The sequence below is a fragment of the Hemitrygon akajei genome, chromosome 12 (assembly GCF_048418815.1).
Source record: "Hemitrygon akajei chromosome 12, sHemAka1.3, whole genome shotgun sequence".
In the NCBI taxonomy this organism is placed as follows: domain Eukaryota; kingdom Metazoa; phylum Chordata; class Chondrichthyes; order Myliobatiformes; family Dasyatidae; genus Hemitrygon; species Hemitrygon akajei.
The window spans coordinates 112,876,655-113,165,012 of record NC_133135.1 but is presented as its reverse complement, the minus strand read 5'-3'; the positions used below and the strand labels follow the sequence as shown (position 1 = coordinate 113,165,012).

The 288,358-nt window shown below is 43.5% G+C and overlaps 2 protein-coding genes across 2 annotated transcripts; both read right to left on the bottom strand.

Moving 5' to 3' along the window:
- Positions 1–65,706: 65,706 nt before the first annotated feature.
- Positions 65,707–285,342, bottom strand: LOC140737395 (flavin-containing monooxygenase 5-like). The gene is made up of 9 exons (XM_073063875.1): positions 285,295–285,342; positions 99,740–99,877; positions 92,198–92,386; positions 84,878–85,043; positions 82,325–82,467; positions 75,457–75,644; positions 73,489–73,841; positions 71,259–71,331; positions 65,707–67,524 (listed from the first exon to the last, which is right to left on the bottom strand). Exons 2-9 carry the CDS (start codon positions 99,869–99,871, stop codon positions 67,176–67,178), a joined length of 1,593 nt encoding a protein of 530 aa, XP_072919976.1. The 5' UTR covers positions 99,872–99,877; positions 285,295–285,342; the 3' UTR covers positions 65,707–67,175.
- Positions 169,140–285,371, bottom strand: LOC140737393 (flavin-containing monooxygenase 5-like). The gene is made up of 9 exons (XM_073063874.1): positions 285,295–285,371; positions 206,755–206,892; positions 202,469–202,657; positions 188,257–188,422; positions 185,734–185,876; positions 178,852–179,039; positions 176,884–177,236; positions 174,653–174,725; positions 169,140–170,939 (listed from the first exon to the last, which is right to left on the bottom strand). The coding sequence occupies exons 2-9, from the start codon at positions 206,884–206,886 to the stop codon at positions 170,591–170,593; spliced, it is 1,593 nt and encodes a 530-aa protein (XP_072919975.1). The 5' UTR covers positions 206,887–206,892; positions 285,295–285,371; the 3' UTR covers positions 169,140–170,590.
- Positions 285,372–288,358: the final 2,987 nt, after the last annotated feature.

The following is a 288,358-nucleotide window of genomic DNA, read 5'->3' as shown; positions in this document are numbered from 1 at the left end:
GACCATCCCTCTGTACATGAGTCCTCCTTATCACTTGTTCCGCCCCACCTTCCTCTACTACACACTTAATATTCCGGAACCGTGTAGTCCACACCTGTCCTTTATTCTTCCTCTCACTATCCTCTCTCACATTCTGGATCCCCGCCCCCTGCAAATTTAGTTTAACCCCCCCCAAGAAGCACTAGCAAACTTCCCTGCAAGAATGTTAGTACCACTCCAGTTCAGGTGTAAACCGTCCCTTCGGAATGGATCCCACCTTCCCTGGAACAAAGCCCAATTATCTAAAAACCTGAAGCCCTCCCTCCTGCACCATCCTCTCAGCCACGTATCATACACAATCAATACCCGTTCCGGCCCTCTCCCCATATCCCTCGACCCCGCTATCTATAAGAGCTCTAACTAACTCTCTCTTGAAGGCATCCAGAGACTTGGCCTCCACTGCCTTCTGGGGCAGAGCATTCCACATATCCACCACTCTCCGGAGTCAACGGGGCCTGAGTCCTAGCGTGGGGAACAACCTGATGTTTGGATGATCTAAGTGCCAGACCAGATGGTTTAAAAAGGCAGAGTGTTGGGACTGGAGGCTAGGGTCAGGCTGGTTCTGCTTGCTGCTGCATGAAATTTACTCCACTCTCTACTGAGGCTGAGGCTGTGGGCCTGCTCTGGGTTTCATGTCCGCTGGCTTCGTGTCTACGGATTCATTTTCGTTCTCAAAGGCGTTGCTTGCTTTTATTGGTTGCACAATTTGTGTCTTTCTGCATTTTGGGTGCTTGTTGGTCTTTTTAAACTTGGGTTCTTTCAGATTTCTTGTTTTGTGGCTGCTTGTAAGGAGACAAATCTCAAGGTTGTATAACTTACACATACTTCAATAATGAATATATTTTGAACTTTGAAAGGGAGATCTAAATTAGATCACAGTTCAGCGAAGGAGACTACAGAGGCATGAGAGAGTAGCCAGCCAGTTTTTTGGAGGGGGATGCTAGCAGGGATGACCGTGGAACTGCAATGGCTCTGGTTTCTGTGAGTAATTTGGAATCAGGATTGGTTCATTGCAAAGAAGAAGTATTCTAATGGAAGGATGAGGCAACCATTGCTGACAAAGGAAGTCAAAGTGGGGCGTGAGACAATTGGGATGCTTTTAAAAACCAATAGAAAGCAACAAAATAGCCATAAGGGGAGAAAAGACCATAAGACATTGTGGTAAACTATGTGAATACCTGTCTGGACACGCCCCTCTGCTGACTGCTCCTGTGGCTCCTCCCACAGACCCCTGGATAAAGGCGATTGGAGGCACTGCTCCTCCCTCAGTCTTCGAAATGTCGTGGTCACGTTTGCAGCTAATAAAAGCCTATCTTTTGCCTCCCGTCTCCGAGATTTATTGATGGTGCATCAATTTTATTAGCTGCAATTTTAAACCATGGAGAGCATTTTACGACCGGACTGGTTTGACATTGATCCACAATCTCCCGAAGCAGCTATTGCCTTTAAAGTCTGGCTTGCATGCTTCCAATCATACTGCGAATAGATTCCCGTGACTGAGCCTGCCATCATGCACAAAGTTCTGCTTTCCAGGGTCAGTCCGCGGATATACTCCCTTATCAGAGACCTGCCGACCTTCCAAGGGGCACTGGACGCCCTCAAAAGACAGTACCTGCGGCCGGTGAACACAGTCTACGCAAGACATCGCTTAGCGACACGGTGGCAGTGGGTCAGAGAGTCGAGCGCTGAGTTTGTCTGGGCCCTACAGACACTTGTGCGGGCCTGTGACTGCAGGGGACTGACAGCGGAACAGCATGTGGAGCTCCTGGTACGAGACGCCTTCGTTACGGGGATCAGGTCAGTGTACGTACGCCAGCGGATGCTGGAAAGCGCCAATCTTACTTTACAGTCGGCGATCGTGCTGGCCGACACACTGGAGGCTGCTCTGCACAACGCTGACACTGTCCAGCCGCGCAATCTCCCGCCGGCCCCGTGGACGTTGCAGATCCCGCCACCTACCGGCGAATCGACCACAGCTGCTGCCACTCGCGAGTCCGTGAACTCCCCGCAATCCTCCATGAACTCCCCGCAACCCTCCGGCGAATCGACCACAGCTGCTGCCACTCGCGAGTCCGTGAACTCCCCGCAACCCTCCATGAACTCCCCCCAACCCTCCGGCGAATCGACCACAGCTGCTGCCACTCGTGAGTCCGTGAACTCCCCGCAACCCTCCGGTGAATCGACCACAGCTGCTGCCACTCGCGAGTCCGTGAACTCCCCGCAACCCTCCATGAACTCCCCGCAACCCTCCGGCGAATTGACCACAGCTGCTGCCAGTCGCAGGTCCGCGCAGTGTTACTTCTGCGGACTCAAAAAGCACCCCCGAAATCGCTGCCCGGCCTGAAAAGCTACCTGCTCCAGCTGCGGAAAGAAGGGCCACTTCGCCAAGGCCTGTAAGTCCAAACCACGAGCAGGGTCGAGCAGCGCCGCGTGTGAGGCATGGGGGTCACCATCATGGTCGCCGCCATCTTGCCTGCCCGCCTTGTGCGAGGCATGGGGGCGGCCATCTTTGTCGGCGTCACCTCGCCCCGCCTCCGACCAACGGGTGCTTACCGGGCACCAAGACGGCGATTCAACTCTGGCCTCCGTAACCCTCGACCAAAGTGCCCCACACTGGCTTACAAGGTCAATGACGGACATCCTGGTGGAGGGGCACAGGACTAGCTGCCTGTTTGACACGGGCAGCACTGAGAGTTTTATTGACCCGGACACGGTGCAACGCTGCGGACTCGTGACACAGCCGGTAAGCCAGAGGGTCACCATGGCTTCTGGATCGCATTCCACAGACATCCGGGTGGGTTGTGTAGCAACATTGATGGTGCAGGGCACAGAATATCGGGACTTTGCGTTACTGGTCATGCCTCAACTGTGTGTGCCTGTGCTATTGGGGCTCGACTTCCAGAGCCACCTTGAAAGTGTGACAATGCAGCATGACGGGCCCCTCCCACCACTCACTGTCAGGAATCCTCAGTTTTGTGGAGCTTTGTCATATACCCCACTACTGACCACACACACACACCGAACCACACATCTAGGAGATCTAGGAGATCTAGGCCTCATATGGAGCCAGTGATCATTAATGGAGAATGTGTGGAGCAGGTTAAGACCTACAAGTATCTGGGAGTACAGTTAGACGAGAAGCTAGACTGGACTGCCAACACAGATGCCTTGTGCAGGAAGGCACAGAGTCGACTGTACTTCCTAAGAAGGTTGGCGTCATTCAATGTCTGTAGTGAGATGCTGAAGATGTTCTATAGGTCAGTTGTGGAGAGCGCCCTCTTCTTTGTGGTGGCGTGTTGGGGAGGAAGCATTAAGAAGAGGGACGCCTCACGTCTTAATAAGCTGGTAAGGAAGGCGGGCTCTGTCGTGGGCAAAGTACTGGAGAGTTTAACATCGGTAGCTGAGCGAAGGGCGCTGAGTAGGCTATGGTCAATTATGGATAACTCTGAACATCCTCTACATAGCACCATCCAGAGACAGAGAAGCAGTTTCAGCGACAGGTTACTATCGATGCAATGCTCCTCAGACAGGATGAAGAGGTCAATACTCCCCAATGCCATTAGGCTTTACAATTCTACCGCCAGGACTTAAGAACTTTTTAAAAGCTATTATTAATGCTTTTTGAGATAGTGATTTAGATGCATATCATATTTTTTACTGAGTTAAGTATTGTATGTAATTAGTTTTGCTACAACAAGTGTATGGGACATTGGAAAAAAAGTTGAATTTCCCCATGGGGATGAATAAAGTATCTATCTATCTATCCCACCCAGCACCATGCTGACAGCTGCGCTACTGACACCACTTGCAGCCTCTCCACCCTCAAGATCCCTCCCCCACCGCTGTTAGCCAACCTGACCCCCGACTGTAAACCTGTGGCAACTAAAAGCAGGAGGTACAGCGCGGGGGACAGGGCCTTCATTCAGTCGGAGGTGCAGCGGCTGCTCAGGGAGAGGATCATTGAACTAAGCACAAGTCCTTGGAGGGCCCAGGTGGTCGTTGTTCGGACCGGGCAGAAAAATAGGATGGTCGTGGACTATAGCCAGACCATCAATAGGTTCACGCAGCTTGACGCATACCCCCTACCCCGCATCGCGGATATGGTCAATCAGATAGCTCACTACAAGGTGTACTCCACCATAGACCTGAAATCCGCTTACCATCGGCTCCCCATCCGCCCGGAGGACCGCCCCTACACCGCCTTCGAGGCGGGCGGCAGGCTCTATCACTTCCTGTGCATCCCCTTCGGTGTCACGAATGGTGTCTCTGTTTTCCAGAGGGAAATGGACCGGATGGTGGACCAGTGCTAACTGAAGGCCACATTCCCATATTTGGATAACATCACCATCTGCGTCACAATTGGCAGGATCACGACACCAACCTCCAATGAATTTTCCAAGCGACCAAAGCTCTTAACCTCACCTATAATAGAGACAAGTGTGTGTTTGGAACCACCTGACTTGCTATCCTTGGATATGTCGTGGAGAACGGGGTCATTGGCCCTGACCCCGACCGTATGTGCCCCCTATTGGAATTCCCTCTCCCCACCACCCGCAGAGCCCTCAAACAGTGCCTGGGCTTCTTTTCCTATTACGCCCAATGGGTCCCTCACTACGCAGACAAGGCCCACCCCCCGGTCAAGTTCACCGCATTTCCACTCTCAGCCGAGGCCCGCGCGGCCTTCAGCCGCATTAAAGGGACATTGCCAAAGCAACGATGCATGCGGTGGACGAGACCATTCCCTTCCAAGTAGAGAGAGATGCCTCTGATTTCGCATTGGCTGCTACCCTCAATCAGGCAGGAAGGCCAGTAGCATTCTTCTCTCATACCCCTCAGGGCCCTGAAATTCGGCACTCCGCGGTGGAGAAAGAAGCCCAGGCCATAGTGGGAGCTATTAGGCACTGGAGGCTCTATCTCACCGGCAAAAGGTTCACCTTGCTGACCGACCAGCGCTCAGTTGCGTTCATGTTCAGCAACCAACAGCGGGGCAAAATCAAAAATGATAAAATTTTGAGGTGGAGAATAGAACTCCCCACCTACAACTATGACATCCTGTACCGGCCTGGAAGGCTCAATGAGCCCCCTGATGCCCTATCACGGGGAGCATGTGCCAGCGCACAGCTCGACCGGCTATACGCCCTCTAAGCAGATCTTTGCCACCTGGGGGTCACCCGACTCTACCATTTCGTGAAAGCCCAGAACCTGCCGTACTCCCTTGAGGAAATCAGGACGATGACCAGGGACTGTCAAGTCTGCGCTGAGTGCAAACCGCACTTCTACCGTCCTGAAAAGGCGCAACTTATCAAGGCCACCCGCCCCTTTGAGCATCTGAGTGTCGACTTTAAGGGCCTCCTTCCCTCCACCGACCGCAATGTCTACTTTCTCAACGTCATCGACGAGTACTCGTGGTTCCCCTTTGCCATCCCCTGCCCCGATACCACTGCCACGTACATCATAAAAGCCCTGCGCCAGCTCTTCACTCTGTTCGGATATCCCTGCTATATCCACAGTGATAGAGGGTCCTCCTTTATGAGTGACGAGCTGTGCCAGTACCTGCTGGCTAGGGGCATTGCTACTAGTAGGACCACGAGATATAATTCCCGGGGGGAATGGACAGGTGGAGAGGGAGAATGCCACAGTGTGGAAGGCCACACTCTTAGCCCTTAGGTCAAAGGGACTGCCGGTCTCTCGCTGGCAGGAGGTCCTCCCCGAGGCACTCCACTCCATCCGCTCCCTGTTATGCATGTCCACCAATGCCACCCCTCATGAGCGACTCTTTTCTTTTCCCAGTAAGTCTGCCACTGGGACCACCCTACCAGCCTGGCTGATGTCCCCAGGGCCAGTGCTGCTCCGGAAACATGTGAGGAGCAATAAATACTCCCCGATGGTCGAGAGGGTTCACCTACTACATGCGAACCCCCAGTACGCCTACGTGGTCTTACCTGATGGGTGGGAGGACACGGTCTCCGTCCGCGACCTGGCGCCTGCAGGAGCACCAGACCCCTACCCCGAACACTCCACGGTGACTATGAACCCCGTACCCACCGATGTATATATATATATACCCACGAGACCCCGTGCACACTCCCCTCTCAGCCAAGGCCCACGCGCACACCAAGCCCTACGCAGACTCCTCACGACACTCCCATACCGGGCGCCAGGCACACGCATGAGGGATTACTGACGCCTAACGGGCTGGCGCCTCAAGTCAGGCCGGAGTCAGCACAACCACTGTCTCCGGTGCAATCGCCACCGGTGCTACGTAGATCACAGCAACAGACTCGGCCACCTGATAGACTTAACCTGTAAATATACTTGTGAGAAACTTCGCCCGTGGGGACTCTCTTTTAAAACAAAGGGGGGGAGGTGAATGTGGTAAACTATGTGTATACCTGTCTGGACAGGCCCCTCTGCTGACTGCTCCTGTGGCTCCTCCCACAGACCCCTGTATAAAGGCAATTGGAAGCACTGCTCCTCCCTCAGTCTCCAAGATGTCCTGGTCATGTTTGCAGCTAATAAAAGCCTATCTTATGCCTCCAGTCTCCGAGAGTTATTGATGGTGCATCAGACATAGGAGCAGAATTAGGCCATTCAGCCCATCGAGTCTGCTCTGCCATTTCATCATGGCTGATCAATTTCCCTCAACTCCTTTGTTCTGCCTTCTCCCCGTAATCTTTCATGGCCTCACCAATCAAGAACCTATAAGCCTTCACCTTGAGTACATGCAATGATTTAGCCTGCACAGCTGCTTGTGGCACTGAATTCCACAGATTCACCTCTCTCTGGCTAAAGAAATCCCTCATCTCCATTCTAAATGGAAGTCCCTCTATTCTCAGGCTGTGCCATTTGGTTCTAGAGACCCCACAAAAAGAAACATCCTCTCCACTTCCACTCTATTAAGGCCTTTCAACATTTAAAAAGCAAACATGAGGAAATCTGCAGATGCTGGAAATTCAAGCAACACACACAAAATGCTGGTGGAACGCAGCAGGCCAGGCAGCATCTATAGGGAGAAGCAGTGTCGACGTTTCGGGCCGAGACCCTTCGTCAGGACTAACTGAAATCAAAGATAGTAAGAGGTTTGAAAGTAGGAGGGGGAGGGGGAAATCCGAAATGATAGGAGAAGACCGGAGGGGGTGGGATGAAGCTAAGAGCTGGAACGGTGATTGGCAAAAGTGATACAGAGCTGGAGAAGGGAAAGGATCATGGGACGGGAGGCCTTGGGAGAAAGAAAGGGGGAGGGGAGCACCAGAGGGAGATGGAGAACAGGCAGAGTGATGGGCATGCAAGTGAGAATAGGTTAAAGATAAGTGGGGAGATTGGAATCAGAACCTAGAGACAGCACTGGCTCAAAGGACTGAATGGCCTACTTTGTGAAATAAATAGACATGAAGTCAAGTCCTTCCAGATTTGTAAATCAAATTTTATTGGATAAAATCTAAATCCCAATTGTTCCCTATGTTTTATTTCTACTTTTACTCTTCAGAATAAATTTTGCCAATAATAACTTACATTAAACCTTAAAATCAAAGACAATCAAGAACCTCCCCAGCACCTTTACTTAATAACATTTTCCAATACTAGGACATTATTTGAATTTTGTATTTCAATTTAACTGATTGACATGGTCATCAAATAAATAAAAATGTCACAATTATTTTATATAGTTCAAAAGCAAACCTGTCCAACTATTCATAAAGTTGTTTTATACTCTATTTATAAGGCCTTTTAACATAAAATGTATAATTCAGAAACAGTTCAAAAATGCCAACATTTCTGCTGTACACTAGCCCCCTTCGACATTGTTTCAACCAGTCTCAATGTATTCCTTCCCACCTCTTCTATTCATATAGCTCCTCTTTTTTCACCCGTGCAGCCTCGAAGTGGAGATCAACAGTAATTGATTAGTAGAGTAGGAAATGCACCTTAACCATTTCTTTTACACAAACACCTTAACCATTCCATATTTGTGAAATGTTAGTCATAATAGCATACACACCTCAGAAGGTTGTGCATCTGTCCTGTTTCAGAGACAAAAACCTCAGCACCACTTAAATCTATCAGAATTAAAGAACAGGTGCAATGTCAAAGGCTAGCTTCTTCAACTGAGATTAAACATGAGTGGCAACATGAAATATGAAGGTAAGCTAGCCAATCATATAAAAGAGGATTCCAAAAGGATTTTCATATATGTAAAGAGTAAGAGAGGCACGACTGGACATTGAACTGTTGACAAATGAAATTGGAAAGGTAGTAATAGGGTACAAGGAAAGGATGGATGAACTGTATAGGCATTTAGCATTAGTCTTCACTGTGGCAGACACCACCAGCACGTTAGAACTTCGAGAGTATTCGGGAGCAGAAGTGAGTGTAGTTGCTCTTACTAAGGAGAACGTGCTTGGAATGCTGAAAGGTCTGAAGATAGATAACTCACTTGGACCAGATGGACTAAACCCCAGGGATCTGAAAGAGGTAGCTGAAGTGATTGTGCAGGCATTATTAGTGAGCTTTCACGAATCACTAGATTCTGGAATGGTTCCATAGGACTGAAAATTTGCAAATGTCTTTCCACTCTTTAAGAAAGGATGGAAGCAAAAGACAGGAATTTATAGGCCAGATGTTAGAGTCCAATACTAATGATGAGGTTTCGGGGTACTTCAAGGCTTCTGATAAAATAGGCCCAAGTCAACGTGGTTTCCTTAAGGGGAATGCCTGACAAATTTGTTGCAGTTCTTTGAGGAAATAACAGACGGGATAGAAAAAGGAGAATTAGTGGAAGTTATTTGCTTAGATTTTCAGAAGGCCTTTAACAAAGTGCCACACACGAAGCTGCTATATGAGAGCCCGGGAAAGATACTAGCATTGCCTGACTGGTAGGAGGCAAAGAGTGAGAATAAATTGGGCCTTTTCTGATTGGTTGTTGGTGTCTAGAGCTGTTCCACAATGGTTGGTGTTGGGTCCGTTACATTTCACTTTATATGTTAATGATCTGGATGACAGAATCGATGCTTTCTGGTCAAGTTTGTAAATGATACAAATATAGGCAGAGGGGCAAGCAATGTTGAGGTAGCAGGTACTTTGAAAAAGACTTGAACATATTAGGAGAATGGACAAAGAGGTGGCAGATGGAATACAGTGTCAGGAAGTGTATGGTCATCCACATCGGTAGAAGGAGTAAAGGTGTGGACGATGTTCCAAACGGGGAACAAATTCGGAAATCAGAAGTGCAAAGGACTTGGGAGTCCTTGTGCATATTCTTGCAAGTTAACTTGCAGGTTGAGTTGGTGGTAAGGAAGGCAAATGCAATGCTAGCATTTATTTCAAGAGAACTTGAATATAAAAGCAAGGATGCACTACTGAGCCTTTATGATGTCAAGCCTGCACAGGCAGGCACCTCCCAGTCTCCACCCAACTAACGAGTCACCGGCCATTCGTTTCCATCTCATCACCTGCAGCCTATTTAAACCCAACTCTCATCCACAGTCCTTGTTCACCCATTGAACCAGCCAGCCTCAATTAATTGCACCTGACCTTCAGGTACCTTGTTGTCCAGTCATGTTCAGTATCTGCTCTCTCTCGTTTTGTGGCCCCACATTATTGATACTTTGGAGTTTATTATTAAAGTTATCACTTACTGCTAAATCATCTCTGCTGCTCTGCTTTTGGGTCAAGCCTTCTCTACATTCCCTGAGAGGCTGAATGAGCCAATGATTGGCCCAGCAGAATTTGCTTGCCCGTAGGAAGTTGTTCATCAATGTGAGAACATGATCTAGAAGGTGCAGGAAACCATTGACCAATGAGGAATTCACTGCTGAGATGCACCATGTTTTCAACCAGTTGGGAAGTGGATCAGATACTTTGCCTGCATTGAGGGTCATACTCTGCATTGGATTACACTGTGGAATTCAGGATCTTCATGGCAGAGTGTATTGGAGTATAAAAGTTGAAATTGTTTGCTGTGTAACCAAAACTATGTAGTCAGCTTTGAAACTTGCTATTTGCTATGCATGTACCCAATTTAGTAGGAGAATGAAATCTTAAGAATGTAGAAGACAATGGTGTGTTAATGAGAGGTAGCTAAGAGATGTAGATTAGAACATGATTAAGTCAATGGGTAGAAACAATAGTGGCGGATGTACTTGTGATAGGCAACTATAGACCGATTGGATATGCTAATGCAACTAAACCAGGAGATTGCTATAAAAAATGCTGTGTCCAAGGATCGGTGGGCAATCAGCGACTAGCTCAATGACTGTCTCAGCTTCGATTTGCAAATTAAAGTTTAACCCTTCTTGAAGAATCTTCTGCATTTCCTGGTCGTTTGTGGAGCAAGAGAAACCACGACAAAATTGGCGATCGCGGCAGGACCGGAAAGAGACCGGTGAAAAGGAAACTGCAGATTGGGGACGCTTCCCAGTCCTCTAGGGACCCCCACAAGGCTAACAGAATTAAGGGTGCACCCAAACAAAAGGTAAACGCTTTTTGCGACAATTTGGACTAAGAATTCTGTTGGCTTTGGGGAGGTCTTGGAGTCTCAGAAGTGTGGAACTACTGCCGAAGTGTCTCTCCGGTCCAAAGAATCTGGCAGAATTGGGGGTTAACAGGAGGCTCGGAGGATTGATCAAGAACACTGCAGTGAGGGTAAGTACAAATAAGCTAATAAGAAGTTAAGAAAAATTCCACGTGGTGTTGATAAGTCCCTGTGGATACCGCTTCGTATGAAACGAAGGTCTGAATGGGCAGGGAAAGGGAAAATAGAGAAAATCCTCGTGGATACCGCCTTAAGAGATAAGGGTCTGAATAGACGAGGTGCAAAGAGAAAGATTCTGTGGATACCGCTCTGAATAGAGGTCTGTACGGGCAGAACAGAATAGGAAACAAGGACAGTCCAATATATAGTTTAAAGCACTGGTAGATAGACGATAGACTAGGCATAGAATTAGAGTGAATAATATTATCCAGTAAACGAACTGTGAATCTCTGAAATACCTTAAAAAGAGAGAACAACATGACAGGTAAAGGAATGGCAGTAGAGATTCTGAGCAAAAAAATCCCGGTAAATAAATATGAGATCACAAAAACTTCAGAAAAATGGGAAAAGAGAACCAAAAACCTGGTCACAAAATGGCCAAGAGAAGGAACGTTTGATGTAAGCTTGTGCAAAGAAATGGAGGCACTAATTAAAAATTACAAAGCAAAAGATAAATCTAAGAAAAGAGGGCAAAAAAGAGAACGAGAAATGGAAGTGCTAAAACTCTTCAGAACGGAGGGAGAAAGGCTGAGGAGGACAGGTAGAATATTGATTACAAGCGAGGATGACACTAAGGTGCTGGAGAAACAGCCTGTTAGAGAGAGAGGAGGGTACGGTGAGAAGCTGGCATCGTCTCCATACCCGGATGCGAAAGAAACAGAAAACCTCCTCCCTATAATGTGGAAGGAACACCTAAGCAGTGCCCCCTGCTGACGGGAACAGTGAACATGCAGGGAGAAGTACAAGTTTGGGATAATGAGGAGGGAAAAAAAACAATACGAGAAGGAAAAAGCGGCGATATGGAAGGAGATACAGGCAGAAAGGATAAAGATGGAACAGGTAAAGAGAGATATGGAAGAAGGGATTGAACGGATGAAATACTTGAGAGAGGATAAGGATTATGAGGAGTATCGGTTATACTATAGAAATAAACAGACTAGAAAAGAAAGTGGCTCATCAGGGCAGGAAGAGATGAGGCATTCAAGAAGAAGTGGAAAAAAGATAGGAGACGAGAGTCTTGGAGAAACACAAGAGAGAAGGGAATCAAGCACGAGTAAGGATCATGAGGAGTCCCTGCCACAGGTGTACAGACACGGACAGGAAGAAAGAGAAGGTGACTCATTGGAGGAGCAAGAGTTAAGTGGAGAGAGAGAGGATGTGAGAATTTGTGGGGAAGAGGTAGGAGGCAGAAGCCTAGAAGAGCAGAAGGAGGCGGTAGGGAAGCGACTTGCGGAAGTAGAGAGAGAGCTAGATAAGTTACTGAGAGGGGATTGCCAGAGGAGATGTGAAAAATACTCCAGGGGCCAACCAAGTATTGAATCAGGACAGAAAGGAAGGACTCCACAGGGAGACTGAGGGAAGAAGAGGACCCCGGAGACATTTGTGTGGGAGGCAGTAAAGACATACCCTGAGACAGATGGGGAGTCAGGCGAGGAGGAGAGCCAGGGTAGGTGGGAAGAAGGAGGAAGAATGATGCCGTTGTTAGTTAAAGGATCAGGACAAGTGCAGTATATCCCTTGGGGATCCCAGGACCTAGAAGGGCTGAAAAACACTCTGCCCAATCTACATGAAGGAGCAGGGAAATGGATTAGAGCCTTTGAAGAAGAAATGGCAGGACGATTATTGGCTATGGGAGATTTGAAGGCACTATTGATAAGGTTGATGGGAACCTCCAAATTTAACGAACTAATGGAAATGGCTGGCATAGTAAACTCGAACGACCCAAGAACTGATGGAGACGGGTTTGACAGAGTGAGGCAGAGGGTATGGTAGGCCCTCAGAAAGCTTTATCCACCCAAAGTGGACCCCAAAGCCTTAAAAGGGGATCCCCTGGGAGACACTGAAAACCCAGCAGCCTACGTAGAAAACCAGTTGAAAAGGTGGAGACTGGAGACTGAGCAAGAGGTGGAGAATAGCTTATTTATGACCTCACTGTTCCGACATAGCATTTTGGATGCAATGCCTCCACAAGTAAAATCCAAACTGGAGGAAGTGGTTGGGCTGACGTCAATGACCCCACAAGAATTTAGAGACCACATAGTCCATGCGGTTGAGAAATACCGGAAAGACAAACGAAGGTTGGCTGAGCAGCAGGAAGTGGTGCAAAGAAAGTTAATACAAATGCAGCTCGAAGAACTCAAAAAGAAGGAAAAAGAGAAAAGCAAAAAGATGCTGCCAGCAACCACTGGTTCGAGTACAGCCATCGAACTGGCTGAAGCACTGCTATATGGAGGAACCGATCATACTGTAAGACAAGGGCTGGAAAACCCCAAGCCAATAATCAACGTCTTTGGAGGAGCATTCCCACAAATGCCCTATCAGGAACAGACTAAATTCAAACAGCCCAGACAGGACTGGAAGTCCCAAGGAGGGGTACAGAGGAGCTATGGGCAGAGGGGACCAGTGAGGAAACAGGGCGAAAGAGAGTTAGAGGGATTGTGCTGAGGATGTAATCAGCCAGGTCACATGAGAAGAGACTGTCTGTTTACACCATGGCCTGTCACACACCAGCAGGAACCGATAAGAAGGGAACTAAAGTTTAGCCAAGGACCAGCCCCCACAGGCCCAAGCGGACCTGTGAACCCCTATGCGAGGTATTAGGGGTGCCCCGAGAACCTGAGTGGGAAGGGACGTTACCCAATGATAACAAGGGAGGCAGATGAGGAACCCATTGTTCAGGTTATGTTAGAAGGGCACCTGACACCAATGATGATAGATACTGGAGCCACGTACACTTGTATGCCACAGTATGCCCTTCACCTTCCCATGTCAGGAAAGTTTATTAAGACGGTAGGGTTCTCGGGGAAAACACAGTTGACACAGTGCACTGCTCCAGTGCAGTTGAGAATGGGAAATAAAGGAATTGTTTTGCCGGTGCTAGTATTTAAAGGAACTCCGATTAATTTGTTAGGCAGAGATGCCTTATTGAAACTGGAATTAAAATTAGAATGCACCAGAAATGTGCTGAGTGTGGAAAGAGCAGGGGCTCAATTGATAGTGCGAGAAGACAAGAAGGCTAATGTCTTTTGGATAGGAGACATTGCAGATCAGATTCAGGAAACCTGGGAAAAATGGAAAAAGGGCATGCAGGCTATATTACCCAGGGCTGTAATGCCCAAATCTGAGCTACATTGTACAGTGATTTTTGACGAGACTCAGAACAGGGAGTTAGAGGAGAGATGGCACCTGGAGGCATGTACCCAACAGCACCTGGAAGGGGAGGCTGTGACAATTGGAAAGCAAGGGGCAGCTTTACAAGTTAAGTGGAACACCTTTTTAGAAAAACGGTACAGGATACCGGAGGCTGCGCCCCACGTAACACTGTTGGTAAACAAGGGATATCAGTCTAAAGACTTAGGACCTTTAGTTAAGAGTGCTGAAACTGTAACGGTGTGGAGGAAAATCACGCCAGAGGTGTGGATATCAGAAGACAACAATTGCATTAAAATAATAGTAAGTGTAGATATGGTAGGGACAGTGAGAGAGGTCGAAATAACCCCCCCAACCACACCTGCCTTTGCTGGGAAAGGAAAGAGGCCAGCAGAAAGATAAAAGGTTAGATGAGTTGCCGTCTATTCTGTGGTCACAGCATGACACGGACGTAGGGAAATTAAAAACAGCTAGTCCGGTGGAAATAAGGCTGAAAAGGGGAGCAATTCCACCCAGGAGACCACAATACCCTCTAAGACCAGAAGCAGAAGAGGGAATAGCATCCACAGTGCAGGGGTTGCTTGAAATAGGAGTGCTTAAAAGAACAAACAGTCCATGCAATACCCCGTTGCTGCCGGTCTTAAAAGCAGATAAAGCTAAGTGGAGATTGGTGCATGATTTGCGAGCGGTAAATGATGTGGTAGAGGACTGGCCAGCGGTAGTCCCCAACCCACACACGCTTTTGACTAATGTTCCACCAGAAGCAAGTTACTTTTTAGTGATTGATTTGTGTTCGGCTTTCTTCAGCATTCCTTTAGCCGACCAGTGTCAGTATCTGTTTGCATTTACTTACAGAGGTGCTCAGTATACCTATACCAGAATGACGCAAGGATTTAAACATTCACCACACGTTTTTAATCAGGTGTTGAAGGCAGACCTAGAGGGCATGCCATTGGAAAGTACGTTGTTACGGTATGTGGATGACCTGTTGATTTGCTCCCACAGCGAGGAACAGTGTGAGCAGGACACTATAACTCTGTTAGAGAAACTGGCGCGCGGAGGACATAAAGTATCCAAAAAGAAACTGCAATTTTGCACGCAGCAAGTGGAATACTTTGGCAGGGTAATATCCAAGGGACTGAAGGCGATAGCACCAGATCAGATTGAGGCAATAACTAAGGCCCCCAAACCCCAGACTGTAGGGCAGATGATGACGTTTTTGGGAATGGCAGGGTACAGCTCAGATTGGATAGGAGAATATGCTGAGATTGTGGCACCTTTGAGAAAGATAATGAAAGGAGCAGGACATACCAATTTGAAGAACGGCTTACAGTGGAATGGAGAGGCAGAGATAGCTTTCAATACTATTAAGCAGGAATTGCAGTCAGCACCAGCATTAGCTTTGCCTGACTACGAGAAGGTTTTTCATTTGTATGTATCCAACCGACAGGAGGGTTATGTCACAGCGGTTCTAACACAAGAGACAGGCACAGGAAAAGCAAAGCAGCCGATAATATACTACAGTAGGAGACCAGGTGAGGTGGCTCAGGGGTATCCACCCTGTTATCAGGGATTGGCGGGGCTGTACTATGCATATGAAAAGGCATCATCTGTAACCCTGGGCTATCCTGTGACTCTGTACACACACCACAAAGTAGCAGAATTGCTGGAAAGAGGGAAATTTGTGCTGACGCCAGCCAGGATAGCAGCGTATCAGGTGCTATTGACATTTCCAGACATAACTATACAGAGATGCACTACCAGTAATATAGCCGATTTTGTCCCTTTTTGTTATGAAGGAGAACCCCATGATTGTGTAGGGAAGACGATGGTATTTGCCAAATTGAGAGCAGATTTACGGTCAGAACCACTAGAGGATGCAGATAAAAAGGTTCTGTTCGTAGATGGCTCTTGTTATAGGATTATGATGGAAATCATGCAGGGTTCTCAGTAGTGCAGCAGGATCAGTCGAGCTATAAGATTATTAGGATGGAGTCCTGTCCCCTACCGTGTTCCGCCCAACTAGCGGAAATCAAAGCCCTGACAGCTGCGTGTGAAATGATGGAAAGTGAGAAAGTAGATATCTATACTGATTCGGTATATGCTCATGGAGTATGCCATTTGTTCGGGGCAGTGTGGAAACAGAGAGGTTTTAAAAAAGGCAGTGGAGATCCCATACAACATTGTCAGCAAATTCTAGACTTAATAAAAGCCATAATGAAACCTAAAGCATTGGCTATAGTAAAATGCCAGGCACACAAAAAGGGAAATGATGTAATAACAAAGGGAAATCAAGCTGCGGACGAGGCAGCCAGAAAAGAGTCTGGATGTACATCAGCTGTCATTGCCCCCCAGGTAAGCCTAACTCCAGAACCTGAGGTAGAGGACCTAATTGAAATACAAGGTAAGGCAACTTTGGCAGAACAGACAATGTGATGAAGGGGGGCCAAGCAGAACCCGGGAGGCTTGTGGAGCATGGAAGACGGTTTGTTGGTAGCGCCCACCCCTCTACTGACGATTCTGATTTCAGAATCGCATGGGATTGACCATTGTGCAAGGGGGGAAGTGATAAAGAAAATAAAGAAGGATGGTTTTTGGTCACCTTATTTACAGGCTTCAGTGGACTTTGTCTTGTCACAGTGCGAGGTATGCGCACAGAATAATGTTCGGAAGGGAATTACAACCCCAATAGGTCACATTCCTGTACCTGAAGGACCATTTAAACATCTAGTGATCGATTACGTAGACATGATAAAGACAGTGAGAGGGAAAAGATACATGCTGGTAGTAATTGATCGATTTAGCAGATGGGTGGAGGCGGTACCTTCAAGAGATCAAGGGGCAAAGACAGTGGTAAAATTTCTGACAAATGAAGTGATCCCAAGGTTTGGAATACCTACAGAAGTTAGCTCAGACAATGGTTCAGCTTTTATCCAGAAAGTGGTCAAATTGGTACTACAAGCGCTGAGGATAAAGCAAAGATTTGGATGTGTATACCACCCTCAGTCGCAGGGCATGGTAGAGAGAATTAATGGAACCCTGAAAGCCAAACTGAACAAAATTTGTGCAGACACTAAACTTAATTGGGTCGATGCTTTACCGTTAGCATTGATGAGTTACCGCATGCAAACTAATCGAATGACATGCCTGACACCGCATGAGATGCTCACTGGGAGGCCCATGCCAGTGCCCCAGTGGAGAGGGCCGTATAAAGGACCTAGTTTGGAACAATTGGAAATAGAATTGAAACAATACATGCAGCAGCTAACTATGATACATAGGTCTATTTATGCACAGGAAAAACAGAAAGAGCCGGAGACCGTACAGGGGGAAGGACCGATCAATCCAGGAGACCAGGTTTACGTGCGAGTTTTTCGGAGAAAGTGGAACGAGCCGAGAAGGGAAGGACTCTTTACGGTGACCAAAGCATCACCCACCGCAGTTCAGGTAGAAGGACGCTCCACCTGGTACCATCTGAACCACTGCACGAGGGCAGTCCCGCAAGGGCAATCAGGTGAAGTGTTCGAGGTAAGTGATGCGGAAGAGCAGTTAGCGGGAGACAGACGGGGGAACAAGAAGCTGACATTGCACAGCAGGAGTTTGATCAATTAGTAAGGGAAATTTTTGATTTTGAGGACGGGCCTGAAGACCCTCAGGATGTGGTGGTGGATAGTAGGGCTTCTTCAGATAATGGGGATGAGCTGGGAATGACCAGTCGTGCCCCTGGGGACAAAGCACCCACAAACTCCAATGCAGACTTGGAAGCCATTAGTGTGGCAGATATGGAATGGGACTGTTAAGTCCCCACAGAACCTACAGAAAAGAAGTAAGAGGAGCACAACACTTACCTCCTCACCATGGTTACAGACACGTACTAATCAGTGGTATCAATGGGCAACTTACACGGCAGGAATGATGAAGAGACAGAATTGTTACCTGTGCTCAAGGGAAAGCCCCACTCAGCATGTAGTTCCCATGCCTTATAACTCCTCCACTTGCACGCGGTGGCGAAGAGAGTATAGGGAGCAATGTGAATGACAGTGTTCAGGTTCGATTAAGGCTTGCTTCCTGAAGCTTTGTGTTATAACAGATCTCTGCTATCAAAGCTGTATGAGAAACGCACCAATGTGCCCATATTGGTGTATGTTATATCAGGCTTCCTCGCAGTTTGATCAACGCAAGCTTGCCTCTGACTGCAACTACAGCAGACCATGGGCTGTAAACAAAAGGAGCAAGACACCTACACTGGAACAGTTTATAATGCAGTATAAGTTGAGCTATGGATGTTTTACGAGGAAAGGTGCTCATCCAGTGGGTCATTTCAGAGGTAGCTGCACTCAGATGTGGGATGTACCCCAGGCGAAAGACACATAGTAGGTTCCCCTCCACCCAAAGGTGCATTGGACGCACAGACCATCCCCTTAGCAGACACCTGGTGGCTGTGTGGTAAGGAAGGCGGTCTAAGATCCACGCTTCCCATCAATTGGGCAGGTACGTGTACACGTGTTATGCTACTTCAAGAAGTTATAGTATCCCCTGAAGTACACTTCAACACTGATATCTCTGAACAGCAGACACTATTGCGGAAAAGGAGAAAATATGAACCCGACTCAACGATCTGGATAGATAGTATAGGACAGCTGAGAGGTATACCTAACAAATTTAAGGCGAGAAATGAGATTGCTGCAGGCTTCGAAACATTTCTACCCTTGATAGGAACTATTAAGAATGTTGAATGGATAAATTATATATATTACAATCAGCAAAGATTCATCAACTACACCAATGATGTACTGGAGGCCTTGGGAGAACAGTTAGATGCAACTAGCAAAATGGCGTGGCAGAATAGACAAGCATTGGACTGGCTGTTGGCAGAAAAAGGAGGAGTTTGTGTGATGTTTGGAGAGAAGTGCTGTACTTTTATACCAAATAACACTAGTCCAGAAGGATCGTTTACTAAGGCAATGTATAAGTTGAAAAGTCTAAGAAAGGAAGTTAAACAGAATGCAGGGTCCGGACATCAGTTATTTGACTGGTTAGAAAGTAGACTCGGAGGATGGGGAGCATGGCTGACTAAAATAGCAATAACTGTCAGTATTGTATTGTTGAGCTGTGCGCTTGTGCCGTGCTGTTTTCTTCCTTGTCTCAAGTCTCTTGTAGTGCGTGCTGCAACCAAACAATTTCCGATGCTCGTGGCAATTACTGAAGCAAGCTTAGCGGAGAAAGAAACACCGAAAATGTATCGTTACAGCCTACAACACCTGCAGGATGAACAAGAGCAAAACGACAGTGTGGGAGTAGATTGTAAGGGCTTCTGAGTTTTTTTCCCTGTCTTAGGTACAAAGGGACAGGTTTTTGGCTCAGCGGCCCAGGGTAACAGGGAGTGAATACTTTGAGGTCTTGGCGCAGAAAATTATAGTTTAACCCAAGATTTGGGAATAAGTGCTTGAGTTTATTGGGGTTTTTGTGCGCGGACTCTTAGTCTTCTTTCTCTGTGTGAGACCCTACAAAGGGGGGATATGTTGGAGTATAAAAGTTGCATTGTTTGCTGTGTAACCAAGATTATGTAGTCAGCTTTGAGTTTGCTATTTGCTATGCATGTATAATGAGAATGAAATCTTAAGAATGTAGAAGATAATGGGGTGTTAATGAGAGGTAGCTAAGAGATGTAGATTAGAACATGATTAAGTCAATGGGTAGAAACAATAGTGGCGGATGTACTGTTGATACGCAACTGTAGACCGATTGGATATGCTAACGCAACTAAACCAGGAGATTGCTATAAAATATGCTATGTACAAAGATCGGTCGGTGGGCAATCAGCGACTAGCTCAATGACTGTCTCAGCTTTGATTTGCAAATTAAAGTTTAATACTTCTTGAAGAATCTTCTGCGTCTCCTGGTCGTTTGTGGGGCACGAGAAACCACGACAGCATTAGTCTTCATTGAAGTGTTGCGCCTACTGTGGCTCCTACTACATAAAATTTATGGCTGCCTTGATGTCTCTGATACCTATGATGCATCTCCATGCCACCGAGAGAATGGTGGATGTGGGCAAATGCCCATTAAAAATCAGTTCTTGAATGGAGCAAAACTATTGATGATACAAAGAACACTAAAATGTGAGCAGTGCCCAGAGTAAGTGGATAGACTGCAGAGTGCTGTGGAGAATGTTAACAAATGGTACTGTGGTGAACTACATATACCTGTCAGGACACGCCCCCCCCCCCCCCCCCGCTGACTGTTCCTGTGGCTCCTCCCACAGACCCCTGTATAAAGGCAATTGGAGGCACTGCTCCTCCCTCAGACTCCAGGATGCTGTGTGGTGGGCTCTTGCTGCTGATGGTGCTTTCTTCGAGCTAATAAAAGCCTATCTCGACTCACGTCTCCGAGAGTTATTGATGGTGCATCAGGTACACTCTGAGTACTGGTGGCTTTATGAAGAGTCATTTCAAGAGGAAAATCATGAGCAGAAGTTAATTGCCCTGTATGTGAGTAGGAGGTCTTGTTCTACAGATCAATGAGGTTGAAAATCAGGCTGAAGATAAAAACTGGGCCTTGCATTTTTCATTAATGTCATTTGGGACACTTTAATCAAATTTTATTTCCTAGTTCTAACAAAGATCCTACAGCATATTTCGTAATGGAATTTCCCACTGACTCTAGGTATGCAGAAATATGAAATATTTTATTCCTCCCTGGGCTAAACTTTCTTTCAACTGTATATCACTGTTCTATTGAGCATTATGAGAAACATTTTACATCTCAATGCTTCGTTTGCTCGAATTTTAGTCTTATTCACTCTTAGTGTCTTGTAACCAATCTTCAAATTCTCAGACTCTTCACCATCTCTTTGATTTCCCTCACTTTTTTTAAAAGAAGCATATAGTATGCTTCATCAGGGACCTTACTTCCATCATAGGCTCAAAACTGGGTATGTTCACTGATATTTGCTCAATGTTGAGTTCTATTTGCAAATCTTCAGCAAACGAAACAGTCCTTGCCCACATGCAGCACAATCTCAATATTGCAGGTATGTGCATATAAGTGACAGATAAAACTTATATCAAGGAAATTCTAGTCAATGAGAGAGTCTAATCATTGGCCCATTCAATGGCATTATATCACTATTTCTCCTTTTTCATTATCCTGAGAGCCATGATTAACCAGGACTTCAACTGGACCAGCTACCAAATATTGTGGATACAAGAGCAAGTCAGAGACTATGCTATTTGCTATGCATGTATAATGAGAATGAAATCTCATTCTAAGAGATGTAGATTAGAACATGATTAAGTCAATGGGTAGAAACAATAGTGGCGGATGTACTGTTGATACGCAACTGTAGACCGATTGGATATGCTAATGCAACTAAACCAGGAGATTGCTATAAAAAATGCAATCTTTATTGGACTATGGCGAGTGACCCACTTCCTGATACCTCAAATTTATTCCACAAGCTTTTTCTGCAAGGTACATGTTAGGACTGTGATGGAAGATTTCCACAAGCCACGTTGATGCAGATCCAACTATTTTCATGCACTTCAACACAATCCATGATGAAGCAGCCTGTTTGATTGTCACACTATCGGAGACCGCCTCTGTCTGTAGATGGAGTAGCAGTAATTTTGTGCTGCTCTTAGTTTTCTCTCTCCCCCCCAGTTTAAAATTTGTATTTAAAATTTTTATTTGCTGATTCTTGAAGGGGAGAATCTTCGTTTATGTCTACGAGGAGTGGGAAGAATCTGCCTGAACCTAGTGACAAAGGTAATGGAAAAGGAAAGATGCCGAAGGAAAGATCTGATGAAATGCCATCATGGGCTGAAGATATCGTTCGGATACTGAATTTAATTCAAGATCAGAATAGATCAATTAAAGACCAACTGGAAAAGAATAATAATGAAATGAAGTCATTTCTGGGAAAACTTAAAGATGTAGAAACTCAAGTTATTGCACATGAAGAGGAACTGAAGTTAACTAAGCAAAGATTGTCTGAAACTACAACCTGTTTAGAAAGATATCAAAATAAAATTATAGACCTGGAAACTAGGTCTTGCTGAAAGAACATACAAATTGTTGGATTGCAAGAAGGAGCTGAAGATGGAGATTTAACGATTTACTTTGGTAAGCTTTTCCATACTCTATTTCCTACTATTTTATCACAGCTGCCTGCTATAGAAAGAGCACATGGAGCATTTACTTTGAAATTTAAGGATTCAAGTAGACCAAGATCCATTCTGGTTCATTTTCATCACTTTAAAATTAAAGATCAATTAATGCGACAGGCAAGAAAACAGAGAGTTTTTAGATTCAAGGAGTCTGAGCTCCGTTTTTATGAAGATTATCCGAAAGAAGTAATGGAACAAAGATCAAGATTTGCTTTGGTAATGAAACAAGCATATGATAAGAAACTGTTTCCCTCTTTGCATTACCCGACAAGAATTAAAGTTTTTCCTCCTAATTCCCCTCCTCACACATTCTTTGATCCAAAAGTTGCACTGGACTTTGTTCAGACTATACCTGCTGCCGCTAGTGATGCCGCTACTGAATGAACTATCTGAAGAGTTGTTTGATTATTTGTATATTATTCACATTTCGAAAAGAAGATATATGAAGGTTATTTGGATATTTCATTGAGAAATTAATAAAAGAAGACAAGAAGACTTGTTCATTATTGCATATTAATGGATTTTTTTGGAAAGAAGATTTATGGTTCAAGTTTGACTGTTTAAATGGCTATTCAGATATTTGACTGAGAAAAGAGGATAAAGGGATTTGTTCCTTTTATCTAATATTTGGTTTTTTTGTTGTTTCTTGTTTTTCTTTTTTTCTTTCTTTTCTTGCTTTTCTTCTTTTTTTTTTGTTTTAGGCAGTGACTACTGGGGTACCACAAGGCTCAGTGCTGAGACCCCAGTTGTTTACAATATATATTAATGATTTAGACGAGGGAATTAAATGCAGCATTTCCAAGTTTGCGGATGACACAAAGCTGGGCGGTAGTGTTGGCTGTGAGGAGGATGCTAAGAGGATGCAGGGTGACTTGGATAGGTTAGGTGAGTGGGCAAATTCATGGTAGATGCAATTTAATGTGGATAAATGTGAGGTTATCCACTTTGGTGGCATGAAAAGGAAAACAGATTATTATCTGAATGGTGGCTGATTAGAAAAAGGGGAGGTGCAACGAGACCTGGGTGTCATTGTACACCAGTCATTGAAAGTGGGCATGCAGGTTCAACAGACGGTGAAAAAGGCAAATGGTATGTTGGCATTCATAGCAAAAGGATTTGAGTACAGGAGCAGGGAGGTTCTACTGCAGTTGTACAAGGCCTTGGTGAGACCACACCTGGAGTATTGTGTGCAGTTTTGGTCCTGTAATCTGTGGAAAGACATTCTTGCCATAGAGGGAGGACAAAGAAGATTCACCAGATTGATTCCTGGGATGGCAGGGCTTTCATATGAAGAAAGATTGGATCGACTAGGCTTATACTCGCTGGAATTTAGAAGATTGAGGGGGGATCTTATTGAAAAGTATAAAATACTAAAGGGATTAGACAGGCTAGATGCAGGAAGATTGTTTCCAATGTTGGGGAAGTCCAGAACGAGGGGTCACAGTTTAAGGATAAAAGGGAAGCCTTTTAGGACCGAGATGAGGAGAAACTTCTTCACACAGAGAGTGGTGAGTCTGTGGAATTCTCTGCCACAGGAAACAGTTGAGGCCAGTTCATTGGCTATATTTAAGAGGGAGTTAGATATGGCCCTTATGGCTAAAGGGATCAGTGGGGTGTGGAGAGAAAGCAGGTACAGGGTTCTGAGTTGGATGACCAGCCATGATCATACTGAATGGCGGTGCAGGCTCGAAGGGCCGAACGGCCTACTCCTGCACCTATTTTCTATGTTTCTTAATTAACTAATTGGTAGTTTTCTCCTATTAATAGGGTTTCTTTTTATATATATTTGAATTACTTATGATATTATTAATTAATACTTTTGCAAATTTAGTTCGGTTAAATATACTATTACCCTTTTTTCCTCTGTTTTATTATAGCGTCTTATAACCAAATTTAAAGTTTTTTTAGAGATTTAAGGTTAAACTTAAGATGGCGTTGGTTTTTCTCTCTAAGCGATTACCGTAGATTCCGGACTACAGAGCGCACCTGATTAAAAGCCGCTGGCTCTAATTTTAGAAATAAAATCAATTTTTTAATTGTAAAGGCCGCACCAGATTTTAGGCCGCACCGGATTTTAGGCCGCACCGGATTTTCGGCCGCAGGTGTCCCACGTTGTAATATGAGATATTTACACAGAAAGATATTACACGTGAGGATTTTTTTAACTTTTAATTAAATCCATATGGTAACAAAAACAAATACATATTGCAAATGCTTTTTTTCGAACCGGGCCCGTAACGCGGCTACTTTTAAATATACGTTGCGTATACTTCTTTACTGAACAACATTCCAATATCTCCTAACGACTGGTAAAAAATATATATACTGCAGCCTACCAGGAAAAGTTATTGATCAGCTTTAACTTAAAAGCAGCGTTCGCTCAGATCCAAAGCTGCTCGCGTAATGCGCTCCCTCCCTCCGTCCCGTTTCATCGCAAACCGGCATTTTCCCACAAGACACCGCGAAACCGGGTGTGACGTCATAGCATCCCGCGATGTAGTACAGAAAACAAATATAGTTAAAACTCTTCTAACTTTAACTAGAAAATGAATTACTAAGCGAAAATATTATAAACTAAGTAACTGCCATAAGGCAGCACAATGCTTCGAGTGTTTTCCATGTTGATGAGGGTGAGTACAAATGACTGATTTACAATAATTTAATTGTGAAAGTGCGCTTGATTTATCGTACAATTTCATTGGACCTCTGTGAACTACTCATCAATTTTATTGGTCTACTGTTATGAGGCAAAATGTTTACGAGGCGGCATGAAAAAAACCCATGTATTAGCCGCTCTGGATTATAGGCCGCAAAGTTCAAAGCTGTTCAAAATGTGGGAAAAAAGTAGCGGCTTAAAATCCGGAATCTACGGTATATTATTTTGGGTCTTTTTTGTTTAATAGATGATGGAATGTAAATACTTTTCTTTGCTGAGACTTTACCATTTTTCTTGCAAGGTCATTTTATTTATTTTTTGTGCTGGCTGGGGGGTGGGAGAGAGGAGACCAATAGAGCGGTCCTTGGCTTTGTATTCTATCTTAGTTTGCTTGCCTTTTTTTCGGGCTTTTGGGAGGGTGGGTGGGTTTAGAGTTAGGAGTTTTTTCCCATTGGGTGGTTCCAGAGCATGCATGTTTTCTACGTGGTTGTATTCTTCATCACCGCCATTTTTGATCATCCCATATTGGTATGTGTTCTGCACATGTATAAAGTAAATTAGAATAAAATTATAGTATGGCAGTTAAACGGATTAATGTGATAAGTTGGAATGTACATGGTCGGCATCATCCTATCAAACAAAAAAAGACTTTTAAAATTATTAATTGATTCCAACCTGATATAATTTTTGCTCAGGAGACACATATCAAAATAGGTTTTTTGGATGGTGGAATGACTTGCAGTTCCACTCTACTTCTCAGAGTAAAACTAAAGGTGTGTCTATCTTTATTAAATCCAATATATTTATTCAAGAGGATATTGAATTAGATTCTAATGGTAGATTTCTAATTGTTAAAGGAGTGATTTGTAATAGAAAAGTTGTTTTGGTCAATTTGTATGGTCCTAATTTAGATGATCCTTTTTTTAAAAAGGTATTTGCTTTATTGCCTGATTTAAATGAATATATGTTGATAATGGGCGGGGATTTTAACTGTTGTTTAAATCCTATGATTGACAAGAGCTCAGCTAATCAGCGACTTCCAAATCATTCCGCGTCACTCATTAATTCCTTCTTGATTGATTTTGGGCTGATTGAATTATGGAGGCATTTGCACCCCGATAATAGAGAATATTCCTTTTTTTTTGCATGTCTATAAAAATATTCGAGGATTGATTATATTATAATTGATCCCCGCTTTTTGCCTAGTGTTAAAAACTGTGAATATGATGCTATTGCTATATCTGATCATGCGCCTCTGAGTCTGTCCTTTGAATTTGATGATGTCATTCTTACCTGTCCACTATGGCGCATGTCTCAGACTTTATTGCAAAACTCTGATTTTATCAGTTTTATTGAAAATCAGATAAAAGATTTTTTTCTTTTTAATGATATAGGGGGTACGTCCAAATTAATTACATGGAATACATTTAAAGCATTTTTACGTGGTCAGATTATTTCTTATTCAACTAAACTTAAAAAACAGACTAAAGTAGAATTAGATAAAATTTCAAAACAAATTAAAGATTTAGATAATATCTCTGCGACTTCCCCTAATATTGATTTATTTAAACAAAGGGTGGAACTTCAATCACAATATAACCTATTATTAACTCATCCAATTGAAGGCTATTTGCTTAAGTTAAAGAGCCAATTTTATATGTTTGGAGATAAAAATAACAACCTGCTTGCATCTCAATTAAAAATGGCTGGAGCCAAAAGGGAAATTTTGAAAATCCGTAGAAAGGATGGTACCCTGGCTTGGGAATATGAAGAAATTAATAAGATTTTTCATGATTTTTATACTGAACTTTATAAATCTCAATGTCCAGTAGATTCATCTGGAATGAATGCTTTTTTTAATGAAAGATTGCTTTTCTTAAAATTTCTGCTGAGGATCAAAAAACTCTTGATGCCCAAATTACTGAATCCTAAATTCATAAAGCCATTTTTTCAATGCAGTCTGGTAAAGCCTCTGGACTTAATGGTTATCCTGTAGAATTTTATAAAACATTTGGAAAACTACTTTCTCCATATATGTTGGAGATGTTCAAAGATTCTTTTGTGAAAGGTGATTTACCCTCTACTTTTTATGAGGATTCTATTTCTTTAATTCTTAAAAAGGATAAAGATCCTACTGATTGTGCCTCATACAGACCTATTTCATTATTGAATACTGATGCTAAGATTCTGTCAAAGATAATGGCCAATTGGTTGGAGAGTATTTTGGGTAAAATTATTTTTAAAGATCAAACAGGCTTTATAAAGGGTCGCTATTCTTTTTCAAATGTTCAGAGACTATTTAACATTATATATTCATCCTCTTTGAAAACTCCACAATGCGTTGTATCTTTGGAATCTGAAAAAGCGTTTGACCGAGTCAAATGGAAATATTTATTTAATGTTTTAGAAAAATTTGGTTTTGGTGCTAATTTTAATAATTGGATTAAAATGATATATGAAGCTCCTTTTGCTACTGTTGTCACCAACAACTGTAGGTCTCCTTTTTTTCAGCTATCACAGGGGACAAGACAAAGTTGTCCATTAAGTCCTTTGTTATTTAATTTAATATTAGAACCCCTTGCTATTGCTCTTCGTGAAGCAAAAAATATTCATGGGATTTTTGTGAATGAGACCATGCACAAGATCTCTTTTTATGCTGACGATTTATTGGTTTATATATCTAAGCCTGATAAATCTATTCCTGCTTTGCTAAAATTATTTAACGAATTTGGAGATTTTTCGGGATATAAAATAAATTTTAGTAAAAGTGAATTGCTTCCTTTAAATGAATCTGTCTCTATATTTGATAATATTCCCTTTAAAGTTACAGATTCTTTTAGATATTTAGGTGTTATAATTGCTAAAAAATATAAGGATCTTTATAAAGCCAATTTTGTTCCCTTAGTGGACTTTATGAAGTATTTATTTAGTAGATGGAGTCCACTTACATTTTCACTTGTTGGTCGTACTCATATAGTTAAAATGATGATTTTACCAAAATTTTTATACTTATTTCAGAATATCCCTGTTTTTTTGACTAAGAAGTTTTTTGGTAGGATTGATTCTATTATTCTATCTTTTACTTGGAATAATAAAAGACTAAGAATTAGTAAATGTCATTTACAAAAGTTGAAAAAGGATGGAGGTCTTGCTTTGCCTAATCTAAGAACGTATTACTGGGCTGTTAATTTGCGATACATGTCCTTTTGGTTATATTGGGTTGATAGGAATGATCGGCCAATTTGGGTAGACCTGGAACTGAGAGTTGTGAAACAGTTTTATTTAACCTCATTATTGGGAGTTGCTTTACCTGTACAATTAGTTAAAGTTGTTAATTTAAACCTATATCCTGTGATTAAGCACTCTTTACAAATTTGGCTCCAGTTCCGCAATTTTTTTAATCTTAAAAAATTTAAACTTTGTAGTTTAATTTATTGTAATTACTTTTTTAAATCTTCTTTGAGTGATCCAATTTTTTAACTTTGGAAAAATAAAGGTTTTAATTCTTTTTTGGATTTATTTAAAGAAGGCAGAGTGATGTCTTTTGAACAATTAGTAGATAGATAGATAGATAGATACTTTATTCATCCCCATGGGGAAATTCAACTTTTTTCCAATGTCCCATACACTTGTTGTAGCAAAACTAATTACATACAATACTTAACTCAGTAAAAAAAATGTGATATGCATCTAAATCACCATCTCAAAAAGCATTAATAATAGCTTTAAAAAGTTCTTAAGTCCTGGCGGTAGAATTGTAAAGCCTAATGGCATTGGGGAGTATTGACCTCTTCATCCTGTCTGAGGAGCATTGCATCGATAGTAACCTGTCGCTGAAACTGCTTCTCTGTCTCAGGATGGTGCTATGTAGAGGATGTTCAGAGTTATCCATAATTGACCGTAGCCTACTCAGCGCCCTTCGCTCAGCTACCGATGTTAAACTCTCCAGTACTTTGCCCACGACAGAGCCCGCCTTCCTTACCAGCTTATTAAGAAGTGAGGCGTCCCTCTTCTTAATGCTTCCTCCCCAACACGCCACCACAAAGAAGAGGGCGCTCTCCACAACTGACCTATAGAACATCTTCAGCATCTCACTACAGACATTGAATGACGCCAACCTTCTTAGGAAGTACATTCGACTCTGTGCCTTCCTGCACAAGGCATCTGTGTTGGCAGTCCAGTCTAGCTTCACACTTTTTACAATACCTTCAAGTTAGGCACCTTTTACAAAAATATTTAAGTAATTTTCCTTACATATTGGAGGCTGACCTGTTAGATACTATTATGAGTATGAACCCTTCGATGAAGGGTTCTATTGGAAGAATTTATAATTTATTATTACAGTCCTTTATTTAAGATTAAACAGGATTGGGAAAAGGAACTCAATTTGACTTTTATATGGGAGGATTGGGTGTGGATTCTGAAGCTGGTTAACTCTTCTTCGATCTGTGCTACTCATTCACTGATTCAATTTAAAATTGTACATCATTACCATTTGATGAAGGAGAGGCTCTCTAAAACATTTCCCAATGTTGATAGTTATTGTGATAGATGTAAAACTGAGATAGCTACATTGACACGTATGTTCTGGTCATGCTCTATACTGGAACAGTTCCGGAGGTCAGTCTTTTTGACAGTTTCTAAAGCACTCAGAATTAACCTACAACCTAATAAATTGACTGTGCTTTTTGGAATAATTCCTCAAAATATCCATGGTATTTCTGTGTCTGACCAACATGTTATTGCATTTGTTAAATTGATAGCTAGGAGGGCCATTTTGTTGAAGTGGAAGGATGTATGAGCTCCTACTTTGTCACAATGATTCTCTCATGAAGCTATGTCTTAATTTGGAGAAAATTAGAAGTCGAACCTTTGAACCTTTATTTGATTTTGAGAAAAGATGGGGCTCATTTGCTCGCTATTATCATTTGAGCTCATTGATAGATCTTCTCCATGATCTAATTGTAAATTTTTTTGATATATTTTTCTTTCTTGCTGGCAGTTTGATGTTTATTTTTAGAAACTTTTTGTATGACGCATGGCTCCGGGGTTGTACCCCTAATGGTTTTTTTCCCCCACTTTTTTGCTTAGTAGGGTTTTGTTATTCACAAAATTTTCAATTTTCCTTGAGGCATTGTAAGTGTTGTTACTTTGATGTACTTGTGTTATTTTTGAATAATATAATAAAAAGATTTGAAAAGAAAAAGATTGTCACACTATCAACAATCCTAAACAGTAACTTTCTCCTCGGGTGTGCCCAGTGGCCATAGTGTACAACTGCACTGCAATTGCTATTGGTCCCACAGTAACTCCTAAACCCATGATGTCTCTCACCAAGAAGGATAAGGCCAACAGGACATTACCACCTTCAATTTCCCCTCCATACCCACCATCATGATTTTGAAATATGTCACCTCTCCGTCATTGTTGGATCCAAATCCTAGAACTCACTACCAAGTAGACTGAAATGTTTCAAGAAGGAAACTCATTACCAGGCTCTTAAGGGCAATTAGTAATAGGCACCCAGTTTCAGATAAATAAATAATATTGCTAATGACCGCTCCCTCCATTTTAATCAGATAAACCAAGGATTCTCCAAGCAGAAAATTTTAAAAAAAGTTTTGGAAACATGACTGACTTGAAAATGCAAATAAGAAGAATTCATAGTTATTAAACTTCACCCTTCCTCACACAAAAAAACTGATATACATAATTAAAGACAACTAAGACGTTCCTACATACCATCTTTTGGAAGTTGGCTAATGTTAATTCAAAAGACGGGTTGATACCTCTTTCTCAATAATGGCTCAACACAGAACTGTTCTTTAAGATGTTACATGGAGCCACATTCTCCAGGTTCACTGCCCTGGTTTGTGCTAAAGCATCTACATTTGGCTTCATAAATGGAAAATGTTAAGAGAATGTATAACTACAAGAGCAAGGCAGAGTAAGAAAATAACTAATAATACCATTAATACTTAATGGTCTTATTATAATACTAATACCATTAATATTATATTCTGTCTTCAAATTTGTAATACCGAAATGACCCACTTCACACTTATATGGGTTGACCTCCATCTGCCACTTCTCAGCCCAGTTTTGCATCCTACTGATGTCCTGCTGTAACCTCTGACAACCCACTAGATTACCCACAACAACCTCAACTTCTGTGACATCAGCAAATTATCAACCCACCCTTCTACTTCCTCATCTTCCTTAATATAGTTATTTAATTACCCTGTAGTTCAAATAGTTAAAATAACTAAATTACAATAAGATTGTTACATATTTGTGTGCAAACAAACATATTTAGATTACTTCATTCAATTATATTTTGTAAAAAGTAGAAAATCTATTGTAATTGATTATGTACTATTTATGGAGTTGACAATTTTGATGTCATGTCAACACAGAACATAGAAATCTACAGCACATTACAGGCTTTTTGGCCCACAATGTTGTGTCGACTATGTAACCTACTCTAGAAACTGCCTAGCATTTCCCTACCGCATAGTCCTCTATCTTTCTAAGCTCCATGTACCTATCTAAGAGAGTCTCTTAAGAGACCCTATTGTATCCACCTCGAACACCTCTTCTGGTAGTGCATTCCACGCACCCACCACTCCTTGTGTGAAAAACTTATCTCTGACATCCCTCTTGTACCTACTTCCAAACACCTTAAAACTATGCCCCCCTGTGTTAGCCATTCCAGCCCTGGGAAAAAGCCTCTGCCTATCCATCCACACAGTCAATGCCTCTCATCATCTTATACACCTCTATCAGGTCACTTCTCATCCTCTGTTGCTCCAAGGAGAAAAGGCCAAGTTCACTCAACCTATTCTTGTAAGGCATGCTCCCCAATCCAGCAACATCCTTGTAAATCTCCTCTGCACTCTCTCTCTATTACCCATATCCTTCCTGTAGTAAGGTGACCAAAACTGAACACAGTACTCCAAGTGGGGTTAACTAATGCCTTATATAGCTGTAACATTTCCTCATGACTCTTGAACTCAATCCCATGGTTGACAAAGGCCATCACACCATACACCTTCTTAACAACACTGTCAACCTGTGCAGCAGCTTTGAGTGTCCTATGGACCCCAAGATTTCACTAATCCTCCACACTGCCAAGAGTCTTACCATTAATGTTATATTCTGTCTTCAAATTTGACCTACCAAAATGAACCACTTCAAACTTACCTGAGTTGAACTCCATCTGCCACTTCTCAGCCCAGTTCCGCATCCTATTGATGTCCCACTGTAACCTCTGACAGCCCTCCACACTATCCACAACACCTCCAGCTTTTGTGTCATCAGCAAAATTACTAACCCACCCTTCTTCTTCCTCATCTTCCTTAATATTGACTAAGAAAATGCAGAATATATTAATGATGAATTGTCTTCATGAAAAGCCATTTGATTTGTGCATTGTCCTCTACAAGGATACCACAAGCAACAATTAAGGGCCATTATGTCTGGAATCTTGTCAAGCAGTAAGTAGTTTCAGTTTGTGGCCAAACTTAGTACTTTAAACCTGGAATCTTCTTGGCATCCACGAGATGGCACCAGCGACCAATGGCGACATCCTGCGGATGAGATGCAAATTAATGAGATGCAAACTTATTCTTCATCAATATGCATCTTCTCCTGAACTGCAATCTATTGCAGGCTGCAATTTTCATTTTGATTGTGTATTTTTGGGCTGATTGATCAATCTGGCGCCTTTGCTATCTCCTTGGGTACTCTACGAGATTGAGAGTGGGGTGTACGGCTATCATTTTCTAGTGGCGGAACATGAACCCACGGGCGGCTTCATTACTCCTCTCTGATGAAAGCATTGAGCAAGATTGAAATGAATGAGGGCGAGAGCGGAAGACAAATGGGTGTTCAGCACCTTCTGCCTATGTTTGACCTCTTGCTACTGCTGGAGGAAGGTGCAGGTTCAATCACCTCACCTCATGGTTGTGGTCCCCTTTTTCGGAGGACTCTGTGGTTTGTTGTTTAACATCCTCAGTACTGAATGCACTCCGCGGCTGTGGATTTGTCTCTGGAGGGCTCTGTGGTTTATGTTCCATGTGTTTCTTGTTACTCTTGTTTGCTATTTGCGTGAATTGATTGAGGCATTTTGGCTTTGCGCTGAGTCCTGCAGTCATTGACACAGCGCTAAACTGAACTGATTCGGTGCTGTCACATCTGGACCATTTTGGGAACTCTTGTGGTTTGATGTTTAATATTCTGTGTGGGATTTGCTCACTTTTTGCTGTTTGCGTGATTTGTTCTTTTTTCACATGCTGGGTGTTTGATCTCTTTGTTCCATGGTGTTTCTTTGTTTCATGGCAGTCTGCAGGAGGGTGAATCTCAGGATGTACTAATCTGTATACATACTTTGATAATAAATGTACTTTGAAACCTTGAAGCATAGGAGCAACTTGTTCCTCCAGCATTGTTGGAGATAAATAGAAAAGTAAGGCCAGCTATGCCATTGTCAAATCTTCTTTATTTAAAATAAACACAACGTGCATAAAACTAAATGTGCTTGAAAGGATTATAGTACCATACTTGTCAGACTACACCACAAGGATTATGTTACTTCCTGCAACATTCTTATTTTAATAATACAGGCAAACAGAAAGACCAGATTCTGAATTTTCAACCTCATACTTGAAAGACCAAATTGAAGTTGTCTTCAGCTTACTGATTTCAATCAATGAAAATGGTAAATCATGCCGTCCTGGAACTTTCTTGCTGTGTATCCTCATGAGCAAAAAAAACAGCAATTTCCTGCTCTTTAATTAAGAATCACCCAATAAATTAGAACAAAGGATGTGAAGCAATCATTAGGAACTGCTTCCTTCTCTGCTGCTTTTGAACATAGCTTCCTGCAAAGGTTGGAAATCCTCCAGGAATGCCTTGGAATCTTAGGAAATTAGGGATTCAACTCATTGGCAAGCAACCTCGGGAGAAAATAGTTGTTATTAAACTTGATTTGTATTTTTTCCATCTTTTGACCCAGCAGTTATTAAATATTAGAAATATAACAAAATGCTGTTAGACTGGATGTACTAGCTAGAAATGGGAACTCACATGAAGAAATTGGTAGGGCCACATCAAACCAGTTTTGTTAAGTAGAAATCCTGATTTCATGTGATAAATAAATAATTTCATTAAAATGCGAAGTTAATCAACTGGAGTTCTGTTTCACACAAGTTACAACTTGAATGTCACTTCCTCTATGTACAGTTTTTAACAGCCTCAGGTTATTGATCCCTATACAATCATGTTATGACGAGTTTGTCAGTTACTAGTTTTGTATGATGCTTAAGCCCAAGGCAAAGCTATGACTAAGCAGTTATGTATACTGATGAGATCTTTCCTACATTAGTAATATTTTGCAAAGAGGAATGGATTGAGAGTCACAGTTGCTTTCTGTCAAAACAAGTTTCTGTTGATAACTGATGTTTATATTCCATGTGAATTTCCACCCACGCCAATTGCTCCTTCCACCTTCTTGCTCCCTGAGCTCACACAACCATTAAAATCACTCTCCGGACTGCTAAAAGACAGCAGGTAAGCAAATTATCAAAATGCGTTATTAAACAAAATAACTTGTCTGGAGAGAGCATTTCATTTCTCTCTGTCAGCTTCCATACGGGCAAATTAAATCAAGCATGCTAATGTTGGATAGTTTAAGTGCACTTGCTCATGTGATCTAATTCTTATGGGGGGGAGGGGAAGTAAGCCTCATACCTTACAACTTGCATTTGAAAACAGTTTCTCTATAACTATCAAAGTCGGTGCTGGCAATATATGGGAGCATTTGTGGGCTGATTAAAAACTAATAGATACTCTACTAGATATACTGAACTATAATCACTGCAAACTGCATCCTGTAACTTCCCATTAAGGAATATACTTTTGAACTGTATAAAGGAATTAGCGATTATATGATCTCCTAAAGGATTTGGTAAACTTGAATCTTGAGAAATCAGGTACGGCCAGGGTGGCCATTCCTGGGGTGGATGCTGTGTCGAGGGTAGAGAATGAAAAATTAACCCATGCTTAGCTCTATTACTCTGTGTTGATTAAAGCGCTGAGCCAGATTAAAATGTTGAGGCCTGAGAGTGGAAAACAAACCGATATTTGATGCATCTCCCTCTCTTCTCACTATACCATCAGGATTTACACTGTCCATGTTTGGTGAGGTAGAGAGAGCAGTGGTAATTGGGGTGAAGGTAGAAACTGGTAGAGAGTGGCATCACGTCCAGCAGCCCAGCTCACACACAATCTTCACTTTCTCTTCAGCATCACTTCATCAAATTCCCAAAACTTTACTCAACACCACTATGAGAGTACTTTCACAGACTGTCACAGTTCAAGTCAGAGGCTGATACTAAATCTGGGCCTAGCCAGGGATTCTCTCATCTTAACATTGACTTTTAAAGCTGATCTGGTGTAGTGAAAAGATATACCAGTAATAGTTTAGAGAAGGAGTATTGTGAGCAGTTTTGGGCCCCTTATTTAAGAAAGGATGTGACATTGGAGAGAATCCAGAGGATGTTCACGAATGATTTTGGGAATAAAAAGCTTATCTGAAGAGCAACTGATGGCTCTGGGTCTATACTCACTTAGAAGGGGGGGGGGGGAATCTCATTGAAACCTATTGAATGTTGAAAGGCCTGGATAGAGTGGATGTTTCCTTTAGTGGGGGAGTGTAGGACTAGAGGGAACAGCCTCAGAATAGAGGGAGCTCCATTTAGAATGGAGATGAAGAGGAATTTCTTTAGCCAGAGAGTGGTAAATCTGTGGAATTCATCACCACAGGCGGCTATGGAGGCCAGATCATTGGGTATACTTAGGGTGGAGGCTAAGAGCTTCTTGATTAGTCTGTGCTGAAAGGTTACAGGGAGTAGGCAGAAGAATGTGGTTGAGAGGAAAATGGATCGGCCATGATCAAATGGCAGACTCGATGGGCCAAATGGCTTAATTCTCCTCCTATGTCTTATGGTCTTATGATCGATGAATGAAAAAAGAACTGACTTTTAAAAGACGATTTAATTACAATTAAAACCAAGAAATTTATCCTGAACACATAGTTCTGATAGAGAGATGTAAATTATTAACAGACTTTATTAATGACTGGACTACATTCAATATGTTATAGAGATTTCCAAAATGAATAATAGATTAGATCTGGTAGTTGTTCAGATATTACGATTGAACAATGAATGCTGGCCTTGGCAGCATTACTCTCATCCTGACAATGGTTTTAAATTGCAGCACCATTACAGACAACACACACAAAGTACTGAAGGAACTTAGCAAGCCAGACAGCATTTATGGAAAGTAATACAGATGACGTTTTGGTGGGACTGGGAGAAAAAAAAAAGAAGCGGGGTAGAGATAAAAGGTGGGGGACAGACAAGGTGATAGGTGAAACAGGACAGGGAGGGGTGAAATAAAGAGCTGGGAAGTCGATTGTGAAAAAGATCCAGGGCTGGAGAAGGGAGAGTCTGATAGGAGAGGACAGAAGGTCATGGAAGAAAGAAAAGGGCGGAGGTGCACCAGAGGGAGACAATGGACAGGCAAAGAGATGAGGTGAGAGAGGGAAAAGGGAATGGGGAATGAGAAGAGGGGGGCATTACCAGAAGTTTGAGAAATAGATGTTCATGCCATCAGGTTGGAGGCTACCCAGATGGAATATAAGGTGTTGTTCCTCCAACTTGAGTGTGGCCTCATTGCGACAGTGGAGGAGGCCATGGATTGACATAGCAGAATGGGAATGGGAAGTGGAATTACAATGGGTGGCCACTGGGAGATCCCACCTTTTCTGGCAAACGGAGTGTAGGTGCTAGGCGAAGCAACCTCCCAATCTACATCAGGTCTCACCAATATACAGGAGGCCACACTGGGAGTACCAAACACAGTATATGACTCCAACAGACTCACAGGTGAAGTGTTGCCTCACCTGGCAGGACCGTTGGGGCCCTGAATGGTAGTGAGGGAGGAGGTGTAAGGGCAGGTGTAGCACTTACTCCTCGAACAGGACCCCACTAAGGAGCACCAGGCTTATTAACTTTGGGCATCTCCTATCCACTGCCACCAACCTCATAGTTCCCACACCCTACACCTCCTGTTTTTACCTCCTACCCAAGATACACAAACTTGCTTGTCCAGGTAGATGCATTGTTCAGCATTTTGCTGCTCCACTGAACTCAAATATCATACCTCAACTCTGTTTTATCCCCCCTAGTTCAGTCCCTCCCTACCTACATCCATAACACTTCACACACTCTGGATCTTTTCAATGATTTCCAATACCCTGACCTCCATCATCTTATTTTCACTATGGATGTCCAGTCCCTATAATCTCCATGCCCCATCAGGAAGGCCTCAAAGCTTTCCATTTCTGTCTGGACACCAGACCCAACCAGTCCCCTCCGCCCACCACTCTCCTCCGCCTAGCAGAACTTATTCTCACTCTTAATAATTTCTCCTTTGGCTCCTCCCACTTCCTTCAAACAAAAGGTGTAGCCAAGGGCACTCGCATGGGTCCCAGCTATTCCTGCCTGTTTGTCAGCTACGTGGAACAGTCTACGTTCTAAGCCTACACTGGTGATTGTCCTGCACTCTTCTTATGCTACATTAATGGTTGCATTGGTGCTACTTCCTGTACCTGTGCTGAACTCGTCAACTTCAACCACTTTGCATCCAACTTCCACCATGCCCTCAGATTTACCAGGTCCATTTCCGACACCTCCCTCCCCTTTCTCAATCTCTTTGTCTCAATCTCTGGAGACAGCTTATCTATTGGTATAAAATTAAAAACCCATAGACTCTCACAGTTATCTGGACTATACCTCCTGCCACACTGTTACTTGAAAAAATACCAATCCCTTCTCTCAATTCCTCGTCTCTGCCGCATCTGCTCCCAGAATGAGGCTTCATTCCAGAATGAAGATGTCCTCCTTCTTCAAAGAAAGGGGCTTCCCTTCCTCCACCAGCAACGCTGCCCTCAACCGCATCTCTTCCATTTCACACATGTCTGCTCTCACCCCCATCCTCCCACCACCCTACCAGGGATAGTGTTCCTCATCCTCACCTATCATCCCACCACCAAGCACATCAGGATTTCCCCCCAACTTTCTGCTTTCCGCAGGGGTCGGTCCCTACTCAACTCCCTTGTCCTTTTGCCCCTCCCCACTGATCTTTCTCCTGGCACTTATCCTTGCAAGCGGAACAAGTGCCATAGCTACCCCTACACTTCCTCCCTCACTACCATTCAGGACCCCAAACAGTCCTTCCAGGTGAGGCAGCTCTTCACCTGTGAGTCTGTTGGGGTCAAATATTGGTGAGACCTGACGTAGATTGGGAGACTGCTTCGCTGATCTCCTCCATCCGCCAGAGAAAGCGGGATCTCCCAGTGGCCGCCCATTTTAATTCCACTTCCCATTCCCATTCCGATATGTCCATCCATGGCCTCCTCTACTGTCGTGATGAGGCCACACTCAGGTTGGAGGAGCAACACCTTATACTCCATCTGGATAGCCTCCAACCTGATGGCATGAACATCAATTTCTCAAACTTTCGGTAATGCCCCCCCCCTTCACCATTCCCTATCACCCTTTTCCCTCTCTCACCTTATCTCCTGACCTGCCCATCGCCTCCCTCTGGTGCTCCTCCCCCTTTTCTTTCTTCCATGGCCCTCTGTCCTTTTTTATTAGACTTCCCCCCCCCCCCACACTTCTCCAGCCCTGTATCTCTTTGACCAATCAATCTCCCAGTTCCTTACTTCACCTGTCCCCCTCCCGGTTTCACCTATCATCTCGTGTTTCTCTTTCCCCTCCTCTCCCCACCTTTTAGCTCTACCCCTCATCTTTTTTTCTCCAGCCCTGCTAATGGGTCTCGGCCCAAAACATTGACTGCACTCTTTTTCCATCGATGCTGCCTGGCCTGCTGATTTCCTCCAGCACTTTGTGTGCGTGTCTTGGATTATCTTGGACACACAAAATGCTGGAGGAACTCTGTGGAAAAGAGTAAACAGTCGACGTTTCAGGCCGAGACTCTTCATCAAGACTGGAAAAAAAGATGAGAAGTTAGAGCAAGGAGGGGAGGGGTAGAAAGAGGCACAAGGCAGTTGGTGATAGGTGAAACTGGGAGAGGGGAGGGGTGAAGTAAAGAGCTGGGAAACCGATAGGTGAAAGGGAGAAAGGGCTGGAGAAGGGGGAATCTGATGGGAGAGGGCAGAAGGCCATGGAAGAAAGGGAAGGGGGAGGTGATGGGCAGGTAAGGAGATGAGGTGCAAGAGGGAAACAGAAATGGGAATGGTGAAGGGGGGGCAATTATCGGAATTTCAAGAAATTCATGTTCATGCCATTAGGTTGGAGGCTGACCAGATGGAATATAAGTTGTTGCTCATGCAACTTGAGTGTGGCCTCATCATGGCAGTAGAGGAGGCCACGGACTGGCATGTCGGAATGGGAACTAGAATCGAAGTGGGTAGCTACCGGGAGATTCCACTTTTCCTGTCGGACGGAGTGTAGCTGCTCAGCAAAGCGGTCTCCCAATCTACGTTGAGTCTCACCAATATACAGAAGGCCACAATGGGAGTACCAGATAAAATGATTGGGATGGTCCAAAGACTGGGGGCCCAGCAGATAGACTTGGAAACCCATACAAATTAATTTGTTCATTGTTACACTAAATTAGGAGACAGTCTCTTAGAAATTTTCAAATAATATTCAAGCATCATACAGGTCACTAAAACTCTTTATTCTTTCTCCACATCCTCCCATCACTCTCAAATCCTGATCTATATACACCAGAGCATTCCTATGTCAAAGAAGGAATGGATCAAGAACAAAATGAAAGACCACAGAAGTTAGTCCTAGTTTACCCAATGTTCAGGCATGCAGATTTTCCAGCTGGATTTAGTGAATCTGGTGCTGAACTGTTGACAAAGCTCCATAATAGGCTGTAGTGAGTCCAGGGGCTTCTTATTTGGTTCACAAATTCAGGATTTTCATCACTAGGACCCCATAAATATTGAGCATGCATGGGATTTCTTATTTTGTTGGCGATAATTCCCAACACTGGGTTTTTCCCAAAGTTTTTAGTGGATTTCATTTTTAACATAAGATCCTAGGAAATAAAAACAATAGGAGGCTGGCCTCCTACTTTGTTCAATAAGATCATTGTTGATACACTGCCCTAAGTGCATCTTCCCACCCTAATTTCCATTATGATGACCAAATATACATGGTGCATTTTAACCACCAATATAAGTGTATTTGTAGTCCTCTTTGCAGAGTTATCCAAAGGTTCATTATGTTATGGTTACAATGTTTTACCTAAGTTCTATGTGACCAATATTTTATCTTGAAATAATACTCTGTAATTTAGACTCTCCTAAGAGAGGTGTGGGCATCACATTATCTGTATAGTAATCCTTACAAAGTCTTACTGATTTCAATGTAGAACCTCTAACTCTTCTGTCTTTCTGTGGGAATATGTGCACTGGCTCTTCTCATAGGCAAACCCATTGTTACTTGTTGAATCCATGCTGGGTCACTTCTAACATCAAGTATATCTTTCCCAAGGAGCAGAGAGAGCAGAACCACATAGATTTCTCATGGAAAATCACATAAGATAATTTGGTTTCAGCAAAGTCCTGTCTAATTGCAGCAAAACTTACCCTTCTCATTCTTTCTAGCTGCACCTATACCTTACAGTCTCAAAACCCTGCCAATACTAACATTTACACAATTCTACTACATAAATTCTTGTTTTCCCATTCTTCTTCACATAGGTATCTTCCCTTACTACACAAAAATACAATTGCAGATGCTGTGGATCAAAGAATACGTACACAATGCTGGAAGAACTCAGCAAGTCAGGCAGCATCTGTGAGAAAAGAGTAGCCAATGTTTTGGGCCGAGACCCTTCATCAGGAATGGGGGGGGGGGAAGAGAGGGCCAAAACCCAGTAATAGAGATAGGGGAGGGGGTAGGGCCTAGAGGCACCAGGTGGAAAACCAATCAGAGAAAAGATAAAGGGGGGAGGGGATAAGCATGAAAGAAGTGTAGAGATAAAGAAGCAGAAAGTTGAAAGGGGAGAGAGGCAGAGAGGGACCTGGGATAGGGGGAGGGGGAAGGGATTACTGGAAATTGGAGAATTCAATGTTCATACCACCAGGCTGGAGGCTACCCAGACGGTAGATGAGGTGTTGTTTCTCCAACCTGAGTTTGGCCTCATCATGGCAGTAGAGGAGGCCATGTATGGACATATCTAGATGGGAATGAGAGGCAGAGTTGAAGTGGGTGGCAACCGGGTGGTCCTGTCTATTGTCACTGACATCTTCTGCAAACCCACTGACTCCCATAGCTACCTTGACTATACATCTTCCCACCCTGCCCAATGCAAAAATGCCATTCCCTATTCCCAGTTCCCCCGTCTCTGCCACATCTGCTCCCAGGATAAGTATTTCTGTTCCAGGACTTCTCAAATGTCCTCTTTCTTTCAGGATCGTGATTTCCCTTATGGTGTCATCAAAGATGCCCTCACCCACATCTCCTCCACTTCCCACACTTCAGCCCTTAACCCATCCACCTGTCACCACAACAGGGACAGGGTTCCCCTTGTCCTCACCTACCACCCCACCAGCCTCCGGATCCAACACATTATCCTCCGCAACTTCCGCCACCTTCAACAGGACCCCACCACCAAGCACATCTTTCCCTCCCTACCCCCCTCAGCTTTTCGCAGGGATCGTTCCCTCCGCGACTACCTGGTCCACACGTCCCTCCCCACAGAACTCCCACCTGGCACTTATCCCTGAAAGCGCAAATGTTACACCTGTCCCCACACCTCCCCCCTTACCACCATTCCGGGCCCCAGACAGTCCTTCCAGGTGAGGCAACACTTCACCTGCGAGTCTGCTGGAGTCGTCTATTGCATCCAGTGCTCCCGGTTTGGCGAGACCCAACGCAGATTGGGGGACCGCTTCGTTGAGCACCTCCGCTCCGTCCGTCACAATAGACAGGACCTCCCGTTTGCCACCCACTTCAACTCTGCCTCTCATTCCCATCTAGATATGTCCATACATGGCCTCCTCTACTGCCACAATGAGGCCAAACTCAGGTTGGAGGAGCAACACCTCATCTACCGTCTGGGTAGCCTCCAGCCTGGTGGTATGAACATTGAATTCTCCAATTTCTGGTAATTCCCTCCCCCTCCCCCTCCCCCTATCCCAGGTCCCTCTCTGCCTCTCTCATCTTTCAACTTCCTGCTTCTTTATCGCTACAGTTCTTTCATGCTTATCTCCTCCCCCCTTTTATCTTTCCTCTGATTGGTTTTCCACCTGGCGCCTCTAGGCCCTACCCCCTCCCCTATCTCTATTACTGGGCTTCAGTCCTCTCTTCCCCCCATTCCTGATGAAGGGTCTCGGCCCGAAACACTGGCTACTCTTTTCTCACAGATGCTGCCTGACCTGCTGAGTTCTTCCAGCATTGTGTACATATTCTTCCCTTACTACATCTGCCTATCACAAGCCATTTCACTGTATCTCAATAAATAAAACTAAAACATTTGATTCCTGTTTCTATCCTATATCATCATTCTCATCTCCAAAGGGATCCTATCACCAAACATACCTTTACGTCCCTCCCCTCTGCTTTCTGCAGGGATCGCTCCCTCCACGATTCCCTTGTCTATTTGTGTCCCCCCCCGCCCCCACTAATCTGCCTCCCAGCACTTATCCCTGCGAGCAGCCAAAAGTGCCACCCCTGGCAACTCATCTCCTCTGTCAACTCCATTCAGGGCCCCAATCAGTCCTCCCAGGTGAAGCAGCTCATCACCTGTGAATCTGCTGGGCTCGTCTATTCTATCTAATGCTCTCGATGCGGCTTCCCCTACATTGGCGAGATCTGTCGTAAATTGGAGGGGCCCTTTGTTCAGCACCTCCGTTTCATTGCTGGTCATTGAATACCCCACTGGGAAAAAAAATTCTTTTCCTGCTACTCTGTTTTATGTCCTTTAACCAATCCTCTATCAATGCCAATATATTACACCTGATCCTGTGAGCCCTTAGTTTGTGGAAACTTTTGTATGATGTCTTTTGAAAATCAAGTACAGATCTAAATTCTACAACTTTTTACATTATACATTTGAAGGCAATTTGAATTTGACTTTTATGGGATGATTAACAAGTCTGTCCCAAAACGCCTTTGTTGTTTTTTCTCTAACACCTACAGTGCTGCAGCGGTTAGCACAACATCGTTACAGCTTGCGGCTCCAGAATTCAGAGTTCAATTTTGACGTCACCTGTAAGACGTCTGTATTTCCTCCCCATGGAATGTGTAGGTTTTCTTTGGGTGCTCTGGTTTCCTCCCATGTAAAGACGTACTGATCAGTACATTAATTGATCATTGTAAATTGGCCCATATTGTTCTGGAAAGAAAAGCTTCATTTTGAGGGCAGATGCTGCAGAGATGAAGGAACTGAGAAAAGGGATTGGCATTTTTGCAAGTGATGGGTTGTGAAGTGGTATAGTCCAGATAGCAGTGAGAGTCAGTGGGTTAATTAAAAATATCGGTAGATAGACTGTCTCCAGAGATGGAGACAGGGAGGTCGCGAAAGGGAAGAGCAGTGTCAGAGCTTGTTAGGAATGTGATAACAAGAGTTGATAAGTTAGCCCCAGGGACTTGCTCCCATTGAATTCATGGCTGTTTTGAACCCTAGCTGATCTAGCCCTCATTTGCTGCATGTTCCTTGACAGCCCTACCCAAAAAAGGTCTTACATGACCAGTGGAAAAGCAAACCACTGCAGATGCTGGAAATCAGAGATATAAGTGGGAAATGCTGGCAATTACTGGTGGGCCAGACATAATTGTGAAGGGAGAGTGACAACTTAAATGTTTCAACTGGAGCTAGTGTCAGCTACGTCCGAGTGCTGGTCTGACACTTGCATGCTCTCTAGGTCTGACCAGTAATATATGACAATTTCTACATCCCTGGAGACTTCATGGAGCCACCTGCGTGTAGCCAAGAGCAAGATTTACATCAAAGAGATCACGATCCGATTCTACAAATGATTTTAGGCAAGTGCTCATAGGCACCCAACATCAAGGGCTGTCCGTGTGCCAGTTGAGAACGACAATGTTCAGGTCTCAGAGTGGGTGCTCTCGGAAAGATCCAAAGCATGGTTGATAGGAGGTTCAAGTCCTGTTGGGTTGAGCACTTCAGGTCAGCACTGAGGGAGTGCTGTGTGCTGCCATATTATGAGAGTGTTGCAGCCAGCGGAGTCACCTCCTAGACAAGATATATTGGAGTATAAAAGTATAAATTTACCAAAACTATGAACTTGCTATTTGCTATGCATGTATCCTAAGAATGTAGAAGACAATGGTGTGTTAATGAGCGGTAGCTACAGAAAGAGCTTGCTATTTGCTATGCATGTATCCTAAGACTGTAGAAGACAATGGTGTGTTAATGAGAGGTAGCTACAGAAAGAGCTTGCTATTTGCTATGCATGTATCCTAAAAATGTAGAAGACAATAATGAGAAGCAGCTAAGTGATGTAGGTTAGAACATGATTAAGTCAATTGATAGAAACAATAGGGACATGATATACGTGAGGTACGTGTAATACGCAACTATAGATCGATTACATATGCTAATGCAACTGAACCAGGAGATTGCTATAAAAAATGCTGTGTCCGGGGATCGGTGGGCAATCAGCGACTAGCTCAATGACTGTCTCAGTTTTGATTTGCAAATTAAAGTTTAACCCTTCTTGAAGAATCTTCTGCGTCTCTTGGTCATTTGTGAGGCACGAAAAACCACGACAAAATTGGCGACCGCGGCAGGACCGGATAGAGACCCACAGAAAGGAAACGGCAGATTGGGGACGCTTCCCAGTCCTCTAGGGACCCCCACAAGGCTAACAGAATTAAGGGTGCACCCAAACAAAAGGTAAGCGCTTTTTGCGACAATTTGGACTAAGAATTCTGTTGGCTTTGGGGAGGTCTTGGAGTCTCAGAAGTGTGGAACCACTGCCGAAGGGTCTCTCCGGTCCAAAGAATCTGGCAGAATTGGGGGTTAACAGAGGAGGCTCAGAGGATTGATCAACAACACTGCAGTGAGGGTAAGTACAAATAAGTTAATAAGACGTTAAGAAAAAGTCCATGTGGTGTTGGTAAATCCCTGTGGGTACCGCTTCGTATGAAACGAAGGGCTGAACGGGCAGGGAAAGGAAAATAGACTAGGCGTAGAATTAGAGTAAGTTTAGTTAAGAAAAAGTCCACGTGGTGTTAGACTAGGACTAGGTGTTAGACTAGAGTAAATAATATTATCCAGTAAACAAACTGTGAATCTCTGAAATACCTTAAAAAGAGAGAATAACATGACAGGTAAAGGAACAGCAGTAGAGATTCTGAGCAAAAAATTCCCGTTAATTCAAAATAAGATCACAAAAACTTCAGAAAAATGGGAAAAAAGAACCAAAAACCTGGTCACAAAGTGGCCAAGAGAAGGAACGTTTGATGTAAGTTTGTGCGAAGAAATAGAGGGACTAATTAAAAATTACAAACCAAAAGATAAATCTAAGAAAAGAGGGCAAAAAAGAGAACGAGAAATGGAAGTGCTAAAGCTCTTCAGAATGGAGGGGGAAAGGCTGAGGAGGACAGGTAGAATATTGATTACAAGCGAGGAAGACACTAAGGTGCTGGAGAAACAGCCTGTTAGAGAGAGAGAAGGGTACGGTGAGAAGCTGGCTTCGGCTCCGTACCCGGATGCGAAAGAAACAGAAAAGCCCCCTCCCTATAATGAGGAAGGAACCCCTAAGCAGTGCCCCCTGCTGATGGGAACAGTAAACATGCAGGGAGAAGTCCAAGTTTGGGATAATGAGGAGGAGAAAAAACAATACCAGAAGGAAAAAGCGGCGATATGGAAGGAGATACAGGCAGAAAGGATAAAGATAGAACAGGTACAGAGAGATATGGGAGAAGAGATTGAACGGATGAAATACTCGAGAGAGGTAAAGGAGTATGAGGAGTATCGGTTATACTATAGAAATAAACAGACTAGAAAAGAAAGTAGCTCATCAGGACAGGAAGAAAGAGAAGGTGACTCATTGGAGGAGCAAGAGTTAAGTGGAAAGAGAGAGGATACGAGAATTTGTGGGGAAGAGGTAGGAGACATAACCCTAGAAGGACAGAAGGAGGCAGTAGGGGAATGACTTGCGGAAGTAGAGAGAGAGCTAGATAAGTTAATGAGAGGATTGCCAGGAGAGATGCGAAAAATACTCCAGGGGCCAACCAAGTATAGAATTAAGACAAAAAGAAAGGACTCCACAGGGAGACCAAGGGAAGAAGAGGACCCCGGAGACATTTCTGTGGGAGGCAGTAAAGACATACCCTGAGACAGATGGGGAGTCAGGTGAGGAGGAGAGCCAGGGCAGGTGGGAAGAAGGAGGAAGAATGATGCCGTTGTTAGTTAAAGGATCAGGACAAGTGCAGTATATCCCTTGGGGATCCCAGGACCTAGAAGGGCTGAAAAACACTCTGCCAAATTTACATGAAGGAGCAGGGAAATGGATTAGAGCCTTTGAAGAAGAAACAATGGGACGATTATTGGCTATGGGAGATTTGAAGGCACTGTTGATAAGGTTGATGGGAACCTCCAAATTTAACAAACTAATGGAAATGGCTGGCATAGTAAACTCGAACGACCCAAGAACTGATGGAGATGGGTTTGACAGAGTGAGGCAGAGGGTATGGCAGGCCCTCAGAAAGCTTTATCCACCCAAAGTGGACCCCAAAGCCTTAAAAGGGGATCCCCTGGGAGACACTGAAAACCCAGCAGCCTACGTAGAAAACCAGTTGAAAAGGTGGAGACTGGAGACTGAGCAAGAGGTGGAGAATAGCTTATTTATGACCTCACTGTTCCGACATAGCATTTTGGATGCAATGCCTCCACAAGTAAAATCCAAACTGGAGGAAGTGGTTGGGCTGACGTCAAAGACCCCACAAGAATTTAGAGACCACATAGTCCATGCGGTTGAAAAATACCGGAAAGGCAAACAAAGGTTGGCTGAGCAGCAGGAAGAGGTGCAAAGAAAGTTAATACAAATGCAGCTCGAAGAACTCAAAAAGAAGGAAAAAGAGAAAAACAAAAAGATGCTGCCAACAACCACCGGTTCGAGTACAGCCATCGAACTGGACAAAGCACTGCTATATGGAGGGAGCGATCATACTGTAAGACAAGGGTTGGAAAACCCCATGCCAATAATTGTCTTTGAGGGAGCATTCCCACAAATGCCCTATCAGGAACAGACTAAATTCAAACAGCCCAGACAGGACTGGAAGTCCCAAGGAGGGGGACAGAGGAGCTATGGACAAAGGGGACCAGTGAGAAAACAGTGGGAAAGAGGTAGAGAGATTGTACTGGGAATGTAATCAGCCAGGTCACATGAGAAGAGATTGTCCGTTTATACTATGGCCTGTCACACACCAGCAGGAACCGATAAGAAGGGAACTAAAGTTTAGCCAAGGACCAGCCCCCACAGGCCCAAGCGGACCTGTGAACCCCTATGCGAGGTATTAGGGGTGCCCCGAGAACTCGAGTGGGAAGGGACATTACCCAATGATAACAAGGGAGGCATATGAGGAACCCATTGTTCAGGTTATGTTAGAAGGGCAACTGATACCAATGTTGATAGATACTGGAGCCACGTACACTTGTGTACAGCCACAGTATGCCCTTCACCTTCCCATTTCAGGAAAGTTTATTAAGACGGTAGGGTTCTCGGGGAAAACACAGTTGGCACAGTGCATGGCTCCAGTGCGGTTGAGAATGGGAAACAAAGAAATTGTTTTGCCGGTGCTAGTATTTAAAGGAACTCCGATTAATTTGTTAGGCAGAGATGCCTTGTTGAAACTGGAATTAAAATTAGAATGCACCAGAAATGTGCTGAGTGTGGAAAGAGCAGGGACTCAATTGATAGTGCGAGAAGACAAGAAGGCTAATGTCTTTTGGATAGGAGACATCGCAGATCAGATTCAGGAAACCTGGGAAAAATGGAAAAAGGGCATGCAGGCTATTTTACCCAGGGCTGTAATGCCCAAATCTGAGCTACATTATACAGTGATTTTTGACGATACTCAGAACAGGGAGTTAGAGGAGAAATGGCACCTGGAGGCATGTACCCAACAGCACCTGGAAGGGGAGGCTGTGATAATTGGAAAGCAAGGGGCAGCTTTACAAGTTAAGTGGAACACCTTTTTAGAAAAATGGTACAGGATACCGGAGGTTGCGCCCCACGTAAAGTTATTGGTAAATAAGGGATATCAGTCTAAAGACTTAGGACCTTTAGTTAAGAGTGCTGAAACCGTAACAGTGTGGAGGAAAATCACGCCAGAGGTGTGGATATCAGAAGACAACAATTGTATTAAAATAATGGTAAGTGTAGATATGGTAGGGACAGTGAGAGAGGTTGAAATAACTCCCCAACCACATGTGCCCTTGCTGGGAAAGGAAAGAGGCCAGCGGAAAGATAAAAGGTTAGATGAGTTGCCGTCTATTCTGTGGTCACAGCATGACACAGACGTAGGGAAAATAAAAACAGCTAGTCCGGTGGAAATAAGGCTGAAAAGGGGAGCAATTCCACCCAGGAGACCACAATACCCACTAAGACAAGAAACAGAAGAGGGAATAGCGTCGACAGTTCAGGGGTTGCTTGAAATAGGAGTGCTTGAAAGAACAAACAGTCCATGCAATACCCCGTTGTTGCCGGTCTTAAAAGCAGATAAAGCTAAGTGGAGATTGGTGCATGATTTGCGAGCGGTAAATGATGTGGTAGAGGACTGGCCAGCGGTAGTCCCCAACCCACACACGCTTTTGACTAATGTTCCACCAGAAGCAAGTTACTTTTTAGTGATTGATTTGTGTTCGGCTTTCTTCAGCATTCCTCTAGCCGACCAGTGTCAGTATCTGTTTGCATTTACTTACAGAGGTGCTCAGTATACCTATACCAGAATGGCGCAAGGATTTAAACATTCACCACACATTTTTAATCAGGTGTTGAAGGCAGACCTAGAGGGCATGCCATTGGAAAGTACATTGTTACAGTATGTGGATGACCTGTTGATTTGCTCCCACAGCGAGGAACAGTGTGAGCAGGACACTATAACTCTGTTAGAGAAGCTAGCGCGCGGAGGACATAAAGTATCCAAAAAGAAACTGCAATTTTGCACGCAGCAAGTGGAATACTTAGGCAGGGTAATATCCAAGGGACTGAAGGCGATAGCACCAGATCAGATTGAGGCAATAACTAAGGCTCCCAAACCCCAGACTGTAGGGCAGATGATGACGTTTTTGGGAATGGCAGGGTACAGCTCAGATTGGATAGGAGAATATGCTGAGATTGTGGCACCTTTGAGAAAGATAATGAAAGAAGCAGGACATACAAATTTGAAGAACGGCTTACAGTGGAATGGAGAGGCGGAGATAGCTTTCAATACTATTAAGCAGGAATTGCAGTCAGCACCAGCATTAGCTTTGCCTGACTACGAGTAGGTTTTTTATTTGTATGTATCCAACCAACAGGAGGGTTATGTCACAGCAGTTCTAATACAAGATACAGGCACAGGAAAAGCAAAGCAGCCGATAGCATACTACAGTACGAGACTAGATGAGGTGGCTCAGGGATACCCACCCTGTTATCAGGGATTGGCGGCGCTGTACTATGCATATGAAAAGGCATCATCGGTAACCCTGGGCTATCCTGTGATTCTGTACACACACCACAAAGTAGCAGAATTACTAGAAAGAGGGAAATTTGTGCTGACGCCAGCCAGGATAGCAGCGTATCAGATGCTATTGACATTTCCTGACATAACTATACAGTGATGCACTACCAGTAATATAGCCGATTTTGTCCCTTTAGACTATGAAGGAGAACCCCATGATTGTGTAGGGAAGATGATGGCATTTGCCAAATTGAGAGCAGATTTACGGTCAGAACCACTAGAGGATATAGATAAAAAGGTTCTGTTCGTAGATGGATCTTGTTATAGGGATTATGATGGAAATCACGCAGGATTCTCAGTGGTGCAGCAGGATCAGTCGAGCTATAAGATTATTAGGATGGAGTCCTGCCCCCAACCGTGTTCCACCCAACTAGCAGAAATCAAAGCCCTGACAGCTGCGTGTGAAATGATGGAAGGTGAGAAAGTAGATATCTATACTGATTCAGCATATGCTCATGGAGTATGCCATTTGTTCGGGGCACTGTGGAAGCAGAGAGGTTTTAAAAAAGGTAATGGAGATCCCATACAACATTGTCAGCAAATTCTAGACTTAATAAAAGCCATAATGAAACCTAAAGCATTGGCTATAGTAAAATGCCAGGCACACAAAAAGGGAAATGATGTAATAACAAAGGGAAATCAAGCTGCGAACGAGGCAGCCAGAAAAGCGTCTGGGTGTACGTCAGCTGTCATTGCCCCCCAGGTAAGCCTAACTCCAGAACCTGAGGTAGAGGACCAAATTGAAATACAAGGTAAGGCAACTTTGGCAGAACAGACAATGTGGAGACGAAGGGGGGCCAAGCAGAACCCGGAAGGCTTGTGGAGCACGGAAGACAGTTTGTTGGTAGCGCCCACCCCTCTACTGACTATTGTGATTTCAGAAGCGCATGGGATGGACCATTGTGCAAGGGGGGAAGTGATAAGGAAAATAAAGAAGGATGGCTTTTGGTCACCTTATTTACAGGCTTCAGTGGACTTTGTCTTGTCACAGTGCGAGGTATGCGCACAGAATAATGTTCGGAAGGGAATTACAACCCCAATAGGTCACATTCCTGTACCTGAAGGACCATTTAAACATTTAGTGATCGATTATGTAGACATGATAAAGACAGTGAGAAGGAAAAGATACATGCTGGTAGTAATTGATTGATTTAGCAGATGGGTGGAGGCAGTACCTTCAAGAGATCAAGGGGCAAAGACAATGGTAAAATTCCTGACAAATGAAGTGATCCCAAGGTTTGGAATACCTACAGAAGTTAGCTCAGACAATGGTTCAGCTTTTATCCAGAAAGTGGTCAAACTGGTACTACAGGCGCTGAGGATAAAGCAAAGATTTGGATGTGTATACCACCCTCAGTCGCAGGGCATGGTAGGGAGAATTAATGGAACCCTGAAAGCCAAACTGAACAAAATTTGTGCAGACACTAAACTTAATTGGGTCGATGCTTTACCATTAGCATTGATGAGTTACCACATGCAAACTAATCGAGTGACATGCCTGACACAGCATGAGATGCAGGCTGGAAAGCTATCATACCTGTGATAGGGGTAAGCGAAAATGTTGAATGGATAAACTATATATACTATAATCAACAGAGATTCATCAACTACACCGATGATGCACTGGAGGCCTTAGGGCAACAGGTAGATGCAACTAGCAGGATGGCGTGGCAAAACAGATAGGTACTGGATTGGCTTTTGGCAGAAAAAGGGTGTGTGTGTGTAATGTTTGGAGAACAATGCTGCACTTTCATACCGAACAATACTAGCCTAGAAGGGTCTTTCACCAGAGCAATGAATAAGTTAAAGAATCTGCGGACGGAGGTCAAACAGAACGCAGGGTTTGGACATCAGTTCTTTGATTGGTTAGAAAGTAGACTCGGAGGATGGGGAGCATGGCTAACTAAAATGGCAATAACTGTCAGTATTATATTATTGAGCTGTGCGTTTGTGCTGTGCTGTTTTCTTCCTTGTCTCAAATCTCTTGTAGCGCGTCCTGCAACCAAACAATTTCCAATGCTCGTGGCAATTACTGAAGCAAGCTTAGTGGAGAAAGAAACACCGAAAATGTATCGTTACAGCCTACAACACCTGCAGGACGAGCAGGAGCAAAACGACGGTGTGGGAGTAGATTGTAAGGGCTGCTGAGTCTTTTTCCCTGTCTCAGATACATAGGGACAGGTTTTTGGCTCAGCGGCCCAGGGTAACAGGGAGAGAATACTTTGAGGTCTTGGCACAGAAAATTTTAGTTTAACCCGAGATTTGGGAATAAGTGCTTGAGTTTATTGGGGCTTTTGTGTGCAAACTCTTGGTCTTTCTCTGTGTGAGACCCTCTGGGTCTCAAAGGGAGGATATATTGGAGTATAAAAGTATAAATTTACCAAAACTATGAACTTGCTATTTGCTATGCATGTATCTTAATAATGTAGAAGACAATGGTGTGTTAATGAGAGGTAGCTACAGAAAGAGCTTGCTATTTGCTATGCATGTATCCTAAAAATGTAGAAGACAATGGTGTGTTAATGAGAAGTAGCTAAGTGATGTAGATTAGAACATGATTAAGTCAATTGATAGAAACAATAGGGACATGATATACGTGAGGTACGTGTAATACGCAACTATAGATCGATTACATATGCTAATGCAACTGGACCAGGAGATTGTTATATAAAAAAATGCTGTGTCCGGGGATCGGTGGGCAATCAGCGACTAGCTCAATGACTGTCTCAGCTTTGATTTGCAAATTAAAGTTTAACCCTCCTTGAAGAATCTTCTGCGTCTCTTGGTCATTTGTGAGGCATGAAAAACCACGACAGATACAAAGCTGAAGCCTTTCGAGATAGTCCTTTGTGTACTAATGATCCCATGGCACGATTCAAAGGTGAGTAGGAGAGTTTTCTGTTCAGTACTCCAGCCAGTATCTAGTTCCAATATCTAACCCCCAGCACATAAACTGGTCATTTTTTTTCACTATCACTTGAGGGAAGTAGCTCTACTTAAATTGGTAGCCACATAGTTTACAATAGTACTACAAAATTAACTGCATATTAACAATATTTCTGCCACTGCCTGTAAAGAGTTTGTACTGTATGTTCTCCGCATGACTTCATAGGTTTCCTCTGGGTACTCTGGTTTCCTCCCACAGTCTAAAGACGTACCTGTTGGTAGGTTAATTGGTTATTGTAAATTATCCTGTGATTAGGCTAGTGTTAAATCAGGGGTTGCTGGGCAGCATAGCTCGAAGTTACAGAAGGGCCTATTATGCTCTAGATCTCATTAAGTAAATTGAAAAAAAACATAGAACACTTTGTAAAGTCCTGGGGGCCAAGAATGGAATCATACAAATGCAAAAAACCCCCAAAAGGTAGGAAATAACCAACAGTTCAAGCAGCGTCTGTCGAGAAAGAAAAACTCAGTTAACATGAGAGCTTTCCGATATGAAGTAACATTGCTCATCAAAATCTTATTCTTATTTTTATGACATTTTGTTGCAGAAGAAAGTTATCTTTAGGTTTGTTTCAGTTCTTCTGCCCATTATCTTAAACTGGCAGCAACTTATTAAAGTTGTTCCTTGATGAAATGTTCTTTCAGAGCAACAGGTAAAGTAATAAGAAGATCAGATCAAATTGCTAGAATTTCCAAAATAATTCATAGAAATCAAAATGCTTTAAGCAAAAATATTACTAGTATTATTTATTATTAAAGTTATTTATAATCTGCATTGCTTTCATTATTTGGGCAACACAGTAGTACAGATAGTGGCATTGTTGCCTCACAGTTCATGGGCCCAGGCACAATCTTGACCTCCAGTGCTGTTTGTCTCCCTATGACTATGTGGGTTTTCTCTAAGTTCTCCAGTTTCCTCCCACTTCCCAAGTTGGGAGGTTATTTGGCCAATTACATTGCTCCAAATGAGTGGTAGAATCTGTGTGAGGGGATGGGAAGGTGCGATTAATGTCGGATTACAGTAAATAGGTGATTAAAACATAGAACAGCACAGCAATAGGTCCTCTGGCCCAGAACATTGTGCCGAACCAGCTAAAATCAAATCAGAAACACCCAAAATCAAATTCCTCCCATCTACACAGTGTACATACCCCTCCACCTTCCTCATACTCATGTGCCTATCTCAACATCTCCTAAAAGTCTCTAATGTATTTGCTTCTACCACCACAGTGCATTCCAGGCATCCACCACTCTCTGAGTAAAAAAAACTTACCCCTCACATCCCCTGTGAACCTACCCCCTCTCACCTTCAAAGCATGCCCTCTGGAACTAGACAATTCCACTCTGGGAAACAGATACTCCCTGTCCACTCTATCTGATGATAACATTGTTGGGTTACAAGAAAAGGTCGACTGAATGAATTGAAAAAAAATCAAGATAATTGCAATTAATGTTTAATTTGTTACTATGTTCATATTACCATTCTTTGCCGAAAATGACAATAGAAATGTTTAAGCGTACTTAGTTTTGTATACTTAATGCTGCTGTTTCCAAATCTGAATTAAAATTCTACGGTGACTTCAAAATTTCAATTCAGCTCAGTAAATTCTGGCATTAAAATGATGAACTCAGTAAACAGCTGGATTATTGTAAAAGCACAACTGTGTCAATAATGTCCATAAGTAAAGAATCTGTTTCATTGTGATGTTATTAAGTGGTAGTGATTTGATTGTTCTTTGAAATGGCATAGGAAAGTGTTCAATTGTTTCAGCCAAGTAAGGCAGCATTTTCTGAGGGGATAGACAATAAGTTCCAGCCTGGACAATGGTGCTCATGTCACGTGACCAAGCAAATTTAATGAAGTTATTTTGTGTCAGTCTCTTGAATTTGGCCTACCATTCAAAAAAAATCATGACTGATCTTTTTCCTCAGCACCACTTTTCTGCATCAACTTTGTATTCTGTGATTCTTGAATGTTGTAAAGTATTTTCCTCCACCATCTCCTCAAGCAGTGCACTCTAGGTCAGGAAATTCTTCCTCAGATCCACTCTAAACCTCACCTTAAACCTACACTCTCTACCTTTAGACACCTCAGCATGTGGAAAAGTTTCTTATGATCTACCCTATCTTTGTATATCTCCATTTAGATCTGGGGTTCCCAGAGCTCTTTATGCCATGGACCAATACATTAAGCAAGGGGTCTGGAGACCCAGGCTGGGAACCCCTGATTTAGATACCCCCTTCCCTCCAATGTTACTCTGTGCTAAAGAAAATATTCCAGCCTTTCCAGTTTCTCCTAGTGGATGCCCTCTGCAGCCTTTTCAGTACAATTACATCTTTCTGTAGTGTGGCAACTGGAATCGTATATAATATTCCAGTGGTGGCCCTATCAATATGTTTTGAAATTGTATCATGACCATCTGCACTTCTATTCTATACCTTGGCTAATGGAGGCAACCATCCTATATCAATTCTTCACCTACTATCTACCTTCAGGGATCTTTGGACTTGTACACCAGGGTCTCTTCATTCCTCTATACTCGCTATGGTCATTCATGGTTTCTGTCCTATCCCTGTGTGATCCCCTCTCCCAAATGATCTCCCCCTTGAATATTACTCAACAACTGTACCTCTACAGCTTGGGCAGAGTGTTCCAGAAATTCAGCGCACTCAGGGTTAAGAAATTTCTTCTTATCTCTGTCCTAGCTAGTAACCCCTTATTTTTGAGGCCAGGACAAAATCAACTCCACATTTATCCTGTAAAAAAATTATGCTGCAGTGAGATTACCTCTCATTCTATTGTACTCAAGAAAGCAAAATTAAATATAAAATATAGATTTATATATTGTGAAAAGAAAAATAAAAAATAATGCACTGTGCTCTGAAAGGGATGCATAACTCTTAAATGCATTGGTAAAGATTTATAAGAATGTGACTTTCTAAGCTGTATAAACAGGAGCACTGGTTATGAAAGAAGAGCAGTAATTACATGCGACTGATGAGGCTGAAGATGGAAGACCGTGGCCAATGTTGTGAACTTCGAAAACAATATTGAAGTACCATGTTAAATGGCCTAACGTTCTTCATTTGTGAGACAAATAAAGATGGTGGAGCTCATTATATTGGAAATTAAAGATCTTCAAACTTACATGTATGTTGTATATAGAAAAGGCTGGAAACAATATTCAATTTCTTTGTCTTTGTGATTTTGATAAACCATGTCGCCTGTACAACATAATACCTTATTTGACTTTCATTCCACTTGTTCTGGATTTCATCAAATGATCCCGCACTGCTGTTCTCTAAATTGGACCATGTGTGACCCATTGATTCATACTGTTGCAGTATGAAAATTATCATTTAGCAAGACCATACCCAACATACAATTTAGAAGCAGTGTACATCTGAACGGTAGACACTGTCTGTTTATAAAACTTCAGCAGAATAGCTCTATCAGGGAAAGAGAACTATTTATTTCAATAGATTGTATGCACACTCTTGTAATCACTCACTATTGCAGAGATATATAGCAATGCCGAAGCTGTGTACAAAAGGGTTATCAACTCATATGCTTTTTGTGAATTTATTCATTCATGGCTGGGGACCACTTAGCACCTATTGTCTATCCCTAATTCCCCCATCATGCTATTTCAGAGAGTAGTTAACAGCCAAATGTCTTGCAGACACAAACAGGCCAGAGTAAAATTAGCAATTTTCCTTTGCCAAAGGGCATTAATATCCAGTCATTTCATAATCGGTACCATTGATAAATGTTTTTTTAATTTCAGATTTATTCAATTACCTTGACTATTGCAAACTACAACTTCCTTTAGTGGGATTCAACCTTTTGATCTTCAGGGCTATTGTCCAGATTTCTAAATGTTGTCAAGTAACTATCAACTATGGTAACATACCAGGAGTGCTATTTCTGAGTTAATTGAAAGCTTAGTTTGCAGTTTAATCAAGGGAATAAGATTATTGTATAAAATTGAATGCTCAAATAAAGAAGGCCAATACTTGTTCACATTTTTATAATAGAGTTATTAACTTTTTAAAACTTTGGAATGTTTTTGAATGAAACATTCTCCTTTGATGGCATTGGTACATTTGTACAGGGCCCTGGTGAGACCATACCTGGAGTATTGTGTACAGTTTTGGTCTCCAGGGTTAAGGAAGGACATCCTGGCTGTAGAGGAAGTGCAGCGTAGATTCACGAGGTTAATTCCTGGGATGTCCGGACTGTCTTACGCAGAGAGGTTAGAGAGACTGGGCTTGTACACACTGGAATTAAGGAGATTGAGAGGGGATCTGATTGCAACATATAAGATTATTAAGGGATTGGACAAGATAGAGGCAGGAAATACGTTCCAGATGCTGGGAGAGTCCAGTATCAGAGGGCATGGTTTGAGAATAAGGGGTAGGTCATTTAGGACAGAGTTAAGGAAAAACTTCTTCTCCCAGAGAGTTGTGGGGGTGTGGAATGCACTGCCTCGGAAGGTAGTGGAGGCCAATTCTCTGGATGCTTTCAAGAAGGAGCTAGATAGGTATCTTATGGATAGGGGAATCAAGGGATATGGGGACAAGGCAGGAACCAGGTATTGATAGTAGATGATCAGCCATGATCTCAGAATGGTGGTGCAGGCTTGAAGGGCCGAATGGTCTACTTCTGCACCTATTGTCTATTGTCTATTGTCAAAAGGGAAAAGGGATGGGTTGCATCTTAATAAGCGGGGGACCAGCATTCTGGCAGACAGGTTTGCCACTGCAACACGGATGTGTTTAAACTAAGTAGTGGGGGGTGGGGGGGGAGGGGATGAACTGGAAATATAAGAATGGAGTTAAAGGGAAAGTGAAAATAAGAAAAGTTAAAAAGGACAACAGAATCAATGGAGTAGAAAGCTCAAGAAGAGATCATACAGTATGGCCAAATGAAATAGGAATTGATATGAAAGGAGAGGGGAGTACCGAATGAAAAGTATTATATATGAATGTACGAAGTATAAGGAATAAAGTAGATGAGCTTGAGGCTTAGTTGGAAATTGGCAAGTACGATGTTGTGGGAATAACTGAGACATGGCTTCAAGCGGACAGGGCCTGGGAAATGAATATTCAAGGATATACATCTTATTGAAAGGACAGACTGACTGGCAGAGGGGGTGGGGTGGCTCTGTTGGTGATGAATGATATTCAGTCCCTTGTGAGGGGGTCATAGAATCTGGGGATGTAGAGTCAGTATGGATAGAACTGAGAAATTCTAAGGGTAGAAAGACCCTAATGGGAGTTATCTACAGGCCCCCAAACAGCAGTCTGGATGTAGGGTGTAAGTTGAATGAAGAGTTAAAATTGGCATGTCGCAAAGGTAATGATACTGTTGTCATGGAGGATTTCAACATGCAGGTAGACTGGGAGAATCAGAATGGTGCTGGACCCCAAGAAAGGGAGTTTGTGGAGTGCAAACAGCTTGTACTGGAGCCTACCAGGGAGAAGACAATTCTAGATTTAGTGTTGTGCAATGAACCGGATTTGATCAGGGACCTCGAGGTAAAGGAACCATTAGGAGGTAGTGACCATAATATGATATGTTTTAACCTACAATTTGAGAAGGAGAAGGGAAAATCAGATGTGTCAGTATTACAGTTGAACAAAGGGAACTGTGGAACTACGAGGGAGGAGCTGGCCGAAGTTCAATGGAACAATACCCTAGCAGGGAAGACAGTGGAACAAAAATGGCAGGTATTTCTGGGAATAATGCAGAAGGTGCAGGATCGGTTCATTCCAAAGAGGAAGAAAAATCCTAAGGGGAGTAAGGGGTGGCCATGGCTGACGAGGGAAGTAAAGGGCAGTATAAAAATAAAAGAGAAGTATAACATAGCAACGATGAGCGGGAAACCGGAGGACTGGGAAGCTTTTAAAGAGCAACAGAAGATAACAAAAAAGGCAATACGCCAAGAAAAAATGAGGTACGAAGGTAAACTAGCCAAGAATATAAAGGAGGATAGGAAAAGCTTCTTTAGGTATGTGAATAGCAAAAAAATAGTTAAGACCAAAATTGGGCCATTGAAGACAGAAACGGGTGAATTTATTATGGGGTACAAGGAAATGGCAGATGAGTTGAACAGGTACTTTGGATCTGTCTTCACTAGGGAAGACACAAACAATCTCCCAGATGTAATAGTGGCCAAAGGAACTAGGGTAAAGGATGAACTAAAGGAAATTTATATTAGGCAAGAAATGGTGTTGAACAGACTGTTGAATCTGAAGGCTGATAAGTCCCCGGGACCTGATGGTCTGCATCCCAGGGTACTTAAAGAGGTGGTTCTAGAAATTGTGGATGCATTGGTAATCATTTTCCAATGTTCTATAGATTCAGGAACAGTTCCTGCTGATTGGAGGGTGGCTAATGTTGTCCCACTTTTCAAGAAAGGAGGGAGAGAGAAAACAGGGAATTATAGACCGGTTAGCCTGACGTCAGTGGTGGGAAAGATGCTGGAGTCAATTATAAAAGAGGAAATTACGACACATTTGGATAGCAGTAGAAGGATCAGTCCGAGTCAGCATGGATTTATGAAGGGAAAATCATGCTTGACTAATCTTCTGGAGTTTTTTGAGGATGTAACTATGAAAATGGACAAGGGAGAGCCAGTGGATGTAGTGTACCTGGACTTCCAGAAAGCTTTTGATAAAGTCCCACATAGGAGATTAGTGGGCAAAATTAGGGCACATGGTATTGGGGGCAGAGTACTGACATAGATTGAAAATTGGCTGGCTGACAGGAAACAAAGAGTAGTGATTAACGGGTCCCTTTCGGAATGGCAGGCTGTGACCAGTGGGGTACCACAACATTAGCAAATTTGCTGATGACACAAAGCTGGGTGGCAGTGTGAAATGTCAGGAGGATGTTATGAGAATGCAGGGTGACTTGGAGAGGTTGGGTGAGTGGGCAAATGTATGGCAGATGCAGTTTAATGTGGATAACTGTGAGGTTATCCACATTGGTGGTAAGAACAGGAAGGCAGATTACTATCTAAATGGAGTCAATTTAGGAAAAGGGGAAGTATAACGAGATCTAGGTGTTCTTGTACATCAGTTAATGAAAGCAAGCATGCAGGTACAGCAGGCAGTGAAGAAAGCTAATGGCATGCTAGCTTTTATAACAAGAGGAATTGAGTATAGGAGTAAAGAGGTCCTTCTGCAGCTGTACAGGGCCCTGGTGAGACCCTACCTGGAGTATTGTGTGCAGTTTTGGTCTCCAAATTTGAGGAAGGACATTCTTGCTATTGAGGGAGTGCAGCGTAGGTTCACAAGGTTAATTCCCAGAATGGCGGGACTGTCATATGTTGAAAGATTGGAGCGACTGGGCTTGTATAAACTGGAATTTAGAAGGATGAGAGGGGATCTGATTGAAACATATAAGATTATTAAGGGATTGGACACACTGGAGGCAGGAAGCACATTCCCGCTGAAGGGTGAGTCCAGAACTAGAGGCCACAGTTTAAGAATAAGGGGTAGACCATTTAGAACAGAGATGCGGAAAAACTTTTTCACCCAGAGAGTGGTGGATATGTGGAATGCTCTGCCCCAGAAGGCAGTGGAGGCCAAGTCTCTGGATGCATTCAAGAGAGAGTTAGATAGAGCTCTTATAGATAGCGGGGTCAAGGGATATGGGGAGAGGGCAGGAACGGGGTACTGATTGTGTATGATCAGCCATGATCACAATGAATGGCAGTGCTGGCTAGAAGGGCTGAATGGCCTACTCCTGCACCTACTGTCTATTGTCTATTGTCTATAAAAGGAATAATGTAGGTGAAAACAGTGTGTGATAAACTTGGGCAGCTCTTTCAGCATGGAAAATATGTAAATGTCTGGGCTGCACATGAGGGGTTTTGTTTTAGATAATGTCATTATCTAAGTTAAAACTTCCCTAAACAATGAGATGAACCTTAACCTTCATTTTCCTCATCACAGGCATTCTCCACACTTGTGGAATTGTGACTCCTGCACTGGAAAAATAGGGGGTAGTTTTGTAAATCTTCTGCCTTCATTTAGATAGCACCTTTAATGTTGCAAAACATCTCTAGGTACCACACAAGGTCTGAGATCAGACTATTTTGGTCTACTTTAGCAAAAAGGAACCACATTTAAATCCTTATAATCCTGACCACATAAGTGTAAAAAATAAATTCCTGCCACCACAAACAATTTGAGCAGGAAGCTATTGCCAGGAAGAATCAAATATTAAATAAGAACCAGGTCAGAAAAGTAGGTGCAAAAGATTTAATCTCACTATTTCAATTGTCTTAAAAAAAACTTATCTCAGTACTTAGAACATTAGCAATGTTTGCCATTCTTGAATCATAATACTGTGGCAACCCACTTCCCAGCGCACTCGAACCGGCTCACAAAGTGGCGCGCGACGGCATAGAGGCCGGTCCCAAAAAGGGCGCCAAGTCTGCTTCACCAGCCAGGGGAAAAGCCCGCGCGCGGGACGGAACTGTGTATACGTGCCCCCTACAGCATTCCCGCCCGGGGAGGGCGGGATCAGGAAGGCTTTAAAGCGAGGCCGCGAAGTTTGAATAAATCTCTTTTGCAACTGCAGCTCACCGACTGCGTGTCGTTATTTCAGCGCTGTGTGTAACACACTGCTACAATTGGTGACCCCGACAGCCCAAACGATATTTGGGCCGAAGATGAACGACGCCGCATCTGTTCATGCAGTTTCGTTAAAACTGCCAAGCTTCTGGACGTTGCGACCTCACCTGTGGTTCCAGCAAGCAGAAGCCCAATTCCACATTCGGCAGATAACCTCTGATGACACAGGTTACTACTACGTGGTGAGCTCCCTCGACCAGGAGACAGCCGCCCAGGTTGAGGAGTTCATACAGTTGCCCCCAGTGGACGGCAAATATAAAGAATTCAAAGCCTTGCTCATAAGGACCTTCGGACTCTCACGGCGCGAGCGAGCTGCCCGCTTACTGCACCTGGATGGTTTGGGGGACAGGCCACCATCAGCTTTGATGAACGAATGCTGTCCCTGGCCAGAGGTCACAAGCCCTGCCTCATGTTTGAGCAGGCATTCCTGGAGCAGCTGCCCGAGGACATACGCCTGCTGCTGTCCGACGCGGATTTCAGCGACCCCCGGAAGGTGGCGGCCCAGGTGGACGTGCTGTGGAAAGCCAAGAAGGAGAGTGGGGCGTCCATCGCACAGATCACCAGGCCACGCTCCCAGCAGCAGACCAGACCAGGCCCAGCTGCAGAGCCCACTAACCCCAGAGGGAGGGGTGAGGAGCCCGACGAACAATGGTGCTTCTACCACCAGCGGTGGGGCGCAGAAGCCCAACCTGCAAGTTCTCGGGAAACGCCAGGGCCAGCTGCCGCTGATGGCTATGGCGGCTGGCCATCGGGATAGCCTCCTGTATGGCTGGGACAAGCAGTCAGGACGCCGCTTTTCGGTCGACACCAGAGCTGAGATCAGCGTCTTACCTCCGACGAGTTACGACACCCGCAACAGGGCACTGGGTCCCACCCTGAGGGCCGTGAACGGCAGCACAATAAGGACTTATGGCACCCGTCCGGTGCAGCTACGGTTCGGCTCCAGCCGGTTCACGTGGGACTTCACACTGGCCGCCGTAGCCCAGCCGCTCCTGGGTGCGGATTTTTTGCGGGCTCACAGCCTACTGGTTGACCTGCCCAGGAAGAGACTGGTCCACGCCGAGACTTTTCAAACGTTCTCCCTGGGTGAAGCCCAGTTGCCGGACCCCCACCTATACTCCATCATGCTGTCCGACAATGACTTCACCAGAGTCCTGACGGATTTCCCATCGGTTCTGGCACCACAGTTCACGGCAGCCATGCCCGGACACGGCGTACAGCACCACATTCCGACCCAGGGACCACCCCTCCACGCCCGTGCTCGAAGGCTTCCCCCAGACAAGCTCCGACTGGCGAAGGAGGAGTTCAAGAGGATGGAGGAATTGGGGATCATACGGCGGTCCAACAGCCCATGGGCCTCCCCCCTGCACATGGTGCCCAAAGCAACCGGGGGCTGGAGACCATGCGGCGACTACCTCAAGCTGAATGAGGCTACAACACCGGACCGCTACCCTGTGCTGCACATTCAGGACTTTGCAGCAAACCTGCACGGCGCACGGATCTTCTCCAAGGTAGACCTCGTCCAGGGATACCATCAAATCCCGATGCATCCGGACGACGTCCCCAAAACGGCACTCATCACCCCGTTCGGCCTTTTTGAGTTCCTCCGCATGCCGTTCAGCCTAAAGAATGCCGCACAGACGTTTCAGTGGTTAATGGATGCGGTGAGACGCGACCTGGACTTCGCTTTCATCTATTTGGACGACATCCTCATAGCCAGCAGCAGTCGTCAGGAGCATCTGTCCCACCTCCGTCAACTCTACGCCCGACTGAGTGAATACGGCCTGACAATCAACCCAGCCAAATGCCAGTTCGGGCTCGACACCATCGACTTCCTAGGCCACAGGATTACTAAAGACAGGGCAACCCCTCTGCCCGCTAAGGTAGACGCGGTCCGCCATTTCCCCCGACCCAACACAATCAAAGGCCTTCAGGAATTCGTGGGTATGGTAAATTTCTACCACCGCTTCCTCCCTTCAGCTGCCCGAATCATGTGCCCCCTGTTCGCCCTGATGTTGGGTAAGGGCAAGGACATTACCTGGGACGAGGAGTCCGCCGCCGCTTTCGTTAAAACCAAAGAAGCCTTGGCAAACGCCGCGATGCTAGTGCACCCCAGAATGGACGTCCCTACTGCCCTCACAGTGGACGCATCTAACACGGCAGTCCGTGGAGTGCTGGAACAACTCATCGAGGGTCGCTGGCAACCACTGGCGTTTTTCAGCAAACACCTACGACCACCGAGCTCAAATGCAGTGCTTTCGACCAGGAACTGTTGGCGCTATACCTGGCAATCCGGCATTTCAGGTACTTCTTGGAAGGTAGGCCCTTCACCGTGTTCACGGACCACAAACCGCTTACCTTTGCATTCACGAAGGTGTCCGATCCCTGGTCGTCCCGCCAGCAGCGACATCTGTCCAACATCTCCGAATACACGACGGATGTCTGACATGTCGCGGGAACGGACAATGTCGTGGCGGACGCCCTCTCCCGCCCTAACATCCAAGCCCTGTCCCAGGGGGTAGACTATGAAGCACTGGCGGAGGCGCAGCAGGCAGACGAGGAGATCCCTAGTTACAGGACTGCAGTCTCCGGTTTGCAGCTCCAGGACCTTCCCATAGGCCCAAGTGAGAGGACCCTACTCTGTGACATCACCACAGGCCAACCCCGCCCCGTCGTCCCGGCAACCTGGCGGCGGCGCGTTTTTGACTCCATTCACAACTTAGCGCACCCCTCCATCAGGACAACTGTCCAGATGGTAGCCAACAGGTTCGTTTGGCACGGACTCCGCAAGCAGGTCAGTGAATGGGCCAGAACATGCATGCACTGCAAAACAGCCAAGGTGCAGCGGTACACCAAAGCTCTGCCGTAGCAGTTCCACCCCACCCGCCGGCATTTTGACCATATTCATGTGGATATCGTGGGCCCCCTGCCAGTGTCGTGCAGAGCGCGGCACCTCCTCACTATCGTGGACCGGTTCACAAGATGGCCAGAGGCGGTCCCGCTCACCGACACCACCTCCGAATCTTGTGCCTGGGCACTGATTGCCACCTGGGTATCTCGCTTTGGTGTACCGGCCCACATTACCTCCAACAGAGTCGCCCAGTTCACCTCCAGCCTGTGGTCAGCTATGGCCAGCCTTTTGGGTACACAGCTGCACCACACAACTGCCTACCACCCACAGTTGAACGGACTGGTGGAGCGTTTCCACCGTTACCTGAAGTCGGCTCTCATGGCCCGCCTCAAAGGGCTTAACTGGGTGGACGAGCTTCCCTGGGTCCTGCTCGGAATCTGCACGGCGCCCAAAGAGGATCTGCACACCTCGTCGGCCGAGTTGGTGTACGGCGCACCCCTGGTCGTCCCAGGAGAGTTCATACCAGCCCCAAGGGGGCAAGAGGAAGAACCCGCAGCAGTCCTGGGCAGACTACGCGAGAGGCTCGGTAACCTGGCCCCCATACCCACTTCGCGGCATGGGCAGAACCCGACCTGTGTACCCAAAGACCTACAAAACCGTACGTTCGTTTTTGTACGACAGGGCGGACATCAGACACCGCTACAGCGGCCCTACGAGGGGCCGTTTACAGTGATCAGAAACAATGGGTCCATATTCATGCTAGGCATTGGGGGGAGAGAGGAGGTTTTCACAGTGGACCGACTCAAACCGGCCCATGTGGACGTGGCGCAGCCGGTTGAGATTCCGGCACCGCGGCGCAGAGGCAGACCTCCCAAACAGAGTCCGACCCAGACTGTGGACATTGGGGGGTGTATCGCCGGTTCTGGGGGGGGGGGGGTTATGTGGCGACCCACTTCCCAGCGCACTCGAACCGGCTCACAAAATGGCGCGCGCCGGCATAGAGGCCGGTCCCAAAAAGGGCGCCAAGACTGCTTCACCAGCCAGGGGAAAAGCCCGCGCGCGGGACGGGACTGTGAATCCCGGGGAGGGTGGGATCAGGAAGGCTTTAAAGCGAGGCCGCGAAGTTTGAATAAATCTCTTTTGCAACTGCAGCTCACCGACTCCGTGTTGTTATTGCAGTGCTGCGTGTAGCCACACTGCCACAATACATCCATTTCACAATCCTTGTTGTTTGCCTAATCAGCTGCATCTGTGTACTTCTCTGGGTCAACATTTACAGATTGAATCACCCCCTAAATGTATGTAAACATGAGAACCGAAGCCAAATATGTTTATTCTGCAAGCATACAAACAGAATAGGTAGCCTGCATAAACTTCAGCTATCAATTTACCCCAATTATAAAAAATATTCTTAAGAATTTTCTGATAATTGAAAGTCTGAATATTATTAGGTAAATATCTCAGAATGTTCTCCACAACACACAAATAAATAGTAATATACTTGTACCCCCCTGGGTCGCCTCAGGCTCGCTCAGCTCATTCTCGTCTAGGGGGAGCAGCCTTCGGCCCCGCCAAACTCGGTAATCAGCTGGTGTGGATGCTGTGTGATGTCCCCGCCTCGCCCAAAACAACAGACAGTACACCATATGTGATTAAATGAGTACAATTTATAAAGGTTACTATAACTGTGATTAATAACGATACAGTATATATGAAGGAAAAAAAAATAAAGAAAAGGCGCCAAACTTATCAAAGTCCAAACCACTTTGTGCACAACCGTTGCAGCTCAATTACTGAAGTCTTCTGGCCACCATTCGATCCCCTCCGAACTCCTCGACTCGCAGCTCAGGACCACCCGAAGTGATCAACCAAGCACATCTATCTTCGTCTCCTCTCCTCGGGGTACCTCCTGACCTTAGACCCCCACTTGGGGTCCGTTCCTTGCCCAGTTTACAGCATCGCGTCCTCTCTCTCTCACCCCCTTGCGCCGATCTCCCCAAAAGCCCACCAACAATAGCTTACAGACTCAGAAGAAACAACAACATTAATCTCAATTGGTTTACAAAGGAATACAATTCTCATTATCAGTAAATTTTAACCCAAACAAGCTTCCAGCACTCTCTCGCAACAAAGAAGCATTCCTACTTTTAATAAAATCACAGGTAGATCCCTCCAAATACAACAGAAATTTCTAGGATAAAACTGAATTATTTGCCATTAGTTGAGTGAAGAATATTGGTCAGGGTGTGAGAAGAACTGATCGATCATGCCTCAGCCTTAAATTTGATAATTAAGCGTAGCCAACAATACCAAGCTGAGGATTTTGATACAAGATTACTAACTTCCACTTCTGGGGTAACGCACAACTTTTGTGAAGAAGTATTTTCCCATAGTCAGATGAGATCACACTTTTTCACCTCTTTCATTTCCAAATTGCAAACTCAAAATGGAGTGCAGATCCCTCAGTCATCCAAGTTAGCATTGTCTGAGCATTTTAAAATAACATTTGATTCATAGTGTTGGCGCGTGGCATCGGATAAGGCATCGGACCAATAACCTGAACGTCACTGGTTCGAGCCTCAGCTGAGGCAACTTGTTGTGAGCACTTAACAACATACTTAACAAAGCACTTCACAACACATTGCTCTGCGACATCACCGGTGCCAAGCTGCATGGGTCCTAATGCCCTTCCCTTGGACAACATCGGTGGCGTGGAGAGGGGAGGGCTTGCAGCTTAGGCAACTGCCGGTCTCCCATACAACCCTGCCCAGGCCTCCGCCCTGGAAACCTTACAAGGCGCAAGTTCATGGTCTTACGAGACTAACGGATGCCTATATGATTCACATTTACTTAAATGCCCAGCTATATACATACAGTTCCTGAATGATAAAAGGACATTTTTTAAATTAGTGATTATGAAAAAAAGGCACATTTTGCTCATAGAATGAGCAAAGACTGTTTCTTGGCAAGATGTTCCATTCAATATAAACAATAGAACCAAACCTCAGGTTTGTTTCATTCAAGGCACTTGAGTTCTTTCAAAGTGTAATCAATAACATAATTAGTTACAATTAATTTGAAACGATTGGATGCGAAACAATCTCCATTGATATTTGGCTTGGCAACAGAAGCCGAGCTGAACTCCTCGTTGGACTTCTGACTAATAGAGAATTAGATAAACAGCACAGAGCGCCACCAGTACAGGCAAGAATTTCAGCAGGATTGGCCAAGAGGCATTTTGCTGACTACTACGAACCACGCGCGTTTTAGTGGGCTTGATGGTGCGGTGCCACTGTGTCAAGATGGTTTCCCGGGCTTTTGGCCATTTTCCAGGTCCCGTCAATCGAAACTGGAAAGATGTGCAGGGGCCAAGGAAAACTTGAAATGCCAGCTGTGGATCAGTGAGGAGGAGGTGCCTGATGTTGGGTTTTACACCGATCAGCTCAGCTATCTCATCCATGTAGGGTATGAAATCAACTTGAATGGTGTGCCTTTGGGAGCTGACGTATCTTTTGCATGGAAAGAGAAACAGAAGGGAATTAAAGTCAAAAACAATACAATGCAAATGGCTATAGTTAGAAAACAGAAAACTGCTGAAAATCATCAATGGATTAACAGCAACTGCGGAGAGAAACTGCATTACTGTTAGCAACCTTTCAGCCGAACCTCTCTGCTTCGTATGAAACTTCGTATGAAAATGTAACCCCACTTTTTAAAAAAGGAGGGAGAGAGAAACCGGGGAATTATAGACCGGTTAGTCTGACATCGGTGGTGGGGAAAATGCTAGAGTCGGTTATCAAAGATGTGATAACAGCACATTTGGAAAGAGGTGATATCATCGGACAAAGTCAGCATGGATTTGTGAAAGGAAAATCATGTCTGACGAATCTTATAGAATTTTTTGAAGATGTAACTGGTAGAGTGGATAGGGGAGAGCCAGTGGATGTGGTATATTTAGATTTTCAAAAGGCTTTTGACAAGGTCCCACACAGGAGATTATTGTGCAAACTTAAAGCACACGGTATTGGGGGTATGGTATTGATGTGGATAGAGAATTGGTTGGCAGACAGGAAGCAAAGAGTCGGAGTAAACGGGACCTTTTCAGAATGGCAGGCAGTGACTAGTGGGGTACCGCAAGGCTCAGTGCTGGGACCCCAGTTGTTTACAATATATATTAATGATTTAGACAAGGGAATTAAATGCAGCATCTCCAAGTTTGCGGATGACACGAAGCTGGGCGGGGGTGTTAGCTGTGAGGAGGATGCTAAGAGGATGCAGGGTGACTTGGATAGGTTAGGTGAGTGGGCAAATTCATGGCAGATGCAATTTAATGTGGATAAATGTGAGGTTATCCACTTTGGTTGCAAGAACAGGAAAACAGATTATTATCTGAATGGTGGCCGATTAGGAAAAGGGGAGATGCAACGAGACCTGGGTGTCATTGTACACCAGTCATTGAAAGTGGACATGCAGGTACAGCAGGTGGTGAAAAAGGCAAATGGTATGTTGGCATTCATAGCAAAACGATTTGAGTACAGGAGCAGGGAGGTTCTACTGCAGTTGTACAAGGCCTTGGTGAGACCGCACCTAGAATATTGTGTGCAGTTTTGGTCCCCTAATCTGAGGAAAGACATTCTTGCCATAGAGGGAGTACAGAGAAGGTTCACCAGATTGATTCCTGGGATGGCAGGACTTTCATATGAAGAAAGACTGGATCGAATAGGCTTATACTCACTGGAATTTAGAAGATTGAGGGGGGATCTTATTGAAATGTATAAAATTCTAAAGGGATTGGACAGGCTAGATGCAGGAAGATTGTTTCCAATGTTGGGGAAGTCCAGAACGAGGGGTCACAGTTTAAGGATAAAGGGGAAGCCTTTTAGGACCGAGATGAGGAAAAACTTCTTCACACAGAGAGTGGTGAATCTGTGGAATTCTCTGCCACAGGAAACAGTTGAGGCCGGTTCATTGGCTATATTTAAGAGGAAGTTAGATATGGCCCTTGTGGCTAAAGGGATCAGGGGGTATGGTGAGAAAGCAGGTACAGGGTTCTGAGTTGGATGATCAGCCATGATCATACTGAATGGCGGTGCAGGCTCGAAGGGCCGAATGGCTTACTCCTGCACCTATTTTCTATGTTTCTATGTTTCTAGCTCTTCAGTTTGGTGAAGAGCTAGAAGTTTCACCTACCAGAAGAGGTAGAAGTTTCCTTCTATAACGGGTTCAACTGCAATACTTAAGAGGCATTTGGATATGTACATGGAGGGTTATGGGGTGAATGTGAGAACTGGGACTTGCAGGGAGGACACTGTGATCACTATGGACTACTGGGCTAAAGTGTATATTTGTGAGCTGTATTACTCGAGGAATCTCTAGGTTCTGTTTAACCTTCTCTGTATTTTAAGTACTTTCTGCTTTACAAATCTGGTTTTGCCTTGAATTTACCAAAACCAACTCCCTGATAGGCAAAATTCTCACAATGGGGTGCTGTAACAGAGATAGCATCAGTTTCCACTGCAAAAGGCACCCTTGCTGCATGAGCTTTGACAGAGATTGAGAAGCAAGTGATGTTGCCATCATGTCTGAGACTATCCCCTGTTCTTATTCAATGTTCTCAGTGCAACTTCAGAATCAAATAAGAGAACCATATTTGTCTACTGGCTTAGGATTACACTCAATAATGCAGTTACCCAGCTGGAAGCTCGCATAGTAATCAATACAGTTGTTGACAGTGAGAACGAATTGACTCACTCACAACAAGTAGTCAGCCCCAGCATTATATGAACTTCATTGCGAGAACATTTTGGGGATATATAAACAGTGAAATAATGGTCAAAGTCTTATAGGTCACAGAAAGAGGGATAAAACAGTCTAGTAACAATTTACATTGAGGTCTCACCTGTAATAAAATAAAACACACTAAAAGAATTGGAAAGACAAGCTAGCTCGTTTTTACTCTCATATAAATCCTGCCTGTGATAGATGCCATTCGGAAGTAGCCTCTTTGACTCATATGTTCTGGTTTTGCCCTCTTTTGAAGAAATATTGGAAAGACATTTTTGAGATTATTTCAACAGCTTTGAATATTGATTTACATCCCCATCCTATTACTGCAATTTTTGGCTTACCAATGGTGGAACATAGTTGTCTATCCACTTCAGTTCGTCAGATGATTGCATTTGTCACATTAATGGCCAGAAGATCCATTTTATTGAATTGGAAAGAGATTAATCCTCTTACTACATTTCAATGGTTCTCCCAAACTATATCTTGTTCAAATTCAGAAAAAATCAGAAATGTCACTTTTGACGCTTCGGTTAAATTCGAAGAAACTTGGAGACCATTTATTCAACACTTTCATATGATGTAACTTGACCTTTTCCGAATCCTTTTTATTATCCTTAAATATTTGGATAGAGGAGCGGAGTTATTGACTGTATCCGATGCAATATAATAGCCCAGCTTTGTTTAGCTTAGTTTTGTTTAAATTAGTTTAAATTTTTTTTGATTTCTAATTTGGGGGTTTTTCTCGATATGTTTTTTTCTATCATGTTTAATACATCTAGAGTTTGGGAGGCTTAGTACACCTGGGTTATTTATAGCTTATACTCATATATATTGTTTACCAACTATGTATTCCCAATCTCTCTGTATTAATATTGTAACTATGCCTATGTATTTGAAAATTAATGAAAAGATTTAAAAAGAAAGAAAGAAAGAATTGGAAAATGGCTTTGCAGACAGGGAGCTAATAGGCCAGGCCCTGAGGTACAACTTAATCCTGATTTTAGAGGCTTATATTTACATTTGATTTTATATTAACAATTTATCTTGAAGTAGTGAAATTTTTGCTACATTATTTTAACCTTTCTTTGAAAAATGAAGAATATTGTGACAGGGTAGATTGAAGAGAGTTGGCAAAAGGTCATTTAGGGTCTCAGAGCAAGGAAACAGTGACCAACATGGTTAACTGAGCATTTACCCCATCTCTTTCTAAGCACTGCCTTTCACATACCTGTCCAAGGGGTTTTTGAATGCTGTCAATTTACCTACTTCAATTACTTTTTCTGGCAGTTCATTCCACTATACTGGCTACTCTCTGGGTGAAAATTATATGCCACAGTATTCCAGCTGAATAAAATAACCAATCTCTGTGCTGTCAATTTTGTACAATACTATGTAATACCATATATGGTGACATATATGTAACATTGATAATAAATTTATTTTGAACTTTTAATACCTTTTGGCCATTTGTTCTTTTTTCTCCAATATTTCTGCCATCATGCTGTTAGCACAGGGTAGTGTAGCTGAGCCTACAACACAAAATACAACATTAGAGAATGGGGTTTACCTCAGTGAATAACTTAAACGTAGTACAGCGCTAAATGTGGAAGGAATCTGTTGCCCTAAGTTCACTGATAATACAGAGCAGTCCTATGTACCACAAGTGACTGGCTGCTGACAGGATGGCTTTAGCAGCCAGCAAGGTCCTACAACACCCAGTTCACCCCCATTCCTGTGCAGCCACTAAGCTTGCAGGATGTCCAAACCACCACTGAATTACCTTGTCCTACTTCAATGCACTGTGTAATGATTTGGTTTGTGTCAATGATATGCCAAACAAGCTTTTCATTGTACCTCAGTACATATGACAATAATAAACCAATTCCAATTTCAACGTCACTGCTTGTGGTTGTGTTTCACCGTCCATAAAGTACAGAAAAATTAACATATTACAAAGTATTCAATAATTTTTACTAAATAACTCACAATTCTCTAAATAATTAAACACATAAATTACGTGAAATAAATCAGAAAAGAAAATTGATAGGCAATGTCCTGGCTGCCCAGATCAGAATCCTTCGTTCAATCCCTTTGTCTACTAAATTTTGCCTTGCCTTCTCAAATGTGTAACAGTTCATAATTGGACTCAAACAAGGGGAGAAATAATTTCCCCAACACAGAGAGCTGTACGTTCAGAGAGAAAAAAAATTAAAGATGATGGTTTCCTTATTATCATAGCAACCACAACCACATCTATTAATCTGAGAGGTCATCTGAGGAACTGCTCATTAATCAAATCAGGGCTACGATCATTGACAAAGTCATGAACTGTGTCATTTTATGGCAGCTGTACAGCACAAGGCATAAAGAATTACTGTAAATTACAATAAAATAAATAAGCCAGCTGTGCAAAAGAGGATTAGTGAGGTGGTGTTCAGGGTCTGATTAGAAATCTGATATCGGAGAGAAAGAAACAGTTTCTAAAATGTTGAGCGTGGGTCTTCAAGCTCCTGTATCTCTTCCCTGATGATAGAAATGAGAAGAGGGCCTGTCCCAGATGTTCAGGATCCATAATGTTGGAGGTTGCTTTCTAGAGGCACCACCTTTTGAAGATGTCCTTGATGGTAGGGTGATTTGGAGCTGCTGGAGTCTACAACCTCTTTTGATTCTGTGTATCGAAGCCTCCATACAAGGGTGTGATGCAATCATTCACAATATGCTCCACTGTACATTTGTAGAAATTTGTTAGGAGTCTTTGGTGGTATAACAAATCTCCTCATACTCGTAATGAAGTATAAACGCTGACGTGCCATCTTTGTGACTGCATCAGTATGGTGGGCCCAGGACAGATCCTCTGTAATGTCGATGCTCACCTTTTCCACCACTGATCCCACAGTAAGAATCGTGTGCTCCCGTGACTTCTTCCTCCTGAAGAGACAACCAATTCCTTGGTAATGCTGATGTTGAGGGCAAGATTGTTGTTGCGACTCTAACCAGACCATCTGTCTTGCTCCTGCGTGCCTCCTCATCACTATCTGAGATTCTGGAACAAGTGGTGCTCTTGATGAATTTATAGGTGCATTTAAGTCGCACCTAGCCATACAGCCCCGAGGGTAGAGCAAGTAGAACTGTCAGAAAGGAGGAGATATTATTACTGATCTGCACTGCCTGTGGTCACCTGGTGAAGAAGTTGCAGTACATAAGCCCAAGGTTTTGAAGCCAGTTGAATTGTATTGATGGAATGATGGTATCAAATGCCAAGCTGTAGTTAATAAACATCAGCCTTAATGCAGGTATTGTTGTTGTCCAGGTGGTCCGAGGCTGAGTGGACAAACAGTGAGATTGCATTTACAGCAGACCTTTCGTAGTGATAGGCAAATTGCATTGCGTTCAGATCCTTGCTCGGTCAGCAGTTAATTTTAGCCATGACCAACCTCTTAAAGCCTATTATCATGGTGGATGTGAGCGCTACTGGTTCATAGTCATTGAGGCAGCTTACCCTGCTCTTCTTGGGCACTGTATGACTGATGCCCTTTTGAAGTAGATGGAAACTTTTGAGTGCAGCAATAAAATATCCCCATAACTATATCATCTCAACAACCAATGGAAAATATGTATATTGCATATTATCAATGAAAAATGCATACAATGCTTGTTACTGATATTTTCAAAAAATGCCTGCATACCTTTAAGCACCCTTGTGGCCCAACGAGCCTGCATTTCAGATACTGGTATAATGGATCCAAATGTCTGGATAAGACCAATGATGGCTAGAGTCGGCTGCTCCAGCTGAGGTGGAAAGACATTCTTATAAAGAAGGGCATGGTTTCTGTTAACTTTGATGACAGACTCATTCAGAAATGGGAAAGCAAAACTGTATCCTGTTGCAAAAATAACAGCATCAATATCTTCCACTGTACCATCTTCAAAGATGGCTGCTGATTCAGTGAACTGCTTCACATTAGGTTTCACAAGAACACGTCCGGATAAAATGCGATTTGGCAAATCATCATTAACTGCTGGATGTTGGCTGTATAAACTGAAAAAAAAAGAGAGAACATCCCATCTGCACTGATTTTAGGGCATTAATGTTAATCTTTCAGAATTGACACAGATGGTTGATACAATAAAATCAGCATGAGATAATCAAAAGCAAAAGGACTTTATTATTGGACTATATTGGGAAGGCGAGTCCTTTCATGGGATTCTCCCAATTGGTGAAAACTAGTAGCGGATAGAGCATAGGGATAATGCAACAGTGACAGAAGTGTGGAAGTTGATATACGATAGACTGGAGATGCTGTTAGACTATACACTCTAATAGATGATCAGAAGTGGAGAATAACCATTTTGGGCAATGAATGCAAAATTCAAGTGCTGCATTGATCTGGTAAAAGAGAAAACCCTTACAAAATAAAAGCATATAAATAAGTAACTACGTCCACAACTACCTGTATGGAAAGTAAGTTGAGCCTGATCAGAATCAAGGGAAAGGTGATGCTAAGATGTGCAGTAGTGAAGTAGATAGGAAAAAAAGGAAAAGTAGCTTGGGTGCCATGGCATAGAAATTGAACACATGTGTGAGTACTGGCTTGGTCTTTGCTCCATGTTCCAATGACCCTTGCTTCTGGACGACATTCGGGATCTGGGTTAGTCTGCTCCGGTATAGAACAAATATACACCAGAAAATTGGGAAATTAGGTAGGGAAGAATAAGTAAGATGAAAGCAATTGTCACAATGAGCCGGTCACTGAAAAATAGCAAACTTCTGCCCACTCACAGTTAAAAATAAAAGCTTATCATTACAACCTACAGCAATTTTATGAACCAAACTCAAATGGTGCAGATGCCAAAAACTCTGAAATAAAATAGAAAATGCCTAGCAGCTTCGGCAGCAAATGTGGAGAAAGAAACAAGAGTTAAACTCAAACACAAGAAAATCTGCAGACGCTGGAAATCAAAGTGACACACACAAAGTGCCAACGGTACTCAGCAGGCCAGGCAGCATCTATGGAAAAGAGCAAACTATTAACATTTTGGGCCAAAACGTCAGGTCTCATCTTTCAGGTCAATGATTGGTTATCAGTTCATGGGAATTCCTTCTGCTGGAGACAACCAGTTCAAGGGAGCACAACTTAAAAGCAATATTAGACCATTAAAGAGAAAACCCAGAGGTTTGTTCAAGGGTTGAACCATCTGCTATAAAATGGAGCAGAAGACAGATTAATTTGAGATTGACTGACATTTGGCCAGAAAAAGATATAAAAGTACACAGAGCTGATTTGAAGTATCTACTCCTCAGCTTTTTTTCTTCAGTCCTGCCAAAGGGTTTTAGTCTGAAACGTCGACTGTACATTTCCTCCAGCGTTTTGTGTGTGTTACTTGAAATATTATCTCTTGTTTCTCGCTCTTCACAGATGCTGGCTGATACTGTGATTATGTCCAACATTTTCTGTTTTATTTGCAATTCTATAGCCTTTGAAGCATTCCCAAATGTTTCACATGAGAATGAACAAATAAAGTGTGACATTAAAGCACATTTAAATAGGACGAGGACAAAGTGAGGTTTCTAAGAGCAGTTTAAAGCAAAATGAAGATGAATCTGCATCACAAAGTTTAGCCCCATGAGCAGAAAGCTGCCCGGTATTACAGACCTGTGGGTAGATTGCAAACCATAGTTTGCATGATCGAATCGATTGTTTAGCTTTCTCTGCATTAGTGAGGCAGTTAAAGGTGAAAAAAGCAGGCTATAAATGCGACGGTTATACATCATGTCCATAGGGTATCCTCTTTCAGCCACACGATTAATTACCCAGGTACCCCTTCTTGTACTCAGAAACACCTGCAAGACATTTGAGAAAGTAAAAGATAGCAAATTGTAAAATTTTGCAACTTGGACAAACGTCAAGATATACTATCAAAAATGCATTTATTTTTCCCTCCAGAGAAAGCTATGTGCTTTTGATTCTGGAGGATGATGGGGAAGAAGATGGCAAAGGTAATGTCGCAGTAGTTATGGGGGATTTCAACATGCAGGTGAACTGGGAGAATCAGGTTGGTGCTGGACCCCAGGATAGGGAGTTTGTAGAGTGCCTATGGGATGCATTCTTGGAACAGCTTGTACGAGAGCCGACCAGGGACAAGGCTATTCTGGATTTAGTGTTATGTAATGAACAGGATTTGATAAGCGATCTTGAAGTAAAGGAGCCATTAGGAGGTAGTGATCATAATATGATGTTTTTATCTGCAATTTGAGAAGGATAAGGGCAGCTCGGAGGTGTCAGTGTTGCAGTTGAACAAAGGAGACTATGGAGCCATGAGGGAGGAGCTGGCCAAAGTTAACTGGACGGATATCCTAGCAGAAAAGACAGTGGAACAGCAATGGCAGGTATTCTTGGGAATAATGCACAAGGTGCAAAATCAGTTCATCCCCCGGAGAAGGAAGGATTCAAAGGGGGGAAAGGGGCCACAGTGGTTGACAAAGGAAGTCAGAGATTGCATAGCATTAAAAAAAAAAGTAAGTATGACAGAGCTAAGGTGAGTGGGAGGACAGATGATTGGGAAATTTTTAAGGAACAACAGAACTTAACTAAAAAGGCAATACGGGGAGAAAAAATGAGATACGAACGCAAGCTAGCCAGGAATATAAAGGAGAATAGCAAAAGCTTTTTTAGGTATGTGAAGAGAAAGAAGATAGTTAAGAACAATGTTGGGTCCTTGAAGAATGAATTGGGTGAAATTGTTATGGGAAACAGAGAAATGTCAGAAGAATTTAATAAGTACTTTAAATCTGTCTTCACTAAGGAAGACACAAGCAATCTCCCAGATGTATGGATGGGCCAAGGACATAGGGTAACAGAGGAAATGAAACAGATTGAGATTAGGAAGGAAACGGTGATGAGTAGACTGATGGGACTGAAGGCTGACAAATCCCCAGGTCCAGATGGTCTGCATCCTAGGGTACTAATGGAGGTGGCCCTGGAAATTGCGGATGCATTGGTAATCATTTTCCAATGTTCCTTCGATTCAGGATCAGTTCCTGAGGATTGGAGAATGGCTAATGTTATCCAACTTTTTAAGAAAGGAGGGAGGGAGAAAACAGAGAACTATCAACCTGTCAGCCTAACATCAGTAGTGGGGAAGATGCTAGAGTCCATTATTAAAGATGAAATAGTGGCATATCTAGATAGCAGTGATAGGATTGGGCCAAGCCAGCATGGATTTACCAAGGGTAAATCATGCTTGACTAATCTATTGGAGTTTTTCGAGGATGTAACCAGGAAGTTAGACGGGGGAGATCCAGTGGATGTAGTGTACCTCGATTTTCAGAAGGCATTTGATAAGGTCCCACATAGGAGATTGGTGGGTAAAATCAAAGCTCATGGTATTGGGGGGAAGACATTGACATGGATAGAAAACTGGTTGGCAGATAGAAAGCAAAGGGTAGCGGTGAACGGGTGTTTCTCGGAATGGCAGGTGGTGACTAGTTGGATGCCACAGGGTTCGGTATTGGGACCACAGCTGTTTACAATTTACGTCAACGATTTAGATGAAGGCATTGAGAATAACATCAGCAAGTTTGCTGATGATACTAAGCTGGGTGGCAGTGTGACATGTGATGAGGATGTTAGGAGAATTCAGGGTGACTTGGATAGGCTGGGTGAGTGGGCAGATACTTGGCAGATGACATTTAATGTGAATAAGTGTGAGGTTATCCACTTTGGGAGTAAGAACAGGAAGGCAGATTATTATCTGAACAGTGTAGAGTTAGGTAAGGGAGAAATACAAAGAGATCTAGGAGTCCTTGTTCATCAGTCACTGAAGGTGAATGAGCAAGTGCAGCAGGCAGTGAAGAAGGCTAATGGAATGTTGGCCTTTATTACAAAGGGAATTGAGTACAAGAGCAAGGAAATCCTCTTGCATTTGTACAGGGCCCTGATGAGACCACACCTGGAGTATTGTGTACAGTTTTGGTCTCCAAGGTTAAGGATGGACATCCTGGCTGTAGAGGAAGTGCAGCGTAGATTCACAAGGTTAATTCCTGGGATGTCCGGACTGTCTTACGCAGAGAGGTTAGAGAGACTGGGCTTGTACACGCTGGAATTATGGAGATTGAGAGGGGATCTGATTGCAACATATAAGATTATTAAGGGATTGGACAAGATAGAGGCAGGAAATATGTTCCAGATGCTGGGAGAGTCCAGTACCAGAGGGCATGGTTTGAGAATAAGGGGTAGGTCATTTAGGACAGAGTTAAGGAAAAACTTCTTCTCCCAGAGAGTTGTGGGGGTCTGGAATGCTCTGCCTCAGAAGGAAGTGGAGGCCAATTCTCTGGATGCTTTCAAGAAGGAGCTAGATAGGTATCTTATGGATAGGGGAATCAAGGGATATGGGGACATGGCAGGAACCGGGTATTGATAGTAGATGATCAGCCATGATCTCAAAATGGCGGTGCAGGCTCGAAGGGCTGAATGGTCTACTTCTGCACCTATTGTCTATTGTCTCTATTGTCTATTGATTGCATTAGGGGTTTCCACTTCTAGTCAATAGTCAAAGACAAGAAAATCTGCAGATGCTGCAAATCCAAGCAACACACACAAAATGCTGAAGGAACTCAGCAGGTCAGGCAGCATCTATGGAAAAGAGTAAACAGGTTGGAGGCTACCCAGCTAGAATATAAAGTGTTGCTCCTCCCTGATGGAATATAGGTGTTGAACATTGATTTCTCTAACTTCCATTAATGCACCCCTCCCCTTCTTGCCCCATCCCTTATTTATTTGTTTGTTTGTTTATTTATTATTTTTCCCTTTTTTTCTCTCTCTGCCCCTCTCACTATCACTCCTTGCCTGCTCTCCATCTCCCTCTGGTGCTCCCCTCCCCCTTTCTTTCTCCCTAGGCCTCCCATCCCATGATCCTCTCCCTTCTCCAGTTGTGTATCCCTTTTTCCAATTAACTTCTCAGCTCTTAGCTTTATCGCTCCCCCTCCTGTCTTCTCCTATCATTTCAGATCTCCCCCTCCCACTTTCAAATCTCTTACTATTTCTCCTTTCAGTTAGTCCTGATGAAGGGTCTTGGCCCGAAACGTCGACTGAACTTCTTCCTATAGATGCTGCCTGGCCTGCTGCGTTCCACCAGCATTTTGTGTGTGTTGCTGGAATATAGGTGTTGTTTATATTCTCTCTGGGTAGCCTCCAACCAGGTGGCATGAACATTGGTTTCTCAAACTTCTGGTATTTGCGTCCCTCTCTTTACCATTCCTATTCCCGTTTCCTTCTCTCACCTCATCTCCTTACCTGCTCATCACCTCCCTCTTCCTTTTCTTCAATGGTCTTGTATCTTCTCCTATCAGACTCCCCCTTCTCCAGTCCTTTATCTCTTTCACCTATCAGCTTCCCAGCTCTTTACTTCACCCCTCCCCTCTCCCAGTTTCACCTGTCACCTACACCCCTGTACTTCTTTCTCCCCTCCCCCTACCCCTTCGTTCTAACTTCTCATCTTTCTTTCCAGTCCTGACGAAGGGTCTCGGCCCAAAATGTTGGTTGTTTACTCTTTTTCACAGATGCTGCCTGGACTGCTAATTAATAGTCAGTTCCTTTAGCCTAAGAAAATGTGTAAACATCACATAGAGAAAATAATTAGTCCTTGAAATGCAGAAGGAAGAATTTCTAGGTAAGGTATTTAAATTGGCTTTATTAAAGGTGTTATAAGTGTAAAGGGGGTTTCTTCTTTTTCTTTGTTACTGCGTATGTTAATCAAAATGGCATCTTTGTTTTGTTAAAAGTAGGAATGCTTTGTTGCGAGAGAGTGCTGGAAGATTGTTTGGGTTAAAATTTACTGATAACGAGAATTGTATTCCTTTGTAAACCAATTGGGATTAATGTTGTTCTTTCTTCTGAGTCTGTAAGCTATTGTTGGCGGGCTTTTGGGGAGATTGGCGCGAGGGGGTGAGAGAGAGAGGACGCAATGCTGTAAACTGGGCGAGGAACGGACCCCAAGCGGGGGTCTGAGGCCAGGAGGTACCCCGAGGAGAGGCGACAAAGATAGATGTGCTTGGTTGACTACTTCAGGTGGTCCTGAGCTGCGAGTCGAGGAGTTCGGAGGGGATCGAATGGTGGCCAGAAGACTTCAGTAATTGAGCTCCAACGGTTGTGCACGAAGTGGTTTGGACTTTGATAAGTTTGGCGCCTTTTCTTTATTGTTTTTCCTTCATATATACTGTATCGTTATTAATCACTTAGTTATAGTAACCTTTATAAATTGTACTCATTTAATCACATATGGGGTACTGTCTATTTTTGGGCGAGGCGGGGACATCACACAGCATCCACACCAGCTGATTACCCAGTTTGGCGGGGCCGAAGGCTGCTCCCCCTAGACGAGAACGAGCTGAGCGAGCCTGAGGCGACCCGGGGGGGGGGGGGGTGCATAAACATAAATTGAGCAAAGAATTCAGAAGAAATTCTTTTATCCAGCTGGTGGCTAGAATGTGTAATTTGCTACTGTTGGAATAGTTGAGACAAACAGCATGAAGCACATTGGGAGAAAGAAAGGAATAGAAGGACATGTTGATAGGGTTAAATGAGGAGTTTGAAGGAGGATTGTGCTGTGGGTAATATAGGAGTATAGCAACAAAAGGACTAACTCCCCCTTTATTTCTGGCATTACAAGGTCGACAACATCCCCTGTTCTCCCTGTGCTCCAAATCTAACAACATTTCTGATTAATGCAGATCTAGCCACCTTAGATTTTAAGTTTTAAATTGCTTTATTATTGTCACATGTACTAAGACAGTGATAAGATTTGTTTTGCAAGCCATCAATGCAAATTATGCCAACATATCAGTACACTGTGTTTAAACAAGGCAAAACCAATAACAGGTTGCAGAGTAATCTGGTTGCAAAGAAAATGCTGTGTAGTAAATGATAAGGTGCAAGGCCATAATGAGTTCAAGAGTCCATCTTATCATGCACGGTTCTATTCTGGTCACACAAATAACCAACGAGAGGAGCATTAGCTGTCATTATGGAGTCACAGAGTTATAGACTATGAAAACAGGCTCTTCAGCACAGCTCTGCCAAGCTGAGTTCATCCCACTTCCCCACATTTGGCCCACATCCCTCAAGTATTTCTTATCCATATACCCATGTAAGCATCTGTTCAATGTTGTAATTGTACCCACCTCTACTACTTTGTCTGGCAGCTCTTTCCATTTACTCACCATTCTCTGTGTGAAAGTGCTACCTCTCATACCTCCTTTTAAAACTCCCCCCTCACCGTAAACCTATACCTTCTAGTTTTAGACTCCCCTACCTTGGAAAAAGACTGAGCATTCGCCTATCTATACCCCTGATAATACTGTGTACAGTGGATTCCAGTTAATTTGGAAACATCAGGACCAGTACATTGTAGCCCAATTAAACGGCTGCTCCAATTAGCTGAAGCTACATGGAAATAGTTAAAAAGGTATAAATAAAGGCAAATTGAGCAATAAATTATGTATTTAAGTGAGTACAGAATGAATCAGAACACTAAGAATACTACCACCATACTATAAAACTGTATTAGTTCCTAATACTAATTGACAGAGGAACTCATCTGTCTTGCTTTCTTTTTATCCATGGAAAAAAATCAGCAGATGTAATGGACTGCCTTAATACGATGTTGTTGATGATAGCATCCACCAAGTCTTCATTTTAATTGTCACATTCAAGGTAATTCTTCATAGTGCCTTACTTGTTGAAGTAGAGAGATTGTTTCATGTTCTATCCTGGCCATTTGTGGCACTGCCAAACCTGAATGCTTGAAACCGCAGTGAGCAAAGCAGTTCTGAATGGTTTTATTGCTTACTTCGTACCAACTATCAGTGACAAAAACCAGTACATCTTGAAAACAAACAGACACAACTGACGCTATTTCAAAACTGTTCGCTCTAAGCATGGTGTAGTGTCTAACAGCAATGCAAGTGCATGTGACTGACACTAGTTAGAAACTGTTCGGTAACAGCATCCTGCCACAATTAAATGGCTTAGTGTCCCAAATAAATGAGGGGATTATTTTTCTAGTAGTGTTTGTTCTTTAAGAGTTGTCCCAAATAAGAGACTGCCCCAATTAGCTGGTGGCCCAATTAACCAGAATCCATTGTACCTCTCGAAAAGCTCACCCCTCAGTACCCGATACGTAAGAGAGATAATTCTTTATAATTCAATATAAAAGGATGAGTTAATTTAAGTTTATAATGACTTTTAAAGAAATTAGTAGCAAAGAGGGGAACTTTTTCTGCTGGTGGGGAATGTTTAGTTAGGTCATTATGAAGAGAAGCTAAAATACTTCACCCAGAGAATGATAAAAAAAAACTTCTCTTGAAAAGGGCACTAAACGCTTGTTCAATTAATAAATCTTAAATTTGAGACTAGACTGGATTTTAATGTACAGTGACATAAAGGGATACATATGGATGGAACAATGATATATCTCACAGAACACAGACCAGGTTTAGATATTTTTGTCTGTGCTGCTCCTCACCTGTTTCGCACGTTGACTGATTTCCACTGCAAGGTCGCCCCCAGTGCTCCCAGTTCCAATTATTACCACTCTTTTCCCTTCAAATTTTAAGGGTTCTTTATAATCTTTACTATGCATGTATTGACCCTTGAACTTTTCTATGCCTGGGGAAAATCAGGAGAGACAATGTTAGAGCATTTGCTTGGTGAGTATACTCGGTAATTATAGTAAATATACATTACACAGTAAGCTAAGTAAATTTCATATTTACGCTTGTGCAGTAAATTGTCATCAAAATTTCAGTACAGGAGGTGGTTATTTACTCATTGACTCTGGCTGTTTTCTCAAGTCTATTTTCCTACAGCTTTACATTTTCTCAAATCCCTGGTCAAGTTCCACCAATTGGGCTCAACAAGCACAAACTCCATAAATATATTTTGTAAAGAACATGCTAAATATGTCCACGCTGTCCAATCCCACTTGAAAAGTACTGTTCTTTTTCTCACACTTTTCTGTCTGAATTGGGTGGGATTACAACTAGAGGTCATGGGTCAAGGGTGAAAGGTGAAAATTTTAAGGGAAACAAAAAGAGACACTTCTTCATTCAGAGGGTTATGAAAGTGTGGAATGAGCTGCCAGCGCAAGTGATGCATGCAAGCTCAATTTCAACATTTAAGAGAAGTTTGGACAGGTACCTGGATGGTAGGGGTACGGAGGGCTATGGGCCCGGTGCCAGTTGACAGGAGTAGGCTGCTTAAATGGTTTGGCACGGCCTAGATGGGCTGTAGGGCCTGTTTCTGTGCTGTACTTTTCTATGACTCCGTAACTCTAAACATGTCATACATGTTAAATATTTTCTTTCTCCCCTATCAAATTGTTTAAGATTTCCCAACACTTAAAATATTCTCTAATTTTCGAAACCTTTCCTGTTAACACTTAGACTGATAGTCATTTTTTCCCCTCATTTCTACTGATCTCCTCGATTTGCTTTTCTTTCTGCTTGCTGTACTTCCACTGTATTGTGAACTCTCATTTTATGATAAATCTTTCAATTGGATTTTATTTTTAGTCTCATGTCTTTATCCCTCACACCTGCAATGCCATTTATATTTGGCAAGCCAGATTAAAGCTGCATCCTAATGTTCCTTTAATGTTTCTTTACTAATGTCGCCACCTAGAAAAAAAGTGTCACTGTATCTCCAGTCACTGAATCCTTCTCCATTTTACTAATTTTTAAAAAAAACTTAGAAGTGTACCAAAAATAGCACACATTGAAAATTTGTTGCTTAATCCATACTTTGAGATAATTAAGTTGTAAATTCCTGCTAAAGTCAGGATTTGAATAATGAAAATCATTGTTTTAAATTGAATTCAGAAAATATTTGAGAGCTCCTGGGGCTTCCAGATCTCCATGCCAAATCAAGATAAATAGAGAAAATGTGCAGCAAAGATATAGGACCTCTGTTGAGGTTGCAGTTGGTGGATGGAGTGGTGAGATGGTTAGGAAAGAGGAAAGAACAGCACCCAGGTCTATTTTCACAAATACACACACACACACACACACACACACACACACACACACACACACACACACACACACACACACACACACACACACACACACACACACACACACACACACACACACACACACAGTTTGCTCTTAATGAAAACATTTAGTGATTTATATATTTGCTCTCTCAGAACCCTTTGACCCACAACTTCATTTATATTCTTTTCTTCCCATGTAAAACATGGCCTCTTAATTTTTTCTTACCAAAAATAATATCTTGCAGTTGTCTATTTTAAAACTATTTTCTAATTACACATCCGTTGTACATGCAACAAATTACCCAAAGAAGAAATATTTAACCAGTCATCATCCAAGCTGACCATTCCTCCTCGTATGATCTCATCTAAAAATTTTGAAATTGTTATGGAGTCCGGTTTCACAATTTATATTAAAAATAGGTTTCAGCTGGTGGTGTCAGCTCTCATCTTCGAAGGAACTCGCTTCCCAGTTCCTGCCACTTTGGAAATTACACATTCCTCCTGCTCTGTGTTCTACCAAGGACCTAACAAGCTACTTCACAACTTGTCTCCCAACTCTGAATGTACTGACTTTATCAAAAGTTTTGGTTAGTATCACATTGCTCTTTGGGTGACATTGCTGACCATAGACTAGTAGCAGGGTGACATAAAAAAAACATTAATTATAATATTTGCAATGCAGAAGCTGCTTTATGAAACACTGTGCAAACGGAAATACTTTCACTAATTTCTTACACTGTATGTTCAGCATAATTCCCTCAACCTGTGCTTTAACTGATGAATTGTGGTGAACTACATATACCTGTCTGGACACGCCCCCCCCCCGCTGACTGCTCCTGTGGCTCCTCCCACGGAACCCGGTATAAAGGCGATTGGAGCCTGAGCCCTGCCTCTCAGTCTCCAGGATGCAGTGTGGTGGTCAATTGCTGCTTATTCTTTCTTCCAGTCAATAAAAGCCGATATCTCGCCTCACGTCTCAGAGAGTTATTGATGGTGCATCATGAATATACTCATTTTGCTCACCAGGAAATGTATCCAGAGGTAAATGATGGTCAGCATGATGACCGATACAGACCAAAATAGCATCAAAGGTAGTCGTTTCCAAATTTCCTTCAGTATCACTCGTCACTACATCCCACTGTCCAGTGGTAGAGAAATCTGTCCGCTGTGTAATACTGCAGACATTGGTCTAGAGGAAATGCAAAGGGAAGTGGTTAGACAGTGATTGTGAAGGGAGTTTTCAAAGACAGCATTAAGATGCAAGTAAGTAAGAATTGCCACGTCATTAAGTTAAATAATAAATATTCCTCTTCCAGTTTTCTGCATTTTCAATGACCCAAAGAAAGCATTGCTACTTTAATAATTCTCTTGTTTAGGCTGACCAGCTCTTTGTATTTGACTCTCACACTACATCTTTTTTGCTGGATACCTGTTTGAGTTAGAAAGTTAATCAGACAACGAAAGTAATTACATTTAAAATAGGTCTATTCACTTCCCCAATTTGACCTCACTGGAAGGAGACTATTAATATTATACATGAGTCTCATGCATCGGAAATACAAAAACAATGATTTGGGCTTCACCTAGTCCAAACTAGCTTCCTAGACAAGTTTGCATTTGTAAAGATGTAGCCATCGCAGGTTTCCTTTTGACGACAATCTCCAAAAGGCACCAATGTCTGACTAGTTTCAAAGGCTAGTAAGAGTAGAATGTGCCTAATAATCATTTTTCACAATTGTCTCCACTGCTCAGTAACACCCTTGTTTTCCAGCTGAGCCCAATAATGTGTTTGGGTACTCGCTGAATTACATTGCAGAATCTTGTGCAACTGTGGAGCGTAAAAGGGGAAAAACTCTTGGTGAGTAAGGGAATTAGGTTAATGGGAAAGGAAAGCTATGTTTGTACTTAGAAACAAAGCATTGTGTTTAGTCAAGAATGCACAGCAGTGCCTCCACTTCTTTTGGAGACTGAGGCAAGTGAGGCTTCCCACCCTCATTCTAACCACATTGTAATGGAGCATCATTGAGAACATCCTGGCTGGCTGTATTACTGAATGGGTTGGGAATTGCGAGGCTTCTGACTGCAAGTCACTGTAATGGATCGTGAGGACTTGAGAGAGTCAGAGAGTCATCAGGCTCTCTCTTCCACCCCCTCCCCCACCCCCAGGACGTGTAACAGAAGTGCTGTGTTCGCAGTGCCCTCAACATTGTCTACCATCCGTCTCTCAATCTCTTTGACCTCATACCCTCAGGCAGAAGGTACTGCAGTATAAGAACAAGGGCTGTTAGGCTTCTTACCCCAGACTGTGAAATTTCTGAACACCCTATTTATGACAGCACCCATAGCATTATACTATTATATATTTATCTATATGTCATACATGCACTTTCTTCAACTTAAACTTCTACAGAATATTTTTTAAACACTTAATACTATTGTGTAAATATCATTTTATGTGTGGTTGTGATATATGCACTGTCTTTTGCACCTTACTACCTGGGAATATTGTTTCGCTTACCTGTATACATGGGCATGGTTGAATGACAATGAACTTGAACTTCAACATTCAGATAGCTGATTAACTGACTCCCTGCTGAGCACCCTGGATTTCTCCCTAGCATCAAGAGTGCTACTGGAATCAGCACTAAAAGTGGTATCTCCCAATAACAGTAATAATGATAATAATCCAAAATAGTGGTCCGTTCTATTATTTCTATTTTTGCAGCATTCAATGCTTTATAGCATGCTGAAGAATTTAAGATTGCTATCCTCATCTTAGATCCTTCCAGGTCCTTTCCTTGCTTGGCTCCGTTATTTTTTTGAAGCTTAGTTCCTTCAACAAGATTCTTACTAGTTTTTTTCCCAGCATACAGAAGGAAAAGGGAGTGAGAAAGGCTATAATAAGCACAAAGTAGACGGCGGAGGTCAGTTAGAATAAAGAGTGTTGGGCAAGTAGAACAAAGTGCAGAATATAGACCCAGAAGTTATTTTAAGTTCATGAAGATCTGAAAAGGGGAGTTTACCTCATTCAGCCTGGTAGTGGCAGTGATGTGGAGGCATTGGTGATTATTTCTATATTAGATGTGTTGAGAAATGTCTAATATAAGCAATGTTATAAAGTAAACTTACTCTAATTTTGAGGAAATTATATTGCAAGCTCCCAACAGCATGAAGTTCAATAGTCAGATTCATCATGATAATGGCTGGAATGGTAAAAATGTATGGACCCAATTAATATTGAATAGCTTATAGGAAATGTTCAGAGGTGAGAGAACATACCAAATTCCATAAAATTATGTCATTATTTTCTGGATTTCAATTCTCCAGCATGTCTTGGAAGGCAACAAAGGGAGCCTGAATTGGTGAGGTGATACAACAAGCATGTCGTTTCCATCTGGTTATAGATAGCATCAAACAGAGTCACCAGGTCATAGGAGCACAACACAGAAACAGGAGCACACAAGGGGATCATGCTACTTGCATCTAGCTGAGAAGCACTACCTGTGGAGGATTCAGTTGTTGCTTTAAACTACAAGTGAAGATCTGACTGGAATTTACTCTGCTGGATCACCACTGCCTGTTGCTTCAGTGACAAAGGCTGATTCCAGACACCACTGGGGCAGCTGTACCAAAATACATTAATCACTCGACGTAGTGGTGGCTACATCAGAAATATCGCCAAGTGTGATTATACAATATGTAATTCACTGGTGTATACTGAGCTATTGGGAGAGTATTTTGAACCAAATGAAACAGTGAGTGCCAATTTTGCTGAGCTCATCAGGTCTAAAGGTATCCAGTTTGCTTTGGAGTTTGACTGTTCCAGCTGACCATCAGAAGTGAGCTTTCCTGAGATTGTCAAAGTGATGCAGGAACATTTAGAAACAATACAACACAAAACACTGGGGGAACTCAGCAGGCCAGGCAGCATCATGGAAAAGAGTAAACAGTCGATGTTTTGGGCTAAGACCCTTCATCAGGACTGGATGAAGAGTCTCGGCCTGAAACATCAACTGTTTACTCTTTTCCATAGGTGCTGTCTGGCCTGCTGAGTTCCCCTGGAATTTTGTATCTGTTGCCTAGATTTCCAGCGTCTGTTGATTTTCTTTGTTTTGACATTTAGAACCAAAGCCGTTGTTGATTGTAGAAGATTTTAGGTTTCATAAGTGGAATCAAAAAGAAAGGGAGTCCACTTCAGCATATGTGGCTGAATTGCAAAGATCGTCTGAGCATTGTCAGTTCAGTAATGGGCTTAATGATAGTTTGTGGAATCTTAAAAGAAAGCATTCAAAAACAGCTTCTAACTGAAACACAGCTTACGTCGAAATGAGCAGTGGAAATCGCTGTTTCAATGGACACTGCAGACAGAGACACAGTCAGGAACAAAAGTGAGCATAGGACAAGCGACTATAAACAGAAACCAGCCTGGCCAATCAAATTGTGCCACCGTTGTGGCAGGGGCACCCATGAACCAAAGAAATGCAGATTTAAAGACAGAACATAGAAAATATAACAAAGTAGGACAAATACAAAGAGTTTATTGGGCAGACAACAGAAGGAATGTCCAGGGAAGAGAAAAAGCTAAAAAGTCAAGTTGCAGTTTCAAAAAGAGCACTAATCTGTATGCTGTTGACAAAAAAAAATCTGATAATGATGAAAGTGACACAGGATTGTGCAGTCTTGAGATTTACAATGTGAAAATTAATAATAGAAAGCATGGAAACAGGCCATTTTGGCCCTTCTAGTCCGTGCCAAATGCTTACTCTCACCTAGTCCCACCGACCTGCACTCAGCCCATAACCTTCCATTCCTTTCCTGTCCATATGCCTACCCAATTTTACTTTAAATGACAATACCGAACCTGCCTCTACCACTTCTACTGGAAGCTCGTTCCACACAGCTACCACTCTCTGAGTAAAGAAGTTCCCCCTCGTGTTACCCTTAAACTTTTGCCCCCTAACTCTCAACTCATGTCCTCTTGTTTGAATCTCCCCTACTCTCAATGGAAAAAGCCTATCCACGTCAACTCTATCTATCCCCCTCATAATTTTAAATACCTCTATCAAGTCCCCCCTTAACCTTCTATGCTCCAAAGAATAAAGACCTAACTTGGTCAACCTTTCCCTGTAACTTAGGTGCTGAAACTGAGGTAACATTCTAGTAAATTTTCTCTGTACTCTCTCTGCCAACTGAAAGCAAATTAAGGAAGGTACTGGATGATGCCACAGCTCTCTCCATGCTGTATGCTATGAGCCATTGTCCAAAGGAGGACAAACAGGCATTGGTGCCAACCTCTGTGTGCCTCCAGTTGGAAAGCATATTGGATCAAAGAAGGACAATGCTGCTCAGAGGAACTGTGGAAGTGATGAAGGCACAGGTCCAACAACACAGTTTTTCTATGCAACATAACTGAGAAAGCTTCTGATATGTTAATCAGGCAGATACTTGTGAAATGTGGCTTGGTGTTACGTATTGGAGTATAAAGTTGCATTGTTTGCTGTGTAACCAAAACTATGTAGTCAGCTTTGTATTTGCTATTTGCTATGTATGTATCCAATTTAGTAGGAGAATGAAATCTCTGTTTTGTCTCTGTACTATTGAACACATCAGTGACTTAAGAATGTAGCCAAATAAGAAGATAATGGTGTGTTAATGAGAGGCTAGCTAAGAGATAACTGTGGCCAGGGATGAGGTAACACGTGGCCCAAAAAGTAGATTAGAACATGATTAAGTTAATGGGTAGAAAGAATAGTGGAAAGTCGGGAGCTGATGTACTGGTGATACGCAACTGTTGACCGATTGGATATGCTAATGCAACTAGACCAGGAGATTGCTATAAAAAATGCTATGTACAAAGATCGGTCGGTGGGCAATCAGCGACTAGCTCAATGACTGTCTCAGCTTTGATTTGCAAATTAAAGTTTAACACTTCTTGAAGAATCTTCTGTGTCTCCTGGTCGTTTGTGGGGCACAAGAAACCACGACATACGCTGGGAGTTCAAAGAGCTTCAGAAAAGTTGCAAGCACTCAGCTTTTGTGAGTATAAAGATCCAGAATCTACTCTGTGTGCATTAAAGTTATTGCATGAACTTCAAATGGGAGACAAAAAGCTGCTTGTAAAAGTAGATGCATAGACCAAAAGTCCAGCTGGATGAATGGAAGGCCGAAAAGAAAGGAGTCAATAGAAATATGATAACAGAGGTTTTGTCAGAGGATGTTGTGGATGAGGAAATGGACAGGAGAGATCAGGTCATAAAGGGAGCAATAGAACAGTTAATAAGAAAATACCCCAGTGAAACTAAATGGACCTTCCTAAGATCAAGGTGCACAATCTAGAATGAGAAAAACAAGGTGACGAGAAAGGGAAAGGCGTGAGAGGGAGTGGCGTGAAAGAGAATAGGAACATGAGAAAGAAAAAGAAAGGGATTAAAATAATTCCAGAGAGGGAAAAGGAGAAGAAAGTTGTGCAGAGTTGTCAGAAATATTTCCTAAAATATCAGAATCTTGCAACCACCAGAATCTGAGGCTACGTCCACACTACACCGGATAAATCCATAACTGAAGCTTTTTCTCTTCATTTTGATCCGCCGTCCACACTAAAACAGTGTTTTCATCCCCCGAAAACGGAGATTTTCTGAAACGCTCTCCAGAGTGTGTAATTTTGAAAACGCCGGATTGGCAGGAGCAGTGTGGACGGGGTAACCGGAGAAATCTAAAAATGCTGTCATGATGTGCCGGAGCAGATGCTAGTGGCAGTGCGCCATTTCATTGTTTTCTTGAATGCAACCTAACAATTTCAGAACAGACGGCAACGAGACTGAAGCTAGAAGAGTTAGAAATGTACTCACCAAATACTTTGACCCATAACTTACTGAATAAATAAGTATACTCAGTTTGCCCTGTTTTCTGTCCTTGCTTGTATGAAGATGGTTTACCTATTTATGCAAGTACTTCTCTGACAATAGATGTGTAACAGCCTAATGTAACATTGTATGGAAATACAAGATAACACTGATGCAGACATGTTTTATACATTTAACAAGGGGCTTTATTAATGCGACAGAGTTAGTGAGTTTTTCAATGTTCGTCGTCAGCCGGGTCATACTGTCCGTGAACTCCCTGTCGGTTGCCTCCATACGCTCCAGTATTTGTTTTCTTTAACTTTTAAGTCCTCCTGCGCGAGAGCCAACAGCTGTCCGTCGTGTAAGTTTTTCTAGTCTGTAACTGAACAAATGCACACCAAGACTTTCACAGCGAGATTCGACACCAAACATGTTGCTTCTTTTTGGTAGATGTGTCCTGTGCATGCGCAATAGGAGGAGATTCGCTGAAATATCCGTTTTAATGTGGACAGAGATATTTTCAAAAACACTTAGTGTGGACGCCTATTGTTCTTACGCGAAACCAGCGTTTTCAAAATTATCCGGTTTAGTGTGGACGTAGCCTGAGATTGCTTTCACAGCCACAAGTCTCATCTACCAAGCAGAGTGATCCCTGTTTCAGGAAAGACATTATTCTGCAAGAGTAAGAAATCCTCCACAGTGATAAAATATTTAGGCCTGAATGGGACAATTTAAAATTTACTATGCTGTGGATGTCTCTGTATAGTAGTTGTATTACATAGTACACAGTGTATACATAAGAACATAAGAGATAGGAGCAGGAGTAGGCCAATCGGCCCCTCAAGCCTGCTCCGCCATTCAACAAGATCATGGCTGATCCAATCTTAACTCTAGTTTTCACCGAATCCCACAAGGCAACAGTGCCAACTAACAGGGCACCATGCCGCCCATTTTATTTTATTATTCATCCCGCCCAAACCCATGTGATCACCCGGGGAAAAAAAACCGAGTTGCCAATTGAGGAGAAAAAATCTGGAAAATTCCTCTCCGACCCATCCAGGCTATCGAAAACTGGTCCAGGAGATCACATGGCTGATCTAAACCTAGCCTCATGTCCACTTACCTGCTCGCTCACCGTATCCCCTAATGCCATTTTTATCCAGCAAAATGTATATGTATATAATTAAGATGCGTTCTTTATTGAGTTGGAGTTTATACCTAAACAGGAAGGAGCGTTGTATAGTATTGTTGTATTTCAATACACACACACACACACACACACACACACACACACACACACACACACACACACACACACACACACACACACACACACACACATGTTAATTGCATATGTCAACATGCTACCACGTGACACCTTGCTAAAAGTAAAGATGAAGCTAGACCTGCTTTCCCGGTCTCCCAGGTTTCCTTTGAATTAATTTAAGATTTTGATAATAGACAACAGATAACTTTCCTCAAAAATAGATGTAAATCTTACCGCAAATTGTATATACTTCCTCAGATTGAAATGTGTAGCATAAAGGACCAAATACTCCTTAACTTTGGAGTGATGCATATAGTTTGAACAATCGTCAGGAAATGGAAAGTCACTGTAGCACATCATCTCTTTAGAGGTATTGCTGATCAGCGACTTATAGATGCTAGCTCTCCCATCCGTCACTTTTTCCTGAATAAAGTTAAAAAGAATACATTTATTAGCAAGTTAATACAAAATTACTAGTGTGATTCACCCCACCCTCAAATCAGTTCTCCAGAAAATCGGTTGCTTTGTTTTGAGAATGAAAGTTTTATGCACATTTTCCTTGTACCTCTGTCTCAAAGGTACGGCAACCAAGACTGCAATTTCCCCAAGTCACAATAATCAGACTGTTCATGGTGTGACCTATAATCACAGTGTGGCTTGGATTTTGCTTGGCTTTAGTTCACTTGCAGACTGTTGGCAAATCCAAACACAAAAGGTGTCAAAATTGCTGACAGATTCCTGTGGACAAAACCAATCGTCACACTCAGTTGTTGGTCTTAAGTACAGAATCCTGCTGTGTACCACAAACAGACTGCAATTGCCCAGTATTTAAAATCTGCTCATTGATCGTACAACATGCACAGGATCCATAAGCCCAGTGCATTAATGGAAATTTCACAGCAGAAATCATGAAAGCTAAATAAATAAAAGGAATCCAGCTATTTTCTCAATTCGTTTTTGTTCTTTAAGAGTTGTCTCAAATAACTGGCTGCCTCAATTAACCAATAGCCCAATTAACCGGAATTCACTGTATTTTCAAAGGCATCTATCCAATGTCAATTATTCTTTCTCTTGGAGGAAAGAAAATCATTTGTTATTTTTCTCCTTATCGTTTGGTAGCCACAGCTTAAGTTTTGCTAGTTGTTCGTGTTACATAAATACAACAATTCGGAATTCTAATTTCAAGGAATGTGGAGGGAAGAAGATCTTAATAACGTTCATGTTTCCCACTTTAACTTCTGACTCTGGATCCACAACAAGAAGAGAATGCGACTTGACGTAAACATTTCAGTTTTGCTTCTGGATACATTGAGCATCTTCCTGTACTTACTGTAGCCAATAAGTGGCCGCGAGGTACATGCTCATGGTCTTCTAGTGCTGTAGACCATCCACATCAAGGTTCGACATGTTGTGAGTTCAGAGATGCTCTTCGGAACACCACTGTTGAAAACCATGGTTATTTGAGTTGCAGTCACCTTTGTGTCAGCTTGAACCAGTCTGGCCATTTTCCTCTGACTTCTTTGCAGATCAGCTATTTGCATTAATGAGCAGGTATACAGGTGTACCTAATACAGTGGCCACTGAGTGTATATTTCCAATACTTTTAAATGCAGAACAGGTGTGCATAATTTGTGAAATATTTAGCAAACTGTGCTTCAGTGTGCAGGACACCACCAAAGTACAGTTAACAGAGATCATCCTCCACTGCCTACATACTATGTCCTCTTTGTGCTCCCATTGCAAAACCAAGATTCTCAGTCCCATTCTGAATGGAATGCTATTGGATCCCTCAATGTAAATATTCATCCTAAATTGTCAAACCCGAACAATGAGAATTCCATAGTTTTGGATCATTGTCACAATTGTACCTCTGACACGTGACAGTGTTACACAGTCCTGGTGTTGTATTCCCTCTTCACAATGAAGCTTCATTGTGAGAGCTGGATAGAGAAGTGGGGAGTCAAGTTCGAGAATTACTCAGATATAAAGTTAAAAAATCAAACCCATGGCCAATCCAAACCAATTTGAAAACTGTAGGAATTTGCAGAAAAGCAGTAAATGTGTTGTTGTGCTAAACGAACTTTGTTCTGGGGCACAGAACAGAAGCTAACCATCTTCATTCAAGATGGCACCAGCGAACGATGATCCCTTGGGCAACATCTTTCAGATAGGTAATCCCTTCAATTATCTCACTTTCTCTGCGATTGTTCTTTTGGTCTTGATTGTGTTACAGAAGCTATTGGAGCCTGCGACATGCAGTTTGGAATTCGATCGAATGTTCTAACGCTCTTGCTGTCCAGAGAGGACCGAGGGCACAAGCTGCATCGTGGAAAAGATGAGAAATGGGGCGCGGGGGGGGGGGGGGAAGAGGCCATGATTAACTCCATTTCAAAGTGCTGAGGAAGATTGAAGCACCGAAGCGAAGGAGGTCGGCTGTCACTCTTCACAGAGGCCATGGGGTCGACAGCGGCTGGCAGCCTGATCGGCAGCTTTCAAACCCGGTGCGGCAGTCGCTCCTCACAGAAGGACTGAGTTCGTGCAGCTGCTCTCCTCAATGCTGACAGGAAGGTGTTTCCAAAAATCTGAGATCTCTGTGATTATTAGACTGTACTTTATATTGCTGTCCTTCAGTTTTTGGTGTGTTCTTTCTTGTTGCTGGCTGGCAGATGGGGGATATGTTACTTTCTGTGCAAGGGAGGGGTTGGGCTTTTGATGCTAGTGTCACTATTCTCTCCTGTGAGGGAGGAGGTTGGGTTTTTTAAAAAAAAATTTTAATTAGTTTTTTAAAACATTTTACAAAATTAAAAACCCCAAATCCCAATGAGGAGCATTAATACAGTGCAAGATTAAGCATACAATAACAATATACTACAAAGGAAGAGAATTTAACAAAAAAGCACCTAAATTAAAGACAAGTGAGCTTAGTGTCCTCCCCAAGCCCCACACCACAAGAAAAAAACAACAACAACTCCAGACCAACCACCACACAGTATAAAGAGTATAAGTCCGGACAATCAAACTCCCAGACTGTGAATACACTTAGCAACAGAGGATAATAATGCCTACTACCAGAAAAAAAAAAGGGAGCTGAAAGCAAAAAACCCTAGTCAAGAGGAAGGTTATGAAAGTACTCGATAAAAGGCCCCCAGATCTTATGGAACTTTAGATCCGAATTAAGAACTGAATAATGAATTTTTTCGAGGTCCAAGCAGGCCATAATGTCGTTAAGCCATTGCGCATGAGTGGGCGGGGCAACATCTCTCCATCTAAGGAGGATCAAGCGTCTTGTCAGGAGAGAGGCAAAGGATAATATTCGGCATTTGGTCGGACCCAGACATAAATCTGTCTCGCCCCAAAAACCGAACAGAGCAATTAAGGGGTTAGGTTCTAGGTGCTGATTCAGAATACCCGATAATGTAGTGAAGACATCTTTCCAGAATTTCTCCAAGCTAGGACAGAACCAGTACATATGGATGAGAGAGGCCACGCCCCTCTTGCATTTATCACAGAGCGGACTAATGCCAGGGTAGAATCGAGATAGTTTAGATTTAGACATATGGGCTCTATGAACAATCTTAAACTGTAAAAGGCAATGGCGAGCACAAAGAGAGGTTGAGTTAACTGATTTGAGAACTGAGTCCCAGCTCTCCTCGGATAAGGAGATATTTGAATCCTGCTCCCAGGCCATTTTAATTTTATCCACAGGGGCCCGTCGTAAGGCTGCTAGTTTATCTCGGATAATTGATATTAAACCTTTACCTAGTGGATTAATGGAAAGAAATAGGTCCATAGCATTTTTCGCAGGCATTTCAGGAAAGTTAGGAATTAAAGGAGCAGTAAAGTGTCGGATTTGGAGAGATCTGAAAAAGTGAGCGTTAGGCAGGTTGAACTTAACAGAGAGCTGCTGAAAAGAAACGAAGCGATTATCAATGAAGAGATCTTCAAAATGTCTAATGCCCTTCCTGTACCAAACATGGAATGCTGAATCGTACGTAGTAGGTAAAAAAAGGTGATTATGTGCGACAGGGCTAGAAACGGAAAACCCCTGGAAACCATAGCATTTCCTGAACTGAGCCCATATACGCAAAGTGTGTCTAACCAGAGGATTAGCTATTGATCTGGGCAGACTGCTAGGGAGTGCAGAGCCAAGAAGTGCAGATATAGATAATTCTTTAGTGGAGCTCAACTCCATTGCCACCCAGTTAGGGCACTCGGGTTGACCGTGGAAGAAAGACCAGAAGGCAGCACAACGTATATTAGCTGCCCAGTAATATAAGCGAAAGTTAGGTAAAGCCATGCTACCCTCTGTTTTAGATTTTTGGAGGTGGATTTTATTAATTCTAGAGCGCTTATTCTGCCACAGATATGACAAAATAATAGAGTCTAAGGAATCAAAAAAAGATTTAGGAATAAAAATTGGGATAGATTGAAATAAGTATAAAAATTTGGGGAGAACATCCATTTTAACAACATTAATACGACCTACCAAGGACATAGATAGAGGTGACCATTGTACCAGACTCTGTTTTATAGCATATGAAACACAAAGTTTTCACAAAAGAGATCTTTAAACTTCCTTGTGACTGTAATTCCAAGATAAGTAAATTGATTATGGACTACTTTAAAAGAGGGATCACAAAATATTAGTTCTTGTGCTTCTTTATTAATTGGGAAAAGTTCACACTTATGTAGGTTGAGTTTATAGCCAGAGATCTGGCTAAACTGGTCAAGAAGTGAAAACATTAGAGGTAAGGATGTAGATGGATTTGAGAGAAAGAGTAATAAGTCATCAGCATAGAGAGAAACTTTATGCTCAACACCCCCTCTCCAAATCCCGGTCAATTCAGGACAATTTCGAAATGCTATCGCCAGAGGTTCTATAGCCAAATCAAAGAGAAAGGGACTTAAGGGGCATCCCTGACGGGTGCCATGTTTGAGATTAAATACTTGGGATTTCTGAAAATTAGTTAGAACAGAAGCAGTAGGACACAGGTACAGCAATTGGATCCAAGAGATGAAACTTTGGCCGAGGTCAAATTTTTCTAAGACTGCAAAAAGATAGTTCCACTCTATACGATCAAATGCTTTCTCCGCATCAAGGGAGATAACACATTCAGGAGTCCCAGTTGGAACTGAGTATAAAATATTAAATAGACGCCGAATGTTAAAAAAAGGGAGACGGTTTTTAATAAAGCCTGTTTGGTCATCAGAGATAATGGAGGGAATAACGGTTTCTAATCTATGAGCCAAAACTTTAGCTAAGATCTTTACATCAACATTGAGCAAAGGAATTGGCCTATACGAGGAACACTCTGTTGGGTCTTTGCCCTTTTTTAATAGAAGAATAATAGATGCCTCATTGAAAGAGGGTGGCAATTTGCCGTAATTAAACGAGTCAGATAATACTGAAAGTAACTGAGGAGAAAGAAGTGAAGAGAATGATTTATAAAATTCCACAGGGAACCCATCAGGTCCAGGAGATTTCCCTGAGGACAGTGCAGAAATTGCAAAAGATATTTCTTCTGGTGATATAGGTGCATTGAGTTTGGCTTTGAAATCAGATGAAAGTGAGGGGATATTCAGATTCTGTAAAAAATGATCCACAGAGATATTGTCATTCAGAGATTCAGAGGAATAAAGCCGAGAATAAAAAATTTTAAATGCGTCATTAATTTCTAAATGATCCGATGTAAAGTCTCTGTTCTCCTTCCGGATCTTTGTAATATGTTGTTTGGCTTTGGAACGCCTCAGCTGATTGGCTAGGAATTTACCAGACTTATCCCCATGAATGTAAAAGCGACTCTTGCTTTCGAGAAGTTGGCGTTCGACAGGTTGAGTGGACAGAAGGTTAAATTTAGTTTGGAGTTCAACGCGCTTCTTGTATAATTCAGGGTTCTTAGTTTGGGCATATATTTGATCCAAATCTTTAATCTGGTTAATGAGGTCTGCTCGATCTGCATGGGATCTTCTATTGAGATTTGCTGTGTAAGAGATTATTTGACCCCTCAGATATGCTTTGGTTGGGGGTTTGATGTTACTGTCACTTTCGTTTTGTGAGGGAGGGGTTTGATGTTACAGCTGCCGTTTTCCATGTGGGTGATCTGTTAGTTTATGTGCAAGGAAGGGGGTGGGGGGTTTTGGGGTCTGCGAGTTTTGTTTTTTTCGTTTTCATGTTGGAGGAGGGAGATTGAGGTTTTTTGTCCTTCAACAACCCCCATGGTTTTTCTGTACTTTGTGGCGATCTGGAGAAGATAAATATCAGAGTTATGTTGTACATGCATACTTTGACAATAAAATGAGCCTTCAAATGAATGATTCGAAGTTGAGAAAGTACCGAGTTAGTTTGGTAAAACATGACTTAAACTGAACTCACAATTTCAACCTCAGCGCAAGTCATCAAGGTCCCTTGGGACTGGATAGCTGAGCACCAAGTTAATATACATAAAAATAATATTTTTGTGGAGTTACACCCATTTTAAATTGATCTCAGTGAAAGCAGGAGATTTTTTTTAAGTGCAAATGTTGGATAGTGGAATAAAAACAGGTGTGCAAAAACTCAGGCCAGGCAGCATCTGTGGAAAGAGCAATACAGTTAACATTTCAGGTCTGGGATCCTTCAACAGAACAAACTTTGTGGAAACTCACTTTCTTCCACAGGATTACTCAATAACAAGTAGGTTTCATTGGTGTCTAGGGCAGTGGTCCCCAACCACCGGGCCGCAAAGCATGTACTACCGGGCCGCGAGGAAACGATGTGATTAGGCGATATGAAACGATATGAGTCAGCTGCACCTTTTCTCATTGCCTGTCACGCCCACTGTTGAACTTGAACGCATGCGAGGTCATTACCCATGCGAAGTCATCAGTCGCCTAAACGCAGTGACACCCTCGCGCCAGGGATCACTGGTTAGCCTCAGGTAACCAGCTGGCGAGAAGTGCCGTTGATACTGGCCTGGAGCCTGGACTGATGGGCGCTGCCTCTAAACCTGTTTGGTACACCAAACGCTCGTGGGGAACCCGGTGCTAAAATATTCGCTGACGACCTAATTCGGGCTCGGGGTTTCATAAGAGGCAGAGCAGCTACCTCGCTGTGATCTACTGAAAATCATCCCTCGAGCCAAACTTTCATTAGCCAATAGATTCTACCTACCTACAAGGGGGCTGGGCCGCGCCCTGTCACACCCCTCGCTCGGTCGGTTGCTCTCTCTGGACTGCGTCTGCCACGGCCCCAGTACGGGGACCTCCGGCCCTTACCTTGTCCTCTCACTGGTGTGTTGCAATGATTTTATATGTTCATACGAGGAAAATATGTGCTGTGTGTTTAATATCCAAACGTTACTTAAAATGTTACGATGCTATTGACTTAAAAGTGAGTTATAATTAGCTTATCACTATGTTCATGCGATGAAAACATGCACTGTGTGTTTAGTATTAAATTCGTTAGATAAACCCTTTTAGAAACGAAATTGAGTGTATTAGCCACTTATAACTGACATAGTAGTTGACTTATCACCTATATTCTGGTCGTTATTAACACCCCCCATCAGCCGGTCCGCAAGAATATTGTCAATATTAACTGGTCCGCGGTGCAATAAAGGTTGGTGACCCCAGGTCTAGGGGTTCATGCTGTTACCATGTCTGATTAGGTCTCCCAGGCCTGAAACATTATCTGTTTTTCTTTTCACATATGCTGTCTGATCTGTTGAGTATTTTCTCTTTTTATTGGCAAGGGACAGCATGGAAACACCAAAAAACTAATAAAACACCCAAACATACCTGAAAGTTCCAGAGCCCTCCAATGTCGTTGCTTTTTTCAAAGCATACAGGCTCCAAGCCTTCATCCAAACAGCATTTTATACACGCTAGCCCACTGGCTCCAGCCCCAATGATAGCGACTCGCTTGGCCATCTTCACCTAACAAAGGAAACAGCCAGTAGCTTGACTTCATTTTACAAAGTAAGAATAGATCTGGAAACCATATTTATCATGTTCCCCAAATATTTACAGCTATACTTTAGAGCACAGCCACACTATATTTGGGGCAGCATGGCAGTGTAGTGGTTAGCACAATGCTTCACAGTGCCAGCTACCTGGGTTCAATTCCCACCGCTGCCCGTAAGGAGTTTGTATGTCCTCCTCGTGACCGTGTGGCTTTCCTCCAGCTGCTCCGGTTTCCAAAGACGTACTGGCTGGCAGGTAAATTGTCCTGTGATTCGGTTAGGATTAAATGGGGGATTGCTGGGTGATGCTGGTTGAAGCCTAATCTGTGCTGCATCTCAATAAATAAATATTACACAGCACAGCATGAACTCTTTTTAGGGTCGTTACACCAAGCTAATGGAAATGTTGGGCTCTTTTAGGTTTAAATTTTTGTTGAGTATTGTCTATGGTTGTTAAGTAATAATAATGGATAAAATGTGGGGGGTTCCTGTTACAACATGGTACACATTCTGCGTAACAACACTAACCACCCCCCACCTCACCATATGGAGCAAAATCTCGGTTAAGTCCGCACAATGGCATTAGCTGTTCCCAATCAGAATGTCTGTCAGAAATGTGTCTAATTATCACCTTTTTTTAAAATCATCGGACAAGAAAGCATATCCTTCAGAAACACAAAGCCATCCAGGATAACAACACACACAAAATGCTGGTGGAACACAGCAGGCCAGGCAGCATCTATAGGGAGAAGCGCTGTCGACGTTTCGGGCCGAGACCCTTCATCATGACAGGATGACAGCTCTGGAAGTTGTGACCCAACCTTTGCTCTGACTGCGAGATCCAGCAGATCATGTTTACTAAGCCTCTAACCCTGGTCTTTCCCCATACCAGAAAAAAAAAGCATTTAAATTTGTTTTTCTGTTCTTATTCTAAATGCCTGTTTAACATGCTGTTTTAAACAATGCACTGCAATAGCCCTTCATATGACAATAAAATCCAGTCATCTTTATTTTTCTTTGTTCTATTCATTGACAATACATGCGCAATCTTAACTGTGAGATTCTATTTCCATAATGTTAAATCAGACTTTAGATCCAAGTTCCCTTGAAGATTGAGATTAACATAGGATTAGTGACAGTGGATGACTGATGATCAGTAAAGAATCGATGGGCCAAAGGGCTCGTCTCTATGCCAACCTGGAGCAATCCCATTCCTCCAGTTATTTACTGGAACACTAACTGTCCACCCCCCCCCCACCCCATAGATGCTGTTTGACGAGCTGAGTTCTTCCAGTGTTTCATATATTGGTGCTCGAGTATCATTGGGGTCATAAACTGGAAACACAATAATATTCTAAGCAACAGCTGTTCATTCAGTGAAACAAAACATATTCCAAAGTGAAGGCATCAAAGCTATAATGTTAAACTTCTTCAGTAAAAGCAAACCTCTGCATGGGTGGCATCATTTTCCTCTGATGAAGATGGACATTTAGAATTCAGCTGAGCATAGCAATCTGGTTTACTGGCAGAAAGTCTCCATTGTGGTCTGGGCAAATAAATTTAGGATTCAACCTCCACTTAATCAAGAAAATTGACTTTACTTGCTTTACTAGACACTTTAGAATAGTTTTAGTGTTAGGCAACACTAGGTATGAAATTTAATAGGTGTGTGAGAGTAGGCTCCCAGTTCTGTCAATCACTGTGTTTTTAAATTTAAAATAAGAATCTAAGCCGTTATTTAAAAAAATCTCCCAATTGCTCTTCTTACTGGGTGAAATTTCAGCAATATTTTAGTTCTTTCGTATAATCAAACTTATTTATTTATAATTATAGGGAAAAATGGCTCTCTGGTGGGAATTGAAGTTGATGTAACAAAGTTTAGCTTTGTGTATTCATTCTTAATAATGGCAAGTAAATAAAACATGGTTAACGCAACTGATGCAGACTTTTCTTTTGGAATTTGCATAAATAGTACGGTAGAATCTTCAGATTAGTTTATACTTCAGATTGCAATGAAAATTCTTGCTTGTGTGAAGCTTCTTAATTCCTTGCAGTTTTCCCTGGAAGTGAAAATTATGCCGAATCTATTGCAATTATTTCATCTTATTTATCTCTGAGAGATTGTAACTGACAAAAAAAATCTTCTGTGTCCACTGTTAATAATTGCTGGAATCCCACAATATTAAATAGTTCAACACGTTCAGTGTAAAACATTGAAGTACACTTAGCTTGATGGTCTATCAATATGTAATTTTCTCCCATTTATTTTATATATAGTTGGAGGGAGCACAAATTCTTAAACGTGTTACCATCAGAGGCACTTCCTGACAGATAGGCAGAGTGAGCTTATAATTACCCTGCTCTGCTGCCAAGTATTAACTTACATTGAGTCACTGTGCCACCAGCCGTGATGTCCACAGAGTAGGAAGGTCATGATGTTAATCATCACAGCCTGTAACTAATGCACTCTCTCAATCACATGTGGCTGAAGATACATTTGGCACAGGAGGAATGCCATCTAACTGACCCATCTCCATGCTGGCTGGTAAACTGTTGGAGGGAATCAATGAATCTGACAGATATTTGGATGAATGTCAAGTGCAGTGAGGATTTTAGAACTGGCAAATATTTTGGTGACAAGAAGGACGGGGTGTCCAGTGTTTGAAGGGTGCAATAAAGACAGGACTGGCAGCACATATTGGAGTCGGTTTGTGAAGAGCTGAGGAAGTGAAACAAGAGGGAACTGGCCCAGAGGAGTTCAGCTGAGATCAGCCGTGATCATATTGATTGATGGGGCTGACAGGCTTGAGGGGCCAGGTAGCTTAACCTATCTCCTAGTGTTTTTGTGCAGTCCAGCAGTGGGTAGGAAAGGGTGAAGCAGTCAGGCTTGAAATCAGAGTAAAGTCGAGATTGCAGGTTAGTGTGAACCATGGTGAAGGAGCCAGGTTGAAGATGCTATTACCTTACAGACCTCCCAGCTGTTGTATTCCAATGATCAAGCTATCCTGGAGTGTTCAACAACAGACAACCCCAAGCCAACCCGATCCAAGCTCCAAACTATGTTCCGGAGGGAAAGGTGTAAGGAGAGTGAAGTTATCCCATGTGCTTCATAGCTGGAAATTTCATTGGATGCACAAGTGTGCCTCACATTGGGAAATGTCTGTTCATATTTTTTTCAAGTGACACACTATAATCCTGGAAATGGACATCACTGTGTGTTGGTCAGAAGCAAAAAACAGCAATGACACTGATATACAACTGGATGTACCTGAATCATAATCAGAATCAGGTTTAATATTGTTGGCATATGTTGTGAAATTTGTTGTTTTCCAGCAGCAGTACAGAGCAATACATAATAAAAACCCTATACATTACAATAATATATATATATATATATAAATTAAATAAGTTAGGCAGAAAAGAGAGCAAAAATAGTGAGAAAGTGTTCAAAGGTTGGTTCAGAAATCTGATGGTGGAGGGGAAGAAACTGTTCCTAAAGCATTGAGTATGTGTCTTCAGGCTCTTGTACCTTCTCCCTGATGGTAGCAATGAGAAGAGGGCATGTCCTGGGTGATGTGAATCCATAACGATGGATGCTGCCTTTTTGAGGCATCGCCTTTTGAAGATTTTATTTATTTAGCGATACAGTGTGGAGTTGGCCCTTCTGGTCCTTTGAGCAACGCTGCCCCGATTTAACCCTAACCCAATCACAGGACAATTTGCAAATGACCAATTAACTGACCCGGTATGTCTTTGGATGGTGGGAGGCCACTGGAGCACTGGGGGGAAACACATGCATTGCATGCAGAGGACATACAGTCTCCTTACAGAGGATGCTGGGATTGAACTCCAAGCTCCCACACCCCAAGCTGTAAATGCATCATGCTAACCACTATGCCCACATGGTGGCCTCTATGTCCTCACTGTTGTGGAGGCTAGGGCCCGTGATGGAGCTGCCTGTGTTTGCAACCTTCTGCAGTTTTTTTTGATTATGTGCAGTGGTCCCTGGATACCAGATGGTGATACAACCATTTATCTCCATTGTACACATGTAGAAACTTTTCTGGAGTCTTTGGTGACACAGCAAATCTCCTCAAACTCCTAATTTTCATGCCTTCTTTGTATTTGCATCAATAGATTAGGCTCAAGATAGACCTTCAGAAATGTTGGCACCCAGGAACTTGAAACTGCTCACCCTTTCCATTGCTGATCCCTCAATGAGGACCGGTGTGTGTTCCCTTGACGGCTCCTTCCTATAGTCCACAAACATTTCCTTGGTCTTACCGATGTTGAGTGTGAGGCTGTTGTTGCAACATCATTCAACCAGCTGATCTATGTCGAGCTGTGGGTTAAGCTGCCATCTTTTGAGGTGTGCTGGTGTTGATGGCCAGCAAAGAGGGGACGCTTCTTCTGATCTGCACTAACTGTGGTCTCCTGGTGAAGAAGTCAAGGATCCAGTTCCAGAGGGAGGTACAGAGGTCCAGGTTTTGAAGCGTGTTGACTAGTACTGAGGGCATAATGGTGTTGAATGCTGAGCTGTAATCAATAAATAGCAGCCTGACATATGTATTGCTACGGTCCAGATGATGCAAGGCTGAGTGAAGCGCCAGTGAGAATACATCCACTGTAGATCTACCGCAGTGATGGGCAAATTGCAGTGGGTCCAGGTCCTTGCTTAGGCAGGAGTTGATTCTAGCCATGACCAACATTTCAAAGCACCTGATCACCATAGATGTGAGTGCTGCTGGGCAATTGTCATTGGGGCAGCTCACCCTGCTCTCCTTGGGCACTGGTATGATTGTTGCCCTTTTGAAACAGGTGGTGGGAACCTCCAACTGCAGCAGTGAGAGGCAGAAGATGCCCTTCAACTTTTCTGCCAGTAGGCTGGCACAGATTTTGAGTGCCTACAAGTTTTCACCTGCTTGAAAGATGTCCTGACGTTAGCCTCTGAGACAGAGGTCTCAGCGTGGCCAGATGCTGCAGGGATTTGCACAGTTTAGTTTTATTCTCTCCTTCAAAGCATGCACAAAAGGCATTGAGCTCATCTGGAAGTGAAGCATCACAGAATTTCATGCTGTTGGGTTTTGCCTTGTCGTAAGTAATGGTCTGCAAATGCTGCCAGAGCTGGCATGCATCCAATTCAGTCTCTAACTTCAATGGGAATTGTTTTACCTCTCTTAAAATAGCCTTCATATGGTGTACCTGGACCTCTTGTAGAGTTCTAGATCACTGGTCTTGATCACCACAGGTCTAGACCTCAGCAACTGCAAATCTGCTGGTTTTTTTTACTGAATTGAATTTAATTGACTTTATTACTTACGCCTTTCATATACATGTAGTAAAAATCTTTACATTGCGTCTCTGTCTAAATGAGCAATGTGCGATTTATAGTAATTTATGATAAATATTATGTACAACAGGATAGTCAATATAACAGAAATACAGTTGCTGTGGTACCATTTTCTGGATGGTAGTAGCTGGTTGGGTGACTCAGGTCCCCAATGATCCTTAAGGCTCTTTCTACACGCCTGTCTTTGTGCGTGTCCTGAATCCATGGCTTTTGGTTTGGGTATGTCCGGTATGTTCTCGGAGGCACGCACACATCCCCACAGGTTCTGATGAAGTTGCTGATAACTGTGGCGTAATCACTCAGAATCCAAGATGAATCACTGAATATTGTCTGGTCCTCTGAGTCGAAGCAGCCCTGCAATCGCTACTTTGCTTCCCTTCATCACTAGTGCTGTGGTCTTTAGCATCAGCCTGGAAGCCAAGAGTAGAAGTACAGCCAGATAATCGGACTTGCCAATGTACAGGCATGTGATAGCACGGTAACTGCTCCTGATTGTGATAAAACAGTATTCAAGTGTGTTGGCTCCTCTGGTTCTACAGGTGATAAGTTGGTGGTAGTTATTCAGAGACTTCTTCAAGTCGACCTGGTTGAAGTCCTCTGCAGCGACAGGGAAGGCATCAGGGTACACTGTTTCATGGCTGCTGATCACGGTGCTCAGCTCATCCACTGCAGGCCTGATGTTGGCCAGGGTGGAATATACACTGCTACCAGGATGACAGCAGAAAACTCACTCGGCAAATAAAATGAATGACACTTGGCAGCTAGAGGTTCCAGGTCTGGTAAGCAGGACTGAGATAGCACTGGGTCTGTACACAACAATGAGTTAAACATGAAGCACACTCCACCCTCTCTACCTTTAAGAGTCTCTCCAATCTGTGAGTGCAGTGAATGGTGAAGCCCTCGGGCTGCAGCACTGCGTCTGAAACAGTAGGAGTAAGCCATGTTTCCATGAGGCAAAGTACACAGCGGTCCCTGATGCCACTCAGTTCCTGCAATCGTGCTCTGAAGTCTTCAGTTTTAATTTCCAGAGCACGTACATTCATCAGCAAAATGCAAGGGGATGTGGGTCTTAATCCTCTGTGTGTCAATCTTACTTGCAGCCCAGTACGTTTCCTGCATTTCCTTTCTCTTAAAGGGAAACAGCACTCGTGACCTGAGTCAACAGTCCAGGATCCATCAATTTTGAGGATTAACAGATTTTTTAAACAGTTGCTAACTGATGTACCCAAGGCTGTGAGTGTGAATTTTGTAACACCAACGGTTCTAAACAAAAGCCCTTATCTGCACTCATTGTCATATAGATATCACATTGTATATCATCTTTCATTTGTTTTACTGATGATAGGATACCAAGGATAATTAAAGTCACTAACGGTTATTTTTAAGTTGAAGATATGATCAATACATGTATTCACCATCCAACAAAGTGATTAAATCAGTAAAAGAGAGATACTTATGTGGAAGTTGAATCCAAAAGAATAATGGGTAACAAATTCAAATAAGAGAAAATTTGCAGATGCTGGAAATCCATGCAACATACACAAAATGCTGGAGGAACTCAGCAGGCCAGGCAGCAGCGACAGTCTGGAGAAAAAAAGATGAGGGGTAGAGTTAAAAGGTGGGGGAGAGGAGGGAGAAACACGAGGTGATAGGTGACACTGGGAAGGGGTGGGGTGAAGTAAAGAGCTGGGAAGTTGATTGATGAAAGAGATACAGGGCGGGAGAAGTGGGAGTCTGATAGGACAGGACTGAAGGCCATGGAAAGAAAGGGGGGAGGAGAGATGGACAGGCAGGGAGATAAGGTGAGAGAGGGAAAAGGGGATGAGGAATAGTGGGGGGGGGGAGATGGTGCCATTACTGGAAATTGAAGAAATTGATGTTCATGCCATCAGGTTCGATTGCTTATAAAATACATAATCCTGAAGCTTCAAACGTTGAAACTACAGGTATTCACAAATGAAATCTTAACATAATACACTTGCTGCAGGGAAGATTTAGCTCCATTCTTCACAAGTAGTAGAATGACCTAAAAGATGCGGATTTTTTCCTGTGGTGTTAGATAATTATCCACAAGAAATCAGAGTGTGTGAATGCGGTCCAGTCTATCACACATACCAGCCGCCCCTCCACTGACTCAGACTACACCACCCACTCCCTCAGGAAAGCGGCTGACATGACTGAGGATCCCGGCCATTCTCTCTTGTCCCCTCTCCCGTCAGGCAGAAGGTACACAACCTTGAGATCGCCTGCCATCAAACTCAAGGGCAGCTTCTATTTCATTCTTATTAGATTCTTAAAAAATACTAAAAGAACTCGATCGCCTAATCTGCCTCGTGGCGGCCCTTCCTTTGTACTTTATTTGTCGACCTGCAGTCTCTCTGTAACTATCACGATATTGTTCTCCTATTACTAACTGGATGTCGTGGTCTGTCGGCGTCGCTCACAGCGGTTTATCGCTGTCTTGGTACACGTGACAGTAATAAAACTATCCAATGGTTTTTTGATTTACTACTTTCAGGAGTTTTGTGGCAGATATCACTTTCTCCTTCTTGTTTTCACTGTCCAGTTTCACTTCCTCATTCTCTTGCAAAGCTTTAATCTCAGGCCAGTTTCTGCAGTTGGATCGCTTGCTGCGAAGAGTGCAAGTCCAATCCCAACACTGACCGAATGACCAGAGTTTGTCCGGTCCCAGTAGGTGGACACGGTCTGGACTGGTTCAGCCCCATTCGGTAGCCAGTCTGATCTGTGTCTGATCCTAGAATCAAATAACGTCCTAACAGTCCCTTCTGCCGAAGTTGCTCGGGCCAACCGTGATGCCTTCTTGACATCCTGAGCTAGTTTCCTTGATCTGTATTTAGCCCACATCTCTCCGAGTCTTTCCTGTCCACATGGCTGATCCTATCTGATGGCCAAGATTTGGATGGGTCAGCCCCGGGCGGGTGTGGGGGTCTTGGTCCAATGTGGTCTCCTCTGGACATCGGGAGTCTGACCAGCCTCGGACCTTGACTTGAATCACTTGTCAATCGGAGACGGTAGCAGGTTGCCGAGTCTCCGCTCCCGGTGGGACAACAGCTCACGACCTGAACTCTCCGAACGGCTGATCTGAACTAGTCCCACTTAACCTGCATCTGACCCCACATCCCGCTGATCCTTTCCTACCCATGACCTATCCAAATGTCTTTTAAATGTCTGATTCCCTCTAATAGCCAGATTTTGGCCATTAGGACATTGACTGCTCATTTCAACGGATGCTGCCCGACCTGCTGAGTTCATCCAGCTTGTTTGTACGTGTTGATTTGACCACAGCACCTGCAGTGTACTTTGTGTTTAGGTCATTAGGTCAACCTCGGCAGGTGTGGAGATCATCGTCTGGGGAATCGGGAATCCGACCAGGTTAAGACTGGACTGCCTCGGACCCCAACTTAATCATCGGTTAGTCAGAGGTACGGAGTCACCAGCTCTTGAGCAGGACAACAGCCCACGGCCTGGACTTCTCCGGCAGAATGAATGAAATTCAAATAGACCAGAGCAGCAGGAAACACTTCTTACACTTCTTCCAAGACCGGGGGGGGGGGGGGTGCGAGGCACACCTTCAGTTATGGGTAATAAGAAACAAAAACTCTGTAATTCTGTAATATGCTGTATTAGTTAAATTTCACCTTGGTGAAAATTCCCAGAAGGATGGGGGTGTTATGAGTGATGAATAGATCTGTTGGACAATGGGGTGCAGAGTTACCCATTCTCCCCCCCCCCCAGAACTACGAACCATTACTGTTGCTATGCTGCTCATGAGAGAGAGAGAGATGGAAAACATGCAAGAACATCTGCTACAGATAAGAGAGGGGAGAGAGACTGTTGATTTACTGTATTATGACTTCTGCAAGGGTTATTTATATTCTAATATTTTTGCTCATTAACATTCCTCAGTGGACTGCAGGAGTGGGCTGGTTTGATGGACCCAGTCATTCAAAATTGATTGATAGCTGACACCCCGTTAGTGGAGATAAAAAGACAGGTCTGGAGAGACACCCTTCAGACACACCAGTGGACCCTGACTGAGGGTTGTGAACCCACAAGGGAGGTGGGGGCATCGGAGACCGAACCAGGAGATCAGTCAGTTAAACTCACAGTGTTACAGCAGGGCCGGTGGGGGCTTGTGTGTGTGTCCACTCATGCCAGAGTGACGAGTCCACCACAGAAGAACGGTCTAGCTGAATGACAGAGGGGTCATAATTGAATGGCCACAACGACATGACAGATCAAGAAAGGAGTAAAAGGTTTGCCTGCCGCAACAGTTGCTGTTACATCTCGCTCACTCTCTCTCTCTCTCCAACGATTACAACACAACAACCATAACTACCTCAGCACGAATGAACTGAACTGAACTTTATACTTTTCTATGACAATTCATTTACCCCTAGACATCGATAGAGCTTGTTTATTATTGCTTATTATTATTCCTACACTTTTAGGTTTATTATTGCTAACTTGTGTTATATATATATTTTCATTATCGGTATTGTTTTGCCTATTTTACTAATAAACACCTTTGAATACAGTACCACCAGACTCCAATGGATTCTTCTTTCTCTGCTGGTCAGACACCCAGTTACGGGGTAGATAACAAATTGGGGGCTCGTCTGGGATTTGTGTAAGAAATTGTGGTGGGGGGCGCAGTGAATCGGGATAAAAGTCCCTTATCTGATCTGGTTGTGTGGATAACCAGATGGCACACCAGCAGAGATGGAAATAGACAAATTTTTAAAAGATCCGACTTCGGGGGCATTGGAGGATGCCAGGAAGGTGGAATTGGTGAGTGTTGCGAAACGATTAAATCTTTCGGCGGTGAAATCGTTGATGAGAAAGTTGGATATACAGAGAGCAATAGCTATGCATTATGTTACCAAGGGTGTGTTCACGCCGGATGTATTGGACCTGTTCCCTGAGAGGAAACCAGCCGAGGGAGAGGTTCAGCTACAGATAGAAAAATTAAGATTGGCTGAGGAGAAAGAGAAAAGGGAGCATGAGCTCCGGATAAAGGAGATGGAGGCTGAAAGGAAGAGAGAGGAGGCTGAAAGGGAGAAGGAAGAGGCTGCAAGGCAGAAGGAAGAAGCTGATAAGCAGAGGGAGGAAAGGGAGAAAGAGAGGCAGCATGAGCTGGAAATAGAGAAATTAAGGGTACAGCAGGGAAGAGACCGGGCAGCAGACCCAAATGAGGGGTTCAAGATTGGTTGGGAGATCCAGTTGGTACCTCCATTCGAGGAGATGGATGTCGATAAGTTCTTCCTTCATTTTGAGAAAGTGGCTGTGAATCAGAACTGGCCTAAGGGGAAATGGGCTGTTCTGTTGCAGAGCGTACTTAGGGGGAAGGCTCAGCAAGCGTATTTGGCATTGTCCATGGATGAGTCTAGGGATTATAAGGAAGTAAAAAGGGCTGTATTGAGGAGTTACGAGTTCATGCCAGAGGCATACCGGCTGAAGTTCCAGAACTGGAGAAAGCTATGGAACCACACATATTTAGAGTTTGCCCGTGAGATGCAAATGTATTGTGAGCATTGGTGAGCCTCAAAAGGGGTTGTTGGAGATTATGATAAACTGTTACAGTTAATACTGATAGAGCAGTTCAAAGGTTGTATCCCTGAGAGTATGAAGACGTACTTGGATAAGAAGGAGACGGAGACTCTGTCTGCGACTGCCAAGTTAGCAGACGAGTACGCCTTAACCCACAAGTCAAAGTTTTCCTCAAATAAGAGCTACCAGAAAGGCAGTAGGGACGATAGAGAAAGTCCACCATCTAAGGCAGAGAATAAGCTGGGAGCTAGTGGAGAAGGTAAGGAGGAGGAAAAACAGGCTGGCAGGAAGGTTCCTAGCTTTACGTGTTATAATTGTGGGAAAGCTGGTCATATAGCTGGCCATATATGCTTTGCTCCAAAGAAGGAGACTGGAAAAGGGAAAACAGAAATCCCTACTGGTTGCATTGAGTCGGTCAGCAGATCGATGAGGAAGGCAAAGGTAGATAGAGCACAAGAGGGGCGTGAGAAGTTTATCTTGGAAGGGACAGTGTCTGTGAAGGAGGGTGAAACCCCAGTTCCAGTGCGGATCTGGAGGGATACTGGGGCTGATCAGTCATTCATTCTAAAGAAGGTGCTGGATTTTGGTCCGGAGACTGAGACTGGGGAGGTTGTGTTAAGAGGTATCGGGAAAGGGACCGAGGCCGTACCTTTGCACAGGATGTTTCTGAAATGTGATCTGGTATCTGGACCAGTCGAAATAGGGGTGCGGTCGAAACTACCGATGGACGGCGTGGACGTCCTACTTGGTAACGATCTGGCAGGTGGTGATGTGTATTCAGCAGTGAAGCTGACAAGTAAGCCTGTAAGTGCTGAGGACCCGCCTATAGATTCCAAGATTTATCCCGCATGCGCAATCACTCGCAGCATGTTTAGAAAGGCGGCTGAGAAAGGAGACAGTTTAAATGAGTCCAGTGTTGATTTAGCAGAGACATTTTTGCTGACATTGTATAAAAAGGGGTTACCGGATGAGAAGGAAAAGGATAATGGATCTAAGGAGAGTAAAAGAGAGGAGGTAGATCTATCATTAGCAAGGAGGGACTTTATAAAAGAACAGAGTCGGGATGAGGAGTTTGTGGTGTTGAAAGAATCAGCTCTTTCTGAAGTAGAGATTGATAAAGAACCAGAGGGATACTATCTGAAGGAGGGAGTGTTACTGAAGAAGTGGAGGCCGACCATGGTGCCAGTCAATGAGGACTGGGCAGTGGTACACCAGATGGTGGTTCCGAAGGTCTATCGGGACGAAATTTTGGACTTGGCTCACAAGGGTCCTCTAGGTGGACATTTGGGAGTAAGGAAGACAGTAGATAGGGTTATGAAAGATTTTTACTGGCCAAGTATGAGGAAGGATATTGTTGACTATTGTAAAAGGTGCCATGCTTGTCAGGTGGTAGGAAAGCCAAATCAGGTTATCCCGAAGGCACCTCTCAGATTGATACCCGCGTTTGGGGAGCCTTTTTCCCGCATCATCGTGGATTTTGTGGGTCCTTTGCTCAGAACTGCGAGTGGGCGGCAGTACGTCATGACCCTGATGTGTGCTGCTACTCGATTCCCGGAGGCTGTGCCCCTGGGGAACATTAGGGCTCCTGCGGTGGTAAAGGCACTCATTAAATTTTTCACTTTGGTAGGGTTACCTAGAGAAATACAGTCAGATCAGGGGAGTACCTTTACTCATTTCAGCAAATGTTGACACAGATGGGAGTTAAACAAATTCTAGCCTCTGTATACCACCCGGAATCTCAAAGAGCATTGGAAAGATTCCACGCAACTTTAAAGACCATGATTAAAACTTACTGTCAGGAAAACACTCGAGACTGGGATGATGCATTACCACTTCCGTTATTTGCAATGAGGGACACGGTTCAGGAATCTCTGGGGTTCAGTCCATTTGAACTCATTTTTGGTCACAGGCCCAGAGGACCTTTAACCTTACTCAAAGAAAAATGGTCTAGTCCGAATGTGCAAGTCAATGTGATTGACTATGTTTTGAGGTTCCGTGAAAGTCTCCATAAGGTTTGCGAGTTGGCAAAGCAAAATCTTAAAGACTCCCAGACTAAAATGAAACAATGGTATGATAAACGAGCCCGAGAACAAGAATTTCAAGTGGGCAAGAAGGTTTTGGTCCTGTTCTCTGTAGTTACCAACCCCCTACAGGCAAGATTTCAGGGGCCGTACAAAGTGATTAAGAAAATAGATTCACTGAATTATGTGATTGAAACACCTGATAGACGAAAGCCGAGCCAGTTGGTTCATGTTAACATGCTCAAAGGTTATCATGACGCGACCCCCACGGTGGTCGGTGTTGTCGCGAAGACCGATGAGGCAGAAAGGATTGATAAGGAGGGGCCTGAGCGTTTTGAAAAGATAAGCATAGTACCCACCCGACTAGAGAACTCTGTTATTTTAGCCAATTTTGCCGATAAAGTCAGTCATTTAGACCCTGAACAAAGAGAGCAGCTGACACAGCTAATTAACCGGCATGCAGGTTTATGCCCAGATGTTCCCAGGAGATGCAAAGTAACAGAGCATGATGTTATTGTTACCTCGGTCCAGCCGATTAAACAATCCCCTTAGCGGATGAATTTGGAAAAGAGCAAGCTAGTGGAAAAAGAAATTGAGCATATGCTAGCTGCTGGTATTATTCGTGAATCTTCCTCTGCATGGTCATCTCCATGTGTGGTTGTAATGAAGCCGGACGGTAGTATAAGATTCTGTACAGATTACAGAAAGGTGAATGCCATCACACAAACAGATGCTTATCCTATCCCTAGGGTGGAGGATTGTATTGATAAAATGGGTATAGCGAGATACATCACTAAGATTGACCTGCTAAAGGGATACTGGTGTGTTCCTTTAACTGACAGGGCTCGAGAAATTTCAGCCTTTGTCACCCCATCCAGGTTCTACGAATACAATGTCTTGCCGTTTGGAATGAAAAATGCTCCAGGGACATTTCAGAGGATGATTGACGCCATGATTAAAGGGTTAACAAACACAAAGGCTTATATTGACGATGTAGTAGTTTGGAGTGACACTTGGGATGAGCACATTGAGGCTGTAGAAAAACTGTTTAAAAGAATGTCTGCAACCCATCTCACAGTGAACCTCGCAAAGAGTGAATTTGGTCATGCCACGATCACATACCTGGGGTATGTGGTAGGACAGGGGCAGTTGGCTTCTGTGCAGGTTAAAGTACAGGCTATTTCCGAGGTTCCTGCCCCAACAAATAAGAGGGCACTGAGAAGGTTTTTGGGCAAGGTGGGGTACTATCGAAAATTTTGTAAGAACTTTGCAGATATTGCCCTCCCACTTACAAAACTCCTACGGAAGGAGGAAAAATTTGAGTGAGCAGTCCTTGTCAGAAAGCTTTTGAGAGGTTGAAAACCATACTGTGCCATCACCCTGTGCTAAAAGCACCTGACCTTTTGAAACCCTTCTCCCTGGCAACTGATGCAAGTGATGAGGCTGCAGGGGCAGTCCTATTGCAGAAAGTATTGGAGTATAAAGTTGCATTGTTTGCTGTGTAACCAAAACTATGTAGTCAGCTTTGTGTTTGCTATTTGCTATGTATGTATCCAATTTAGTAGGAGAATGAAATCTCTGTTTTGTCTCTGTACTATTGAACACATCAGTAACTTAAGAATGTAGCCAAATAAGAAGATAATGGTGTGTTAATGAGAGGCTAGCTAAGAGATAACTGTGGCCAGGGATGAGGTAACACGTGGCCCAAAAAGTAGATTAGAACATGATTAAGTTAATGGGTAGAAACAATAGTGGGAAGTCGGGAGCTGATGTACTGGTGATACGCAACTGTTGACCGATTGGATATGCTAATGCAACTAAACCAGGAGATTGCTATAAAAAATGCTATGTACAAGGATCGAGGGGGGGGGGGGGGCAATCAGCGACTAGCTCACTGACTGTCTCAGCTTTGATTTGCAAATTAAAGTTTAACACTTCTTGAAGAATCTTCTGCGTCTCCTGGTTGTTTGTGGGGCACAAGAAACCACGACAGAAATTGGCGTAGTCGGCAGGATCGGAAAGAGACCCGCGGAAAAGAAACGGCAGATTGGGGACGCTTCCCAGTCCTCTAGGGAACCCCACAAGGCTAACAGAATTAAGGGTGCACCCAAACAAAAGGTAAGCACTTTTTGCCACAATTTGGACTAAGAATTCTGTTGGTTTTGGGGAGGTGTTGGAGTCTCAGAAGTGCGGAACCACTGCCGAAGGGTCTCTCCAGTCCAAAGAATCTGGCAGAATTGGGGGTTAACAGGAGGCTCAGAGGATTGATCAAGAACACTGCAGTGAGGGTAAGTACAAATAAGCTAATAAGAAGTTAAGTGAAGAAAAATTCCACGTGGTGTTGGTAAGTCCCTGTGGATACCGCTTTGTATGAAACGAAGGTCTGAACGGGCAGGGAAAGGAAAAGTAGAGAAAATCCCTGTGGATACTGCTTCGTATGAAACGAAGGTCTGAACGGGCAGGGAAAGGAAAAATAGAGAAAATTCTCGTGGATACCGCCTTAAGAGATAAGGGTCTGAATAGACAAGGTGCAAAGAGAAAGTTCTGTGGATCCCACTCTAAGTAGAGGTCTGTACAGGCAGAACAGAATAGGAAACAAGGACAGTCCAATATATAGTTTAAAGCACTGGTAGATAGACGATAGACTAGGCATAGAATTAGAGTAAATAATATTATCCAGTAAATGAAGTGTGAATCTCTGAAATACCTTAAAAAGAGAGAACAACATGACAGGTAAAGGAACGGCAGTAGAGATTCTGAGCAAAAAAATCCCGGTAAATAAATATGAGATCACAAAAACTTCAGAAAATGGGAAAAAAGAACCAAAAACCTGGTCACAAAATGGCCAAGAGAAGGAACGTTTGATGTAAGCTTGTGCGAAGAAATGGAGGCACTAATTAAAAATTACAAACCAAAAGATAAATCTAAGAACAGAGGGCAAAAAAGAGAATGAGAAATGGAAGTGCTAAAACTCTTCAGAACGGAGGGAGAAAGGCTGAGGAGGACAGGTAGAATATTGATTACAAGCGAGGAAGACACTAAGGTGCTGGAGAAACAGCCTGTTAGAGAGAGAGGAAGGTATAGTGAGAAGCTGGCTTCAGCTCCGTACCTGGATATGAAAGAAACAGAAAAACCCCCTCCCTATAATGTGGAAGGAACCCCAAAGCAGTGCCCCCTGCTGACGGGAACAGTGAACATGCAGGGAGAAGTACAAGTTTGGGATAATGAGGAGGAAAAAAAAAACAATACGAGAAGGAAAAAGCGGTGATATGGAAGGAGATACAGGCAGAAAGGATAAAGATGGAACAGGTAAAGAGAGAAATGGAAGAAGGGATTGAACGGATGAAATACTTGAGAGAGGAAAAGGAGTATGAGGAGTATCGGTTATACCATAGAAATCAACAGACTAGAAAAGAAAGTGGCTCATCAGGGCAGGAAGAGATGAGGCATTCAAGAGGAAGTGGAAAAAAGATAGCAGACGAGAGTCTTGGAGAAACACAAGAGAGAAGGGAATCAAGCACGAGTAAGGATCATGAGGAGTCCCTGCCACAGGTGTACAGACACGGACAGGAAGAAAGAGATGGTGACTCATTGGAGGAGCAAGAGTTAAGTGGAGAGAGAGAGGATGCGAGAATTTGTGGGGAAGAGGTAGGAGGCAGAAGCCTAGAAGAGCAGAAGGAGGCGGTAGGGAAGTGACTTGCGGAAGTAGAGAGAGAGCTAGATAAGTTACTGAGAGGGGATTGCCAGAGGAGATGTGAAAAATACTCCAGGGGCCAACCAAGTATTGAATCAGGACAGAAAGGAAGGACTCCACAGGGAGACTGAGGGAAGAAGAGGACCCCAGAGACATTTGTGTGGGAGGCAGTAAAGACATACCCTGAGACAGATGGGGAGTCAGGCGAGGAGGAGAGCCAGGGCAGGTGGGAAGAAGGAGGAAGAATGATGCCGTTGTTAGTTAAAGGATCAGGACAAGTGCAGTATATCCCTTGGGGATCCCAGGACCTAGAAGGGCTGAAAAACACTCTGCCCAATCTACATGAAGGAGCAGGGAAATGGATTAGAGCCTTTGAAGAAGAAATGGCGGGACGATTATTGGCTATGGGAGATTTGAAGGCACTATTGATAAGGTTGATGGGAACCTCCAAATTTAATGAACTAATGGAAATGGCTGGCATAGTAAACTCGAACGACCCAAGAACTGATGGAGACGGGTTTGACAGAGTGAGGCAGAGGGTATGGCAGGCCCTCAGGAAGCTTTATCCACCCAAAGTGGACCCCAAAGCCTTAAAAGGGGATCCCCTGGGAGACACTGAAAACCCAGCAGCCTACGTAGAAAACCAGTTGAAAAGGTGGAGACTGGAGAATGAGCAAGAGGTGGAGAATAGCTTATTTATGACCTCACTGTTCCGACATAGCATTTTGGATGCAATGCCTCCACAAGTAAAATCCAAACTGGAAGAAGTGGTTGGGCTGACGTCAAAGACCCCACAAGAATTTAGAGACCACGTAGTTGAGAAATACCGGAAAGACAAATGAAGGTTGGCTGAGCAGCAGGAAGAGGTGCAAAGGAAGTTAATACAAATGCAGCTTGAAGAACTCAGAAAGAAGGAAAAAGAGAAAAGCAAAAAGATGCTGCCAGCAACCACCGGTCCGAGTACAGCCATCGAACTGGCTGAAGCACTGCTATATGGAGGAACCGATCATACTGTAAGACAAGGGCCGGAAAACCCCATGCCAATAATCAACGTCTTTGGAGGAGCATTCCCACAAATGCCCTATCAGGAACAGACTAAATTCAAACAGCCCAGACAGGACTGGAAGTCCCAAGGAGGGGGACAGAGGAGTTATGGGCAAAGGGGACCAGTGAGGAAACAGGGGGAAAAAGAGGTAGAGGGATTGTGCTGGGAATGTAATCAGCCAGGTCACATGAGAAGAGACTGTCAGTTTATACCATGGCCTGTCACATACCAGCAGGAACCGATAAGAAGGGAACTAAAGTTTAGCCAAGGACCAGCCCCCACAGGCCCAAGCGGACCTGTGAACCCCTATGCGAGGTATTAGGGGTGCCCCGAGAACTCGAGTGGGAAGGGACATTACCCAATGATAATAAGGGAGGCAGACGAGGAACCCATTGTTCAGGTTATGTTAGAAGGGCAACTGATACCAATGTTGATAGATACTGGAGCCACGTAAACTTGTGTACAGCCACAGTATGCTCTCCACCTTCCCATTTCAGGAAAGTTTATTAAGACGGTAGGGTTCTCAGGGAAAACACAGTTGACACAGTGCACTGTTCCAGTGTAGTTGAGAATGGGAAATAAAGGAATTGTTTTGCCGGTGCTAGTATTTAAAGGAACTCCGATTAATTTGTTAGGCAGCCTTGCCTTATTGAAACTGGAATTAAAATTAGAATGCACCAGAAATGGGCTGAGTGTGGAAAGAGCAGGGGCTCAATTGATAGTGCGAGAAGACAAGAAGGATAATGTCTTTTGGATAGGAGACATAGCAGATCAGATTCAGGAAACCTGGGAAAAATGGAAAAACGGCGTGCAGTCTATATTACCCAGGGCTGTAATGCCCAAATCTGAGCTACATTGTACAGTGATTTTTGACGAGACTCAGAACAGGGAGTTAGAGGAGAGATGGCACCTGGAGGCATGTACCCAACAGCACTTGGAAGGGGCAGCTTTACAAGTTAAGTGGAACACCTTTTTAGAAAAATGGTACAGGATACCGGAGGCTGCGCCCCACGTAACGTTGTTGATAAACAAGGGATATCAGTCTAAAGACTTAGGACCCTTAGTTAAGAATGCTGAAACCGTAACAGTGTGGAGGAAAATCACGCCAGAGGTGTGGATATCAGAAAACAACAATTGCATTAAAATAATGGTAAGTGTAGATTCGTTTACTAAGGCAATGTATAAGTTGAAAAGTCTAAGAAAGGAAGTTAAACAGAATGCAGGGTCCGGACATCAGTTATTTGACTGGTTAGAAAGTAGACTCGGAGGATGGGGAGCATGGCTGACTAAAATGGCAATAACTGTCAGTATTATATTGTTGAGCTGTGCGTTTGTGCTGTGCTGTTCCTTGTCTCAAGTCTCTTGTAGTGCGTGTTGCAACCAAACAATTTCCGATGCTCGTGGCAATTACTGAAGCAAGCTTAGTGGAGAAAGAAACACCGAAAATGTATCGTTACAGCCTACAACACCTGCAGGATGAACAAGAGCAAAACGACAGTGTGGGAGTAGATTGTAAGGGCTTATGAGTTTTTTACCCTGTCTCAGGTACAAAGGGACAGGTTTTTGGCTCACAGTGTTACAGCAGGGCCGGTGGGGACTTGTATGTGTGTCCACTCATGCCAGAGTGACGAGTCCACCACAGAAGAACGGTCTAGCTGAATGACAGAGGGGTCATAATTGAATGGCCACAACGACACGACAGATCAAGAAAGGAGTAAAAGGTTTGCCTGCCGCAACAGTTGCTGTTACATCTCGCTCGCTCGCTCTCTCTCTCTCTCTCTCTCTCCAACGATTACAACACAACAACCATAACTACCTCAGCACGAATGAACTGAACTGAACTTTATACTTTTCTAAGACAATTCATTTACCCCTAGACATTGATACAGCTTGTTTATTATTGCTTATTATTATTCCTACACTTTTAGGTTTATTATTGCTAACTTGTGTTATATATATATTTTCATTATTGGTATTGTTTTGCCTATTTTACTAATAAACACCTTTGAATACAGTACCACCAGACTCCAATGGATTCTTCTTTCTCTGCTGGTCAGACACCCAGTTACGGGGTATGTAGCATCCAGGACTTTTGAAATTTCTGAGTTAGAGAAAGTAGAGCAGGGGTGTCTAAAACAAATGGCGGTCGCATTCCAAAACAGGTTGAAAACAACGTTCGGGTCAACTTCACCATTCCGTCTGACCAACTCACCCGTGGAATAACCTCGGCTGCCGGCGGAACTCATTCCAAGGACGACCCGACGTCGCTCTCTCTGCGCAATGTGTGAAGCTGCAGCGAATCCGATCTGATCCTTGCTTCGCCACTGTCTGTCTGTTCGGTTGTACGTTCACCCTCTAATGCGGGCTAGCTCCCAAGTGCGTACGGGTTGGTACATTCACTGGTGTGTATGTGAGGCAAAATCAGTGGGTGGAATTGATGAAATCGTTGTAAAGATAAAATTGTATTAGAGGCAACAACTCAGTCGTCCGTTTCAACTACTGATTTGCCTTATTATTGAATTAAACGTCTATTTTTAAATTATAAGGGAAAAAACTGCCTTTTCCAAATGCTACCCAACCTCCTTTCCGATCTACTGGTCACCAATTTGTGTTGAGCTACTAACACAGTATTTTTTGTTGTTTGACATTGGAGACACTTTCTTTTCTAACTGACTTACATTTAAAATTCTGTTCTCTGGTTAACAAATTCTGAAATGTACAAGATCATACTGTTACGAAGCCCGTAACTGGGTCACTTACCAGCAAAGATAGAGAGGTCCGCTGAAGTCTGATGGTGCTATTTTTAAACGTTTTTATTTGTAAAGGGGCACAAAAGTAAGGTTAATACAAACATTCAGATAATATACATCGTCAATACTCAATCTAAAGCGCGGGTATAGTAATAATCATCAATAAGAAGTAGCTCTATCGTTTTGTCTGGGGGTAAAAATATTGTCCGATGGAAATATAAAAGACTTTCATGTTCATGCAGGCTTTTAGCCTTTTGGGGACCGCTGGGTTTCACTTGTTGGAGAGAGAGAGATTTTTGGTGAGAAAAGATACTTGCCAGTCTTTTGGACGCAAACCGTTGAATCGGGAACGTGGGTTCCCCGTTGTCAGTTCGAAGTCCTTTTCGGTGTTATCAGCCACCCGTTCCCCAGGCAAGGAGAAACGAACCACACGTGGCTTCCGAATAGCTTCCCGTTATCACGGGAGCGATGAGCGATGGTGTCTCCTTCTGGTGCGTCGCTAGGGGACTGCCTCCTGCAGCCCCTTTTTTATCTTGACTTGCAGAGTTGTAGATGTCAATCAAGGTGGGGTGATACAATCCCCACCCCACATTGCCCGAGAGTGTACACGTAGCCCTGCTAGCTGGCACGTAGCATAGGGTTGCAATCCACAATGGTGTCTCCAAGAAACAAAGGTCAAATCCGTTGCGTTGTCTTTCTGAGGATTCTCTCTCATTTCCTGGGTCCAAGACCCGAATTAATAGCGATCTTGCGATTCTCAGGAAGGAGGGGGCTGGGGTCATAACACCTCCCCTCTTAAAAAAACGTTTTTACCAGCGGTTAAAACGGAGTGGTACAGAGTCTTACAGGATTTTAGAATCTAACACAATACAAAAGCTTTTCTTTTAACTACAGAGCCATACAGTTATACATTTAATTCAGCATCTAAATAAACAATCCGCTAGCACATTATCACTCCCCTTAATGTGCTGTATCTTAATATCGAATTCTTGCAGCATCAGACTCCAGCTCAATAACCTCCTGTTTTTATTTTTCATATTGGCCAGGAATACCAACGGGTTGTGATCGGTATAGACCACTAGGGGATTTTGTGCTGGACAAATGTACACTTCGAAATGTTGTATCGCCAACACAAGTGCCAACAATTCCTTTTCCACGGTAGAGTAATTCCTCTGGTATACATTGAACTTCCGGCAGAAATATGCTACCGGGTGCTCCACTCCATTCCCTGCTTGCTGTAAGCGGACTGCTCCTGCAGCCTCATCACTGGCGTCCGTGGCCAAGGAGAAGGGTGCTAACAAATCGGGTGCTTTTAACACAGGGTGATGGCACAATATGGCTTTTAACTTTTCAAAGGCATTCTGACAAGAATGACCCCACTCAAATTTTTCCTCCTTCCGTCGGAGTTTTGTAAGGGGCAGCGCAATGTCCGCGAAATTTTTACAGAATTTCCGATAGTATCCCACCATGCCCAAAAACCTCCTCAGGGCCCTTTTCTTGTCGGGTACAGGGACCTCAGAAATAGCCCGGACCTTCGCCTGCACAGGAGCCAACTGCCCTTCTCCCACCACATACCCCAAATAGGTGATCGTGGCATGACCAAATTCACTCTTTGCGAGGTTTACTGTAAGGTGGGCTGCCGACATTTGGGTAAACAGATTTTCTACAGCCTCCAGGTGCTCCCCCCAGGTGTCATTCCAAACTACCACGTCGTCAAGATAAGCCTTGGTGTGGCTTAACCCCTTTATCACAGCGTCTATCATCCGCTGAAATGTCCCTGGTGCATTTTTCATCCCAAACGGCATAACGTTGCACTCGTACAACCCAGACGGGGTGAGAAAGGCTGAAATCTCTCGAGCCCTGTCCGTTAAAGGAACACACCAGTACCCCTTTAACAAGTCAATTTTTGTGATGTACCTCGCCTTCCCCACTTGATCAATGCAATCATCCACCCGGGGGATAGGGTAAGCATCTGTCTGGGTGACCGCGTTGACCTTCCGGTAATCGGTACAGAATCTTATGGTACTGTCCGGTTTTGGGACAACCACGCAAGGGGAAGCCCACGCGGAAGAGGATTCGCGGATTATCCCAGCAGCTAGCATATGTTCAATCTCCTTTTCTACTAGCTGGCTCTTTTCAGAATTCATCCGATAAGGGGCCTGTTTTATAGGTTGGGTTGAGGTAACTATCACATCATGTTTCGTCCCACTACACCTTCGGGGAACATCTGGCCATAAGTCTGCATGCCGGTTAATGAGCTGTATTACCTGCTCCCGCTGTTCAGGCTTTAAGTGGCTAACTTTATCCGCAAGGCTTGCCAATACGACAGAGTTCTCCAATCTGATGGGGACTATACCTATCTTTTCAAACCGCTCTGGTCCCTCCTTACCATCCCCCTCTACCTCATCGGTTTTCATGGCCGCACCGACCACCGCGGGGGTGGTTTCAAGGTACCTTTTCATCATGTTCACGTGAACTAACTGGGTCGGCTTTCGCCGGTCGGGGGTTTCAATCACGTAATTCAGCGAGTCAATTTTCTGACGCACTGTATATGATCCTTGAAACCTCGCCTGAAGGGGGTGGATAACTACCGCGAATAGGACCAAAACCTGGTCGCCTACGTGAAACTCTCGTTCTCTCGCTCTCGGGTTATACCACTGACTCATTTTGTCCTGGGAGTCTTTAAGGTTTTCTTTTGCCAAGGCGCATACTTTATGCAGCCTTTCCCGGAATTTCAGAACATAGTCGATCACACTGACTTGAACGGTCGGGCTAGACCACTTTACTTTCAGTAGGGTTAGAGGTCCCCTGGGCCTGTGACCGAAAACGAGCTCAAACGGACTGAACCCCAGTGAGCACTGGACTGTATCCCTTACGGCAAATAACAGAAGGGGTAAAGCCTCATCCCAGTCTCGAACGTTCTCCTGACAATAAGTTTTAAGCATGGTCTTTAGTGTAGCGTGGAACCTTTCCAACGCTCCTTGGGATTCCGGGTGGTACGCAGAGGCTAGAATTTGTTTGACCCCTAGCTGGGTCATCATCTGCCGAAATGCGCTAGACGTGAATGTACTCCCCTGATCCGATTGTATCTCCTTAGGCAGCCCCACTGTGGTAAAGAATTTAATGAGGGCCTTCACCACCACAGAGGTCCTAATATTACCCAGAGGCACAGCCTCTGGAAATCGTGTGGCGGCACACATCAGGCTGATGATATACTGCCGCCCACTCGCAGTTTTAGGTAAGGGTCCCACAAAATCCACAATGATTCGGGAGAACGGCTCCTCGCATGCGGGGATGGGTCGGAGGGGTGCCTTAGGGATAACTTGGTTCGGCTTACCCACCACTTGGCATGTATGACACCTTTTACAATACTCAGTAATATCTTTTCTCAGGTTTGGCCAATAGAACTCTCTCTGAACCCGATCCACTGTCTTGATTATTCCCAAATGCCCACCTAAAGGTCCCTTATGAGCTAAGTTCAAAATTTCGTCCCGATACACTTTTGGAACTACTATCTGATGTACCACCGCCCAGTCCTCATCGACCGGCACTGCGGGGGGCCTCCATTTCCTCATCAACACACCCTCCTTCAGGTAGGAACCCTCGGGCTCTGCCTCAACCTCGGTCTCAGAAAGAACCGACTCTCTCAAGGCTATCAGCTCCTCGTCACCTTCCTGTTCCCGTACAAACTCTCTTCTTGCTAAGGGCAGGTCTACATCCCCCCCCCCCCCCCCCTTTACTCTCTCCTCCCTCCCTACTCTCCGGTTTTCCTTCCTCTGACCCTCGCTGGTACAGAGTCGGTAGAAACGTCTCGGCCAAATCAAAACTGCTCAGATTTAAACTGCTCTCGGTCTCAGCTGCCTTTTTCGACATGCTGCGAGTGACCGCGTATGCGGGATAGATCTTAGGATCTGAGGGAGGGGCCTCAACCCTGGCAGGCTGAGTGGTCAGCTTCACGGCTGCACCCATCTTCCCACCCGTTAGGTCGTTACCCAGAAGGACGTCCACGCCTTCCCCCGGCAACTCCGGCAGGACCCCCAGTTCCACTGGTCCCGACACCAACTGGCAATCTAGAAGGAGCCGATGCAAAGGCACCACTTCGGTCCATTTTCCTATGCCTCTCAGGGCTACCTCTCCCGTCTGAGGTCCGAACTCTAACACTTTACTGCTAATCAATGATAGCTCAGCCCCACTGTCTCTCCAGATCCGTACTGGAATTTGTGGGCCTCCCTGCTCCACAGACACGGTTCCTTCGGAACTAAACGTCTCACGCCCCTCCTGTACTCCATCTACCGGGGGCCCTGTCGTCGATTTTCTGATCGACGCAATACAGCCTATAGTGATAGCTGCTTTCCCTTTTTCTGGCTCTTTCCTCGGAGCGGGGCATTTAGATGCAATATGTCCCACCTTTCCACAATTAAAACAGGTCAAACCAGGAAATCTCCAGGTTTCTGGCCTGTTATCCTCACTTTTTCTGCTAGCTCCCGGCTGAGTTTCTCCCTTAGCCGGCGGGCTTTCCCTACCGTTCCCACGGTCTCTCGGGTAACTGTTTGTCGAGGAAAACTTTGTCTTGTGGGTTAGGGCATATTCATCTGCGAACCTAGCAAATTCTGAGATGGACTTATTCGGCCTCTCATTCAAATACATCCGCATCTCTTCCGGAACACAACCTTTAAATTCCTCAATCAAAAATAACTCCCTGAGACGCTCATAATCCTCGTCCACCTGTTCCGCGGTGCACCAACAGTCCAAGAGCACACCTTTCTCATGGGCTAGTTCGGTATACGTTTGATTCCACCCTTTCCTTAAATTTCTGAACTTTTGTCTATACGCCTCAGGTACCAATTCGTAAATCCGGAGAATGGCCTCCTTTACTTCGGCATAATTCTCCGCTTTTCCCTCCTCCATGGACAACGCCGCATATGCTCGTTGTGCCTTCCCTTTTAACACACTTTGTAACAACGCCACCCACTGCTCTTTGGGCCACTTCTGATTCACTGCCACCTTTTCAAAAAGCAAGAAATAACTATCAACATCCGTCTCCTCGAACGGAGGTACTAACCTCAACGCCCGACTAACATCAAACCCCTCCGCTCGGTCTAGCCCTTGATCTCTTCGCTCTTGCCTTAACTTCTCCATCTCCAAGTCATGTTTCCTCTGTTTCTCTGCCTCCTCATACTCTCTCTCCTTCTCGGCTCTTTCCTTTTCTTTCTCGGCTCTCTCCCTCTCTTTTTCAGCTGCTTCCAGCTGCTTTAACTGAATGTCATGCTCTCTTTGCTTCACAGCTTGGTCCTGCTCCCTTTTCACCTCTAACCCCTTTAGCTGGAGCTCATAATCCCCGTTTCACCTCTAACCCCTTTAGCTGGAGCTCATCATCCCGTTTCACCTCTAACTCCTTTAGTTGGAACGCCTGCTCCATTTCTTTCTCTTTTTCAGCTGCTTCCAGCTGCTTTACTTTGATTTCATGTTCCAACCTTAATTTCCCCAACTCTAACTGATCCGTCCCACTCGCTGGTACCCTTTCAGGGATATTTTCCAAATCCTCAGCTGTAAACACCTTCTTCTCAATGTAATACTGAGTTATGGTCCTTCGCACTTCCCACTTTTTCATTGACGACCTCACCTCTGTGAGGCTTAACCCCTTCGCCAGATTTACCAAGTCTAATTTAGTGGCCGCCTCTAGCGCCCCCAGAGTCGGGTTTCTCATAAATTCCTCCACGTCCATCTTTGCTGGTTTCCCGTCTGGCAACCCGCGTACCAGAACCAAGTTTTGACTTACAATCCCGATTCACTGGCCTCCCAATTTGGTGTCAAATCCTGAGACGAGAACCCCAATGTTGTTACGAACCCCGTAACTGGGTCACTTACCAGCAAAGATAGAGAGGTCCGCTGAAGTCTGATGGTACTATTTTTAAACGTTTTTATTTGTAAAGGGGCACAAAAGTAAGGTTAATACAAACTTTCAGATAATATACATCGTCAATACTCAATCTAAAGCGCGGGTATAGTAATAATCATCAATAAGAAGTAGCTCTATCATTTTGTCTAGGGGTAAAAATATTGTCCGATGGAAATATAAAAGTCTTTCAAGTTCATGCAGGCTTTTAGCCTTTTGGGGACCGCTGGGTTTCACTTGTTGGAGAGAGAGAGATTTTTGGTGAGAAAAGAAACTTGCCAGTCTTTTGGACGCAAACCGTTGAATCGGGAACGTGGGTTCCCCATTGTCAGTTCGAAGTCCTTTTCGGTGTTATCAGCCACCCGTTCCCCAGGCAAGGGGAAACGAACCACACGTGGCTTCCGAATAGCTTCCCGTTATCACGGGAGCGATGAGCGATGGTGTCTCCTTCTGGTGCGTCGCTTGGGGACTGCCTCCTGCAGCCCCTTTTTATCTTGACTTGCAGAGTTGTAGATGTCAATCAAGGTGGGGTGATACAATCCCCACCCCACATTGTCCGAGGGTGTACACGTAGCCCTGCTAGCTGGCACGTAGCATAGGGTTGCAATCCACAAAGGTGTCTCCAAGAAACAAAGCTCAAATCCGTTGCGTTGTCTTTCTGAGGATTCTCTTTTATTTCTTGGGTCCACGACCCAAATTAATAGCGATCTTGCGATTCTCAGGAAGGAGGGGGCTGGGGTCATAACAATACTACAGTGAAAATTAAAAGTTCAAATAATGAAATGTACTGTAAGTTGAACTTTGTATGTTTAACTCTCAATGCATAATCTTGTGTATTTCAGAATATAAATTGTTTTAGAGTAGGCCTAACTGGTCTATACTAACCAAAGGTGAGCACAATGTGTAATCTTATTGATCTGTATTTGCCCATTTCCCTCTAAAACTTGATTGTCAGTGTAAATTTTATTTCTGTATCTGCCTTAATGACTTCCTCTGTCAGCTCATTCTATACACTAACCACTCTCTAAGTGAAAATTACTTTACTCTTCAGGTCCCTTTTAAAATTTTCCTCTCTCACTTAAACCAATGCCCTCTAGGGTTTGATTTCCCAACCTTGGGAATGAGAATCTCTGCATAAATTACTATTTCCTTACCTAGTAATTTCTCATCCTTTACCTCCCGTTGTTCTATTTTCTGGAGCACGCCTGACCACATGCTTCCCCTGTCCGTTTCTCTGCTGCCTGTTCTGATCTATGTAAACTCAGCACTGTACTACATTTGCTGTGTTTTTCCCGGCTGATAACACACAAATTGTCCCCAGCGTAGACATCAGTAATAGAATCAGCAGAGGCTGAGGGGAGATCTGATAGATGTTTATAAGGTTATGAGAGGCATAGATTTAGCAGACAAACAATGTCTTTTTCCAAGGGTTGAAATATCTAATACAAAGGGGGCAATTTTAAAGGAGGTGTTGGGGATAAATTTTTTTACACTGGGGTGGGTGCCTGGAGTGTGCTTCCTGGGGGGGGGGGTGTGGTAGAGGTAGAAACAGAGTCTTTTAAGAGACACTTAGATAGGCACAAGGATGTGAGGAAAATGGAAGGATACGGACATTGTGTAGGCAAAGGGGATTTGTTAGGTTGCCTATTTGATTACTAATTTACTTGGATTACAACACTGTGGGCTGCAGGGCCTGTTCCTGAGCTGTACTCTTCACTATTCTATGTAGAATCTGAGGGGAGTTGGTGGGAATGTGAAGAGAATAATCTCAGATTGTAGGTTGAGCTTTGGAGAGCTGAGCAGTCTGTATCCATGCTGTGTGACCCAATAGCAGCATGGTGTCTCATTGTGCACATAAGCTTGTGTTAACTGCTAATTCTTATATTAAATTCCAAAGTCCAAATTCCTCCAACAGCTATCACCAGGCAACATTTATCAAGTCAAGTCACTTTTTATTGTCATTTCAACCATAACTGCTGGTACAGTACACAGTAAAAACGAGATATGGTTTTTCAGGACCATGGTGCTACATGAAACAGTAGAAAAACTACACTGAACTACCTAAAACAACACAAAAAAAATTATACTAGACTACAGACCTACCCAGGACTGCATAAAGTGCACAAAACAGTGTAGGCATTACAATAAATAATAAACAAGACATTAGGCACAGTAGAGGGCAGAAAGCTGGTGTCAGTCCAGGCTCTGGGTGTTGAGGAGTCTGATGGTTTGGGGGAGGAAACTGTTACATAGTCTGGTCGTGAGAGCCCGAATGCTTTGGTGCCTTTTCCCAGACGGCAGGAGGGAGAAGAGTTTGTATGAGGGGTGCGTGGGGTCCTTCATAATGCTGTTTGCTTTGCGGATGTGGCATGTGGTGTAAATGTCTGTAATGGTGGGAAGGGAGACCACGATGATCTTCTCAGCTGACCTCACTATCCGCTGCAGGGTCTTGCGAACCGAGATGGTGCAATTCCCGAACCAGGCAATGACGCAGCTGCTCAGGATGCTCTCAATATAACCGCTGTAGAATGTGATGAGGATGGGGGGTGGGAGATGGACTTTCCTCAGCCTTCGCAGAAAGTAGAGATGCTGTTGGGCGTTCTTTGCTCTGGAGCTGGTGTTGAGGGACCAGGTGAGATATATAAAATGATTTGAAAGTTTAGGACTTGTATTTTCTCTTTGGTAAGCAATGACATAACAAAATACTTTAGACAGTGGCTCCATGTGCTGGGTAAAGTCAGAAGTCAGGAGGCATTGTTAATTATCTGCTTAATTACAATACATTACTACAGTTGCCCTTTGTTTGGTCTACTGAAGTGATTTACTCACCTGTTGCTGAAATCTACAGTACCTTCAAAGTTTTCAAATTAGAGTGTTGTGGGCTGAAGCGACTCCTAGCATTAATTTTAAGAGCCTTCACAATCATCCAATATTTCTGAGTTATAGTAAATCATACACTACTCAACTGAAAAGAGGTTGTATCAACAGGAACTGTAATGTTCCTATTGCTTCAACAGAGCAGAATAAATTTGCTGATGCATGCATTAGAGTTACGATTAACATTATTTTAAAAGTTTTTGAGTTTTCTTGAACATTTACTGCTTCTATAACTGGCTCATTATCTGAAACTGTTGAATTAATCTCCCCGCACCCCCCACACCCCACCTAGCTATGGATTTACAGGGCCAAACTTTGTATCAACCCTCAGATCCTCAATCAAATGAAAATGGAGAAAGATGATCACTGGTTGTTTTCCCATCTTGTAACTGCACAAGTGATACAGTAAACATTGGGGGAAAAAATGTGTGGGAGGCAACAGCACCTATAATTTATATTAGCAGAGCCAGTAGACTTCTGGTTTACTTTGCCATGTTTGTATGGTTCTTATGCACAGACCTTGAGTTTTAATTTTATTTATTTATTTATCTAGAAATACAGTGCAGAACAGGCATCTCCAGCTGCATCTCCCAACAACCCTCAGTTTACCCCAAGCCTAATCACAGAGCAATTCACAATGACCAATTAACCTGGTCTTTGGACTGTGGGAAGAAACTGCAGCACCCGGAGAAAATCCATGCATTTCATTGGGAGGACATATAAGCACCTTACAGAGGACAGGAACCGATCTGACCTTTGGCCTCAGCTCCCATTTTACTCTTTGAATCTCAGTATCCTTGATTTTCCTGTTAATCAATAAAATTAAGTGCAGCTTTGAAAACACAGTTTGAGCCAACCTCTACAGTTCTCTGAGTGGAAAATTCTGAAGATTCATTATTTGAGGAGAATAAATTTCCCTTCATCTTAGTCTTGAGTGGTGAACAATCTTTTTCCTGAGACTCTACCCTATTGTTCTAGACTTTGGACTAGGAGAAACATTCTTACAGCACCTATCCTGTCAAGAACTTTCAAAATTTTCCATGTTTCAACAAGACTCTCAATCTCTAAAACTTCAGAAAGTTTTGGTCCATATCACTCACTGTTTCTTCATATCGTAACCTCACGGCAGGAGTCTTCATTAACCTTCACTACAGAGCCTGGCTATACAAATGAAGGAATTAAACTATATGTTTCTGACTCAAATTGGGTTGTGGGTATAACCTTACGAACCAGTTGGGTTCAGTTGGATCTGGCTAAGTTGTGATTTGAGAAATGAAAAAGAGAGAAAATGAGATGGGTACATGGAGAGAGGCAAACAATGTACATGAAAGAGGTGGAGAGATGGGCTGGGGGACAGGCAAGCAGAGAGAAGGCATTGGGTCAGACTGATCTTACACCTATACAAAACTTTATTTAACTTCACTGCCTCTAAGTTAGTACATGTAGTACTCCAGTTGTGGCCACATTTAAGTTCATAATGGTTAGGCAAAACAGCCTACTCTTATTTTCTATTTACCCCATGTGGTAAACTGTGTATATCTGTCTGGACATGCCCCTCTGCTGACTGCTTCTGTGACTCCTCCCACAGACCCCTGTATAAAGGCGATTGGGGCACTGCTCCTCCCTTAGTCTTCGACATGTCATGCTCCCTTTTCACTGTTAATAAAAGCCTATCGTTCACTTCCAGTCTCCTAGAGTTATTGATGGTGCATCACCCCACAATAAGGACCAACATTTAATCTGCCAATTGACTACAGTACTTGCAAAGACTAATCTAACCTTTGGCCTCAGCTCCCATTTTACTGTTTGAATCTCATTATCCTTCATTTCCCATTGATCAATAAAATTAATTGCAGCCTTGAAGACACTAAATGATGCAACCACTAGAGTTCCTCCATGCTAACTTTCTGCAATCCTAGCTGCACTGCACATTCTTTGTAACTGCAACACCATTATATATTATGCATTCACTTTTTTAAAAAATCACCTTGATGTAATTGTGTATGGCATAGTCCACCTGGGTGGTATGCACAACAAAAGCAACTCATTGTATCTTCTCACATGCGACAGATCGTTTGTTATGTGCCATGTCTATGATGTGCGAGATCATGATCTTTCCATGACCGTAGTTGTTCTTGGAAAACTTTTCTACAGAAGTGGTGTGTTATTGTATTCTGGGCAGTGTTTATACAAGACAGGTGACCCCTACCATTATTAACATTCTTCAGCGATTGCCTGGCATCAGCACTTGTGATATGCACCAGCTTCTCATATAACCATCCATCACCTGCTCCCATGGCTTCACATGGCCCTGTTCGGGGGGCTAAGCAGGTGCTACACCTTGCCCAAGGGTGACCTGCAGAGTAGTGGAAGGAAGGAGTGCCTTACACCTCCTTTGGTAGAGACGTATCTCCACCCAACACCCAACTTGTGGCAGTAATAAACCAATATTAATGATCTTGTAAAAGGATTTCTCTGAACAATAATCTTTATCAAAATTAGAAATGGGATTTCTAGAAATCTAGAATAATGACAAAAAAGTGTCAGAAAGTCTCAGCAGCTCAGGCAACATCTGTGGAATGAGAAACAGTTAACTTTTCAGCTCTGGGATTCTTTGTCAGAACTGGGTATTTCACGAGTACACTTCTGACAAACAGCATAAAAGGACAGAGATAAATTTTCCATCAGTCATGTTTGATTCCTATTTGGTATGTACTAAGATGTGATTGTAAAACAAAATCAGAATCAGGCTTATTATCACTGTCTTACATAATGTAAAATCTATTCCATCAGTATGTGGACTTTGCAATGAGGGGGGAGAACATGTTGATCCTGGTTTACAGAGGCAGAGTCCCACCCCTACCTCGGATACTCAGACCACATCTCTGTTATGCTAATCCCAGCATACAGATCGCTCGTCAGGCTCTCCAGACCAGTTCAGAAGCAGGTGAAAACCTGGCCAGCAGGAGCCATCTCTGCTCTTCAAGACTGCTTTGAGCACACTGACTGGCACATGTTCAGGGAGGCTGCAACCGATGGCGACTCTACCAACTTAGAGGAGTACACGGCATCAGTGACCAGCTACATCAGCAAGTGCGTGGATGATGTTACTCTGTCCAAGACCATCACTATATGCGCTAACCAGAAGCCATGGATGACCGCAGAGGTGTGTGCGCTGCTGAGGTCCCGCGACTCCGCCTTCAGAGCAGGCGACAAGGCAGCCCTAACAACAGCTTTTTTAATAGTTATCAGACCACTGGAAAATGATGCTGTAAAAGTAGTAGTAGAGGACAAGGAAAGGTCTGATGCACTGCAAAATACTTATTGCATCAGTCTTCACTGTCGAAGACACTAGCAATATGTCGGAAGTTCGAGAGTGTTGGCAGTTGCTATTACTGGGGAAAAGGTGCTTGGGAAGCTGAAAGGTGTGAAGGTAGTTGAGTTACCTGGACCAGATGGACTACAGTCAGGGTTCTGAAAGAGGTAGCTGAAGAGATCATGGAAGCATTAGTAATGATCTTTCAAGAATCAATAGATTCTGGTGGCATGGTTCAAGAGGACATGAAAATTGCAAATCTCACTCCGAGAAGGGAGAAAGGAAATTATAGGCCAATTAGCCTGACCTCAGTGTTTGGGAAGATGTTGGATTCAATTGTTAAAGATGAGATCTCAGGATACTTGAAATAGGCTAAAGTCAGCATTATGTCCTTAAGGGAAAATTTTGCCTCACAAATCTGTTGGAATTTGAGGAAATAACAAGCAGGATAGACAAAGGAGAATTGGTGTACTTCGATTTTCAGATGGCCTTTGACACATGAAGCTACTTAACAAGACATGAGCCCGTGGTATGAGAGGAAGGATACTAGCTTGGATAGAGCAGTGGCTGATTGGCAGGAGGCATAGCGTTGGAATAAAGGGAACTTTTTCTATTTAGCTTGTGGTGTACTGCAGGGGTAGGGGTTTGGACCGCTCCTTTTTACATTATATGTTAATAACTTGGATTATGGAACTGATGACTTTGTGGCCATTTGTGGATGATATGAAGATTGGTGGAGAGGCAGGTAGTGATTAAGAAGCAGGGAGACTTAGATCAGGAGAATGGGCAAAGAAGTAGCAGATGGAATACAGTGTCAGGAGTGGATGATTATGCACTTTGGTAGAATGAATAAAAGTGTAGACTGTTTTCCAAACATGGAGAAAATTCAAAAACCTGAGGTGCAAAATGACTTGGGAGTCTTCGTGCAGGATTTCCTAGAGGTTAACTTGCAGACTGAGTTAGTGGTGAGGAAGGCAAATACAATGTTAGCGTTCATTTCAAGAGGACTAGAATTAAAAAAAAGCAAGGATGTAATGCTAAGACTTTATAAGGCACCGGTGAGGCCTCACTTGGAGTGACACGAGTAGTTTTGGGCCCCTTATCTAAGAAAAGGTGTGCTAACATTGGCGAGGGTTCAGAGGAGGATCACTAGATCGATTCCATGAATGAAAGGGTTATTGTATGAGAGTATTTGATGGTTCTTGTCATGTACTCATTGGAGTTTAGAAGGGTGGTTGTGGGGGGGTTGAGGGGAGTAATCTCATTGAAACATATCAAATGTTGAAAGGTCTAGATAGAGTGGATATGAAGAGGACATTTTCTATTGGCTGTATAGGATCAGAGAGAAGGTACAACCTCAGAATAGAGGGGGCACAGCCTCAGAATAGAGGGAGATTCCATTTAGAATGGAGATGAGGAGGAATTTCTTTAGCCAGAGAGTGGTGAATCTGTGGAATTCGTTGCCACAGGTGGCTGTGGAGGCCAAATCATTGGGTGTATTTAAGGCAGAGATAGACAGGTTCTTCATTAGCCAGTGTGTGAGAGGTGATGGGGAGAAGGCAGGAAAATGGAGTTGAGAGAGAAAATGGATCAGCCATGATGAAAATGGCAGAGCAGAGCAGACTTTGCTCGGCTGAATGTCCTAATTCTGCACATACGTCTTTTGTTCTTATTATTGAATACTAAGAAAATTCCTACATACCATAGTTTGGAAGGTGGCCCATGTTAAGCCAAAGGACCTGGATATTCCTTTCTCAATAATGACTCAACACAGAAGTGTACTTCAAGATGTTACATCAAGCCACATTCTCTTGGTTCATTGCCCTGGTTTCTACATTTGGCTTCATAAACTGGAAGTTGTTGTTACAAGAGCAGTGGCAGATGGAATACAGTGTAGGAAAGTGTATGGTCATCAATGCAAGAAGATCACTGCTGTGAGCTTAACACCCCAAGATACACAGCAGACCAAAAGTACAGGCAAGCGGGAAGAGTGGCTGTGGTGGCTTTATTGCTAACAATGAAATCAAATCCTTAGAAAGAGGTGACATCGGATCAGAAGATGTAGTATCCCTGTGGGTAGAGTTAAAGAAACTGCAAGGGTAAGAAGACCCTGTTGGGAGTTATATTCCCAACAGTAGCCAGGTTGTGGGGTACAAATTAATAAGGAAGACAGAAAAGACATTTAAAAAAGGACAATGTTATGATAGTCATAGTGGATTTCAATATGCAAGTAGATTGGGAAAAACAGGCTGGAACTGGATCGCAAGAAGGAATTTGTACAATGCCTATGAGATGGCTTTTTAGAGCAGCTTGTGGTTGAGCCCACTAAGGGAATGACAATTCTTGACTGGATGCTGTGTAGTGAACCAGATTTGAATAGAGAATCCTTCAGAGGTAGTGATCATATTATGATAGAATTCACCCTGCAGAATTTATCTTAAACTTCCGGTTTAAGATGGCCCGGCTGAAGATGGGCGACAGCTTACTGGCAGTTCATAAAGCAAGAAATGCAATTAAATGCTTTATTAATAACACTTTTCTGTGGAAAAGTGTAATATGCAATCACCACACCGCAAACAACGAAAAGCTGAACAAAGGTGAAGCTGACTCCAGGGTCGAGGTGTAATGCAAAGTCAAAGCGAGGTCGAGGAGAAGTGATTGGAGTGAGGTGGAGACATGTTCAAGCCAGAGTTGGAGCAAGTGGAGCGGAGAAAAATTGGAGCAGAGGAGTTTCGGAGCACTTCCACCTAAATTGAGAGCGAGGTCTGATTGATTTAAGCGCCGGGCCGATTTGGAAAGGTCGGAGACGGGCCAGAATGTGGAGACAATAGACAATAGATGGTAGGTGCAGGAGTAGGCCATTCGGCCCTTCTAGCCAGCACCGCCATTCACTGACAATAGACAATAGACAATAGGTGCAGAAGTAGACCATTCGGCCCTTCGAGCCTGCACCGCCATTTTGAGATCATGGCTGATCAATTACTATCAATACCCGGTTCCTGCCTTGTCCCCATATCCCTTGATTCCCCTATCCATAAGATACCTATCTAGCTCCTTCTTGAAAGCATCCAGAGAATTGGCCTCCACTACCTTCCGAGGCAGTGCATTCCAGACCCCCACAACTCTCTGGGAGAAGAAGTTTTTCCTTAACTCTGTCCTAAATGACCTACCCCTTATTCTCAAACCGTGCCCTCTGGTACTGGACTCTCCCAGCATCTGGAACATATTTCCTGCCTCTATCTTGTCCAATCCCTTAATAATCTTATATGTTTCAATCAGATCCCCTCTCAATCTCCTTAATTCCAACGTGTACAAGCCCAGTCTGTCTAACCTCTCTGCGTAAGACAGTCCAGACATCCCAGGAATTAACCTCGTGAATCTACGCTGCACTTCCTCTACAGCCAGGATGTCCTTCCTTAACCCTGGAGACCAAAACTGTACACAATACTCCAGGTGTGGTCTCACCAGGGCTCTGTACAAATGCAAGAGGATTTCCTTGCTCTTGTACTCAATTCCCTTTGTATTAAAGGCCAACATTCTATTAGCCTTCTTCACTGCCTGCTGCACTTGCTCATTCACCTTCAGTGACTGATGAACAAGGACTCCGAGATCTCTTTGTATTTCTCCCTTACCCAACTCTATACCGTTCAGATAATAATCTGCCTTCCTGTTCTTACTCCCAAAGTGGATAACCTCACACTTATTCACATTAAACGCCATCTGCCAAGTATCTGCCCACTCACCCAGCCTATCCAAGTCACCCTGAATTCTCCTAACATCCTCATCACATGTCACACTGCCACCCAGCTTAGTATCATCAGCAAATTTGCTGATGTTATTTTCTATGCCTTCATCCAAATCGTTAATGTAAATGGTAAACAGCTGTGGTCCCAATACCGAGCCCTGTGGCACCCCACTAGTCACCACCTGCCTTTCCGAGAAACACCCATTCACCGCTACCCTTTGCTTTCTATCTGCCAACCAGTTTTCTAACCATGTCAATGCCTTCCCCCCGATGCCCTGAGCTTTGATTTTACCCACCAATCTTCTATGTGGGACCTTATCAAATGCCTTCTGGAAATCGAGGTACACTATATCCACTGGATCTCCCCCGTCTAACTTCCTGGTTACATCCTCGAAAAACTCCAACAGATTAGTCAAGCATGATTTACCCTTGGTAAATCCATGCTGGCTCAGCCCAATCCTATCACTGCTATCTAGATATGCCACTATTTCATCCTTAATAATGGACTCTAGCATCTTTCCCATCACCGATGTCAGGCTGACAGGTCGATAGTTCTCTGTTTTCTCCCTCCCTCCTTTCTTAAAAAGTGGGATAACTTTAGCCATTCTCCAATCCTCAGGAACTGATCCTGAATCTAAGGAACATTGGAAAATGATTACCAATGCATCCGCAATTTCCAGGGCCACCTCCTTTAGTACCCTAGGGTGCAGACCATCTGGACCTGGGGATTTGTCAGCCTTCAGTCCCATCAGTCTTCTCATCACCGTTTCCTTCCGAATGTCAATCTGTTTCATTTCCTCTGTTACCCTATGTCCTTGGCCCATCCATACATCTGGGAGATTGCTTGTGTCTTCCATAGTGAAAACAGATCTAAAGTACTCATCAAATTCTTCTGCCATTTCTCTGTTTCCCATAACAATTTCACCTAATTCATTCTTCAAGGGCCCAACATTGTACTTAACTATCTTCTTTCTCTTCACATACCTAAAAAAGCTTTTGCTATCTTCCTTTATATTCCTGGCTAGCTTGCGTTCGTACCTCATTTTTTCTCCCCGTATTGTCTTTTTAGTTAAGTTCTGTTGCTCCTTAAAAACTTCTCAATTATCTGTCCTCCTACTCACCTTAGCTCTGTCATATTTCCTTTTTTTAATGCTATGCAGTCTCTGACTTCCTTTGTCAACCACTGTGGCCTCTTTCCCCCCTTTGAATCCTTCCTTCTCTGGGGGATGAACTGATTTTGCACCTTGTGCATTATTCCCAAGAATACCTGCCATTGCTGTTCCACTGTCTTTTCTGCTAGGCTATCCTTCCAGTCAACTTTGGCCAGCTCCTCCATTACGGCTCCATAGTTTCCCCTGTTCATCTGCAACACTGACACCTCTGAGCTGCCCTTATCCTTCTCAAATTGCAGATAAAAACTTATCATGTTGTGATCACTACCTCCTAATGGCTCCTTTACTGTGAGATCGCTTATCAAATCCTGTTCGTTACATAACACTAAATCCAGAATAGTCTTGTCCCTGGTCGGCTCTCGTACAAGCTGTTCCAAGAATGCATCCTGTAGGCACTCTACAAACTCCCTATCCTGTGGTCCAGCACCAACCTGATTCTCCCAGTTCACCTGCATGTTGAAATCCCCCATAACTACTGCAACATTACCTTTGCCACATGCCAATGTTAACTTCCTATTCAACTTGCACCCAATATCCATGCTACTGTTTGGAGGCCTGTAGACAACACCCATTTGGGTCCTTTTGCCCTTACTGTTCCTCAGTTCTATCCACACAGACTCTACTTCTCCTGACCCTATGTCCCCCCTTGCAAAGGACTGAATCTCATTCCTCACCAACAGGGCCACCCCACCCCCTCTGCCCACATTTCTGTCCCTATGATAGCATGTATACCCTTGTACATTCATTTCCCAGGTCTGATCTCCCTGCAGCCATGTCTCCGTTATCCCAACAACATCATAGTTACCTATTCACACCTGGGCTTCAAGCTCATCCACCTTATTTCTGACACTTCGTGCATTCAGATATAGAATTTTTAGCCCATTTCTCCTCTCTCTGTTTGAATCTCTGCCTATCGTGCTTAACCCAGCTCCCCGAACTCCCATCAGGCTATACGCCCCTAGAATTTTGTTGTCCTTCCTAAATTTACTCATTCTTTCAACACAGTTAACTCCATGTTCCATCAGACCATCCCTCTGTACACTAGTCCTCCTTATCACTTGTTCCGCCCCACCTTCCTCTACTACACACTTAATATTCCGGAACCGTGTAGTCCCCACCTGTCCTTTATTCTTCCTCTCACTATCCTCTCTCACATTCTGGATCCCCGCCCCCTGCAAATTTAGTTTAAACCCCCCCAAGAAGCACTAGCAAACTTCCCTGCAAGAATGTTAGTACCACTCCAGTTCAGGTGTAAACCGTCCCTTCGGAACGGATCCCACCTTCCCTGGAACAAAGCCCAATTATCTACAAACCTAAAGCCCTCCCTCCTGCACCATCCTCTCAGCCATGTATCATACACAATCAATACCCCGTTCCGGCCCTCTCCCCATATCCCTCGACCCCGCTATCTATAAGAGTTCTATCTAAATCTCTCTTGAAGGCATCCAGAGGCTTGGCCTCCACTGCCTTCTGGGGCAGAGCATTCCACATATCCACCACTCTCCGGAGTCAACAGGGCCTGGGTCCTAGCGTGGGGAACAACCTGATGTTTGGATGATCTAAGTGCCAGACCAGATGGTTTAAAAAGGCAGAGTGTTGGGACTGGAGGCTCGGGTCAGGCTGGTTCTGCTTGCTGCTGTATGAAATTTACTCCACTCTCTACTGAGGCTGAGGCTGTGGGCCTGCTCTGGGTTTCATGTCCGCTGGCTTCGTGTCTACGGATTCATTTTCGTTCTCAATGGTGTTGCTTGCTTTTATTGGTTGCACAATTTGTGTCTTTCTGCATTTTGGGTGCTTGTTGGTGTTTTTAAACTTGGGTTCTTTCAGATTTCTTGTTTTGTGGCTGCTTGTAAGGAGACAAATCTCAAGGTTGTATGACTTACACATACCTCAATAATGAATGTATTTTGAACTTTGAACAGGAGATCTAAATTAGATCACAGTTCAGCGAAGGAGACTACAGAGGCATGAGAGAGTAGCCAGCCAGTTTTTTGGAGGAGGATGCTAGCAGGGATGACCGTGGAACTGCAATGGCTCTGGTTTCTGTGAGTAATTTGGAATCAGGATTGGTTCATTGCAAAGAAGAAGTATTCTAATGGAAGGATGAGACAACCATTGCTGACAAAGGAAGTCAAAGTGGGGTGCTAGACAATTGGGATGCTTTTAAAAACCAATAGAAAGCAACAAAATAGCCATAAGGAGAGAAAAGACCATAAGACATTGTGGTAAACTATGTGAATACCTGTCTGGACACGCCCCTCTGCTGACTGCTCCTGTGGCTCCTCCCACAGACCCCTGGATAAAGGCGATTGGAGGCACTGCTCCTCCCTCAGTCTCCGAGATGTCGTGGTCACGTTTGCAGCTAATAAAAGCCTATCTTTTGCCTCCCGTCTCCGAGAGTTATTGATGGTGCATCAATTTTATTAGCTGCAATTTTAAACCATGGAGAGCATTTTACGACCAGACTGGTTTGACATTGATCGTCAAGCTCCCGAAACAGCTATTGCCTTTGAACTCTGGCTTGCATGCTTCCAATCATACTGGGAAGAGATTCCCGTGACTGAGCCTGCTATCATGCACAAAGTTCTGCTTTCCAGGGTCAGTCCGCGGATATACTCCCTTATCAGAGACCTGCCGACCTTCCAAGGGGCACTGGACGCCCTCAAAAGACAGTACCTGTGGCCGGTGAACACAGTCTACGCAAGACATCGCTTAGCGACACGGTGGCAGTGGGCCGGAGAGTCGAGCGCTGAGTTTGTCCGAGCCCTACAGACACTCGTGCGGGCCTGCAACTGCAGGGGACTGACGGCGGAACAGCATGTGGAGCTCCTGGTACGAGATGCCTTCGTTACGGGGATCAGGTCAGTGTACGTACGCCAGCAGCTGCTGGAAAACGCCGATCTTACCTTACGCTCGGTGATCGAGCTGGCCGACACGCTGGAGGCTGCTCTGCACAACGCTGACGCTGTCCAGCCGCGCAATCTCCTGCCGGTCCCGTGGACGTTGTAGATCCCGTCACCCACCGGCGAATCGACCACAGCTGCTGCCACTCGTGAGTCCGTGAACTCCCCGCAACCCTCCATGAACTCCCCGCAACCCTCCGGCGAATCAACCACAGCTGCTGCCAGTCGCAAGTCCGTGCAGTGTTACTTCTACGGACTCAAAAAGCACCCCTGAAAACGCTGCCCGGCCCGAGACGCTACCTGCTCCAGCTGCGGAAAGAAGGGCCACTTCGCCAAGGCCTGTAAGTCTAAACCACAAGCGGGGTCGAGCAGCGCCGCGTGCGAGGCATGGGGGTCACCATCTTGGTCGCCGCCATCTTGCCTGCCCGCCTTGTGCAAGGCATGGGGGCGGCCATCTTTGTCGGCGTCACCTCGCCCCGCCTCCGACCCACGGGTGCTTACCGGGTACCAAGACGGCGATTCAACTCTTGCCTCCGTAACCCTCGACCAAAGCGCCCCACACCGGTTTGCAAGGTCAATGACGGACATCCTGGTGGAGGGGCACAGGACTAGCTGCCTGTTTGACACAGGCAGCACTGAGAGTTTTATTCACCCGGACACGGTGCAACGCTGCGGACTCGTGACACAGCCGGTAAGCCAGAGGGTCACCATGGCTTCTAGATCACATTCCACAGACATCCGGGTGTGTTGTGTAGCAACATTGATGGTGCAGGGCACAGAATATCGGGACTTTGCGTTACTGGTCATGCCTCAACTGTGCACACCTGTGCTATTGGGGCTCAACTTCCAGAGCCACCTCGAAAGTGTGACTATGGCATATGATGGGCCCCTCCCACCAATTACTGTCAGGAATCCTCAGTTTTGTGGGACCTCATCATATACCCCGCTACTGACCACACACACACACCGAACCACAAATCCCACCCAGCACCATGCCGACAGCTGCGCTACTGACACCACTTGCAGCCTCTCCACCCTCAAGATCCCTCCCGCACCGCTGTTTGCCAACCTGACCCCCGACTGTAAACCTGTGGCAACTAAAAGCAGGAGGTACAGCGCGGGGGACAGGGCCTTCATTCAGTAGGAGGTGCAGCGGCTGCTCAAGGAAGGGATCATTGAGCCAAGCACAAGTCCTTGGAGGACCCAGGTGGTCGTCGTTCGGACCAGGCAGAAAAATAGGATGGTCGTGGACTATAGCCAGACTATCAATAGATTCACGCAGCTTGACGCATACCCCCTACCCCGCATCGCGGATATGGACAACCAGATAGCTCAGTACAAGGTGTACTCGACCATAGACCTGAAATCCGCTTACCATCAGCTCCCCATCCGCCCGGAGGACCGCCCCTACACCGCCTTCGAGGCGGGCGGCAGGCTCTATCACTTCCTGTGCGTCCCCTTCGGTGTCACGAATGGTGTCTCTGTCTTCCAGAGGGAAATGGACTGGATGGTGGACCAGTGCTAACTGAAGGCCACGTTCCCATATTTGGATAACATCACCATCTGCGTCACAATTTGCAGGATCACGACACCAACCTCCAATGATTTTTCCAAGCGACCAAAGCTCTTAACCTCACCTATAATAGAGACAAGTGTGTGTTCGGAACCACACGACTTGCTATCCTTGGATATGTCATGGAGAACGGGGTCATTGGCCCTGACCCCGACCGTATGTGCCCCCTATTGGAACTCCCTCTCCCCACCACCCTCAGAGCCCTCAAACAGTGCCTGGGCTTCTTTTCCTATTACGCCCAATGGGTCCCCCACTACGCAGACAAGGCCCAACCCGGTCAAGTTCACCGCATTTCCACTCTCAGCCGAGGCCCGCGCGGCCTTCAGCCGCATTAAAGGGACATTGCCAAAGCAACGATGCATGCAGTGGACGAAACCATTCCCTTCCAAGTAGAGAGTGACGCCTCCGACTTCACGCTGGCTGCTACCCTCAATCAGGCAGGAAGGCCAGTAGCATTCTTCTCTCGTACCCTTCAGAGCCCTGAAATTCGGCACTCCGCGGTGGAGAAAGAAGCCCAGGCCATAGTGGAAGCTATTAGGCACTGGAGGCACTATCTCGCCGGAAGAAGGTTCACCTTGCTGACCGACCAGCGTTCAGTTGCGTTCATGTTCAGCAACCAACAGCGGGGCAAAATCAAAAATGATAAAATTTTGAGGTGGAGAATAGAACTCTCCACCTAAAACTATGACATCCTGTACCGGCCTGGAAGGCTCAATGAGCCCCCTGATGCCCTATCACGGGGAGCATGTGCCAGCGCGCAGCTCGACCGGCTATACGCCCTCCATGCAGATCTTTGCCACCTGGGGGTCACCCGACTCTACCATTTTGTGAAAGCCCGGAACCTGCCGTACTCCTTTGAGGACATCAGGACGATGACCAGGGACTGCCAAGTCTGCGCTGAGTGCAAACCGCACTTCTACCGTCCTGAAAAGGCACACCTTATCAAGGCCACCCGCCCCTTTGAGCGACTGAGTGTCAACTTTAAGGGCCCCCTTCCCTCCACTGACCGCAATGTCTACTTTCTCAACGTCATCGACGAGTACTCACGGTTCCCCTTTGCCATCCCCTGCCCCGATACCACTGCGCGTCCGTCATAAAAGCCCTGCGCCAGCTCTTCACCCTGTTTGGATATCCCTGCTATATCCACAGTGATAGAGGGTCCTCGTTTATGAGTGATGAGCTGTGCCAGTACCTGCTGGCTAGGGGCATTGCTACTAGTAGGACCACGAGCTATAATCCCGGGGGGAATGGACAGGTGGAGAGGGAGAATGCCACAGTGTGGAAGGCCACACTCTTAGCCCTTAAGTCAAAGGGACTGCCGGTCTCTCGCTAGCAGGAGGTCCTCCCCGAGGCACTCCACTCCATCTGCTCCCTGATATGCACGTCCACCAATGCCACCCCTCATGAGTGCCTCTTTTCTTTTCCCAGTAAGTCTGCCACTGGGACCACCCTACCGGCTTGGCTGACGTCCCCAGGGCCAGTGCTGCTCCGGAAACATGTGAGGAGCAATAAATACTCCCTGATGGTCGAGAGGGTTCACCTACTACATGCGAACCCCCAGTATGCCTATGTGGTCTTACCTGATGGGCGGGAGGACACGGTCTCCGTCCGCGACCTGGCGCCTGCAGGAGCACCAGACCCCTACCCCGAACACTCCACGGTGACTATGAACCCTGTACCCACCGATGTATATACATATATATATATATATATACCCACGAGACCCCGTGCACACTCCCCTCTCAGCCGAGGCCCACGCGCACACCAAGCCCTACGCAGACTCCTCACGACACTCCCATACCGGGCGCCAGGCACACGCATGAGGGATTACTGACGCCTAACGGGCTGGCGCCTCAAGTCAGGCCGGAGTCAGCACAACCACTGTCACTGGTGCAATCGCCACCGGTGCTACGTAGATCACAGCAACAGACTCGGCCACCTGATAGACTTAACCTGTAAATATACTTGTGAGAAACTTCGCCCATGGGGACTCTCTTTTAAAACAAAGTGGGGGGGGGGGGGGAGTGAATGTGGTAAACTATGTGTATACCTGTCTGGACAGGCCCCTCTGCTGACTGCTCCTGTGGCTCCTCCCACAGACCCCTGGATAAAGGCGATTGGAGGCACTGCTCCTCCCTCAGTCTCCAAGATGTCGTGGTCACGTTTGCAGCTAATAAAAGCCTATCTTTTGCCTCCAGTCTCTGAGAATTATTGATGGTGCATCAGACATAGGAGCAGAATTAGGCCATTCAGCCCATCGAGTCTGCTCTGCCATTTCATCACGGCTGATCAATTTCCCTCAACTCCTTTGTTCTGCCTTCTCCCCGTAATCTTTCATGCCCTCACCAATCAAGAACCTATAAGCCTTCACCTTGAGTACATGCAATGATTTAGCCTGCACAGCTGCTTGTGGCACTGAATTCCACAGATTCATCACTCTCTGGCTAAAGAAATCCCTCATCTCCATTCTAAATTGAAGTCCCTCTATTCTGAGGCTGTGCCATTTGGTTCTAGAGACCCCACAAAAAGAAACATCCTCTCCACTTCCACTCTATTAATGCCTTTCAACATTTAAAAAGCAAACACGAGGAAATCTGCAGATGCTGGAAATTCAAGCAACACACACAAAATGCTGGTGGAACGCAGCAGGCCAGGCAGCATCTATAGGGAGAAGCAGTGTCGACGTTTCGGGCCGAGACCCTTCGTCAGGACTAACTGAAATCAAAGATAGTAAGAGGTTTGAAAGTAGGAGGGGGAGGGGGAAATCCGAAATGATAGGAGAAGACCGGAGGGGGTGGGATGAAGCTAAGAGCTGGAACGGTGATTGGCAAAAGTGATACAGAGCTGGAGAAGGGAAAGGATCATGGGACGGGAGGCCTAGGGAGAAAGAAAAAGGGAGGGGAGCACCAGAGGGAGATGGAGAACAGGCAGAGTGATGGGCATGCAAGTGAGAATAGGTTAAAGATAAGTGGGGAGATTGGAATCAGAACCTAGAGACAGCACTGGCTCAAAGGACTGAATGGCCTACTTTGTGAAATAAATAGACATGAAGTCAAGTCCTTCCAGATTTGTAAATCAAATTTTATTGGATAAAGTCTAAATCCCAATTGTTCCCTATGTTTTATTTCTACTTTTACTCTTCAGAATAAATTTTGCCAATAATAACTTACATTAAACCTTAAAATCAAAGTCAATCAAGAACCTCCCCAGCACCTTTACTTAATAACATTTTCCAATACTAGGACATTATTTGAATTTTGTATTTCAATTTAACTGATTGACATGGTCATCAAATAAATAAAAATGTCACAATTATTTTATATAGTTCAAAAGCAAACCTGTCCAACTATTCATAAAGTTGTTTTATACTCTATTTATAAGGCCTTTTAACATAAAATGTATAATTCAGAAACAGTTCAAAAATGCCAACATTTCTGCTGTACACTAGCCCCCTTCGACATTGTTTCAACCAGTCTCAATGTATTCCTTCCCACCTCTTCTATTCATATAGCTCCTCTTTTTTCACCCGTGCAGCCTCGAAGTGGAGATCAACAGTAATTGATTAGTAGAGTAGGAAATGCACCTTAACCATTTCTTTTACACAAACACCTTAACCATTCCATATTTGTGAAATGTTAGTCATAATAGCATACACACCTCAGAAGGTTGTGCATCTGCCCTGTTTCAGAGACGAAAACCTCAGCACCACTTAAATCTATCAGAATTAAAGAACAGGTGCAATGTCAAAGGCTAGCTTCTTCAACTGAGATTAAACATGAGTGGCAACATGAAATATGAAGGTAAGCTAGCCAATCATATAAAAGAGGATTCCAAAAGGATTTTCATATATGTAAAGAGTAAGAGAGGCACGACTGGACATTGAACTGTTGACAAATGAAATTGGAAAGGTAGTAATAGGGTACAAGGAAAGGATGGATGAACTGTATAAGCATTTAGCATTAGTCTTCACTGTGGCAGACACCACCAGCACGTTAGAACTTCGAGAGTATTCGGGAGCAGAAGTGAGTGTAGTTGCTCTTACTAAGGAGAACGTGCTTGGAATGCTGAAAGGTCTGAAGATAGATAACTCACTTGGACCAGATGGACTAAACCCCAGGGATCTGAAAGAGGTAGCTGAAGTGATTGTGCAGGCATTATTAGTGAGCTTTCACGAATCACTAGATTCTGGAATGGTTCCATAGGACTGAAAATTTGCAAATGTCTTTCCACTCTTTAAGAAAGGATGGAAGCAAAAGACAGGAATTTATAGGCCAGATGTTAGAGTCCAATACTAATGATGAGGTTTCAGGGTACTTCAAGGCTTCTGATAAAATAGGCCCAAGTCAACGTGGTTTCCTTAAGGGGAATGCCTGACAAATTTGTTGCAGTTCTTTGAGGAAATAACAGACGGGATAGAAAAAGGAGAATTAGTGGAAGTTATTTGCTTAGATTTTCAGAAGGCCTTTAACAAAGTGCCACACACGAAGCTGCTATATGAGAGCCCGGGAAAGATACTAGCATTGCCTGACTGGTAGGAGGCAAAGAGTGAGAATAAATTGGGCCTTTTCTGATTGGTTGTTGGTGTCTAGAGCTGTTCCACAATGGTTGGTGTTGGGTCCGTTACATTTCACTTTATATGTTAATGATCTGGATGACAGAATCGATGCTTTCTGGTCAAGTTTGTAAATGATACAAATATAGGCAGAGGGGCAAGCAATGTTGAGGTAGCAGGTACTTTGAAAAAGACTTGAACATATTAGGAGAATGGACAAAGAGGTGGCAGATGGAATACAGTGTCAGGAAGTGTATAGTCATCCACATCGGTAGGAGGAATAAAGGTGTGGACGATGTTCCAAACGGGGAACAAATTCGGAAATCAGAAGTGCAAAGGACTTGGGAGTCCTTGTGCATATTCTTGCAAGTTGATTTGCAGGTTGAGTTGGTGGTAAGGAAGGCAAATGCAATGCTAGCATTTATTTCAAGAGAACTTGAATATAAAAGCAAGGATGCACTACTGAGCCTTTATGATGTCAGGCCTGCACAGGCAGGCACCTCCCAGTCTCCACCCAACTAACGAGTCACTGGCCATTCGTTTCCATCTCATCACCTGCAGCCTATTTAAACCCAACTCTCATCCACAGTCCTTGTTCACCCATTGAACCAGCCAGCCTCAATTAATTGAACCTGACCTTCATGTACCTTGTTGTCCAGTCATGTTCAGTATCTGCTCTCTCTCGTTTTGTGGCCCCACATTATTGATACTTTGGAGTTTATTATTAAAGTTATCACTTACTGCTAAATCATCTCTGCTGCTCTGCTTTTGGGTCAAGCCTTCTCTACATTCCCTGAGAGGCTGAATGAGCCAATAATTGGCCCAGCAGAGTTTGCTTGCCCGTAGGAAGTTGTTCATCAATGTGAGAACATGATCTAGAAGGTGCAGGAAACCATTGACCAATGAGGAATTCACTGCTGAGATGCACCATGTTTTCAACCAGTTGGGAAGTGTATCAGATACTTTGCCTGCATTGAGGCTCATACTCTGCATTGGATTACACTGTGGAATTCAGGATCTTCATGGCAGAGTGTATTGGAGTATAAAAGTTGAAATTGTTTGCTGTGTAATCAAAACTATGTAGTCAGCTTTGAAACTTGCTATTTGCTATGCATGTACCCAATTTAGTAGGAGAATGAAATCTTAAGAATGTAGAAGACAATGGTGTGTTAATGAGAGGTAGCTAAGAGATGTAGATTAGAACATGATTAAGTCAATGGGTAGAAACAATAGTGGCGGATGTACTTGTGATAGGCAACTATAGACCGATTGGATATGCTAATGCAACTAAACCAGGAGATTGCTATAAAAAATGCTATGTACAAGGATCGGTGGGCAATCAGCGACTAGCTCAATGACTGTCTCAGCTTCGATTTGCAAATTAAAGTTTAACCCTTCTTGAAGAATCTTCTGCATTTCCTGGTCGTTTGTGGAGCAAGAGAAACCACAACAAAATTGGCGACCGCGGCAGGACCGGAAAGAGACCGGTGAAAAGGAAACTGCAGATTGGGGACGCTTCCCAGTCCTCTAGGGACCCCCACAAGGCTAACAGAATTAAGGGTGCACCCAAACAAAAGGTAAACGCTTTTTGCGACAATTTGGACTAAGAATTCTGTTGGCTTTGGGGAGGTCTTGGAGTCTCAGAAGTGTGGAACTACTGCCAAAGTGTCTCTCCGGTCCAAAGAATCTGGCAGAATTGGGGGTTAACAGGAGGCTCGGAGGATTGATCAAGAACACTGCAGTGAGGGTAAGTACAAATAAGCTAATAAGAAGTTAAGAAAAATTCCACGTGGTGTTGATAAGTCCCTGTGGATACCGCTTCGTATGAAACGAAGGTCTGAATGGGCAGGGAAAGGGAAAATAGAGAAAATCCTCGTGGATACCGCCTTAAGAGATAAGGGTCTGAATAGACGAGGTGCAAAGAGAAAGATTCTGTGGATACCGCTCTGAATAGAGGTCTGTACGGGCAGAACAGAATAGGAAACAAGGACAGTCCAATATATAGTTTAAAGCACTGGTAGATAGACGGTAGACTAGGCATAGAATTAGAGTGAATAATATTATCCAGTAAACGAACTGTGAATCTCTGAAATACCTTAAAAAGAGAGAACAACATGACAGGTAAAGGAATGGCAGTAGAGATTCTGAGCAAAAAAATCCCGGTAAATAAATATGAGATCACAAAAACTTCAGAAAAATGGGAAAAGAGAACCAAAAACCTGGTCACAAAATGGCCAAGAGAAGGAACGTTTGATGTAAGCTTGTGCAAAGAAATGGAGGCACTAATTAAAAATTACAAAGCAAAAGATAACTCTAAGAAAAGAGGGCAAAAAAGAGAACGAGAAATGGAAGTGCTAAAACTCTTCAGAACGGAGGGAGAAAGGCTGAGGAGGACAGGTAGAATATTGATTACAAGCGAGGATGACACTAAGGTGCTGGAGAAACAGCCTGTTAGAGAGAGAGGAGGGTACGGTGAGAAGCTGGCATCGTCTCCATACCCGGATGCGAAAGAAACAGAAAACCCCCTCCCTATAATGTGGAAGGAACACCTAAGCAGTGCCCCCTGCTGACGGGAACAGTGAACATGCAGGGAGAAGTACAAGTTTGGGATAATGAGGAGGAAAAAAAAACAATACGAGAAGGAAAAAGCGGCGATATGGAAGGAGATACAGGCAGAAAGGATAAAGATGGAACAGGTAAAGAGAGATATGGAAGAAGGGATTGAACGGATGAAATACTTGAGAGAGGATAAGGATTATGAGGAGTATCGGTTATACTATAGAAATAAACAGACTAGAAAAGAAAGTGGCTCATCAGGGCAGGAAGAGATGAGGCATTCAAGAAGAAGTGGAAAAAAGATAGGAGACGAGAGTCTTGGAGAAACACAAGAGAGAAGGGAATCAAGCACGAGTAAGGATCATGAGGAGTCCCTGCCACAGGTGTACAGACACGGACAGGAAGAAAGAGAAGGTGACTCATTGGAGGAGCAAGAGTTAAGTGGAGAGAGAGAGGATGTGAGAATTTGTGGGGAAGAGTTAGGAGGCAGAAGCCTAGAAGAGCAGAAGGAGGCGGTAGGGAAGCGACTTGCGGAAGTAGAGAGAGAGCTAGATAAGTTACATCTCCAGAGGAGATGTGAAAAATACTCCAGGGGCCAACCAAGTATTGAATCAGGACAGAAAGGAAGGACTCCACAGGGAGACTGAGGGAAGAAGAGGACCCCGGAGACATTTGTGTGGGAGGCAGTAAAGACATACCCTGAGACAGATGGGGAGTCAGGCGAGGAGGAGAGCCAGGGTAGGTGGGAAGAAGGAGGAAGAATGATGCCGTTGTTAGTTAAAGGATCAGGACAAGTGCAGTATATCCCTTGGGGATCCCAGGACCTAGAAGGGCTGAAAAACACTCTGCCCAATCTACATGAAGGAGCAGGGAAATGGATTAGAGCCTTTGAAGAAGAAATGGCAGGACGATTATTGGCTATGGGAGATTTGAAGGCACTATTGATAAGGTTGATGGGAACCTCCAAATTTAACGAACTAATGGAAATGGCTGGCATAGTAAACTCGAACGACCCAAGAACTGATGGAGACGGGTTTGACAGAGTGAGGCAGAGGGTATGGTAGGCCCTCAGAAAGCTTTATCCACCCAAAGTGGACCCCAAAGCCTTAAAAGGGGATCCCCTGGGAGACACTGAAAACCCAGCAGCCTACGTAGAAAACCAGTTGAAAAGGTGGAGACTGGAGACTGAGCAAGAGGTGGAGAATAGCTTATTTATGACCTCACTGTTCCGACATAGCATTTTGGATGCAATGCCTCCACAAGTAAAATCCAAACTGGAGGAAGTGGTTGGGCTGACGTCAATGACCCCACAAGAATTTAGAGACCACATAGTCCATGCGGTTGAGAAATACCGGAAAGACAAACAAAGGTTGGCTGAGCAGCAGGAAGTGGTGCAAAGAAAGTTAATACAAATGCAGCTCGAAGAACTCAAAAAGAAGGAAAAAGAGAAAAGCAAAAAGATGCTGCCAGCAACCACTGGTTCGAGTACAGCCATCGAACTGGCTGAAGCACTGCTATATGGAGGAACCGATCATACTGTAAGACAAGGGCTGGAAAACCCCAAGCCAATAATCAACGTCTTTGGAGGAGCATTCCCACAAATGCCCTATCAGGAACAGACTAAATTCAAACAGCCCAGACAGGACTGGAAGTCCCAAGGAGGGGTACAGAGGAGCTATGGGCAGAGGGGACCAGTGAGGAAACACGGCGAAAGAGAGTTAGAGGGATTGTGCTGAGGATGTAATCAGCCAGGTCACATGAGAAGAGACTGTCTGTTTACACCATGGCCTGTCACACACCAGCAGGAACCGATAAGAAGGGAACTAAAGTTTAGCCAAGGACCAGCCCCCACAGGCCCAAGCGGACCTGTGAACCCCTATGCGAGGTATTAGGGGTGCCCCGAGAACCTGAGTGGGAAGGGACGTTACCCAATGATAACAAGGGAGGCAGATGAGGAACCCATTGTTCAGGTTATGTTAGAAGGGCACCTGACACCAATGATGATAGATACTGGAGCCACGTACACTTGTATGCCACAGTATGCCCTTCACCTTCCCATGTCAGGAAAGTTTATTAAGACGGTAGGGTTCTCGGGGAAAACACAGTTGACACAGTGCACTGCTCCAGTGCAGTTGAGAATGGGAAATAAAGGAATTGTTTTGCCGGTGCTAGTATTTAAAGGAACTCCGATTAATTTGTTATGCAGAGATGCCTTATTGAAACTGGAATTAAAATTAGAATGCACCAGAAATGTGCTGAGTGTGGAAAGAGCAGGGGCTCAATTGATAGTGCGAGAAGACAAGAAGGCTAATGTCTTTTGGATAGGAGACATAGCAGATCAGATTCAGGAAACCTGGGAAAAATGGAAAAAGGGCGTGCAGGCTATATTACCCAGGGCTGTAATGCCCAAATCTGAGCTACATTGTACAGTGATTTTTGACGAGACTCAGAACAGGGAGTTAGAGGAGAGATGGCACCTGGAGGCATGTACCCAACAGCACCTGGAAGGGGAGGCTGTGACAATTGGAAAGCAAGGGGCAGCTTTACAAGTTAAGTGGAACACCTTTTTAGAAAAACGGTACAGGATACCGGAGGCTGCGCCCCACGTAACACTGTTGGTAAACAAGGGATATCAGTCTAAAGACTTAGGACCTTTAGTTAAGAGTGCTGAAACTGTAACGGTGTGGAGGAAAATCACGCCAGAGGTGTGGATATCAGAAGACAACAATTGCATTAAAATAATAGTAAGTGTAGATATGGTAGGGACAGTGAGAGAGGTTGAAATAACTCCCCAACCACACCTGCCTTTGCTGGGAAAGGAAAGAGGCCAGCAGAAAGATGAAAGGTTAGATGAGTTGCCGTCTATTCTGTGGTCACAGCATGACACGGACGTAGGGAAATTAAAAACAGCTAGTCCGGTGGAAATAAGGCTGAAAAGGGGAGCAATTCCACCCAGGAGACCACAATACCCTCTAAGACCAGAAGCAGAAGAGGGAATAGCATCCACAGTGCAGGGGTTGCTTGAAATAGGAGTGCTTAAAAGAACAAACAGTCCATGCAATACCCTGTTGCTGCCGGTCTTAAAAGCAGATAAAGCTAAGTGGAGATTGGTGCATGATTTGCGAGCGGTAAATGATGTGGTAGAGGACTGGCCAGCGGTAGTCCCCAACCCACACACGCTTTTGACTAATGTTCCACCAGAAGCAAGTTACTTTTTAGTGATTGATTTGTGTTCGGCTTTCTTCAGCATTCCTCTAGCCGACCAGTGTCAGTATCTGTTTGCATTTACTTACAGAGGTGCTCAGTATACCTATACCAGAATGGCGCAAGGATTTAAACATTCACCACACGTTTTTAATCAGGTGTTGAAGGCAGACCTAGAGGGCATGCCATTGGAAAGTACATTGTTACGGTATGTGGATGACCTGTTGATTTGCTCCCACAGCGAGGAACAGTGTGAGCAGGACACTATAACTCTGTTAGAGAAACTGGCGCGTGGAGGACATAAAGTATCCAAAAAGAAACTGCAATTTTGCACGCAGCAAGTGGAATACTTTGGCAGGGTAATATCCAAGGGACTGAAGGCGATAGCACCAGATCAGATTGAGGCAATAACTAAGGCCCCCAAACCCCAGACTGTAGGGCAGATGATGACGTTTTTGGGAATGGCAGGGTACAGCTCAGATTGGATAGGAGAATATGCTGAGATTGTGGCACCTTTGAGAAAGATAATGAAAGGAGCAGGACATACCAATTTGAAGAACGGCTTACAGTGGAATGGAGAGGCGGAGAAAGCTTTCAATACTATTAAGCAGGAATTGCAGTCAGCACCAGCATTAGCTTTGCCTGACTACGAGAAGGTTTTTCATTTGTATGTATCCAACCGACAGGAGGGTTATGTCACAGCAGTTCTAATACAAGATACAGGCACAGGAAAAGCAAAGCAGCCGATAGCATACTACAGTAGGAGACCAGGTGAGGTGGCTCAGGGGTATCCACCCTGTTATCAGGGATTGGCGGGGCTGTACTATGCATATGAAAAGGCATCATCTGTAACCCTGGGCTATCCTGTGATTCTGTACACACACCACAAAGTAGCAGAATTGCTGGAAAGAGGGAAATTTGTGCTGACGCCAGCCAGGATAGCAGCGTATCAGGTGCTATTGACATTTCCAGACATAACTATACAGAGATGCACTACCAGTAATATAGCTGATTTTGTCCCTTTTTGTTATGAAGGAGAACCCCATGATTGTGTAGGGAAGACGATGGTATTTGCCAAATTGAGAGCAGATTTACGGTCAGAACCACTAGAGGATATAGATAAAAAGGTTCTGTTCGTAGATGGATCTTGTTATAGGGATTATGATGGAAATCATGCAGGGTTCTCAGTAGTGCAGCAGGATCAGTCGAGCTATAAGATTATTAGGATGGAGTCCTGCCCCCAACCGTGTTCCACCCAACTAGCAGAAATCAAAGCCCTGACAGCTGCGTGTGAAATGATGGAAGGTGAGAAAGTAGATATCTATACTGATTCAGCATATGCTCATGGAGTATGCCATTTGTTCGGGGCAGTGTGGAAGCAGAGAGGTTTTACAAAAGGTAATGGAGATCCCATACAACATTGTCAGCAAATTCTAGACTTAATAAAAGCCATAATGAAACCTAAAGCATTGGCTATAGTAAAATGCCAGGCACACAAAAAGGGAAATGATGTAATAACAAAGGGAAATCAAGCTGCGGACGAGGCAGCCAGAAAAGCGTCTGGGTGTACGTCAGCTGTCATTGCCCCCCAGGTAAGCCTAACTCCAGAACCTGACGTAGAGGACCAAATTGAAATACAAGGTAAGGCAACTTTGGCAGAACAGACAATGTGGAGACGAAGGGGGGCCAAGCAGAACCCGGAAGGCTTGTGGAGCATGGAAGACAGTTTGTTGGTAGCGCCCACCCCTCTACTGACGATTGTGATTTCAGAAGCGCATGGGATGGACCACTGTGCAAGGGGGGAAGTGATAAGGAAAATAAAGAAGGATGGCTTTTGGTCACCTTATTTACAGGCTTCAGTGGACTTTGTCTTGTCACAGTGCGAGGTATGCGCACAGAATAATGTTCGGAAGGGAATTACAACCCCAATAGGTCACATTCCTGTACCTGAAGGACCATTTAAACATTTAGTGATCGATTATGTAGACATGATAAAGACAGTGAGAAGGAAAAGATACATGCTGGTAGTAATTGATCGATTTAGCAGATGGGTGGAGGCAGTACCTTCAAGAGATCAAGGGGCAAAGACAATGGTAAAATTCCTGACAAATGAAGTGATCCCAAGGTTTGGAATACCTACAGAAGTTAGCTCAGACAATGGTTCAGCTTTTATCCAGTAAGTGGTCAAACTGGTACTACAGGCGCTGAGGATAAAGCAAAGATTTGGATGTGTATACCACCCTCAGTCGCAGGGCATGGTAGGGAGAATTAATGGAACCCTGAAAGCCAAACTGAACAAAATTTGTGCAGACACTAAACTTAATTGGGTCGATGCTTTACCGTTAGCATTGATGAGTTACCGCATGCAAACTAATCGAGTGACGTGCCTGACACAGCATGAGATGCAGGCTGGAAAGCTATCATACCTGTGATAGGGGTAAGCGAAAATGTTGAATGGATAAACTATATATACTATAATCAACAGAGATTCATCAACTACACCGATGATGCACTGGAGGCCTTAGGGCAACAGGTAGATGCAACTAGCAGGATGGCATGGCAAAACAGATAGGTACTGGATTGGCTTTTGGCAGAAAAAGGGTGTGTGTGTGTGTAATGTTTGGAGAACAATGCTGCACTTTCATACCGAACAATACTAGCCTAGAAGGGTCTTTCACCAGAGCAATGAATAAGTTAAAGAATCTGCGGATGGAGGTCAAACAGAACGCAGGGTCCGGACATCAGTTATTTGACTGGTTAGAAAGTAGACTTGGAGGATGGGGAGCATGGCTAACTAAAATAGCAATAACTGTCAGTATTATATTATTGAGCTGTGCGTTTGTGCTGTGCTGTTTTCTTCCTTGTCTCAAATCTCTTGTAGCGCGTCCTGCAACCAAACAATTTCCAATGCTCGTGGCAATTACTGAAGCAAGCTTAGTGGAGAAAGAAACACCGAAAATGTATCGTTACAGCCTACAACACCTGCAGGACGAGCAGGAGCAAAACGACGGTGTGGGAGTAGATTGTAAGGGCTGCTGAGTCTTTTTCCCTGTCTCAGATACATAGGGACAGGTTTTTGGCTCAGCGGCCCAGGGTAACAGGGAGAGAATACTTTGAGGTCTTGGCACAGAAAATTTTAGTTTAACCCGAGATTTGGGAATAAGTGCTTGAGTTTATTGGGGCTTTTGTGTGCAAACTCTTGGTCTTTCTCTGTGTGAGACCCTCTGGGTCTCAAAGGGAGGATATATTGGAGTATAAAAGTATAATTTACCAAAACTATGAACTTGCTATTTGCTATGCATGTATCTTAAGAATGTAGAAGACAATGGTGTGTTAATGAGAGGTAGCTACAGAAAGAGCTTGCTATTTGCTATGCATGTATCCTAAAAATGTAGAAGACAATGGTGTGTTAATGAGAAGTAGCTAAGTGATGTAGATTAGAACATGATTAAGTCAATTGATAGAAACAATAGGGACATGATATACGTGAGGTACGTGTAATACGCAACTATAGATCGATTACATATGCTAATGCAACTGGACCAGGAGATTGCTATAAAAAATGCTGTGTCCGGGGATCGGTGGGCAATCAGCGACTAGCTCAATGACTGTCTCAGTTTTGATTTGCAAATTAAAGTTTAACCCTTCTTGAAGAATCTTCTGCGTCTCTTGGTCATTTGTGAGGCACGAAAAACCACGACAGATACAAAGCTGAAGCCTTTCGAGATAGTCCTTTGTGTACTAATGATCCCATGGCACGATTCAAAGGTGAGTAGGAGAGTTTTCTGTTCAGTACTCCAGCCAGTATCTAGTTCCAATATCTAACCCCCAGCACATAAACTGGTCATTTTTTTTCACTATCACTTGAGGGAAGTAGCTCTACTTAAATTGGTAGCCACATAGTTTACAATAGTACTACAAAATTAACTGCATATTAACAATATTTCTGCCACTGCCTGTAAAGAGTTTGTACTGTATGTTCTCCGCATGACTTCATAGGTTTCCTCTGAGTACTCTGGTTTCCTCCCACAGTCTAAAGACGTACCTGTTGGTAGGTTAATTGGTTATTGTAAATTATCCTGTGATTAGGCTAGTGTTAAATCAGGGGTTGCTGGGCAGCATAGCTCGAAGTTACAGAAGGGCCTATTATGCTCTAGATCTCATTAAGTAAATTGAAAAAAAACATAGAACACTTTGTAAAGTCCTGGGGGCCAAGAATGGAATCATACAAATGCAAAAAACCCCCAAAAGGTAGGAAATAACCAACAGTTCAAGCAGCGTCTGTCGAGAAAGAAAAACTCAGTTAACATGAGAGCTTTCCGATATGAAGTAACATTGCTCATCAAAATCTTATTCTTATTTTTATGACATTTTGTTGCAGAAGAAAGTTATCTTTAGGTTTGTTTCAGTTCTTCTGCCCATTATCTTAAACTGGCAGCAACTTATTAAAGTTGTTCCTTGATGAAATGTAAAGTAATAAGAAGATCAGATCAAATTGCTAGAATTTCCAAAATAATTCATAGAAATCAAAATGCTTTAAGCAAAAATATTACTAGTATTATTTATTATTAAAGTTATTTATAATCTGCATTGCTTTCATTATTTGGGCAACACAGTAGTACAGATAGTGGCATTGTTGCCTCACAGTTCATGGGCCCAGGCACAATCTTGACCTCCAGTGCTGTTTGTCTCCCTATGACTATGTGGGTTTTCTCTAAGTTCTCCAGTTTCCTCCCACTTCCCAAGTTGGGAGGTTATTTGGCCAATTACATTGCTCCAAATGAGTGGTAGAATCTGTGTGAGGGGATGGGAAGGTGCGATTAATGTCGGATTACAGTAAATAGGTGATTAAAACATAGAACAGCACAGCAATAGGTCCTCTGGCCCAGAACATTGTGCCGAACCAGCTAAAATCAAATCAGAAACACCCAAAATCAAATTCCTCCCATCTACACAGTGTACATACCCCTCCACCTTCCTCATACTCATGTGCCTATCTAAACATCTCCTAAAAGTCTCTAATGTATTTGCTTCTACCACCACAGTGCATTCCAGGCATCCACCACTCTCTGAGTAAAAAAAACTTACCCCTCACATCCCCTGTGAACCTACCCCCTCTCACCTTCAAAGCATGCCCTCTGGAACTAGACAATTCCACTCTGGGAAACAGATACTCCCTGTCCACTCTATCTGATGATAACATTGTTGGGTTACAAGAAAAGGTCGACTGAATGAATTGAAAAAAAATCAAGATAATTGCAATTAATGTTTAATTTGCTACTATGTTCATATTACCATTCTTTGCCGAAAATGACAATAGAAATGTTTAAGCGTACTTAGTTCTGTATACTTAATGCTGCTGTTTCCAAATCTGAATTAAAATTCTACGGTGACTTCAAAATTTCAATTCAGCTCAGTAAATTCTGGCATTAAAATGATGAACTCAGTAAACAGCTGGATTATTGTAAAAGCACAACTGTGTCAATAATGTCCATAAGTAAAGAATCTGTTTCATTGTGATGTTATTAAGTGGTAGTGATTTGATTGTTCTTTGAAATGGCATAGGAAAGTGTTCAATTGTTTCAGCCAAGTAAGGCAGCATTTTCTGAGGGGATAGACAATAAGTTCCAGCCTGGACAATGGTGCTCATGTCACGTGACCAAGCAAATTTAATGAAGTTATTTTGTGTCAGTCTCTTGAATTTGGCCTACCATTCAAAAAAAATCATGACTGATCTTTTTCCTCAGCACCACTTTTCTGCATCAACTTTGTATTCTGTGATTCTTGAATGTTGTAAAGTATTTTCCTCCACCATCTCCTCAAGCAGTGCACTCTAGGTCAGGAAATTCTTCCTCAGATCCACTCTAAACCTCACCTTAAACCTACACTCTCTACCTTTAGACACCTCAGCATGCGGAAAAGTTTCTTATGATCTACCCTATCTTTGTATATCTCCATTTAGATCTGGGGTTCCCAGAGCTCTTTATGCCATGGACCAATACATTAAGCAAGGGGTCTAGAGACCCAGGTTGGGAACCCCTGATTTAGATACCCCCTTCCCTCCAATGTTACTCTGTGCTAAAGAAAATATTCCAGCCTTTCCAGTTTCTCCTAGTGGATGCCCTCTGCAGCCTTTTCAGTACAATTACATCTTTCTGGAGTGTGGCAACTGGAATCGTATATAATATTCCAGTGGTGGCCCTATCAATATGTTTTGAAATTGTATCATGACCATCTGCACTTCTATTCTATACCTTGGCTAATGGAGGCAACCATCCTATATCAATTCTTCACCTACTATCTACCTTCAGGGATCTTTGGACTTGTACACCAGGGTCTCTTCATTCCTCTATACTCGCTATGGTCATTCATGGTTTCTGTCCTATCCCTGTGTGATCCCCTCTCCCAAATGATCTCCCCCTTGAATATTACTCAACAACTGTACCTCTACAGCTTGGGCAGAGTGTTCCAGAAATTCAGCGCACTCAGGGTTAAGAAATTTCTTCTTATCTCTGTCCTAGCTAGTAACCCCTTATTTTTGAGGCCAGGACAAAATCAACTCCACATTTATCCTGTAAAAAAATTATGCTGCAGTGAGATTACCTCTCATTCTATTGTACTCAAGAAAGCAAAATTAAATATAAAATATAGATTTATATATTGTGAAAAGAAAAATAAAAAATAAAGCACTGTGCTCTGAAAGGGATGCATAACTCTTAAATGCATTGGTAAAGATTTATAAGAATGTGACTTTCTAAGCTGTATAAACAGGAGCACTGGTTATGAAAGAAGAGCAGTAATTACATGCGACTGATGAGGCTGAAGATGGAAGACCGTGGCCAATGTTGTGAACTTCGAAAACAATATTGAAGTACCATGTTAAATGGCCTAACATTCTTCATTTGTGAGACAAATAAAGATGGTGGAGCTCATTATATTGGAAATTAAAGATCTTCAAACTTACATGTATGTTGTATATAGAAAAGGCTGGAAACAATATTCAATTTCTTTGTCTTTGTGATTTTGATAAACCATGTCGCCTGTACAACATAATACCTTATTTGACTTTCATTCCACTTGTTCTGGATTTCATCAAATGATCCCGCACTGCTGTTCTCTAAATTGGACCATGTGTGACCCATTGATTCATACTGTTGCAGTATGAAAATTATCATTTAGCAAGACCATACCCAACATACAATTTAGAAGCAGTGTACATCTGAACGGTAGACACTGTCTGTTTATAAAACTTCAGCAGAATAGCTCTATCAGGGAAAGAGAACTATTTATTTCAATAGATTGTATGCACACTCTTGTAATCACTCACTATTGCAGAGATATATAGCAATGCCGAAGCTGTGTACAAAAGGGTTATCAACTCATATGCTTTTTGTGAATTTATTCATTCATGGCTGGGGACCACTTAGCACCTATTGTCTATCCCTAATTCCCCCATCATGCTATTTCAGAGAGTAGTTAACAGCCAAATGTCTTGCAGACACAAACAGGCCAGAGTAAAATTAGCCATTTTCCTTTGCCAAAGGGCATTAATATCCAGTCATTTCATAATCGGTACCATTGATAAATGGTTTTTAATTTCAGATTTATTCAATTACCTTGACTATTGCAAACTACAACTTCCTTTAGTGGGATTCAACCTTTTGATCTTCAGGGCTATTGTCCAGATTTCTAAATGTTGTCAAGTAACTATCAACTATGGTAACATACCAGGAGTGCTATTTCTGAGTTAATTGAAAGCTTAGTTTGCAGTTTAATCAAGGGAATAAGATTATTGTATAAAATTGAATGCTCAAATAAAGAAGGCCAATACTTGTTCACATTTTTATAATAGTGTTATTAACTTTTTAAAACTTTGGAATGTTTTTGAATGAAACATTCTCCTTTGATGGCATTGGTACATTTGTACAGGGCCCTGGTGAGACCACACCTGGAGTATTGTGTACAGTTTTGGTCTCCAGGGTTAAGGAAGGACATCCTGGCTGTAGAGGAAGTGCAGCGTAGATTCACGAGGTTAATTCCTGGGATGTCCGGACTGTCTTACGCAGAGAGGTTAGAGAGACTGGGCTTGTACACACTGGAATTAAGGAGATTGAGAGGGGATCTGATTGCAACATATAAGATTATTAAGGGATTGGACAAGATAGAGGCAGGAAATATGTTCCAGATGCTGGGAGAGTCCAGTATCAGAGGGCATGGTTTGAGAATAAGGGGTAGGTCATTTAGGACAGAGTTAAGGAAAAACTTCTTCTCCCAGAGAGTTGTGGGGGTGTGGAATGCACTGCCTCGGAAGGTAGTGGAGGCCAATTCTCTGGATGCTTTCAAGAAGGAGCTAGATAGGTATCTTATGGATATGGGAATCAAGGGATATGGGGACAAGGCAGGAACCAGGTATTGATAGTAGATGATCAGCCATGATCTCAGAATGGTGGTGCAGGCTTGAAGGGCCGAATGGTCTACTTCTGCACCTATTGTCTATTGTCTATTGTCAAAAGGGAAAAGGGATGGGTTGCATCTTAATAAGCGGGGGACCAGCATTCTGGCAGACAGGTTTGCCACTGCAACACGGATGTGTTTAAACTAAGTAGTGGGGGGTGGGGGGGGGAGGGGATGAACTGGAAATATAAGAATGGAGTTAAAGGGAAAGTGAAAATAAGAAAAGTTAAAAAGGACAGCAGAATCAATGGAGTAGAAAGCTCAAGAAGAGATCATACAGTATGGCCAAATGAAATAGGAATTGATATGAAAGGAGAGGGGAGTACCGAATAAAAAGTATTATATATGAATGTACGAAGTATAAGGAATAAAGTAGATGAGCTTGAGGCTTAGTTGGAAATTGGCAAGTACGATGTTGTGGGAATAACTGAGACATGGCTTCAAGCGGACAGGGCCTGGGAAATGAATATTCAAGGATATACATCTTATTGAAAGGACAGACTGACTGGCAGAGGGGGTGGGGTGGCTCTGTTGGTGATGAATGATATTCAGTCCCTTGTGAGGGGGTCATAGAATCTGGGGATGTAGAGTCAGTATGGATAGAACTGAGAAATTCTAAGGGTAGAAAGACCCTAATGGGAGTTATCTACAGGCCCCCAAACAGCAGTCTGGATGTAGGGTGTAAGTTGAATGAAGAGTTAAAATTGGCATGTCGCAAAGGTAATGATACTGTTGTCATGGAGGATTTCAACATGCAGGTAGACTGGGAGAATCAGAATGGTGCTGGACCCCAAGAAAGGGAGTTTGTGGAGTGCAAACAGCTTGTACTGGAGCCTACCAGGGAGAAGACAATTCTAGATTTAGTGTTGTGCAATGAACCGGATTTGATCAGGGACCTCGAGGTAAAGGAACCATTAGGAGGTAGTGACCATAATATGATATGTTTTAACCTACAATTTGAGAAGGAGAAGGGAAAATCAGATGTGTCAGTATTACAGTTGAACAAAGGGAACTGTGGAACTACGAGGGAGGAGCTGGCCGAAGTTCAATGGAACAATACCCTAGCAGGGAAGACAGTGGAACAAAAATGGCAGGTATTTCTGGGAATAATGCAGAAGGTGCAGGATCGGTTCATTCCAAAGAGGAAGAAAAATCCTAAGGGGAGTAAGGGGTGGCCATGGCTGACGAGGGAAGTAAAGGGCAGTATAAAAATAAAAGAGAAGTATAACATAGCAACGATGAGCGGGAAACCGGAGGACTGGGAAGCTTTTAAAGAGCAACAGAAGATAACAAAAAAGGCAATACGCCAAGAAAAAATGAGGTACGAAGGTAAACTAGCCAAGAATATAAAGGAGGATAGGAAAAGCTTCTTTAGGTATGTGAATAGCAAAAAAATAGTTAAGACCAAAATTGGGCCATTGAAGACAGAAACGGGTGAATTTATTATGGGGTACAAGGAAATGGCAGATGAGTTGAACAGGTACTTTGGATCTGTCTTCACTAGGGAAGACACAAACAATCTCCCAGATGTAATAGTGGCCAAAGGAACTAGGGTAAAGGATGAACTAAAGGAAATTTATATTAGGCAAGAAATGGTGTTGAACAGACTGTTGAATCTGAAGGCTGATAAGTCCCCGGGACCTGATGGTCTGCATCCCAGGGTACTTAAAGAGGTGGTTCTAGAAATTGTGGATGCATTGGTAATCATTTTCCAATGTTCTATAGATTCAGGAACAGTTCCTGCTGATTGGAGGGTGGCTAATGTTGTCCCACTTTTCAAGAAAGGAGGGAGAGAGAAAACAGGGAATTATAGACCGGTTAGCCTGACGTCAGTGGTGGGAAAGATGCTGGAGTCAATTATAAAAGAGGAAATTACGACACATTTGGATAGCAGTAGAAGGATCAGTCCGAGTCAGCATGGATTTATGAAGGGAAAATCATGCTTGACTAATCTTCTGGAGTTTTTTGAGGATGTAACTATGAAAATGGACAAGGGAGAGCCAGTGGATGTAGTGTACCTGGACTTCCAGAAAGCTTTTGATAAAGTCCCACATAGGAGATTAGTGGGCAAAATTAGGGCACATGGTATTGGGGGCAGAGTACTGACATAGATTGAAAATTGGCTGGCTGACAGGAAACAAAGAGTAGTGATTAACGGGTCCCTTTCGGAATGGCAGGCTGTGACCAGTGGGGTACCACAACATTAGCAAATTTGCTGATGACACAAAGCTGGGTGGCAGTGTGAAATGTCAGGAGGATGTTATGAGAATGCAGGGTGACTTGGAGAGGTTGGGTGAGTGGGCAAATGTATGGCAGATGCAGTTTAATGTGGATAACTGTGAGGTTATCCACATTGGTGGTAAGAACAGGAAGGCAGATTACTATCTAAATGGAGTCAATTTAGGAAAAGGGGAAGTATAACGAGATCTAGGTGTTCTTGTACATCAGTTAATGAAAGCAAGCATGCAGGTACAGCAGGCAGTGAAGAAAGCTAATGGCATGCTAGCTTTTATAACAAGAGGAATTGAGTATAGGAGTAAAGAGGTCCTTCTGCAGCTGTACAGGGCCCTGGTGAGACCCTACCTGGAGTATTGTGTGCAGTTTTGGTCTCCAAATTTGAGGAAGGACATTCTTGCTATTGAGGGAGTGCAGCGTAGGTTCACAAGGTTAATTCCCAGAATGGCGGGACTGTCATATGTTGAAAGATTGGAGCGACTGGGCTTGTATAAACTGGAATTTAGAAGGATGAGAGGGGATCTGATTGAAACATATAAGATTATTAAGGGATTGGACACACTGGAGGCAGGAAGCACATTCCCGCTGAAGGGTGAGTCCAGAACTAGAGGCCACAGTTTAAGAATAAGGGGTAGACCATTTAGAACAGAGATGCGGAAAAACTTTTTCACCCAGAGAGTGGTGGATATGTGGAATGCTCTGCCCCAGAAGGCAGTGGAGGCCAAGTCTCTGGATGCATTCAAGAGAGAGTTAGATAGAGCTCTTATAGATAGCGGGGTCAAGGGATATGGGGAGAGGGCAGGAACGGGGTACTGATTGTGTATGATCAGCCATGATCACAATGAATGGCAGTGCTGGCTAGAAGGGCTGAATGGCCTACTCCTGCACCTACTGTCTATTGTCTATAAAAGGAATAATGTAGGTGAAAACAGTGTGTGATAAACTTGGGCAGCTCTTTCAGCATGGAAAATATGTAAATGTCTGGGCTGCACATGAGGGGTTTTGTTTTAGATAATGTCATTATCTAAGTTAAAACTTCCCTAAACAATGAGATGAACCTTAACCTTCATTTTCCTCATCACAGGCATTCTCCACACTTGTGGAATTGTGACTCCTGCACAGGAAAAATAGGGGGTAGTTTTGTAAATCTTCTGCCTTCATTTAGATAGCACCTTTAATGTTGCAAAACATCTCTAGGTACCACACAAGGTCTGAGATCAGACTATTTTGGTCTACTTTAGCAAAAAGGAACCACATTTAAATCCTTATAATCCTGACCACATAAGTGTAAAAAATAAATTCCTGCCACCACAAACAATTTGAGCAGGAAGCTATTGCCAGGAAGAATCAAATATTAAATAAGAACCAGGTCAGAAAAGTAGGTGCAAAAGATTTAATCTCACTATTTCAATTGTCTTAAAAAAAACTTATCTCAGTACTTAGAACATTAGCAATGTTTGCCATTCTTGAATCATAATACTGTGGCAACCCACTTCCCAGCGCACTCGAACCGGCTCACAAAGTGGCGCGCGACGGCATAGAGGCCGGTCCCAAAAAGGGCGCCAAGTCTGCTTCACCAGCCAGGGGAAAAGCCCGCGCGCGGGACGGAACTGTGTATACGTGCCCCCTACAGCATTCCCGCCCGGGGAGGGCGGGATCAGGAAGGCTTTAAAGCGAGGCCGCGAAGTTTGAATAAATCTCTTTTGCAACTGCAGCTCACCGACTGCGTGTCGTTATTTCAGCGCTGTGTGTAACACACTGCTACAATTGGTGACCCCGACAGCCCAAACGATATTTGGGCCGAAGATGAACGACGCCGCATCTGTTCATGCAGTTTCGTTAAAACTGCCAAGCTTCTGGACGTTGCGACCTCACCTGTGGTTCCAGCAAGCAGAAGCCCAATTCCACATTCGGCAGATAACCTCTGATGACACAGGTTACTACTACGTGGTGAGCTCCCTCGACCAGGAGACAGCCGCCCAGGTTGAGGAGTTCATACAGTTGCCCCCAGTGGACGGCAAATATAAAGAATTCAAAGCCTTGCTCATAAGGACCTTCGGACTCTCACGGCGCGAGCGAGCTGCCCGCTTACTGCACCTGGATGGTTTGGGGGACAGGCCACCATCAGCTTTGATGAACGAATGCTGTCCCTGGCCAGAGGTCACAAGCCCTGCCTCATGTTTGAGCAGGCATTCCTGGAGCAGCTGCCCGAGGACATACGCCTGCTGCTGTCCGACGCGGATTTCAGCGACCCCCGGAAGGTGGCGGCCCAGGTGGACGTGCTGTGGAAAGCCAAGAAGGAGAGTGGGGCGTCCATCGCACAGATCACCAGGCCACGCTCCCAGCAGCAGACCAGACCAGGCCCAGCTGCAGAGCCCACTAACCCCAGAGGGAGGGGTGAGGAGCCCGACGAACAATGGTGCTTCTACCACCAGCGGTGGGGCGCAGAAGCCCAACCTGCAAGTTCTCGGGAAACGCCAGGGCCAGCTGCCGCTGATGGCTATGGCGGCTGGCCATCGGGATAGCCTCCTGTATGGCTGGGACAAGCAGTCAGGACGCCGCTTTTCGGTCGACACCAGAGCTGAGATCAGCGTCTTACCTCCGACGAGTTACGACACCCGCAACAGGGCACTGGGTCCCACCCTGAGGGCCGTGAACGGCAGCACAATAAGGACTTATGGCACCCGTCCGGTGCAGCTACGGTTCGGCTCCAGCCGGTTCACGTGGGACTTCACACTGGCCGCCGTAGCCCAGCCGCTCCTGGGTGCGGATTTTTTTGCGGGCTCACAGCCTACTGGTTGACCTGCCCAGGAAGAGACTGGTCCACGCCGAGACTTTTCAAACGTTCTCCCTGGGTGAAGCCCAGTTGCCGGACCCCCACCTATACTCCATCATGCTGTCCGACAATGACTTCACCAGAGTCCTGACGGATTTCCCATCGGTTCTGGCACCACAGTTCACGGCAGCCATGCCCGGACACGGCGTACAGCACCACATTCCGACCCAGGGACCACCCCTCCACGCCCGTGCTCGAAGGCTTCCCCCAGACAAGCTCCGACTGGCGAAGGAGGAGTTCAAGAGGATGGAGGAATTGGGGATCATACGGCGGTCCAACAGCCCATGGGCCTCCCCCCTGCACATGGTGCCCAAAGCAACCGGGGGCTGGAGACCATGCGGCGACTACCTCAAGCTGAATGAGGCTACAACACCGGACCGCTACCCTGTGCTGCACATTCAGGACTTTGCAGCAAACCTGCACGGCGCACGGATCTTCTCCAAGGTAGACCTCGTCCAGGGATACCATCAAATCCCGATGCATCCGGACGACGTCCCCAAAACGGCACTCATCACCCCGTTCGGCCTTTTTGAGTTCCTCCGCATGCCGTTCAGCCTAAAGAATGCCGCACAGACGTTTCAGTGGTTAATGGATGCGGTGAGACGCGACCTGGACTTCGCTTTCATCTATTTGGACGACATCCTCATAGCCAGCAGCAGTCGTCAGGAGCATCTGTCCCACCTCCGTCAACTCTACGCCCGACTGAGTGAATACGGCCTGACAATCAACCCAGCCAAATGCCAGTTCGGGCTCGACACCATCGACTTCCTAGGCCACAGGATTACTAAAGACAGGGCAACCCCTCTGCCCGCTAAGGTAGACGCGGTCCGCCATTTCCCCCGACCCAACACAATCAAAGGCCTTCAGGAATTCGTGGGTATGGTAAATTTCTACCACCGCTTCCTCCCTTCAGCTGCCCGAATCATGTGCCCCCTGTTCGCCCTGATGTCGGGTAAGGGCAAGGACATTACCTGGGATGAGGAGTCCGCCGCCGCTTTCGTTAAAACCAAAGAAGCCTTGGCAAACGCCGCGATGCTAGTGCACCCCAGAATGGACGTCCCTACTGCCCTCACAGTGGACGCATCTAACACGGCAGTCCGTGGAGTGCTGGAACAACTCATCGAGGGTCGCTGGCAACCACTGGCGTTTTTCAGCAAACACCTACGACCACCGAGCTCAAATGCAGTGCTTTCGACCAGGAACTGTTGGCGCTATACCTGGCAATCCGGCATTTCAGGTACTTCTTGGAAGGTAGGCCCTTCACCGTGTTCACGGACCACAAACCGCTTACCTTTGCATTCACGAAGGTGTCCGATCCCTGGTCGTCCCGCCAGCAGCGACATCTGTCCAACATCTCCGAATACACGACGGATGTCTGACATGTCGCGGGAACGGACAATGTCGTGGCGGACGCCCTCTCCCGCCCTAACATCCAAGCCCTGTCCCAGGGGGTAGACTATGAAGCACTGGCGGAGGCGCAGCAGGCAGACGAGGAGATCCCTAGTTACAGGACTGCAGTCTCCGGTTTGCAGCTCCAGGACCTCCCCATAGGCCCAAGTGAGAGGACCCTACTCTGTGACATCACCACAGGCCAACCCCGCCCCGTCGTCCCGGCAACCTGGCGGCGGCGCGTTTTTGACTCCATTCACAACTTAGCGCACCCCTCCATCAGGACAAACGTCCAGATGGTAGCCAACAGGTTCGTTTGGCACGGACTCCGCAAGCAGGTCAGTGAATGGGCCAGAACATGCATGCACTGCAAAACAGCCAAGGTGCAGCGGTACACCAAAGCTCTGCCGTAGCAGTTCCACCCCACCCGCCGGCATTTCGACCATATTCATGTGGATATCGTGGGCCCCCTGCCAGTGTCGTGCAGAGCGCGGCACCTCCTCACTATCGTGGACCGGTTCACAAGATGGCCAGAGGCGGTCCCGCTCACCGACACCACCTCCGAATCTTGTGCCTGGGCACTGATTGCCACCTGGGTATCGCGCTTTGGTGTACCGGCCCACATTACCTCCAACAGAGTCGCCCAGTTCACCTCCAGCCTGTGGTCAGCTATGGCCAGCCTTTTGGGTACACAGCTGCACCACACAACTGCCTACCACCCACAGTTGAACGGACTGGTGGAGCGTTTCCACCGTTACCTGAAGTCGGCTCTCATGGCCCGCCTCAAAGGGCTTAACTGGGTGGACGAGCTTCCCTGGGTCCTGCTCGGAATCTGCACGGCGCCCAAAGAGGATCTGCACACCTCGTCAGCCGAGTTGGTGTACGGCGCACCCCTGGTCGTCCCAGGAGAGTTCATACCAGCCCCAAGGGGGCAAGAGGAAGAACCCGCAGCAGTCCTGGGCAGACTACGCGAGAGGCTCGGTAACCTGGCCCCCATACCCACTTCGCGGCATGGGCAGAACCCGACCTGTGTACCCAAAGACCTACAAAACCGTACGTTCGTTTTTGTACGACAGGGCGGACATCAGACACCGCTACAGCAGCCCTACGAGGGGCCGTTTACAGTGATCAGAAACAATGGGTCCATATTCATGCTAGGCATTGGGGGGAGAGAGGAGGTTTTCACAGTGGACCGACTCAAACCGGCCCATGTGGACGTGGCGCAGCCGGTTGAGATTCCGGCACCGCGGCAGACCTCCCAAACAGAGTCCGACCCAGACTGTGGACATTGGGGGGTGTATCGCCGGTTCTGGGGGGGGGGGGGGTTATGTGGCGACCCACTTCCCAGCGCACTCGAACCGGCTCACAAAATGGCGCGCGCCGGCATAGAGGCCGGTCCCAAAAAGGGCGCCAAGACTGCTTCACCAGCCAGGGGAAAAGCCCGCGCGCGGGACGGGACTGTGAATCCCGGGGAGGGTGGGATCAGGAAGGCTTTAAAGCGAGGCCGCGAAGTTTGAATAAATCTCTTTTGCAACTGCAGCTCACCGACTCCGTGTTGTTATTGCAGTGCTGCGTGTAGCCACACTGCCACAATACATCCATTTCACAATCCTTGTTGTTTGCCTAATCAGCTGCATCTGTGTACTTCTCTGGGTCAACATTTACAGATTGAATCACCCCCTAAATGTATGTAAACATGAGAACCGAAGCCAAATATGTTTATTCTGCAAGCATACAAACAGAATAGGTAGCCTGCATAAACTTCAGCTATCAATTTACCCCAATTATAAAAAATATTCTTAAGAATTTTCTGATAATTGAAAGTCTGAATATTATTAGGTAAATATCTCAGAATGTTCTCCACAACACACAAATAAATAGTAATATACTTGTACCCCCCTGGGTCGCCTCAGGCTCGCTCAGCTCATTCTCGTCTAGGGGGAGCAGCCTTCGGCCCCGCCAAACTGGGTAATCAGCTGGTGTGGATGCTGTGTGATGTCCCCGCCTCGCCCAAAACAACAGACAGTACACCATATGTGATTAAATGAGTACAATTTATAAAGGTTACTATAACTGTGATTAATAACGATACAGTATATATGAAGGAAAAAAAAATAAAGAAAAGGCGCCAAACTTATCAAAGTCCAAACCACTTTGTGCACAACCGTTGCAGTTCAATTACTGAAGTCTTCTGGCCACCATTCGATCCCCTCCGAACTCCTCGACTCGCAGCTCAGGACCACCCGAAGTGATCAACCAAGCACATCTATCTTCGTCTCCTCTCCTCGGGGTACCTCCTGACCTTAGACCCCCACTTGGGGTCCGTTCCTTGCCCAGTTTACAGCATCGCGTCCTCTCTCTCTCACCCCCTTGCGCCGATCTCCCCAAAAGCCCACCAACAATAGCTTACAGACTCAGAAGAAACAACAACATTAATCTCAATTGGTTTACAAAGGAATACAATTCTCATTATCAGTAAATTTTAACCCAAACAAGCTTCCAGCACTCTCTCGCAACAAAGAAGCATTCCTACTTTTAATAAAATCACAGGTAGATCCCTCCAAATACAACAGAAATTTCTAGGATAAAACTGAATTATTTGCCATTAGTTGAGTGAAGAATATTGGTCAGGGTGTGAGAAGAACTGATCGATCATGCCTCAGCCTTAAATTTGATAATTAAGCGTAGCCAACAATACCAAGCTGAGGATTTTGATACAAGATTACTAACTTCCACTTCTGGGGTAACGCACAACTTTTGTGAAGAAGTATTTTCCCATAGTCAGATGAGATCACACTTTTTCACCTCTTTCATTTCCAAATTGCAAACTCAAAATGGAGTGCAGATCCCTCAGTCATCCAAGTTAGCATTGTCTGAGCATTTTAAAATAACATTTGATTCATAGTGTTGGCGCGTGGCATCGGATAAGGCATCGGACCAATAACCTGAACGTCACTGGTTCGAGCCTCAGCTGAGGCAACTTGTTGTGAGCACTTAACAACATACTTAACAAAGCACTTCACAACACATTGCTCTGCGACATCACCGGTGCCAAGCTGCATGGGTCCTAATGCCCTTCCCTTGGACAACATCGGTGGCGTGGAGAGGGGAGGGCTTGCAGCTTAGGCAACTGCCGGTCTCCCATACAACCCTGCCCAGGCCTCCGCCCTGGAAACCTTACAAGGCGCAAGTTCATGGTCTTACGAGACTAACGGATGCCTATATGATTCACATTTACTTAAATGCCCAGCTATATACATACAGTTCCTGAATGATAAAAGGACATTTTTTAAATTAGTGATTATGAAAAAAAGGCACATTTTGCTCATAGAATGAGCAAAGACTGTTTCTTGGCAAGATGTTCCATTCAATATAAACAATAGAACCAAACCTCAGGTTTGTTTCATTCAAGGCACTTGAGTTCTTTCAAAGTGTAATCAATAACATAATTAGTTACAATTAATTTGAAACGATTGGATGCGAAACAATCTCCATTGTTATTTGGCTTGGCAACAGAAGCCGAGCTGAACTCCTCGTTGGACTTCTGACTAATAGAGAATTAGATAAACAGCACAGAGCGCCACCAGTACAGGCAAGAATTTCAGCAGGATTGGCCAAGAGGCATTTTGCTGACTACTGGGAACCACGCGTGTTTTAGTGGGCTTGATGGTGCGGTGCCACTGTGTCAAGATGGTTTCCCGGGCTTTTGGCCATTTTCCAGGTCCCGTCAATCGAAACTGGAAAGATGTGCAGGGGCCAAGGAAAACTTGAAATGCCAGCTGTGGATCAGTGAGGAGGAGGTGCCTGATGTTGGGTTTTACACCGATCAGCTCAGCTATCTCATCCATGTAGGGTATGAAATCAACTTGAATGGTGTGCCTTTGGGAGCTGACGTATCTTTGCATGGAAAGAGAAACAGAAGGGAATTAAAGTCAAAAACAATACAATGCAAATGGCTATAGTTAGAAAACAGAAAACTGCTGAAAATCATCAATGGATTAACAGCAACTGCGGAGAGAAACTGCATTACTGTTAGCAACCTTTCAGCCGAACCTCTCTGCTTCGTATGAAACTTCGTATGAAAATGTAACCCCACTTTTTAAAAAAGGAGGGAGAGAGAAACCGGGGAATTATAGACCGGTTAGTCTGACATCGGTGGTGGGGAAAATGCTAGAGTCGGTTATCAAAGATGTGATAACAGCACATTTGGAAAGAGGTGATATCATCGGACAAAGTCAGCATGGATTTGTGAAAGGAAAATCATGTCTGACGAATCTTATAGAATTTTTTGAAGATGTAACTGGTAGAGTGGATAGGGGAGAGCCAGTGGATGTGGTATATTTAGATTTTCAAAAGGCTTTTGACATGGCCCCACACAGGAGATTATTGTGCAAACTTAAAGCACACGGTATTGGGGGTATGGTATTGATGTGGATAGAGAATTGGTTGGCAGACAGGAAGCAAAGAGTCTGAGTAAACGGGACCTTTTCAGAATGGCAGGCAGTGACTAGTGGGGTACCGCAAGGCTCAGTGCTGGGACCCCAGTTGTTTACAATATATATTAATGATTTAGACAAGGGAATTAAATGCAGCATCTCCAAGTTTGCGGATGACACGAAGCTGGGCGGGGGTGTTAGCTGTGAGGAGGATGCTAAGAGGATGCAGGGTGACTTGGATAGGTTAGGTGAGTGGGCAAATTCATGGCAGATGCAATTTAATGTGGATAAATGTGAGGTTATCCACTTTGGTTGCAAGAACAGGAAAACAGATTATTATCTGAATGGTGGCCGATTAGGAAAAGGGGAGATGCAACGAGACCTGGGTGTCATTGTACACCAGTCATTGAAAGTGGACATGCAGGTACAGCAGGTGGTGAAAAAGGCAAATGGTATGTTGGCATTCATAGCAAAACGATTTGAGTACAGGAGCAGGGAGGTTCTACTGCAGTTGTACAAGGCCTTGGTGAGACCGCACCTAGAATATTGTGTGGAGTTTTGGTCCCCTAATCTGAGGAAAGACATTCTTGCCATAGAGGGAGTACAGAGAAGGTTCACCAGATTGATTCCTGGGATGGCAGGACTTTCATATGAAGAAAGACTGGATCGAATAGGCTTATACTCACTGGAATTTAGAAGATTGAGGGGGGATCTTATTGAAATGTATAAAATTCTAAAGGGATTGGACAGGCTAGATGCAGGAAGATTGTTTCCAATGTTGGGGAAGTCCAGAACGAGGGGTCACAGTTTAAGGATAAAGGGGAAGCCTTTTAGGACCGAGATGAGGAAAAACTTCTTCACACAGAGAGTGGTGAATCTGTGGAATTCTCTGCCACAGGAAACAGTTGAGGCTGGTTCATTGGCTATATTTAAGAGGAAGTTAGATATGGCCCTTGTGGCTAAAGGGATCAGGGGGTATGGTGAGAAAGCAGGTACAGGGCTCTGAGTTGGATGATCAGCCATGATCATACTGAATGGCGGTGCAGGCTTGAAGGGCCGAATGGCTTACTCCTGCACCTATTTTCTATGTTTCTATGTTTCTAGCTCTTCAGTTTGGTGAAGAGCTAGAAGTTTCACCTACCGGAAGAGGTAGAAGTTTCCTTCTATAACGGGTTCAACTGCAATACTTAAGAGGCATTTGGATATGTACATGGAGGGTTATGGGGTGAACGTGAGAACTGGGACTTGCAGGGAGGACACTGTGATCACTATGGACTACTGGGCTAAAGTGTATATTTGTGAGCTGTATTACTCGAGGAATCTCTAGGTTCTGTTTAACCTTCTCTGTATTTTAAGTACTTTCTGCTTTACAAATCTGGTTTTGCCTTGAATTTACCAAAACCAACTCCCTGATAGGCAAAATTCTCACAATGGGGTGCTGTAACAGAGATAGCATCAGTTTCCACTGCAAAAGGCACCCTTGCTGCATGAGCTTTGACAGAGATTGAGAAGCAAGTGATGTTGCCATCATGTCTGAGACTATCCCCTGTTCTTATTCAATGTTCTCTAAGAGAACCATATTTGTCTACTGGCTTAGGATTACACTCAATAATGCAGTTACCCAGCTGGAAGCTCGCATAGTAATCAATACAGTTGTTGACAGTGAGAACGAATTGACTCACTCACAACAAGTAGTCAGCCCCAGCATTATATGAACTTCATTGCGAGAACATTTTGGGGATATATAAACAGTGAAATAATGGTCAAAGTCATATAGGTCACAGAAAGAGGGATAAAACAGTCTAGTAACAATTTACATTGAGGTCTCACCTGTAATAAAATAAAACACACTAAAAGAATTGGAAAGACAAGCTAGCTCGTTTTTACTCTCATATAAATCCTGTCTGTGATAGATGCCATTCGGAAGTAGCCTCTTTGACTCATATGTTCTGGTTTTGCCCTCTTTTGAAGAAATATTGGAAAGACATTTTTGAGATTATTTCAACAGCTTTGAATATTGATTTACATCCCCATCCTATTACTGCAATTTTTGGCTTACCAATGTTGGAACATAGTTGTCTATCCACTTCAGTTCGTCAGATGATTGCATTTGTCACATTAATGGCCAGAAGATCCATTTTATTGAATTGGAAAGAGATTAATCCTCTTACTACATTTCAATGGTTCTCCCAAACTATATCTTGTTTAAATTCAGAAAAAATCAGAAATGTCATTTTTGACCCTTCGGTTAAATTCGAAGAAACTTGGAGACCATTTATTCAACACTTTCATATGATGTAACTTGACCTTTTCCGAATCCTTTTTATTATCCTTAAATATTTGGATAGAGGAGCGGAGTTATTGACTGTATCCGATGCAATATAATAGCCCAGCTTTGTTTAGCTTAGTTTTGTTTAAATTAGTTTAAATTTTTTTTGATTTCTAATTTGGGGGTTTTTCTCGATATGTTTTTTTCTATCATGTTTAATACATCTAGAGTTTGGGAGGCTTAGTACACCTGGGTTATTTATAGCTTATACTCATATATATTGTTTACCAACTATGTATTCCCAATCTCTCTGTATTAATATTGTAACTATGCCTATGTATTTGAAAGTTAATGAAAAGATTTAAAAAGAAAGAAAGAAAGAATTGGAAAATGGCTTTGCAGACAGGGAGTTAATAGGCCAGGCCCTGAGGTACAAATTAATCCTGATTTTAGAGGCTTATATTTACATTTGATTTTATATTAACAATTTATCTTGAAGTAGTGAAATTTTTGCTACATTATTTTAACCTTTCTTTGAAAAATGAAGAATATTGTGACAGGGTAGATTGAAGAGAGTTGGCAAAAGGTCATTTAGGGTCTCAGAGCAAGGAAACAGTGACCAACATGGTTAACTGAGCATTTACCCCATCTCTTTCTAAGCACTGCCTTTCATATACCTGTCCAAGGGGTTTTTGAATGCTGTCAATTTACCTACTTCAATTACTTTTTCTGGCAGTTCATTCCACTATACTGGCTACTCTCTGGGTGAAAATTATATGCCACAGTATTCCAGCTGAATAAAATAACCAATCTCTGTGCTGTCAATTTTGTACAATACTATGTAATACCATATATGGTGACATATATGTAACATTGATAATAAATTTATTTTGAACTTTTAATACCTTTTGGCCATTTGTTCTTTTTTCTCCAATATTTCTGCCATCATGCTGTTAGCACAGGGTAGTATAGCTGAGCCTACAACACAAAATACAACATTAGAGAATGGGGTTTACCTCAGTGAATAACTTAAACGTAGTACAGCGCTAAATGTGGAAGGAATCTGTTGCCCTAAGTTCACTGATAATACAGAGCAGTCCTATGTACCACAAGTGACTGGCTGCTGACAGGATGGCTTTAGCAGCCAGCAAGGTCCTACAACACCCAGTTCACCCCCATTCCTGTGCAGCCACTAAGCTTGCAGGATGTCCAAACCACCACTGAATTACCTTGTCCTACTTCAATGCACTGTGTAATGATTTGGTATGTGTCAATGATATGCCAAACAAGCTTTTCATTGTACCTCAGTACATATGACAATAATAAACCAATTCCAATTTCAACGTCACTGCTTGTGGTTGTGTTTCACCGTCCATAAAGTACAGAAAAATTAACATATTACAAAGTATTCAATAATTTTTACTAAATAACTCACAATTCCCTAAATAATTAAACACATAAATTACGTGAAATAAATCAGAAAAGAAAATTGATAGGCAATGTCCTGGCTGCCCAGATCAGAATCCTTCGTTCAATCCCTTTGTCTACTAAATTTTGCCTTGCCTTCTCAAATGTGTAACAGTTCATAATTGGACTCAAACAAGGGGAGAAATAATTTCCCCAACACAGAGAGCTGTACGTTCAGAGAGAAAAAAAAATTAAAGATGATGGTTTCCTTATTATCATAGCAACCACAACCACATCTATTAATCTGAGAGGTCATCTGAGGAACTGCTCATTAATCAAATCAGGGCTACGATCATTGACAAAGTCATGAACTGTGTCATTTTATGGCAGCTGTACAGCACAAGGCATAAAGAATTACTGTAAATTACAATAAAATAAATAAGCCAGCTGTGCAAAAGAGGATTAGTGAGGTGGTGTTCAGGGTCTGTTTAGAAATCTGATATCGGAGAGAAATAAACAGTTTCTAAAATGTTGAGCATGGGTCTTCAAGCTCCTGTATCTCTTCCCTGATGATAGAAATGAGAAGAGGGCCTGTCCCAGATGTTCAGGATCCATAATGTTGGAGGTTGCTTTCTAGAGGCACCACCTTTTGAAGATGTCCTTGATGGTAGGGTGATTTGGAGCTGCTGGAGTCTACAACCTCTTTTGATTCTGTGTATCGAAGCCTCCATACAAGGGTGTGATGCAATCATTCACAATATGCTCCACTGTACATTTGTAGAAATTTGTTAAGAGTCTTTGGTGGTATAACAAATCTCCTCATACTCGTAATGAAGTATAAACGCTGACGTGCCATCTTTGTGACTGCATCAGTATGGTGGGCCCAGGACAGATCCTCTGTAATGTCGATGCTCACCTTTTCCACCACTGATCCCACAGTAAGAATCGTGTGCTCCCGTGACTTCTTCCTCCTGAAGAGACAACCAATTCCTTGGTAATGCTGATGTTGAGGGCAAGATTGTTGTTGCGACTCTAACCAGACCATCTGTCTTGCTCCTGCGTGCCTCCTCATCACTATCTGAGATTCTGGAACAAGTGGTGCTCTTGATGAATTTATAGGTGCATTTAAGTCGCACCTAGCCATACAGCCCCGAGGGTAGAGCGAGTAGAACTGTCAGAAAGGAGGAGATATTATTACTGATCTGCACTGCCTGTGGTCACCTGGTGAAGAAGTTGCAGTACATAAGCCCAAGGTTTTGAAGCCAGTTGAATTGTATTGATGGAATGATGGTATCAAATGCCAAGCTGTAGTTAATAAACATCAGCCTTAATGCAGGTATTGTTGTTGTCCAGGTGGTCCGAGGCTGAGTGGACAAACAGTGAGATTGCATTTACAGCAGACCTTTCGTAGTGATAGGCAAATTGCATTGCGTTCAGATCCTTGCTCGGTCAGCAGTTAATTTTAGCCATGACCAACCTCTTAAAGCGTATTATCACGGTGGATGTGAGCGCTACTGGTTCATAGTCATTGAGGCAGCTTACCCTGCTCTTCTTGGGCACTGTATGACTGATGCCCTTTTGAAGTAGATGGAAACTTTTGAGTGCAGCAATAAAATATCCCCATAACTATATCATCTCAACAACCAATGGAAAATATGTATATTGCATATTATCAATGAAAAATGCTTACAATGCTTGTTACTGATATTTTCAAAAAATGCCTGCATACCTTTAAGCACCCTTGTGGCCCAACGAGCCTGCATTTCAGATATTGGTATAATGGATCCCAATGTCTGGATAAGACCAATGATGGCTAGAGTCGGCTGCTCCAGCTGAGGTGGAAAGACATTCTTATAAAGAAGGGCATGGTTTCTGTTAACTTTGATGACAGACTCATTCAGAAATGGGAAAGCAAAACTGTATCCTGTTGCAAAAATAACAGCATCAATATCTTCCACTGTACCATCTTCAAAGATGGCTGCTGATTCAGTGAACTGCTTCACATTAGGTTTCACAAGAACACGTCCGGATAAAATGCGATTTGGCAAATCATCATTAACTGCTGGATGTTGGCTGTATAAACTGAAAAAAAAAGAGAGAACATCCCATCCGCACTGATTTTAGGGCATTAATGTTAATCTTTCAGAATTGACACAGATGGTTGATACAATAAAATCAGCATGAGATAATCAAAAGCAAAAGGACTTTATTATTGGACTATATTGGGAAGGCGAGTCCTTTCATGGGATTCTCCCAATTGGTGAAAACTAGTAGCGGATAGAGCATAGGGATAATGCAACAGTGACAGAAGTGTGGAAGTTGATATACGATAGACTGGAGATGCTGTTAGACTATACACTCTAATAGATGATCAGAAGTGGAGAATAACCATTTTGGGCAATGAATGCAAAATTCAAGTGCTGCATTGATCTGGTAAAAGAGAAAACCCTTACAAAATAAAAGCATATAAATAAGTAACTACGTCCACAACTACCTGTATGGAAAGTAAGTTGAGCCTGATCAGAATCAAGGGAAAGGTGATGCTAAGATGTGCAGTAGTGAAGTAGATAGGAAAAAAAGGAAAATTAGCTTGGGTGCCATGGCATAGAAATTGAACACATGTGTGAGTACTGGCTTGGTCTTTGCTCCATGTTCCAATGACCCTTGCTTCTGGACGACATTCGGGATCTGGGTTAGTCTGCTCCGGTATAGAACAAATATACACCAGAAAATTGGGAAATTAGGTAGGGAAGAATAAGTAAGATGAAAGCAATTGTCACAATGAGCCGGTCACTGAAAAATAGCAAACTTCTGCCCACTCACAGTTAAAAATAAAAGCTTATCATTACAACCTACAGCAATTTTATGAACCAAACTCAAATGGTGCAGATGCCAAAAACTCTGAAATAAAATAGAAAATGCCTAGCAGCTCCAGCAGCAAATGTGGAGAAAGAAACAAGAGTTAAACTCAAACACAAGAAAATCTGCAGACGCTGGAAATCAAAGTGACACACACAAAGTGCCAACGGTACTCAGCAGGCCAGGCAGCATCTATGGAAAAGAGCAAACTATTAACATTTTGGGCCAAAACGTCAGGTCTCATCTTTCAGGTCAATGATTGGTTATCAGTTCATGGGAATTCCTTCTGCTGGAGACAACCAGTTCAAGGGAGCACAACTTAAAAGCAATATTAGACCATTAAAGAGAAAACCCAGAGGTTTGTTCAAGGGTTGAACCATCTGCTATAAAATGGAGCAGAAGACAGATTAATTTGAGATTGACTGACATTTGGCCAGAAAAAGATATAAAAGTACACAGAGCTGATTTGAAGTATCTACTCCTCAGCTTTTTTTCACCAGTCCTGCCAAAGGGTTTTAGTCCGAAACGTCGACTGTACATTTCCTCCAGCGTTTTGTGTGTGTTACTTGAAATATTATCTCTTGTTTCTCGCTCTTCACAGATGCTGGCTGATACTGTGATTATGTCCAACATCTTCTGTTTTATTTGCAATTCTATAGCCTTTGAAGCATTCCCAAATGTTTCACATGAGAATGAACAAATAAAGTGTGACATTAAAGCACATTTAAATAGGACAAGGACAAAGTGAGGTTTCTAAGAGCAGTTTAAAGCAAAATGAAGATGAATCTGCATCACAAAGTTTAGCCCCATGAGCAGAAAGCTGCCTGGTATTACAGACCTGTGGGTAGATTGCAAACCATAGTTTGCATGATCAAATCGATTGTTTAGCTTTCTCTGCATTAGTGAGGCAGTTAAAGGTGAAAAAAACAGGCTATAAATGCGACGGCTATACATCATGTCCATAGGGTATCCTCTTTCAGCCACACGATTAATTACCCAGATACCCCTTCTTGTACTCAGAAACACCTGCAAGACATTTGAGAAAGTAAAAGATAGCAAATTGTAAAATTTTGCAACTTGGACAAACGTCAAGATACACTATCAAAAATGCATTTATTTTTCCCTCCAGAGAAAGCTATGTGCTTTTGATTCTGGAGGATGATGGGGAAGAAGATGGCAAAGGTAATGTCGCAGTAGTTATGGGGGATTTCAACATGCAGGTGAACTGGGAGAATCAGGTTGGTGCTGGACCCCAGGATAGGGAGTTTGTAGAGTGCCTATGGGATGCATTCTTGGAACAGCTTGTACGAGAGCCGACCAGGGACAAGGCTATTCTGGATTTAGTGTTATGTAATGAACAGGATTTGATAAGCGATCTTGAAGTAAAGGAGCCATTAGGAAGTAGTGATCATAATATGATAATTTTTTATCTGCAATTTGAGAAGGATAAGGGCAGCTCGGAGGTGTCGGTGTTGCAGTTGAACAAAGGAGACTATGGAGCCATGAGGGAGGAGCTGGCCAAAGTTAACTGGACGGATATCCTAGCAGAAAAGACAGTGGAACAGCAATGGCAGGTATTCTTGGGAATAATGCACAAGGTGCAAAATCAGTTCATCCCCCGGAGAAGGAAGGATTCAAAGGGGGGAAAGGGGCCACAGTGGTTGACAAAGGAAGTCAGAGATTGCATAGCATTAAAAAAAAGGAAGTATGACAGAGCTAAGGTGAGTGGGAGGACAGATGATTGGGAAATTTTTAAGGAACAACAGAACTTAACTAAAAAGGCAATACGGGGAGAAAAAATGAGGTATGAACGCAAGCTAGCCAGGAATATAAAGGAGGATAGCAAAAGCTTTTTTAGGTATGTGAAGAGAAAGAAGATAGTTAAGAACAATGTTGGGCCCTTGAAGAATGAATTGGGTGAAATTGTTATGGGAAACAGAGAAATGGCAGAAGAATTTAATAAGTACTTTAAATCTGTCTTCACTAAGGAAGACACAAGCAATCTCCCAGATGTATGGATGGGCCAAGGACATAGGATAACAGAGGAAATGAAACAGATTGAGATTAGGAAGGAAATGGTGATGAGTAGACTGATGGGACTGAAGGCTGACAAATACCCAGGTCCAGATGGTCTGCATCCTAGGGTACTAATGGAGTTGGCCTTGGAAATTGCGGATGCATTGGTAATCATTTTCCAATGTTCCTTCGATTCAGGATCAGTTCCTGAGGATTGGAGAATGGCTAATGTTATCCAACTTTTTAAGAAAGGAGGGAGGGAGAAAACAGAGAACTATCGACCTGTCAGCCTAACATCAGTAGTGGGGAAGATGCTAGAGTCCATTATTAAAGATGAAGTAGTGGCATATCTAGATAGCAGTGATAGGATTGGGCCAAGCCAGCATGGATTTACCAAGGGTAAATCATGCTTGACTAATCTATTGGAGTTTTTCGAGGATGTAACCAGGAAGTTAGACGGGGGAGATCCAGTGGATGTAGTGTACCTCGATTTTCAGAAGGCATTTGATAAGGTCCCACATAGGAGATTGGTGGGTAAAATCAAAGCTCATGGCATTGGGGGGAAGACATTGACATGGATAGAAAACTGGTTGGCAGATAGAAAGCAAAGGGTAGCGGTGAATGGGTGTTTCTCGGAATGGCAGGTGGTGACTAGTGGGGTGCCACAGGGCTCGGTATTGGGACCACAGCTGTTTACGATTTACGTCAACGATTTAGATGAAGGCATTGAGAATAACATCAGCAAGTTTGCTGATGATACTAAGCTGGGTGGCAGTGTGACATGTGATGAGGATGTTAGGAGAATTCAGGGTGACTTGGATAGGCTGGGTGAGTGGGCAGATACTTGGCTGATGACATTTAATGTGAATAAGTGTGAGGTTATCCACTTTGGGAGTAAGAACAGGAAGGCAGATTATTATCTGAATGGTGTAGAGTTAGGTAACGGAGAAATACAAAGAGATCTAGGAGTCCTTGTTCATCAGTCACTGAAGGTGAATGAGCAAGTGCAGCAGGCAGTGAAGAAGGCTAATGGAATGTTGGCCTTTATTACAAAGGGAATTGAGTACAAGAGCAAGGAAATCCTCTTGCATTTGTACAGGGCCCTGATGAGACCACACCTGGAGTATTGTGTACAGTTTTGGTCTCCAAGGTTAAGGAAGGACATCCTGGCTGTAGAGGAAGTGCAGCGTAGATTCACAAGGTTAATTCCTGGGATGTCCGGACTGTCTTACGCAGAGAGGTTAGAGAGACTGGGCTTGTACACGCTGGAATTAAGGAGATTGAGAGGGGATCTGATTGCAACATATAAGATTATTAAGGGATTGGACAAGATAGAGGCAGGAAATATGTTCCAGATGCTGGGAGAGTCCAGTACCAGAGGGCATGGTTTGAGAATAAGGGGTAGGTCATTTAGGACAGAGTTAAGGAAAAACTTCTTCTCCCAGAGAGTTGTGGGGGTCTGGAATGCACTGCCTCGGAAGGAAGTGGAGGCCAATTCTCTGGATGCTTTCAAGAAGGAGCTAGATAGGTATCTTATGGATAGGGGAATCAAGGGATATGGGGACAAGGCAGGAACCGGGTATTGATAGTAGATGATCAGCCATGATCTTAAAATGGCGGTGCAGGCTCGAAGGGCTGAATGGTCTACTTCTGCACCTGTTGTCTATTGTCTCTATTGTCTATTGATTGCATTAGGGGTTTCCACTTCTAGTCAATAGTCAAAGACAAGAAAATCTGCAGATGCTGCAAATCCAAGCAACACACACAAAATGCTGAAGGAACTCAGCAGGTCAGGCAGCATCTATGGAAAAGAGTAAACAGGTTGGAGGCTACCCAGCTAGAATATAAAGTGTTGCTCCTCCCTGATGGAATATAGGTGTTGAACATTGATTTCTCTAACTTCCATTAATGCACCCCTCCCCTTCTTACCCCATCCCTTATTTATTTGTTTGTTTGTTTATTTATTATTTTTCCCTTTTTTTCTCTCTCTGCCCCTCTCACAATCACTCCTTGCCTGCTCTCCATCTCCCTCTGGTGCTCCCCTCCCCCTTTCTTTCTCCCTAGGCCTCCCGTCCCATGATCCTCTCCCTTCTCCAGTTGTGTATCCCTTTTTCCAATTAACTTCTCAGCTCTTAGCTTTATCGCTCCCCCTCCTGTCTTCTCCTATCATTTCAGATCTCCCCCTCCCACTTTCAAATCTCTTACTATTTCTCCTTTCAGTTAGTCCTGACGAAGGGTCTTGGCCCGAAACGTCGACTGAACTTCTCCCTATAGATGCTGCCTGGCCTGCTGCGTTCCACCAGCATTTTGTGTGTGTTGCTGGAATATAGGTGTTGTTTATATTCTCTCTGGGTAGCCTCCAACCAGGTGGCATGAACATTGGTTTCTCAAACTTCTGGTATTTGCGTCCCTCTCTTTACCATTCCTATTCCCGTTTCCTTCTCTCACCTCATCTCCTTACCTGCTCATCACCTCCCTCTTCCTTTTCTTCAATGGTCTTGTATCCTCTCCTATCAGACTCCCCCTTCTCCAGTCCTTTATCTCTTTCACCTATCAGCTTCCCAGCTTTTTACTTCACCCCTCCCCTCTCCCAGTTTCACCTGTCACCTACACCCCTGTACTTCTTTCTCCCCTCCCCCTACCCCTTCGTTCTAACTTCTCATCTTTCTTTCCAGTCCTGACGAAGGGTCTCGGCCCAAAATGTTGGTTGTTTACTCTTTTCCACAGATGCTGCCTGGACTGCTAATTAATAGTCAGTTCCTTTAGCCTAAGAAAATGTGTAAACATCACATAGAGAAAATAATTAGTCCTTGAAATGCAGAAGGAAGAATTTCTAGGTAAGGTATTTAAATTGGCTTTATTAAAGGTGTTATAAGTGTAAAGGGGGTTTCTTCTTTTTCTTTGTTACTGCGTATGTTAATCAAAATGGCATCTTTGTTTTGTTAAAAGTAAAAATGCTTTGTTGCGAGAGAGTGCTGGAAGATTGTTTGGGTTAAAATTTACTGATAACGAGAATTGTATACCTTTGTAAACCAATTGAGATTAATGTTGTTCTTTCTTCTGAGTCTGTAAGCTATTGTTGGCGGGCTTTTGGGGAGATTGGCGCGAGGGGGTGAGAGAGAGAGGACGCAATGCTGTAAACTGGGCGAGGAACAGACCCCAAGCGGGGGTCTGAGGCCAGGAGGTACCCCGAGGAGAGGCGACAAAGATAGATGTGCTTGGTTGACTACTTCAGGTGGTCCTGAGCTGCGAGTCGAGGAGTTCGGAGGGGATCGAATGGTGGCCAGAAGACTTCAGTAATTGAGCTCCAACGGTTGTGCACGAGGTGGTTTGGACTTTGATAAGTTTGGCACCTTTTCTTTATTTTCTTTTCCTTCATATATACTGTATTGTTATTAATCACTTAGTTATAGTAATATTCATAAATTGTAATCATTTAATCACATATGGGGTACTGTCTGTTTTTGGGTGAGGCGGGGACATCACACAGCATCCACACCAGCTGATTACCCAGTTTGGCGGGGCCGAAAGCTGCTCCCCCTAGACGAGAACGAGCTGAGCGAGCCTGAGGCAACCTGGGGGGGGGGGGTGCATAAACATAAATCGAGCAAAGAATTCAGAAGAAATTCTTTTATCCAGCTGGTGGCTAGAATGTGTAATTTGCTACTGTTGGAATAGTTGAGACAAACAGCATGAAGCACATTGGGAGAAAGAAAGGAATAGAAGGACATGTTGATAGGGTTAAATGAGGAGTTTGAAGGAGGATTGTGCTGTGGGTAATATAGGAGTATAGCAACAAAAGGACTAACTCCCCCTTTATTTCTGGTATTACAAGGTCGACAACATCCCCTGTTCTCCCTGTGCTCCAAATCTAACAACATTTCTGATTAATGCAGATCTAGCCACCTTAGATTTTAAGTTTTAAATTGCTTTATTATTGTCACATGTACTAAGACAGTGATAAGATTTGTTTTGCAAGCCATCAATGCAAATTATGCCAACATATCAGTACACTGTGTTGAAACAAGGCAAAACCAATAACAGGTTGCAGAGTAATCTGGTTGCAAAGAAAATGCTGTGTAGTAAATGATAAGGTGCAAGGCCATAATGAGTTCAAGAGTCCATCTTATCATGCACGGTTCTATTCTGGTCACACAAATAACCAACGAGAGGAGCATTAGCTGTCATTATGGAGTCACAGAGTTATAGACCATGAAGACAGGCTCTTCAGCACAGCTCCGCCAAGCTGAGTTCATCCCATTTCCCCACATTTGGCCCACATCCCTCAAATATTTCTTATCCATATACCCATGTAAGCATCTGTTCAATGTTGTAATTGTACCCACCTCTACTACTTTGTCTGGCAGCTCTTTCCATTTACTCATCATTCTCTGTGTGAAAGTGCTACCTCTCATACCTCCTTTTAAAACTCCCCCCTCACCGTAAACCTATACCTTCTAGTTTTAGACTCCCCTACCTTGGAAAAAGACTGAGCATTCGCCTATCTATACCCCTGATAATACTGTGTACAGTGGATTCCAGTTAATTTGGAAACATCAGGACCAGTACATTGTAGCCCAATTAAACGGCTGCTCCTTTTAGCTGAAGCTACATGGAAATAGTTAAAAAGGTATAAATAAAGGCAAATTGAGCAATAAATTATGTATTTAAGTGAGTACAGAATGAATCAGAACACTACCAATACTACCACCATACTATAAAACTGTATTAGTTCCTAATACTAATTGACAGAGGAACTCATCTGTCTTGCTTTCTTTTTATCCATGGAAAAAAATCAGCAGATGTAATGGACTGCCTTAATACGATGTTGTTGATGATAGCATCCACCAAGTCTTCATTTTAATTGTCACATTCAAGGTAATTATTGATACCTTCAAATTCTTCATAGTGCCTTACTTGTTGAATTAGAAATTGTTTCATGTTCTATCCTGGCCATTTGTGGCACTGCCAAACCTGAATGCTTGAAACCGCAGCGAACAAAGCAGTTCTGAATGGTTTTATTGCTTACTTCGTACCAACTATCAGTGACAAAAACCAATACATCTTGAAAACAAACAGACACAACTGACGCTATTTCAAAACTGTTCGCTCTAAGCATGGTGTAGTGTCTAACAGCAATGCAAGTGCATGTGACTGACACTAGTTAGAAACTGTTCGGTAACAGCATCCTGCCACAATTAAATGGCTTAGTGTCCCAAATAAATGAGGGGATTATTTTTCTAGTAGTGTTTGTTCTTTAAGAGTTGTCCCAAATAAGAGACTGCCCCGATTAGCTGATGGCCCAATTAACCAGAATCCATTGTACCTCTCGAAAAGCTCACCCCTCAGTACCCGATACGTAAGAGAGATAATTCTTTATAATTCAATATAAAAGGATGAGTTAATTTAAGTTTATAATGACTTTTAAAGAAATTAGTAGCAAAGAGGGGAACTTTTTCTGCTGGTGGGGAACGTTTAGTTAGGTCATTATGAAGAGAAGCTAAAATACTTCACCCAGAGAATGATAAAAAAAAACTTCTCTTGAAAAGGGCACTAAACGCTTGTTCAATTAATAAATCTTAAATTTGAGACTAGACTGGATTTTAATGTACAGTGACATAAAGGGATACATATGGATGGAACAATGATATATCTCACAGAACACAGACTAGGTTTAGATATTTTTGTCTGTGCTGCTCCTCACCTGTTTCGCACGTTGACTGATTTCCACTGCAAGGTCGCCCCCAGTGCTCCCAGTTCCAATTATTACCACTCTTTTCCCTTCAAATTTTAAGGGTTCTTTATAATCTTTACTATGCATGTATTGACCCTTGAACTTTTCTATGCCTGGGGAAAATCAGGAGAGACAATGTTAGAGCATTTGCTTGGTGAGTATACTCGGTAATTATAGTAAATATACATTACACAGTAAGCTAAGTAAATTTCATATTTATGCTTGTGCAGTAAATTGTCATCAAAATTTCAGTACAGGAGGTGGTTATTTACTCATTGACTCTGGCTGTTTTCTCAAGTCTATTTTCCTACAGCTTTACATTTTCTCAAATCCCTGGTCAAGTTCCACCAATTGGGCTCAACAAGCACAAACTCCATAAATATATTTTGTAAAGAACATGCTAAATATGTCCACGCTGTCCAATCCCACTTGAAAAGTACTGTTCTTTTTCTCACACTTTTCTGTCTGAATTGGGTGGGATTACAACTAGAGGTCATGGGTCAAGGGTGAAAGGTGAAAATTTTAAGGGAAACAGAAAGAGACACTTCTTCATTCAGAGGGTTGTGAAAGTGTGGAATGAGCTGCCAGCGCAAGTGATGCATGCAAGCTCAATTTCAACATTTAAGAGAAGTTTGGACAGGTACCTGGATGGTAGGGGTACGGAGGGCTATGGGCCCGGTGCCAGTTGACAGGAGTAGGCTGCTTAAATGGTTTGACATGGCCTAGATGGGCTGTAGGGCCTGTTTCTGTGCTGTACTTTTCTATGACTCCGTAACTCTAAACATGTCATACATGTTAAATATTTTCTTTCTCCCCTATCAAATTGTTTAAGATTTCCCAACACTTAAAATATTCTCTAATTTTCGAAACCTTTCCTGTTAACACTTAGACTGATAGTCATTTTTTCCCCTCATTTCTACTGATCTCCTCGATTTGCTTTTCTTTCTGCTTGCTGTACTTCCACTGTATTGTGAACTCTCATTTTATGATAAATCTTTCAATTGGATTTTATTTTTAGTCTCATGTCTTTATCCCTCACACCTGCAATGCCATTTATATTTGGCAAGCCAGATTAAAGCTGCATCCTAATGTTCCTTTAATGTTTCTTTACTAATGTCGCCACCTAGAAAAAAAGTGTCACTGTATCTCCAGTCACTGAATCCTTCTACATTTTACTAATTTTTAAAAAAAACTTAGAAGTGTACCAAAAATAGCACACATTGAAAATTTGTTGCTTAATCCATACTTTGAGATAATTAAGTTGTAAATTCCTGCTAAAGTCAGGATTTGAATAATGAAAATCATTGTTTTCAATTGAATTCAGAAAATATTTGAGAGCTCCTGGGGCTTCCAGATCTCCATGCCAAATCAAGATAAATAGAGAAAATGTGCAGCAAAGGTATAGGACCTCTGTTGAGGTTGCAGTTGGTGGATGGAGTGGTGAGATGGTTAGGAAAGAGGAAAGAACAGCACCCAGGTCTATTTTCACAAATACACACACACACACACACACACACACACACACACACACACACACACACACACACACACACACACACACACACACACACACACAGTTTGCTCTTAATGAAAACATTTAGTGATTTATATATTTGCTCTCTCAGAACCCTTTGACCCACAACTTCATTTATATTCTTTTCTTCCCGTGTAAAACATGGCCTCTTAATTTTTTCTTACCAAAAATAATATCTTGCAGTTGTCTATTTTAAAACTAGTTTCTAATTACACATCCATTGTTCATGCAACAAATTACCCAAAGAAGAAATATTTAACCAGTCATCATCCAAGCTGACCATTCCTCCTCGTATGATCTCATCTAAAAATTTTGAAATTGTTATGGAGTCCGGTTTCACAATTTATATTAAAAATAGGTTTCAGCTGGTGGTGTCAGCTCTCATCTTCAAAGGAACTCGCTTCCCAGTTCCTGCCACTTTGGAAATTACACATTCCTCCTGCTCTGTGTTCTACCAAGGACCTAACAAGCTACTTCACAACTTGTCTCCCAACTCTGGATGTACTGACTTTATCAAAAGTTTTGGTTAGTATCACATTGCTCTTTGGGTGACATTGCTGACCATAGACTAGTAGCAGGGTGACATAAAAAAAACATTAATTATAATATTTGCAATGCAGAAGCTGCTTTATGAAACACTGTGCAAACGGAAATACTTTCACTAATTTCTTACACTGTATGTTCAGCTTAATTCCCTCAACCTGTGCTTTAACTGATGAATTGTGGTGAACTACATATACCTGTCTGGACACGCCCCCCCCGCTGACTGCTCCTGTGGCTCCTCCCACGGACCCCGGTATAAAGGCGATTGGGGCCTGAGCCCTGCCTCTCAGTCTCCAGGATGCAGTGTGGTGGTCAATTGCTGCTTATTCTTTCTTCCAGTCAATAAAAGCCGATATCTCGCCTCACGTCTCGGAGAGTTATTGATGGTGCATCATGAATATACTCATTTTACTCACCAGGAAATGTATCCAGAGGTAAATGATGGTCAGTATGATGACCGATACAGACCAAAATAGCATCAAAGGTAGTCGTTTCCAAATTTCCCTCAGTATCACTCGTCACTACATCCCACTGTCCAGTGGTAGAGAAATCTGTCCGCTGTGTAATACTGCAGACATTGGTCTAGAGGAAATGCAAAGGGAAGTGGTTAGACAGTGATTGTGAAGGGAGTTTTCAAAGACAGCATTAAGATGCAAGTAAGTACCGTAGATTCCGGACTACAGAGAGCACCTGATTAAAAGCCGCTGGCTCTAATTTTAGAAATAAAATCAATTTTTTAATTGTAAAGGCCGCACCGGATTTTAGGCCGCACCGGATTTTCGGCCGCAGGTGTCCCACGTTGTAATATGAGATATTTACACAGAAAGATATTACACGTGAGGATTTTTTAACTTTTAATTAAATCCATATGGTAACAAACAAATATATATTGCAAATGCTTTTTTTCGAACCGTGCCTGTAATACGGCTACTTTTAAATATACATACGTATCGGTAACACAAATTACGTTGCATATACTTTTTTACTGAACAGCACGAACAACATTCCAATATCTCCTAGCGACTGGTAAAAATATATATACTGCAGCCTACCAGGAAAAGTTATTGATCGCCTTTAACTTAAAAGCAGCGTTTTCGCTCGGGTCTGATGAGCTCGCGTAACGCGATCGGGTCTAATCGGGTCTGATGTGCTCGGGTCTGACGCGCTCGGGTCTGATCGCAAACCGGTATCCCACAAGACGCGGCGAAACCGGGTGTGACGTCATAGCATCCCGGGATGTAGTACAGAAAACAAATATAGTTAAAACACTTCTAACTTTAACTAACAAATGAATTACTAAGCGAAAATATTATAAACTAAGTAACTGCCATAAAGGCAGCACAATGCTTTTCTTCGAGTGTTTTCCATGTTGATGAGGGTGAGTACAAATGACTGATTTACAATAATTTAATTGTGAAAGTGCGCTTGATTTATCGTACAATTTCATTGGACCTCTGTGAACTACTCATCAATTTTATTGGTCTACTGTTACGAGGCAAAATGTTTACGAGGCGGCATGAAAAAAAACCATGTATTAGCCGCTCTGGATTAAAGGCCGCAGAGTTCAAAGCTGTTCAAAATGTGGGAAAAAAGTAGCGGCTTATAATCCGGAATCTACGGTAAGAATTGCCACGTCATTAAGTTAAATAATAAATATTCCTCTTCCAGTTTTCTGCATTTTCAATGACCCAAAGAAAGCATTGCTACTTTAATAATTCTCTTGTTTAGGCTGACCAGCTCTTTGTATTTGACTCTCACACTACATCTTTTTTGCTGGATACCTGTTTGAGTTAGAAAGTTAATCAGACAATGAAAGTAATTACATTTAAAATAAGTCTATTCACTTCCCCAATTTGACCTCACTGGAAGGAGACTATTAATATTATACATGAGTCTCATGCATCGGAAATACAAAAACAATGATTTGGGCTTCACCTAGTCCAAAGTAGCTTCCTAGACAAGTTTGCATTTGTAAAGATGTAGCCATCACAGGTTTCCTTTTGACGACAATCTCCAAAAGGCACCAATGTCTAACTAGTTTCAAAGGCTAGTAAGAGTAGAATGTGCCTAATAATCATTTTTCACAATTGTCTCCACTGCTCAGTGACACCCTTGTTTTCCAGCTGAGCCCAATAATGTGTTTGGGGTACTCGCTGAATTACATTGCAGAATCTTGTGCATCTGTGGAGCGTAAAAGGGGAAAAGCTCTTGGTGAGTAAGGGAATTAGGTTAATGGAAAAGGAAAGCTATGTTTGTACTTAGAAACAAAGCATTGTGTTTAGTCAAGAATGCACAGCAGTGCCTCCACTTCTTTTGGAGACTGAGGCAAGTGAGGCTTCCCACCCTCATTCTAACCACATTGTAATGGAGCATCATTGAGAACATCCTGGCTGGCTGTATTACTGAATGGGTTGGGAATTGCGAGGCATCTGACTGCAAGTCACTGTAATGGATCGTGAGGACTTGAGAGAGTCAGAGAGTCATCAGGCTCTCTCTTCCACTCCCCCCCCCCACCCCCAGGACATGTAACAGAAGTGCTGTGTTCGCAGTGCCCTCAACATTGTCTACCATCCGTCTCTCAATCTCTTTGACCTCATACCCTCAGGCAGAAGGTACTGCAGTATAAGAACAAGGGCTGTTAGGCTTCTTACCCCAGACTGTGAAATTTCTGAACACCCTATTTATGACAGCACCCATAGCATTATACTATTATATATTTATCTATATGTCATACATGCACTTTCTTCAACTTATACTTCTACAGAATATTTTTTAATCTCTTAATACTATTGTGTAAATATCATTTTATGTGTGGTTGTGATATATGCACTGTCTTTTGCACCTTACTACCTGGGAATATTGTTTCGCTTACCTGTATACATGGACATGGTTGAATGACAATGAACTTGAACTTCAACATTCAGATAGCTGATTAACTGATTCCCTGCTGAGCACCCTGGATTTCTCCCTAGCATCAAGAGTGCTACTGGAATCAGCACTAAAAGTGGTATCTCCCAATAACAGTAATAATGATAATAATCCAAAATAGTGGTCCGTTCTATTATTCCTATTTTTGCAGCATTCAATGCTTTATAGCATGCTGAAGAATTTAAGATTGCTATCCTCATCTTAGATCCTTCCAGGTCCTTTCCTTGCTTGGCTCCGTTATTTTTTTGAAGCTTAGTTCCTTCAACAAGATTCTTACTAGTTTTTTTCCCAGCATACAGAAGGAAAAGGGAGTGAGAAAGTCTATAATAAGCACAAAGTAGTCGGCGGAGGTCAGTTAGAATAAAGAGTGTTGGGCAAGTAGAACAAAGTGCAGAATATAGACCCAGAAGTTATTTTAAGTTCATGAAGATCTGAAAAGGGGAGTTTACCTCATTCAGCCTGGTAGTGGCAGTGATGTGGAGGCATTGGTGATTATTTCTATATTAGAAGTGTTGAGAAATGTCTAATATAAGCAATGTTATAAAGTAAACTTACTCTAATTTTGAGGAAATTATATTGCAAGCTCCCAACAGCATGAAGTTCAATAGTCAGATTCATCATGATAATGGCTGGAATGGTAAAAATGTATGGACCCAATTAATATTGAATAGCTTATAGGAAATGTTCAGAGGTGAGAGAACATACCAAATTCCATAAAATTATGTCATTATTTTCTGGATTTCAATTCTCCAGCATGTCTTGGAAGGCAACAAAGGGAGCCTGAATTGGTGAGGTGATACAACAAGCATGTCGTTTCCATCTGGTTATAGATAGCATCAAACAGAGTCACCAGGTCATAGGAGCACAACACAGAAACAGGAGCACACAAGGAGATCATGCTACTTGCATCTAGCTGAGAAGCACTACCTGTGGAGGATTCAGTTGTTGCTTTAAACTACAAGTGAAGATCTGACTGGAATTTACTCTGCTGGATCACCACTGCCTGTTGCTTCAGTGACAAAGGCTGATTCCAGACACCACTGGGGCAGCTGTACCAAAATACATTAATCACTCGACGTAGTGGTGGCTACATCAGAAATATCGCCAAGTGTGATTATACAATATGTAATTCACTGGTGTATACTGAGCTATTGGGAGAGTATTTTGAACCAAATGAAACAGTGAGTGCCAATTTTGCTGAGCTCATCAGGTCTAAAGGTATCCAGTTTGCTTTGGAGTTTGACTGTTCCAGCTGACCATCAGAAGTGAGCTTTCCTGAGATTGTCAAAGTGATGCAGGAACATTTAGAAACAATACAACACAAAACACTGGGGGAACTCAGCAGGCCAGGCAGCATCATGGAAAAGAGTAAACAGTCGATGTTTTGGGCTAAGACCCTTCATCAGGACTGGATGAAGAGTCTCGGCCTGAAACATCAACTGTTTACTCTTTTCCATAGGCGCTGTCTGGCCTGCTGAGTTCCCCTGGAATTTTGTATCTGTTGCCTAGATTTCCAGCGTCTGTTGATTTTCTTTGTTTTGACATTTAGAACCAAAGCCGTTGTTGATTGTAGAAGATTTTAGGTTTCATAAGTGGAATCAAAAAGAAAGGGAGTCCACTTCAGCATATGTGGCTGAATTGCAAAGATCGTCTGAGCATTGTCAGTTCAGTAATGGGCTTAATGATAGTTTGTGGAATCTTAAAAGAAAGCATTCAAAAACAGCTCCTAACTGAAACACAGCTTACATCGAAATGAGCAGTGGAAATCGCTGTTTCAATGGACACTGCAGACAGAGACACAGTCAAGAACAAAAGTGAGCATAGGACAAGCGACTATAAACAGAAACCAGCCTGGCCAATCAAATTGTGCCACCGTTGTGGCAGGGGCACCCATGAACCAAAGAAATGCAGATTTAAAGACAGAACATAGAAAATATAACAAAGTAGGACAAATACAAAGAGTTTATTGGGCAGACAACAGAAGGAATGTCCAGGGAAGAGAAAAAGCTAAAAAGTCAAGTTGCAGTTTCAAAAAGAGCACTAATCTGTATGCTGTTGACAAAAAAAAAATCTGATAATGATGAAAGTGACACAGGATTGTGCAGTCTTGAGATTTACAATGTGAAAATTAATAATAGAAAGCATGGAAACAGGCCATCTCGGCCCTTGTAGTCCGTGCCAAACGCTTACTCTCACCTAGTCCCACCGACCTGCACTCAGCCCATAACCTTCCATTCCTTTCCTGTCCATATACCTACCCAATTTTACTTTAAATGACAATACCGAACCTACCTCTACCACTTCTACTGGAAGCTCGTTCCACACAGCTACCACTCTCTGAGTAAAGAAGTTCCCCCTCGTGTTACCCTTAAACTTTTGCCCCCTAACTCTCAACTCATGTCCTCTTGTTTGAATCTCCCCTACTCTCAATGGAAAAAGCCTATCGACGTCAACTCTGTGTCTATCCCCCTCATAATTTTAAATACCTCTATCAAGTCCCCCCTTAACTTTCTACGCTCCAAAGAATAAAGACCTAACTTGGTCAACCTTTCCCTGTAACTTAGGTGCTGAAACTGAGGTAATATTCTAGTAAATTTTCTCTGTACTCTCTCTGCCAACTGAAAGCAAATTAAGGAAGGTACTGGATGATGCCACAGCTCTCTCCATGCTGTATGCTATGAGCCATTGTCCAAAGGAAGACAAACAGGCATTGGTGCCAACCTCTGTGTGCCTCCAGTTGGAAAGCATATTGGATCAAAGAAGGACTATGCTGCTCAGAAGAACTGTGGAAGTGATGAAGGCACAGGTCCAACAACACAGTTTTTCTACGCAACATAACTGAGAAAGCTTCTGATATGTTAATCAGGCAGATACTTGTGAAATGTGGCTTGGTGTTACGTATTGGAGTATAAAGTTGCATTGTTTGCTGTGTAACCAAAACTATGTAGTCAGTTTTGTATTTGCTATTTGCTATGTATGTATCCAATTTAGTAGGAGAATGAAATCTCTGTTTTGTCTCTGTACTATTGAACACATCAGTGACTTAAGAATGTAGCCAAATAAGAAGATAATGGTGTGTTAATGAGAGGCTAGCTAAGAGATAACTGTGGCCAGGGATGAGGTAACACGTGGCCCAAAAAGTAGTTTAGAACATGATTAAGTTAATGGGTAGAAACAATAGTGTGAAGTCGGGAGCTGATGTACTGGTGATATGGAACTGTAGATATTGGAGTATAAAATATTATGAAGTATAAAACTTGTATTATTTGCTGTGTAACCAAAACTATGTGAAATGCTAGGAATGTAGAAGACAATGGTGTGTTAATATATGTTAATGAGTGGTAGCTAAGAGATGTAGTCAGCTTTGAAGTTTGCTATGTGCTATGCATGTATCCAATTGAATGTAGAAGACAATGGTGTGGTAATGAGAGGTAGCTAAGAGATGTTTTGCTTTGAACTTGTCTGCTGTGTAACCGAAACTATGTAGTCAGCCTTGATGCAGATTATGTAGTTTGAACTTGCTATTTGAAATCTTAAGAATGTAGGAGACAATGGTGTGTAAATGAGAGGTAGCTAAGAGATGTGGACTAGAACATGAATAAGTCAATAGGTAGAAACAATAGTGGCGGATGTACTTGTGATACGCAACTATAGACCAATTGGATATGCTAATGCAACTAAACCAGGAGATTGCTATAAAAAATGCTATGTACAAGGATTGGTGGGCAATCAGCAACTAGCTCAATGACTGTCTCAGCTTTGATTTGCAAATTAAAGTTTAATCCTTCTTGAAGAATCTTCTGCGTCTCCTGGTCATTTGTGAGGAAAATAGAATAGAATTAGAGTAGAAAATCCTCGTGGATACCGCCTTAAGAGATAAGGGTCTGAACGGGCGAGGTGTTAGACTAGGCATAGAATTAGAGTAAGTTTAGTGAAGAAAAAGTCCACGTGGTGTTAGACTAGGACTAGGTGTAGAATTAGAGTAAATAATATTATCCAGTAAACAAACTGTGAATCTCTGAAATACCTTAAAAGAGAGAATAACATGACAGGTAAAGGAACGGCAGTAGAGATTCTGAGCAAAAAATTCCCGTTAATTAAAAATGAGATCACAAAAACTTCAGAAAAATGGGAAAAAAGAACCAAAAACTTGGTCACAAAGTGGCCAAGAGAAGGAACGTTTGATGTAAGTTTGTGCGAAGAAATGGAAGGACTAATTAAAAATTACAAATCAAAAGATAAATCTAAGAAAAGAGAGCAAAAAAGAGAACGAGAAATGGAAGTGCTAAAACTCTTCAGAACGGAGGGGGAAGGGCTGAGGAGGACAGGTAGAATATTGATTACAAGCGAGGAAGACACTAAGGTGCTGGAGAAACAGCCTGTTAGAGAGAGAGAAGGGTACAGTGAGAAGCTGGCTTCGGCTCCATACCCGGATGCGAAAGAAACAGAAAAAACCCCTCCCTATAATGAGGAAGGAACCCCTAAGCAGTGCCCCCTGCTGATGGGAACAGTAAACATGCAGGGAGAAGTACAGGTTTGGGATAATGAGGAGGAAAAAAAATACGAGAAGGAAAAAGCGGCGATATGGAAGGAGATACAGGCAGAAAGGATAAAGATAGAACAGGTACAGAGAGAAATTCAAGAACAGATTGAACGGATGAAATACTTGAGAGAGGGAAAGGAATATGAGGAGTATCGATTATACCATAGAAATAAACAGACTAGAAAAGAAGGTGACTCATTGGAGGAGCAAGAGTTAAGTGGAAAGAGAGAGGATACGAGAATTTGTGGGGAAGAGGTAGGAGGCATAACCCTAGAAGGACAGAAGGAGGCAATAGGGGAGAGACTTGCGGAAGTAGAGAGAGAGCCAGATAAGTTACTGAGAGGGGATTGCCAGAAGAGATGCGAAAAATACTCCAGGGGCCAACCAAGTATAGAATTAAGACAGAAAGGAAGGACTCCACAGGGAGACCGAGGGAAGAAGAGGACCCCGGAGACATTTGTGTGGAAGGCAGTAAAGACATACCCTGAGACAGATGGGGAGTCAGGTGAGGAGGAGAGCCAGTGCAGGTGGGAAGAAGGAGGAAGAATGATGCCGTTGTTAGTAAAAGGATCAGGACAAATGCAGTATATCCCTTGGGGATCCCAGGACCTAGAAGGGCTGAAAAACACTCTGCCCAATCTACATGAAGGAGCAGGGAAATGGATTAGAGCCTTTGAAGAAGAAACAATGGGACGATTATTGGCTATGGGAGATTTGAAGGCACTGTTGATAAGGTTGATGGGAACCTCCAAATTTAACGAACTAATGGAAATGGCTGGCATAGTAAACTCGAACGACCCAAGAACTGATGGAGATGGGTTTGACAGAGTGAGGCAGAGGGTATGGCAGGCCCTCAGAAAGCTTTATCCACCCAAAGTGGACCCCAAAGCCTTAAAAGGGGATCCACTGGGAGACACTGAAAAACCAGCAGCCTACGTAGAAAACCAGTTGAAAAGGTGGAGACTGGAGACTGAGCAAGAGGTGGCGAATAGCTTATTTATGACCTCACTGTTCCAACATAGCATTTTGGATGCATTGCCACCACAAGTAAAATCCAAACTGGAGGAAGTGGTTGGGCTAACGTCAAAGACCCCACAAGAATTTAGAGACCACGTAGTCCATGCGGTTGAAAAATACCGGAAAGGCAAACAAAGGTTGGCTGAGCAGCAGGAAGAGGTGCAAAGAAAGTTAATACAAATGCAGCTCGAAGAACTCAAAAAGAAGGAAAAAGAGAAAAACAAAAAGATGCTGCCAACAGCCACCGGTTCGAGTACAGCCATCGAACTGGACAAAGCACTGCTATATGGAGGGACCGATCATACTGTAAGACAAGGGCTGGAAAACCCCATGCCAATAATTGACTTTGAGGGAGCATTCCCACAAATGCTCTATCAGGAACAGACTAAATTCAAACAGCCCAGACAGGACTGGAAATCCCAAGGAGGGGGGCAGAGGAGCTATGGGCAAAGGAGACCAGTGAGAAGACAGTGGTATAATTTCTGACAAATGAAGTGATCCCAAGGTTTGGAATACCTACAGAAGTTAGCTCAGACAATGGTTCAGCTTTTATCCAGAAAGTGGTCAAACTGGTACTACAGGCGCTGAGGATAAAGCTAAGATTTGGATGTGTATACCACCCTCAGTCGCAGGGCATGGTAGAGAGAATTAATGGAACCCTAAAAGCCAAACTAAACAAAATTTGTGCAGACACTAAACTTAATTGGGTCGATGCTTTACCGTTAGCATTGATGAGTTACCGCATGCAAACTAATCGAATGACATGCCTGACACCACATGAGATGCTCACTGGGAGGCCCATGCCAGTGCCCCAGTGGAGAGGGCCGTATAAAGGACCTAGTTTGGAACAATTGGAAATAGAATTGAAACAATACATGCAGCAGCTAACTATGATACATAGGTCTATTTATGCACAGGAAAAACAGAAAGAGCCGGAGACCATACAAGGGGAAGGACCGATTAAAACAGGAGACCAGGTTTACGTGCGAGTTTTTCGGAGAAAGTGGAACGAGCCAAGAAGGGAAGGACCCTTTACGGTAACCAAGGCATCACCCACCGCAGTTCAGGTAGAAGGCCGCTCCACCTGGTACCATCTGAACCACTGCACGAGGGCAGTCCCGCAAGGGCAATCAGGTGAAGTGTCCGAGGTAAGTGATGCGGAAAAGCAGTTAGCGGGAGACAGACGGGGGAACAAGAAGCTGACACTGCACAGCAGGAGTTTGATCAATTAGTAAGGGAAATTTTTGATTCTGAGGACGGGCCTCAAGATCCTCAGGATGTGGTGGTGGATAGTAGGGCTTCTGCAGATAATGGGGGTGAGCTGGGAATGACCAGTTGTGCCCCTGGGGACAAAGCACCCACATGCTGCAGTGCAGACTTGGGAACCATTAGTGTGGCAGATATAGAATGGGACTGGTAAGTCCCCACAGAACCTACAGTAAAGAAGTAAGAGGAGCACGACACTTACCTCCTCACCATGGTTACAGACACGTACTAATCAGTGGTATCAATGGGCAACTTACACGGCAGGAATGATGAAGAGACAGAATTGTTACCTGTGCTCAAGGGAAAGCCCCACTCAGCATGTAGTTCCCATGCCTTATAACTCCTCCACTTGCACGCGGTGGCAAAGAGAGTATAGGGAGCAATGTGAACGACAGTGTTCAGGTTCGATTAAGGCTTGCTTCCTGAAGCTTTGTGTTATAACAGATCTCTGCTATCAAAGCTGTATGAGAAACGCACCAATGTGCCCATATTGGTGTATGTTATATCAGGCTTCCTCGCAGTTTGATCAATGCAAGCTTGCCTCTGACTGCAATTACAGCAGACCATGGGCTGTAAACAAAAGAAGCCAGACACCTACACTGCAACAGCTTATAATGCAGGACCATCTGAATTATGAGTGTTTCATGCGGGTGGGCACTCACCCGGTTGGCCACTTCCAAGGCAACTGCACTCAGACAGGGGATATAACCCCAGGTAAAAGACACTTGACGGGTTCCCCTCCTCCTGAGGGTGCAATGGACTCTCAGACTATCCCATTAGCAGATACTTGGTGGCTGTGTGGACAGGAAGGAGGTCTGAGATCTACGCTCCCCCTCAGGTGGGAAGGAACATGTACGCGTGTCATGCTGCTTCAGGAAGTTATAATGTCCCCTGAAGTACAGTCCAATGCTAACTTCCCTGAGCAGCGGACTCTGCTACGGCAGAAGAGAAAATATGACCCGGATCCGACAATCCGGATTGACAGTATAGGGCAGCCAAGAGGTATACCTAACGAATTCAAGGCACGAAATGAGATTGCTGCAGGCTGAGAAGCTATCATACCTGTGATAGGGGTGAGCAAAAATGTTGAATGGATAAACTATATATACTATAATCAGCAGAGATTCATCAACTACACCGATGATGCACTGGAGGCCTTAGGGCAACAGCTAGATGCAACTAGCAGGATGGTGTGGCAAAACAGACAGGTACTGGATTGGCTTTTGGCAGAAAAAGGGAGTGTGTGTGTAATGTTTGGAGAACAATGCTGCACTTTCATACCAAACAATACTAGCCCAGACGGGTCTTTCACCAGAGCAATGAATAAATTAAAGAATCTGCAGACGGAGGTCAGACAGAATGCAGGATTTGAACATCAGTTATTTGACTGGTTAGAAAGTAGACTCGGAGGATGGGGAGCATGGCTGACTAAAATAGCAATAACTGTCAGTATTATATTGTTGAGCTATGCGCTTGTGCTGTGCTGTTTTCTTCCTTGTCTCAAATCTCTTGTAGTGCGTGCTGCAACCAAACAATTTTCAATGCTAGTGACAATTACTGAAGCAAGCTTAGTGGAGAAAGAAACACCGAAAATGTATTGTTACAGCCTACAACACCTGCAGGATGAACAAGAGCAAAACAACAGTGTGGGAGTAGATTGTAAGGGCTTTTGAGTCTTTTTCCCTGTCTCAGATACAGAGGGACAGGTTTTTGGCTCAGCGGCCCAGGGTAACAGGGAGAGAATACTTTGAGGTCTTGACGCAGGAAATTATAGTTTAACCCGAGATTTGGGAATAAGTGCTTGAGTTTATTGGGGCTTTTGTGTGCAGACTCTTAGTCTTCTTTCTCTGTGTGAGACCCTCTGGGTCTCAAAGGGGGGATATATTGGAGTATAAAATATTATGAAGTATAAAACTTGTATTATTTGCTGTGTAACCAAAACTATGTGAAATGCTAGGAATGTAGAAGACAATGGTGTGTTAATATATGTTAATGAGAGGTAGCTAAGAGATGTATTCAGCTTTGAAGTTTGCTATGTGCTATGCATGTATCCAATTGAATGTAGAAGACAATGGTGTGGTAATGAGAGGTAGCTAAGAGATGTTTTGCTTTGAACTTGTCTGCTGTGTAACTGAAACTATGTAGTCAGCCTTGATGTAGATTATGTAGTTTGAACTTGCTATTTGAAATCTTAAGAATGTAGGAGACAATGGTGTGTAAATGAGAGGTAGCTAAGAGATGTAGACTAGAACATGAATAAGTCAATAGGTAGAAACAATAGTGGCGGATGTACTTGTGATACGCAACTATAGACCAATTGGATATGCTAATTAAACCAGGAGATTGCTATAAAAAATGCTATGTACAAGGATCGGTGGGCAATCAGCGACTAGCTCACTGACTGTCTCAGCTTTGATTTGCAAATTAAAGTTTAACCCTTCTTGAAGAATCTTCTGTGTCTCCTGGTCGTTTGTGGGGCACAAGAAACCACCACATACGCTGGGGGTTCAAAGAGCTTCAGAAAAGTTGCAAGCACTCAGCTTTTGTGAGTATAAAGATCCAGAATCTACTCTGTGTGCATTAAAGTTATTGCATGAACTTCAAATGGGAGACAAAAAGCTGCTTGTAAAAGTAGATGCATAGACCAAAAGTCCAGCTGGATGAATGGAAGGCCGAAAAGAAAGGAGTCAATAGAGATAAGATAACAGAGGTTTTGTCAGAGGATGTTGTGGATGAGGAAATGGACAGGAGAGATCAGGTCATAAAGGGAGCAATAGAACAGTTAATAAGAAAATACCCCAGTGAAACTAAATGGACCTTCCTAAGATCAAGGTGCACAACCTAGAATGAGAAAAACAAGGTGACGAGAAAGGGAAAGGCGTGAGAGGGAGTGGCGTGAAAGAGAATAGGAACATGAGAAAGAAAAAGAAAGGGATTAAAGTAATTCCAGAGAGGGAAAAGGAGAAGAAAGTTGCGCAGAGTTGTCAGAAATATTTCCTAAAATATCAGAATCTTGCAACCACCATGGAAGAGGCCCCAGAATCTGAGGCTACGTCCACACTACACCGGATAAATCCATAACTGAAGCTTTTTCTCTTCGTTTTGATCCGCCGTCCACACTAAAACAGTGTTTTCATCCCCCGAAAACGGAGATTTTCTGAAATGCTCTCCAGAGTGTGTAATTTTGAAAACGCCGGATTTGCCGGAGCAGTGTGGACGGGGTAACCGGAGAAATCTAAAAACACTGTCATGACGTGCCGGAACAGATGGTGACGGCAGCGCGCCATTTCATTGTTTTCTTGAATGCAACCTAACAATTTCAGAACAGACGGCAACAAGACTGAAGCTAGAAGAGTTAGAAATGTACTCACCAAATACTTTGACCCATAACTTACTGAATAAATAAGTATACTCAGTTTGCCCTGTTTTCTGTCCTTGCTTGTATGAAGATGGTTTACCTATTTATGCAAGTACTTCTCTGACAATAGATGTGTAACAGCCTAATGTAACATTGTATGGAAATACAAGATAATACTGATGCAGACATGTTTTATACATTTAACAAGGGGCTTTATTAATGCGACAGAGTTAGTGAGTTTTTCAATGTTCGTCGTCAGCCGGGTCATACTGTCCGTGAACTCCCTGTCGGTTGCCTCCATACGCTCCAGTATTTGCTTTTTTTAACTTTTAAGTCCTCCTGCGCGAGAGCCAACAGCTGTCCGTCGTGTAAGTTTTTCTAGTCTATAACTGAACAAATGCGCACCAAGACTTTCACAGCGAGATTCGACACCAAACATGTCGCTTCTTTTTGGTAGATGTGTCCTGTGCATGCGCAGTAGGAGGAGATTCGCTGAAATATCCATTTTAATGTGGACAGAGATATTTTCAAAAACGCTTAGTGTGGACGCCTATTGTTCTTACGTGAAACCAGCGTTTTCAAAATGATCCGGTTTAGTGTGGACATAGCCTGAGATTGCTTTCACAGCCACAAGTCTCATCTACCAAGCAGAGTGATCCCTGTTTCAGGAAAGACATTATTCTGCAAGAGTAAGAAATCCTCCACAGTGATAAAATATTTAGGCCTGAATGGGACAATTTAAAATTTACTATGCTGTGGATGTCTCTGTATAGTAGTTGTATTACATAGTACACAGTGTATACATAAGAACATAAGAGATAGGAGCAGGAGTAGGCCAATTGGCCCCTCAAGCCTGCTCCGCCATTCAACAAGATCATGGCTGATCCAATCTTAACTCTAGTTTTCACCGAATCCCACAAGGCAACAGTGCCAACCAACAGGGCACCATGCCGCCCATTTTATTTTATTATTCATCCCGCCCAAACCCATGTGATCACCCGGGGAAAAAAAACCGAGTTGCCAATTGAGGAGAAAAAATCTGGAAAATTCCTCTCCGACCCATCCAGGCTATCGAAAACTGGTCCAGGAGATCACATGGCTGATCTAAACCTAGCCTCATGTCCACTTACCTGCTCGCTCACCGTATCCCCTAATGCCATTTTTATCCAGGAAAATGTATATGTATATAATTAAGATGCGTTCTTTATTGAGTTGGAGTTTATACCTAAACAGGAAGGAGCATTGTATAGTATTGTTGTATTTCAATACACACACACACACACACACACACACACACACACACACACACACACACACACACACACACACACACACACACACACACACACACACACACGTTAATTGCATATGTCAACATGCTACCACGTGACACCTTGCTAAAAGTAAAGATGAAGCTAGACCTGCTTTCCCGGTCTCCCAGGTTTCCTTTGAATTAATTTAAGATTTTGATAATAGACAACAGATAACTTTCCTCAAAAATAGATGTAAATCTTACCGCAAATTGTATATACTTCCTCAGATTGAAATGTGTAGCATAAAGGACCAAATACTCCTTAACTTTGGAGTGATGCATATAGTTTGAACAATCGTCAGGAAATGGAAAGTCACTGTAGCACATCATCTCTTTAGAGGTATTGCTGATCAGCGACTTATAGATGCTAGATCTCCCATCCGTCACTTTTTCCTGAATAAAGTTAAAAAGAATACATTTATTAGCAAGTTAATACAAAATTACTAGTGTGATTCACCCCACCCTCAAATCAGTTCTCCAGAAAATCGGTTGCTTTGTTTTGAGAATGAAAGTTTTATGCACATTTTCCTTGTACCTCTGTCTCAAAGGTACGGCAACCAAGACTGCAATTTCCCCAAGTCACAATAATCAGACTGTTCATGGTGTGACCTATAATCACAGTGTGGCTTGGATTTTGCTTGGCTTTAGTTCACTTGCAGACTGTTGGCAAATCCAAACACAAAAGGTGTCAAAATTGCTGACAGATTCCTGTGGACAAAACCAATCGTCACACTCAGTTGTTGGTCTTATGTACAGAATCCTGCCGTGTACCACAAACAGACTGCAATTGCCCAGTATTTAAAATCTGCTCATTGATCGTACAACATGCACAGGATCCATAAGCCCAGTGCATTAATGGAAATTTCACAGCAGAAATCATGAAAGCTAAATAAATAAAAGGAATCCAGCTATTTTCTCAATTCGTTTTTGTTCTTTAAGAGTTGTCTCAAATAACTGGCTGCCTCAATTAACCAATAGCCCAATTAACCGGAATTCACTGTATTTTCAAAGGCATCTATCCAATGTCAATTATTCTTTCTCTTGGAGGAAAGAAAATCATTTGTTATTTTTCTCCTTATCGTTTGGTAGCCACAGCTTAAGTTTTGCTAGTTGTTCGTGTTACATAAATACAACAATTCGGAATTCTAATTTCAAGGAATGTGGAGGGAAGAAGATCTTAATAACGTTCATGTTCCCCACTTTAACTTCTGACTCTGGATCCACAACAAGAAGAGAATGCGACTTGACGTAAACATTTCAATTTTGCTTCTGGATACATTGAGCATCTTCCTGTACTTACTGTAACCAATAAGTGGCCGTGAGGTACATGCTCATGGTCTTCTAGTGCTGTAGACCATCCACATCAAGGTTCGACATGTTGTGAGTTCAGAGATGCTCTTCCGAACACCACTGTTGAAAACCATGGTTATTTGAGTTGCAGTCACCTTTGTGTCAGCTTGAACCAATCTGGCCATTTTCCTCTGACTTCTTTGCAGATCAGCTATTTGCATTAATGAGCAGGTATACAGGTGTACCTAATACAGTGGCCACTGAGTGTATATTTCCAATACTTTTAAATGCCAAACAGGTGTGCATAATTTGTGAAATATTTAGCAAACTGTGCTTCAGTGTGCAGGACACCACCAAAGTACAGTTAACAGAGACCATCCTCCACTGCCTACATACTATGTCCTCTTTGTGCTCCCATTGCAAAACCAAGGTTCTCAGTCCCATTCTGAATGGAATGCTATTGGACCCCTCAATGTAAATATTCATCCTAAGTTGTCAAACCCGAACAATGAGAATTCCATAGTTTTGGATCATTGTCACAATTGTACCTCTGACACGTGACAGTGTTACACAGTCCTGGTGTTGTATTCCCTCTTCACAATGAAGCTTCATTGTGAGAGCTGGATAGAGAAGTGGGGAGTCAAGTTCGAGAATTACTCAAATATAAAGTTAAAAAATCAAACCCATGGCCAATCCAAACCAATTTGAAAACTGTAGGAATTTGCAGAAAAGCAGTAAATGTGTTGTTGTGCTAAACGAACTTTGTTCTGGGGCACAGAACAGAAGCTAACCATCTTCATTCAAGATGGCACCAGCGAACGATGATCCCTTGGGCAACATCTTTCAGATAGGTAATCCCTTCAATTATTTCACTTTCTCTGCGATTGTTCTTTTGGTCTTGATTGTGTTACAGAAGCTATTGGAGCCTGCGACATGCAGTTTGGAATTCGATCGAATGTTCTAACGCTCTTGCTGTCCAGAGAGGACCGAGGGCACAAGCTGCATCGTGGAAAAGATGAGAAATGGGGCGCGGGGGGGGGGGGGGGGGGAAGAGGCCATGATTAACTCCATTTCAAAGTGCTGAGGAAGATTGAAGCACCGAAGCGAAGGAGGTCGGCTGTCACTCTTCACAGAGGCCATGGGGTCGACAGCGGCTGGCAGCCTGATCGACAGCTTTCAAACCCGGCACGGCAGTTGCTCCTCACAGAAGGACTGAGTTCGTGCAGCTGCTCTCCTCAATGCTGACAGGAAGGTGTTTCCAAAAATCTGAGATCTCTGTGATTATTGGACTGTACTTTATATTGCTGTCCTTCAGTTTTTGGTGTGTTCTTTCTTGTTGCCGGCTGGCAGATGGGGGATATGTTACTTTCTGGGCAAGGGAGGGGTTGGGTTTTTGATGCTAGTGTCACTATTCTCTCCTGCGAGGGAGGAGGTTGGGGGTTTGATGTTACTGTCACTTTCGTTTTGTGAGGGAGGGGTTTGATGTTACAGCTGCCATTTTCCATGTGGGTGATCTGTTAGTTTATGTGCGAGGAAGGGGGTGGGGGGTTTTGGGGTCTGCGAGTTTTGTTTCTTTTTCGTTTTCATGTTGAGGGAGGGAGATTGAGGTTTTTTGTCCTTCAACAACCCCCATGGTTTTTCTGTACTTTGTGGCGATCTGGAGAAGATAAATATCAGAGTTATGTTGTACATGCATACTTTGACAATAAACTGAGCCTTCAAATGAATGATTTGAAGTTGAGAAAGTACCGAGTTAGTTTGGTAAAACATGACTTAAACTGAACTCACAATTTCAACCTCAGCGCAAGTCATCAAGGTCCCTTGGGACTGGATAGCTGAGCACCAAGTTAATATACATAAAAATAATATTTTTGTGGAGTTACACCCATTTTAAATTGATCTCAGTGAAAGCAGGAGATTTTTTTTAAGTGCAAATGTTGGAAAGTGGAATAAAAACAGGTGTGCAAAAACTCAGGCCAGGCAGCATCTGTGGAAAGAGCAATACAGTTAACATTTCAGGTCTGGGATCCTTCAACAGAACAAACTTTGTGGAAACTCACTTTCTTCCACAGGATTACTCAATAACAAGTAGGTTTCATTGGTGTCTAGGGCAGTGGTCCCCAACCACCGGGCCGCAAAGCATGTACTACCGGGCCGCGAGGAAACGATGTGATTAGGCGATATGAAACGATATGAGTCAGCTGCACCTTTTCTCATTGCCTGTCACGCCCACTGTTGAACTTGAACGCATGCGAGGTCATTACCCATGCGAAGTCATCAGTCGCCTAAACGCAGTGACACCCTCGCGCCAGGGATCACTGGTTAGCCTCAGGTAACCAGCTGGCGAGAAGTGCCGTTGATACTGGCCTGGAGCCTGGACTGATGGGCGCTGCCTCTAAACCTGTTTGGTACACCAAACGCTCGTGGGGAACCCGGTGCTAAAATATTCGCTGACGACCTAATTCGGGCTCGGGGTTTCGTAAGAGGCAGAGCAGCTACCTCGCTGTGATCTACTGAAAATCATCCCTCGAGTCAAACTTTCATTAGCCAATAGATTCTACCTACCTACAAGGGGGCTGGGCCGCGCCCTGTCACACCCCTCGCTCGGTCGGCTGCTCTCTCTGGACTACGTCCGCCACGGCCCCCGTACGGGGACCTCCGGCCCTTACCTTGTCCTCTCACTGGTGTGTTGCAATGATTTTATATGTTCATACGAGGAAAATATGTGCTGTGTGTTTAATATCCAAACGTTACTTAAAATGTTACGATGCTATTGACTTAAAAGTGAGTTATAATTAGCTTATCGCTATGTTCATGCGATGAAAACATGCACTGTGTGTTTAGTATTAAATTTGTTAGATAAACCCTTTTAGAAACGAAATTGAGTGTATTAGCCACTTATAACTGACGTAGTAGTTGACTTATCACCTATATTCTGGTCGTTATTAACAACCCCCCCACCCCCCATCGGCCGGTCCGCAAGAATATTGTCAATATTAACTGGTCCGCGGTGCAATAAAGGTTGGTGACCCCAGGTCTAGGGGTTCATGCTGTTACCATATCTGATTGGGTCTCCCAGGCCTGAAACATTATCTGTTTTTCTTTTCACATATGCTGTCTGATCTGTTGAGTATTTTCTCTTTTTATTGGCAAGGGACGGCATGGAAACACCAAAAAACTAATAAAACACCCAAACGTACCTGAAAGTTCCAGAGCCCTCCAATGTTGTTGCTTTTTTCAAAACATACAGGCTCCAAGCCTTCATCTAAACAGCATTTTATACATGCTAGCCCACTGGCTCCAGCCCCAATGATAGCGACTCGCTTGGCCATCTTCACCTAACAAAGGAAACAGCCAGTAGCTTGACTTCATTTTACAAAGTAAGAATAGATCTGGAAACCATATTTATCATGTTCCCCAAATATTTACAGCTATACTTTAGAGCACAGCCACACTATATTTGGGGCAGCATGGCAGTGTAGTGGTTAGCACAATGCTTCACAGTGCCAGCTACCTGGGTTCAATTCCCACCGCTGCCCGTAAGGAGTTTTTATGTCCTCCTCGTGACCGTGTGGCTTTCCTCCAGCTGCTCCGGTTTCCAAAGACGTACTGGCTGGCAGGTAAATTGTCCTGTGATTCGGTTAGGATTAAATGGGGGATTGCTGGGTGATGCTGGTTGAAGCCTAATCTGTGCTGCATCTCAATAAATAAATATTACACAGCACAGCATGAACTCTTTTTAGGGTCATTACACCAAGCTAATGAAAATGTTGGGCTCTTTTAGGTTTAAATTTTTGTTGAGTATTGTCTATGGTTGTTAAGTAATAATAATGGATAAAATGTGGGGGGTTCCTGTTACAACATGGTACACATTCTGCGTAACAACACTAACCACCCCCCACCTCACCATATGGAGCAAAATCTCGGTTAAGTCCGCACAATGGCATTAGCTGTTCCCAATCAGAAGGTCTGTCAGAAATGTGTCTAATTATCACCTTTTTTTAAAATCATCGGACAAGAAAGCATATCCTTCAGAAACACAAAGCCATCCAGGATAACAACACACACAAAATGCTGGTGGAACACAGCAGGCCAGGCAGCATCTATAGGGAGAAGCGCTGTCGATGTTTCGGGCCGAGACCCTTCATCATGACAGGATGACAGCTCTGGAAATTGTGACCCAACCTTTGCTCTGACTGCGAGATCCAGCAGATCATGTTTACTAAGCCTCTAACCCTGGTCTTTCCCCATACCAGAAAAAAAAAGCATTTAAATTTGTTTTTCTGTTCTTATTCTAAATGCCTGTTTAACATGCTGTTTTAAACAATGCACTGCATTAGCCCTTCATATGACAATAAAATCCAGTCGTCTTTATTTTTCTTTGTTCTATTCATTGACAATACATGCGCAATCTTAACTGTGAGATTCTATTTCCATAATGTTAAATCAGACTTTAGATCCAAGTTCCCTTGAAGATTGAGATTAACATAGGATTAGTGACAGTGGATGACTGATGGTCAGTAAAGAATCGATGGGCCAAAGGGCTTGTCTCTATGCCAACCTGGAGCAATCCCATTCCTCCAGTTATTTACTGGAACACTAACTGTCCACACCCCCCCCCCACCCCATAGATGCTGTTTGACGAGCTGAGTTCTTCCAGTGTTTAATTTATTGGTGCTCGAGTATCATTGGGGTCATAAACTGGAAACACAATAATATTCTAAGCAACAGCTGTTCATTCAGTGAAACAAAACATATTCCAAAGTGAAGGCATCAAAGCTATAATGTTAAACTTCTTCAGTAAAAGCAAACCTCTGCATGGGTGGCATCATTTTCCTCTGATGAAGATGGACATTTAGAATTCAGCTGAGCACAGCAATCTGGTTTACTGGCAGAAAGTCTCCATTGTGGTCTGGGCAAATAAATTTAGGATTCAACCTCCACTTAATCAAGAAAATTGACTTTACTTGCTTTACTAGACACTTTAGAATAGTTTTGGTGTTAGGCAACACTAGGTATGAAATTTAACAGGTGTGTGAGAGTAGGCTCCCAGTTCTGTCAATCACTGTGTTTTTAAATTTAAAATAAGAATCTAAGCCGTTATTTAAAAAAATCTCCCAATTGCTCTTCTTACTGGGTGAAATTTCAGCCATATTTTAGTTCTTTTGTATAATCAAACTTATTTATTTATAATTATAGGGAAAAAATGGCTCTCTGGTGGGAATTGAAGTTGATGTAACAAAGTTTAGCTTTGTGTATTCATTCTTAATAATGGCAAGTAAATAAAACATGGTTAACACAACTGATGCAGACTTTTCTTTTGGAATTTGCATAAATAGTATGGTAGAATCTTCAGATTAGTTTATACCTCAGATTGCAATGAAAATTCTTGCTTGTGTGAAGCTTCTTAATTCCTTGCAGTTTTCCCTGGAAGTGAAAATTATGCCGAATCTATTGCAATTATTTCATCTTATTTATCTCTGAGAGATTGTAACTGACAAAAAAAATCTTCTGTGTCCACTGTTAATAATTGCTGGAATCCCACAATATTAAATAGTTCAACACGTTCAGTGTAAAACATTGAAGTACACTTAGCTTGATGGTCTATCAATATGTAATTTTCTCCCATTTATTTTATATATAGTTGGAGGGAGCACAAATTCTTAAACGTGTTACCATCAGAGGCACTTCCTGACAGATAGGCAGAGTGAGCTTATAATTACCCTGCTCTGCTGCCAAGTATTAACTTACATTGAATCACTGTGCCACCAGCCGTGATGTCCACAGAGTAGGAAGGTCATGATGTTAATCATCACAGCCTGTAACTAATGCACTCTCTCAATCACATGTGGCTGAAGATACATTTGGCACAGGAGGAATGCCATCTAACTGACCCATCTCCATGCTGGCTGGTAAACTGTTGGAGGGAATCAATGAATCTGACAGATATTTGGATGAATGTCAAGTGCAGTGAGGATTTTAGAACTGGCAAATATTTTGGTGACAAGAAGGACGGGGTGTCCAGTGTTTGAAGGGTGCAATAAAGACAGGACTGGCAGCACATATTGGAGTCGGTTTGTGAAGAGCTGAGGAAGTGAAACAAGAGGGAACTGGCCCAGAGGAGTTCAGCTGAGATCAGCCGTGATCATATTGAATGATGGGGCTGACGGGCTTGAGGGGCCAGGTAGCTTAATCTATCTCCTAGTGTTTTTGTGCAGTCCGGCAGTGGGTAGGAAAGGGTGAAGCAGTCAGGCTTGAAATCAGAGTAAAGTCGAGATTGCAGGTTAGTGTGAACCATGGTGAAGGAGCCAGGTTGAAGATGCTATCACTTTACAGACCTCCCAGCTGTTGTATTCCAATGATCAAGCTATCCTGGAGTGTTCAACAACAGACAACCCCAAGCCAACCCGATCCAAGCTCCAAACTATGTTCCGGAGGGAAAGGTGTAAGGAGAGTGAAGTTATCCCATGTGCTTCATAGCTGGAAATTTCATTGGATGCACAAGTGTGCCTCACATTGGGAAATGTCTGTTCATATTTTTTTCAAGTGACACACTATAATCCTGGAAATGGACATCACTGTGTGTTGGTCAGAAGCAAAAAACAGCAATGACACTGATATACAACTGGATGCACCTGAATCATAATCAGAATCAGGTTTAATATTGTTGGCATATGTTGTGAAATTTGTTGTTTTCCAGCAGCAGTACAGAGCAATACATAATAAAAACCCTATACATTACAATAAGATATATACATACACACACACACACACACACACACACACACACACACACACACACACACACACACACACACACACACACACACACATATATATATAAATTAAATAAGTTAGGCAGAAAAGAGAGCAAAAATAGTGAGAAAGTGTTCAAAGGTTGGTTCAGAAATCTGATGGTGGAGGGGAAGAAATTGTTCCTAAAGCATTGAGTATGTGTCTTCAGGCTCTTGTACCTTCTCCCTGATGGTAGCAATGAGAAGAGGGCATGTCCTGGGTGATGTGAATCCATAACGATGGATGCTGCCTTTTTGAGGCATCGCCTTTTGAAGATTTTATTTATTTAGCGATACAGTGTGGAGTTGGCCCTTCTGGTCCTTTGAGCAGCGCCACCCCGATTTAACCCTAACCCAATCACAGGACAATTTGCAAATGACCAATTAACTGACCCGGTATGTCTTTGGATGGTGGGAGGCCACTGGAGCACTGGGGGGAAACACATGCATTCCATGCAGAGGACATACAGTCTCCTTACAGAGGATGCTGGGATTGAACTCCAAGCTCCCACGCCCCAAGCTGTAAATGCATCATGCTAACCACTATGCCCACATGGTGGCCTCTATGTCCTCACTGTTGTGGAGGCTAGGGCCCGTGATGGAGCTGCCTGTGTTTGCAACCTTCTGCAGTTTTTTTTTGATTATGTGCAGTGGTCCCTGGATACCAGATGGTGATACAACCATTTATCTCCATTGTACACATGTAGAAACTTTTCTGGAGTCTTTGGTGACACAGCAAATCTCCTCAAACTCCTAATTTTCATGCCTTCTTTGTATTTGCATCAATAGATTAGGCTCAGGATAGACCTTCAGAAATGTTGGCACCCAGGAACTTGAAACTGCTCACCCTTTCCATTGCTGATCCCTCAATGAGGACCGGTGTGTGTTCCCTTGACGGCTCCTTCCTATAGTCCACAAACATTTCCTTGGTCTTACCGATGTTGAGTGTGAGGCTGTTGTTGCAACATCATTCAACCAGCTGATCTATGTCGAGCTGTGGGTTAAGCTGCCATCTTTTGAGGTGTGCTGGTGTTGATGGCCAGCAAAGAGGGGACGCTTCTTCTGATCTGCACTAACTGTGGTCTCCTGGTGAAGAAGTCAAGGATCCAGTTCCAGAGGGAGGTACAGAGGTCCAGGTTTTGAAATGTGTTGACTAGTACTGAGGGCATAATGGTAGTAGCTGGTTGGGTGACTCAGGTCCCCAATGATCCTTAAGGCTCTTTCCACATGCCTGTCTTTGTGCGTGTCCTGAATCCATGGCTTTTGGTTTGGGTATGTCCGGTATGTTCTCGGAGGCACACACACATCCCCATAGGTTCTGATGAAGTTGGTGACAACTGTGGCGTATTCACTCAGAATCCAAGATGAATCACTGAATATTGTCTGGTCCTCTGAGTCGAAGCAGCCCTGCAATCGCTACTTTGCTTCCCTTCATCACTAGTGCTGTGGGTTTTAGCGTCAGCCTGGAAGCCAAGAGTAGAAGTACAGCCAGATAATCGGACTTGCCAATGTACAGGCATGTGATAGCACGGTAACTGCTCCTGATTGTGATAAAACAGTATTCAAGTGTGTTGGCTCCTCTGGTTCCACAGATGATATGTTGGTGGTAGTTATTCAGAGACTTCTTCAAGTCGACCTGGTTGAAGTCCTCTGCAGCGACAGGGAAGGCATCAGGGTACACTGTTTCATGACTGCTGATCACGGTGCTCAGCTCATCCACTGCAGGCCTGATGTTGGCCAGGGTGGAATATACACTGCTACCAGGATGACAGCAGAAAACTCACTCGGCAGATAAAATGAATGACACTTGGCTGCTAGAGGTTCCAGTTCTGGTAAGCAGGACTGAGATAGCACTGGGTCTGTACACAACAATGAGTTAAACATGAAGAACACTCCACCCTCTCTACCTTTAAGAGTCTCTCCAATCTGTGAGTGCAGTGAATGGTGAAGCCCTCGGGCTGCAGCACTGCGTCTGAAACAGTAGGAGTAAGCCATGTTTCCATGAGGCAAAGTACACAGCGGTCCCTGATGCCACTCAGTTCCTGCAATCGTGCTCTGAAGTCTTCAGTTTTAATTTCCAGAGCACGTACATTCATCAGCAAAATGCAAGGGGATGGGAGTCTTAATCCTCTGTGTGTCAATCTTACTTGCAGCCCAGTACGTTTCCTGCATTTCCTTTCTCTTAAAGGGAAACAGCACTCGTGACCTGAGTCGACAGTCCAGGATCCATCAATTTTGAGGATTAACAGATTTTTTAAACAGTTGCTAACTGATCTACCCAAGGCTGTGAGTGTGAATTTTGTAACACCAACGGTTCTAAACAAAAGCCCTTATCTGCACTCATTGTCATATAGATATCACATTGTATATCATCTTTCATTTGTTTTACTGATGATAGGATACCAAGGATAATTAAAGTCACTAACGGTTATTTTTAAGTTGAAGATATAGATAGATAGATAGATAGATAGATAGATAGATAGATAGATAGATAGATAGATAGATAGATAGATAGATAGATACTTTATTCATCCCCATGGGGAAATTCAACTTTTTTCCAATGTCCCATACACTTGTTGTAGCAAAACTAATTACATACAATACTTAACTCAGTAAAAAAATATGATATGCATCTAAATCACTATCTCAAAAAGCATTAATAATAGCTTTTAAGAAGTTCTTAAGTCCTGGCGGTAGAATTGTAAAGCCTAATGGCATTGGGGAGTATTGACCTCTTCATCCTGTCTGAGGAGCATTGCATCGATAGTAACCTGTCGCTGAAACTGCTTCTCTGTCTCTGGATGGTGCTATGTAGAGGATGTTCAGAGTTATCCATAATTGACCGTAGCCTACTCAGCGCCCTTCGCTCTGCTACCGATGTTAAACTCTCCAGTACTTTGCCCACGACAGAGCCCGCATTCCTTACCAGCTTATTAAGACATGAGGCGTCCCTCTTCTTAATGCTTCCTCCCCAACACGCCACCACAAAGAAGAGGGCGCTCTCCACAACTGACCTATAGAACATCTTCAGCATCTCACTACAGACATTGAATGACGCCAACCTTCTTAGGAAGTACAGTCGTCTCTGTGCCTTCCTGCACAAGGCATCTGTGTTGGCAGTCCAGTCTAGCTTCTCGTCTAACTGTACTCCCAGATACTTGTAGGTCTTAACCTGCTCCACACATTCTCCATTAATGATCACTGGCTCCATATGAGGCCTAGATCTCCTAAAGTCCACCACCATTTCCTTGGTCTTGGTGATATTGAGACGCAGGTAGTTTGAGTTGCACCATATCACAAAGTCCTGTATCAGTTTCCTATACTCCTCCTCCTGTCCATTCCTGATACACCCCACTATGGCCGTGTCATCAGCGAACTTCTGCACATGGCAGGACTCCGAGTTATATTGGAGTTATATATGATCAATACATGTATTCACCATCCAACAAAGTGATTAAATCAGTAAAAGAGAGATACTTATGTGGAAGTTGAATCCAAAAGAATAATGGGTAACAAATTCAAATAAGAGAAAATTTGCTGATGCTGGAAATCCATGCAACATACACAAAATGCTGGAGGAACTCAGCAGGCCAGGCAGCAGCGACAGTCTGGAGAAAAAAAGATGAGGGGTAGAGTTAAAAGGTGGGGGAGAGGAGGGAGAAACACGAGGTGATAGGTGACACTGGGAAGGGGAGGGGTGAAGTAAAGAGCTGGGAAGTTGATTGATGAAAGAGATACAGGGCGGGAGAAGTGGGAGTCTGATAGGACAGGACTGAAGGCCATGGAAAGAAAGGGGGGAGGAGAGATGGGCAGGCAGGGAGATAAGGTGAGAGAGGGAAAAGGGGATGAGGAATGGTGGGGGAGGGGGGAGGAGATGGTGCCATTACCAGAAATTGAATAAATTGATGTTCATGCCATCAGGTTCGATTGCTTATAAAATACATAATCCTGAAGCTTCAAACTTTGAAACTACAGGTATTCACAAATGAAATCTTAACATAATACACTTGCTGCAGGGAAGATTTAGCTCCATTCTTCACAAGTAGTAGAATGACCTAAAAGATGCGGATTTTTTCCTGTGGTGTAAAGATAATTATCCACAAGAAATCAGAGTGTGTGAATGCGGTCCAGTCTATCACACATACCAGCCGCCCCTCCACTGACTCAGACTACACCACCCACTGCCTCAGGAAAGCGGCTGACATGACCGAGGATCCCGGCCATTCTCTCTTGTCGCCTCTCCCGTCAGGCAGAAGGTACACAACCTTGAGATCACCTGCCATCAAACTCAAGGGCAGCTTCTATTTCATTCTTATCAGATTCTTGAAAAATACTAAAAGAACTCGATCGCCTAAACTGCCTCGTGGCGACCCTTCCTTTGTACTTTATTTGTCGACCTGCAGTCTCTCTGTAACTATCACGATATTGTTCTCCTATTACTAACTGGATGTCCTGGTCTGTCGGCGTCGCTCACAGCGGTTTATCGCTGTCTTGGTACACGTGACGGTAATAAAACTATCCAATGGTTTTTTGATTTACTACTTTCAGGAGTTTTGTGGCAGATATCACTTTCTCCTTCTTGTTTTCACTGTCCAGTTTCACTTCCTCATTCTCTTGCAAAGCTTTAATCTCAGGCCAGTTTCTGCAGTTGGATCGCTTGCTGCGAAGAGTGCAAGTCCAATCCCAACACTGACCGAATGACAGGCAGTGACCAGAGTTTGTCCGGTCCCAGTAGGTGGACACGGTCTGGACTGGTTCAGCCCCATTCGGTAGCCAGTCTGATCTGTGTCTGATCCTAGAATCAAATAACGTCCTAACAGTCCCTTCTGCCGAAGTTGCTCGGGCCAACCGTGATGCCTTCTTGACATCCTGAGCTAGTTTCCTTGATCTGTATTTAGCCCACATCTCTCCGAGTCTTTCCTGTCCACATGGCTGATCCTATCTGATGGCCAAGATTTGGATGGGTCAGCCCCGGGCGGGTGTGGGGGTCTTGGTCCAATGTGGTCTCCTCTGGACATCGGGAGTCTGACCAGCCTCGGACCTTGACTTGAATCACTTGTCAATCGGAGACGGTAGCAGGTTGCCGAGTCTCCGCTCCTGGTGGGACAACAGCTCATGACCTGACCTCTCCGAACGGCTGATCTGAACTAGTCCCAATTAACCTGCATCTGACCCCGCATCCCGCCGATCCTTTCCTACCCATGACCTATCCAAATGTCTTTTAAATGTCTGATTCCCTCTAATAGCCAGATTTTGGCCATTAGGACATTGACTGCTCATTTCAACGGATGCTGCCCGACCTGCTGAGTTCATCCAGCTTGTTTGTACGTGTTGATTTGACCACAGCACCTGCAGTGTACTTTGTGTTTAGGTCATTAGGTCAACCTCGGCAGGTGTGGAGATCATCGTCTGGGGAATCGGGAATCCGACCAGGTTAAGACTGGTCTGCCTCGGACCCCAACTTAATCATCGGTTAGTCAGAGGTACGGAGTCACCAGCTCTTGAGCAGGACAACAGCCCACGGCCTGGACTTCTCCGGCAGAATGAATGATATTCAAATAGACCAGAGCAGCAGGAAACACTTCTTCCAAGACCGGGGGGGGGGGGGGGGGGGCGAGGCACACCTTCGGTTATGGGTAATACAAAACAAAAACTCTGTAATTCTGTAATATGTGGTATTAGTTAAATTTCACCTTGGTGAAAATTCCCAGAAGGATGGGGGTGTTATGAGTGATGAATAGATCTGATGGACAATGGGGTGCAGAGTTACCGATTCTCCCCCCCCCCCAGAACTACGAACGATTACTGTTGCTATGCTGCTCATGAGAGAGAGAGATGGAAAGCATGCAAGAACATCTGCTACAGATAAGAGAGGGGAGAGAGACTTTTGATTTACTGTATTATGACTTCTGCAAGGGTTATTTATCTTCTACTATTTTTGCTCATTAACATTCCTCAGTGGACTGCAGGAGTGGGCTGGTTTGATGGACCCAGTCATTCAAAATTGATTGATAGCTGACACCCGTTAGTGGAGATAAAAAGACAGGTCTGGAGAGACACCCTTCAGACACACCAGTGGACCCTGACTGAGGGTTGTGAACCCACAAGGGAGGTGGGGGCATCGGAGACCGAACCAGGAGATCGGTCAGTTAAACTCACAGTGTTACAGCAGGGCCGGTGGGGGCTTGTGTGTGTGTCCACACATGCCAGAGTGACGAGTCCACCACAGAAGAACGGTCTAGCTGAATGACAGAGGGGTCATAATTGAATGGCCACAACGACACGACAGATCAAGAAAGGAGTAAAAGGTTTGCCTGCCGCAACAGTTGCTGTTACATCTCGCTCCCTCTCTCTCTCTCTCTCTCTCTCTCTCTCTCTCTCTCTCTCTCTCTCTCTCTCTCTCTCTCCAACGATTACAACACAACAACCATAACTACCTCAGCACGAATGAACTGAACTGAACTTGATACTTTTCTATGACAAATCATTTACCCCTAGACATCGATAGAGCTTGTTTATTATTGCTTATTATTATTCCTACACTTTTAGGTTTATTATTGCTAACTTGTGTTATATATATATATATTTTCATTATTGGTATTGTTTTGCCTATTTTACTAATAAACACCTTTGAATACAGTACCACCAGACTCCAATGGATTCTTCTTTCTCTGCTGGTCAGACACCCAGTTACGGGGTATGTAGCATCCAGGACTTTTGAAATTTCTGAGTTAGAGAAAGTAGAGCAGGGGTGTCTAAAACAAATGGCGGTCGCGTTCCAAAACAGGTTGAAAACAACGTTCGGGTCAACTTCACCATTCCGTCTGACCAACTCACCCGTTGAATAACCTCGGCTGCCGGCGGAACTCATTCCAAGGACGACCCGACGTCGCTCTCTCTGTGCAATGTGTGAAGCTGCAGCGAATCCGATCTGATCCTTGCTTCGCCACAGTCTGTCTGTTCGGTTGTACGTTCACCCTCTAATGCGGGCTAGCTTCCAAGTGCGTACGGGTTGGTACATTCACTGGTGTGTATGTGAGGCAAAATCAGTGGGTGGAATTGATGAAATCGTTGTAAAGATAAAATTGTATTAGAGGCAACAACTCAGTCGTCCGTTTCAACTACTGATTTGCCTTATTATTGAATTAAACGTCTATTTTTAAATTATAAGGGAAAAACTGCCTTTTCCAAATGCTACCCAACCTCCTTTCCGATCTACTGGTCACCAATTTGTGTTGAGCTACTAACACAGTATTTTTTGTTGTTTGACATTGGAGACACTTTCTTTTCCAACTGACTTACATTTAAAATTCTGTTCTCTGGTTAACAAATTCTGAAATGTACAAGATCATACTGTTACGAAGCCCGTAACTGGGTCACTTACCAGCAAAGATAGAGAGGTCCGCTGAAGTCTGATGGTACTATTTTGAAATGTTTTTATTGTAAAGGGGCACAAAAGTAAGGTTAATACAAACATTCAGATAATATACATCGTCAATACTCAATCTAAAGCGCGGGTATAGTAATAATCATCAATAAGAAGTAGCTCTATCGTTTTGTCTGGGGGTAAAAATATTGTCCGATGGAAATATAAAAGTCTTTCAAGTTCATGCAGGCTTTTAGCCTTTTGGGGACCGCTGGGTTTCACTTGTTGGAGAGACAGAGATTTTGGTGAGAAAAGAAACTTGCCAGTCTTTTGGACGCAAACCGTTGAATCGGGAACGTGGGTTCCCCGTTGTCACTTCGAAGTCCTTTTCGGTGTTATCAGCCACCCGTTCCCCAGGCCAGGGGAATGGACCACACGTGGCTTCCGAATAGCTTCCCGTTATCACGGGAGCGATGAGCGACGGTGTCTCCTTCTGGTGCGCCGCTAGGGGACTGCCTCCTGCAGCCCCTTTTTATCTTGACTTGCAGAGTTGTAGATGTCAATCAAGGTGGGGTGATACAATCCCCACCCCACATTGCCCGAGGGTGTACACGTAGCCCTGCTAGCTGGCACGTAGCATAGGGTCGCAATCCACAAAGGTGTCTCCAAGAAACAAAGGTCAAATCCGTTGCGTTGTCTTTCTGAGGATTCACTCTCATTTCCTGGGTCCAAGACCCGAATTAATAGCGATCTTGCGATTCCCAGGAAGGAGGGGGCTGGGGTCATAACACCTCCCCTCTTAAAAAAACGTTTTTACCAGCGGTTAAAACGGAGTGGTACAGAGTCTTACAGGATTTTAGAATCTAACACAATACAAAACCTTTTCTTTTAACTACAGAGCCATACAGTTATACATTTAATTCAGCATCTAAATAAACAATCCGCTAGCACATTATCACTCCCCTTAATGTGCAGTATCTTAATATCGAATTCTTGCAGCATCAGACTCCAGCTCAATAACCTCCTGTTTTTATTTTTCATATTGGCCAGGAATACCAACGGGTTGTGATCGGTATAGACCACTAGGGGATTTTGTGCTGGACAAATGTACACTTCGAAATGTTGTATCGCCAACACAAGTGCCAACAATTCCTTTTCCACGGTAGAGTAATTCCTCTGGTATACATTGAACTTCCGAGTGAAATATGCTACCGGGTGCTCCACTCCATTCCCTGCTTGCTGTAAGCGGACTGCTCCTGCAGACTCATCACTGGCGTCCGTGGCCAAGGAGAAAGGTGCTAACAAATCGGGTGCTTTTAACACAGGGTGATGGCACAATATGGCTTTTAACTTTTCAAAGGCATTCTGACAAGAATGACCCCACTCAAATTTTTCCTCCTTCCGTAGGAGTTTTGTAAGGGGGTGCGCAATGTCCGCGAAATTTTTACAGAATTTCCGATAGTATCCGACCATGCCCAAAAACCTCCTCAGGGCCCTTTTCTTGTAGGGTACAGGGACCTCAGAAATAGCCCGGACCTTCGCCTGCACAGGAGCCAACTGCCCTTCTCCCACCACATACCCCAAATAGGTGATCGTGGCATGACCAAATTCACTCTTTGCGAGGTTTACTGTAACGTGGGCTGCCGACATTTGGGTAAACAGATTTTCTACAGCCTCCAGGTGCTCCCCCCAGGTGTCATTCCAAACTACCACGTCGTCAAGATAAGCCTTGGTGTGGCTTAACTCCTTTATCACAGCGTCTATCATCCGCTGAAATGTCCCTGGTGCATTTTTCATCCCAAACGGCGTAACGTTGCACTCGAACAACCCGGACGGGGTGACAAAGGCTGAAATCTCTCGAGCCCTGTCCGTTAAAGGAACGCACCAGTACCCCTTTAACAAGTCAATTTTTGTGATGTACCTCGCCTTCCCCACTTGATCAATGCAATCATCCACCCGGGGGATAGGGTAAGCATCTGTCTGGGTGACCGCGTTGACCTTCCGGTAATCGGTACAGAATGTTATGGTACCGTCCGGTTTTGGGACAACCACGCAAGGAGAAGCCCACGCGGAAGAGGATTCGCGGATTATCCCAGCAGCTAGCATATGTTCAATCTGCTTTTCTACTAGCTGGCTCTTTTCAGAATTCATCCGATAAGGGGCCTGTTTTATAGGTTGGGTTGAGGTAACTATCACATCAAGTTTCGTCCCACTACACCTTCGGGGAACATCTGGCCATAAGTCTGCATGCCGGTTAATGAGCTGTATTACCTGCTCCCGCTGTTCAGGCTTTAAGTGGCTAACTTTATCCGCAAGGCTTGCCAATACGATAGAGTTCTCCAATCTGGTGGGGACTATACCTATCTTTTCAAACCGCTCTGGTCCCTCCTTACCATCCCCCTCTACCTCATCGGTTTTCATGGCCGCACCGACCACCGCGGGGGTGGTTTCAAGGTACCTTTTCATCATGTTCACGTGAACTAACTGGGTCGGCTTTCGCCGGTCGGGGGTTTCAATCACGTAATTCAGCGAGTCTATTTTCTGACGCACTGTATATGGTCCTTGAAACCTCGCCTGAAGGGGGTGGATAACTACTGGGAATAGGACCAAAACCTGGTCGCCTACGTGAAACTCTCGTTCTCTCGCTCTCGGGTTATACCACTGACTCATTTTGTCCTGGGAGTCTTTAAGGTTTTCTTTTGCCAAGGCGCATACTTTATGCAGCCTTTCCCGGAATTTCAGAACATAGTCGATCACACTGACTTGAACAGTTGGGCTAGACCACTTTTCTTTCAGTAGGGTTAGAGGTCCCCTGGGCCTGTGACCGAAAACGAGCTCAAACGGACTGAACCCCAGTGAGCACTGGACTGTATCCCTTACGGCAAATAACAGAAGGGGTAAAGCCTCATCCCAGTCTCGAACGTTCTCCTGACAATAAGTTTTAAGCATGGTCTTTAGTGTAGCGTGGAACCTTTCCAACGCTCCTTGGGATTCCGGGTGGTACGCAGAGGCTGGAATTTGTTTGACCCCTAGCTGGGTCATCATCTGCCGAAATGCGCTAGACGTGAATGTACTCCTCTGATCCGATTGTATCTCCTTAGGCAGCCCCACTGTGGTAAAGAATTTAATGAGGGCCTTCACCACCACAGAGGTCCTAATATTACCCAGAGGCACGGCCTCTGGAAATCGTGTGGCGGCACACATCAGGGTGATGATATACTGCCGCCCACTCGCAGTTTTAGGTAAGGGTCCCACAAAATCCACAATGATTCGGGAGAACGGCTCCTCGCATGCGGGGATGGGTCGGAGGGGTGCCTTAGGGATAACTTGGTTCGGCTGACCCACCACTTGGCATGTATGACACCTTTTGCAATACTCAGTAATATCTTTTCTCAGGTTTGGCCAATAGAACTCTCTCTGAACCCGATCCACTGTCTTGGTTATTCCCAAATGCCCACCTAAAGGTCCCTTATGAGCTAAGTTCAAAATTTCTTCCCGATACACTTTCGGAACTACTATCTGATGTACCACCGCCCAGTCCTCATCGACCGGCACCGCGGGGGGCCTCCATTTCCTCATCAACACACCCTTCTTCAGGTAGTAACCCTCGGGCTCTGCCTCAACCTCGGTCTCAGAAAGAACCGACTCTCTCAAGGCTGTCAGCTCCTCGTCACCTTCCTGTTCCCGTACAAACTCTCTTCTTGCTAAGGGCAGGTCTACCTCCCCCCTTTTACTCTCTCCTCCCTCCCAACTCCCCGGTTTTCCTTCCTCTGACCCTCGCTGGTACAGAGTCGGTAGAAACGTCTCGGCCAAATCAAAACTGCTCAGATTTAAACTGCTCTCGGTCTCAGCTGCCTTTTTCGACATGCTGCGAGTGACCGCGTATGCGGGATAGATCTTAGGATCTGAGGGAGGGGCCTCAACCCTAGCAGGCTGGGTGGTCAGCTTCACGGCTGCACCCATCTTCCCACCCGCTAGGTCGTTACCCAGAAGGACGTCCACGCCTTCCCCCGGCAACTCAGGCAGGACCCCCAGTTCCACTGGTCCCGACACCAACTGGCAATCTAGAAGGAGCCGATGCAAAGGCACCACTTCGGTCCATTTTCCTATGCCTCTCAGGGCTACCTCTCCCGTCTGAGGTCCGAACACTAACACTTTACTGCTAATCAATGATAGCTCAGCCCCACTGTCTCTCCAGATCCGTACTGGAATTTGTGGGCCTCCCTGCTACACAGACACGGTTCCTTCGGAACTAAACGTCTCACGCCCCTCCTGTACTCCTTCTACCGGGGGCCCTGTCGTCGATTTTCTGATCGACGCAATACAGCCTATAGTGATAGCTGCTTTCCCTTTTTCTGGCTCTTTCCTCGGAGCGGGGCATTTAGATGCAATATGTCCCACCTTTCCACAATTAAAACAGGTCAAACCAGGAAATCTCCAGGTTTCTGGCCTGTTATCCTCACTTTTTCTGCTAGCTCCCGACTGAGTTTCTCCCTTAGCCGGCGGGCTTTCCCTACCGTTCCCACGGTCTCTCGGGTAACTGTTTGTCGAGGAAAACTGTCTTGTGGGTTAGGGCATATTCATCTGCGAACCTAGCAAATTCTGAGATGGACTTATTCGGCCTCTCATTCAAATACATCCGCATCTCTTCCGGAACACAACCTTTAAATTCCTCAATCAAAAATAACTCCCTGAGACGCTCATAATCCTCGTCCACCTGTTCCGCGGTGCACCAACGGTCCAAGAGCACACCCTTCTCATGGGCTAGTTCGGTATACGTTTGATTCCACCCTTTCCTTAAATTTCTGAACTTTTGTCTATACGCCTCAGGTACCAAGTCGTAAATCCGGAGAATGGCCTCCTTTACTTCGGCATAATTCTCCGCTTCTCCCTCCTCCATGGACAACGCCGCATATGCTCGTTGTGCCTTCCCTTTTAACACACTTTGTAACAACGCCACCCACTGCTCTTTGGGCCACTTCTAATTCAATGCTGCCTTTTCAAAAAGCAAGAAATAACTATCAACATCCGACTCCTCGAACGGAGGTACTAACCTCAACGCCCGACTAACATCAAACCCCTCCGCTCGGTCTAGCCCTTGATCTCTTCGCTCTTGCCTTAACTTCTCCATCTCCAAGTCATGTTTCCTCTGTTTCTCTGCCTCCTCATACTCTCTCTCCTTCTCGGCTCTTTCCTTTTCTTTCTCGGCTCTCTCCCTCTCTTTTTCAGCTGCTTCCAGCTGCTTTAACTGAATGTCATGCTCTCTTTGCTTCACAGCTTGGTCCTGCTCCCTTTTCACCTCTAACCCCTTTAGCTGGAGCTCATCATCCCGTTTCACCTCTAACTCCTTTAGTTGGAACGCCTGCTCCCTTTCTTTCTCTTTTTCAGCTGCTTCCAGCTGCTTTACTTTGATTTCATGTTCCAACCTTAATTTCTCCAACTCTAACTGATCCGTCCCACTCGCTGGTACCCTTTCAGGGATATTTTCCAAATCCTCAGCTGTAAACACCTTCTTCTCAATGTAATACTGAGTTATGGTCCTTCGCACTTCCCGCTTTTTCATTGACGACCTCACCTCTGTGAGGCTTAACCCCTTCGCCAGATTTACCAAGTCTAATTTGGTGGCCGCCTCTAGCGCCCCCAGAGTCGGGTTTCTCATAAATTCTTCCACGTCCATCTTTGCTGGTTTCCCGTCTGGCTACCCGCGTACCAGATACAAGTTTTGACTTACAATCCCGATTCACTGGCCTCCCAATTTGGTGTCAAATCCTGAGATGAGAACCCCAATGTTGTTACGAACCCCGTAACTGGGTCACTTACCAGCAAAGATAGAGAGGTCCGCTGAAGTCTGATGGTACTATTTTTAAACGTTTTTATTTGTAAAGGGGCACAAAAGTAAGGTTAATACAAACATTCAGATAATATACATCGTCAATACTCAATCTAAAGCGCGGGTATAGTAATAATCATCAATAAGAAGTAGCTCTATCGTTTTGTCTAGGGGTAAAAATATTGTCCGATCTAAAAATAAAAGTCTTTCAAGTTCATGCAGGCTTTTAGCCTTTTGGGGACCGCTGGGTTTCACTTGTTGGAGAGAGAGAGATTTTGGTGAGAAAAGAAACTTGCCAGTCTTTTGGACGCAAACCGTTGAATCGGGAACGTGGGTTCCCCATTGTCAGTTCGAAGTCCTTTTCGGTGTTATCAGCCACCCGTTCCCCAGGCAAGGGGAAACGAACCACACCTTCCTTCCGAATAGCTTCCCGTTATCACGGGAGCGAAGAGCGATGGTGTCTCCTTCTGGTGCGTCGCTAGGGGACTGCCTCCTGCAGCCCCTTTTTATCTTGACTTGCAGAGTTGTAGATGTCAATCAAGGTGGGGTGATACAATCCCCACCCCACATTGTCCGAGGGTGTACACGTAGCCCTGCTAGCTGGCACGTAGCATAGGGTTGCAATCCACAAAGGTGTCTCCAAGAAACAAAGGTCAAATCCATTGCGTTGTCTTTCTGAGGATTCTCTCTTATTTCTTGGGTCCAAGACCCAAATTAATAGCGATCTTGCGATTCTCAGGAAGGAGGGGGCTGGGGTCATAACAATACTACAGTGAAAATTAAAAGTTCAAATAATGAAATGTACTGTAAGTTGAACTTTGTATGTTTAACTCTCAATGCATAATCTTGTGTATTTCAGAATATAAATTGTTTTAGAGTAGGCCTAACTGGTCTATACTAACCAAAGTTGAGCACAATGTGTAATCTTATTGATCTGTATTTGCCCATTTCCCTCTAAAACTTAATTGTCAGTGTAAATTTTATTTCTGTATCTGCCTTAATGACTTCCTCTGTCAGCTCATTCTATACACTAACCACTCTCTAAGTGAAAATTACTTTACTCTTCAGGTCCCTTTTAAAATTTTCCTCTCTCACTTAAACCAATGCCCTCTCGGGTTTGATTTCCCAACCCTGGGAATGAGAATCTCTGCATAAATTACTATTTCCTTACCTAGTAATTTCTCATCCTTTACCTCCCGTTGTTCTATTTTCTGGAGCACGCCTGACCACATGCTTCCCCTGTCCATTTCTCTGCTGCCTGTTCTGATCTATGTAAACTCAGCACTGTGCTACATTTGCTGTGTTTTTCCCGGCTGATAACACACAAATTGTCCCCAGCGTAGACATCAGTAATAGAATCAGCAGAGGCTGAGGGGAGATCTGGTAGATGTTTATAAGGTTATGAGAGGCATAGATTTAGCAGACAAACAATGTCTTTTTCCATGGGTTGAAATATCTAATACAAAGGGGGTAATTTTAAAGGAGGTGTTGGGGATAAATTTTTTTACACTGGGGTGGGTGCCTGGAGTGTGCTTCCTGGGGGGGGGGGTGGTGTGGTAGAGGTAGAAACAGAGTCTTTTAAGAGACACTTAGATAGGCACAAGGATGTGAGGAAAATGGAAGGATACAGACATTGTGTAGGCAAAGGGGATTTGTTAGGTTGCCTATTTGATTACTAATTTACTTGGATTACAACACTGTGAGCTGCAGGGCCTGTTCCTGAGCTGTACTCTTCACTATTCTATGTAGAATCTGAGGGGAGTTGGTGGGAATGTGAAGAGAATAATATAAGATTGTAGGTTGAGCTTTGGAGAGCTGAGCAGTCTGTATCCATGCTGTGTGACCCAATAGCAGCATGGTGTCTCATTGTGCACATAAGCTTGTGTTAGCTGCTAATTCTTATATTAAATTCCAAAGTCCAAATTCCTCCAACAGCTATCACCAGGCAACATTTATCAAGTCAAGTCACTTTTTATTGTCATTTCAACCATAACTGCTGGTACAGTACACAGTAAAAACGAGATATGGTTTTTCAGGACCATGGTGCTACATGAAACAGTAGAAAAACTACACTGAACTACCTAAAACAACACAAAAAAAACTATACTAGACTACAGACCTACCCAGGACTGCATAAAGTGCACAAAACAGTGTAGGCCTTACAATAAATAATAAACAAGACATTAGGCACAGTAGAGGGCAGAAAGCTGGTGTCAGTCCAGGCGCTGGGTGTTGAGGAGTCTGATGGTTTGGGGGAGGAAACTGTTACATAGTCTGGTCGTGAGAGCCCGAATGCTTTGGTGCCTTTTCCCAGACGGCAAGAGGGAGAAGAGTTTGTATGAGGGGTGCGTGGGGTCCTTCGTAATGCTGTTTGCTTTGCGGATGCGGCATGTGGTGTAAATGTCTGTAATGGTGGGAAGAGAGACCACGATGATCTTCTCAGCTGACCTCACTATCTGCTGCAGGGTCTTGCGAACCGAGATGGTGCAATTCCCGAACCAGGCAATGACGCAGCTGCTCAGGATGCTCTCAATATAACCCCTGTAGAATGTGATGAGGATGGGGGAGTGGGAGATGGACTTTCCTCAGCCTTCGCAGAAAGTAGAGATGCTGTTGGGCTTTCTTTGCTTTGGAGCTGGTGTTGAGGGACCAGGTGAGATATATAAAACGATTTGAAAGTTTAGGACTTGTATTTTCTCTTTGGTAAGCAATGACATAACAAAATACTTTAGACAGTGGCTCCATGTGCTGGGTAAAGTCAGAAGTCAGGAGGCATTGTTAATTATCTGCTTAATTACAATACATTACTACAGTTGCCCTTTGTTTGGTCTACTGAAGTGATTTACTCACCTGTTGCTGAAATCTACAGTACCTTCAAAGTTTTCAAATTAGAGTGAGTGGGCTGAAGTGACTCCTAGCATTAATTTTAAGAGCCTTCACAATCATCCAATATTTCTGAGTTATAGTAAATCATACACTACTCAACTGAAAAGAGGTTGTATCAACAGGAACTGTAATGTTCCTATTGCTTCAACAGAGCAGAATAAATTTGCTGATGCATGCATTAGAGTTACGATTAACATTATTTTAAAAGTTTTTGAGTTTTCTTGAACATTTACTGCTTCTATAACTGGCTCATTATCTGAAACTGTTGAATTAATCTCTCCCCCCCCCACACCCCACCTAGCTATGGATTTACAGGGCCAAACTTTGTATCAACCCTCAGATCCTCAATCAAATGAAAATGGAGAAAGCTGATCACTGGTTGTTTTCCCATCTGGTAACTGCACAAGTGATACAGTAAACATTGGGGGAAAAAATGTGTGGGAGGCAACAGCACCTATAATTTATATTAGCAGAGCCAGTAGACTTCTGGTTTACTTTGCCATGTTTGTATGGTTCTTATGCACAGACCTTGAGTTTTAATTTTATTTATTTATTTATCTAGAAATACAGTGCTGAACAGGCATCTCCAGCTGCATCTCCCAACAACCCTCAGTTTACCCCAAGCCTAATCACAGAGCAATTCACAATGACCAATTAACCTGGTCTTTGGACTGTGGGAAGAAACTGCAGCACCCGGAGAAAATCCATGCATTTCATTGGGAGGACATATAAGCACCTTCCAGAGGACAGGAACCGATCTGACCTTTGGCCTCAGCTCCCAGTTTACTCTTTGAATCTCAGTATCCTTGATTTTCCTGTTAATCAATAAAATTAAGTGCAGCTTTGAAAACACAGTTTGAGCCAACCTCTACAGTTCTCTGAGTGGAAAATTCTGAAGATTCATTATTTGAGGAGAATAAATTTCCCTTCATCTTAGTCTTGAGTGGTGAACAATCTTTTTCCTGAGACTCTACCCTATTGTTCTAGACTTTGGACTAGGAGAAACATTCTTACAGCACCTATCCTGTCAAGAACTTTCAAAATTTTCCATGTTTCAACAAGACTCTCAATCTCTAAAACTTCAGAAAGTTTTGGTCCATATCACTCACTGTTTCTTCATATCGTAACCTCACGGCAGGAGTCTTCATTAACCTTCACTACAGAGCCTGGCTATACAAATGAAGGAATTAAACTATATGTTTCTGACTCAAATTGGGTTGTGGGTATAACCTTACGAACCAGTTGGGTTCAGTTGGATCTGGCTAAGTTGTGATTTGAGAAATGAAAAAGAGAGAAAATGAGATGGGTACATGGAGAGAGGCAAACAATGTACATGAAAGAGGTGGAGAGATGGGCTGGGGGACAGGCAAGCAGAGAGAAGGCATTGGGTCAGACTGATCTTACACCTATACAAAACTTTATTTAACTTCACTGCCTCTAAGTTAGTACATGTAGTACTCCAGTTGTGGCCACATTTAAGTTCATAATGGTTAGGCAAAACAGCCTACTCTTATTTTCTATTTACCCCATGTGGTAAACTATGTATATCTGTCTAGACATGCCCCTCTGCTGACTGCTTCTGTGACTCCTCCCACAGACCCCTGTATAAAGGCGATTGGGGCACTGCTCCTCCCTTAGTCTTCGACATGTCATGCTCCCTTTTCACTGTCAATAAAAGCTTCCAGTCTCCTAGAGTTATTGATGGTGCATCACCCCACAATAAGGACCAACATTTAATCTGCCAATTGACTACAGTACTTGCAAAGACTAATCTAACCTTTGGCCTCAGCTCCCATTTTACTGTTTGAATCTCATTATCCTTCATTTCCCATTGATCAATAAAATTAATTGCAGCCTTGAAGACACTAAATGATGCAACCACTAGAGATCCTCCATGCTAACTTTCTGCAATCCTAGCTGCACTGCACATTCTTTGTAACTGCAACACCATTATATATTATGCATTCACTTTTTTAAAAAAAATCACCTTGACGTAATTGTGTATGGCATAGTCCACCTGGGTGGTATGCACAACAAAAGCAACTCATTGTATCTTCTCACATGCGACAGATCGTTTGTTATGTGCCATGTCTATGATGTGCGAGATCATGATCTTTCCATGACCGTGGTTGTTCTTGGAAAACTTTTCTACAGAAGTGGGGTGCTATTGTATTCTGGGCAGTGTTTATACAAGACAGGTGACCCCTACCATTATTAACATTCTTCAGCGATTGCCTGGCATCAGCACTTGTGATATGCACCAGCTTCTCATATAACCATCCATCACCTGCTCCCATGGCTTCACATGGCCCTGTTCGGGGGGCTAAGCAGGTGCTACACCTTGCCCAAGGGTGACCTGCAGAGTAGTGGAAGGAAGGAGTGCCTTACACCTCCTTTGGTAGAGACGTATCTCCACCCAACACCCAACTTGTGGCAGTAATAAACCAATATTAATTATCTTGAAAAAGGTTTCTCTGAACAATAACTTTTATCAAAATTAGAAATGGGATTTCTAGAAATCTAGAATAATGGCAAAAAAGGGTCAGATAGTCTCAGCAGCTCAGGCAACATCTGTGGAATGAGAAACAGTTAATTTTTCAGCTCTGGGATTCTTTGTCAGAACTGGGTATTTCACGAGTACACTTCTGACAAACAGCATAAAAGGACAGAGATAAATTTTCCATCAGTCATGTTTGATTCCTATTTGGTATGTACTAAGATGTGATTGTACTACAAAATCAGAATCAGGCTTATTATCACTGTCTTACATAATGTAAAATCTATTCCATCAGTATGTGGACTTTGCAATGAGGGGGGAGAACATGTTGAACCTGGTTTACACAAACATCCTCGACGCGTACTGGGCAGAGCCCCACCCCCACATCGGATACTCAGACCACATCTCTGTTATGCTAATCCAAGCATACAGACCGCTCGTCAGGCGCTCCAGACCAGTTCAGAAGCAGGTGAAAACCTGGCCAGCAGGAGCCATCTCTACTCTTCAAGACTGCTTTGAGCACACTGACTGGCACATGTTCAGGGAGGCTGCAACCGATGGTGACTCTACCAACTTAGAGGAGTACACGGCATCAGTGACCAGCTACATCAGCAAGTGCGTGGATGATGTTACTCTGTCCAAGACCATCACTATACGTGCTAACCAGAAGCCATGGATGACCGCAGAGGTGCGTGCGCTGCTGAGGTCCCGTGACTCTGCCTTCAGAGCAGGCGACAAGGCAGCTCTAACAACAGCTTTTTTAATAGTTATCAGACCACTGGAAAATGATGCTGTAAAAGTAGTAGTAGAGGACAAGGAAAGGTCTGATGCACTGCAAAATACTTATTGCATCAGTCTTCACTGTCGAAGACACAAGCAATATGCCGGAAGTTCGAGAGTGTTGGCAGTTGCTATTACTGGGGAAAAGGTGCTTGGGAAGCTGAAAGGTGTGAAGGTAGTTGAGTTACCTGGACCAGATGGACTACAGTCAGGGTTCTGAAAGAGGTAGCTGAAGAGATCATGGAAGCATTAGTAATGATCTTTCAAGAATCAATAGATTCTGGCGGCATGGTTCAAGAGGACATGAAAATTGCAAATCTCACTCCGAGAAGGGAGAAAGGAAATTATAAGCCAATTAGCCTGACCTCAGTGTTTGGGAAGATGTTGGATTCAATTGTTAAAGATGAGATCTCAGGATACTTGAAATAGGCTAAAGTCAGCATTATTTCCTTAAGGGAAAATTTTGTCTCACAAATCTGTTGGAATTTGAGGAAATAACAAGCAGGATAGACAAAGGAGAATTGGTGTACTTCGATTTTCAGATGGCCTTTGACACATGAAGCTACTTAACAAGACATGAGCCCGTGGTATGAGAGGAAGGATACTAGCTTGGATAGAGCAGTGGCTGATTGGCAGGAGGCATAGCGTTGGAATAAAGAGAACTTTTTCTATTTAGCTTGTGGTGTACTGCAGGGGTAGGGGTTTGGACCGCTCCTTTTTACATTATATGTTAATAACTTGGATTATGGAACTGATGACTTTGTGGCCATTTGTGGATGATATGAAGATTGGTGGAGAGGCAGGTAGTGATTAAGAAGCAGGGAGACTTAGATCAGAATGGGCAAAGAAGTAGCAGATGGAATACAGTGTCAGGAGTGGATGATTATGCACTTTGGTAGAATGAATAAAAGTGTAGACTTGTTTTCCAAACATGGAGAAAATTCAAAAACCTGAGGTGCAAAATGACTTGGGAGTCTTCGTGCAGGATTTCCTAGAGGTTAACTTGCAGACTGAGTTAGTGGTGAGGAAGGCAAATACAATGTTAGCGTTCATTTCAAGAGGACTAGAATTAAAAAAAAGCAAGGATGTAATGCTAAGACTTTATAAGGCACCGGTGAGGCCTCACTTGGAGTGACACGAATAGTTTTGGGCCCCTTATCTAAGAAAAGGTGTGCTAACATTGGTGAGGGTTCAGAGGAGGATCACTAGATCGATTCCAGGAATGAAAGGGTTATTGTATGAGAGTATTTGATGGCTCTTGTCATGTACTCATTGGAGTTTAGAAGGGTGGTTGGGGGGGGGGGGGGTTGAGGGGAGTAATCTCATTGAAACATATCAAATGTTGAAAGGTCTAGATAGAGTGGATATGAAGAGGACATTTTCTACCGGCTGTATAGGATCAGAGAGAAGGTACAACCTCAGAATAGAGGGGGCACAGCCTCAGAATAGAGGGAGATTCCATTTAGAATGGAGATGAGGAGGAATTTCTTTAGCCAGAGAGTGGTGAATCTGTGGAATTCGTTGCCACAGGTGGCTGTGGAGGCCAAATCATTGGGTGTATTTAAGGCAGAGATAGACAGGTTCTTCATTAGCCAGTGTGTGAGAGGTGATGGGGAGAAGGCAGGAAAATGGAGTTGAGAGAGAAAATGGATCAGCCATGATGAAAATGGCAGAGCAGAGCAGACTTTGCTCGGCTGAATGTCCTAATTCTGCACATACGTCTTTTGTTCTTATTATTGAATACTAAGAAAATTCCTACATACCATAGTTTGGAAGGTGGCCCATGTTAAGCCAAAGGACCTGGATATTCCTTTCTCAATAATGACTCAACACAGAAGTGTACTTCAAGATGTTACATCAAGCCACATTCTCTTGGTTCATTGCCCTGGTTTCTACATTTGGCTTCAGAAACTGGAAGTTGTTGTTACAAGAGCAGTGGCAGATGGAATACAGTGTAGGAAAGTGTATGGTCATCAATGCAAGAAGATCACTGCTGTGAGCTTAACACCCCAAGATACACAGCAGACCAAAAGGACAGGCAAGCGGGAAGAGTGGCTGTGGTGGCTTTATTGCTAACAATGAAATCAAATCCTTAGAAAGAGGTGACATTGGATCAGAGGATGTAGAATCCCTGTGGGTAGAGTTAAAGAAACTGCAAGGGTAAGAAGACCCTGTTGGGAGTTATATTCCCAACAGTAGCCAGGTTGTGGGGTACAAATTAATAAGGAAGACAGAAAAGACATTTAAAAAAGGACAATGTTATGATAGTCATAGTGGATTTCAATATGCAAGTAGATTGGGAAAAACAGGCTGGAACTGGATCGCAAGAAGGAATTTGTATAATGCCTATGATATGGCTTTTTAGAGCAGCTTGTGGTTGAGCCCACTAAGGGAATGGCAATTCTTGACTGGATGCTGTGTAGTGAACCAGATTTGAATAGAGAATCCTTCAGAGGTAGTGATCATATTATGATAGAATTCACCCTGCAGAATTTATCTTAAACTTCCGGTTTAAGATGGCCCGGCTGAAGATGGGCGACAGCTTACTGGCAGTTCATAAAGCAAGAAATGCAATTAAATGCTTTATTAATAACACTTTTCTGTGGAAAAGTGTAATATGCAATCACCACACCGCAAACAACGAAAAGCTGAACAAAGGTGAAGCTGACTCCAGGGTCGAGGTGTAATGCAAAGTCAAAGTGAGGTTGAGGAGAAGTGATTGGAGTGAGGTGGAGACATGTTCAAGCCAGAGTTGGAGCAAGTGGAGCGGAGAAAAATTGGAGCAGAGGAGTTTTGGAGCACTTCCACCTAAATCGAGAGCGAGGTCTGATTGATTTAAGCGCCTGGCCGATTTGGAAAGGTCGGGGACGGGCCAGAATGTGGAGACAATAGACAATAGATGGTAGGTGCAGGAGTAGGCCATTCGGCCCTTCTAGCCAGCACCGCCATTCACTGACAATAGACAATAGACAATAGGTGCAGAAGTAGACCATTCGGCCCTTCGAGCCTGCACCGCCATTTTGAGATCATGGCTGATCAATTACTATCAATACCCGGTTCCTGCCTTGTCCCCATATCCCTTGATTCCCCTATCCATAAGATACCTATCTAGCTCCTTCTTGAAAGTATCCAGAGAATTGGCCTCCACTACCTTCCGAGGCAGTGCATTCCAGACCCCCACAACTCTCTGGGAGAAGAAGTTTTTCCTTAACTCTGTCCTAAATGACCTACCCCTTATTCTCAAACCGTGCCCTCTGGTACTGGACTCTCCCAGCATCTGGAACATATTTCCTGGCTCTATCTTGTCCAATCCCTTAATAATCTTATATGTTTCAATCAGATCCCCTCTCAATCTCCTTAATTCCAACGTGTACAAGCCCAGTCTCTCTAACCTCTCTGCGTAAGACAGTCCAGACATCCCAGGAATTAACCTCGTGAATCTACGCTGCACTTCCTCTACAGCCAGGATGTCCTTCCTTAACCCTGGAGACCAAAACTGTACACAATACTCCAGGTGTGGTCTCACCAGGGCTCTGTACAAATGCAAGAGGATTTCCTTGCTCTTGTACTCAATTCCCTTTGTAATAAAGGCCAACATTCCATTAGCCTTCTTCACTGCCTGCTGCACTTGCTCATTCACCTTCAGTGACTGATGAACAAGGACTCCGAGATCTCTTTGTATTTCTCCCTTACCCAACTCTACACCATTCAGATAATAATCTGCCTTCCTGTTCTTACTTCCAAAGTGGATAACCTCACATTTATTCACATTAAACGCCATCTGCCAAGTATCTGCCCACTCACCCAGCCTATCCAAGTCACCCTGAATTCTCCTAACATCCTCATCACATGTCACACTGCCACCCAGCTTAGTAACATCAGCAAATTTGCTGATGTTATTTTCTATGCCTTCATCCAAATCGTTAACGTAAATGGTAAACAGCTGTGGTCCCAATACCGAGCCCTGTGGCACCCCACTAGTCACCACCTGCCTTTCCGAGAAACACCCATTCACCGCTACCCTTTGCTTTCTATCTGCCAAACAGTTTTCTATCCATGTCAATGCCTTCCCCCCGATGCCCTGAACTTTAATTTTACCCACCAATCTTCTATGTGGGACCTTATCAAATGCCTTCTGGAAATCGAGGTACACTATATCCACTGGATCTCCCCCGTCTAACTTCCTGGTTACATCCTTGAAAAACTCCAATAGATTAGTCAAGCATGATTTACCCTTGGTAAATCCATGCTGGCTCAGCCCAATCCTATCACTGCTATCTAGATATGCCACTATTTCATCTTTAATAATGGACTCTAGCATCTTCCCCACTACTGATGTTAGGCTGACAGGACAACAGTTCTCTGTTTTCTCCCTCCCTCCTTTCTTAAAAAGTGGGATAACATTAGCCATTCTCCAATCCTCAGGAACTGATCCTGAATCTAAGGAACATTGGAAAATGATTACCAATGCATCCGCAATTTCCAGGGCCACCTCCTTTAGTACCCTAGGATGCAGACTATCTGGACCTGGGGATTTGTCAGCCTTCAGTCCCATCAGTCTACTCATCACCGTTTCCTTGCTAATGTCAATCTGTTTCATTTCCTCTGTTATCCTACGTCCTTGGCCCATCCATACATCTGGGAGATTGCTTGTGTCTTCCCTAGTGAAGACAGATCTAAAGTACTTATTAAATTCTTCTGCCATTTCTCTGTTTCCCATAACAATTTCACCCAATTCATTCTTCAAGGGCCCAACATTGTTCTTAACTATCTCTTCACATACCTAAACAAGCTTTTGCTATCCTCCTTTATATTCCTGGTTCGCTTGCATTCGTACCTCATTTTTTGTCCCCGTATTGCCTTTTTAGTTAAGTTCTGTTGTTCCTTAAAAATTTCCCAATCAGCTGTCCTCCCACTCACCTCAGCTCTGTCATATTTTCTTTTTTTTAATGCTATGCAATCTCTGACTTCCTTTGTCAATCACTGTGGCCCCTTTCCCCCCTTTGAATCCTTCCTTCTCCAGGGGATGAACTGATTTTGCACCTTCTGCATTATTCCCATGAATACCTGCCATTGCTGTTCCACTGTCTTTTCTGCTAGGATATCTGTCCAGTTAACTTTGGCCAGCTCCTCCCTCATGGCTCCTGTTACGAATGTGAAGCAACTCTGAGGGGCCGAAGGGTACAAAGTCGCCCCCTCCTTTTTGAGAATCGCAAGATCGCTATTATTTTGGGTCTGGGACCCAGGAAATGAGAGAGAGACATCCAGAATACACAAGGTTTGGAATGTGTCCTGACATCGGCGGAACGGAACCACTGATAAAATGCCATTGTCTCTTGGAGAAGGAATTGTGTATTGAGTACCGTACTATTCATTGAAACCCCTCAGGGGACAACCAGAGTAGTCTGGTTGAGGGATTGCATCATCCCAACCTGATTGACATCTGAGACCCCGTGAGTAAGGATAAAAGAGGGGTCTGGGGAACAACCCCTTTAGACGCACCAGGAGAAACGCTAGAGATCCCGTGACAGCGTTTTATAGCGAAAGCCGGTGGGGGCTCGTGTGCATCCTCCCTTGCCTGGGTGGCAGGCTCACCACGGAAGAACGGTTTAGCTAAAGGAGAGGCCACAATTGAATGGCCACGACAACGAGACACCTGACGGATCGAAATCATAAAGGTTGGAAAAACCCGTAGGGGTAAATGTTCCCATGATATCTCTCTCTCTCTCTCTCTCTCTCTCTCTCACACACACACTCTCTCTCTCTCTCTCTCTCTCTCTCTCTCTCTCTCTCTCTCTCTCTCTCTCTCTCTCTCACTCTCTCTCTCTCTCTCTCTCTCTCACACACTCTCTCTCTCTCTCTCTCTCCCCTCTCTCTCTCTCTCTCTCTCTCTCTCCAACAATTGCAACACAGCGGTCCCCAACGGCTGCAGCCTGCATCAGCTGAACAAACTATATATTTCCATCGGACAATACATTGTCCCCTAGACAACGATAGAGCTTATTTCTTATTGATTATTATTATACCCGCAGTTTTAGATTTAGTATTGACGACATATATTATCTGTATATTTGCATTGATATTATTTTTGTGTATTTTTACTAATAAATACTGTTAAAAATAGTATCATCAGACTTCAACGGACATCTCTATCTTTGCTGGTAAGTGACCCAGTTACGGGGTTCGTAACACTCCAAAGTCTCCTTTGTTCAACTGCAACACTAACACCTCCGATCTGCCCTTATCCTTCTCAAATTGCAGATAAAAACTTATCATATTATGGTCACTACCTCCTAATGGCTCCTTTACTTCAAGATCGCTTATCAAATCCTGTTCGTTACATAACACTAAATCCAGAATAGCCTTGTCCCTGGTCGGCTCTCATACAAGCTGTTCCAAGAATGCATCCCATAGGCACTCTACAAACTCCCTATCCTGGGGTCCAGCACCAACCTGATTCTCCCAGTTCACCTGCATGTTGAAATCCCCCATAACTACTGCGACATTACCTTTGCCACATGCAGCTGAGCACAGCAATGTGGTTTACTGGCAGAAAGTCTCCATTGTGGCCTGGGTAAATAAATTTAGGATTCAACCTCCACTTAATCAAGAAATTTTACTTTACTTGCTTTACCAGGCACTTTAGAACCATTTTGGTGTCAGGGCAACACTAGGTATGAAATTTAATAGGTGTGTGAGAGTAGGCTCCCAGTTCTCTCAAAGGAAAGCTCACTTCTTAAGAAAACTACACTAAATCACTGAATCAACATGAGGAATTCTGCAGATGCTGTGGTCTTGGCCCAAAGCATCAACTGCCAACTGTAATATGTGGTTCTTTTGTGCAATCAAACAATTCATCCTAGTTATAGGAAAAGAAAGTGGCTTGCTGGTCAGAATGGAGGTGACCATCAGGTTTGTTAATTGTCATATGCATCAAAGTGCAATGAAGAGTCCTGCTTGTGTGAAACTATTTGATTCCTCACAGTTTTCCCTAGAAGGGAAAATTGTTTTAGTGCAATTGTTTTAGCTCGTTTTGTTCATTATCTCTGAGAGATTGTATCCAGCTAAACTGCTGAGTTATCGGCTGATGCCATTACATGACGGACGATAATCAAAAACTTCTGTATCCACTGTCAGTGAATGCCCAAATCCCACAATATTAAATGCATCCTCTTGCTCTGTGTAAAATCTTGATACCCACTCAGCCTGTCTATTCCCCCACATTATGTCCATATGTAGTGGGTGGAGTCGAAATGGTTAAATGCTTTACCACCAAGGACATTTTCTGACAGGTAGGCAGCTAGATTATAATAATTACCCCACTCTGCTGCAATGCAATAACTTGCATTGAGTCACTGTACCACCAGTCGTGATGTGCACAAAGTAGTTTGGTCATGGTGTTGAACAGCACAACCTGCAGCTAATGCACTCTTCTAGTTGCTGAAGATACACTCAGTGGTCATCTCATTAGGCACGATTGTGCACCTGCTCGTTAACACCAATACCTAATCAGCCTATCATGTGACAGCAACTCGAAGCATAAAAGCATGCAGACATGGTCAAAAGGTTCAGTTGCTCACATCAAACATCAGAAATGTGATCTAAGTGACTTTGACGGTGGGGTGGCTGTTGGTGCCAGATGGGGTGGTTTGAGTATCTCAGAAATTGCTGATTTCCTGGGAATTTGACACATAACAGTCTCTAGCGTTTACCGAGAATAGTGTAAAAATCAAAAAAAAAACATCCAGTGAGCAGATGTGGGTGAAAATATCGTGTTAATGAGAGAGGCAGAGGAGAATGGTCAGACTGGTTCAAGCTGACAGAAGGTCGACAGCAACTCAAATAAACCTGGATTACAGCAGTGGTGTGCAGAGCATCCCTGAATAGACAACACGCCAAACCTTGAAGTGGCTGGACTACAGCAGCAGAAGACCACGGACATACACTCAGAGGCCACTTTATTAGGTGCAGGAGGTAGCTAAGAAAATGGCCACTGAGCATACATTTGGTACAGGAGGAAAATCATCCACCTGACCCATCCCTTCACTGGCTGGTAAACTGCCGCAGGGAATCAAGGAATTTTAATAATAATTGGAGGATGTGGTCAGTGGAGGATGGGTATTAGGATTGGTAGATGTTTTGGTGACAAGAAGGATGAGGATTCCAGAGTTTAAAGGGTGCAATAAAGTCAGGACTGGCAGCAAATTGCAGAGTGGATTTGTGGAGAGCTGGGGAATTGAAGCACCATGGAACTGGCCTGGCGGAGTTAAGCTGAGATCAGCCATGACAATATTAAATGATCTGGCAGGCAGGCTTGAGGGACCAGGTAATTAATCCCTCTCCTATTGTTTTTCTGCAGTTTGACAGTTGGGGTGAGAAAGGGAGAGGCAATCAGGCTTGAAATCAGAGGAAACCGGGTGAGGTTGCGGGTTAGTGTAACCCATGGTGAAGGAGCCAAGTTGAAGATGGTATCACTTTACAGACCACCCAGTTTGGTGTGGTGTTACAATGATCAAGCTATCCTGGTGTGTTCACCAACAGACAACCCCAAGATGACCCGATTGAAGCTCTCAGCCATGGGAAAGATGAAAAGAGTATGCGGTGATCCCATGTGACCCAAACCTGGAAACCTCATTGGATGCACAGGACATTTGAAAATGTCTGCTCATATTTCCTGAGTGACGTGACATAGCCTTGGAAATCGATGTCACCGTGCCTCCGTCAAAAGCAAAAAAGCATCATTGCAGGACACGAATATAGAACAGAGCTTGATGGAACTGATTTTGTGACACCAACAGTTCTAAATAAAAGGCCTTACCTCCACTCTTCGTCAGTTAGGTGATCACATTATATCATCTTTGATTTGTTTTGCTAATGACAAGATTCCAAGGATAAAGAAAGTAATTGGTATTTTTTAAAAAATTGAATATATGATCAATACTTGTAATCACTGTTGTTACGTACCCCGTAACTGAGTTAACAAACCAGCAGAAATGGAATGATACATTGGAGTCTGGTGGTACTGTAACTGAATGTGTTTATTAGTAAACTAAGCAATACAGTATGAAAAATGGAAATATACATATAAAATAGGTTAGCAATGATATGTATATTTATATACATATCATTGGGAGGGGGAGGGAGAGAGGGAGGGAGGGAGAGAGAGAGAGAGAGAGACAGAGAGAGAGACAGAGAGACAGAGAGAGAGTGAGAGAGAGAGAGAGAGAGAGAGAGAGAGAGGTCTCTCTGTAACTATCACGACCTCTGTCGGCGTCCCTCACAGCGGTTTATCGCTGTCTCAGTACACGTGACAGTAATAAAACTATCCACACAAAATGCTGGTGGCCAGGCAGCATCTATAGGGAGAAGCGCTGTCGACGTTTCGGGCCGAGATTTTGATTTACTACTTTCAGGAGTTTTGTGGCAGATACCACTTTCTCCTTCTTGTTTTCACTGTCCAGTTTCACTTCCTCATTCTCTTGCAAAGCTTTAATCTCAGGCCAGTTTCTGCAGTTGGATCGCTTGCTGTGAAGAGTGCAAGTCCAATCCCAACACTCACCGAATGACAGGCAGTGACCAGAGTTTGTCTGGTCCCAGTAGGTGGACACGGTCTGGACTGGTTCAGCCCCATTCGGTAGCCAGTCTGATCTGTGTCTGATCCTAGAATCAAATAACGTCCTAACAGTCCCTTCTGCCGAAGTTGCTCGGGCCAACCGTGATGCCTTCTTGACATCCTGAGCTAATTTCCTTGATCTGTATTTAGCCCACATCTCTCCGAGTCTTTCCTGTCCACATGGCTGATCCTATGTGATGGCCAAGATTTGGATGGGTCAGCCCCGGGCGGGGTTGGGGGTTTTGGTCCAATATGGTCTCCTCTGGACATTGGGAGTCTGACCTGATTAGGGCCGGTCTGCCTCGGACCTTGACTTGAATCACTTGTCAATAGGAGACAGTAGCAGGTTGCCGAGTTTCCGCTCCTGGTGGAACAACAGCTCACGACCTGACCTCTCTGAACGGCTGATCTGAACCTCACACGGGCAGGTGACATTTCTCCAAAATCCGGGCAGGAGGAAGAAGCCCCGTGGTTATGATTATTTCAAACTATATTTTCCCGGGAGTTTTGACGTAATCTTTTTCAATCTTTTTATTATTATTATTATTATTATTATTATTATTATTATTATTATTATTATTATTATTATTATTATTATTATTATTATTATTATTATTATTATTATTATTAATAATATCAACATAATAAGATTGATACATAGATAATGGGATTACAAACATACACATTTCAACTGAACATGAAAGAATACATAAGCAATAGTTACAATATAAATGAGTCTTCCCAAATCATGGACGATACAAGTAACATATAAACAAAGCAAAACTAGGTATATCATAATATATATTTAAAAAAACAGAAAAGAGAAAAAGAAAAAAAATATGCTAGAAAAACTAATCTAACAATCTAATAACTAATAAGGAAAAAATGAAAAATGAAAAAAGGGAAAAAGAAAAAATGAAAAAAAGGCTGTTTGTAATATCTAACAAAAATACAAAATCATCAGTGTCGTCAACTCCGATCCTCTCAACATATGTAAAATCAAAACTGGAAAAACAAATAGGCTTGGAACAGGGTCATATTACATCATATGAAAATATTGAATAAATGGACTCCATATCTTTTCAAATTTAATAGAAGTATCAAATACAACACTTCTAATTTTTTCTAAATTTAGACATAACATAGTTTGAGAAAACCAATGAAATACGGTAGGAGGATTAATTTCTTTCCAATTCAACAAAATAGATCTTCTAGCCATTAATGTAAGAAATGCAATCATTCGACAAGCAGAAGAGGATAAATGGCCTGAGTCCATCATTGGTAAACCAAAAATTGCAGTAATAGGATGAGGTTGTAAATCAATGTTCAATACTGTGGAAATAATATCAAAAATGTCTTTCCAATATTTTTTCAAAAGCGGACAAGACCAGAACATATGAGTTAAAGACGCTATCTCAGAATGACATCTGTCACAAATAGGATTTATATAAGAATAAAAATGAGCCAATTTATCCTTGGACATATGAGCCCTATGCACAACCTTAAACTGTATTAATGAATGTTTAGCACATATAGATGATGAATTAACTAATTGAAGAATTTTATCCCAATTCTCAATAGGGATAGTAAGGTTAAGTTCTCTTTCCCAATCATTTTTAATCTTATAGAAGGGCTCTGAACGTATCTTCATAATTATATTGTAGAGTTTTGATATTAGCCCTTTCTGAGAAGGATTTAGTTCAAACAAATTCTCCAAAATACCTGAAGCCACAAGATTTGGAAAGGTAGGAAGTACAGTATTTAAGAAATTCCTAATCTGTAAATATCTAAAAAAATGAAATCTAGGCAAATTATATTTATTAGATAATTGTTCAAAAGACATAAAACAATTATCCAAAAATAAATCGGAAAATCGTAGTAATCCTTTAGTCTTCCAAGCTGAATAAGCTTGGTCTATAATAGAAGGATAAAAAAAGCAATTGGATACAATAGGAATATTTAAAACAAACTGAGTCAACCCAAAAAATTTCCGAAATTGAAACCATATACGTAAAGTATGTTTACCTATCGGATTGTCAATTTGTTTCTGCAATTTAGAAAGAGCAAAGGGAAGAGAAGACCCTAAAATAGAACCCAATGAAAATCCTTGTACAGATTTAATTTCCAGGTTCACCCAATGAGGGCTAAAAGATAAATCCCAATCCTTTAACCAACATATCAAATATCGGATATTAACTGCCCAATAATAAAATCTAAAATTAGGCAATGCCAATCCACCTTCCTTCCTTGCCTTCTGTAAATATTTTTTACCTAATCTAGGATTTTTGTTCTGCCATATATATGAGGAAATTTTTGAATCAACATTAGCAAAAAAAGATTTTGGAATAAAAATTGGTACCGCTTGAAATATATATAAAAACTTGGGTAAAATAACCATCTTAATAGCATTAAACCGACCTATCAGAGATAAAGATACTGGTGACCATTTAGTAAACAAACATTTAATCTGATCAATTAGGGATAAAAAATAACCTTAAATAAGTCCTTATAGTTTTTTGTGATTTTAATCCCTAACTAATTTAAAAGGTAAATTTCCATAAATTGGAACCTGTCTATTTAAAGGAAACAATTCACTCTTATTAAGATTTAATTTATACCTGGAAAAATTACTAAATTGAGCCAACAATGATATAACTGCGGGAATGGATTTCTCAGGATCAGAAATAAATAATAATAAATTATCTGCATATAATGATAGCTTATGTGTATCTGCCCCACGATTAATGCCAAAAATGTTCCGTGATTCTCTAATAGCAATTGCCAAGGGTTCTAAAGCAATATCAAATAATAATGGACTAAGAGGACAGCCTTGTCTAGTACCCCGAAATAAACGAAAAAAGGGAGAAAGTTTTGACGTCGTCGAGATAGAGAAAAATGAGCAGGGTTAACAAAAGGAAATAGCAGTCGCATTCGAGGAACAGGTTCTGTTTAATTTCCCCATTCTGTGTGCACTACTCACCTGTTCAACCACAATTCACAACGTCCAGTGGAAGTCTGCTTCCAGCCCGAGCACTGTTCGCTTAAATAGGGGCGCGGGATTTAAAGTGCCGCCTTCGAGAGGCAGTGACATCGATCCGATCCCTGCCTGAGCGCTGGGCACGTACGGCTTTACAGTACGTTCACTTTTTGCAGTAGGTAGATCGCATGTGCGCCTGGATTGGTGCATTTATTGGTGTGTATGTGAGATAGGTGATTGAAAGGAAAGTGGGGAGAATAATTAGGATTATGCCACTGTTGTGCAAAAACTCAGTCGCCCGCCCATTTGCCTTCTTATTATTAAATTAAAAATAAAAAGACTGGTCTTTCCAAAACTACCCAGCTCGTTTTCCGATCGACTCGTCATTAATTTGGGGTTGAGTTACTAACTGACACGGTTATTTTTGTTGACCGTTTTCAAAGAAAAAGACAGTTTCTCTTCCAGCTCACTTATATTTGAAATTCTGTCCTCGGGTTAATTCTCAATCTTGTATAATGGATGCACAGCATGGAAACAAATCCTTTAGCTAAACTCATCCATACTGTTATGAGTGATGAACAGACCTGATGGACAATGGGGTACAGAGTTAACCATTCCCCTCCTGAGAAACACGAACTATTACTGTTGCTATGCTGACCATGAGAAAGAGAGACGGAAAAACAAGCAAGAACATCAGCGACAGATAGGAGAGAGGGGGAAATTGCTGATTAATCGTATTATGCCTCCTTTTTGAATTATTTACTGTTTCACTGCAAGGACAATAGTTTGCTCATAAACATTCCTCAGTGGACTGAAGGAGTGGCCTTATTTGATGGACACAGTCATTCAGGAGTGATGGATAGCTGAGTCCCCGTGAGTAGGGATAAAAGACAGGTCTGGAGAGACACCCTCCAGACACGCCAGTGGACACTGATTGAGTGTTGGAACCCACAAGAAAGAAGGGGCTTCGGAGACCGAACCAGGAGGTCGGTCATTAAGGCAATCAGTGTAAAAGCAGGGCCGGTGGGGACGTGTGTGTGTCCACTCATGCCAGAGGGACGAGTCCACCACAGAAGAACGGTCTAGCAGAAGGACGGAGAGGTCATAACTGAATGACCACACCGATACGACGGATTAAGAAAGCAAAGGAAGGTTTGCCTGACTGTAGCTGTTACATCTCGCTCGCTCTCTCTCTCTCTCTCCAATGATTACAATACAACAACCATAACTACATCAGCACTCATGAACTGAACTGAACTTTATACTTTTCTATGACAATTCATTTACCCCTAGACATCGATAGAGCTTGTTTATTATTGATTATTATTATTCCTACACTTCTAGGTTTATTACTGCTAACTGGTTTTATATGCATATTTTGCATTATTGATATGGTTTTGCTTATTTTTATTAATAAACACCTTTAGTATCGTACCACCAGACTCCAACAAATTCTTCTTTATCTGCTGGTTAGACACCCAGTTACGGGGTACCTAACAATACTAACTAAGATGTCAATATAAGCCAGTCCCATTGGCTCGTATTTGGTTCATTTCCTTCTAAAATTTTATCTGTATACTTGTCCATTTTTTAAAATGTACCTGCCTTAATCACTCCACCTGGCAGCTCATTCTATATATTGGCCATATTCTATGTGAAGATAATGTTGCCTTAAACCTATGCCCTCTAGGTTTTGATTCCCAAACCACTGGAAAGAGAATCCGTGTTTACTTTTAAACATTCCATCAAGGTCACCCCGCAGTTCCCAATGTCCCAAGGAATAAAACCCTAGCCTGCCCAACCTCTCTCTATAGTCTTCAAGTTTTAGCGATTCAAAAGTTTGGACTTTTTTTTTGGAAAACAAACTTGTTTAATCTCTAACTAGTACTTTCCCCTTCTTTATCTCCCATTGTTCTATTTTCCTGCAGCACACCTGGCCACATTCTTCCCCTGTCCATTTCTCTGTTCTGACCCATACAAATTCATTTGCTGTGCTTTTCCTGGCTGATAACCTCATAAGTTGTCTGTAGTCTATAGGTGACTGACAGAATCTGATGGGAAAGTAGTGAGAATAAAGAGGGATTAGTAAAGAATTTTTTCTCAATGGGTGCTTGATGATGTCTTTGGTGAGGTGAGCAGTCCCTATCGATGTTGCAGGACACAAGTCTCATTGTGCACATAAGCTTATGCCAGTGTCTAATTCTTATACTGAACTTATAGACACATGAATGTGAGGAACATGGAAGCATATGGCATTGTGTAGGCAGAGATGTCACAACCACGGATCCGGCAATTGCACTCGTGAACATGCATGCGTCAGCTAATTGTTATTTAATTGTGGTAATATTTAACTACATTCATTTTGTTGAGGTATTTGTCGAGTCTTGGGCACAGCAATGCTTCGCTGCCCACTTGTAGTCTACCTTGCCTGAGCAATTGGACTGTTGAGTTAACTGACTCTGAAGACTAGCGGTATTCATTTTAATCTTAGTTGTTCTTTTCAGCCGCAGTGTAGGCTTCGTTTTCCATTTGAGAGCTTTAGTTAATGGCCCTGTTGGCCTAGCATTTATTATTTTCTTTTCCCTTTAACACTGTTCGCGTTAAAGTCTGTGAACTATCGACCTGCTTCAGTGTCTCTCACTCGCCACTTGGGCCATATCCGCATCGGGTGGCAGAGGGGATTAGTTAGGTTGCCCATTTGATTACTAATCTACTTGAATTACAACAGTGTGGGCCACAGGGCCTGTTCCTGAGCTGTACTCTTCACTATTCTATGTAGAATCTGAGGGGAGTTGGTGGGAATGTGAAGAGAATAATATAAGATTGTAGGTTGAGCTTTGGAGAGCTGAGCAGTCTGTATCCATGCTGTGTGACCCAATGGCAGCATGGTGTCTCATTGTGCACACAAGCTTGTGTCAGCTGCTAATTCTTATATTAAATTACAAAGTCCAAATTCCCCCAACAACTATCACCAGACAATGTTGATACAAAACAATTTGAAAGTTCAGGACTTGTGTTTTCTCCCCATTGGGAAATAATCTTATAAAATACTCTGGCCCCATGTGCTGGGTAAAGTCTGAGATCAGAGAAATAATGTTTTATAATATACAAACTACATACTCTGTGCCAAGTATGAATAGGTGGAGTCAAAGACCTGCAAAATCTCTTTTCCAAATAGCTCCACTATATTCTCAGTGGTGAAACTTTTTCAGATGCCTGCTTGCTAGACTTTTCTGTAGAAAATGCTCTAGATTTGTTGTATTCAGAACTGTCGAAAACTGTGGTGCTGATTGTCCCTTTCCCAGTGTCCTAATTAATCCAGATTCCAACTGTTAACCGTTAACATACATAAACATACCTTTCCAACCTACAGCACATCGAGAATTTTTTTTGTGTGTGTGTGGTGTTGCTTTGGATTTCCTCATGTTCGTAGCATATCTAGAATTGTTATGTTTGCAGCACAGCGGACTCAAAGCCAGGTAGCCCTTATACAAACTGAATGATGAAAAGGTTACTCACACAGGGACTAATACCGTTTGTCACACATAGGCTGCAATACCTCACAGTCTCCTCGTAAATATACTTTATCGAGTGGTTGACCACGGCAGCAAAAACTGGACAATAATATTCCTTATTACCATAATACTGGAGACCATTATGGTTGAACAGGAATATGCAGATAGAGAGAAAGGACTCTATGCAGTGAACAATGAAAGGATGTATTTTCTTCAAAGTAATTCTAAAGTTGGAGCTCTTGGTTACATACATGTTATAAGCTGGCTATGGGAAAAAATCAACAAATACCAAATGGGCATTGTGGGTCAACAAGGCCTGTTTCTCTGTCTTATGATCAATCTGGATTCAGTCAAATCTGGCCAAGACATGATGTGAGAAAGGAAAGAGAGAAAATGAGGCTGGTAAATGAACAATATATATGGCAGAGGTTGAGAGAAGGGTTGGTGGCGGGCAAGCAGAGAGAAGACACTGGGTCAGACAAACAAGAGAAAACCTGCAGATGCTGGAAATCCAGGTAACACACCCAAAATGCTGGAAGAATTCAGCAGGCCAGGCAGCATCTACAGAAAACAGTACAGTCGACACTTTGGGCCAAGACCTTTCAGCATAAGATGGGTTAGACCAGTATTATACCCATACAGTGCTTTACTTCACTGCACTGCCCATAAGTTGGTATATGTATACTCCAAGTAAAATCACATAATTTTATAGAAACTAGCATGTTCTCTAAATTCTGAACATTTCCTGTCATTTATTTGGCTCTGGTCAGTGAACTAGACTATTCCATCTCATGCCGATTGGAGCTAACAATATCATTTCCCCAGAATCACAGTAAGCACTTATTTACACTATACAGTCGGCCCTCCTTATCCGAAGGTTCCGCATGCGCGAATTCAACCAACCGCGGATCGGGAAAACCCGGAAGTTCTATCTCAAGCACTCGTTGTTTGAGCGTGTACAGACTATTTTTTCTTGTCATTATTCCCTAAACAATACAGTATAACAACTATTTACATAGCATTTACATTGTATTTGGTATTATAAGTAAACAGAGATGATTTTAAAGTACAAGCAGTCCCCGGGTTATGAATGAGTACCGTTCCTGAGTCCGTCTTTAAGTCGGATTTGAAGTTGGAACAGGTACATCCGGTATTATTTAGCGTCAGTTAGTCAAACGTTTGTCTTACTATATAGTATATATTTTACCTTTCTATGCATATAAAACACTTAAGAAACGTATGTATTTGAATAATTAAACCACTGCATTGCTTAGTAATAATTGTAGCTTTCATCCGGGCAGAGCCTTTCACATGCTCCATTAAAATTGTTCCGATCGTTGACCGACTGTAGTCTAACGATTTTCCAATGACCGATGGCGTTTCACCTCTTTCTGATCGCTTTATTACTCCAACTTTATTTTCAATCGTGATCGTGATTACTTTCATGATCAGGAACACTGTGGATTCAGAGCGGCACCGCTGGGTCCTAAAGACCACCGCACTGAGACAGGTTAAATAAGGGACTCAAGCATCCGCGTTATTTGGTATCCACGGGGGGGGGGGGGGTCCCGCAACCAATCCCCTGCAGATAAGGAGGGCCGACTGTATAACATCACCTCCACACTTCACAAACCAGCCAGTCTCAACAAGTTGCTTTTAGTTTTTTGTTTATCTTGTTGTATTTAATGTCTGTTCCCTCTTGTTTTCTGGCCCATCTTGGATTGTTATTTTGCAGTTTATTACTAAAGTTATCACTCACCACTTAATTGTCTCCACAGCTCTATTTTTGGTTCTAGCCTCAGCTCATTTCCTGGCTAGCTAATTATATAAAAGAGGATACCAAAAGTTTATGAAGAGTACAAGAGAGGCAAGAGTGGATATCAAACTGCTGGAAGATGGTGTTAGTGAGGTAGTAATAAGGAACAAAGAAATGGTGGATAAGCTTAATAAGTATTTTGCATCAAACTTTGGAAGATCAGCAGTATGTCAGAAATTCAACAGTGTCAGGAAGCAGAACTGAGTGCAGTCATTATTACTAAGAAGAAGATGCTGAAAAAGTAGATACGTCACTTAGATCAGATGGACTATACCCTGGCATTCTGAAAGAAGTAGCTGAAGAGATTATAGAGGCATTAATTCCCCATAATGGAATGGTTCTGTAAAATTTCAAATGTCACTCCACTCTTTAAGAAGAGAGGGAGGGAGGAATCGGCAGGAAATTTTAGGTCAGTTCACCTGACTTCAGTGGTTGAGATGATGTTGGAGTCCATTATTAAGGATGAAGTTTTGGGGTACTTTGATGCACATGATAAAATAGGCTTAAGACAGCATCGCTTGCTTAAGGAAAATCCTGCCTGAGAAATCTGTTGGAATCCTTTGAGGAAATAACAGGCAGGAGAGACAAGGGAGAGTCAATGGATGTTCTTTAGTTGGGTTTTCTGAAGGCCTTTGACAAAATGCCTCACCCAAGGCTGAAAATCAGGACAATTGCTAAAAAGGATGGAAGATTGGCAGGCTGGCAGGAGGCAAGGAGTGGGAATTAAGGGGGCTTTTCTGGTTGTTTGATGGTGACTAGTGATGTTCTGCAGGGATTGGTGTTGAGTCTGCTTCCTTTCATGATATATGTCAATGATCTGGATGACGGCATTATGGCTTTGTGGCCAAGTTTGCAGAAGATACAAATAGACGGCAGGTGTGGGGGGCAGTGTTTTAGAAATAGGAAGTCTGCAGAAGCGCTTGGACATATTAGGAGAATGGGCAAAAAACTGGCAGATGGAATACAGTGTAGGGAAGTGTATGGTCATGAGGTATGGTAGAAGAAATAAAGCCATAAAATATTTTCTAAATTGGCATTAGAGAGGGTCTGGAGGAGGTTCTTGAGAATGATAGGGTTAAGACATGAGAAGCATTTGATAGCTCTGGGCCTGTACTCACTGGAGTTTAAAAGAATGAGGAGGGAACTCATTGAATATTGAAAGGCCCAGATAGAGTGGACAGTGAAAGAATGTTTCCACCAGTGGGGGATTCTAGAAACAGAGAGCACAGCCTCAAGTCCATTTAGAAAACAGATGAGGTGGAATTTCTCTAGCATGAAGGTGGTGAAACTGTGGAATTCATTGTTGCAGACAGCTGTGGAAGCCAAGTAATTGGATATATTTAAAGCAAAGGTTGATAGGTCCTTGATTAGTAAGGCTGTCAAAAGTAATGGGGAGAAGGCAGGAGACTGGGGTTGAGAGGGCTAATAAATCAGCCAAGATGCACTGAATTGTCTAATTGTGCTCCTGTGTCTTATGGTCTTAATATCCGCTACACAATCCTTCTTGAAATTCCACATTTATCCCTATCAATAAATCCTTTTCTTCCTCCCAATGTGGCTCATGTAATTTGTCTCACCTGTTCCAACAGTAACACATTACACATTATAGCAAGAAGTTGGATAAAGGAATTTCTTCTGAATTCGTTGGTGGATTTATCAGTTCCACATCATCTCCCTGCTGTGCGTCGAGGCAAATATCTTCTTCAGCGCCATTTCCAATCGGCTGTGCACCTACCCAGCAAAGAACATCAGTCCAGAAGGGTGGCATTTCAGGGATGCCGGGCTGTCTGGAGCACACCGGTGTGGTGACACAGCTCATCAGGGAGGCCAGAGAGAACAAGGGCAACCTGTCAGTGCTGTGGCTCGACCTGGCAAATGCACAAGCTGGTGCAGCTCACACTGACCAAACATCAGAAAGTACTCTGCAGATGCTGTCATCAAATCAACACATACAAACAAGCTGGATGAACTCAGCAGGTCAGGCAGCATCCGTTGAAAGGAGCAGTCAACGTTTCGGGCCGAGACCCTTCGTCAGGACTGAAGAAGGAGGGAGCAGGGGCCCTATAAAGAAGGTGGGGGGAGGGGAAGGTGCAGGTGATAAACCAATCAGAGGAAAGATCAAGGGGTGGGGAAGCAGGGAGGTGATAGGCCGGAGAGGTGAAGAAGGAATGTAATGGGAAAGCACTATGGGTAGTAGAAGAAGGCAGAATCATGAGAGAGGTGATAGGCAGCCAGAAGAGGAGGCAGAGTGAAACTGGGATGAGGGAAGGGAGAGGGAGGGAATTACCGGAAGTTGGAGAATTCAATGTTCATACCAAGGGGCTGGAGACTACCCAGACGGTATATGGGGTGTTGCTCCTCCGACCTGAGTTTGGCCTCATCATGGCAGTAGAGGAGGCCATGTATGGACATATCTAGATGGGAATGAGAGGCAGAGTTGAAGTGGGTGGCAACCGGGAGATCCTGTCTGTTGTGGTGGATGGAGCAGAGGTGCCCGATGAAGCGGTCCCCCAATCTGCGTCGGGTCTCGCCGATGTAGAGGCCACACCGGGAGAACCGGATGCAATAGATAACCCCAACAGACTCACAAGTGAAGTGTTGCCTCACCTGGAAGGACTGTTTGGGGCCCTGAATGGTGGTAAGAGAGGAGGTGTAGGGACAGGTGTAGTACTTGCACTTACAGGGATAAGTACCAGGTGGGAGATCTGTGGGGAGGGACGTGTGGAACAGGCAGTCGCGGAGGGAACGATCCCTGCGAAAAGCTGAGGGGGGTAGGGAGGGAAAGATGTGCTTGGTGTTGGGGTCCTGTTGAAGGTGGCGGAAGTTGCGGAGGATAATGTGTTGGATCCGGAGGCTGGTGGGGTGGTAGGTGAGGACAAGGGGAACACTGTCCCTGTTGTGGTGACGGGAGGATGGGGTGAGGGTCGAAGTGCGGGAAATGGAGGAGATGCGGGTGAGGGCATCATTGATGACGGCAGAAGGGAAACCACGATTCTTAAAGAAAGAGGACATTTGACATGTCCTGGAATGGAAAGCCTCATCCTGGGATCAGATGCGGCGGAGACGGAGGGACTGGAACCAAACACCAAGTTCCAGCAGAATCAGAGACCTTATCGTTGATTATTACAGCAACTTCAGGACGAGAGTCTCTTCAGGAGCAATTACATCGAGCTGGCACTAGGTGGAGATCGGCATCATCGCAGGGTGCACTATCTCAGTGACACTGTTCTCCCTAGCCATGAACATGCTCACTAAGTCAGCTGAAACAGAGTGCAGAGGGCCCAGAATGGATTCCGCTCAACGGCAACCACCCATCAGGGCATTCATGGATGACCTCACAGTCACCACAGAATCAGTCCCAGGCTGCCGGTGGATTCTGCTCGAAAAGCTGGTGGAGTGGGCCCGGATGCGTTTCAAACCAGCCAAATCAAGATCAATGGTGCTGAGGAGAGGGAAGGTGGAGAACAAGTTCCGGTTCAGCATCGCAGGCACAGCCATCCCAACCATCACAGAAAAGCCCGTCAGGAGCTTAGGTAAGATTTTTGACAGCTCTTTAAGGGACACAACATCCATTCAGGCGACCCGCACAGAGTTGGATGGCTGGCTGAAATCTGAACAAGTCTGGCCTACCTGGGAAGTTCAAAGCCTGGGTGTATCAGCATGGCATTCTTCCCAGAATCCTGTGGCCCCTCCTCGTCTATGCAGTTCCAATCACGATGATCGAAACCTTAGAGAGGAGGGTTAGCAACCACCTCAGGGGATGGCCGGGTCCGCCAAAGAGCCTGAGCAGCATCAACAAACACAACAAACTATGGACACCACAACAAACTGCAACTGCCCTTCAAATCCTCGGAGGAGGAATTCAAGGTAACAAGAGCCAGAGAAGTGGTACAGTACAGGGACTCAAGTGATCTGAAGGAGACTCGAGCAGGGATCCAAGTGAGGACCGGTAGGAAGTGGAGGTCAGAGGAAGCTGTTCAGGAAGCAGAGGAAAGGCTGCGTCACAGGAGGCTGGTGGGAGTGGTCACACGGGGCCAAGCTGGGCTAGGATCCTTTCAAACTCCCCAAATGGACACCATCAGAGGGAAGGAAAGGCGCCGCCTAGTTCAGAAGGAGGTGAGAGCAGCAGTGGAGGAGACGAGAACCTGCATGGCGGTCGGAATGAAGCAACAGGGAGCTTGGACAAGATGGGAGAATGCGGTTGAGAGGAAAGTGACCTGGGCTGAGCTTTGAAAAGCCGAGCCTCACTGCATCCAATTTCTCATCCAGGCAGTGTACAATGTGCTTCCAAGCGCATCAAACCTGCACACATGGGGCAAAGCAGAGTCATCTGCGTGCCCACTGTGTTCCAAGCGAGGAACCCTGGAGCACATCCTCAGTGGCTGCACAAGGGCACTTGGTGAGGGACGGTACCGATGGAGGCATGATCAGGTCCTGAAGACCATCGCTGAAGCCATCAGCGCAGGAGTGGAGTGGGTGAGCTGCAGCTGAAGTTTCCCAACCATATCACAGCCACCACCCTGTGACCAGACATTGTCCTTGTGTCGGAGTCTACCAAGCAAGTGGTGCTGCTGGAGCTGACAGTCCGACGGGAAGATCGCTTGGAAGAGGCCTTTGAAAGGAAGCTCTCCAAGTACGCAGGACTGGTCAGCAACCGCCAGCAGGCTGGATGGAGAGCGAGGTGTCTCCCAGTGGATGTTGGTTGTAGGGGATTCGCAGCCTGTTCCTTAGTCAGAGCCTTCAGCAATTTGAGCATCGAGGGAGAGAGGAAGAGGAGAGCCATCCGCAGTGCCACCGATGCGGCAGAGAGGGCCACAAGATAGGAACATCATTGAAGATGTGTCGAGGCATCAGTAGATGTATGTACACAGCATGTTTATATACCCCCTTTATTAATTTATGTCATATTTAAATATCTTCTCCGTAAAGCCTTCCTTCTGCAATTTAAGGACCAATAATTTCCCTACCTGATATTTATATATGATTTCAGCTGGAGAAGCTGCTATTAATTAGAAGTGAAAAATCCTACACGAGGAAATCTGCAGATGCTGGAGATTCAAGCAGAGGAACAACACCTTATATACCGGCTGGGTAGCCTCCAACCTGATGGCATGAACATTGACTTCTCTAACTTCCATTAATGCCCCTCCCCTTCTTACCCCATCCCTGATATATTTAGTTTTTTCCCCATCCTCTTTTTTCCTCTCTCTGCCCATCCTCCATCTCCCTCTGGTGCTCCCCTCCCCCTTTCTTTCTCCCTAGGCCTCCCGTCCCATGATCCTTTCCCTTCTCCAGCTCTGTATCACTTTTGCCAATCACCTTTCCGGCTCTCAGCTTCACCCCACTTCTCCTATAATTTCACATTTCCCCCTCCCCCTTCTACTTTCAAATCTCTTACTATCTTTCCTTTCAGTTAGTCCTGACGAAGGGACTCAGGCCAAAACGTCAACAGTGCTTCTCCCTATAGATGTTGCCTGGCCTGCTGTGTTCCACCAGCATTTTGAGTGAAAAATCCTATTGCAATTGGTATCCTTACCCCTCGCCATCCAGATTTGTAAACATATAACTGTTGCTCTTGAGAGAAAAATAAATACAATTTTGACAGCATCTTTTGGTGTTCCTCCAGCATTTTGTGCGTGTTGCTCGGATTTCCAGCATCTGCAGATTTTCTTGTCTTAGACTATTGATTAGAAGTGGAAACCCCTAATGCAATTGATCTTCTTCCCCATCATCCTCCAGAATCAAAAGCACATAGCTTTCTCTGGAGGGAAAAATAAATGCTTTTTTGATAGTGTCTTTTGGCGTTTGTCCCAACAGCAAATATTAAAACTTACTATTCTTGATTTCTTCAAACATCTTGAGTACAAGACAGGGTGCCTGGGTAATTAATTGTGAGGCTGAAAGAGGATACCCTGCTGACATGAGATACACCCACCACATTTGTAACCCATTTGTTTCACCTGTAACTGCTTCCCTAATTCAGAGATCCTTAAACAGTCAATTTGATCATGGAAATGATGGTTTGTAACTTGGTGTGTAATGCTAGATGATGTCCTGTCCATGGGGCTAAATTTGCTTTGCGAGTTCATCTTTGTATTCTTTTAATCTGTTCCTTGAAACCTCATGTTCTGTGTGTGTATATATATATAGCAGTACACAGGGAAATCTTTTCTGTGTAATGGATTTGTTCACTGACTTTTATGAATACTGAAATAGGGGCCCTCAACTCACAAATAGGAGGGGTTATCCCCCACAGCTAGACATTTCCTCTAGCTCAACGCAGGGTCATTTACTAGAGACCTCAGCCTTGGAATCACACGTTCATTGCCATTTTTGTTATTATTTGAGTTTCTTGGTTCTTATTTGTTCAGGGTGTAGATTGATTAAATTTTTTTCTAATTTCAATGATACATTGACAGATAAATAAAGATGGCTAAGGACAAGGTAAAATTCATTTCTTTTAATGTAAATGGGCTATTAAATCCAATCAAACGTAAGAGAATTTTATCCAAAATGAAAAAAGAACAAGCCCATGTAGTATATTTAGAGGAAACTCATTTAAGTGATAATGAGCATAAAAAACTAAAGAGAATGGGCTTCACTAATCTGTTTTTCTCCTCATATAAATCAGGACATAGGAGAGGAGTTGCATTCTTATCTCAAGTAAGCTAAATTTTGAAAAAATATTCGAAATGGGAGATAAAGAAGGCAGATATATTCTGGTAAGGGGGAATATAGACGGCAATTCAGTTCCTCTATTGAATATATACGCACCCCTGGGAAGTGATATTGGTTTCTTTCAGAAAATTACTGATATTATGGTAATAGAAACAGAAGGTCTCCTGATATGTGGGGGAGACTCAAATTTACAATTACAACCAAACTTAGACTCTTCCAATAGAAAAACCTATGAAACAAAATCTTTACATAAGAAAGTTAATACACTTTTTGAGGATGTTGATATATGGAGGGACCTTTTCCCTGACAGAAGGGATTACACTCATTATTCTGCTCCACATTCTGTATATACAAGAATAGACTATTTCATAACATTTGGAAAAGACAAAGACAAAATAAACACCTGTGGAATTGGGACAATAGATGTAAGTGACCATGCACCTATATATTTATCTGTTGATTTTGACCTACAACCAAAGAATACTATTTGGAAACTAAATTCAAGTCTACTCAATGATCTGTACTTTAAGGAACAAATTAAAAAAGAAATTGGTCTCTACTTAGAATTTTAATGATAATGGAGAGGTCTCACCTCCCATTTTATGGGATACTCTGAAGGCGGTCTTAAGAGGGAAAATTATAGCGATATCTTCATATAAGAAAAAAATAAGGAATAAAACATCAGAGGAATTACAAAATAGGCTGAAGGAACTAGAGAAAAAACACAAATTGAATTTGGCACAGGATACATTAAGGGAAATTAAAAGAATTAGGAATGAAATAAATAATTTGGCTACGCAAGAAATCAGGAAAAACTTAATGTTTCTGAAACAGAGACATTATGAAAGTGGATTGAAATCTATGAAAATACTGGCATGGAAACTGAAAAAAAAGATAGCAGAAAATACAATTCATAGAATTAGGGACCCAAGAACGAAAATGATAAAAAATAAGCTAAGTGAAATTCAAGAAGCTTTTGAAGTGTTTTACAAAACGCTATATTCCAAAGTTCCAGGGGGAAGCATAACCCAAATTGACACCTTCTTGAATTCCCTAGAGTTACCCACTTTAAGCGAAGAACAAAATAGAAGGATGACTGCTGACATAACTGAAGTTGAATTAAAAGCTGCAATTAGTAGGCTTAAATTAAGCAAGTCACCAGGATTAGATGGGTATACAGCAGAGTGGAACAAAGAATTTAAAAATGAGTTAATTCCTGTTTTACTCCCCACACTGAACTGGCTCTAAAAAAGGCACAAATGCCACCCAGTTGGAAGGAAGCGATAATCTCAGCTATACCAAAAGAAGGCAAGGATAAAATGGAATGCAGGTCATTTAGACCAATATCCGTCCTTAATGTAGATTATAGGTTATTTACCTCCATCATGGCCAAATGATTAGAGGAGTTTCTACACATGCTGATACGTAATGATCAGACAGGTTTTATACGACAACGCCAGACTCAAGACAATATACGAAGGACACTTCACATTATGGATCATATACAAAAAAAATAAAATTGAAGCAATAGTGATAAGCGTGGATGCTGAAAAAGCATTTGATTTGGTTAATTGGAATTTTCTTTACAGAGTTTTACATAGATTTGGTTTCCAAGACACAATTATTAAAACTATACAGCAGAGTTTTACATAGATTTGGTTTCCAAGACACAATTATTAAAACTATACAGACACTATATGACAATCCTACTGCTAGGATTAAAATCAATGGATATTTATCAAATAGTCTTACCCTAGAAAGGGGCACGAGACAGGGTTGTGCATGGTCACCACTACTCTTTGCGTTATATCTGGAACCATTAGCTCAATACATCAAACAAAATGAAGATATCAGGGACAGAGCATAAATTGGCTTGTTACGCGGATGACATTTTGATCTATCTAGGGCAACCAACATACTCCTACCTAAATTGATGCAATCCTTTGAACAATATGGTCAATTATCAGGATACAAGATCAACATAGATAAAACCCAATTACTTTCATATTACTATAGCCCACCAAGAGAAATTGAAAGTCGATACCCCTGGGCATGGCACACAGTGTCTTTCAAATATTTGGGCATATTATCAGCCTTTATATAAAAAAGTTAAGGAAGATGTGGCAAGGTGGAGCCTGATTCCTTTTTTCAGTCTCAGTTTAAGGATTGAGTCTATTAAAATGAATATACTGCCCAGACTGTTATATCTCTTTCAGACCCTACCAATAGAGATTAATCAAAATCAATTCAATGAATGGAACAAGATGCTATCAAGGTATATTTGGCAGGGTAAAAGGCCTAGAGTTCGTCTCAAAACTTCGTAATTAGCAAAGGAAATGGGGGGATGGGGCTTGCCTTCTCTTAGAGATTATTATTTTGCAGCACAGTTGAGAGCGGTGATATGTTGGTGCAACCCATCATATGACGCTCAATGGAAAAACATTGAGGAGCGGGTACTTCCCATCCCCATACAAGCAATTTTGGCTGATAACAACCTGCAAAGGTACATAAATACTATGATAACCCATGGGTGAAATTGACTCTTAAAATATGGAAAACTACTATAAAAGAATATAATCTAGAGGGAGATATTGCAATTCTTAAATGGTGTGCATATGACTCTGATTTTACACCAAATAAATTGGATGCTAGATTTAAGGACTGGACAGCTAAAGGAATAACAGTTCTTTACAACATAATGAAAGAAGGAACACTGTTCAGATTTGAAACGCTTTAAGAGAAACACTTATTAGAAAAAACAAGATTTTTATCGGTATTTACAGATGCGACAATATGTTAATAAGACGCTTAAAAATGTAACCAAGGCAAATACATGCTTGATAGAGCTCTTTAGAAAAGCATATAATTCAGATAATGGTAGTAGAATCATTTCAAGCAGGTATAAGGGGTTGTCAAATCTTAAAACACATTCGACTTCATACATTAAAACAAAATGGGAGAAGGAAGGAGGGATAATTATATCTGAGGAAGAATGGACAACAATATGGAGATATCAATGGAAGTGTACCAATTCACAGAAATGGAGGGAGTTTGGATGGAAAAACTTGATAAGATATTTTATTACACCCTCTCAGAAATCCCATTATGATGGTAACCTCCCTGTTTGCTGGAGAAATTGTGGAAATCAAAATGCAAATCATTATCATATTTTTTGGGACTGCCCTGTTATCAAAAACTATTGGAGGGGGATACACAATGCCCTACAAGACATCTTTAAATGTGAAATTCCCTTGGAGAGTAAGACCATATATTTTGGATATATACCTCAAGAATGGTTGAAAAGAGATAAATATTTAATGAATATACTGTCGGTGGCTGGTAAAAAGACTCTTACTAGGAAATGGTTATAACAGGAGAGCCCAACTTTAAATACACGGATGGAATTTACAATGGACATTTACAAAAGGGAGAAGATAACAGCATCTGTTAATCATAAGCTGGAACAATTTGATTCCTACTGGAAAAAATGGTTTAACTACATAATGTCTCATAGGCCTGATTTTATTCTCACAAATCAATGAATCTGTTGTAAAAAAAAGATCACTCCCTACTTGTACATAGTTCTTTCCTTTTGCTTGTTTTTTTCTTTCCACTCTTTTCTATAAGTGTATAGCTCAGATAAATACTTTGTGGAGATTTTGTGATATATATGATTATATGATAAATATGTACAATGTCTGAAATACATCTTATGGAAATATTTGTTTGATGAACTTCAATTAAAAAAATAAATTACAAAAAAAAAGAAACCTCATGTTCTTTTGGTCAAGTGTCCCATTTGAATGTGACTCAATCTGATGATTCTCATGTGAAACCTTCAGGAATTGACCAGTATTTAACAAATGTGAGAGAGTTGCAAATAAAACAGACATTGTTGTTAGAACCCACAATATCATCCAGGCTCTCTGAATGGTGAGATACAACAGTATTTCAAATCAGCTCTATCTACATTTATATTCTTTTTCTAGCCAACTGTCAGTCAATATCAATCCATCTTTTCCTCCATTTTGCTGGAGATTGTTCAGCTCTTGTACAATTCTCTGGGTGAAGAAGTGCCATCTAACTTTTCTTCTTAATGGTCTAATGCTTATTCTAAGTTGTGCTCCCCTGAACTGAATATCTCCATCAGAAGGAACTCCCATGAACTGATGACCAGTCACTGACTTGAAAGGTTAATTCTATTTCTACACATATGCTGTCAGAGCAGTAAGCTTTTTCTATTTTATTTCAGAGTTTTTGGCATCTGCACTATTTGAGTTTGGAACATGTATTTGCTGTTTGTTATAATGATAAGCTTTTATTTTTAACCATGCGCTGATATAACCTTAAAACCGTATGCAATTTATCTGCAACCAGTTCATTCCGACATTTGCCTCTATTACTTATTATTCTATACTGAATATCTCCATTCACTGGTGCAACTTTGCTCCAGGCTGGGGAAGCCTGACCCAGATGCTGAATTGTCTTCAGGAACCAAGGATCACTGGAACATTGAGTCATGACCAATCTAATCAGTACTCTGTCGTATGCAGTGGATTCTGATTAATTGGTTATTCAGGGCAGCCACTTATTTGAGACAACTCTTAAAGAACAAAACGTAATTGGAAAATAGCTGGGATTCTCCTTGTTGATTTGGGACTTTAAGCTGCTTAGTTGGGGCAGGAGACGGACGTGGAACTGCTTCTATCTCGCGTCAGGCCCGTGCACTTGTGTGGCCACTAGAAACTACACCATGCTTAGGGTGAACAGTTTTTCAATTGTGTCAATTGCGTGTGTTTGTGTCCAAAAAGCAGCAGTTTTTGTCACTGATATAAGCAGTAAGACAATTCAGAACCATTTGGCTCTCTGCAATTTCAAGCATTCAGGCTTGAAGGTGCTAGAAATGGCTGTGGGTGAAACTTAAAAGATTCCACAACTGCAACTACAAACAATTTGATGATATTGACAATCATCTTGAACGTTACAATAAAAATGAAGATTTGGAGGATGCAGTTGTCACTAGCATTGTATGAAACAGACCATTATCTACATTAGGCATCTGTGTTGATTTTGTTCATTAACATTTAATCAGAAGAACAGGGCAGGGTACATTTGATGAATTATTAAGTTTTATAGTACTGTAGTAGTGTTGCTAGTGTTCCAGTTTGTTCTGTATTTCAATTAAATTATAATTTGTTACTCAATAAAATGGAAGTTTGTTTTACATGTTTTAATTCTTTCCATGAAACTTCAGCTAACTGGGGCAGATGCTTAATAGGGTCAAAATGTCCTGGTCCTGATGTGTCCCAATTAACCAGAATGTACTGTACTTCTTTTCTGTGCCATGGGCACCCAAGATATTATTTCTCTTCCCTGTCTAATTCACTGCTGTGCATTCAAGCACCATCTCTCATTTTGATTCCAATCAAATGATTAAACAGAACTGCAATGCATTTTCTTTATCAAACACTGATATGATCTCGTGTACATAGTTATCAATTGAAATGTTTTTATTTAGTTTTTCTCCTTCACCAGATCAATGCTGCATTTGACTTTGCACTCACTGCCAATATGTTTATTCTCCAGTGCTGTATGAGAGTGCTTTGTAAAATGGTTTATTTCATCAATCATCTGTTAATTCTGAAATATTAATATTCTCAAGTCAATGGAGAGTGGACGTTATCTCTTTTTTCAGTTTATACAGCCAACATCCAACAGCTAATGACAATTTGCCAAATTGCATTTTATCTGGACGCGTTCTTGCTTAACCTAATGTGAAGCAGTTCACTGAATCAGCAGCCATCTTTGAAGATGACACTGTGGAAGATATTGATGCTGTTATTTTTGCAACAGGATACAGTTTTGCTTTCCCATTTCTGAATTTTATTTGTCATCAAAGTTAACAGAAACCATGCCCTTCTTTTTAAGAATGCCTTTCCACCTCATCTGGAGAAGCCAACTCTAGCCATCATTGGTCTTATCCATTCATTAGGAGCCACGATGCCTATATCTGAAATGTGTAGCAACAAGGATTTCCTGGTGGACAACCGTGTTTATTCCATTCACATCCATGGTCCATATGCCCTCCACTGCTGCCATAACGAGGCTGCTCTCAGGTTGAGATCGCACACCTCATATTCCATTTGGGTAACCTCCAACCTGACAGCATGAAATTGATTTCTCCAGCTTCCAGTAATATCTATCCCACCTCTCTCCCTTTTCCATTCCTCATTGTGGCTCCCTCTTACCCCATCTTTACTTCTCACCTGGCAGTCACCTCTCTCTGGTACGCCCTCCTCTTTCTTGCAAGGTCCATTCTCCTAACAGATTATTTCTCCTTCACCCCTTTGCTTTCTACCTATCACCGCCCAGCTTCTCACTTCATCCCCCTCATCTGTCACCATCCAGCTTGTACTCCATCCCCTCCACCCACCTTCCTGTGCTCACTTCTACCTCTTCCTTTCCAGTCCTGATGAAGGCCGTTGTTCCAAAATGTTCACTCTTTATTTCTCTCCGTAGATGCTGCCGGACCTGCTGAAATCTTTTAGCATTTTTTACATTGTGTTGTTCTGGAATTCCAGCATCTGCAGAATCACTTGTGTTTATGAACAATATTCATTTTACTTTCACACTATTGGCAAGTATTGTGTAATCTGCAAATTTAAAAATGTTTGCTTGCACCTCCAGGTCAGGTAATTAATATAGATGGAGGCGGGGGAAAAATCAATGGTCCAGTATCATGTGAATGCCAATATTCACCTTCCTTGGGTCTGATCAACAAACATTTACTATGGTCCTCTGTTTACTGTTAGTTAGGGCAATTTCTTCTGCCCACTCAAGTGGTACTTTTTGACTGTTGACTCTGAACTCAAAACCACATCTTCTATTTCAATATTTTACTTACCAACTAACTTATTTAATCTTTCAATATTATTGTTACGCTTTCCTTCACCTCACCCCTCTAGCCCATTAAAGTCCCTACTGAAACCACAGAGTGAATGACATAATAGTCATGATGTCATAATGTAAGACAATGGGGTTATGTTAATTGGCCTGTATCAAACCAGACAACACTGTCCAACTTATTTAGTTCAAGGGAGCTTGCAGACCAGACTGATACTATCACTTAGCACATGAAATAACTGATCTATCAATAGTTGGGAGATTTGTGAACTCGGTGTAAGTCCTCACAGCGTTAATTGTAGGTGTTTGGGGTCTCTGTCACCAGAAGCTTTGGTGTGAAGTTACCAAGTGGCAGAGAAACAGTATAGATGTTAGAGAGCAGTCAGGCTTGTTAGGAATGTTTACAGTACAACAAGAAGAATGAAAGAAAGAGGAGGTGACTAGAATCCATTTCTTTGCCTTCTATTTCTGATTCAGGCGACTCTTTCTTCAGCAATTTGGTATGTCTTTTTAGCTTAAAGGAATTGTATCTGTGGTTTAGAAATCCTCTATGTTTGTGATGTGGAAATCTTTTATAAGATAGTATTACGTACCCCATAACTAGGTTGTCAAACCAGCAGAAATGGAACACTCGTTGGAGTCTGTAATTACTAGAAACTAGTAATGTTTATTAGTAAATTAAGTAATACAGTACACTAAATGCAAGGATATAAATATAACAGGTTAGCAATGATAACATACACATATACACAGAAATATGGGAATAGGAATCAGCCAAGCTCTATCGAAGTCCAGGGGTAAATGATCAGTCTTCAGGTGAAGCAGAGTTCAGTTCAGTTTAGTGTAGTTCGAGGTAGTTGTTGTGGTACCATTGGAGAGAGAAAGAGAGTGAGGGATACAGCTGAAATTTCAGGCAAACCTTCCGTTGTCTTCTTGTCCCATTGTGGTCACCGACTGTGACTCCTCCGTTCCAGATGCGACCATTCTTCCATGGTGAACCCATCACCCAGCCAAGGGTGGACACACAACAGGTTCCCACTGGTCATACCTTTACAACCTGTGAGCCTCTGGCTGATTCCCGCGAATCGGTCCTCCAAACTCCCACCAACTTGTGGGGGCACAATGCTCTCTCCAGGGTCTTGTGGCGTGTCTGCCTGTGTCTTAGCAAACCTGCTATTTTATCCACCCCTGATGGGGTATCACCTGTCCATCAAACTTCACTATTTCATGTTGTCTCAACAGGAGTGTTAATGAACAGTTCAGGTTCAAAGCACATGTCCGTGGCAGTATCAGTGCAGACGCCAAAATACTGAATTAAGTGTCTCTCTCTCGTTAGCTCTCTCTCATTAGCATTTTGAATGGCTCTCCCTTATCTCTCTCTTATTAGCAGCATCCGTTCTGCAGCTCTTCTTGGCTTCACACATAACGCCCCCACCCTTAAAAGAATTTTTCCGGGGGGTAAAAATTAGGGACATGAATGCACATTACAAAAAACACTCTAATATACAGGTAGTCATCAGCTATTTGGCTAATACAGAGAACTTTAAATTTAACACCTGGATAGACAATCAGCAATGACATTTTCATTTCCTCTTACATGTTTTATCTTTATATCAAATTCCTGTAATATCAGACTCCAACTTAACAAGCGTTTGTTTTTATCCTTCATGGTGGTCAAAAACACTAATGGATTGTGATCCGTGTAAACTATCAGTGGCTTCCGTGCCGGACAAATATAAACCTCAAAATGTTGTAACACCCGAATAAGTGACAGTAATTCTTTTCCTACAGTGGAGTTAATTCTTAGCTTAGGTGTATATTACAAAGTGTGAACCAATACATGTGTGATTATAATGTGGTACATTACAGAAGTGTATGCAAACTCTAATCTCCAGTTTACTTTTAAACCTAATTCAAACAGTCAATCTTCCATGATGCTTTTATCTTTCACATGATTTGTTACAAACAAAAAAAAGTCAAATTCCTGCAAAATCAGATCCTGTTATTCCAAAAATGATGTTTGCTCACTCTTGGCCTTTTTCCCACTCTGAAACAGAACATTTAACCCTTGCGTGGTCAGCTGGCTTATCAGCTTGGTTACGGCTTTCAGAGACCCCCTTCACAGGTGTTAGCTTATCACCAATGTTGTCCAGACTGAGCCCATTTGCTGAACTTTCAAACAACTCATTAATTTCAAGCAAGTTATTAATTTTATCTTCAGGGTCTTTAATTTGATTAGTTTCCTTAATGACACTAGCAGATGGTCTCTCTGGGTCAAAACAACTCTTCATGTTTTTCCTCTCCAAATCACATACTTGAACAACATCACCACGTCGTTTATCTTTATTTTAAAAAATAAACTGTAATTGACTAGCAGGCATCTTGTTAACAAACCATTGTTTAGTTAACGGTCCCTTCACTCTGATCAACAGTCCTGGAAACAAACCCGACTTTAAATTTATTTTATTCAGAAGTCCAGTAACACTTTTTCCCTCAATATCTTCAATAATATCCATCTCACCAGCTTTCATCTCATCACTAACTTTTAACACAAGTGACAGAATCCTCACTTTCTACTGGTGCCAGGGTTAACCCTTTCTTCACTGAACCAAGTTCATCTGACCCAAAAGGACTGCATTCCTTTTCAACTAAGTCAGACCCCTCAGACTTTTCCTGAGCTTCAACACTAGGTTCAGTACCCTGTGCATCCACAGGTACTTCCTCAACCTGCACACAGGCCAACGGGACATCTGCCTCTCCTAGGCTTTCAATACCAGTCCCCTTTTCAAATTCCAAGTTCCCCTGATCCTCCCAGGTACTCTTTGGGCACACACACACACATCTGCCTCTCCTAGGCTTTCAATCCCAGTCCCCCTTCAAATTTTAAGTTCCCCTGATCCTCCCAGGTACTCTTTGGGCACACACACACACATCTGCCTCTCCTAGGCTTTCAATCCCAGTCCCCCTTTCAAATTCCAAGTTTCCCTGATCTTCCCAGGTACTCTCTGGGCAACTCCCCTCCGGAGTAAACTCAACCTTGCAGGTTAAGACAACCTCGTCTGCTAACCCAGCAGACTCCCTCAAGGTAGCGGCATCCTTTTTATCTAGGACTGCCCTCACATCATTGGGAACACACTTAAATTCTTCAACTGCAAACAGCTCTGTCAAGCTAGATAGATCATGTGTCCAACCCTGGACCTTCTAGCTGCCACATCTGTTTCTCATCTTGGCTCCGTGCCTCCATAAATTCCTTCCTCACTCCAAAATGTCCACCTAGGGGTAGCTTATGGGCAGGGCTCAAAATCTCGTTCCTTGACAACCCTAAATTTGCCTCATCTCTCTTAATTTCCTTAGCTCCACTATTCTCCGTTTTACCACCCTCTAACCCCTCTTGGTACAGGGCTGGTAAAAACGTCTCAGCTAAATCAACGCAGGACTCATTTAAACTGGCGCCTGTCTCTGCTGCTTTTCTGGCCAGGCTTCAAGTTACTGCGCAGGCGGGATTAACTTCAGAAACTATGGGCGGGTCCTCAGTCCTGGCAGGCTTGCTAGTCAGCTTCACTGCTGGGTACACATCCCCACTTGCCAGGTCGTTCCCGAGCAAGACATCTACATCGGGTATCGGGAGTGCAGGCCGTACCCCTATTGTGACTGGTCCGGAAACCAAAGCACACGTCACAAATACTTTATGTAATGGTACGGCCTCGGTCCCTTTTCCAACCCCTTCTATCACGTTCACGTCACCAGTATCTGTCTCGCTATTGAATTCCAACACTCTGTTTAGGATTATGGACTGAAAAGCCCCAGTGTCTCTCCAGATTCTTACTGGCACTGGGGGTGACCCGTCCTTCACAGATACCAACCCGGTTGAAAGGAATTTCTCACATCCCTCCTGAACTCGGTTTAGCTCCTCCTCTTTTAACGGCATTTCAATCGGCTTAACACAGCGCACAGTCGCCTTTCCTTTCCCTGTCTCCTTCTTCAGAGCAAAGCACCTAGACGCAATATGACCGGCTTTCCCGCAATTAAAGCACACAAAACTAGGAGACCTCCTGCCAGACTGTTTCCTGTCTTCCTTACCCTTCTCACTGGTCCCCAGCTTACTTTCTCTGCCCTCTCTACTACCCTTCTGGTAGCTCTTACTCGAGGTAAACTTTGCTTTGTGTGTTAACGCGTACTCATCTGCTAACTTAGCAGTCGCGGCTAAGGTTTCTGCATCTTTCTCATCTAGATAGGTCCGCATACCATCAGGGACTCAAACTTTAAACTGCTCAATCAGCAGTAGCTGTAGCAGTTTGTTATAATCCCCAGTGACCCCTTTCGAGGTGCACCAACACTCACAATACATTTGCATCTCACGGGCAAACTGTAAATACGTGTGGTCCCACTGCTTCCTCACCTTCTGGAACCTTTGCCGGTATGCCTCCGGGACCAACTGATAGATCCTGAGTGTAGCCTCTTTTACCATATCATACTTCTTTGCATCTTCTGCTGACAACGCTGAGTAAGCCTGCTGAGCCTTCCCCTTAGACACTGGAGTAAAACAGCCCACTTAACCCTCGGCCAGTCCTGACTTACAACGACATTTTCGAAATGTAGAAAGTACCGATCAACATCGGGCTCCTCAAATGGGGGAACCAACTTAACCTCCTGGGTCGCCTTGAACCCTCCACCTTGGTCCGGCATTCGGCCCCCCTCTCGCATTATCTTTCACTTCTCCAGCTCAAACTCCCTTTCTCGCTCCCTCTCTCTCTCTCTTTCCTCCCTTTCTAGCTGCTTTTCTCTTTCCTCCCTTTCTAGCTCCTTTACTCGTAACTCATGCTCGAGCCTTAATTTTTCCATCTGCAGCTGAATCGCAGCCTCACCAGGTTTGCTCTCAGACACCACCTCCAGGAAACACATCCTTAGATACAAAATACTCAGCGATGGTTCTTTGTATCTCCGATCTCCTCATTGCCTGCTTCCCTTTCAAAAGATTCAACCGTTTTGCAACATTCACCAAGTCTGATTTCTTTGCATCCTCTAATGCCTCCAAGGTTGGTATCTTTAGAAATTCCTCAATCTCCATTTCTGCTGTTTGTCCTTTTTGTCTTTTTTTGGGTTTTTTTCCCATGACCAAATCAGATACGGGAATTTAACCCAATCAATTCACCCAGTCCCAATTTTGGCGTTCAAAATCCCGGACAGAGCCCCCACTTATGTTACGTACCCCATAACTGGGTTGTCAAACCAGCCGAGATGGAACACTCGTTGGAGTCTGTAATTACTAGAAACTAATGAAGTTTATTAGTAAATTAAGTAATACAGTACACTAAATGCAAGGATATAAATGTAACTGGTTAGCAATGATAACATACACATATACACAGGAATATGGGAATAGGAATCAGCCAAGCTCTATCGAAGTCCAGGGGTAAATGATCAGTCTTCAGGTGAAGCAGAGTTCAGTTCAGTTTAGTGTAGTTTGAGGTAGTTGTTGTGCCACCGTTGGAGAGAGAAAGAGAGTGAGAGATACAGCTGAAATTTCAGGCAAACCTTCCGTTGTCTTCTTGTCCCCATTGTGGTCACCGACTGTGACCCCTCCGTTCCAGATGCGACCATTCTTCCATGGTGAACCCGTCACCCAGCCAAGGGTGGACACACAACAGGTTCCCACCGATCGTACCTTTACACCCTGCGAGCCTCTGGCTGATTCCCGCGAATCGGTCCTCCAAACTCCCACCAACTTGTGGGGCACAATGCTCTCTACAGGGTCTTGTGGCGTGTCTGCCTGTGTCTTAGCAAACTCGCTATTTTATCCACCCCTGATGGGGTATCACCTGTCCATCAAACTTCACTATTTCATGTTGTCTCAGCAGGAGTGTTAACGAACAGTTCAGGTTCAAAGCAAATGTCCCTGGCAGTATCAGTGCAGACGCCAAAATACTGAATTAAGTCTCAGTCTCTCTCTCTCTCTCTCTCTCTCTCTCTCTCTCTCTCTCTCTCTCTCTCTCTCTCTCTCACTCTCTCTCTCTCTCTCTCTCACTCTCTCTCTCTCTCTCTCTCTCTCTCTCTCTCTCTCTCTCTCTCTCTCTCTCTCTCTCTCTCTCTCTCTCTCTCTCTCTCGTTATCTCTCTCTCATTAGCATTTTGAATGGCTCTCCCTTATCTCTCTCTTATTAGCAGCATCCGTTCTGCAGCTCTGCTTGGCTTCACACATAACAATAGAAACATAAAAAACCTACAGCACAATACAAGCCCTTTGGCCCACAAAGTTGTGCCGAACATGTCCCTACCTTAGAAATTATTAGGCTTACCCATAGCCCTCTATTTTTCTAAGCTCCATGTACCTATCCAAAAGTCTCCTAAAAGACCCTAACGTATCCACCTCCACCACCGTTGCCAGCAGCCCATTCCACGCACTCACCACTCTCTGAGTAAAAAACTTACCCCTGACATCTCCTCTATACCTACTCCCCAGCACCTTAAACCTGTGTCCTCTTGTGGCAACCATTTCAGCCCTGGGAAAAAGCCTCTGACTATTCACACGATTAATGCCTCTCATCATCTTATACACCTCTTTCGGGTCACCTCTCATCCTCTGTCGCTCCAAGGAGAAAAGGCCAAGTACACTCAACCTATTCTCATAAGGCAACATACTGGTAAATCTCCTCTGCACCCTTTCTATGGTTCCACTTCCTTCCTCTAGTGATGCGACCAGAACTGAGCACAGTACTCCAAGTGGGATCCGATCAGGGTCCTATATAGCTGCAACATTACCTCTCGGCTGCTAAATTCAATTCCACGATTGATGAAGGCCAATACACCGTACACCTTCTTAACCACAGAGTCAACCTGCGCAGCTGCTTTGAGCGTCCTATGGAGCGTTAGCATCCTAAGACTCTAAGATCCCTCTGATCTTCTACACTACCAAGAGTCTTACGATTAATACTATATTCTGCCATCATATTTGACCTACCAAAATGAACCACCTCACACTTATCTGGGTTGAACTCCACCTGCCACTTCTCAGCCCAGTTTTGCATCCTATCGATGTCCTGCTGTAACCTCTGACAGCCCTCCCCACCATCCACAACACCTCCAACCTTTGTGTCATCAGCAAATTTACTAACCCATCCCTCCACTTCCTCATCCAGGTCATTTATAAAAAATCACGAAAGGTAAGGGTCCCAGAACAGATCCCTGAGGCACACCACTGGTCACCGACCTGCATGCAAGTCCTCTGTGAGTTTTAAATGTTTTAAGAGATTTACCTAAATTTAAAAACGTATCACTAAAAATAAATGAACTGTATTTAAACTACTTAAACAGCTGGAAGTGCATTCTCCTTAGTGGGAGGAAGGGGAATCCCTATGCTTAAAGAGTGGGTTTTTGGCAGCTAAACATGCCATGGAGCTCCAACAGGGGAATGATCAAGCCTTTGAAATGTAGGTGGCTACAGTATAACATCTCTTTAGTGAGCATACCTGTAGCTAGCTATATTGTATAAGGCTTCAGATCTTCGAGTTCAGAATTTCACGGGCAGCAAACCCAATATCATCACACCTAAACTACTTTATTGTAATCCTTACACTTTATTTGCCTAACTGTGCTGTCCCTGTAAATGCAGCAGTATAGTCTGCTTTCCTTTGACCCCTTCATGCAATGATGTACCTACGTGGCACTCAAAAGGTTACCTCTGTAACTCAGAACATTGGGACAGCAAAAATAAAAGTGAATCAACATTTGATTCACTGCTTTCGGGTGCTTGTGTCTGACATTAGTTTCCCCTTCTTGTTTTCACTGTCCAGATGCACTTGCCCTTTCTCTAGCAAAGCATTAATTTCAGGCCAATTTCTGCAGGTGAAATGCTTCGGCCCAACGGCTCACCTGGTGGTTATCTGATTCAGGGCCTAGGCCGGGACAGGGGTGGGTGGGTGTGCATGCGTGCGTGCGTGTGCGCGCGCTGTAACCAGAGAGCTGTGCCTGTCCCGTGACAGCACTGCCCTCACCTGGTCGGAGGTCACACCACTTGCCAGTCAACATTTCGCCCCTCCCAACTACTCAATGCACACTTAACCACTGGCCACCTTAATTGGATTAACCTGTCTAGCACCAAACCGTTGGCCCCCTGACCTATAAAGGGTGCTACATGTGCTTGGCTCGCTCTCTTTTGCCATCCTCGAGGGACCACCCTGCTTCACTCCAGGTAAGGTGTGCATTGAATAGGGTTGTGGGAGCGTTTATTGTTGTCCCTCTAGCAAAGAGCCGTGCTTGCCCATAGCCAAAGGGGGGGCAAGTATTGTAGTTACTTTTCCCCTGCTTGTATGTGTACCTGTACTCCGTTCCCACACCGTTTTCCCGTGTATTGTACTGCAGACCCGACTTTTCCCTCGCTCCTCTATTCTAAGCGCGTTTGTACGAATACTGTAGCTGCTTGTGTTGTTCCCAAGCTTTTTCTCCCCTTGTAAGTAAACTCCTTATTGTTAAAACTGTGTGTCCAGAGCTCTTGCCTTGTCCTCCTACACTTCCCCAATGATGTATCCTCTCCCTGGTCCTGTCTACATAGTTTGCTACACTTACCCCTCGTCCACCCCTTCTACACGTACCCCTTACCCTCTTCATATTCTCACCGCCATGGGCAAAGTTTTGACCACAGAGGGGGAGGGGGCTTCCAGTCAACTTGCTGAGCTGGCACCCAGTAGCCCTCACCCTCCAAAACACTACTGGACCAGTCCACATCTATACTGACTCCTGGGCAGTAGCTAACGGCATTGCGGTGTGGATGGCCCGGTGGCAAGACATGGGGTGCGGAATACACGGGCATCCTCTCTGGGGACAGCACCACTGGCATTTCATTTGGGACCCAGGCTACCCACAGAAAAATTTCTGTGCACCATGTGGATGCCCATACCTGAAAAGATAACGAAGAGGCAACATTTAACGCCGCTGTGGACCAGGCTGCCCAAATATCATCTGGCACCACTTCCAGCTCTGACACAGACCCCAGGGCACTAGCTGCGTGGGCACACAGACCCCAGTGCACGAGCTGCGTGGGCACACAGACCCCAGTGCACGAGCTGCGTGGGCACACAGACCCCAGGGCACTAGCTGCGTGGGCACACAGACCCCAGGGCACTAGCTGCGTGGGCACACAGACCCCAGTGCACGAGCTGCGTGGGCACACAGACCCCAGTGCTCGAGCTGCGTGGGCACACAGACCCCAGGGCACTAGCTGCGTGGGCACACAGACCCCAGTGCACTAGCTGCGTGGGCACACAGACCCCAGTGCACTAGCTGGGTGGGCACACAGACCCCAGTGCACTAGCTGCGTGGGCACACAGACCCCAGGGCACTAGCTGTGTGGGCACACAGACCCCAGGGCACTAGCTGCGTGGGCACACAGACCCCAGGGCACTAGCTGCGTGGGCACACAGACCCCAGGGCACTAGTTGCGTGGGCACACAGACCCCAGGGCACTAGCTGCGTGGGCACACAGACCCCAGGGCACTAGCTGCGTGGGCACACAGACCCCAGGGCACGAGCTGCGTGGGCACACAGACCCCAGGGCACTAGCTGCGTGGGCACACAGACCCCAGGGCACTAGCTGCGTGGGCACACAGACCCCAGGGCACTAGTTGCGTGGGCACACAGACCCCAGGGCACTAGCTGCGTGGGCACACAGACCCCAGGGCACTAGTTGCGTGGGCACACAGACCCCAGGGCACTAGCTGCGTGGGCACACAGACCCCAGGGCACTAGCTGCGTGGGCACACAGACCCCAGGGCACTAGCTGTGTGGGCACACAGACCCCAGGGCACTAGCTGCGTGGGCACACAGACCCCAGGGCACTAGCTGCGTGGGCACACAGACCCCAGGGCACTAGCTGTGTGGGCACACAGACCCCAGGGCACTAGCTGCGTGGGCACACAGACCCCAGTGCACTAGCTGCGTGGGCACACCGACCCCAGGGCACTAGCTGCGTGGGCACACAGACCCCAGGGCACTAGCTGCGTGGGCACACAGACCCCAGGGCACTAGCTGCGTGGGCACACAGACCCCAGTGCACTAGCTGCGTGGGCACACCGACCCCAGGGCACTAGCTGCGTGGGCACACAGACCCCAGGGCACTAGCTGCGTGGACACACAGACCCCAGTGCACTAGCTGCGTGGGCACACAGACCCCAGGGCACTAGCTGCGTGGGCACACAGACCCCAGGGCACGAGCTGTGTGGGCACACAGACCCCAGTGCACTAGCTGCGTGGGCACACAGACCCCAGGGCACGAGCTGCGTGGGCACACAGACCCCAGGGCACTAGCTGTGTGGGCACACAGACCCCAGGGCACGAGCTGTGTGGGCACGCAGACCCCAGTGCACTAGCTGTGTGGGCACGCCGCAAAGGTGGCCACTTAGGGGCCGATGGCACGCGACGCTGGGCTGAACAATTCGGTGTCGCCTTGACACTCGACCAATGCAAAACCTCTGTAGCTAACTGCCCCATCGGCCAGCAGGTCAAGCCACAGGGCTACCAGGCCATATCCGTCGCGGCACGGGAGCGGGTCGGGTATGGCAAATCGACTATATTGGACCGCTCCCACGACAGAATAAGAAGCAGTATGTCCTCACGATGGTGGACACATACTCGGGTGTCCTGATGGCAGTGCCCTGTGAGAGGGCCGACCAGAATGGCACCATCAGAGGATTGCAGCACCTCTCCTCTATCCATGGGGTCCCATGGGAGGTACAATCCGATTCGGGCTCACATTTTGCTGGGACCAAAGCCCAGACCTGGGCGGCTGAGGCGGGGATCGCGTGGCTGTTCCACATACCCCACCACCCCCAGGCATCGGGCTTAATTGAAAGAATGAATGGCCAAATCAAGGAAAAAATTCGCACTGACACCCTCTTGCACTCTGCTGGGGTGGCTAAGTGCCCTTCAGCAGGCCATTGACCAATTAAACACATGGCCAACTGGCCAAGGGGGGTCCCCATTGTCCCGCCATCTGGCACACTCCCCATCGCCTGACTTGGAAACCACTGAACCCCCCGAGACCGAGGACTCGGGTAGAGTATGGATAACACAGCCACCGGGTCCCCCCAAGAAGGGAGAAATTGTTGCGAGCGGCCCAGGGGACACCCGCTGTGTTGCCATTCCAGGTAAATCCGATTTATCCTGTATACATGCCCAGCATTTAACCAGACGGGAATGAGTTTCCTCCTGCCCCCACAGGACAAAGGTGTGACTCCAGTCATCCCTCCTGGCCGCTGCGATGGTCGGCTTCGTGACAGCTGCCAACACCTTCCTCAGGGTCGCTTACGAGTTCGCCAGCAACACCAACAGATCGGACTGCTGGATCTGCTTCTGAACCCCAGCACACGCCGATGATGCGCTGCTACTCACGCCGATCCTGCTGGATGACATCGGATGAATTGTTTACAGACTGTTTGCTCCTGCTGGTTTTGGTATATCTGTTTGGGGGGGCTCTGCTGGCAGTCCCCCACCACTCTCCTCCCCACTACACAACGTCTCTTCCCTTGATCCCCGATGGGGTGGGTGCTTCAGGAATTGGTATTTCCCTTCCTACAATTTGACCTCCACTCGAGTCCCCACCCTCAGAGTTATCCCACAGCCACTGAGTAGACCCAGGGAATGCTGGTGCAGGCTCCGCAGTGAGCACACTTCCAACCTGTCATTTCATTTTTCAATCTTTTTATTGATTTTCCAATAAAGAATATACAAATCAGAGGAGAAGTTTAGCAAACAGATAATACAAAAAACATATAAACAGCAATAAAAAAACAAAGTATATATTGTCAAAATCAGATAGGTAAAATGTTACGCTGTTATATATACAATATAGTCGAAAAAAACTACAACTCATAACAATCATAAAAAAAGATTGGAAATTTTATTTGATAAAGGAAAGAAAAACACCACTAACTAAACTAAAACAAAAAAAAGGAAAAGAAAGATTGAGCAGTCCAATTGAGGATAAAATTAGAAAAAAGAGAAAGAGAAAAAACATCCTTCCAGTCATCTCCGAACCTTCACGGATAAGGATTTTCCCCAGAGAATAAAGAAAAATAAATAAATAAAAAATAAATTAAATCATGTGAAAATAATGAATAAAGGGTCACCAGACTTGTTCAAAAGTAAAATATGTATCAAATGTCTGGCTTCTAATTTTCTCCAAGCTTAGACATGACATAACGGAGGAGATCCAATAAAAAACAGTAGGCAGCTTAGAGTCTTTCCAGTATAGCAAGATAACTCTCCTAGCCAGTAAAGTTGAAAAGGCTATCACATGTTGAGTGGAAGCAGACCCTTTGCTTGCTTCCTCTGGAATAATCCCAAAAATTGCTGTAAGTGAATTGGGTTGAACATCCACATCTAAAACTTTAGATAATATTCCAAACACATCCCTCCAAAAATTATTTAAGTTTACACATGACCAAAACATATGAGTTAGAGTAGCCACTTCTGTGTTACATCTGTCACAAATAGGGTTTATATTAGGAAAAATATGTGCCAATTTATCTTTGGACATATAGGCCCTGTGTACTATCTTAAACTGAATTAAAGTATGGTGTGCACAGATAGATGAAATATTGACTAGATAATAAATTTTACTCCATTGATTATCTGAAAGTGAATGTTGAAGTTCTATTTCCCAGATGCATTGAACCCTATCATTAGGCGTCATGCGAGCACTCATTAACTGTTTATAAATGATAGCTATTAATCATTTTTGAAAAGGTTTAAGCTGAAAAATAGCATAAGCCAAATTTAAAGAGCAGGCCAAGGGGTAATTCGGTAAAAAAAATCACGTAAAAAATCCCTAACCTGTAAGTATCTGAAAAAATGTGTATTAGAGATGTCATATTTATCCATTTACTGCGAAAAGGACATTAAACAGTCCTGTAAAAACAAATCTAAAAAAGTTTTTATTCCCTTAATTTTCCATGTTAAAAAGCCTTATCTAAAGTTGATGGTTTAAAAAAAGAAATTAGAATAAATATTACTAGAAAGTAGAAAATCATTTAATTCAAAAAATCTACGATACTGAAACCAAATTTTTAAAGTATGTCTAACAATACGGTTCAGAGCTTGTCTACCTATTCCGGAGAGTGAAAATGGAAGGGGAGCTCCTAATAAAGAAGCTAATGAAAACCCCATTACTGAATTTTCCTCCAACTGTAACCATGAAGGGTGATCTTGGTCATCTATATCATAAATCCAATAAGTAATATAACAAATACTAATTGCCCAATAATAAAATCTAAAGTTTGGTAAGACCAGTCCTCCATCTTTTTTTGGTTTTTGCGATAAAAGTTTATTCACTCTAGAGCTTTTATTATTCCAAACATAAGACAAAATCAGAGAATCTATTTTATGAAAAAATGTTTTTGGAACAAAAGAGGGAACTGCTTGAAATATATATAAAAATTTCGGTAGAATAACCATTTTTATAGCATTTATTCGACCTATCAATGACATCGACATAGGCGACCATTTAGAAAGTGTCTGCTGAGTATATTCAACTAAAGGGGAGAAACTATACCTATATAGGTCTTTAAAATTTTTAGTAATTTTGATACCAAGATAAGTGAAATGGTTTTGGGCAATATTAAAAGGTATTTGATCATAATAATCAGAATAATTATTAATAGGAAATAATTCACTTTTATGTAAATTAAGTTTATATCCAGAAAAAATACCAAATTCTGTAAATATAGATAACATAAAAGGAATAGATTTCCTAGGATTTGAAATGTAAACTAATAAATCATCCGCGTGTAACGAAACCTTATGTAATTTATCCCCTCTCTTATCCCCTGCACAGAATTAGAATCCCTAAGAGCAATAGCAAGTGGTTCTAAAGCCAAATTAAATAATAAAGGACTAAGGGGACAACCCTGATGGGTACCTCTATATAATCTAAAATAAGGAGACTTTTGATTATTAGTTATAACCGCAGCCTGATAAATCAATTTAATCCAGGAAATAAATCCCGGACCAAAATTAAACCTCTTCAAAACCTGAAATAGATAAGGCCACTCCACCCTATCAAAGGCTTTCTCAACATCCAAATACAATACATTCAGATTCTTTGGCTGAGGGGGAATAAATAATATTTAACAATCTTCAAATATTAAAATATGAGTACCTATTTTTGATAAATCCTGTTCGATCATTTGAGATAACATTAGGTATGATATTCTCAAGCCTATTTGCTAGGATCTTAGAAAGGATTTTAAAATCTACATTCAATAAAGAAATAGGTCTGTAGGATACACATTCCAGTGGGTCTTTTCCTTTTTTTGGAATCAATGAAATTAGTGCCTCATAAAAAGTTTTAGGAAGGTTCCCAGAGGATGTAGAATCGGTAAACGTTTGATGAAGATGTGGTATAAGCATTTCATGAAAAGTCTTGTAAAATTCTACCATATAACCATCATGTCCCAGAGCTTTACCTAATTGCATAGAGGATATAGCCTTGGCTATCTCCTCTTGTTTAATAGGTGCATCTAACATATCAACATCTTGAATCGAAATTTGAGGTATGTTTAACCTTTGCAAAAATCTATTCATAATAATAGTGCTATCAGAGAATTCAGAGTTATAAAGATTAGAAGTCCATAAAGATATTATTAATTTCATAAGGATCTAAAGTTTCTGTTCTATCTGGTCAACGAATTTTTAAGATCTGTCTTCTGACCATCCCAGCCTTTAACTGACCCGCCAAAAGCTTAGCAGATTTTTCCCCATGTATATAAAATAAACTTTTAGATTTAAAAATTTGCTGTTCAATGGGAAAGGTCAGAAGCAAATCATACTGTGATTGAAGTTCGACCCTTTCTTTATAAAGGTCCTCAGTAGGTTTAACTGAATACGCTTTATCTATCTGTTTAATTCTATTAATAAGCACTGACAATTCCGCTTTAGTTTTCTTTCTCAAAGCTGCTGAATATGAGATTATCTGTCCACTAAGAAAAGATTTCAATGTGTCCCATATAACCAGATTTGACATTCCTTCAGTTGTATTAAATTCAAAAAATATAGAAATTTGCTCCTTAATAAAATTAACAAAAACTGGATCCTGTAACAATACAGGATTCAGTCTCCACTGTGACATTTTCAAAAATCTATCCGAAAGCTTAAGGTTTAACTTTAAAGGTGCATGATTTGAGAGCACAATGATGTCATACACACATTCAACAACGGAGTTTAACAGACGTGTATCTAAAAAAAAGTAATCAATTCGAGAATACTTATGATGAATGTGTGAGAAAAAAGAGAAATCTTTATCATTGGGGTGTTTATATCTCCAAATATCGACCGGGCCATATTCTAATAAAAAAGAGTTAATACAAGCTGCCACTTTTTTTTAGGAAGCGACAGATTGGTTGATGACCTGTCAATCGCCGGATTTAAACAATAATTAAAGTCACCACCCATGATCAACTTATATTCGTTCAGATTCGGTAACTCAGAAAAAAGTTTCTTAAAAAAATCAGAATTATCTACATTAGGTGCGTATACACACACCAGAGCTACCTTTTGCTCGCATAATAAACCAGTAACAATTAAATATCTTCCAATCGAATCAGTGGTAGTATTAAAGTGTACAAAAGGGATTTTGGGGCTAAGAAATATAGAAAAACCTCTGATCTTACAATTAGACAGCAAGTGGAACAGAGGTCCTTTCCAAAATCGGAAAAACCTGTCCTCATCCTGTTTTCGTATACGATTTTCTTGCGCAAAAATAATATCTGCATTAAGTGTTTTTAATTTCTTAAAAATCTTTTTATGCTTAATGGGGTGATTGACACCGTTCCAATTCCAAGATATTATATTAATTTTATTAACATCCATGTTTAAAATTGAATTTAATATTATATAAAAGAAATGTTACGCAAGTACAGATTAAATCAAAAGGCTGTTTGGATTCATTGTTAATTGGATTAACCTGTCTAGCACCAAGCCGTTGGCCCCCTGACCAATAAAGGGTGCTACATGTGCTTGGCTCGGTCTCTTTTGCCATCCTCGAGGGAGCACCCTGCTTCACTCCAGGTAAGGTGTGTATTGAATAGGGTTGTGGGAGCGTTTATTGTTGTCCCTTTAGCAAAGAGCCGTGCTTGCCCATAGCCAAAGGGGGGGCAAGTATTGTAGTTACTTTTCCCCTGCTTGTATGTGTACCTGTACTCCGTTCCCACACCGTTTTCCCGTGTATTGTACTGTCGACCCGACTTTTCCCACGCTCCTCTATTCTAAGCGCGTTTGTACGAATACTGTAGCTGCTTGTGTTGTTCCCAAGCTTTTTCTCCCCTTGTAAATAAATTCCTTATTATTAACACTGTGTCCAGAGCTCATGCCTTGAGACTCAAAGAACCTTTCTCATTTCCATCACAACACACGCGCACATATATGTATGTGTATTTTTTACTGAGTTAAGTATTGTATGTAACTAGTTTTGCTACAACAAGTGTATGGGACATTGGAAAAAAAAGTTGAATTTCCCCATGGGGATGAATAAAGTATCTATCTATCTATCTATCATGTGTGTGTATGTGTGTATGTATGTGTGCGTGTGTGTGTGTATATATGTGTGTGTGTGTGTATATATGTGTGTGTGTGTGTGTGTGTGTGTGTGAGTATGTGTGTGTGTGTGTGTGTGTGTGTGTGTGTGTGTGTGTGAGTATGTGTGTGTGTGTGTGTGTGTGTGTGTGTGTGTGTGTGTGTGTGCGCGCGCGCGCATGGCCAAGTGGTTAAGGCATTCGTCTAGTGATCTGAAGGTCGCTAGTTCGAGCCTTAGCTGAGGCTGCATGTTGCGTCCTTGAGCAAGGCACTTAACCACACATTGCTCTGCGACAACACCAGTACCAAGTTGTACGGGTCCTAATGCCCTTCCCTTGGACAACATCAGTGGCGTGGAGAGGGGAGACTTGCAGCTTGGGCAACTGCCGGTATTCCATTAAAATAAACAACTTTGCCCAGGCAACTTTCCAAGGTGCAAATCAATGGTCTATCAAGACTAATGGAAGCCCCTCTATATAACACACACACACACACACACACACACACACACACACACACACACACACACACACACGCACACACGCACACACGCACACACACACGCACACACACATACCATTTGGCCCAACTTGTCCATGCTAACCAAGGTGTCTTCCTTCAGATCAGTGACCTTTCATAAGAACTAAAGAAGTTCTGATGAAAACATGAGGAAATCTGCAGATGCTGAAAATTCAAGCAACACACACAAAATGCTGGTGGAATGCAGCAGGCCAGGCAGTATCTATAGGAAGAAGTACAGTTGGTGTTGGGGCCAACACCAACACCTTTCATCAGTTGCTAACAGTAATCAAGTTTCTCTCCACAGTTGATGCTTAAATTGTTGACGATTTTCAGTACTTTTCTGTTTTTCTGGCTATAAACATCTGCAATATATTAGACCATAAGATATAGGAGCAGAATTAGGCCATTTGGCACATTGAATTTGCTCCACCATTCAATCAAGGCTAATCCTTTTCTCTCCCTCCTCCGCCTTCTCCCCGTAACCTTTGATGTCCTGTCCAATCCAGAACCCATCAAGTTCTGCCTTAAATACACCCAACGACCGAGGCTCCACAGCTGCCTGTGGTAATAAATTCCACAAATTCACCACCCTTTAGCTAAAGAAATTTCTCCACATCTGTTTTAAATGGATGCCCCTCTCTCCTGAGGCTGTGCCCTCTTGTCCAAGACTCCCCCGCCATGGGAAACATCCTTTCCACATCTACACTGTCTAGGCATTTCAACATTTGAAAAGTATCCATGAGATCTCCCTCATCCTTCTAAATTCCAGAACTACAGACCCAGAGCTATCAAGCATCCCTCGTACAATAACCCTTTCATTCCAGAATCATCTTTGTGAACCTCCTCTGAATCCTCTCCAATGCCAGCACATCTTTTCTTACGAGACCAAAACTGTTCACAATACTCAAGGTGAGGCCTCACCAGTGCCTTATAAAGCCTCAACATCACATCCCTGCTCTTGTATTCTCGACCTCTTGAAATGAATGCTAACACTGCAGTTACCTTCCTCACCACTGACTCGACCTGCAAGTTAACCTTTAGGGTGTTCTGCACAAGGTCTCCCAAGTCCCTCTGCATCTCAGATTTTTGGACTTTCTCCCCATTTAGAAAATAGTTCCCACATTTACTTCTACTACTAAAGCACATGACCATGCATTTTCCAACATTGTATTTCATTTGCCACTTTCTTGCCCATTCTCCTAATCTGTCTAAGTCCTTCTGCAGCCTACCTGTTTCCTCAACACTACCTGCCCCTCCACCAATGTTTGTATCATCTGCAGATAAGGCAACAAAGTCATCTATGACATCATCTAAATCATTGATATATAACATAGAAAGAAGTGGTCCCAACACCAACCTCTGCGGAACACCACTAGTCACTGGTAGCCAACCAGTAAAGCATCCTTTTATTCCCACTTGTTGCCTCCCACCAATCAGCCAAAGCTCTAACCATACCAGTAACTTTCCCGTCCACCTGAGTATTACATCTATCACAAATGGCATTAATATTGGGAAAAATATGGGTTAATTTATCCTTTGACATATGTACCCAATGCACTACCCTGAACTGTATCAAGGATTGATGGGCACAAATAGATGCAGTACTTACCGGATGAAAAATTTTACTCCATTGATTATCTGAAGGTAACTCTTGAAATTCCAATTCCCAGACAACTTTAATTTTATCATTAGATATCATTCGTAAATTCAATAACCATTTATAAATTGTAGCTATTGATCCTCTTTGGAGCGGTTTAACCTGGAAGAGGATATCTATTATATTAGACGGATAAGCAGAGAGATAATTTGGAAGCAAAATACGTAAAAAAAAATTCCTAATTTGTAAATATCTAAAAAACTGTACATTGGATAAATCAAATTTATCCGCTAGCTGAGTAAAAGACATTAAACAATCCCCTATAAACAAATCCGAAAAAGTTATTATACCTTTGGTTTTCCAAATTTAAAAAGCCTGATTTAAAATTGAGATCCTATTTGTGATAGATGTAATACTCAGGTGGCCACTTTAACTCGTATGTTTTGGTCTTGCATAAAGTTGGAGAACTTTTGGAAAGATGTTTTTAAAACCTTATCTAAAATGCTGGATCTGGATTTACAACCAAACTTATTTACAGCTGTTTTTGGGATTATTCCATCGGAAGCAGGAAACTTATTGGTTAGGAAAGCCATTTTACTTAAATGGAAGGACCCTAACCCTCCTACTGCCTTTTATTGGCTTTCCTCTATCATGTCCTGTTTAAGTCTAGAGAAAATAAGTCGGACATTGGATACATTCTTTAAATTTGAAGAAATCTGGCGATCTTTTATTTAATATTTTCATATGATCTGATTTTTGTACTGATTCTCTTCCAGCTATTTTTTCAGAAACTTGGATTTGATCAGAGTCTCTCTTCTCTTGGTTTTTCTCTCGGGATGGACTGCCCAGTCCTTTTTTTCTGTTTAGAATAGTGGGTTTTTTTCCTTCTCTTTTCTTTTATACAAAAATTTCTAATAGTCCTTCCTTTCTTCATAAATTGATAAGAGGAGTTATACATTCTATATCAAATTCATACTTTGTAGATCAACACTGTGTGATTCTGATATTGTTTATTTTACCTTCTGTATGTACTGCTATTGACATGTATACCAGATATTCTCCTCCTGTTTATATACACACTTTTTAAAAAATCAATAAATAGATTGAAAAAAGAAAGAAAGAAAGAAACTTTCCTGTCATACCATGGTCTCCTAACTTGGTTAGTAGCCTCATGTGTGGCACCTTGTCAAAGGCTTTATGAAAGACCAAATATACAACATCTACTGCATCCCTTCATCTATCCTACTTGTAATCTCTTCAAAGAATTCCAACAGATTCATCAGGAAAGATATTTCCTTAGGAAACCAGGCTGGCTTTTCCTATCTTGTCCTGTGTCACCAAGTATTCCATAACCTCATCCTTTACAACTGACACCAACATCTTCCCAACCACCAAGGTCATGCTAACTGGTCTATAATTTCCTTTCTGCTGCCTTGTTCCTTTAGAGTGGAGTGACATTTGCAATTTTCCAGTCCTCTGGCACCATGCCAGAGCACAATGATTTTTTTTTGAAAGATCAATTCTAATGTCTCCATAATCTCTACCGCTACCTCTTTCAGAACCCTAGGGTGCAGATCATCTAGTCTGGGTAACTTATGTACCCTTAGGTCTTTCAGCTTTTTGAGTACCTTCTCCCTTGTAATAGTAACTGCACTCTCTTCTCTTCCCTCATACCCTTCAACATCTGGCACCAGCTAGTGTCTTCCACAGTGAAGACTGATGTAAAATACTCATTTAGTTCATCTGTCATCTCCTTGGCCCCTGTTCTGATTTCTCTGGCCTCATTTTCTAGTGGACCTACATCCACTCCCAGCTCTTGTAGTTTTTTTTACATACTTGAAAAAGCTTCACTATCCACTTTGATACTGTTTGTTAGCTTGCTTTCATATTTCAACTTTTCCTTCCTAATGATTTTTATAGCTGCTCTCTATAGGGGTTTAAAAGCTTCCCAATCCTCTATCTTCCCACTAATTTTTGCTTTGTTGTATGCCCTCTCTTTTGCTTTTACATTAGCTTTGACTTCCCTTGTCAGCCACAGTTGTGCTACTTCGCCATTTGAGTATTTCTTCACTTTTGGAATACACATGTCCTGCACCTTCCACATTTTTCCCAGAAACTCACACCGTTGCTGCTCTGCTGACATCCCTGCCAGCAGCTCCTTCCAAATTACTTTGCCAGCTTCTCTCTCATACCACTGTAATTTCCTTTACTCCACTGAAATTTTGCTACGTCAGACTTTACATTCTCGCCATCAAATTTCAAGCTGAACTCAATCATATTGTGATCACTGCCTCCTAATGGTTCTTTTACCTTAAGCTCTCTAATCACCACCGGTTCATTATATAACACCTGATCCAGCATAGCTGATTCTCTAATGGCCTCAATGACAAACTGCTCTAAAAAGCCATCTCATAGGTATTCAACAAGCTCACTCTCTTAAGATCCATTTTCAACCTTATTTTCCCAATCGACCTGCATTTTGAAATCTCCCATGGCTATCATAACATTGCCCTTTTGACACACCTTTTCTTTCTCCCGTTGTAATCTGTGGTCCACATCCCAGCTACTGTTGGGAGGCCTAAAAATAACTGCCATCAGGGACCTTTTACCCTTGAAGTTAATGAACTCATCCCACAAGGATTCAACATCTTCCAATCCTATGTCACATCTTTCTACTGATTTGATGCCATTCTTTACAAGCAGATCCACACCACCCCCTCTGCCTACCTTCCTATCCCTCCGATATAATGTGTAACCTTGGACATTCAGCTCCCAACTACAACCATCCTTCAGCCATGATTCAGTGATGGCTAGAACATCATACTTGACAATCTGTAAAAGTGTAACAAGATCATCCACCATATTTCTAATAACACTTTGAAAACTGTATTTGCTGCTTTTGTTGATTCTGCATCCCTAATACACTGATACACACCCTTATGACTTATCATCCACCTGCCCTTCCTGACTGACTGCTTTATTATCATTTGTTCTATCCCGAATCCCTTCACTCTGGTTCCCACCTCCTGCCAGGTTAGTCTAATCCCTCCCAAACAACTCTAACAAACCTGCCCGCGAGAATATCGGTTCCCCTCAGGTTCAGGTGCAACCCGTCACTTTTGAACAGGTCAGAGCTCCCCCAGAAGAGATCCAATGATCCAAGAACCTGAAACCCTGCCCCCTGCACCAGCTTCTCAGCCATGCAGTAATTTGCCAAATTATCCTGTTTCTACCCTCACTGGTGCGTGGCTGAGACAGCAATCTAGAAATTACAACCCAGGAGGTCCTGCTTCTCGGCTTTCTACCTAGTTTTCTAAATTCTCTTTTCAGGACCTCATTGCTTCTCCTTCCTATGTCATTGGTACCAATATGTACCAAGACACCTGGCTGCTCCCCCTCCCTCTCCAAAATGCTGTGGACGTGATCTGAGACGTCCCTGACCCCGGCACCTGGGAGGCGTCATACCATTTGGTGTACCATTCATGTCCATAGAATCTCATGTCTGTTCCCATGACTATTGTGACCCCTATCACTACCGCTCCCCTCTTCTCCCTCATTCCCTTCTGCAGCACGGACCCATGCTCAGTGCCAGTAATCCAATCTCTGTGGCATTTCCCTGGGAGGTCATCCCCACGACAATATCCAAAACAATATACTTTTCATTGAGGGGAACGGCCACAGGGGTGCCCTGCGCTGACTGCCTATTCACTTTTCCATTTCTCCTGACAGTCACCCAGCTACTCGCCTCCTGCAACTTTGGGGTGACTACTTCCCTGTCACTCTGATCGATTATCTCCGCACTCTCCTGTACAAGCCCAAGGGCTGCTGCTCCAGATCCCTAACATGGTGTTCTAGGTCTATTGCAAGTAGCACCAGTGACCCAGGTTCAATTCCTGCCACTGCCTGTAAGGAGTTTCTGTGTTCTTCCTTTGACCATGTGGGTTTCCTCCGAGGACTCTGGTTTCCTCTGGTTAATTGTGTGGTGCAGGGTCATTGGGCTGGAAGGGCCGGTTACCGTACTGATCTCTAAATAAATAAATTCCCTTCTGTTTCTCTTTCCATGCAAAGATACGTCAGCTCCCAAAGGCACACCATTCAAGTTGATTTCATACCCTACATGGATGAGATAGCTGAGCTGATCGGTGTAAAACCCAACATCAGGCACCTCCTCCTCACTGATCCACAGCTGGCATTTCAAGTTTTCCTTGGCCCCTGCACATCTTTCCAGTTTCGATTGATGGGACCTGGAAAATGGCCAAAAGCCCGGGAAACCATCTTGACACAGTGGCACCGCACCATCAAGCCCACTAAAACACGCGTGGTTCCTAGTAGTCAGCAAAATGCCTCTTGGCCAATCCTGCTGAAATTCTTGCCCGTACTGGTGGTGCTCTGTGCTGTTTATCTAATTCTCTATTAGTCAGAAGTCCAACGAGGAGTTCAGCTCGGCTTCTGTTGCCAAGCCAAATAACAATGGAGATTGTTTCGCATCCAATCGTTTCAAACGAACTGTAACTAATTATGTTATTGACTACACTTTGAAAGAGCTCAAGTGCCTTGAATGAAACACACCTAGCGTATTATTCACATTTTAACTGTTCAGACAACTCTAATCTTGTATTCTAATATTTAACATTCATTGAATAAATCCCTTCAGAGATAGCCAGTTGTCTGAGGTGTTACGAGTGACTGAGGGATCTGCACTCCATTTGGAGTTTGCAATTTGGAAATGAACGAGGTGAACAAGCATGTTGTGATCTGAATATGCCAGAAGTATTTGCACACTTTTTCACAGAAGTTGTACTTTATCCCAGAAGTGGAAGTTTGGCTGTGTTGGTCATACTCGACAACTGTTAAATTTCAAATCCCAGACCAAGGATGGAGCATGGTCCATGGGTTCATTTCACATCCTGACCAACATTTCTCCATCAACTAATGCCCAATTAGGCAGTTTTATCCCAGACCTTTCTCTTGTAATCGGGGATCTTACTGACATATATGGATCTAACTGAAAAGTACAGAACTTAATTGTGTTTTTTTCTGAAAATGGTATAATAGTGTACTATATTTGTTTCTGTGAATTGTTAAGTAATTCTGAAAGATGCTTACCTAATAATATTCAGATTTACAATTATTTAACAACTCTAACTTTTTTTTAAAAGATCAGACTAAAATGATAATCGAAGCATACGCAGGGAACAACTGTAGTAATTAGCGAATAAACCCTGCTGGCTTTCTATTCTCATACTTGATTAAGGGGGAAAGTATTTACAAACTTGTTCATATGACGTACTGTATCCCGGTAGCGGAAGTTACCAGATTGCATCACAAACTCAGTGTGGGTCAGGTCACTGCAGTGAACAAATTATCCCGGAAGTGTTTGTGTTGGCAGAACATTCCATTCACTTACGTGCTCAGGATTATATCGATCAAAATTTTTTTCGCGAAGTAGATCAAAGTAGACCTTTTGTAGTGCTGACAGGTATTTTTCCGTCTAAACGCAAAGAGAAAGCCTTACAAAACTGCTCCTCCCCTGTGCTGTCATGCCCGTGTTGTCGGCGGTCGCACTCGAGCAACAAGTTTATTTTAACCACAAATCCGAGCAACGCACTCAAAATGCTGGAGGAATACTGACGGGCCAAAACTTTTTTCCATAGATGTTCCTGGCCTGCTGAGTTCCTCCAAAATTTTGCGTGTTGTTTACGTTTAAAATTATCATTCTGTGTGGCGGCCTTACTCACCCGTTCAGTCACAGTTCACAACCTCGGCTGCCAGCCAGTCTCAATAATACTGGTGCAGTGTGTAAAGTTCCGGTCGGGTACGATCTGTGCCTGAGCGCTGTGTGTGTTTACTTGTACATCTTCCCGCTGTCATGGAGCAACCCCCAATTGTGGTATTGATGTGACTCGGACACCGCTGTAGACTGAACCACCACGCTTATTCAACAGACTTCCATTTTTCTTATTCCTTCCCTCCCCCCGTCTTAACATCATACGCACTCTGACCTACTAATACTCACACAATACATTACATCCTCCTTCTCAAGATATTTTTTACAACACTGAATTACCAAACCAATGCCTTTCTTACATTGCAACAGACATAACATAAACTAAAAAAAAAAAATAACTTTTAATTAGCTTTCAAGAAGGAGCTGGATAGGTATCTTATGGCTAGGGGAATCAAGGGATATGGGGACAAGGCAGGAACCGGGTATTGATAGTAGATGATCAGCCATGATCTCAAAATGGTGGTGCAGGCTCGAAGGGCCGAATGGTCTACTTCTGCACCTATTGTCTATTGTCTATTGTCTATACTGTATTCGACATTGTATCTTACAATACTAACAGCAGTGTATTTTCTTTTACTAACATAAACTAATAAACCTTTTATTTCACACCTTGGAACTTATAGCATGTGTGACTTTGCCTCAAACTGTGTGAGACTGTGTGAACTAGTCTCTGTATCCAGCTGGAAGTTTGACTTGTCTCCCAGACCGTGTGTAACACAACTGTGACTATGCTTGTCCTTCATCAGTGTCAGTCTCTTGAGTGACCTCTGCGTCTTTGCGGTCTGCATCACTCTTGGTGTCGTTTGTTTCCATGTCTGTATCTGTGGAAATGTCCTGTGCATCTGTACGTGGAAACTCCCTCTCGCCTGTCTTCTGTAGATGCTTCATGTTCCTCCTGTAGACTCTTCCATCTGGCGTGCAAACTATGAAGGATCTTGGTTGCTGATGTCTGTTCACAACCACAGCTGGTTGCCAAGTGTCTCCTCTCTGTATTCTGACATTTTCACCTGTATGCAGATCTGGTAACTGTCTTGTATGTCTGTTATAGTAGCTCTTTTGCTTTATTTGCTTGTCATGACCTTGAGCATTACTTTCAGGAGTCAGTAGAGTTGTGGCTGTTGGCAGCTTGGACTTCAGACGACGTCCCATCAACAGCTGTGCAGGAGAGAACCCCACACCCTCAATCGGTGTGTTGCGGTATTCAAGCAGAGCAATGTACGGGTCACCGTTGCTGCTTTGTGCCTTCTTGAGCATGTTCTTCACAGTTTGTACAGTTCTCTCTGCTTGTCCATTACACTGAGCGTGCCCAGGATGGGAAGTAACATGTTGAAATTCCCAGCTTTCTGAGAACCCTCTAAACTAACCACTGGCATATTGTGGACCATTGTCACTAATGACAATATCTGGAATACCAAGTCTTGCGAATGTCAACTTCATTGCGGTAATGACACCTTGACTGGACATGTCACTTAACTTGGTGATTTCCGGATATTTTGAATAGTAGACCACACAAAGCAGATATTCTGCACCATTGAAAGAGATCTGTGCCAAGCTTCTCCCATGGTTTTCCTGGTAGTGGGTGGGGAAGCAGAGGCTCTCTTGGATTGCTGTTTTTGTTTTCATTACAAACAGCACACTGAGACACAATGTCCTCTATCTGAGTTGACATACCCGGCCAATACAGAATGTCCCTTGCTCTTTCTTTACATTTCACTGTCCCCAGGGGTGACTCATGAATTCTGTTGAGCATTTCCCATCTCATTTGGTTTGGTACGATGAGTTTTGCCGTTTTGAACATTAGTCCTGATGCATAGCTGATTTCCTCTTTATTTTAAATGTCCAGTATTTCTGCATTTCCTTTGGAACATCTTTTCTTTCTGTTGGCCATCCATTCATTGTACTGTTTTTTAGCATTTGCATTTCAGGATCATCCGCAGTCGCTTTCCTGAACATGTTTAACTTCTCCTCAGAGATGGGTAGCTGAGGTGTAACCCAGTTGACCTCCAGCTCTCTTCCTAGCAACTCTTCCTTTTGCTCTTTGAGGTAAGCATGGCTCAAAGCATCAGCGATGTGCAGTTCTTTTCCTGGCTTATAGGTAACTGTGAGAGTGTACCTCTGTAGCCTGAGAAGCATCCTTTGCAGCCTCACAGGAGCTTGATGAAGTGGCTTTTTGAAGATGCTCTCAAGTGGTTTGTGATCACTTTCAACCTGGATTTCTTTGCCATTCACATATTGGTGGAACTTCTCACACCCATAAACTATGGCAAGTAATTCCTTCTCGATTTGAGCATATCGGCGTTGACAGTCTGTGAGTGCTCGTGATCCATACGCCACAGGCCTCCCAGCCTGCAGTATAACAGCTCCTATTCCCTCCAAACTGGCATCCACAGACATTGTCACCAGTTTATTGACATCATAGAACTTGAGTGCTGGTGCATTGGTAACCAACTGCTTCAATGTGTCACAACTTTTCTTTTGTTCGTCTTCCCAATGCCATTCAGTGTTGCTCTCTAGTAGCTTTCGAAGTGGAGCACTGACCTCTGATAAGTTGGGAATGAACTTGGCAAGATACTGTATCATGCCCATGAACCTCAAAAGTCCTTGCTTGTCTTCAGGTGGTGGTAGCTGTACCACAGCCCTGACCTTTTCATTATCTGGTTTTAGCCCATCAGCGCTGAGTACG

Bases quoted from the DNA above. Each gene is read 5' to 3' on its own strand.
- LOC140737395 (XM_073063875.1), bottom strand. From the start codon at position 99,871: ATGGCCAAGCGAGTCGCTATCATTGGGGCTGGAGCCAGTGGGCTAGCG. The intron at 92,387-99,739 runs GTATGTTTGGGT...AACTTTATTCAG, and splicing joins GAGGGCTCTGGAACTTTCAG to GAAAAAGTGACGGATGGGAG. The intron at 73,842-75,456 runs GTCTGTAATACC...TTTTTTTTTCAG, and splicing joins GGTTTGCAATCTACCCACAG to TTTATACAGCCAACATCCAG.
- LOC140737393 (XM_073063874.1), bottom strand. From the start codon at position 206,886: ATGGCCAAGCGAGTCGCTATCATTGGGGCTGGAGCCAGTGGGCTAGCA. The intron at 174,726-176,883 runs GTATGCAGGCAT...TTTGTGTTGTAG, and splicing joins GGCCACAAGGGTGCTTAAAG to GCTCAGCTATACTACCCTGT. The intron at 170,940-174,652 runs GTATTAAAAGTT...TTCCATGCAAAG, and splicing joins AAAGAACAAATGGCCAAAAG to ATACGTCAGCTCCCAAAGGC.